This window comes from Apodemus sylvaticus, chromosome 8 (genome assembly GCF_947179515.1).
Source record: "Apodemus sylvaticus chromosome 8, mApoSyl1.1, whole genome shotgun sequence".
Taxonomy (NCBI): Eukaryota; Metazoa; Chordata; class Mammalia; order Rodentia; family Muridae; genus Apodemus; species Apodemus sylvaticus.
The window spans coordinates 95,768,756-96,044,679 of record NC_067479.1 but is presented as its reverse complement, the minus strand read 5'-3'; the positions used below and the strand labels follow the sequence as shown (position 1 = coordinate 96,044,679).

The window sequence follows — 275,924 nt, the reverse complement described above, 5'->3', positions numbered from 1 at the left end:
TCCCAGGATTCCCTCCCAACATTTCAACCCCTGAGCTAATGGGTAGCTTAGTGAGCCACTTGGAGCTGGGCCTTTGGGAGCAGCGGCTTCCCAAAGGCTCAGCACGGGGCCCTAAGGCCAAACAATTCGAGTCACAATGTGGAGTCATCAGGAGAACCCAAACAACCATGAGACTTCAGCATCCGCATTCAACCCAGCAAGGAAAATAAACTATAATGGCAGCAAGGGTACCCAGTCAGACAAGGCTGGAGTCCTAGTGCTCAACATCCTCAGAGGGGCACAGAGGTGGGCGCAAAGCTGGAGAGTGACCAGCCATCTGTTCTAGGGCCTGTGTCTTCCGTGGCAGCACCAAGATGTCAGCCTAATATCTCCTTGGGACAATGGCCCAGTTGCTCCTTCCGCCAGCTTTACCCCCACAAGGTGATAGGACAATTCAGGCCAGAGAGGGACAATGCCTGTCTGTATCCAGCCTGGCCCAGGGCTGGAACACTGTGTTTTACAAAGACAGAACAGTCTGGGCAGCCAGACACTGCTATGGCCCTCACCCAACCCGGCAGGAGTTGCCAGCCCTTCCTACCCCCATGCCAGCTGGGCTTGAGGACCCCAGAGCTTTGTGAGCTCTAAATCTATAGCCAGGGAGCAAATTAGCCCCATTAAGTCCTGCCTATACAAGGCAGGATGGCAGCAAGCACACCCCAAAACGCGCCCTGTGCAAGTTTCTAGCAGGGAAATCTTGGGGGCATCCTTTTTGGAACAATGCCATTAGTCCCAACCCGACCCCAGAACCAGTGCAGGCAGCCTAAGTCTCCCACAGTGGTGCACAGGGGAGGGAGGGCGTCTCCTATGGAGAATGTAGCACTCCAAAGAGCTCGGCAGCAGGGTGTGATGGGGGTCAGGGCACAAGCTTATTTTCTTGACAGGGAGGAAAGGAAGGGCCAAACTAAAGCCCAGAATTGGGAAATGTACAAAGGTGGGTAAGGCCTGTTTGAAGTTTACTGGTGGAGAGGAGATTCACAGACGGGCTTGGGATTGGCCCCCCGTAGGGCTGGGGGTTTCAGCGCTGGGTCTTTACAGAGCATGGTCCTGAAGGTCAATCAGATAAGGCCTCTTAGGGCCGATCATCCTGAGACTGGGAGGATGGCTGAGACCTCAAATAACTTGAGCAAGGAATCTGGTCGGCCTCGGTTTCCTCAAGTGGGAACAGAGACCGCAGTTAAAAACACGTATAGGGGTCTGTCCTGGGACTTCGAAGCGGCTTGCGTGTCCCACCAGATGCAACCCTGGCACCTCCTCAACCTCAGTGCTGTTCTGCGCAGCCCCCTCTCCTTGGAAGAGTACCAGGCAGGCTCCTCTCCAGGCCACTGCGGTAAAGAGTGGGAGGGGGCTGCAGCCTTCCGGCCTGAAGCCCCGCTGTTGGCAAGTCACTTCTTCCCACGGAATCTGCATTCGCTTGCTGATGAGCACAAAGGAACGCTGCTGCATTTGGTCAAGGGAGACACCAAGGTCACACTCCCGTTCCCCACACCCCACCCCCCCACCACCCCTCCCCAAAGGGCCTGGCTGAGGTTAGCGGGCAGCGCTGCCCCAGGACCTAGGATCGAGTTGCAGAGGGGCCAGCTCGCAGGAACGGGGGTCGCGCCGCCGCGCTCACCGGCTGGCCGAGGTTCTGGGCCACGAGGTCCGGGGCGGGCTGAAGGTCCGGGGACAGCACCGAGGGTCGCGAGCGGCGCGCTGTAGCAATTACCTAGGTCACGTGACACAGCCGCCGCGAGCGCGCACCCTCGGGATTCCGCGCGTCGTGACGTCTCGCTAGACGCCCCGCCCCGTCTGCAGCCCTCGCTGTCCGAGGTGCTGACCTCCCGGATCCAAGACCACATGTGGCCTCAAAGAGCCAGGCTCTTCCAGATGGCCAGCAGGAGCCCAGGCCTGCCCTGTGTGAGTGGCTGGAGACACTGCTGGGCCCAAGAACCCCAGAGTCCTCGACTTGAAACTAAGAAGAACGAACAAGCATAAAGCAGACTTGTATGTGTGTTTGGGGGAAAGATCCTCTCTATCGCCGGTAAAATGGGAATGCTATTAAAAGTTCTGCTGTCTTCAGGTTGTTGTGAAGAAAGGATGAAGCAGTTTATGAAAAAATGCTTAGCATGCTACCTAGTCACTTTCCAAGGGACTGTGGCCTGGTTCCCCTTTCCTCAGGGAACCATTGCCACAGATAATATAACAAAGAATATATAGACTGAACTTGTGGGAATTTAATCTGTGCTTTTATTATTAGTGATTTGCAACTTATGTTATTTGTCAGTTTGGAGTTTTTCTGTTGTATTTTTTCCTTTTTTCTTTTTTTGTATTGGACTCTGTTTCGTTCATAAGCAAATGCAGCATACCTGTGGCTAGAAATGCTATCAGATGGCCCTTACAGGATTCCTGCAACAGCCCCTGGCTGGCTTCTGTTTTTGCACCCCTTAATCCTGATCCAGCACAGTAGCTAGGGATTTCCCCGTGACGCATAATTTCACGTCACAGCTTTGCACAATCATCTTTCTACAGAGCTGTTTGAGAGTCACTGATCCTAAGCTAACTCTAGATAACTGACCTTGTGCTTTTGCATGTTCAATCTGAAGGCTCCTACATCACATAAAACTATAATCAAATGAAAATGTTAAGTTTTTCTCTTGCCAACCTCTCCTTGATTTATAGGAGTCTTGGTCAGCATCTGTACTGGCTGGTTTTGTGTGTCAACTTGACACAAGCTGGAGTTAACACAGAGAAAAGAGCTTCAGTTGGGGAAGTGCCTCCATGAGATCCAGCTGTGGGGCAGTTTCTCAAATAGTGATCAAGGGGGAAGGGCCCCTTGTGGGTGGTACCATCCCTGGGCTGGTATTCTTGGGTTCTATAAGAGAGCAGGCTGAGCAAGCCAGAGGAAGCAAACCAGTAAGAGACATCCCTCCATGGCCTCTGTATCCTGTATCCTGACCTGCTTGAGTTCCAGTCCTGACTTCCTTGGTGATCAACAGCAATGTGGAATGTAAGCTGAATAAACCTTTTCCTCCCCAACTTGCTTCTTGGTCATGATGTTTGTGCAGGAATAGAAACCCTGACTGAGACAGCATCCTTTGTGAGAAGCAGAAAAGGAATCATCCCTTTTTCCTTCCCTACAAGGTAATAAATACCTGTACTCCCAGCACCATGAAGGCTAAGGCAGGATGGTTAAGAGTTCAAGGCCAGGCTGAAATACACATTGAGAACCTGTCCCAGAACAACACCCAGATTCTATCCAGGAGGCTCTAGGCGGCTATGAATGTCCAAGATTGCATTTTTGAATTTTTTTCTGGCTACTGTGGGGAAAATGGGGAGTGAAATGTAAAAATGTGCATTGTCCTGAGTTGGAGGCCATCGAGCATGGCTAGAGAAGCCAGGACAGATTTGACAGACAGTTGGAAGCCACTCTGGGAGATCGGTGGCTTGCAGGGGTTTGGTAGGGTGTGAGTACCACAGATTTATGGCTTTCTTGACTGGAGTTCATTGAGTAGGAAACAGGTGAGCTGGAACTGGATTGAGAGGAACATCAGAGAAGTTTACAACTGAGAGCCAATAATGGATGAAGGACCCAGGAAGGAAAGCCAATCGGAAGGCTTCAGAACTTTCGTTTATTCCTAGCCCTTTGCAAAGTTATAAGTGGGACAAAGAGACAGATCCGCATCCTGGAGGGAAAGCGAGTAACTCGTAGAACGGGATGGAGAAGAGGCTGCCAAAGACAGGAACCACTGCCTGGGAAGCCTGCTGGTACATCAGCCTTCCTGCCTGATTGTTGTTCTGCTAATTACAGCAATTGAAGCAATTATTTGGGTGCAATCAAGGCTCCCATGAGGTGACTGCCACTCCTTAGGAACCTGGGAAGACTTGAGGAAGGGACTGGAACTCTGTAAAAATCTTGGCAGCAGAACCTGTCTTTGCTTCCTTGGGTGTGGGATACAGACCCACACGTTTACTTATTCTGACAGTATGGACGAATCAGAAATGTGATGCATATAGTGGTAAAGTCCCACGTCAATTAGGACTCAAGAAAATGCCCCACAGACATGCCCACAGTCCTATCTGATGAAGGCAATTTTTCAATTGAACATTCCACTTCCCAGATGACTCCAGTTTGTACCAAGTTGACAAGCACAACTTGTTAAGGGTTACATTGTGTCCCTGCCTCCAGTTTTGTAAGATGAAGTCCTAATCCCAGGTACCTCAGAATGTCACTACCTTTAGAGATCAGTATTTAAGAGGAAATTGAGTTAAAATGAGGGCATTTCAGTGGCCCTAATCAAGTAGGACTAGTATAAATATATCCTCATAAGTAGAGGAAGTTCAGGCACAGACACTGAAGTGGAAATTTCTGGATTCTTTGGAGACTCAGTTGTAGCATGTGATGTTTTCTGGAAACTGTCTTATGAGAGGATGTTTTGCTGATAACAGGTATGTGGTGTTTTTCTGGAAGCTGCCTGTAAAAAGGGCATGTGATGTTTTCCTAGAGTGGACCCTTGAGAGAACAAGTGATGTTTGGAAATGGTATATATAACCAACAGACTGTGGACAATGACAACAACAACAATGACAGACAATGACTGTATTTGTTCGCTTTGCCACCCTTTGCTGATCATCATTTGTCATGACTTTGTAGTGAGAAACGCAGCAGAAACATTCTTTTGTTATTCCTGAGGCTGCAGCTTCTTGGACTCTGGCTGATTGACTGAACCTCTCCATTTCTTCTAGATCGAGTTGCCATTGCTGATTCGTGGATAGTGTGTGTGAGTGGATTGAGCTACCGCTGCTGATTCGTGTGAAATGAACTGCAATATCCTGACAACCCAGATTGGTTTCTCCCCAAAGAACAATTTCTAAATGGGTCCATATCCTCCTTTGCCCTGTTAACCTTTCCTTTCTACTACCTCTGGTGGTGGTGGGCTAGAAGGGAGGTCAAAGCATTTTAAGTATACTTACTATAGTAGGTTTTGAAAAATAGAGGCCTGCAGACACAGAGAGGGTAATCCATGTGAGACACAAGAGAAAGATAACTGCCCACTGAGAAGAGAGGCCTTGGGAGAGCAGTCTTGCATTACCTTGAGGATGGAGAAGAAAGGAGTGTGGCCTACTGGAACAGCTTGCCTAGGGCATCTGTCAGCAGAGCACACTACTGTGAGGTCACTCCAGATACTGTCCCCAACTTGAGCCCCACTTAGGATGTGATTTCCTCTCTGTTCCTGCTTCCTCTCTCTTTCTGGTTACTGGGTCCTCATGCAGGGTCATTCCCAAGAAGAGCAGGGCAGCCACCATCTCATAGAAGAAGGCTTCCTTGCATTTCCTCTCCTGCTCTCCCACCAGCTCCATTATCTTACCATTTTGAAGAGGCATGTGGAAGAAACAGGTCACCACTCAGAAGCAAATGCTATCTGCTCTTTTTTTTTGGGGGGGGGGACTGATTTTGTCTTCATCTTTGTTTTTCTAGAAAGCTCAAAGACAAATTTCATTTGAATTTAAAAGGAAAACACCCAAGGAAACTGAGCTGTAGCCCTCAGCAGCTGCCCACCCCAAGGAGGAGAAAGAGAGAGAGAAGTGGGAGGGGAAAACCATGCTACATGAGCTGGTGTGGAGGCCAGATACAAAGTGTACAAGTAGACAGGTGGGGGGGTTAGAGGGTAGGGGGGTAGGGGGTGGGTGGAGTAGGGCGGGTCTTTATTACCTAAAGATGTGGCCAGCAACTGAAAGAGACAGACTCTTCTCTAAGTTAGGAAAGGTGACAGACCCAGAGGAATCTCCCAGTGGCTGTGCTCTCAGGGACAAGCAGAAGGAGGTATTCTGGAAAGGAACAGCACAGTTTTTCAGTATGGCGGTTTGAATATGCTTTGCTGGCAGAAAGTGGCACCATCAGGAGGTGTGGCCTTATTGGAGGAGGTGTGAGGCCTTGTTAGAGGAAGTGTGTCACTGTGGGGCCGGTCTTTGAGGCTCATGAACTCAAGCTCTGCCCACGGGGGAAAAAGAGGGATTCAGTCTTCTCATGTTTGCTTTCAGAACAAGATGCACAGCCCTCAGCTTCTCCAAGGCCACGCCTGCCTGGACGCTGCCATGCTTCCCACCATGGTGATAATGGACTGAACGTCAGAACCAGTAAGCCAGACCCAATTAAATGTTGCCCTTTGCCTTGGTCAGCGTGTCTCTTTACAGCAATGGAAACCCTAACTAAGACACGTAGTAAATGAAAATATCCCATCTATTTCTTTAGCATGACTTAATGTGAGCTCACTTTCCTAGGGGTGGTTCCCTTGTCAGATGATTGACTTGGCCAAACCAGAATGTTAGGTGTCCACTCAGCCAGCGATTCTATTCTACTGACCAGATGGACTTTTTCCTTAAAGGGCATGTATTGCTCTTGCAACATTCGCCCATCGGAAGAGTAACCTTTAAATCATTCAGGATCCAGATCGGGGATCAGAGCCCCAAACACGTGTGGCGTCTCTGACCTCTGACTCACTTTTCTTTTTTAAGTGTCATTTACATAAAGAGTGGGAAAGCTTTGCATAACAGAACAACATAAGCAATTTCTCACATTATTAAATATTCAGTAGCCATGATTTTCATGATTGACCGTGTATCATTGCATTAACAATTCCTTTAGCACAGATTTCTACAATACATTCCAGTGTGAGCCACTGGCCCGTGGTCTCTGATCAGAAGTCAGTGCTTGCTTTATCACGACCTTGACTCCCGTTCTCAACATGCTGCCAGGTCACCTGCGGAGCCCTGTGAGGGTATTTTAAATCTTTACTATAGCTAAGAGTCAGGACAATGGAACAGAGAAGCTGAGTATTGCTCTGAATACCAACAGGAAAAGGTGAGTTGAGCTCTGGGCACCCAGTGCTGGCCCAGGACTGGTCCTGGGAGGGGGGGCAAGACTACTGGATCCACGTCACCTCCAACTGTCAAGAACAGCCTATACAAATAATCTTGGAGTAAGATGGGACGTGTTGGGTGTGTTTGAGGCCTGCAGAGGCCTTTCTTCTCACCACAGGTGAGCTCTCTCTCTATGGCGCATAGGCACACGAGGTTTCTACTGAGTTGCTAGATTCTGTGTTCTTTCCTCACACTTTCAAATGAAACCCATGGATCCTTTGGGTTAGCCCATGGCCCCCTGATACCTAGTTGACCTCGGAGGGCGAGGTTTCTACTGAGTTGCTAGATTCTGTGTTCTTTCCTCACACATTCAAATGAAACCCATGGATCCTTTGGGTTAGCCCATAGCCCCCTGATACCTAGTTGACCTTGGAGGGCAAAGGTCGAAGTATTGTCCCTTTTAGTCCCTCTGTCCACATTAGTACAGGTTTCCGGGAGTTGTTTATTGAACACGCAGGTCAGTTGTACCTTATATACTATACCTTATATAATAATAGTTACACTTGTCTGGCACTTTTAGAACTATATAACATTTAGATAAAGGTTGAACAAAAATCAAATACTTCTAAATAAATCTCAATTTTGATAGATTAATTTTTTAATGTAGTTACTTTGATTAAATTGACCTACGCTTTCCGTCTTTTTAAGATGGTTGTTACAAATGTTGCTTAGATCTTCTAGGACATGTTTAGGCTTTCTTCAAAGGTTAAAAAAATATTTACTGTGTGTGTCTGAGTGTGTGTGTGTGTGCTTGTGGGTGGGGTGTACACAGGTGTGTGCACATGTAAACGCCACATGTGTATAAGTGTCCAGGGAGGCCAGAAGAGAGAATCAGATCCTCTCGAGTGGACACCAAACTTATGTCCTCTGCTAGAGAAAGAAGTGTTCCTAACCACTGAACCTCCCCTCCAGGCCCGTGTTTACAGAGTCTAACATTTTCTATGTCTTTTTAATTTTGGAAGAGTCTAGCTATCTTAAATTCAGGTCAAACATATTAACTTTGGAAGCCATCTTAATTTCAGATATCTTTATATCTGTATTTCTGTGTCCTGTCAACATTTTTTTCTTTTATTTGTTGGCTCCTTTTTATTTTCTCTCCATCATGAGGCACGGTCAATACTAACAAATAGATTTACCATCTTTCTGGATATGATTTATATCAAAATTACTCACATAGCATAATGTAATAAAATGAGACAACCTGGATACATATGTAAAACTGTGAAGCTTAATAAATTTCTGAGCAAACCTCATAGAAAACAAAAGATAGCCAAAAGTTACCTTAGGTTCAGCACAGTCCAGAAAATGACCTACCACAGGCATACCTTTGGTTTTGAATGAGTTTGTTTATTAAGTACATAGAGAACAGGTGGCAGGTAGCCAGTGAAACATCTTTAAATCCATGTGTATGACAATCAGTAGAAATCAATTCAGAGAGCCCCTGTTGAACGGTGATAACAGTTACAGCCAAGTGAGCATTGCCTGATATGTTGGGAATGGGGACAATGTATTGGCAGGAAGTAAAGAACAGTCTTTTTCCCTGAATCTGAAAGGGAAGGAGCAGTTGATTTTAAAGTCTCTCCACAGTGATCTTTAATTTTTTAGGGTCATGAGCGAGCAGCAGGTAGCACCCATAACCAAGAAGGGTCAGGCGTGCATGCCTTTCCTGCCTCTAATCTGAGATACTCCCAGCTAGACGTGGGAATGACCAAGTGTCTAAAAGCCTGAAGGTGAAATCAGGTAGCTCTAGGCTGCAAGGGGAGGCAGGTAACCTGCAAAACTTAGTGAGTGCCCTCCTTCCTACAGAGCAATCAAACTGTAAGAGAATAGAAATCTATGTTTGATATTTTCCTCTAGGGGACATTATTAATCCTCCAGCCTAAACTGAGACCAATCTAAGAGTGTAGAAAAACATGAGTTTTTTTTTCTTTCAGGTAATCATGCCTTTTACTAATATCTGTTTCCATTTTAAGGTCTAAATCAAACTGATACTGTCTAGGACCTTGTTATACCACACCCCCACAAACCCCACACAACAGACTGATGATATATTGTGACATCTTCCAAATCCCCTTACTACCTTCTCCATCTCTTATCTTTTCTTCCCTCCCATGAACAACCATGAGAAAAAGAAAGGCTAGTTGGGCTAGCTACACTAAAGGAGAGACCATTCCTTTCACCTCAGGAGGGTTTTAACTCAGGAGTCAGCTGCAGCAGGGTCACAGTCACACACAGCTTCAATTGGTCACTGGCCTCTGAGTTCTTGTTTCATGGATTCAAAGAATGAGTCCCACAGAAAAAGGATGGTGAGTTTTAGGGTGAGATGTTTTTAGATCCCAGATTAGATGCTGACCAGGTCAGGCCCATGAGGAGCTGGTTTTGCATATAGTCCCAGACTACCAGGGGCAACTGAAATAAGGGATGAACGTTAACTGAATAGGTCCCTCATTCCCACTTCCCTCAAATCCCTAAGACCACATATTCCTTCCTTGCTAACATGAAATCTCTTATTTCTCTGCTGCCCAAGAATCAGAGCCAGACTCGCCACACGTGTCTTGTCTTAGGGTTTCACTGCTGTGAACAGACACCACAACCAAGGCAAATCCTATAAGGACAACATTTAATTGGGGCTGGCTTACAGGTTCAGAGGTTCAGTTCATTATCATCAAAGTGGGAGCATGGCAGCATCCAGGTGGGCATGGTACAGGAGGAGCTGAGAGTTCTACATCTTCATTTGAAGGGTATTAGGAGAAGACTGACTTCTAGGCAGCGAGGATGAGGGTTTAAAACCATGCCCACAGTGGTACACCTACTCCAACAAGGCCATACCTCCAAATAATAGCGCCACTCCCTAGACAAGGCCTATTCAAACTACTATAGGCCCTGCTATGATCTCTTTATCAGCCACATGGCATGGAGTCTTCCCCCAAGGTTCTGAAACCTGCAATAAGGAACCACCACTCTGCCTCAGTGAAGAACTCTCCTCGAATTTCATGCCATGGTTCTATCTACGGCATTAATAATGCTCCTAATAAATTTCTTACACAAGAGAACAATTTGTCACAGTGTCCCACTCCAACTCAACCCAAAGACCTTTCAAGTTTATCTTGGATTTATAGGTGGAAACTTAGAGGGTTGGGAAGGATCCCTGTATAGCAGGAGGGTGTCCAGGAATGGGCTACCATTAAGTTGCTAAGCACTTGAAAGGACTTATGGCAGAAACTGGGGAGAGGCATGGGAAGGAAGTTATGATGCTCAGACTAGTTCCAATCAGGTCTAGTCAGGGTCAAGCTTATCTGCCCACATGTGATCAACACACCCAGTGTAGTTGGGTCAAACAAACTAGTTTAGGGAAATGGAAATATATGGCTTATTATCTCCCATAAACACTAGCCCCCAGCATTTTACGAGTATCTGTCTTTGGGCAAAGGGCTTACAGGTTAGAGATATTTTTTGTTTTATGGATATTTTGGGCACAGCAATTAAAACTTAAAATATAACTTTGTCTCTCACGCTATGTCTAGGTTTGTGTCAGGTTGACAAGAAAACACGAACCAGCACACTCCCAAACCCATCCCCCAATGACCAGACACTATTAGAGATACCTCGGGGTTGTGGCAGGGTTGAACTAATTATCTGCTTTATGGATGAATAGTACTTCATAGCATATGCCACAGTTTGCTTAAACATTCACTGATTAGAGGACAGTGTCTTAATTAGGATTCCCATTGCTGTGAAGTGACACCATGACCGAGCAACATCTTAGAAAGGACCACATTTAATTGGAGCTGTGTCACAGGTGCTGAGGTTCAGTCCAGTATCATCTTGGCAGGAAGCATGGCAGCATCCAGGCAAACATGGTGCTGGAGAAGGAGGTAAGAGTTCTGCATCTTGATCTGACCGCAGCCAAGAGAGGACTGTCTCTACCTTACTGGGTGGAACCTCAGCATAGGAGGAGACCTCCAAAGCCCACCCCACAGTGACACACTTCCTCCAACAAGGCCACACCTCCTGACATTGTCACTCCCTATGGGCCAAGCATATGCAAACCACCACATTCCATTCCCTGGCCCCCCATATACTTCAAACTCATGAGTCTGTGGGGGCCATTCCTAGCCATAGCATAACACAAGATATGTTTAGTCCAACTTCAAAAGTCCCATAGTTTATTACAGCCTTAACAATGTTAAAAGTCCAAAGTTCAAACTCTCTTCTGAAATTCATGCAGTCTCTTAACTGTAATCCCTATAAAATCAAATTCAAAAAGCAGATCACATACTTCCAACGTATCATATATACAGGATATAAATTACCATTCTAAAGCATCATAATGAGAAAATACTGGACAAAAGCAAGATCAAAAAACAGCTAGGCAAACCCTGCATCTCCATATCTGATGTTCAACTCCTTTCATCTTCATTGGCTGCAACAAACTTCTTTCTCCTTGACTGGTTCCACTCCCTGTTATCAGCTTTTCTCAGCAGGTATCCCATGACTCTGACATCTTGGGGTATCCAAGGCAACTTTAATGTTACAGCTTCTTGTTCCAATGTCTGGGATCCACACAAGATCTTCTGGGCTCCTCCAAAGAAATAGTCAAGGTTGTACCTTGTGTTCTATTTCTGGGCTTGGGTCACTTCTGCAGCTCTGTCCTCTGTAGCACTCTAGGTTCTGGTTGACTCCACTGCTGCTGCTGCTCTTGGTGATCATCCCATGGAACTGGCATCTCCAAAACAATGGGGTCTTCTGCTGCAACTAGGCTTCACCAATAGCCTCTCATAGGCTCTCTTCATGGAGCCAAGCCTCAACTTCTTTGCATGACTCCTTCAGCCCTGGGCCGCCAACTGCAACTGAGACTGTAGCTTCACCAATGGCTTTCCATGGCCTCTCACAGTGCCAAGCCTCAGCTGTTCTTCATGACCCCTTTGTGCCTTTAAAACCAGTACCACCTGGGTGACTCTTGCACATTACCAGTTGCAACACAAGGTACAACCTTGACTATTTCTAGAACACAGTTTCTTTGTACTCTCAAAAAACACTTCCCAGAAGATTTCACCTCAGTGATGCTGGTCTCTTCTTAATTACTGCTAATTTCTTAGCTCCTACTATCCTGCATCAATTGTCCCAGCAACCCCTCAACTCTTTATTCGAAGGTCAGAGCCACATGGCCAAAGTTGCTGAGTTCTGCTGCTTTCTGGGGCTGGAATATGTTCTAGTATATCTTTTACTACCTAAGTTTGGCAGTCTTGGAACTTGCTCTGTAAACTGACCTGCATCCAACCCATAGATCTTCGTGCCTCTGTCTCCTGAGTTTTGGGATTAAAAGAATGCACCACCATGCCTGGACCTAAACTTTTATCTACTTAGAACTTGCTCTGTACCAGGCTTCCCTTGAATCAGATATCTGCATGTCTCTGTCTCCTGGGATTAAAGGCATATACTACCATGCCTAACATTTTCATGGCCACTACACCTCAAGATATAGATCAAAACCCTATTAGGTCTTCCAGCATCAAGATCTGGGTTACAGGTGTGCCTTCCATTTCTGGATTGTAGCTCTTTCCAAATGAAAACCATAGCCAGGCAATAATAACTCTTTTTTTTTTTTTTTTTTTTTTTGCTTTTTCAAGACAGGGTTTCTCTGTGTAGCCCTGGCTGTCCTGGAACTCACTCTGTAGACCAAGCTGGCCTTGAACTCAGAAATCTGTCTGCCTCTGCCTCCCAAGTGCTGGGATTAAAGGCGTGCATCACTACTGCCGGGCCAATAATAACTCTTTACATGAAATAACTATCTCTTGTTTAACTGCAAGTATATAAACAATAAGTTTAGCAGAGTCGAATCTTGCCCCAAGGTTACCACTCCCTTAATTCCATTTAATATCCTTGAACATAGAATTTATCTCCATTCCGCTTCCTGGTACCCCTTTACACTTTGTATCATACATCTGTGTTTTTACCTTCTAAGCTTGATCTACATTTGATCAAAATGCTTCTCATAAGAGTGAACCACAGGATAAAATCTAAACTTGGTTGATTTGAGACTTCTTTTGTTAATGCAATTAATCTTGACCTCTTTATCTTAGCCTCAGGCAGACTCTTTGTACAAGGGCAAAAAGCAGCTACATTCTTACCCAAAATATAACAAGAATGATCTCTAGGCAACATATTGAAATTCTTCTCAGGGCTGGAGAGATGGCTCAGTGGTTAAGAGCACCTACTTCTCCTCCAAAGGTCCTGTGTTCAAATCCCAGAAACCACATGGTGGCTCACAACTATCTGTAACAAGCTCTGACTCTCTCTTCTGGAGTCTACAGTGTACTTACTTCTAATAATAAATAAATTGAAAGAAAGAAAGAAAGAAAGAAAGAAAGAAAGAAAGAAAGAAAGAAAGAAAGAAAGAAAGAAGCCGGGAGGTGGTGGCGCATGCCTGTAATCCCAGCACTCTGGGAGGCAGAGGCAGGCAAATTTCTGAGTCCGAGGCCAGCCTGGACTACAGAGTGAGTTCCAAGACAGCCAGGGCTATACAGAGAAACCCTGTCTCCAAAAAACCAAAAAACCAAAAAACCAAAAAAAAAAAAAGAGAGAGAGAGAAGAAAGAAAGAAAGAAAGAAAGAAAGAAAGAAAGAAAGAAAGAAAGAAAGAAAGAAAGAAAGAAAGAAAGAAAGAAAGAAAGAAAGAAAACTCCAGGAAGGTCCCCAAAGTTCAAATCACCCTCACCACCAATGCCTTCCATACTTCTACTAGGATGGCGCATTAAGCCCCACTTAAAGCATTCCACTGCTTCCTTAACCCAAAGTCCTCAAATCCACACACCTCCAAACAAAAACATGATCAGGCCTATCATAGCAATACCCCAGAGTCCCAAAGTCCATATTCCTCCAGACAAAAGCATGCCAGGCCTATCACAGCAATACCCCACTTCTGGTACCAACTTCTGTCTTAGTTAGGGTTTCCACTGCTATGAAGAGACACCATGACCAAGGTGACTCTTATAAAGGACAACATTAATTGGGGTTGCCTTACCATTTCAGAGGTTCAGTCCATAATCATCATGGCAGGAAGCACTGTAGTGTCCAGGCAGATGTACCAGAGAAGGAGCTGAGGGTTCTTCATCTTGACCTGACTGCTGACAGGAGAGGACTGTGTCTTCCTTACTGAGTGGAGCCTGGGCATAGGAGGAGACCTCCAAAGCCCACCTCCACAATGACACACTTCCTCCAACAAGGCCATACCTCCTAACAGTGCCACTCCCTATGGGCCAAGCATATTCAAACCACCACTGATAGCTACATCATTTCCTGGTGTTGACCTAAGGCCTTATTTCAGAAAGAATAAATGTCTAGATAATTAATTAATGGCTGGGTCATATTAGGTAGTCATAGAATTAAATTTTTTTCCGATTTTTTGAGACAAGATTTCTCTGTGTAGGACTGTGTAGCAGTCCTGGCTGTCCTAGAACTTGCTTTGTAAACCAGCTTGGCTTCAAATTCACAGAGATCCACCTGCATCTGCCTCCTGAGTGCTGGGATTAAAGGCATGAGCCACACCACCCAGCATACAATTAATTTTTAAAGGAACTTCCTATTTCTTTCCAGAATCTGTTCCATTTTACATATTCACTGACCAAATACATGGGTGATTCAGTTTCTCTGCATCTTTGCCAACATTTGAGTGTGTGTGTGTGTGTATGTGTGTATGTGTGTGTATATGTGTGTGTGTTTGTGTGTGTGTGTGCCGTGCACACATGTATATAGGCATGCACGCACTATCCATCCTGATGAATATGTCATAATATTTAATTGTGGCTCTAATGTGACTTTACTGAATGGCTAATGATAATACCATAGGCTGTCTTGTCATCTGTGTGACCTCTTCAGAGGAATGCCTCTTTGTGTCTTCTAGCCCCTTTCTAATCAAATTGTTCTTGCTCCTTGTTTTTCTTACTGTTGGATTGAGAGTTATGTGGGTAATCCAGACACTGGTCCCTGTCAGAGAAACTTGTCTTGGTTTGTGGCTTGTCTACTCATCCTCTACTACTAGGCAAGTGTGATTATTTCTAATGTGTCCAGCTTCTCATGTATTTCATGGTTAACATTTCTGATGCCCGTGTAAAGTTTCTTTGTTTATGTAGGGATGATTATCAGTTCACGTGGAGTGCCTGGGAAAAATGAGGACATTCAAAAGAGACTTGTGTCTCTCACCCTAGCACCTGGACCGCTGGGACGATATACACATACCCCATGCACCCCGTCTGGGGCCGCCCCTCCCTCCCATGAGGAACTGGAGTTTCCCTTAGGAACCTCCTGCTGGGGCCCCAGTCTGCTGGGAAGACAATGATGGGTGGGAATCACAATGACTCAAGTGCCTAATTATGCACTTACATGCCTTCTATTTAAACTTAATCTTCACACTAGGACTCAAAAGATGGACTAAGGTATGTGTGTGTGTTTCTGTTTGTCTGTGTGTGTGTGTGTTTCTGTTTGACTGTGTGTACATCTGTATGTCTGTGTGTCTATGTGTCTCTGTGTGTCTGTCTCTGTGTGTATGCATCTGTGTATATGTCTGTGTATCTGTGTGTATCTATGTGTATATATCTGTGTATATGTGTGTCTCTGTGTGTGTCTGTATGTCTATGAGTGTCTATGAGTCTATATGTCTGTTTCTGTCTGTGTCTCCGTGTCTGTGTGTCTGTCTGACTGTGTGTCTATGTCTGTCTGTCTGTCTGTCTGTCTGTCTCTCTCTCTCTCTCTCTGTGTGTGTGTGTGTATATCTGAGTCAATGCATTTCTTCTGACCTTTTACCACTGTGGCCACATTGAGTAAGTCTCCTTTTCATTATTAATTTGACTCATTTATTGGCTTATCAATATTGGGCAGTGAGCAAGCATGACTTGTTGGGGCCAGTCAGAGTCCAATAGCACCACAGCCTTGCTCATGTCGTGCTAGGCAATGCTCTACTACTGAGTTCCAGCCACGTCCTATCTGATACATTTTCACATCTCTGTACATCCTGAGTATACTTCCTCCCATTTTCCCTTGAAGGTTGTATTATATTATATTTAAAATCCACCATTAATTGTGTTAATATTTGTATAATTAGTGACTCAGGTTGAGCTTTTTCTTTGTCTTTCAAGGCATGTCCAGTTGTTCCATCCGTTTCAACCTTTTGTTTATGACTACACTGAATTTCTTTTGTGTCTTTGTCAAAAACTGACTTGGGCATATTTGTGTGGAACCTTTTTCTGAGGTTACTTTTATTGAGATATAATTTAGATGCTGGTCAAGCCATCCATTTGAAATGTGCCTTTGGTGGTTGTTAGTGTAGTATCCTCAGAGTTGTGAGGATATACTACACCCAGTACAACTACTAGAAGGTATCTGTCTTAATCAGGGTTTCTATTCCTGCACAAACATTATGACCAAGAAGCAAGTTGGAGAGGAAAGGGTTTATTCAACTTACACTTCCATGTTGCAGTTCATCACTAAAGGAAGTCAGGACTGGAACTCAAGCAGGTCAGGAAGTAGGAGCTGATGCAGAGGCCATGGAGGGATGTTTCTTACTGGCTTGATTCCCCTGGCTTGCTCAGCCTGCTCTCTTATAGAACCCAAGAGCACCAGCCCAAAGGTGGAACCACCCACAAGGGGCCCTCCCCACTTGATCACTAATTAAGAAAATGCCCCATAGCTGGATCTCATGGAGGCACCTCCCCAACTGAAGCTCCTTTCTCTGTGATAACTCCAGCCTGTGTCAAGTTGACACACAAGACTAGCCAGTACAGTGTCCATGGTGGGCAGGTAGTTTGTGGAATGACTTTGACTTCAGAGGAGGCCTCTGAAGGCCTTCTCTTCTCAGGTAGTCTTTAACCCCAGAATTAGGGTGCCAAATTGTGACAGCCACACAAAACGTCCACTGAGTCAGTGGCTTCCAGCCTCTTTTCTTGAAAAATTGAGGACAGAAATTCATGGACCACAAAGGGAGAATTTTAGAAAGGAGTTTATAACAGAGTCACAGACTGGTGCTTACAGGGTTGGGCAGGGCTCCAGATAGCAGAAACGGGGTCCTAAGAAATAGGCTCCTGTGGATCTACTTTTTAAAGAGCTTATGGCAGAGACTGGGGAGAAGCGGGCAGGGCTTTGAGCTGGCTGGAACTCGCTTTGTAAAGCAGGCTGCACAAGCACAGAGTCCAGGTGCCTTCACTCAGTTTTGTTCACACCCTCATGTAGAAGATGAGGGAAGAGAAGGGACACTCGTCCAGCATCCTGGCTTCCAGCAAGGGCGTTACCTAACTGCTGCTTTGGGGTCCCTGCCTGACCTGACCAGTGTCTATCTCGTAAGGGTCCATGATTCACCACAGAATGATACCCTAGGGCTCAAATAGTATGTAAATGCAAAGAATGTTTTATTCTGCCAAAATCCAGCTTGCTGGGGTAAAAGGGGAACGTTGGAAAGGTCAGGTTACACTTGCCCCTCCCAGAAGGGAGAGGCTAAATTACATTCCTCAGACCATAGGGAGGTCCCTGCAGCTAAGGGAGGCCCAGAGTTGACTGTTGACCACCTACCTCATCCCCTAACAACCAGTTAGTTTAAAGGTAACACTGTTCTGCCAATCACGTAGTGCTTAATGGCGGCTGCCGTGAGGACTGTATAAAAGCGTGCTGGACCATCTGCACGTGGTCATTCCCTCCCCATGTGCAGGGCGACCCCACCATGCTGGAGCAAATAAAAAAAAAATCCTCTTGCTTTTCGCATTGATTCCAGTCTCCACGTTGTTCACTCAGGGGCTCTCTCCAGTAAGTCAAGGCTCCCTGTGTTCCTCATTACTAAGAAAGACCACAAAGTGAGCTTGCAGGCCCGATTTGAAGCACATTAGGGAACGTCAGGGTAGGTGACCTCTATGTTAATCTGTTGGGTCCATCTCTATGGACATTCCGTTACTGGGGTGTGGGAGCTGGAAACTTTCTGGGGAGGTCTGGGAACTGTTACTGAGGAAAAAGCTGAAGAAGTCTGGAAACTGCTGCTGACCCATTGTCCTTGCCTCAGGCCAGGGGGGCTGAGACATTCCACTACCTGGGCGTGAAGGCTGGAGCCCCGGATTTTTTCTGTTAGTAACTGACTTGCCTGGGCTTGCCTGGGCTTGCCCAGTTTTTAGGCCTAGTCTCCTTAATTGCCAATCTAAAGCCTGCCATGGAGTCAGCCTGCCTCATCCCTCTCAATCTTCTGCCATCAGAGTGTGGTCCTCCCTCAACAGCCCTGTGATATGAGGAACTGAGCTCTTCCAAAGGCCCCAGGAGCAGCCCGAAGTTCTCCGGTGCCATCGACCAGTCTCATCGGGCATCAGCACTGGACTTTGTGATCATACAAAGAGGAAGAGGTAAAAGGTCTGTTCTATGGGAAGGGGGAGGTATGGAGAAAGGGGTGCCTTGGTGGGTCCATGCCAAGGTATCCTTCCCCCTGAGGAACCAGCCACACAATGGTATAGCACAGAATAGAGTTTATTTAGGGCATGGGGGGGAGGGGGAGTTAAGAGAATAGTAGGAGCAGAGAAAGACAGAGAGAAGGAAAGAGTAGAGAAGTAGAGGCTGGCCATGATCACGTGGAGAGAGTGGGGAGGGAAGGGGGAAGAGAAGAGCCCAAGAGGTCAAGAGAGAACAAGAGAGCAAGAGAGCCAAGAATCCTGAGGGAGAGGGGAGGGGCCAAGCAGCCCCTCTTACTGTGGGCCAGGCCTACCTGGCTGTTGCCAGGTAACTGTGGGGGTGGAGTCTAGACAGAGTACCAACATCCATCCGTTTTGGGCTGAAGCAGGAATAGGGTCGTTGTGATAGCTGACTGCTTCATGATGACATTGGGGACAACGTGTCTCTGTTACAACATGTCTCTGGAATCTAGGGGTATAGGTTTGGGGAGAGTTTGTCCAGTCTTAGGAGAGTTGGCTGTTTCCTTGCTGTCCAGGGTCTGAGGAGCTGTCTGAGGATAGGTCAGAAGAACAGGTCCAGTAGAAGCATCTGTGTCTGAGAGGAGATCAGAGCATCTGAAGTTTGCTTCTCTGGAGCTGACCTGGATGTAGCAAGGGCCTGGACTTGACAGATGTTGTCTTGGCCCCTAAATTGCAGAAAGCATGTGTGCGTTAGGTTTCTGTAACTCTAAAAAATACCTGAGATTCTCCACATATAGGGAGAAAATGCCTCCTCGGGCTAGTGGCTTCACGCTTCCGTGTACGGTGAGGCTCTCTGTCGGCCCTGTGGCAGCGCATCTTGTGGGCAAGGGAGTGGCTCACCTCCTGGTGATGACAGAGGGGAAGAGTTCCAATCTCCTCTTCAAGGATCTCCCAGCAGTCTAAAGACTTCCAAGAAATCCCACTAGCTCTTAATTTTGTCACTACCTCCCAATGGCATGATGGGAAGGGGGACAAACATTTAATTCAGTGGGCTCCGAGGGACCCTCAATATCCAGGCCATCATAGGGTGGGACCAAAGTTCCCCTCCCCAGAAGATGGATGCCCTCCTGCCAGCCCCTTTTACCACCCCCACCAATTTGATCACTGACCAAAGACCAGGCAGCGCTGGGAAACAAAGACAGACATAGCATGGCTCCATCAGAAGCTGCTGTTCATCCCGTCGGGTGAGAATAAAATTACTGCCACAGTTTGAGCCAAATTTGCAGCAAGCTTGATTTTACTAGGATGCATTCTAGAACTGAGCAGTGACTGCCTCCTGTGTTGGGTTCTGGAGAGCAGCCCTGAGTCTATTTCTCCGGGGCCCCTTTTAAGGAGTAAGCAGGTTTTACAGAAGGGAGACAGTGTAGCAATAAGGAAAAGCAGCTGTGGAAGTTAAGCCGCCTTTGTGCTGGGTCCGGTAGGATAAAAGGGAGTTTTCAGGTAGATGCCTTAGAGTACAGAGGCAGACGCAGTCTGAAAGACGCTCAGGGATCTTTGATGTGGACTCTAGAAGAGGGTGGAGGGCCTGAGCTGCCTTGTGGTTCCTGCAGGGTACTGCTCTAAGTCTCCTTCCCTGGGCTAGCCTTGGACCCCCCTCTAGCAGGAATTACCCCAAGTGCAGTGGGGCACTGTCCCCACCCTCAGTGCAGAAAGACTCTCCAGTCTCTGCCAGCCCTGAGTGACAGGCATTGCCCGTGTGTAGGTCTTCCGTGGCACACCCTCAGCAGGCCACAGCAGTACCCAGCAGTGGTGGTGGAGGGTGGGCTGTGTGATAGTGGGTGCGGACAAGGCAGCTCTCCTGGCTGCACCTCAGAGTTCACAAACTTTTCAGAGTGAAGATTCTGCCAGCAGTATGAGAAAGCTAGGGGTTCCATAATGCAAAGTGGTGGCATGGCAGAGAGGTCGGCCTGGCAACCCCGCCCCTTTATATCTCTTGGGAAGGGCAAATAAGCCAGGCCGGGGGCTTCCTGGACAGAAGGAGCGTTGCTCACAAAGGCCTGCAGGCAGCAAGAGTCTGACATATTCTGGGAGAAAGGGTTGTCTGGCTGGGCATCAAGTGGCCCCTAGAAGGGCTAGGAGTTAGCCAGGCCTCACTAGGGGCCTTTGAAGCACTCTAGAGTCCATTCTGGGTCCAATGAAGGACAAGCCAGTCTATTTTGGAAAACCATTCTGGAAGTTGCTCAAAGATCAGTAGGAGACCCAATGAAGGTGAGGAAGGGACTTCTCTAATGAAGAACTCCAGAGACAAAAGGCTGTACCAGTATGGAGGGGGAAGAGAGATGGGAAATGTGTTACAATGATGGGGTAGCGAGGTTGGAAGCATACTGGTACCAAGAGTGTAAGAGTCAGTCTGCTTCTGGGGGCCTAGAGTGTATCAACCCTGCCACCCTCTGTGGGGTGCAGGGCTGAGTCCTCTCATGAATTTGAGACCAAAAGAATTATTTTCTCAGGTCCCTTAGAGTACAAGTCAAGGGTTTACCGAAGGGGCCCTTGCTTTGGGGATAGGTTCCCTGGTATAGCTTACTTCTAACTAGGTCCAGAAGCCTTAGGCCCTGGAGGGGCAGGGTGACAGAAAGAGACAGAGAAGAGGACTGAAGGGACACCGAAGTGATTGGTCTACAGCAGGATCTCCCCCACGAGCTGGTTCTAGCATCAAGACTGTCTTTTTGTAGTGCAGCATCAAGACTTGCCTGTTACAGAAGTTCAAATGCACAGAAAAACATAAACGACAAAATTTCATATTCCAACCCAGTAAGTTAAATTCTTAAGGTAACATTTTCCTTTGTATTTGTTATGGGTTTCAAAGGTTTGACAATGCTGTAAATGTTATTGTCACGAATTCGGCCTCCCTTCATTTAAAATGGCTAGGAGGCATTCCCATCAAGTCATGAACTCCTGGAAGATCTGGCCTGCCAGGTTTAAGGTAGGTCCTGAGCCCCCAATTCCAGGAACTCTACAGATAATAAATGCGAGTACCACCGGCTTTGCAGAAGTTAGCGCTAGCTGACTCACGCTAGCCCTGTTTTGGTTTTTTTTTTTTTTTTTGGTTTGTTTGTTTTGTTTTTTTGCTTCTGCAAACTCTTTAGGCAACTGCAAGCGCAGTGACTTAGAAACTCTAGCAGTATAATTAACTTCCAGGCGAAGCAAGGAAGAAGTGTGGGCTGTAGTTAATAAGACTGGGCTAGGCTCCCCTATTATACAAAGCGTGTGGGCTAGAGATGAGGGCCTTAGGGAATAATCAATGTCATTGTTGCTTGAGCTTAGATTGATTTCATAAGTAAGAACTGAGCTACTGAAATATCAGATAGGGCCAACACCTTGCTATTTAAACTAAGGTTGCGATGCACTCCTACCATTGTTCCAGAAGAGGTAAGGACACATTGATCGTCATTCACATCATGGTGACGGAAAGAAAGAAGAGCTATGTAGACCCCTCAGGAAACAGCTCCCATGTTTCTGCCCCTGAGGTTCGGGAGTGGACTGATCAGCGTCCTCCACGAGCTCAGCTTCCTTGCTGCCTGTGTGCTCGCTATTGAGGGCGTGGTACCCTGGTGCTACTTGGGAGCCTGTCGGCAACACGGGATCTCAGCCTTGCCTTACCAAAGTCAAGTCTCTATTTCTCTAGCATTCCCATTAATGCACACATTTTATTAGATGCCACAGGTACTGCTCTCAATAGTCCAAGAATCCTGCATCCCTGGACAGAAAAACTAAGGCCGGCAGCACAAAGGCACACTACGAGGGGATCGATCCGCTTGGTGCCTTAGCAGCCAGTGGGTTCATCTTGAAACTCAAGAGCTCCAGTTGAGGGGTATCGTGTCTTCTGCTCCTTGTCAGGAGGTAAGATTGCACGATACAGATTGCACAGTAATTCTCCTAGAGAGCAGATGTGAGCAATAGCTCCCGCTTGCTCGGCTTCTGGCCACACTGGGGGGAGGAAGGCAAAGGCCAGGAACAAGTGAGAAAGGTTGAATTCAGACGGAGCCCTCTAGAATCCTACCTGACTCCAGGATCCTCAGATAGGTACGACTGGCTGGTCGCAATCTCGAGATCACCTGCCCTTGTGTCCAGCGGACCCGCCGTCCAATGGCCCCTAGTCTGGGGCACACAGCTGTGCCAGTGATGGCGAGTGCTGCACCCTTGAGCCTCTTCCTCCCTCCCACTTACAGCCTGGAGAATCCTGACCATTCTGATTCCCAGAAGCCTCTGGATGCTGCTGTTGGTTCTACTGTCTGTGGTCCTCAGGGCTAGAAGACCACATCTTCTGGAGGTGAGATTGCCCCTGTATCAGCTGTGGCCATTGAGGACAAGCCCCCAGCAGTCTCCATTTCCCTCCACAAACTCCCTTTATTCTGAAAAAAAAAATGTATTATATGTATTGTTTATGTCTGTAGTTGGCATATGTTTACTGTACTGGCGATGCGATTCATAAAGACCCCAACATTCAAGCTTGCTGTGCACCCCGACCATATCATCCGACAGCCCCCTCCATCCTCCTCTCCCGCCCCCAGTCTCCCTTCTACTTTTATGTATTTCATAGATTTGTGATCTCTACATTGGAAGAAGCAGTTTAAACGGGTTTAGATGATCTGTAGGTAACTAGTCTTTCTCTTTCAGTTTAAACGGGTCTAGATGATCTGTAGCTAACTAGTCTTTCTCTTTCAGTTTAAACGGGTCTAGATGATCTGTAGCTAACTAGTCTTTCTCTTTCAGTTTAAACGGGTCTAGATGATCTATAGCTAACTAGTCTTTCTCTTTCAGTTTAAACGGGTCTAGATGATCTGTAGCTAACTAGTCTTTCTCTTTCAGTTTAAACGGATCTAGATGATCTGTAGCTAACTAGTCTTTCTCTTTCAGTTTAAATGGGTTTAGATGATCTGTAGCTAACTAGTCTTTCTCTCTGGCTTCTTTGCATGCTTTCATTATGAACAAGACCTTGACCCAGAGAAAGGGGCCTGGCTGGGGTTAGAGATGGGCAAGCCCTGCTTAAAGACACTACCAAAGAACTGAACCCTGGTGCAGTGTGTGTGTGTCTGTGTCTGTGTGTCTCTGTGTGTGTGGCTCTGTGTGTGTGTGTCTGTGTGTGTGTGTCTGTGTGTTTGTGGCTCTGTGTGTGTGTGTCTGTATGTCTGTGTCTATGTGTCTATGTCTCTCTGCGTGTCTCTGTGTGTGTGTCTAGGTGTCTGTATGTCTGTGTGTGTGTATGTGTGTGTCTGTGTATCTCTGTGTGTGTATGTGTGTGTCTGTGTATATATATGTGTATGTCTGTGTGTGTGTTTGTGTGTGTGTGTCGCCTGACTGGTGTGCTCTTATTTCCTAAAGGAGCTTCCTGCATAGCTTCTGAAGGCAGTGGGGTCTGGTGCATAGGCTTCTGGGCTTTTAGTCCCTGGTCAGCTGGTGGCCTGGAAGCTCCTTCTACCACAGGCACAATTCCTGCATCTGGATTTATAGATTTATGCCATCACATTACTCTTTATGGGTTGGATATGGTTTATCCCCTCAGACCACACTGGACTCTGATGCCATTGTGGGACTGACTTCTAGGGGTGGGGCTTTAAGAAGAGATCAGGTTTGTACACACAAGCGCCAGTTCCTATCAGCAAGGCTGCCTCTCATGTGTTGCCCTTTGACTCAGGCCAATTTGCCCCTCTGCTTACCACCATGACTTGAAGCAGTGTGGACCCTCCTAGAAGTGTCTGTCATGCTCCTGGATTTCCCAGGCTTCAGTACTATGAGCCAAAATAAATAAGTTATCTCGGCTTAGGTTTTCTGTTACAGCATCAGAAAACAGATGGACAAAGTGACGTGAGGTTCTCGAGAGTGTCACAACTTCAAGATTGATTGATTGATTTTTAAAAGGATTTAGTTGAGCTAGGCAGTGATGGCACATGCCTCTAATACCAGGACTCAGGAGACAGAGGAGGATAAATCTCTGTGAGTTCTAGGCCAGCCTGGTCTATAGAGCTAGTCCGAAGACAGCCAGGGAAGGCTACAAAGAGAAACTCTATTTAGGGCTTAAAAAAAAGGAAAACAAAAGAAAAGAAAGTTAACTGATGTGCGGCCAGTACTGAGGGTGCTGAGGATTCAAATTAACAGTGCCCTACCAGGAACCCCGAGATATTCCCTTAGGACATTCAAATTCTAGGGATACCTGTCACAGCTAGTTATAAGTAGATATGAGAAAACTCAAAATGCTCACCATGATATAGGATCCTCAGGAAATCTATCCCAAAGAACCAAGCTTTAGAGACATTTACTGCACCTCCAACCTGGAAATTACCAGAAGTCTAGCTGCAGGATGTTTAGAGTAAATAGCCAATGCGCCCTTGTTTGCTCACCACCGAGGGATCCATTTATAGCTCTGGGAGCACAAGAGCTTCACTCTTCAAAATCACAAGTGTCTGGTGATGTTAGAAAGTGCTACTGGCTGGGCGTGGTGGTGCATATCTTTAGTCTCAGCACTTGGGGAGGCAGAAGCAGGTAGATCTTTGAGATAGAGGCCAGCCTGGTCTACAGAGTGAGCCAGGGCTACACCCTCCACACCTCCAAAACAACAACAACAACAACAACAAAAAACAACAAAAAACAAAAACAAACAAAACAAACAAACAAACAAAAAAACAGTGCTTCTGACAGAAAGTAATTATCGTGGACAATCATTAAGCACTCACAGTGTACCTGAGTCTCTGTATGAAGTACTTTATAGCATATTGGATTCCCCTAGAAATTTGCAATTGTTTGGATGGCCAACGCGGTGAAAGGCTTGGTCCTGCTCTGGCAGATTGGGAAGTGGAGCCTGCTAGAAGGAAGTGAGGTCATTTGAGAGCAATGCCTCAAAAGGAACAGTGAAGGCCTGGTCTGCCTCTGCTCCCCCTCCTTCTCTCCGTGAGGTGAGTTCTCTCCCCATGTGCTCCCACTGTGATGCATGATGCGCTTCTTCACCACAGGCCCAACAACAGGAACTCCAAACAACCATAACCTGAAACCTATAGTCCTAGGAGCTCCGACAGATCTTCCTCTACACTGACTATCTCAAGTATTTTGTTGCAATAATAGAAAGAGGCTAAAACCACAAGTCTAAGTAATATCACTGATGCTATTATCCCCCTTTAAAGAAAACATTAGGGCACTCAGACTTTATGAATGCCTAACATAGTAAGGGATAGGAAAAATGGTCACATCTACATAGAAAAAAGCATTGACTTAAGAAATCCCCCCTTAGGGGGGGCTAGAAAAGGGGAAATCATTTGAAATGTAAATAAATTATATCAAATAAAAAAAAAAGACAAAAAAAAAAAAAAAAAAAAAGAAATCCCCCCTTAGCCGGGCGTGGTGGCGCACACCTGTAATCCCAGCACTTGGGAGGCAGAGGCAGGCAGATTTCTGAGTTTGAGGCCATCCCAGTCTACAGAGTGAGTTCCAGGACAGCTAGGGCTACACAGAGAAACCCTGTCTCCAAAAACCAAAAAAGAAAAAAGAAAAAAGAAAAAAAATCTTTATTTTCATTTGAAATGTATATAAAAAATATATCAAATAAAAAAAAAGAAATCTCCCCCTTTAACTTTTTTATTGAGCTGTAGTTTATATTCAGTTAGATACATAAGTCCTACACACACAGATTAAAGTGTTTCGTGGCATACACTCATGTAACTCCGACATATAAATAGTGCCCAGGATCCTGAAGAGATTCACGTGCTGCCTCCTTATTGGTTAGTGCTCCTCAGAGGCAGCCACAGTCCTGCTGCTCACCCCATACCAAGTCTGATTGTTTTCAAACTGTAGAAATGGAACAACACCGTAGAGCTCTGTCTACGGATGCCCGACCACTCAGGTGCTCCAGTGTCTTACATACATACATATTCTTTACATATAACTCTGGGCTAGGGATGTAGCTTGGTGATCAGGCACTTGCCTAATACAAAGTCCCAGGTTCTAGTTCTAGTATGCGGATCCCCTCAGCCCCACCTATACCGCATATACATAGCATGACTTAAGTACATGCAAGTCATCTCTAGCTTGTTTATAATGCTTAATGAAAAGAGCTATTATACTGTATCTAGGGAATAATGACAAAGAAAAAATCTGGATGTATCAATACAACAGAAGGATAAAGGTGTATAACTGCCCTATAAGCCAATGAAGATCTGATCATTCTGCTGTGAGTTGGGTGGCAGCTACACCACATGGGTGCAAGAAACTGAACTCAGGTCCTCTACAAGAACAGCAAGAACGCGTAGCCATAAAGACATCTCTCCAGGTCCCCTAATCGCGTCTTTAATGATTATTTTCTAGTCAAGTTTGGTTGAGCCCACGGGCGGAGGCAAGCTCTTGTTCGGCTCTTCCCAGGAAGAGCTGTGTCTTTAACTTACTTGTCACTAACCGCATGGCTTCCTCTCACTGCTCACAGTGATGCCTTGAAGGGACAAGGGACGCACAGCACTGGTTTTGCCCTTTCTACTCTAGATGGGATTTTGGTTCTTTAATAATATAAATAATGGATCTACAACATTATAGGTATTGCGTATCTATGAGAGTGCAGTATGAGTCATGTCTATTAGACACATATCCATGAGTTAGGTCTCAGAGCATTCTAGATACTGGCATGAAGCTTTATAAAAATGGATGCACTAATTTACAATTGTACTGTGCTTCTTTATTTCTTTGTATAAAATTCCTGTTCATTTTTTAAGTGTGTATGTACATGTGCGTGTGTGTGTGTGTGTGTACACGTGTGCATGCACAAGCACAAAGGAGTGTAAAACAGAACAGAATTCTAGCCTCGTCACAACACTAGCCATGCATTATCCAGAAAGCAGGTCACTCGATTTCCTCATTTGTCTCACAAAAGAAGGATGGAAGAGGCTGGTGGCCACATGACAATCTACTACATAAAGCTGTCCCCTCCGCAGTGAGGCTATACTGAGCCTGTCACCTTTAAATGTTGGAAGCCCACAGTCAATCGATGCCATGCTCTTTACTGCTGAAAAGGAGCCAGGATACAAGAGATGCCAGAGGACTTAACTGTAAGCCTCAGCTCTGTCACAGAGTCACCCTGGTCACCCCCTGGTATGAAATCAAGGCGTAAGCCCCACCAGAAATACCCTCTGTGCAAGTGTGGAGGGGGTAAAGGTGTGATGATGCACTTGGAACAACAAGCCGCTGTTGTTCCAACTTGTCTACAAGCCGCTGTTTTCAACCATTAAGATCTGAACACTCCTGTTAGGAGTGGGTGGCGATGGCATAGTGGCTTTTATTTTGATGAGTTGTGCTTTTCTTGACCACTGCTGAGACTAGTATAGTCTCATGGACCCCGAAACCAGCAACAATTTATGACGTGTGTGAGTCATCGTGGGAGAGACACAGAAAGAGCTCGGCCCAATAAAGTGACCCTTGGGGTCACAGTCCAATAGCATTCAAAGGGATGAGCTCAGCCTGCTGTGACTGCTGGAGCAGTCTGGATGCCACACAAACGCCAAGGGCTCTCCTTGTCCTCACAGTCTGGTGCTGACTCTCCTGAGACTGGACCATACACTTTGCTGAGGACATGGTGCCTGCTTGTGAGTCTCAGGGTCTGCATAAAAGAGACAGGGAAATGGGAAAGGAAGTTTCAAGCCGATGTCAGGTCTGACGGCAAGTGCTGGGCTCAAGGGCTGAGAAGCAAGAATTCCACCGCCTGTGATTAAAACTCACAGAACACCAGGCAAGAGAAGCAAGAAAGGACTTGAGATGATGCACTTGAAACAATTAAAATGACCCAGCTCCAGGCTGGAGTTGTACATTGGTGGGAGAACGATTCCCTACCTAGCCTGGCACAGGCATGCACTGGGGCTCCATCCTCAGCAACAGAGAAAAAAAGGGCTTTCACAAGGACATCAGACATTTACAGGAAGGGTCTAGTCCTTAAACCAAAGTTGAAAGCCTTTCCACAAGCAAGGACTAACTTCTGATTCTAGTCTCTCTCTCTGCTTGTGAGGCCCCAGAAGGCTGGCTGGCTTCTTTGGGATCTGTTTCCCTATCTAAAGGTAGAAGTATGGGGTGTGGGAAGATAGCTCCGTCCGTCACAGTGCTGGCTGTTCTTGCACAGGACCAGAGTTTGATTCCCAGCACCCACATCGGCTGACTCACAACTGCCTGCAACTCAAGCTTCCGGGGATCTGATCCAGCCCCCAAGAGCACTCTCACAGACACTTCTATGTCCATGCACATATGCACACAAAAAAGTTTTTAAAAACCTTAAAAAGAGAAAGGGATTTCTGCAAGCTTTGTAACATCTCAAAGTGGGTCTGAGCTACAATCCTTCAAATGCTCACATGGGCCACCTCCAGGGCATGAAGTTTATCACCTTTTTTTTTTTTAAAAAGATTTATTTATTTGAGTATACTGTAGCTATCTTCAGACACACCAGGAGAGGGTGTCAGATCTCATCACTGAGGCATCTCTCCAGCCCAGTTTATCACCTTCTAATGAACACTCTGCTCCTGTGTCCCAGGTTCTGCCCCTGCAGTCTCACCAACTGTCAATCAAAAGCACTCCGAATGGTGGCATTGTTGGCTCTGTGGTCAGCACTGGGAATCAGAGATTAAAAGTTGGTCACAGGGCTGGAGAGATGGCTCAGAGGTAAGGAGCACTGGCTGTTCTTCCAAAGGTCCTGAGTTCAATTCCCAGCAACTACATGGTGGCTAATAACCATCTATAAGGAGATCTAGTGCCCTCTTGTGGCCTGCAGGCATACATGCAGGCAGAATGCTATATACATAACAAATCTAAATAAATAAATAAATCAAGCAAAGAAACTATAAAATTAAACAAAAAAGTTGGTCACAGTTTCTGTTGAAGCACACAGGTGAGAGGAAAAGCAGTGGCAAAATTTTGTGCAAGAGACTGTTAGAAATGCAGCGTGAGGCTTGGGGTGAGAATCTGTTTTTTGTGTTCTGGACACATAGCTGCACATGGCGCAGGGCTGTGGGAAGATCCGTGTCTGAGGTCAGGGAAAGCATCCCCAGGGAAGCTGCTCCTGGATATTCTTGTAAGATGCCTGGCAACATACTGGTTTGAGACAGAGAGAAAGGAGATCCTACGCAGAGGATCTGGAGGGGCTGCATGGGACTCTACAGCATGGAGAGAAGAGCTGCCTTTTGAACCTATCTGTCTGCTATATTAAGGAATTTAAGTTTTCTTTCCTGAGCACAGGTCAGGCTGTGTGTGACAGATGTGCCAGCCAACTGGTTCAGAGTGGAATTATGTTTTCAAGGAAGAAAGGGACACACATACACACACACACTCCAGCACAAGGCAAGGACAATGAGAAAGGTCTAAACATTATGATAGAATACAGTGGTGATCTTTCTTGGAGGCAAAGTAGCAACTGCTTAACCCTTCTCAGAGATTGAAAAGCAAAGCAGGCAGAGGAGCCTGTCTGGCACTGGCTGGAAATCAGTTCTGATGTGAGACTCAAGGTCTGTTCTGATGTGTGTCAGGCGGGCGGCCTGCACCGAGGATCCTGTCTGAGTGTGAGTTCCCTCCCCGTGCAGGCCCAGGACTTCCTTCATCCCCTGGCTGGACAGATCCTCTCCATGTTGAGCTAGAGGAAGTCAGGGGTTTTAAAGAAAGGCAGAGGATATTAGTCATATTCTGCTATTATAGCATTATTGATTTCCTAAGTGAGTGTATGTGTATGGAATAATACAGCCATCTAGTCCAGCATGGGTAACTCGGAGACTGCCCTCCTGAGAGATTAACAACCAGAGCCTGACTAAGCCTCACTGCAGCACACCCTTGTCAGGCCGAGGAAAGCTTATATAAACCCCCAAGACTTAATGGCTTCGCCTGCTCTTGGTTCCTTATTTTTAGTTGATTTTTTATAGGGTAGATTTATAGGGTAGACTGATACCACTGAGCTGTGAGGGTGGAGATGGTGAAGACATATTGCCCACGCAGAGACTCTTCCGGCTTCCTAGCTTCCAGCCACTGTCCCACACCTCAGCCCGTGAGTACCCCCATGCTTCCTCCTCAGGGATGTGAATTCAGACACGATGTCCCACCTGCACATGGAGCCTCCTTGTGAGAAAATTCCGTTCTTCAAAATTGGCCATGTCAGTGATCCAGGCATGCTGCATAGCAGGCAAAATGTAGATTTCCCAGGGGTGCTACAGCCATCGGCAGTGATAACTAGGAGCAGTGTTTATGGACTAAAAAGTGGAGCGTTTGCTACTAGGATGAGTTTATTGCAGTGTGCACAAGGACAAAAAGAGAGAGGAAAGGGGGAAGGAAAAGCGGTTGGAAAAGAGGAGTCTAGATGCTGGCCCCCCTCCCCATTCTCATTACTGTCAGTACATGTAGATTCTGGCCCTTTACGACCCTTTGTCCAGGGCTCAGGGCTTGCATGGTGGTCCCTTTCTCCTTGACATGGGGGCTGAGCAATGCTATCTCATTCTATGAAAGGAATGTATGGATTGGCAGGGTTCTGAGGACCATGCGGCTGTGTGGCTGTGGACCAAATGGGAAGAACAAAGCTTCTTTTGTATGCATTTAAAACAATTAACTAAGAGAAAAAGAGGTCAGAGTGACATTAAAAACATCCAGAGTTCCAGGAAGGGAACATTCTGGTACAGATGAGTTAGTGACGCATCAGGGTCAGGAAACCTAATGCATCCCAAGCAGAACAGATGAAAACTGGAGCCACACTGCAGAGCAGCGGGACCAAGAGCAGACCTGAGCAGGACCTGAGCAGGACCTGAGCAGGACCTGAGCAGCAGAGGGGCCCGGCGTCTCAAGAACAAGACCAATGCTACCGTAGCCGGGATTTTGACTTCTGAAGGATTTACTGTTGTAAACATGCCATGACATATTGAGAGGCTTTGACATAATGTTCTAATTAAAGCAGTTTTTAAAGTTCTTTAAAGCAGAGTTTTATTTCTTATTTTCTTTTATTCTTATGCAGTAGCTAGCCCTTCCAGTATTGAAATGGAACATACTTGTCTTCTCCCACTGAATATGATGTAACACTTTTTGTATACGTTACCGAGGTAGAAAATTCCCAATCTAGTCCTAGTTTTCCAAAGGCTTAAATTATGAATGGAAGCTGGATTTTACTGAATGCCTTTTCTGTGTCTATTGATGTGATGTTACTTTTCTTCTGGCAGTGCTGGGGATCAAACTCAGAGCCTTTCAATACAGAAGGCTAATCCCCCACCCCTATTTTAGACTGTTAATGTGATGGCTTGATTCTATGAACTTAAAAAACTATTACCCCAGCCTTACATATCTGGGATAGATTCCATTTGGTAATGATGTACATCTAAAAATTATGCTGTTGGAGTCAAGTAGCTAATACTCTGTTCAAAACTTTTACATTTAAGTCAAGGGATCCTGGTCTAGGATTTGTTTTCTTTAGAGGTGTTGCTTGCTTTTGTTGTTGAGGGAAGTGTTTGCCTTATAGCATGAGTTAGGTGCATTCCCTTCTACTCTCTGAAACTGGCTGTAGACAATTGCTTTAAGACCTATAGGATTCCTTAGGAACCATATGGGGTGGGAGCTCTGTTTGGAAGGTCATTGGCTACTGACTTATTAAAGGTAGGACTATTTAGATTCTTCCTGTAATTTGTGGTGGATGCTTTTCAAATAATAGGTCCATTTCTTTTTTTCTTTTTCTTTTTTTTGTTTTTTTGGATTTGTTTTTTTCGAGACAGGGCTTCTCTGTGTAGCCCTGGCTGTCCTGGAACTCACTCTGTAGACCAGGCTGGCCTCGAACTCAGAAATCCGCCTGCCTTTGCCTCCCATAGTGCTGGGATTACAGGCGTGCACCACTACTGCCCAGGAGGTACATTTCTTTTAATGTTTCAATCTGTGAGCACTAGGTTCATAATGCTCGATTATTATGTCTTAGGATCTGCAGTTATACCCCCTTTTCATTTCTGATAATAGTAACATATAAATTTACCTTTTTTTCTTGGCTGAAACAAAGGCTTATTTGTTCTATTGATCATTTTGAATACTTGTTTTTTTTTCCTGCCTTTTAATTTCTGAGATGCTTGTTTTTTTTTTTTTTTCCTGCCTTCTTATAGGTAAACATAGCACTTCTCGGATTCCACTGTCATCCGCAGATAGCAGTTGCAAGTCTGTCTCCTCCAGTGGTTGCTGTATGAATGGCACCTATAGCTTGTTACAGTGGAATAGGGTTGTATTTTACCAGTTTGTGTGATATAGAAACTTTACATCTATTTATGCTCTCTGCTCTCAAATATTTAATCTGAGTCATTGCTTCATTTCCCCACATACAATAAAATCACTTTCAACTTTGATAAACATGAAAAATTTGAGGTTTGTCATACCCATATTTTAACTTTGTATTTTTCTTTTCTGATCTTCCAATATCATCTCCTCCTCTTTTTTTTTTTTTTTTTTTAAACCATTTCATTTCTTTCAAGAGCTTCAGCCAGGCTATTAGTCAGGTCTGCTGGCCACAGGTTCTCTTGGCTTTCCTACATCTCAGACTGTCACGATGCTCTCCAGCCCTGAATTATGTTCCTGCTGAATTCTTTTGGCAACTGTGCCGTCTGCAGCATGCCCTTCCCATCTTTATGGATTCTGATAATTCCAGTCATTTGAACTGTTTGTCTTAGAATATGTCCTTGCTCATTACTTTCAAGGTTTTTTTCTTTAGTTTTCGGAAGTAGGCTTGCATTCTGGGGCAATCTGTTTGAGCTTGAGAAGTTTTTCATAAGCACATGCCATTCACCAAATTGGGAAATGTATAGAAATTATTTCTCTGAACACTTTTTTTAACCACATCTTTTTTCTCATTTCTTGCTGCATTCAGCACTTCCTGGTTGTTGGTTGCTCTAGTGAAAGTGGCAAGTTTGCAAAGTAACAAGAAAGTTAAGTTTTTAGAAAGATTCTGATGTTAGATGCTAGAACGCAATGTATTCTGAAGGCACCCAAGGCCAAGGCTTTAGTGCTGTCTTCACACATGTTCGAGACCAGAGTCAGGGTATAGCTCTGCGGTGGTCAATTCTAGCCACCAAGGCTTCGACAGCCTTGACAGAGAACAACCTACTGCGCAGGCCTGTCGTCAAGGACCCCCTAGGATTTTCTAGGCCCCCACAATTTAAATACTATGCAATTAAATGAAATTCTTCTGTCAATTTTTACCTTTTATTGATTAAATTTGTACTGTTCAAACTAACTGAGGTGATATAACTCTAGCTACAGCAAAAGACGTTTAACGTTATCCAGGCTGCATGGACTTACTCCAGGAAAACAAGCATTTCCAATATTAGTTATTTAATCGGCATACAAAGTGCTAGGCTTCACTATGGCACTCTTTTGTTCTTCCTTTCCCTCCCGATTCTTGTGCACATCCCTGCACCCCCGGACCTTCCACTCCTGGTGGGCACCTTTCCACCTCCATGTCACGTGCATTTATTGTCCTCTATATTTTTCAGAGCTGCTCCCTCCAAGTTCAGGGCCTACTGATATGAGCACTGCTAAGGCGTTGACAGCTCACCCCACACTATGTGTTAACTCATCTGCTGCACAACTCTTCAGCGTTGAGCGTCTATGAAGTTCAGCTTTGGTGAACAGACATAACGTGGGTTCTTATTGGTTTGCCAACTGACAGCAGAGAGATGCAACTGTCTTCTGGGTTAAACTTGAACAAGGCAGTAAAAAGAGAACGTCATTTGTGGGCTTTAGGCCATTCAGCCTCCCTCTGTGAGTACAGGGAACAAGTCACTTGTTTTTGCTTTTCCTGAGCGGAGCCCAATGGCTGGCTCCAGGAAAGACTTAGAACCTATGAATATGAATGACCCTGCATAGGTCTCATAACTGTCACCACACGTACATGGCCTGACTCAAGCTCTCTTGCAGGTATGAAAACCAGGAGAAGGGATTAAATGCGGGGCAATATGACTTCAAAAGACTACCACGAAGGAAAAACAAATGCGCCCAAGAACACTGGTCAGGTGTGAAAGCGCCTCGTACTGGTAGCTGCCTGTACTGGCTGGTTTTGTGTGTCAACTGGACACAAGCTGGAGTTATCGCAGAGAAAGGAGCTTCAGTTGAGGAAATGCCTCCATGAGATCCAGCTGTAAGGCATTTTCTCATTAATGATCAAGGCAGGAGGGCCCATTGTGGGTGGTGCCATCCCAGGGCTGGTAGTTTTGGATTCTATAAGAAAGCAAGCTGAGGCCGGGTGGTGGTGGCGCACGCCTGTAATCCCAGCACTCTGGGAGGCAGAGGCAGGCAGATTTCTAAGTTCAAGGCCAGCCTGGTCTACAGAGTGAGTTCTAGGACAGCCAGGGCTACACAGAGAAACCCTGTCTCGGAAAAACCAAATTCAAAAAAAAAAAAAAAGAAAGCAAGCTGAGCAAGCCAGGGGAAGCAAGCCAGTAAGTAACATCCCTCCATGGCCTCTGCATCAGCTCCTGCTTCCTGACCTGCTTGAGTTCCAGTCCTGACTTCCTTTAGTGATGAACTGCAATGTGGAAGTGTAAGCTGAATAAACTCTTTCCTCCCCAACTTGCTTCTTGGTCATGATGTTTGTGTAGGAATGGAAACCCTGACTAGGACACTGTCTATGCTTCTAACACTCACATAAAGACAAACCTATAAGCAAAAAAGTTCAGCAAATCTCTAAGATGTGCACATACAATCTCAAACAGTAAGTGATAATGTGAAGGGAAAAGGCAGCCATGATAAGCAGGGGTCAGAAATCCTTATTCTGTCCTGTGAAACTCCTAAGACTTTGCCTACCCCCAAATGTAGAATCGTCACAACGCACTAGTTGTACATGTAAAATGAACAGGCAGAAAACATAAAACCAGTTATCAGATACAAACATTCAGTTCTTCTGACCTGTTTTAGTTCTGACCTGCCACCTGACCACCCCCTAGATTCTTGTGGCATCTAGGGGACAGGGACTCAGGGTACTTGGTTATCAGGCTGTGGACAGAGGACTTTGGTCTGTTGAGTCTCGGGCTGGAATGCCTCTTCCCTCCAAGAAGCATGGGGTGACAGTGAGCTCCTGTTTCAGCAATGGCTAGCCCTGCCCTTTCCTCCTTGCAAGCAAAGGGGTGTGTGGAGGCTTCTGAGTTCAAGCCTTTCTGAGCTTCCTCTTTAAACTGGATATGACAGACTAGGTCTCTCTTGCATGAAGTTACAGATGCTGGCAAACGGAGAAGGAAGCAGGCAAGAATCCACACAGATATCACCTCACTATTTAAGGTTTCAAGAAACCCTGAGCCTAGCCTTTAAAGTGTATCCTAGAGTGGGGCTTGACATTTGGTTTCTAGAACATTACATATTAGAAAGAAATATCTGAGCCGGGTGGTGGTGGTGCACGCCTTTGATCCCAGCACTTGGGAGGCAGAGGCAGGTGGATTTCTGAGTTCAAGGGCAGCCTGGTCTACAGAGTAAGCTCCAGTCAGGGCTACACAGAGAAACCCTGTCTTGGGAAAAAAAATCAAAAAGAGAGAGAGAAGAGAGAGAGAGAGAGAGAGAGAGAGAGAGAGAGAGAGAGAGAGAAAGAGAGAGAGAGAAAGAAAGAAAGAGAGAGAGAGATCTGGTCCTGTAAACATGGAGATTAGTTACATCTTTTCAAGCTCAGCTCTGAATGCAGATGTCACTGAAGACAGCAGGAGCAGAGAGCATTCTCTGAATGTGCCCCAGTGCAAATACTTGCCCATGGCAAAGCGTAACCACTCAGCTTTAGCATCCTTCATGTGCAAACTCCAAATCTGAACTGGTCCCAAATCCAAAACTGTATGGGCACAAACCCCAACACCTGAAGTCATGCAATGTGCCCTAATCGGCATGGTGGCACAATGAAACCACTTCCAAAAGTGAGCCTTAGGCATGTGGGTGGGACACGACCTAGCTGTTGTCAGACTTGGGTTGTATCTGTACAGTTCAGGGTGCACAGTCCAGTGCTAGAGCACACACAGTACCCTGAGTTCCATCCTTAGGAGGGGCGGCAGAGTAGGTCCTCTTTGTAAGAAAAAAGTCAGTGGAAGAAAATGAAAGAAGAGACTTAGATCAACCTTAGAGTGCCAAGGGCAAACCTTTGTTAATCTGAGAGGCCGACACCCCCAAATCCTATGACTGGGGATTTGAGGGTGCAGGAGAACGCACCACATAGAGTTGGAAAACAGTTTTTGCAATGCTTAGGGAGGGACAGTACCTGGCTTTGTTAGACCCGGAGAATGTTCTATGGAATTGCATGATGGGAGAGAAGTCAGACTGCTTCTGTGTGGGACCTCTGCTCTCTGGAATTCCATGGACATCAGAATTCTTGACGCCTTGGGTCTGTTTTGTGGCCCTGGTTTGCAGAGGGGGTTCCTTTACCTTTCATAATGAGGAAAAAGTGCATCACATATGCTAGGCTCTGGACATCCACTAGCTCACCAGAGCTGGCTATACTGTGTAGATAATTTGGCTGCTGGTTTTATGCTTATTTCCCAGTAGGTGCTAGTTTATTGACTAGCTCGGTGAGGTAAGAGAGTCAGAGACAAGCTTAAAATAGGAACTAGAATACAGCTAATATTTAAACTCAATTTCCTGATTTGATGCCATATCTGTTACTGTACACTGCTTCCATAAGTGGGTGAGTTCAACAGCAATTAAAAGTGGCCTTTACTAAAAATGTAAGATCTCTAACTTGATAACTTAAAGGAAGAAAGATTAAATAACATAAAATAAGACAAATACCATAGGAAGGAGCATACACAGGTGTGATAAACAGGACAGATATGACTACCAGCTACATGCCCTTCACCCCTTTCAAGCAGAGGCTCTTTAAGGACAAGGTACTGACGTTCTCTGCATGACTGTCCTCAACAGTCGGCCCTGCTTCACTCACCTGAGCTCAGCAGGACACACTAACATCAAGGTACACTGACAGACAACTCATCAGGCTTCACTCCTGGCAACCCTAGAAGATGCAGTTAGTAGACAGCAATGTCACAAACCTTGCAGACTGAGAGCTGGGCCTAAGCTTTCGTACTCTGGAATATCAGAGGTCCTCTAGCCTGGCTCTATAATTTCTGTTAGAATTATTTGCTTCATCATTTAACTGCCTAAGAGAGAGAGAGGTGGGAATAGAAAAAGAAGGAAATAAAATATATCCATAAATCTGTTAGCAAAGCATAGAATAGCTGGAAGGAAAAGAGATTTTAGTTATCAGTGGGGATAAGGCCAGACTCCTCTAGATTTGTGATTTGATCAAAAAAGTCTTAGTTTTTGCAGTAAAGAGCTTCATCAATGACAGCTGGTAGCCTTCGGGCCAAAGCCCATTATCCTCCCGATTTTTGTACCAAAGTGAAGAGCTAAGACTCTGGACCAGGACCCATTTTTTTTCTGCCAATGCTGGCAAGGGACCTTAGAGCATCTAACAAAAACTTCTTGGTAACAGGACTTGCCTTTTATTGGCTTTTCCTGACAGCTAGACTGTAGCTAGAACTTTAACAGACTACTTTGGAAAACTGAAAAAGTGTTTTCGTGATTATATTCTAATCAGTTAATATAAGACTGGCTTTAGTTTCCAGATTAACCTCACAAAGACATCGATTATAGGTTACCTGGTTGGTGGTTTTAAAAATACAAGTATGAGTAGATTTGAAACAGGGCTCTTCGAGAGCACAGACCTTACTGTCCGCCATCCTCAGCGGGTGGATTTTATGTACCCCTGCAGACACAATTAAGAGCACATGCTTTTAAATAAAATATAAGTGATATGGGAGTTTCTGACAAATGATTTATTAATGAAATTTATTAATTCTAATATTTACTGCCAGAGAAACTTTCATATGTACAAATCAGAAAGAAGTCTCCAGCCCAACCTTTGGTTACATGAATACGCCTTAAGCACCACAGAGCAAACATTGATCCTAATCTCAAAGGAAAAACAAGTCTTGAAAAAAACAAAACCCCAATGCTCTTAAACCTGATTTTTTTTTATAGCATACTAGGGAAATCCTTTTATTCTACATTTTCTTTCCTCTTGGTCAGCTTCTAAAATAGCGCTTTGGAAAAAGACAAAAAAACCATTGCTCATAGGGATGATATTTCAAAAAAGAAACTGGAAATTAGTCTTTCTTAAATAGAAAATAGTTTTAGCTTAAAAGATACTAGCATCAAGTAACATAAGAAAAACTTCAACTTTCAAGATTCAAAATGTAGACAACGCAAGGCTAACAAGGCTGGGGAAGGTGAAGCTCACAGGTAAATCTGCAGCAAACTCAGATTTCTGGATTTTAACTTCCTCCAGGTGCAACAGTATCTACTAGTCACCAAAGTAGTCTGGGTAATACACAGACAGGAAAAGAAAGACCTAAAAGCTGAGTGTAACCTTTCATGAGTTTTCCCAAGAAATCAGACTGGCACAATAAAGAGAAAAATCAAAGAATAAAGACTGAAGGGGAAGAAAAATGGGAGAAACCATGTCTAAACCCATGTCCACCAGGATGAACAAGTGGCGATGGCATAGGTAGAAGAGACTGCATACTTGATTACAAATGTGAATTATATACACATTTATATCAAATTATGTCAGTTCATACGTCACACCCCAAATTTCAAACAGGACGTCTCTTTGAGAGGAAGTTCCAGTCACTTGGCTCCTCAGGTGCCTGTCTTCTGTCCTGGCTGGCCAGTGGTCTCTGCACTTGACTCCACAGCATGGTATATGAATGGATAAAGCTTGGTGTCTGGTCCAGGGCTGGAACAGTTTCTGCATTCTTCATTGTAGTATCTAAGCAATAACTTGTATACTTTTCCTAGAGGATGAAAGGCCAGAACAATTTGCACATTAAGTTATATTGATAGAAAAACTTAAAACAAAAACTTGCTATTTTAAATTTCCTTAAATAGTATGAGTTCAGATTTGGCTTCTGAAAATATAGTATAAATTTCTAATGCCTAGCAGGCTTTCCTGACATGAACTTTAACATTTTAAAAACACTTTAAAGTACCAAGGCTATGATTACAGTGGGCTGTCCACAATCCACTGTCCACGTCTTGTCTACTGAGTTCACTGGAATCCCAGCTATACATCATAACACACTTGATGAACACAGTACATTCTCATAGATTTGATAGACTGAGGACTTGAGTACTGTCAGGTTTGAATTTATCTTCCTCTCATGTATGTTTTAAATATTCACTCTGTATACCCCACTCCCCTTTAGCTTTCTAGATCAATATAAACAAATTCTAGCTCCCCACCCTTCTTTTTTTTTTTTTTTTTTTTTTTTGTGAGACAGGGCTATTATCCCAGGCTGGCCTGGAACTGATGATTGATTCTCCAACTGGCTGGTATTATAGGTACACACCACCATGCCTGGCCAGAGACCTCACTCTAAGATAACAGACTTATGTCAATATCATAACTGAAATTCTGCCAGAAAACATAAAACAAACCTCTGCAGAACCTGCCTGCTTAAGTGCGCTGTCACTCCGCTTGCCCCAGATAACTCTTCCTTACTATGATCCACCCAGACTCAGCCAGTCCTGCTGTCTGGTGCACATTCATCTAGACAGCGAGTGCCAAACTATCTCCTACTCACCAACATCCAGCTTCCTCTCAGTAAGGAACATGTGCATGCTGTAAATGTCTCGCATCAATTCTGCGTCCCCAAAGGTGAAATAGACCACGTCGCGTTCAGCGGCAGCAGCCGCCAGGATCTGAATCAGGGCTGCAACAAAGGGGACAGGCAGTGATATCAGGATTCACAAAGCCAATGCATATGTTATTAAGTATACGGAGTAGATGATGACATAAACGTTTGTGGCCCGTCAGGAATGCAGACTTATTGAGAAGTTCTGATGCTATCCCTGACTTCGACAAGCATTTGCTACATAAGCTGTTAAGCATACTAGTGTCCCCCAGCATCCACACATATCTGTCCCTGCCTCATGGTGTCAGTCAGTGTTACTGAAGATGCTAGTTGAGTAAGCCCCTGAGTGTTCGAACAGGAGAACAACTGAGAACTACTCATCTCCAATCAAAGCTACAAACCTCTGAACCATGTTTCTAGAAATTAAGTTTCTTTCAATCCTTATCTCAAAGAAATATTTATTTGAATATGAACAAACCTGAACTTGACAACAACTAATGCCCTCATGTTAGGTATGTTTTACTTTGTAAACAGAAGACAGGAATGCAGATAAAACATGATGAAGGATCTTTCTATAGTAGGATTTTATACATCCAAACAAATAATTTTAACATTACTGAGTAGGACAGAAGCAATGACTACAAGTGTTAATGGGTGCCACCGCTGGGGAAGTTCTGTTCTGCAGTGTCTTCTCATAGACCAATGAAAGGCTAACGGGGGAGAGGGGGTGTTGAGACTGCAGTAACTATACAGTGGAGCCGCCAGTGGTGTCCAATGCCATCAAGTGCCTCCACACAGTTCCACGGCTACAGGCTCTGAGAAGGCACAACCCAATCCCAGACTCATAAAACACTGTAGACCTCAAGTGTAAGTGTCATAAAACACTTTCGAAAATACTCCAGACTAAGATAAGGTAAGACACATAAATGCATCCAGTCCTGGACTCTACCCTGAGAGAAATGGCTAGATTTATTATCTATTTGGCCATCTGGCATAATGAGGACACAGAGGAAAGGACAGATAACATAACCATATAGCTGTATGAGTTTAATAATTATAGTTATAATATTTTTTCTTAGGAAATACACACTGCTGTATTTAAGAAAGAAAGAAACAATGCATGTTAACTTATGCTCAAATGGTCCTGTAGCTAAATGAACTTGCTGCCAAGCCTGACAATCTGAATTCAAACCCCAGACCCACATGGTAGCAGCAAAAACTAGATTCCCATAAATTGTTCTCTGCCCTCCACATGTACTTATGAATAAGTATACATACTTATTCATATACAGAGGGATGTGTGCTATTTTTATCTTTTCTTTTTTTAAATAAGGTCTTTGTAGGTTGAGGCTGGCCTTGAACTCATAATCTTGCCTCAGTGACTTTCTTGAGTGCTAAGATTAATACAGTATCATTAATCATGCCTAGCTATGATTATTTTTGACAATGCATGTGAGATTCTAAAATACCATCAAAGTCCTGTCCTGCTGTTTAGACCATATTTACTGACTATCTATACCCTGGGAGATAGCATGACTAGGTCTCATTAATCTTAGAATGTTGAAAGGAATTAATTTTCAAAGCAAAGGCAAGTTTTAATTAAAATTGCTCAACCAACTTATGCATACATTAAAACTTCAGAAGACCCAATTTTAAAAGGTTCCTAATTAACCTTAAAGTGCATATAAAAATGGAAAATAATGAATTGTCATCTTCCAAATGAATTGTCCTTTACCAAAATGTATCATGTTTTACCTTTTTGAGAGAATGAGAAGTTGGCTTGGAATACTAGGACAGGACCTGTCAGTCAGCTCTGACCCACACCTGCCTCTGCTCTAGCATCCTACTGCACAGGTACATGCTGGACCAATCAGGGTACAGAGATGGAGGAGCCAGGTCACTCTCCATCCTCTGCTAGGTGGATTTAGCCAGGTGCTTAGCTCCTGGCCTCATTTTTCTCAGTTATACAACAGAATTGAACCAGATGATCCTTAGAAACTCTCAGTTTAGGATGCCATAATTACTGTTTTTCTGCCTGTATCAGGTGTTAAGACTGCAACTACACAAATGAAATTTTCAGGAAAATAAAGTAATCATGACCCTAAATACATCGAGCCATTGACAAAGTATTTTAATATTTTCTTCATTTTTTTCTGTACATTGGTGTTTTGTCTGCATGTATGTCTGTGTGAGGGTGTTGGCTCCCCTGGAACTGGAGTTACAGACAGCTGTAAGCTGTCATGTGAGTGTTGAGAATTGAACTTAGGTCCCTTAGAAGAGCAGCCAGTGCTCCTGACTGCTAAGCCATCTCTTCAGTATTTTAAATGGTACTATCTATAGTACCTACAATCTATGACATCTCCAAGGTCTTGGTAAAACTACAGAATTACGCCTCATGTTTAAAGTGAACTCTCTTCCATCAAAAGTTAGATGAGAATAAATTTAATGGGATATGTGGACAGATGCCAAGTCTGATATAAAAGCATACAATTCTAGTCCAAGCATACATAGATGCCAAACTAATCACTTAAATTAACCTGTAGGGAACTTGGTTTTAATTTTCTTTTTGGCAACCATGTAACACCATGAGGAAAGCAAACAAATATGAATAACCTGAAAATGCAATTTACTGTGTCCTGTTATAGAAAATGAACCAAGCACGTATGGCTAAGACAGAACTGGGTCTGGTGGCACGTGCTGTTGATCCCAGCACTACAGAGGGAGAGCCAGACATATCTCTATAGGTTCAAGGCCAGCCTGGTCTACATACTAAGTTCCTGGACAGCTAGTGCAACATAAGAGATTCTGCCTCATCAAAAGGGGTGTCAGATAATGAACTCTCCTATCACACGCGGTGTCTGAGGCCGTCCACGTGTAATAGTAGTATCTGTAACATGGGACTTACGCGGTGTCTGAGGCCATCCACGTGTAATAGTAGTATCTGTAACATGGGGCTTACGCGGTGTCTGAGGCCGTCCATGTAATAGTAGTATCTGTAACATGGGGCTTACGCGGTGTCTGAGGCCGTCCACGTGTAATAGTAGTATCTGTAACATGGGGCTTGAGCTCAAGGATAAGCTCATCTAATTTACTGAACCAGAACAAGGGAACTAGCATGGCTGCCATTTTGAGAAGGGACAACTAGGAATAATGCAGTAGAACTGAGATTTGAACCCTTTATTCTGACCCGAAGCCCCACGTTCTTACCCATTCCACTGCTTTCAAGCTGCAATGCAAAGTAACTCTGCAGGAGACCAAGCAAACTTTATCATAAGACAGACACAAGGGTTCCTTTACTGATCATTTGCATTATCCAAGTGTATTCTGGCAAGAAGGCTCAAGTAGGAGAGATATGAAAGCACTGCCCATGCGTTCCCAGTGAACACAGACTTCTGAGGTCTCATACACCCTTGGTTGTGCTGACAGTCTCCAGCAGTGCTTGTAAACGCCAAAGTACATACATGGTGCTAGGTCACTCTTACATGAGAGCATCCTGTCCCCTGGCTATGGCTCTTAGTCTTGACTTGCCCCTCTTCTTCCTACAAGCATCACTAATTCCACCTTTATAGTCTATTCATGTTTTGAGTAGTCTTTCTTCAAGCCTACCACTCTCCCTGCAATGCTTATTACTTTCCTCACTACTGACCAAAGCAACTTAGGGAAAGAAAGGCCTCTTTTGGCTCACACTTGAGTGGGGAGGGAGGAGAAGGCATGGCAGCTAAAGCATGGCACAGCTGGTCACTGTCCATCCTCAGGCAGGAAGCAGACATGAGTGCTGGTGCTCAGTTGCTTTCTTTTAGCCCAGTAAATAACCCACTGGACAGTACTCCCCATATTTAGGGTGAGTCATCCCATCTCAAATAACTTAAACTGGAAACCCAATTACGGACATGTCCAGAACTTTGTTCTTATAGTAAACCTAAGTCCCATCAAGTTGACAATCTAGATTATCACAAATGTTAGCTTTCATATTTAGATCCAGATCCAGTGCAGATTAAGAGCTTGTGATGTCAGGCTGATTACCCACTCTCTATGCCTCAGTATGTCACCTATAAAACCAAAAGGTCTTCCTAAAAAGCTGTAGTGTGCTTATACAAGTAACTTCCTGCCAGGCTGGATGACTCATTAATGTACATCGCCTAGAACAGAGAACAGTCAGTGTGCTCTTAGTTCACAAGAAACACAATGATAACTAGCATCTGGTGTTTTGGCAGAAGACAGGGTCAACTTTGTCAGTTCTGACACTTACCCGTTGTGCTCCTTTGTGAGTCTGTCTACCTATCTTGGCTTCCCAGTCTTACAAAAACGGTTACAAACAAAGAGTAGCTATGCAAATAAGAATAGAAAATGCAACGATTCTGACACTTGACTGATCACCACCAACGTGGAGGCTATAAAACAAAGCATGTAAGTCATTTCCCAGATCCAGAAATACAGTGGCATCTTGTAGGTAGGTACTGATGACAAACACTCCACATATCCTTGACCTTACACCATCATACAAAACACCGGAATACGAAAAGAACAATGCAGAATTGTTCTGTGTGTTCTTACTGATGGGAAGCTGAGAGAGAAAGGGAAATGTGGTCTATTCCTGCAGAGGAAGCAAAGCACCAAGGTGATCAGGTACCTGAGGTGATCTGACCCGTCGGTCTGCTCAAGGAGTCACCCTTTCCCAGTGTTTACATCCATAATCCCCACAACCCTCAGTTAAAGGGTTACCAGGTAAAGCCTGCGATAGCATGGCAGAAAAGGACTCACTGGTACTAATTACCCCATTTCCATTCTTGATTGATAATGTTTCTGTTGTTTAGCATTTTTGAGTTATGTTCTCCTAGGTAGCCTAGGTTTGTTAAATCATACGTCATATATGTCAGAGCACTGGGACCAAAGGCATGCATGCCTCTTCATGCCTGGCTTGAGTTTAGCCATCTTGATTCTAAAATAGCAGAAAAATTAGTAAAGACATTATTTAGGTTTGATTTAAATGTATGACATAGGATGGCCAAATGGAAAACAAATGTATACCAAGTTTCTGAATTTCACCAATCTTTCACTTAATATGTCCAGGGACATAAACCTCATTTGGTTATGTTCATTTGGTCTCATGGATGGACTGGTATCCAAGTATTTTTATGGGATTAAAAAAAGATCCTTCTTTTAATCCTGGGCCACCCAGTTGCAATGCTTGTTAAACCTGTAACTATGTAGTTTTGGTTCCTGCCACACAGGGACAATGATGAAAACAAGCAGATGTGGCTAGCGTACTGAGCAGCCCACAGGAGAGAATCAATATGTATGCTGAAGAGATGGAGGAGCTGATCTCAGGATCTAATCATTTATAAGGTCAGTTCCATGAGGCTTTCCTTGGTCACATTAACTAATAACCCCTTCTAGGTGAAAAGAAAGATCCACACTCAAATAGGAAGATCCTCCTTCCCTTCTGGGGGAAGGGATAACCCACATTAGACTTTTCCTCTTCAGCCTACCACCTGTCTGCACACCCATCCCCACAGAGAATCTCACATACACTATGTGCAGGACATGGGATCCTCGGCTGTAGGTAACATTCAAGTGCGGATCGAGAGGTGTAGGGGGAACTAGCCAGGCAGATACTAGAAAACAGTGTTAGAAAAGAGTGTGCAGTGTCTCAGACTAATCAGCAGCTCTGTGGGAATGCTAGCACACATCTTATCTATGATTCCCTTACTAGGCAAGGCTCAGGGATAGAAAAGAAACTGAGCAGACTATGATGTCAAGATACTCTTTAGTATACTAAGTAGCAGTGGTATAATCTCTTATAACCCAAGTAAATACCTTATAGAGAGAGTAAAAAGTAAACAAGGAAGGCAGCATAAGGAGAAACTGACATGAAAATCTTAAACAAGATTTTCATGAAGGGAGCAGACAAAAATAAGAAGGATGAGTGTTTCATTCAAAGACTCTGTTGGGCATGGAACAAGTTCTATGCTCTGCAGAGACACCTTTTCAAGTGCCAATATTCCTGCAATCATTAAGTCACACAAAGAAGCTAAAATCAACTCTTAAAGCAGAAATGACATCTTTATTCTTTGACTGTAATGCAGTAAGCCTAGAAAGAAAGGAACTTTACTTAGAAACATCTCATGGAGCTCAGGACTGGTGCAGTTCACACTCCATTTCTCTCCCAGCCTTCCTTGAGTAAAAACACTCTACATTCTAACACTGTTTTTTTTTTTTTTTTGTTTTTTTTTTGTGTCCCTCATGCTTAGATAAAATTTTAAATGACAATATATGTTAAGGAGCAGTTATCAGAAGCAGACCTCATAGTCTGTTCTGGTGGGATGTTAAAAAACAGCAACAAAAACTATACCCCCCAAAGCAAAAAGAATTCTTTATAGTGACACACACCTCTGATCCCAGTAGAGGCAGGTGGATCTCTGTGAGCTCTGGGTTAGCTTGTTATACCTAGTGAGTTCAGCTAGGGCTATACAGTTAAGATGGCGGCGGTGGTGGTGGTGGTGAGTAAAAGAGTAATAAAGCAAACACACAAAGTTGTTTCCACTTGAACAAACAGAAAAGACCTAATGATCTTCAAAATGATAAAGTATGTCCAGATATACCAAGGAGACAAAACACTGTTTTTATCTTTGAAAGAGCATTGGTGATACAGCACAAGTGGGGACAGATAAAATCCCTAAAACTTTACACAGGTGTAAACTAAGTAGGAACTCCAAGGTGAGGGGCACTGCAGGATACTGACTAAACTATACTTATGATGGCTTATGTCTCAATAAACTCATTTCTATAAAAAACATCCTAAAATGCACTTAATCATGTAGCCTACTGAACATCCTAGCCTAGTACCATAGCAGTATGAAAGTTTTTATATACCACTAATCACCTACCTGTTTGGAAAAAGATACAAATCTTGCTTCAAGATTTGAAGCAAGTTTTCTACCAAATGGCTAAACAAACAGTTAGGCAGGTACACCAGGAAGAGAGCTCAGATTCAAAGGCACTTTCCATGTCTTCCAGAAAAACAGAGCCCAGCCAGGCAGGAGGGCATAAAGCCTCACTGGGACCCAGCACAAAGCCCCTCTGTTTTATGGGACAGCAGTTGTAATAAACGACAGTCAACTAATTAAGAGACGAAGTTTTCTCTTTATACTTTTTTTCACACTAGACCAGGTGTGAACACACATGCCTATAACATCAGCATTTGGGAAGCTGAGGCAAGATCATGAGTTTAAGACCTGCCTGGCTATACAGTGAGTTCAAGGCCTGCTGTTAGCATATATAGGGAAACTCTGGTCTCAACCGAACCAAAAAACAAAACAAAACAAAACAAAACTCCAAACAACACCAAAAAAAACACAACCAATTAAACAAACAAAAACTGATTATACTAATATAACTAGAGACACTGATATTAAATTGTTGTAAACTGTGAAACATATACTATTAGCCAACACACAACTCAGAAATACTTGTCTCTATTTTTAATTAAGAAAATATAAGCTTAAGGATTTGTACATGCCTATGTTCTCCATGAACTATCTGGTAAGTTTTTGTTGCTGCTACAAAAACAATACATACAACAACAACAACCACAAAAAAGAAAATGTTTCTATTATCTGCTTAGAGGAAATTGTAGTTAATTTTTTCACATACAGATAAATATAAAGAACCTCAGATTTGTGTGTGTACTGTTTTACATGCATAATTTATTTTTTAAAATGATTCACATGGTATGTTAGTTCATTTTACCTCTTTCCATTTTAGCAGATTTCTGTAATGGTTTACTGTATAATATTTTATTTCATAAATACATCTTTTTTTGTATCAAAGTGGTATAGAACTTGCCTAACATACAAAAGGCCTTGGGCTTGATCCTCACCACAGTCAGAAAACAACCCTAAACAAACTCATGGTATAGGCAACCAATACCACAGTGAATAGTAATCTACCACCTATTTAACGAAGTGCACGAGAGGGCGTTAGAGAGTGACTCCTAAGTCTAAATCTCAGGAATGAAGAAGGTGAGCTGCCCAGGAGAAACGTGACAACACTGGCCCTATGGCATGGGCAAGGCCGCTGCAGCGAGGGGAACAAATGAGCACACGCAGGAAGGAAGCGCTCCAGCTGCCCAGCACACAGCGCCCGCCTGGCAGACCAGGCTTTTGGATTGATGACATGAATCTAGTCATTTGTTTTACTTAAAAGAAAAACAGAAAAAAGAAGTACCTGTCAGAAGATCAATAGCTCCAGAGTGAAAAACAGATTTTCTCAAACAAATTCAAGACAATAAAGAATTTCATAAAATAAATCTCACATATTCCTTCTTTTGTAGACTTTCAAACTTCAAAAAGATATACCAGGCAATTTTTATTTTTGAACCAGAATGAAATACAGTAGTCTTTAAAATGAGGGGACAAAAACGGTTATTTTAAAGATGTCACAAAACCGCCAAAAATGTGGACACATAAAAATGAACTTAATATGGTATTTAATCAAAAAGCTGAAATACATGGAAAAAAAAAAAAAGTCAAACCTGAACAAATGCCTGTAACAACAAGCTACTAAACACTTAATATCAACTGTCTCAAGAATATACAGGGAGAAGACAGGAAAAAACAATTCACAAAAACAAACAAAATGGTGTAATAAACATGAAAACTGCTGAATATCAGAATAACTGCAGACTGATATATTTCACCTTTCCAAGGCTCATCCTACAGACCTTCAGGAGGAAAATGTACATCAGGTATGAAAGTATAAAGTACTCATATTAATTCTAGGAGTTAATCTTACCTGAGGAAATTTATCTTAAGAAGGTTATTATATGCAACTTAAAGCAAAACAGTGGAATCAATTGTACCAAGTAGAGAATCTCTAACTGTGATATATATGTACATAGAACAGAATAATACATAACTATTAAAATAATTGGCAATAAACCTACATTTTTTTGGAGTTGAAAATTATCAACGTGCAGGTTTTAAAAAGGGGCTATGGGATAGAATTACGGTGTGAGTTCATTCACGTCAAATGGCTACACAGAATTTTTTCACAAAGCTATTCAATGGTAACAGTGAATTTAGGTGATGTTTACGTGTTTGATGGTATTTTTCTGGGTTCAGAACAGTGAATATGTCACTTTTATAAAAATAACAAGCTTTTGATTATGGGGATGATTCTCCCATGACAGACTCACCTGCTTTATTCCTAATAAGCTGGCCTTTATCTATGCCTGGTGTGGTTCTCGGGGATAGTTGCTTTTGTGTGCTGGGACTGCTCTTACTGTCCCCAGGCACCTCCCAGCCGGCTCTTAGCACTATGTTCCTGGAGTGAACACTGAGACAGAATTGCTTTAGTCTTAGTTTGTGGCACTAATGAGGTAATTCAGATAATCCCAAATGTCTTGGATTAGTTCTCTGGCAACTTGACACAAGCTAGAATCAAGAGAAGAGGGAACCCCTTCTTTGAAAAGATGGCTCCACCAAATGGGCCCCTAGGCAAGTCTGTGGGGCATTTTTTTTTTTAAATGATTGGTGTGGGAGGGTCCAACTCATAGTGGGCCGCACAACTCCTGGACACCTGGATGTTATAAGAAATCAGGCTGAGGGAACTATGGGAAGCAAGCCAGTGAGCAGCACTTCTTCATGACCTCTGCATCAGTTCCTGCCTCTAGGTTCCTGCCTGAGTTTGCATTTTGACTTCTTTCAAGAATGGACTGTGAGGTGGAGGTATAAGCTGAACTAAACCTTTTCCTCCCCAAGCTGCTTTTGGTCACAGTGTCTAATCACAGAAACAGAAACCTTAAATAAGATGCCAACCTCTTAGGGAGACTGAGTTCAGCCTTATAGGTAATGCCTATGTAATGAAAACCAATCAGCATGCCTATGTAATGAAAACCAATCAGCATGCCTATGTAATGAAAACCAATCAGCATGCCTATGTAATGAAAACCAATTTGAGTACCAGAAGTAAGCAGAATTTCTGGTTGAACACACGGACATTCAAGAAGAGGTGATCTGACAGTATTGAGAGGTTGCCAAATTTCCAGATTTTATTGTAAGTGTATTGTGTCTCCTTAAAGTATGGAACTTAGGAATTCTGTGGGTTATTCTAATGAATTTTCACACTTCAAGTGATCAGGAGGTAAAATGCAGTTGGCTTGGCAACCATGTGAGCTTGTGGCTATAGTCTGAAGGCAGTCACGTTAAGGACTATCCCCTAACCTTTACTCATTCCAGGAAGTTAAGTGCCAGAACTGTCTGTGGTACTTTTAGTTTCTGTCAGACCAGCTGGGATGAAATAGAGCAGTGATCTTCCTTAGCTAATGGCAGTATTGCTTTCTACATTTGATGCTTTCAAAGCCAGTAGATGCTATGATGGTGATGGAGCAGTAGCTTTACCAATAGGGTTTTGCAATGTCTCATCCTTCTTGGGCATCGTAATGCCTCCTGGTCTGTGCCATCCGTGCAGCTCCCCCAGGTCATACTTGCATGGCACTTTGTTTATCTCAGCACTAAGCACTATGTGATGCATTTGCCTAGGCCTTCTTTCACATACTGGGCTGCAACTGTCAGGAGCAGGACCACATCTTATTTACCTCCGATTCTCAGTGCCCACAGCACAGCAGATGGGCCATCTGTTTAGTGAGTGAATGAATGAGTTCAGTGAATAGCACTGCCCATAAACAACTCTCCTGAGAGCAAAGTACTTTGGTTTGAAACATCTGAGTTGGTTTTACAGTTTTCCTTCCCACTGACATTTGTACATTGGGCAGATCAAATCCCTCAAACCAAAATAAATACTGTGGGATCTGGTTAATCAAAGATACAAGCAAACTCTGCATGGGAACAGTAACTGAAGCTAAGAATTCCTCCAAACAGCAATAAAAAGAAGGATAGTGTCAAGTGTTCTTACATCCTTGGATTTTTATAGTCTCTTATTACAGAACTTAGAAACTGAGCTGTAAAGATGGACTAACTTATACTCCAATCTCTCACCCGGAGTCAGCAAGCTATTACCTTTCCCTACAGGGCCGGACTTACCTTTTAATCTAGCATCACCCCCAAAGGCACCACAGCCCCAGTTTCCTGTAGCCACTGCAGAAAGATTCTCAGAAGGAACTCCAGGACGGAAGAATCCACAGTAAGCCTGCAGGGACACAGCACACACAGCCCATGAGTGAGCAGGCTCAGGCAGCACCCACTGACCGTTTGAGAGGAGCAGCCAGGACCAAGTTTTGTTTGCTTTCATTTCACTTATAGTGTAAGAGTAGGGGGCGGGAGCGAGTAAGGAGTGAAGGCATCCAGTGTCTGTTTGGCTGTAATTGCTTTGATACTGTGCAGATAGAATCCCTCAAACTAAGGCAACAAGACAGACTTGAGGACTGTGGCAAAGCGTAGGAATTAAAGCTATCAACAAAACATGGCTCCAACATGCCTCCAGACTTCTGAGTAGTGATCTACTTTGTGGTGTCAGAGTGACTCCAGTGCTGCACTGTGCTTGAACCATCAGCTCCCTCCCCGTGCCCTTCCTATACTCAGCTAAATGAGCGTTGGGGTTAGACTAAGAACCACAGGTTTAAAAGGCATTCTTATATTCTGTAACAAAATCTTAGTGCAGTCTGTCACTGAAAGCTCCCCCACACCCCCATCTGGCTCCTGAGTACAGAGAACAAAATGGCCTTTAAGACCCCTCTCAGTCCTAGTCTCCAATTTCACAGCTCTGTTCTAAACTAGCATATTTAAGAATTTGCTAGCAACCCCAGACAAGTACATATATCCTAAGGATGTTGGTTAACTAGTTACTAAATGAAAAGCTCATCTGGACACAGAGGACTCTAGTGCAAGGTCTCAGAGTTTCTGATTCTTATTCCTTTGCTATCAGCCAAGTCAATCTTCCTGCCTTTTAAGGGTTCTTAACTTCGTGAAACTATCAGACAAGTTAAAGAGGATTAATGTACAGCAAAGCAAATCTTTTTAGGTTGTCTCAGGTATCAAACAAAGACAAAAATATAGTCTGCATACTAAACCAAACTAAAAGGATAATCTGTGGCAAATATCCTTACAGAGAAAGCAAGGACAAAGAAAGAGACTTTTGTGATGCCCCCCACACAGGAATACAATAAGTTGTTGTCTGAAGTCTCCATGAAGGTATAAAAATATAATTTATACACTGTCTGGATGAATTAACAAGGCTACTTCTTTTACCCCCTCCCTTTCTATAATCCTGATAGATATTAATTATAAGTTGTTGCAAAGCCATTATTCAATACCAGGGTGCAGAGCTTACATAAGAACTCACAAATTACCTGCATAATCAGATGCACCGAGGTTCTGAAAATCCCTTTCTGGTCAAAAACGTGAGTGAGCTCCATTTGTTTTTTGGCAGGTTCTTAAAAGATGAAGAATCTGACATTCATAATATGAATATGAGGGAGAATAACCCTCTGTCAGAATAAACATAACTCTGCCCCTCTGTTTCCTGTCACATTTTCCTAACGTGAAAACAAAAAGGTGTTCTCAGCCTCTGAGCTTATTCATGCCTTATGTTATCAGAGTGGCTTCACTCTCCTCCCCTCTACTGCTATCATCCTGGCAGGAGACAACACTCCAGAGAAGACATTGTGGTTTTCCTTTTGGTCATTAGAATATTGAAACAATGGACCCTGGAAGACTTAAACTTCCCCAGGAATCTCATGTGGGTAGAAGGGAAAAGCTGCAGCCCTGCTGTCCCTAATGGAAGAACTTACCTCCCAGAAGGAGACGCAGTTATAAGTTTGGAAATATAGTAATCTCCCAGTATCCTTTAGAAGAGTATTTCAGGACACCAATGTAGATACCAATCTGGATACCAAAAAATCTACTCATATTCAAATCACTTTCACAAGTCAGCACACTATTATATGGCCTACACCACCCTCCTGTATACTTTAAAAAGATTAAACCATGTCTGGCTTTGCAAACAGTTGATGCAATGTATTAATTAGCAAGTAATAATAAGAAAACAAATCTAAACATGTTTAGAATGAAGTAAAACATGTTTTCAATGTGCATTTCACTCAATCTCTGGATGCAGAGCCCAAAAGATATGGAGGCCAACTGAAGTGAGATGCGCAGACCCCTTAGAGGGTCTGCCCAGGCCCGGGCCTCCTCAGGTCAGCAGACCCATAAGGGCTGAGGCTCTTTCTCCCTTCACAGCAGAAACGGAACTTACATTGGTGACCAAAAAAAAAGATAAGAATAAGGAAGCAATCTCAGAAGCTTTGTCACGTTCTCACCCAACAAAGTTGTTAGGAGTTCTCAGAGTGCCATATTGGTGAATATTTTTCTTTTCTCCCAACCAAAGCTGGAGTGTTTAAAGAAACCAGCAGAAAAAAGGAAAACCAACTTGAACTCTGGCCATGTGCTGACTGTCTCCAGATACACAACAACATAGCAATTTAATTACCCTAATAAATAACTCAAAAAGAGGAAAGCATTCATATCCACAAGAGAATAAGGAGGAGAATCAAGGAAGGAAATATGCCAGAACAAAATCTGATGAAAAGGGAAGGAAGAGAGGGAGGAAGAGAACGCTAACCCTGGATCCTGAGGGATGCAAAGGGGAGTGTGGAAAACAAACAAACAAAAGAAAAATACTGGCAGGTAGGACTGAAAACGGCCAGAAAATAGTGAAGACAGAGATGTAAACAAGAAACAGAGAAGGTGAAAAAAAAATGAAAGAAAGCAGGTAATTTCCAGAAAACAACTGGCCATGGAGTTCTTCAGGCACAAGCATGCACACATAGACACAGAAGTCTTTGACTGCAATATCATTTGTAACACATTCAAGACGATACATGCCAATGATGTTCCACTATCATGTAAACATATACTTCCCTCTAGATTAATAGATATTGTTCCTGGAGAACTGCTTATTTATGAAGTCAACCAATCATACTTGTTTAATCTAAACTAATACACAGAGGTTTTTGGTATTTTGTGATTTCTTAAAAAGATACAATTTTTTGGAAAAGAGAATAAAGTTTTATTACTACAGAACCTTAAAATTATGCCATGCTCAGTTGTAGTATATTTTGTAAACTCCTAAATATTCAGTTTTATAGAGACACTAGTTTATGTCTTATGCATCAAAGAGAAGAGCATAGAATCAGTAAACTATTCACAGCCAGGATAGGCAGTAAGTGATATCTTATCAATCCTAACAATTATAAATATTTTATCATGAAGATAAGAAAATACAAGAGATTCCAATTGAGTCTGATAAAATATGAGACTATAGGTTACTTTTAGGTACAGTGACATGACTACATTTTATATGGAAAGACCAACAAAAACAACTACTTGAAAGGGAGAATTAGGATGGCAATTTTGTCTTTGACATAACAATATATTAGCACAAGTTTATCCTGCTTCCTATTTATTTTGTATGTATACATGCCAGTGAGCATCAAGCTATGCCTGCATAGGTCAGAGGACACCTGGAGAAAGCCAGTTCTCTTGCTCTGTCTACCATGTAGATTCTAGGGACCCAAGTCAGGCCACTGGGATTGGTGGCAAGTGTCTTTACCTCAAGCAATCTCAATAGTCTGACTTGTGGTATTTTTAAATGAATATAAAATGAAAGAAGATAGTTGAGTTTAGTTTTCTCACTTGTAAAACTTAAAAAAAAAAGAATCAGATCTATTTTTCTGGTTCTATGTACTGAGAAAGTTAAAGGAAAACTTAGAAATGATACATTTTGAACTAATACTCCAGAAAAAGATTTTAAGATTATAAATGATCAGACATTGAACTTCTGAAAAAATACTGGTATTCAAAAGTACTGATTGGTTTTGTTTTTACGCTTTGATTTAATAATAACCCTACTCCAAATCTGGATGCCAACAAAACTCAATACAACAGCAAAGAGACGCAATCAACTTTGTTCAGCTTCTATCCCAGATGGCTCCAGGAAATATATTTACAGTGTGACCTCACCCAGCCAAGTCTACGAAGACAAATAGGACATTCCACCAGCATCTCATTCTTCCTTTGCAAAGATACCTGCCACTTTAACAAGCCAGAGTCACAAATCTTTCCAACACCAGCATCTAAAATGTCACCCAGCTGGTCTGTCCCAGAATTAGAAATAGCTTTCCAGTACCCACTGCATCAAGTGAGACTGATCCCTGCTTTTTAGAGAACAGCTCTACTTTGGGTCCTGATGCAGGTCTAAGAGGATAGATGGAGCCTCTGTAGAGTGACCTCTTCTAGAGGATTTCTATTTCAGTTGTCCTCTCCTCAGCAATGCCTAATGGCAAACAGGATGCAGGAGCAAGATGCTTGTCTTTCTTAGGCTTTATTGTTTCATTTAGGAAACTCTATCACTCTCCCACCTACCTTTGATAAAGTACATAAAAGAAATTATGCACATTATCACTAAAAGGATCTAACATGTTTTATAAAACACATTGAGGCCGGGAAGCTGTGGTGCATGCCTTCAATCCCAGCACTCTGGGAGGCAGAGGCAGGCGAATTTCTGAGTTCAAGGCCAGCCTGGCCTACAGAGTGAGCTCCAGGACAGCCAGGGCTATACAGAGAAACCCTGTCTCAAAAAACTAAAACCAACCAACCAACCAACCAAACAAACAAAAAAACCACACTGAAATATAATACATTATTTCCTCTAACTTGTACTTCCCTTTTATGTGACTGTTGATGCTTGTCTCAAAATTCATAAACTGTTTAATACATAAGTATAAATAAGGAAAGAATTTAATTGAGGAAGCCCTAAGTTATCTGATTAGTTCTTTTTAAGTGTGTGTGTGTGTGTGTGTGTAGGTAGGCCTGAGGTATTGCTAGATGAATTCCTCTATTGCTCTACCTTATTTTTTGACACTGGTTGTCTTACTGACCATAGAGCTTGTTGTTTCAGCTGGAATGGCTAGCCAGTCAGCACCAGGGACCCATCTGTCTCTGCCTCCCTACTGTTAGGGTTATGGGCAAATGTCGGTTTTTATATAGTTTTACTTAGGTACTGGGGATCTGAATCCAGGCCTCATGCCTGTAAGCATTTTGCCCGCAGAGTTGTCTCTGCAGTCCCTGTTCTTTTCTTTTCTTTCAAATTTTAATTGGCTTTGCATTAGTTTTTAAGGTTAAGATACTAGGTTGGTAAGGTGACTTAGTGCATAATGGTGCTTGTTACCCAGCTGGAGAATTTGTATTCAATTCCTGGAATATGTATGGTGGGAGGAAAGAACTGACTATGACCTCTGCAAGTGCACTGTGGCATACATGTCCTACCACACATAGAACAAATGAAAAAGGGTAAGTTTAAAAAAAAATGAAGATGTGAAAATGACATTTAAGAAATCATCTGCTGCTCTTCTCTTTTTCAGCCAGAGTCACAAACCAATTCTTTTCTGAAACAATAGATTTTGTGAATAAAGCAGTGAATGAAAGAACATGTATGTAAATCAGGTATTGTGGCACAATCCTGTTATCCTAGCACTCAGAAGGCAAAGGCAGAAGAATTATGAATTCAAGGCTAGTCTGAGCTATATAAAATCCTGTCTTAAAAAAAAAAAAAAAAGGAATGCACATTTATCAGTTGGCTCCCACACGACAGGCTCTGAACCAGGTGCTTTTTCAATATCAGTTTACATAAGGTTCAGCTGTATTAAATCTGCGGGGTTGGGGTTTTTTGTTGTTTTGTTTTGTTTGGTCTCGTGGGAATTTGATAAATACGTTGGGAGACACCTTTGAATTTCTCTTAAAAATAAATCAGACAGAAAAGAAAACTAAATAAGGATAATCTACAAGTTCAGACTAGGTAACTAATTTTTGTATGGAAAAATCTACATTTAAAAACAAACGTGATCTGAAGCCTTGAGGGGTGGCTAAGTGACGTGATACTGCCCGCACAGGCAAAGGCCCGCACTCTCACACGCACCATGAGACAAAGAAGGAAAAGGTGCGTGGGAGAGGGGAGGGAAGAAGAGCAGACTACAGGAAAGACAAAAGCAAGCAGAAGTCAGAGAATCTGGTTCAAGCCCTCGCTGGTCACCATTCAGCTTTGGGCATAGAGTGAGTTTCCCCGTGTCCAAGACTTCGTCTGCCTGTCTCTAGCTAGAGGACCGAGCAGTCTCTCTTGTCTTCTGGAGTGGTTAGGGTTAAGGCAGGCCATGCAAGATGGAAGCAGGATGTCCAGAAGAAAGGAAAGAAGGCCACTTGAGCCTGAATTCAGCCCAGCCTACGTGGCACAGCGACAGATGCCCCAAGGAGAAACCTCTGACATGACACTTAAAATGCTAAGTGGAGTGCCAGGTACAGTGTAAGTAACCATTCTGTTATCTTCCCCACTGTTAGTTATTTAAAATGAAAAACCACTCTACATGTAGTTGGCTGAAAAGAATCCTTTCTAAGTCAAATGTAAACCATAGCTGCAAACTGACATAGATACCGGTAGGTGGGAAACAAATACAAAACCATGGCACTGTGTGCAACAGATAGTGTGTCTGCTTCATCTGGTGTCTTCCATGCTCGGGCACTAGACTTCTCAAACTTTATTGAGTATTTAAAGTATCTAGAAAGTAGTTATTAGTAATGTTCTGAGAAAATGCATTTATATAATTTCTAGAATACCTAATTAATGCTAATCATTGACCAAGTCATCTGAAATTCTTCCTGAGATACTTCCATAAGACAGGCAGTGTGCCAGCCAAACTGACCTGAGTGAGATAAAATCCTCCTACCTACCAGGCTATTTCAAGACCCATTCTTTGTGTATAAGCCACATTATATAGCAGTGGCTCTTAACCTGTGGGTTGTGACCCCTTGGGGGGGGGTCATATGACCCTTTCACAGGGGTGGCATATTAGATAATATTAACATTACAAGTCATAGCAGTAGCAAGATTACAGTTATAAAGTAGCAACAAAATAATTTTATAGTTGGAGTTCACCACAAAATGAGGAACTATATATACTTAAGGGTCAGAGCTTTAGTAAGGTTGAGAACAACTGTTCTATACATCAGTGATTTCAGTGTTGGAAATATGTATCACCAGCCTATTCATCTCTATATCCTACTATACACACATGTAGACATAAATGTGTCTGTGTGCGCATATTCATATACATATATATCCTATGTATTATATTTCTCATGTCTCTCCAACAATAAACTAAAGGTTAGTCATACAAATGCATGTAAAGAGCATCAATTAACCATAAAATTAAGGAATTTTAAGACTTGTTTATGCTCAAGGATTGCATTAAAATATAACTATGAATTTATTTCCTTTAAAATGACATTTATTCCCTGACATTGTGTGTGTGTGTGTGTGTATCTGTCTGTGCGCGAGTGCCCTGCACACGTAGAGGGTGGAGGATAATTTAAAGAAGTTGGCTTTCTCTCTCCACCATGTAGATTCTAAGTCCTGGAGGTCAAGGTCAAGAGATCAGGCTTCGTGGTAAGTGCTTTTACTCACTGAGCCATCTTACTGACCTCAATAATTTCTTTTAGAAGTGAATATTCCAGTCCCCCGCAGGAAAGTGTATACAGGAATATAAGCTTCAGCCATAAAAATGGGAATCTTTCAATTTACATTAATGTTATGCAACTACGACTAAGCACTTTACCTTTCTTTCATATATTTCTTTCAAAACACCTGCTTAAATAAATATCTTTTAGTTTCAAAAAACATGTAACAAAGTCCCATAGACATACTTATGTAAGGAACACTCAATGAGAATTTGAAGATCAATCTGTCTTGATACATTCTATTATAAAACATGATACATTCTATTATAAAACATCTTGGTCTTGAAAGTAATTGCTTCAGGTTGAAAATTTGTAACAGTGAAAACAAGTTATATTTATCTGGGTTTTGTTGTTGTTGTTGTTTGTTTTGAGGACAGAGGATATAACCAGGGCCTCACACATGCTAAGCAAGTACTCTACCATCCAGCTACATCACCAACCAGAGCATTTATAAAATAAAGACTTCAGCACCAGCCAGACCCATAGCGCATGGAGTGAGTAGTGTAGAGCTGACATATACTCGAATAGGCGTTCTGGACAGTTGTGCTGAGGAATTGCTTTAAACAAATCTCAAAAACAACATCTATTATATGGGCCTAACTTTAATTACAGCATATTACTAAAATACTTTATGAGATTCATTGAAGAACACTAAACATTCAAATAATCTAATAAATTATATACTAGAAAACAAGTTTATCAATGAATTAGCTGCTCAAATGGTCTAGGAAATAAAAATATCATTATGTTTAAATACCTACTAAACTCTAAGGGCTGGAAAAGCCTTTTGTGGTTTGCTGGTCTACCCGGGCTGCAGTCACTGTCAGAGGTTTCTTTGCAGATACCTGCAGATATAGCCAGGCAAAACCACAAAACTTGTTACCTTAATAAATAATATCCTAGTCAAATCGTACTGGCAGGAATTAAACAATGGTTTGCAGAACTGAGTTGATTTTCTTAGCTATGAGGGTTTTTTTGAAAACTAAAGAACACCTTTGCTGCTTTGTTAAGGCTCCAAATCTACAGAATAGAATCAATACTCGATTTCATGAGGGAATATATTCATTATAGCTCACAGTAGTGAAGCTTTGAACAAACTAGAGGTATAGGTCACTTTTAATTTGAGATAGCAAAAGAAAGAACATGATTAGTCAGAACTACATCGTGGACTATCGCAGATCATAAATACGTCAGATTAATAAATCAACAAATAACATTTTCTTTTCAATATTTATATTTAAACAAAATTTGTGGGGTCTTTTAAAATGTCTTTTTAATCCTGAGATCAGCACACCTTATAGAGAAAATGTCATAAGACAGAACTACCCCCACCCTCATTCCTTTCTATATAGTTTTACAGTGATAATGTTCCAAAGCCACTAAAATACCCAATGAGATAAATGCATGTGCAGGTTTGACATGAAGCAATATTCTATGTGGTACAGTGGCCAGTAATCAAACAATTACAAAAGGGAAAGTACATCTTGTACAAGCTGACAGAACCATTAAGTCAGGGGAGCTCTGGGAAGACGTACTGACACTGTAAGAATTACCAGAAAGCATTAATTTCAGCATTAATAAAATGGCAGTAAACAGATGACAGCTGCCAGATTGAAATAAGGTTACTGGCCTTGTTAAGCTCACGCCGCACTTTCTCAGGCACGAACTGATCGAGGTAGCGTCTGAAGTGAAGGGCGTCAATGGCAACGATCTCCGTGCAGCGGCGCTGCCAATCGTCCCTGTGATGGGACAAAAAGGGAACACAAAGATACAGAACATGTAGAAGCCTTTGAGTGAGACCCTTGCAGGAGCCATGCTGTCGACATTTTGGCAGCATTAAGATATTAAAAACAAACAAATCCTAACCACGGGGCCCAGCAAAGCAGGACGGCAGGAAAGCATTAGAGTTTTAGATTCAGAGGTGTGTGCACTGCAAACTGCTGAGGAGTAAAATGAAAACCAAGAGACAACATGAGACGACACAATGTAAACAAGTACATCAGTTACAGTGAGCCTCCTTGGAGGCTAAAGGATTTGGGAGGAAACAAAAGGAATCCTGGTCTTTGTTTTCCTCTAAATACCATAGACATGGTATTTACTCTGTCTTTTTCAGAGATCTGTTCTAAATCACTAGTACATAACATCACCCCACACTGTACAGGAGATAACCCTGAGACTCAAATATTACAAGATAATACATAACATTCAGTCAAACCTTCTTCTTACCGTGCAACTGTCAGCTACAAAAACTATCTTTAAAATGATTCAGACACAAAAGCAGACAAGGTATGATACCTACAAGAAACATGAAGGACTATCTGAGCTGATGAGTTTGGAATCCCATAAATTTCCAAATAGATCACCCGTTAATAAGCTTGCATGTATTGGTAGTCAAATAAGATTTGAAACTAAAGATTAAAAACAAAACAAACAAACAAACACCAACCCTCTCTGCTAGCCTGGGGAATTATGGGGAATAAGCATCCACAGATAACTATTTCATCACAAGAACGTGTCAGAGTCAGCTTCAGTTGTCAACCTGAGACACCTGGGAAGGGGGACCGTCCTTACTGAGTTTGTGGGTGGGTACTGTCATCGGTGGGCAGGTGGCCCCTGAGTTGGGTAAGGAAGGTAGGTAGCATGCCAGTAAGCACAACTGCTCTCTGGTCTTTTAGCTACTTTAGCTCCTGCCTCAGGTTCTTGCCTCAAGTTCTAGCCTTAGCTTCCTATGATGAGATGGACTGTGAACTGTAAACCAAATAAATAAATCCTTCCTTCTCCAAATTTGTCTGTCTTTTTTTTTTCCTCCTGGTCACACCAACAGAGCCCAAGCAACATCATATTTCATAAAATAAAGACACCATAGCTTGAACTACAAACAGTGAGGCTGTAATACAGTCAGAGCTGAGGCCTTTTGCTAGAATGCTTTTCTCATTAAAAAGTAAAGCAGAAAGTAATTTCCCTCCCCACCTGGCAAAGCAAGTCTTTTTTACTATCCATTAGTGACTAAGAAAGGATGCTAACATATGAAGTCTATTTCAAGACGGAAGGGACAGACAGAGCAGCAATATTCACTGCAGACTTTGCTGTCAACTAGTATCTGGCACCGAGCCACATACTGTCTCAACACACATTTCCCCACGTATCTGTTAACATAAATAAGTTAAGGATAGCTAAATAAGCTGGTCAAAGGCTCTAAATTCTGATTAGAACTCAGAGTTTGGACTTGGAAGTTAACCTCTATAGCTTAGAGATAAAGAGTGCACTACTGTGCCCTGATAGCTTTTGCCTCAAACTTGGATTTTTATTTTTCTCTTTGACATGTGAAACATGGCAATATTGTTTTGCCTTCCAAAAATCTGAGATACTGACTTTAAAAATAATTTAAATGGAGCCACCACATAATGGAGGATACAATGACCCACTATATATCTTATGGTACCCAGTAAAACCTCTAGTGCTAGGAAAACAGATCAGAGCTTGTGGAGCTCTTGATTGGCTAAAGGGGTCCTACAGATTCCCCCCAAGCGCTATAGGCTATTGCTGAGGCTACAGATTACTCTCCAGACTCTGATGGTAAGGCCCTGTAGCTGAAGCCAACACTTACTTATATCACCGAGCATGGAGAAATGGAGCTGGAGCCCAACTAGAAGCTTCACTCTTACTGACTAGCGATCAAGGTGCTGGAGGGTGCTCTGCACACTACTGGAGGAGAAAGGCAGTCTTCAATATCACTCAGCTACAAGTTCTGTGACCTATAACAGCAACCTGCCTGCAAGAGATATTGATACAACAGTGGCACAAACCACTTTCTGATTGGCTTTAAGGCCCACTCCATGAGATGGAGTCTATACCTGACATTGCTAAGGTAGCCAAGAACCTAGATAGGTCACAGGTGCAGGGTAGAACCTACTATTACTACTCTGCCAAGGGAACATGGTAATAAAATGACTCCTAATGACATATACCTGTAGACTGGTGCATTGTTCAACCTTATTCAGAGAAGCCTCTTTCAGTGGTTAGTAATTAACATAGAAACCCAAGTAACTTATAAAGGCAGACCTATCAGAATTACACCAGACTTCTCACCAGAGACCATGAAAGCTAGAGGATCCTGGGCAGACCTCATACAGACCCTAAGAGAACACAAATGCCAGCCCTGGCTACTATACCCAGCAAAACTCTCAATCTTCATAGATGGAGAAACCAAGATATTCCATGATAAAACCAAATTTACACAATATCCACAAATCCAGCCCTACAAAGGATAATAGGTGGAAAATGCCAACACAAGGAGGGAAACTACATCCTACAAAAAGCAAGAAAGTAATCAATCTTCTTCCAACAAACCCAAAAGAAGATACCCATACAAACACAAAAATAATATCAAAAATAACAGGAAGCAACAATCACTATTCCCTAATATCTCTTAACAACAATGGACTCAACTCCCCAATAAAAAGACATAGTCTAACAGAAATATTTCTCATGTAAATCTTCAATTTTATCAGAAAATGTTTGCAATTCCCTTTTAATTAATTTAGTAATTTTTTATGTCTACCATTTTATCTGCATTATCTTTCATGATAATCTTCTATTTTAATGTCTTTCTATACATTTCCTTTATTTTATCAGATTTTTGGTTTATTTTGTTTTTTGTTTTTTGAAGACAGGGTTTCTCTGAATACCCCTGGCTGTCCTGGAACTCACTCTGTAGACCAGGCTAACCTTGAACTCAGAAATCCGCCTGCCTCTGCCTCCCAGAGTGCTGGGATTACAGGCGTGCACTACCACGGCCCAGCCAGAAATGTTTTCAATGTAAATCTTTGATTTTATCACAAATGTTTCTAATTCCACCTTCAATTAATTTAGAAAGAGTTTTTATATATACACCTTTTTATATGTAAAATTTTCCATGAAATAGTCAATTATTATGTGTTTGTCTACATTTTTCTTGAATTTTACCAGAAATATTTTCCATGTAAATCTTCGATTTTATCTGAAAATGTTTATAATTCCACCTTCAATCAACTTAGAATTATCTTTATGCCTATCATTTTATCTGTATAATTTCCATGATAATCTTTAATTTTAACGTTTTTCTATGTATGTCTTCAATTAAAAAAAAAAAAAAGAAACCCCCAACTAGACAACGTGCAGTAAGTAGTAAGTAAGAGACACTGGAACACTCAGCCCCAAATGCAATGCCATCATTAAATCCCTCTCAAGTCAACAGATCTATATGGAAGATGAGCTGGAAAAATTCTAAAAGCCACAGGTGATGAATAATTCCAAGGAAACAGTGTTTTCCAGGCACACTGAACTCAGAGAGACTATGACAACATGCACAAGACTTACACGAGATTAAGCCACACAAAATCCCAGCAGTGAGAAGGGAGGCAGACAAAGTTCCAGCCCTAATCAAGAAGCTCTTTGCAGCTGAAGTCTGCTGGGAACAGGTAAATCAGTTTTCTTAGTGGAGTGTTACCAAGTATGTCAGCCACTCTCCAAGACAAGCTCTAGGCTCCATGCTCAGTAGTAGCAGACAAATAAAAAATGGACTTCATGGTTTTGTTCTTGGTTTTGTGAGATTTTTGTTGTGTGTGTGTGGGGGTGCTGGACATGAAGTTGGGTGGGTAGGGAGGATCTAAGATTTGGTGAAGGGGAAAGAATGTGATCAAAATATAGTGTATGAAAATTGTATTTTAAATAAAAACCCCAAACAAAACAATCCATGTGTGGCAGGGGCAGAGAGCATCAGGGGCAAGCACACGCCCCTTCAGTCTCAGCCACACAGTACTAAAATCAGAAGCACTCACTTTTCACTCCCATCTTCATGGCTTCGGGCCCAACGATAAGTTTCAGCATAGCCCGTGTATTCACTGTATTGTTCGGTACCTGAAACAAAACGTCTATTAACACCATTGATTTGAGACTCAAAGCATTCTGCCTAAGGTGATCAATAAGGTAAGAGTACCATTCTCTGTCTTTCTTACCCCTATCTTTCCAAGACAGGCTCTCTCCACAGTCCTAACCTAACTGTCTTGGAACGCACTCCGTAGACCAAGCGAAGACTACCATTCTTATTCCCTCTATTCAGCACTGTGACTGAAGAATAAGGTAGGATCACCCACTCACCGCCCCAACCCCTGCTGCCATAATGCAAAAAAAGAGATAGAAGACAAACAGAATGGGAGGGGAGAAACAGGGCCAGGGGAGTAGCTGCATGGAATAGTATGAACGGAAAGAACCCTGGGCTTAACTCCAACACAAAGTATCATAAAAATAAAATAAACTGTAAAACTGTCTTCTGAATGTCATCATCCCAAAGAATTGCAGAGAGTGGGGCAAGGATAAGAAAAGCTCATAAAAAAATAAGAGTTAAGTCATAGATGTCTCTGTATATTAACAGCAAACAATGAGAAAATGAAATATCAAACATCCACACAGTGACGAAAACATCAATCACCTAAGCAAACTGAGCAACAGATGTAGAAGACTAAAGGAGACAAACAGAGAAACAGAGCATTCCGTTGAAGCAGAAAACTCCGTATCATTACAAGGTTAATTCTTAATCTATAGATTCATCTCAATGCTAACAGCAATCCCAGTTCCAAAAAGCCCCCCTCAGCCGTGTTCCTGACCCAGAGTACTGCTGTATTACCCAGACTGGCATAAACTCATGAGGTCCACTGATCCTTACAGAGCGACCTCTTAAGTAGCTAGAGCTACAGATACAGCAACACATGTTTAAAACATAGTAATTAAACTGGGTGTAGTTGTGCCATGACTTCATGGCCAGCCAAGGAGAAAAGGAAAGAGAGTAACAAAAGAAAATAAAACCTGGAGTGCTCAACTACTTTAGTTCAATAATTACTGGATCTCAGCCTAGAAAAAAGACACGGGAAAGACTTATGAAACAGAATGGCGGCCACAGGACAACTAACTAGAATAAGGCATAAGGAAAGAATAGGATCCCCCAAATATTGTTGGAACACAATGGTAATTCATATAAAAATACAGATTTCAACAGAATAAACATTTGAATAAACATTTGAGATGGAGGATAGACATAAACATAAAAGTATAAAATGAGGACATTCCAGCCAGGCGGTGGTGGCGCACACCTTTAAGCCCAGCACTTGGGAGGCAGAGGCAGGAGGATTTCTGAGTTTGAGGCCAGCCTGGTCTACAAAGTGAGTTCAAGGACAGCCAGGGCTACACAGAGAAACCCTGTCTCGAAAAAAAACAAAAACAACAACAACAAAAAGACATTCTTAATCTCAGCACTTAAAAGGTAGAGGCTAGACCATGACATGAGAGACTCTATCTCAAACTATAAACTCAAAATGAAAACAAACCTACTCATGAGACAGCTTCATTGCTTGTATTTAGTCAACGATTTCTTGAACTGGATAGAAAAAACGTAGTGACCACAAGACTTATAAGTGAAACAAAATTCATTCTATACCAGATCAAAATTCAAATTACTGTCAATAAAACATTTTTAGGAAAAGCAGGCTTAGAGGAAAGCAAAGACTTATTCTAGAATATTGAAGAAGTTTCAAACATTAATAATAAAAACAAGGAGGTGCTAAGGAAGTAGAGTTTAGAGATAGCCCCTTTCCAGCATGTGGAAGGCCCCATGTTTAGACCTGAAATAAACACGAAATAAGTAAAAACACAATTCAATTTACAAAAATGGGCAGAAATCATGATCTTTATATGGAAAGTACACAGTTGGCTAACAAGAAATAATGCTTAACATTATCAGTCATTAGCAATCACACTAAAACCACAGTGAGATACTATGATAAATCTCAGTGCATGGCTGAAATAAAAATGGCCATAATAAATGCCAGGTGTGGTAGCACAGAGTGTTAATTCTTGTACCCGAGAAGCTGAGGCAGGTGGATTTTTGTGAGTTGCAGGCCAGCCAGAGTTACAAGATGAGACCCTGTCTCAAATAATAATAAAAACCCAAACAAACACAAGTAACAGAGCAAACGAAAAGGCCACACCAAGGGCTGACAAGGAAATTAAAACAAGCAGAACTCTTGCACTACTGGTGAAAGGACATGGCACAGTAATTTTGAAAAATAGTCTGGTAATTTCTTATAAATTAAACATGAATGAACAGTTTGATCTGGAAATGTCACTTGTAGGTATTTACTGATAGAAAACAAAAATGTGTAACAATAAAAACTGTACAGAGGGGCAACAGAGACAGCTCCTCAGTGACGAAGAGTGCTCCTGTTTTTCCAGAGGACTCAAATTCAATTCCTAACACTCACACAGCATCTCCAAACTCCAGTTCTAGGGCACCCGATGCCCTCTCCTGGGCAGTGCAAACTCAGGCATACAAGTGGCATACAGACAGATGCCGGCGATGTACCCAAGCATGTGAAATAAAAGGAATGTAAAGGAAACTTGCTCAGAGGAATGCTATAGCAGGCTTACTTATAAGAGCTGCATGATCAGTCACAGGCCAAGAACAGAAACAGAAGCAGTAAGATTCATGTGAAGAGATTAACTGCAAGGACTTGGCTCCCACAACTGTGGGAGCTAAATAAACAGGTTTAACAAGCAGCCTGGACTCTCAGACATAGGCAGCAGCTGCAGTCCACAGAGGATTTCTTCTGGGAAGCTTATCTCTTAGCTGACTGAAATAGATAGATCCTCACAGAGTGAGGCAAATAATGTCCCTTCATAAGTCTCAACTAAACTACTGTGGACTTTTAATCACATCTACAAATTATCTTCATAGCAACATATGAATCCAGAGTTTGACCACACAGAGGCTGTGGCTGAGCTGACACAAACCCATAATAAACTTAAACACAAGCCTGGCACAGTGTCCCATGCGGAGGCTGGGATCACCACAGGTTTGAGGCCACTTAGCCTACAGTGAGACTCTTTCTGAAAACAACCGAGAAAGAAAAACAAAGAAAGGGGGGAGGCGAGTGTGGCCAGTCCAAAAGTACATGAGCAGGCCAACCCAAACCCAGTGGGGCTCACAGAGCAGCGGGTGTTACTTAGGATAAAGCACAGCCAGGGAGCTCACATAGAGGGGTGAGGACGCTACTTAGTACAAAGCACAGAGCCACTACACACCCCAAAACATGACAAGCCTCAGGAGGTGGACTCACTAATCTTTAGGAAATATATGATGAAATATTTAGGAGAAAAGGGACCAATGTCTTTAATATACTTTTAAATATCTGAGGAAAAGAAAATGAAGAGGACAAGAGGTAAGCTGGTAAATTTTTACAAAGAGTATGAAAAGCTGGTGTGGTGCCATGCACCTGAAATCTCAACTCAGGAAGCTGAGGCATGAGGATCCTGAATTCAAGGACAACCTGAGTTACAAAGTAGAACCTTCCCACACGCCAGGTGAAAACTCAATCTATATTTTTTGTGATAACTCAGTGAGTTTGGAATTTCTTCAAAATACATTATATGCATGCAAAAAAGGTATATGTACACAACATTATGAGAAGTACTGTATTTTTGGTATATGATTTACAATTTCCCATAATAAAGGTTAAGTACTACAGTTTATAATTTATTATTTAGCATGCCACCATTCAAAATAATTTTAAAGTAATTCCCTCCAGGCAGTGGTGGCTCACGCCTGTAATCCCAGCACTTGGGAGGCAGAGGCAGGCGGATTTCTGAGTTCGAGGCCAGCCTGGTCTACAGAGTGAGTTCCAGGACAGACAGGGCTACACAGAGAAACCCTGTCTCAAAAACAAACAAACAAAAGTAATTCCCATAAATTTAATTATAATTTTTTTTTAATGCTACAAACCAAGAAAACAAATTTAACGTCCTTGCTACTTCTTGTGCAGAGCCTGCCTGACCTGTAAGTACAGCTGGATGCTCCTGTACGTTCAACATCCACAGAGCACAAAAAGCAAGTGAAACAGGAAGCACCATATTAACTGAATTAAAACAGTAAGTTCAGAAGTACCCTACAGGGACACATAATGGACTCTTTAGAAGCTCACATTCCCAACATTCCCAGCCAGGCAGCAACTCTGAAGGCAGAGGCAAAGACAATATATTTCCTTTGAGAGCAGCCTTGATGACACTTGAGACAGACAATATCTCAGAAAAGAAAGCCACATCTTCACAGCACATGTAGTGAAAAGCACCAATTGACATTAGAAAACATGGGATCCACAGGTGAATCATCACTGGTCATGTGACCCTGGGCAATCATTATCTGAAACTCAGGGTTATAAATAGTGCTTTTTTTATTAACCCCATGAATCACTTAGAAAACTAAGTAAGACAAATTAAAACTCCTTCAAAACCATGCCAATAAACTTAATTTTGCAAAGCAAGAGAGGAAACAAAACTGACTCTCACCTGAGTTTTACAGAGATGCTCCTGTTTATGTTTTCTGCCTAGTAGTAGACAAGTCTCACCTTTCCTGTTCATAGTAACAGCGAAAGGCTGCCTACTATGACCTTGTGATTACGTAAACATGATTTTTCTTTTAAAAATAAAATAGTTGAAAACTATAAAATAGCAATTGTTATGTTTCTACCTAAAGTGAGGACAATGTTTAGCCTTCTTTACAAAGAAAAATAAGGGTGTATTATTTCCTTTGCATCAGGGAAATTAATGCTTCCTTCTGGCTCTAAGCAAATTAAATGCTGGGTTTTCTAAGTAGACAAGTTATATACTTATATCACTGTCTTTTGAAAAATGAATGCTTTTAATGTATCTCAAATTCAAATTTATTAATAAGCTATGATGGAAATATAAAAGTAAACATTGGGAAGAGCCGTGAAGACAAAAGCTTCTGAATTAGTGAGACAGTAGCCTTGGGACAGACTGTCAGAACAAATAGAGCTTCACTTGATAGGGAATATCCTATCAAGAGTTCATGGCAGCTCTCTTCCCTCCACTTCTGGGTTCTAGGAAAATGGCAAAGGTTGCTGAGCGTTATGATGTGACTTGGGAAGAAATGCAAGATACAATGAGAAAATGGTGAGAGAAAAAGTCAAGAAATAGTGAACAAATCATGGAAGTTGGAGTAGAATTAATTAGTGATTATGCTTCTAAGCTTGGAGACACCATTTGGATATACATGAGCAGGTGATGATTACAGCCCTAGAGCATGGTCAGGGTGACTTGGCACTGTTTCGTCTTCAGGAGTTAAGAAGACAATTATCTGGTAGTCACAGAGTTAAGCAGTTAACAGGCATGCAATTTGAAGCTATGGAAAGATATGGCGATGCTATACATTTGTGTGATCGAATTTTGCAAGAAGATCCAACTAACACTGCTGCCAGAAAGCATAAGATTGCCACTCAAAAAGTCCAGGGGAAAAATGTAGAGGCCATTCACAAGCTGATGAGTATCTGGAACAGTTTGTTGGAGAACAATATGCCTGGCATGAACTTGCAGAACCTTCTATCAATGAACATGACTTTGTCTTTTGCTTAGAGGAGCTGATGATGACAAATCCACACAACCATTTATACTGTCAACAGTATGCAGAAGTCAAATACACCCACAGTGGACTTGAAAACCTCGCGCTTTCAAGAAAATATTTTGTACAGGCACTGAAACTTAACAACAGAAACATGAGAGCTCTGTTTGGACTTTACATGTCTGCAAGTCATATTGCTTCTAATCCAAAAGCAAGTACAAAAATGAAAAAGGAGAACGTCAAATATGCTAGTTAGGCCACTAATCAAATAAATAAGGCTTATCAGTTTGTAGGTGGAAGTAAGAAGGAAACCAAATATGCTCTCAGGGCAGTTGAAGACAGTGCTAGAGACACTGCAGATCACTCAGTCTTAAGGTCTCAAGAACCCTCTGACATTAGCTTTCAAAACTGCACAGTTAAACTTATTGGCTATGACTTAATTTACTAAATGCCTAGTGTTATGTGTATTCAAATTTTCTCTGAAAAGGTCATTATAAAGAATGTTTAAATAAACTCAGTTTTCCTTATACTGCTAGTAAGCCGGAAGATGGAGGTAGTCCATGGAACAGAGATTTATGACCTATTCATCGTATATCCATCCTCATATATCACCCTCACACCTTATTAAGTAAACCGTGGTTTATTTTTTATTTTTTAATAAATATAAAATACGGGCATGGTGGCGCACGCCTGTAGTCCCAGCACTTGGAAGGCAGAGGTAGGAGGATTTCTGAGTTCGAGGCCAGCCTGGTCTACAGAGTGAGTTCCAGGACAGCCAGGGCTACATAGAGAAACCCTGTCTTGGGGGTGGGGGAGAAGAGTTCATGGCAGTATTATGAGCTTAGAGTATCAGACTCAGTGAGAAGTGTTTCTAGTTTCTCTTACTACTAACACAAGTTTATATTGTATTAGTATTGGGACTCTCTATAGAATTGAGGAACATATTAGGAAATTAACAAATTCTACTTGTCAGTCAGTGGGTTGTACCATGGGGCAGGCAGTTTACATGAATGCCACCTATCCTACTCCATTTAGCATCACATGATCACAGTTGTGATCATAGAGTTGATGTAACACTCTGCCTTCAGCCTTCACAGTTAGTAAATATTTTGTAAAGATAACCAGCACAAAAACATTTGCTCTCTAAATACTGAAGAAAACTCCAATTGAACTCAGATCTCTCCAATGGTCTGGGTCACTTAGCAATGGGTTGTTTCTGTAGTGATGCTGCCCCTCACTTTCTATCTCATAGAGATGGCACAGAATCATAAGCAATGGCTTACTTCTGGTTAGTCTATCAAAGATACAGAGAGTCCCAATGATCTGACTCACTGCTGGGGGTCATGGGGTGGGGTCTTAGGTAAATTAACTATTCCTCTTCAAGTTTCATTTGTAGGTATGTGTAAACACCTATCTTTTATATGTACTCAACAAACAGAACCATGAGGAAACCCTGTAGCACCTCTTAACACTTGATACTGAAGCTGTATTCTAAATGTTTAATTCTTTTACTCCATCTATACTGTAACTCACAGCTACTACAGGATGAATCACAGCAAACAGAAATAATGCTGTCTGAACAAAAGTATTTGCCTGTTTGCATGACCTGTTTCATATTCATTTAAAAGTTTGATAGAAACCAGATGTCCCACTATGATGACAAATTTAATTTATTTCCAATTTCTCCAAACTCTTCTACAGATTCAAGGAGCATAGTCACAGCCATTAGGTCACTGAGCTTAGCCACATCACTAAAGAAATGGAATTGATCACGCAGATAAATTACAATGCATGGTTAAGAGTCTCCTAAGAAGGGAGATGGCAGAAGTCCAGACACCAAATAGATGATGAAATGGTCATTTCCATTAAGGGAACATCACATCACAGATATTAATTAAGAAGCAGTGTAATAAAGTTAAGTGCATGTGGGAAAAAATGCTGAGTTAAAAGTCACCCCAAATATCCTTAGCTTGAGGTCATCACAAATCTGAAGGGAAATCACAAATCTATAATTTTCCATTCATTTTATAGTAGCTGCAGGTAAATCAGAGGTCACTGACACTTCCAGAGTGATCCTTTTCTAGGTTGGAGACAAGCTATCTTCTATTTTTGGTTGTGAACCTAGTCTTTAACAGCTGAGCCATCTCTCCAGCTCTGGGGACAAGCTATCTTAAGCAGGAGAAAGCAAGAGGGAAAGACAGAGAGACATGCTAATGTTTTCCTTCTAATATAGCCAGGAAAAGTGATACCCCTTACTTACTGTAACATTAATGGCAGATAAGATTTTTTTCCTGCCATAAGAGAATGAAATAAGTTTACCATAAATAAATGAAAGAAACCAGCTTTGGATTTAAATGCCTAACATTTTACCAAGGTTTATTAATCAATTTTTTACTTAATTAAACTATTTACATCCCAATCACAACTTCCTCTCCTTCCTCCCCCTTCTTTTTAAAGGATGTAGTTTCTCCAAAACTGATGTGCTGTCTTTTCATTAGTCTTCAATTTAAATCCTACAAAAGTTAAAAATTTTAAAAATTATCAATATCCGTAAATGACAGGAACAGTCACAGCCTCGATGTCCAGAGTTCATGCAAAGGGCATAAGGCAAGCTTAGTTTGCCAATAGCGGCACTCAGCAGTCCTTCCCTCACTTTCCTCTCCGTGATCTGTGTGTGGTTACCTCCCCCGTAACTTCCCAATCTCAGCCATTTTATGAACCTACGTGGTAATCAACAACCTCAGAGACAAGCAGAACAGGAGCTGAGGCAATGCTGAGAATGAAGGGTCTACCTTCCCAACTCAATCAATTGTGGAAACAACTTCAGAATTCTAGAAGAAATTCTTCATGTTATAAACTTGAAATAACAATCTAAGGATCTAAGAAGAAATTCTCTTGCTGAGGTTCTAATCTTAATTTCCCATGTAAACTAAGTAAACTGTGCTGTCTGCCTCACCTCACTAAACCATAAGATCATGTGGGTAAGAATGTCTATCTGATGTGAAGCCATTCTGCAGAATAGCAAGATAACTTTAAAACAGTAACTACTGTGGAAGTCAGCATCCCAGCAGCCACCAGGGAATGTGCAAGAATGTTGAAGCACCTTCAAAATCCCATTTTTCAGAGAACAGTCATTAGGCCTTTCCCTGGGAGAGCTCATGCACAAGCTGTCTTAAACCTGGAGCTTGTCCAGAGGGGAAAGCCTAGTCTCCAAGCGGGAGGAGGGCAGCACAGGTCCTTGCTTACCATAGAGACTCCTAAGGTGGGATCACCACAAGGGGCAAGTAATAGGTTATCCAAAATGTATAAGGCAAGCTGACAACAAAGAGCTTAGAAAAGTTCTAGCATATTTCTGAGAATGCACAACAGTGTGTGATACAACTGCCCAGAAAATCAAGAGAAAGCCTTCGACTTTCCCATTGTCCACTGTCTTAGTCAAGGTTTCTATTCCTGCACAAACATCATGACCAAGAAGCAAGTTGGGGAGGAAAGGATTTATTGAGCTTACACTTCCACATTGCTGTTCATCACCAAAGGAAGTCAGGACTGGAACTCAAGCAGGTCAGGAAGCAGGAGCTGATGCAGAGGCCATGGAGGGATGTTTCTTACTGGCTTGCTTCCCCTGGCTTGCTCAGCCTGCTCTCTTATAGAACCCAAGAGCACCAGCCCAAAGGTGGTACCACCCACAAGGGGCCCTCCCCCTTGATCACTAATTGAGAAAATGCCCCATAACTGGATCTCATGGAGGCCCTTTCCCGACTGAAGCTCCTTTCTCTGTGATAACTCCAGCCTGTGTCAAGCTGACACACAACACCAGCCAGTACACCCACCCTTAAATCTTTGGAAGTGGGAAGTTAAGGCTAAACAGGGCTATCAGTGACCATAAGAGAATGGTGGAAGGGTGGTGATGCCAAGCACGCATGCACACAGAGCACAGGAAAGCAGGAAACGTACTGATTCCAGTCACTTAAGAGATGTGCATAATAATTAGATAACCACAAATAAAATGAACAGAAACCTTAGTGACGACACTCAACAAGCAGTACGGACTCCTCAGAACTTGTTTAGAGAAGAAATGAAGTAAACAATATAGGCCAACAACAATAACTCAGATGGGGGAATCCAATTTCTAAGGTCACCATATTATTTAAAATGTTTAGATCTCATCATCAACTACAACAAAATCATAGTCACATGTAAAGAATAAGACAGTTGCCCCATATCCAGAAATGAAGTAGTCAACAGTAAATCAGTAATCCAATGCTTGACTTGGTATAAAAACACAAGTCGATTATTTTAAATATGTTGAAAGAACTGGAAAAACAAAACAAAACAAAACCCCATGTCTTAGTACTAACGGAAAATAAGTATGTATATAAGTAAATATGAGAAAACAATCCTCACACAGATATATCAGGGCCACAAGACGGCTCTGTGGGTAAAAGTACCTGCCATCGATCCTGACAACTTGAGTTTGATCCTTTATTAATCTCAAAGCAACAACAGAAAACAAAATTCAGTTCTATAGGCTTAAAAAAAAAAAGCACCAGTAATTGAGGAAATGCTTGGCTTCCTGTAGATATGTTCTTCTAGTACTCAAATGAAAGGTGCACTTAAATAGGCCAAAAAATAAAAGATGGGGGATAAAGTGTATTACTACTCAAGACATTTTAAGAAAATAAGGTAACAGCAATGAAAAAATAACAAGTATGAATAATAGATTTAAACTACTTGCTCTAGGACCAGCAAGATGGCTTATGAACAGAGTGCTTGTCATTAAGCGCATGACCCGAATTCAACCCTGGAGTCCATGTAGGTAGGAGGAGAGGGCCAGCACCCCAAACTCTTCTCTGATCTCCATATGAACTGTGGTAAGCAAGCCAACACCCACACACACAAATTTTTTAAAAATATAATAAAAATAAAATATTGGGTCTAATGCCCACAGAAGAAAAAACACCTTGTCTGGACAGCTTTTAATCTTCATGGCTGGAATTCAAGATGGGGAAAAACTACCCCATTGTGTAGACACACACACACACACACACACACACACACACACACACTAACCTGTGATAATAAGACACTCATTGTGATCCAGCACCTCGGTGAAGAGCCGTGAAACGATCAACTCAGGATTGATTAGAAATCGGATTTCTTCTTGTACAAGTCCTGCACCAGTCACACCTCCTCCAACAAAACGATTAGCAAAATCTACCTATTAGAGAAAATGGAGTGTCAAACAATGTCTGAACACTTACATACACAACAGAGAGACATACTCTATGGGACCAAATCTTTTTCTTTCCCATGAAAACCAGTCCCCAAATTTTCCTAAAGAGTGACCACAGTTGCTTAATCCTTCCATCTCAGAACAGCAAACAACTCTGCATATTTCTTTAGGTCTCAAAACTTCCTAAGGAACCTGGAAAATGGAGCTTTTTAGATAAAATATTAAGTAAACACCTTATCTGTGTTCCTGGGATCATAAATCTAGATTAGTCTTGTGTGAGGTTTCCAGGTCATTTCCCTACAGAGCCAGCCTCCCTTTGACTATTTTAAGTGACTTTCAAACAATCAAACCTTTATTTTCAATAGTTGCTTTCTTCTGTGGAAGAATAAAGGGATAAAAAAATTTTTTTCCCTCTGTGTAACAGCCCTGGCTGTCCTGGAACTCACTCAGTAAACCAGGCTGGTCTCAGACTCAAGAGATCCATCTGCCTCTGCCTCTGCCTCCTGAGTACCACCATGGCCCCACAAGGTATAAAAACTTTTGTTTCAAATTAAACCCCACACCAAGTTGCACCAGCTACTTTAGAAAATATAACCATTGAGGGGGAGAATATAATCTAGTATAAGAAAAAAGATTTAACCCCATTAATATTTGTACTTTAAGTGTAAACAGCATGTTTGTTCCTCTTTCCGGGTATAGGCAAGTATTTTTCAGAGTAAGAGCCTGATTCCCTACTAAAGAATTTCATGATCCACAAAGGAATACAAAGTCAACTGTCACATTACTTCAGTTTTAGAGTGATTATTTAGATTAATTAATTATCATTAATTAATAATTAGATTGTTTAGATTATTCTAAAGAGTCAGATTACACAAATGTACACAACTTATATATATATAATCAGACATACAAGTATAACAATTTATCATGAATTTTAAGTTTTTCAATAGTATAAAATATAAGATCTCTCAAAACTTGTTCATATTTTCTAAAGTAGTGGAATGAAAATATGAAGCCAATTTTATAGAGGAATAGAGCAAGAATACAAATCTTATATTCAGCAGAAAAAATGGAAGAACAGAAATTAAGAAAGGACAACATTTTCCCTCCTTTACTCATAAGGTCATAAGAAATACTGACAAACTATTGAAATGGATATAGAGAAAACCACATATTTGGGTTTCTGCTCCAGAGTATTAAAGTTGAGACTAAGCATCTAGAATAATTATTTATCTTATATAGAAAAAAAAAAGATTTTGGTGAAACTAGTCTGTTGACAAATTACATACCTACATATTAGTTGCCCAGAACTAGGTAATGTGTCTTAAAAATATCCAGTTTAATAAAAATTTACTAAACATTATGCTGGAACCTATGAGATAAATAAGAAATTATGTAGTCCTAGGATTAGAGATATAGCTTGCAGTGAAACAGTACTTGTCTGGCATATACAAGGATCTGGGTTTGATGCCCACTGCCACAAATATAAATTCAAAAGTATGTGGTCTTTTGAATTTATATTTGCAGCTTATATTTATATTATAAACCCTGGCCTGAAAGGGTTTGCAGTCTGGATGTGAGTCAAGCACATAAATGGGAAGATTGCATGATTACTCCTGAAGCTCTGACTGTGTAAGCTATGCTTTCTCAGTAGTGGACTGGAGCAAACTGAGTACAGAGGAGGGCATGCAGCGTCACAAACGGAAGCAGCATCCAATCCTGAGTTGCTGTCAGGTGGAGTGGACATGGAACACTGTGAACAATTGTTGGAGAGGACTGTAAAGAGCTTCCCCATTATTCATGCAATGTAGAGGACATCACACTGGGAGTTATAGAGAATGACAGGGTAGTCTGGGAAGGATTTGTTTAGCAACTTAGACCAGTGTTTCATTAAGAAAACTCATGGTGTAGTTTTAGTTTCAAGAACACACTGAAAGAACGTAAGATTAACAGCAAAGAGCTTAACTAGATAGCTACGAGAAGCAGTTAGGGCCTCAAATAGAGCTGTGGTAGAATATAGGAAAGGAGAAACCTAGTAATTTCAGAAATGGATAGCGTTTGAGAAATGAAAAACATGTCTATCATTATAATACTTCTATGAATACAGATGAGATTTGAAATCAACATAACTTGATTTTTACTGGAATCAGGTACATAACTGAAATAAAAAGATACGATCTATCAAACTTATAAACTATTTGATAATACTTGTGAAAATATACCACGTGATACTATTGTTCACTCTTTGACATAAAGACCAAACACAGTCATTACTTGAAAGGTGAACACAGAAATACACTGTTAATGCAAGAGCTTAAAAAAGAAAAGGAAACCTAAAGCTTCCAGCATTTACAAAAGTTCTTAATAAAGGGCTCTCAGTAACAGGTAAGAAACCTGCTCCAGTACACAAATACAATACAAGCACATGAGCTTCGTTCCTTGTAGCCAGCCATTTTCTAAGTCTCTTACTTTAAAGGTACTTGTTTAGATTACTCAGATTCTGCATTGTGACTTGATGAAAAGAGAGAAATGATAACACTCCTTACAGAGGTTTTGTTGTTGCCTTTCAACATAACATAATTTGTATGTTGCATAACGAGCTTTTGGAGAACTGCAATACAATATTCCCCAATCTCCTGGGGAGATGTGGCATGGGTAGAGAGAGCAATTAATAGTGCTAGAGACCTTTATAGTAGTCTTTTAATCTACCAAGGCCCCATATTTCATTACAATATACTGTAGGCAAGTGGGAAGAATCTCAGCCTTGATTGTTGGTGAATGATTTCTTGTTGAATTGTTCTGTAATGAGAGGTCAACATTCCTGTGGTGCTAACTAGCATTAGCTTTGCTTAGTTCTTAGGTACATTATGCCTCTCTCATTTTATCCAAGACTTTAATGTAGGAAAGAACTGCAAAAAGAAGGAAATGCAGCAGAAAGCAATTTCTATTTGGAACAATTTTTAAATACACAGAAAAATTATTTTTCTTTTTTTTCTTTTTGGTTTTTTGAGTCAGGGTTTCTCTGTGTAGTCCTGGCTGTCCTGGAACTCACTCTGTAGACCAGGCTGACCTCGAACTCAGAAATCCGCCTGCCTCTGCCTCCCAAGTGCTGGGATTACAGGCGTGAGCCACCACGCCTGGCTGGAAAAATTATTTTTCAAGAAAACATAAAATTAATTAAATATTTTTCAAATATAAAAAATAGATGTGTGTGTGTGTGTGTGTGTGTTGTGTTTGAGACAGGGCCCCGCTGTAGCTCATGCAGATCTTAAACATGCTGTGATTTGAACTTGTAGCAATCATAAATACTGGAATTACAGGCATGTGCCAGCATATCTGTCTGAAAAAGTTATTTTAGAGCATGCCAATAATCCTGGTTTTCCGAAGGCAGAGGCAGGAGAATCACAGGGTTAAGAGCGCCTTGGATTACAGAGTGAGTTTAAGATCAGTCTGAGCAACATGGTGAGAATCTGTCTTATACAACCCAAAATAAACAAGCAGAAAGCAGAGGACGCTTCTTTTTTGATGTTCTGCATACATATGTCTACATGAAGGACTGTTCTGGAAAGATGACTCCGGTTACTTTGGAACAGACGGTATGATCTCATTGAGCTTCTACCTCGGACTCTCCAATGTGAGGACCACAGGATACGGCACCAGGCCAGCTTAACTAGTGCTTCTCTAAGGTTCTGGGGAAAGATGATGATAGTAATGACTTCACAGCAAAGATGAAGGAATAGAAAGGATTACCCGCTTTTCAACAGGGAAAAGATAGTACAAATACCTACATCATGTGCTTTGAAAGTGTTCTATATGGGAAGACATCTGTTTTATCAATCAGTCTCAGATATCTGCCTCCTATACCCAAACAAGGCTTTTGGTGGCATAAAAACATCTCAGACTAGTCATGATTTAGGGCAAAAACAAGCCTTGAAAGAAAAAGAACAAAACTGCCTGCTGACAGCTTGTCAAGACCATACCCTAGGACTTTATCCTCTGTCAGTCCACAATCAATGTCTGAACCAAGAGGACTGATGCTGTCTAGACCCTGGGATTTTCTGTCAAAGGCTTTTGTGAGAGGCACATGAGCATTCACGGGCAAACAGCAGCTGTCAAAGTGATGTGTCCTGTTTCTCTCTATACCTTTCTGCATTAAATCAATTCAGGAGACAAATAGGTTTTCAAATTTCCTTTCCTGTTGGGAACCTGGTAAGAGGAGTCTTGAACACACACACACCCATGATGTCACCTACCTGCAACATGCCTCGGCCGTTGCCCTCTATGGTACCCTCGTGAGTGACATGTAAGCGTGTCAGGGGCTTTTCACATCTGCAATGTATAAGGTAGTTTCTTAGGTAAGTAATGCACAACACAAATCTGAAAACACAAATGACTAAAAAACAAGGGAAACCATCAAAATCTAAAGCCAAAAATAAACGTCAACACTCCTTGAGTTGATCCTCCCATTTTTCACTAATGCATATAAGCATTAAAATGAGGCAGAATATTATTCTCCCCTACATGATATTAACAGTTAAAAAACTTCTCAAGATAAAAAAAATGAAATTTTATTATGCTAGAGTTTGCAATCTAATATAGAAAATCTGGCAATCGTCTGCATGGGCCCTATTTTCACTAGTTTGATAACTAGTGATTAGGGAGAGGTGCCAGTGGGATTCTGATCTATAGAACTTTTATATTAACACTGTTGACAGATAAACCTAATGAGTGTAACTATACTCAGCACAATTTTTTTCTTTCATAAACTATAGTTACTGAGCTATTGGCCTGTTATGTATCAGGTTGGTAATTTCATTGCATGAACAACATTTGAAGATGATATTAGTAGATTCCAATAGCTCCTTAATTGCTTATTGACTAAGAAGACTTAAGCTACATTAGGATATAATAGAGATGAGACCCAAGCTAACTTAAATAGTGTATTTATAATGTTTTTGGAATAGGTGGTGAAGACACAAACAAAATACATACATCCCCCAACTAACACCCACCACTAACACCCCACCCCACACACAAAATTTAGAAGTACTATTCATTGCTGAGATTTACTAATGTCCAAATTTTGAGCTCACAAAAATTTGTGGATACACTCTAGTCTAACTGACAGATAAGTTTAATACAACTTCTATTCTAAAACCTTTTCTTGGATTAACTCATTTAATTAGCAGAATAACCTCCACTTTATAACTAGAAAATAAAATTACAGAAAGCATTTAATTGATTTACTCAAGCTAGTAAATAAAAAGCAGTAGAGATTTGAATCTAAATGGCCTTTCATTAATTGAAATCATTAATATATCATGCTTTTAGAAAAAAAATCATATAATCTTTTGTATAAGTCTCTAAGTTTTATTGTATAATAGCATCTTTATTATAGCATCTTTTTTAATTTAGTGTGTGTGCCCAAGTGCAACAATATTTGTGTACAGTTAGAGTACAACTTAATGGGAGTTCTCTCCTTTACTCTTATGAGTTCTGGGGATGGAACTAAACTAGGCTGCTGCTTCCTTTTTTTTTTTTTTTAAACTTCCCTTTCATGGTCCTAATATCTCAGTCATTTTCTTCAGAGGTAACACTGCCTATAAGGACATAACTGAAAAGGCCCAGAGGCATGATCCAGAAACATGTGAGCTGTCAATCAGGAAATCCTGTGATTGGCAACATTTCTCTAAACTGAAGCTGGTAACATGTGTACCAGTCTCAGTGTAATTAGGAAAGGGCTGACAGGTCCTTTAACTTCCTAGTAGTTCTCCACGTTTAGTCTCTGAAAATGCCTTGCGCTCACCAAGACAGACGATGGTTTTCTCTGATTGATTAAGCTTGGGTAGGATACCTGCTAACAATTGAAGGGCTAACTGGAACATGGCAGAAACAGATTCAGGAAAGGGCCTGCACAATCCAGTCCAGTTTTTGGCAGTACTAACAACAATCCTTCTCTCTCCTCCATCCTCCCTCTGTAAATGCACTTTCCTGGTTCTATAGAGTCTGGGAGACTGAATTTAATGACACTCCCTGATTTACTCATAAAGCAGCTAAAAGGTACCAAGTAAGGTCCTACCTATCAGAGTTAAAGGGGCAATCAGCAGTTACTGTATTCCTTTCACAAAGCAGCCACGCTAGAGTCTGCATTTCCACCAGTCCCTTCTCTACAACGCAGTGCCCTTTACAATAGTGCCAGGTTAGTGAGCACTGTGACGTATCTAGAAAAAAAGATGCATCTAGTATTCCTTGACTCCTGTATCTCAGCACAGTAGACTCTAGATGGGTGACACAGTAAAATGTTTATTTAGTTCTGGACACCACATTTTGAGAGAACCAATGAAATCGAGGTATGTTAAAGGGGAGTTTATGATCTAAAACAAGTTAGTACAGACTTGTATCAATCTTAGAAGTAGAGATCAAGAAAGCACTTTTAAGGTTGAGAAAAGGTCAAATGCTGAAGAACTTTACAAATCAGGTTCAATAATTGTAGTGCCAGAAAAAAAAAAAAAAGAATAGAGGAAGGGACTTCCAGATGCAGTGTCAGATACATAGCAGCTAACAATGGGGTGGACGGAGGTAAAATAATGAATGTGCCGTGCCATCACTGAGCCTGTCTGGTCTCCACCGGGGAAAGGATGGCATCACAGACATCCCGGGGGTTCCTGACCCTCTTACCTCCACCCGCCACGGCTCTGTATACACCTGTCCTGGCTCAGGCCCTCTGCATGTTCACACTGCTCTCTTCTGCCCACTGCTCTCTACTAAGAATCATTTCAATCACGCACTTGGCCTTCTGAAGTTCTTCTTTCACCTCACAAATAACCATCTCTGATGACCAAAGTATCACCTAAGCAGACAGGTCCTTTCAGGTTAACTAGCACAGAAATCATTCTCCTTCATCACTAATTATGAACAAAATTACAAACTATGAAAAATATTTAAGATGAAAGAAATTTCTTAGCATGAAATATGTATGTAAAATATACACATAGTAAGTTTTATCGTATCTTTCTCTGTAATTAAAAAACTGGCCCATTTTCTTTAATCATTGGAACTTTGCTCTAGATTAGGAAATGTATTTTCTATTTCAGAGTATTAAAAACCTTACAAATGTGAATTGAATCAAAATGGCTATTATTCTGTTCAAAATTACCAGATGAAACATGAAAAAAAAACTGAGGTAAGTGAGGAATCGACAAAATCTGTCAATTGTACGTACACACACACACACACACACACACACACACACACGCACACACAAAATCAAACCTCAAAAAATTTGAAATGCCAATTCTAAAACACAGTAAAAGGCATGCTTCCTTGCACTGTCCTCCAGAGAAAATCCTCTAGAATGTAAACTCTGGCTGTAAAAGGTGCCTGGGTGCACCAATGTCCCACTCAGCAACAGCACTAGCACACCAAAACCTCCATGCTGAACAGAATGTACTTCAGAAGGCTCAACAGAGTCAGAAGATGAAAACTTACTTAAAAGACACATACTAACAATAAGAACCATGAATAAGTTATTTATAGGCTGAAACTGCCCTTGGATGCAGGGCAATTAGAGACTGAAACCCATCTTCCTAAGAGCTGTAAAAGAGAATCCTCCCATAATCAAACAGTCCTTGCAATTCTAAGGTTGATGGCTATTTGTATCATTACCTTTCCCATTCTGGAAAATCTTCAAGACTCTGTCTTGTAAATGTCACCAATCCAGTAGGTTCTACAGAAGTAATAAAAGAAAAGACACATATACACAAAGAATTAGTTTTTAGCTTAAATATACTCAACAAAAGAATATGGCTAAGAGCACCTATAAAAATAAGTCTAGTGGTGTCTGCGTATGAGCACAGTCCCAGGGAGAGGAGGGTCAGAAGTTCAAATTCATTTTTAGATGATGCTCATTCTATGACATACAGAATTTATAGATGGTGAGGCTCTGGATATAAAGGATCGGCTGTACATCAAGATAATTACTAAAAATGCAACACTAGGATCTTCTATAAAACAATATCTCCCAGAAAAGAAAACTACAGATAACAGTACAAAAGTACGACTTGAGAGCTTGTAGTTTTTGGTAATGTTTTGAAAACTGAAAAGTTGGTTTAGTATGAACAATAAATACAAGACTGAATTCCAGTTTATAGACTTCTTTTCAAAGAAAAAACAAGCCTACACTCAAAAACTGGTCAAAAGATCTACATTTATGTGCTTTATGATGAAGTAAAATGTCTTAAGATTTAAAAACTAATTTCTAGGCATGTCATTTTAGAGCATGTCACTGGCTTACATATTAGTCAATAGCTCTGCTCAGATAAATAGGCACTTTACCAGAGGAGGAATTACTATGTTAATAAAAGTTATTAAGGGAATTGCTTTTAAAATTAAAAATTAAAAGAATGTAGGGGAAATTTTTTAAATAAACAATTAAAATAAGGATTAAAATTAAATATTAGTAAGATAGTCAACAATTTTGGAGAAAAAAATTTTGGCTAGATTTATTGGTTTTTGTTTGGTTGGGTTTTTTTCCCAGTAAAAAGCCAAAGTCATCTAGCCAGAAGTAATTTGTCTGCTTCAGACCAAAGAAGAACAAACTAAAAGAATGACGCCATGTCTGCTTCCTTCAGGAGGGGAAAGGCTCTTAAGCATAAGATCGAGAAGTCAGAAACTATTAGTAGAGATAGTGTTGAGACCAGCGAAAGCTCAACATTTCTGCATTTCTTTACTCCCAGTAACATACAGAACAACTCAGATATTACAGGGGCAGAGGTATTAAAACCAGGACTCATTGCTAACACGGATCTTAAAATAGCATTTAGATTAAAGACAAATGCACAGAGAGACTAAGAGAAATTAATAACTAAACACCACAGGCAAAGCAAGAAGGTGGGAAAAGCATGGCTCTGAGATAAATAGTAATACAGCACCATGAGAGCATGGCTGAGTTACCATGCTTTAAATAATTAACCTGGAAGATTCTTTATTTCTAAACTATATACAACAATTCAGAAGACTATTATATCTTATAGTCCTGAAGTCCTCCTCATGAATATTAAATACATATAAATACAAAACTGAAAAGTAGGTCCTGTGAGAATTATGTCTTATCTGTTCTAAAGCTATGGTTTTGGTTTTTGATTTTGCTTTTTCATATATTAAGTTTCTGAAACTAGCATAGACATGGATCTGGATTAAAATAGAACTTTCCCCAAAAAAAAGACCAGCATGTGTTTTTATATTCAACTTGAGGCACCACTGATTTGAGATTGGATTCAATCCTGTTGCAGGCCTTTGCAGATCACGCTGGTGGTAGGATTCCAGATTTACTGTTCAAACTCTCAGAGATTCTCCCATTCCTCTATCCAGGATTACAGTTGAGATGTGTAAGTTTCCTCTGTCTCCTTTCTGCACAGCCCAGGTGATTTCTCATTTATCCTGTGTGCTAGTTCTGTGTGCCAGCTGCCCTGGAACAGTCACCACTTCTGAGTGTCTCCTTCTTAGACACACAGCAGATGGAGCTTCCGACCATAGATGGGTGTCTTGGAGTTTACTGTATTATGGGACTTTAAATTGACTTCTGACGTCTCTGTGAACAGACTCCAGAACCTTTACTACATACCTTCCATTCCCCTTCAGATTTTTTTCCTTCAGCCACTGGAGTCACATCAAGACCTACAGTAACACCACACTGTATTTTTGCAAAGAAGTAAATTACTTGCAGAAGGGGAGGGGCAAAAAGAAACTTTTTTAATTTATATAAATGTATTTATTTATATGTAATTTATTTCTTCAAAGTCCCAAGGCTTATGACTTATATATTTCTAGAGGGTTTATATATTTCTAGTTAAACAAATAAGCTTTTAGATTTTTTCCTTAAAATAGTCTTAAAATTTAGAAAAGCAAATTAGCTTTTAGAAAAAAAAATATGATTTGATCCTAAGAATAGGAAAGTCAGCTTTCAATTACTTATTTATATCTAAAAACATGTTAGTAAAAATAATTAGTAGTTTTATACTACACTGAACTACACAATTGTAATTCTAACAGTTAAAGGTGGAGATAGGGCTGGGGAGATGTCTCAGTGGTTAAGAGCACCGTCTGCTCTTCCAGAGGTCCTGAGTTCAATTCCCAGCAACCACATGGCTGCTCACAACCATCCGTAATGGGATCTGATGCCCTTTTCTGGTGTGTCTGAAGACAGTGACAGTGTACTCATATACAGGAAAAAAAAAAAGGTGGAGAGAGGAGGACTAGCCTGTTCTACACAATGAGATCCTACCTCAACAAAGAGCTATATTTCTGTGTATGTGTGTGTGAATATGCACATATGTACACGTGTGTATGCACATTCATGTATATGTGTTTATGTGTGTAAGCCAGAGAACATGAGAGTATCCCTCATCAATTACTATTCATCTATTCATTAACTCTTCCATTCATTTACTTGCTCATTTGTCTGTCTGTCTAAGACAGGGTCTCTCACTGGCCTATAGGTTAGGTTTTGTCATTCCAGTGTAGGGATTACAAGGCCTGCCATCACTCTGCATTTCTATACACTTGGGCAACAGGGAACCAAGCTAAGGTCCTGGCCAGCCCTTTACAAACACCCTAGCCCTAAGGTCATATTTTAAGCAAATCATTGAAAATTCTAATTTAATTATAGTTTTATAAGCCTGAATAATCCTATATCTTCTTTAACATTTATAAACACTATTTATTAAGAAGAATATGGTTTTCCCTTAAATATCAAAATCTTCTTCACTAGATTTCTTTTTAAAAATTTGACCAATATTTAGCAAACTATGTAAAGGGGTAAATGACCTTAGAATGACTTCAAGATGTGATTTAAGACAATCCCACAAGATGGAGGAGTAGAAAGGAAGAAAACTCATTTCACTTGACCAGAATAGACCTGAGTAACTCAGCAAATCTGGTTTTCTTCATCTTATAAGACAGTCTACCTACTGGTAACAGTTAACATAGCAAGCACGTATCCTCTTGCTCAGTGTCCCAACTACCCTGTAGAGTAATTATAGCTACACTTGTATCTCACAGATGAGACTCTGCTGGGGAAAGTGAAGCAGTAAGGTCCCACAGAGGAACACACACATGCACAGGGAATGCAGTGGATGCGCTGCTGGTCAGTTGTTGTTGTCAACTTGACACAAACAGAGTCACCCTGGAAGAAGTTTAGTTGTCCAGATCAAATGTGTCCGTCCGTTGCTGTGTCTGTGAGAGACTACCTTGCTTCCTGACTGACTGGGAGGGCCTGGCCTACTCCAGCAGGAGCATCCTTGAGCAGGTGAGCTGGACTGTGTAAGACAGTGAGCCAGTAGCAATCAGGCACAGTTTCCGTTTATGCTTGGATTTCCCTAGTGATGACCTGTGACCTGAAGTGTAAGCTAAAATAACCTCTTCCTCAGGCTGCCTTTTATTTTGGTATTTATCATAGTTATAGAGATAAAGTAGGTCAGTGGGGCAGGAAAGAGAGGAATGAAAGGAAAATCAAATGATTTGATCTACAGAAAGTATGCTAGCCAATGCTTCTTTAAGTAAAAAAGCACCCGAAATATATTTTCTGGTCATAGCACTCTCCTTTGATAGTTGTTTTGAGTCACAACAAAACTTGAGTATGTATTTCAAAGCACACAGGTCTAATTTTGGATATTACAGTACACATTTATGTCTATACATACAGTATAAAATCTAGAATATTATATTAAGCTGTTACTGTTGAAATAAGTTTAAGCAAGCAATTATACTTCAAAATTTAAAATATAACCCAGGTTATTTATGGTAATTTTCACCATCAGCAAGAAAAACTATAGTTGTAAGTGAAAGAAATGTACTTTTCTCTGTGACTCTTCGAAAGTAGCAGAAGAGTGTTTTCAGTTTCTCTGGTTTCCTTGATGAACGTCCCTCAAACAATCTGAAAGAGGCCAAAAGAAAAAGGGTTAAAATGCCTTTCTGATTCACAAATATCAAGTCTCTGTAGTTGTTTTTTGTTTGTTTTTGGTTTTTTTGGATTTGGTTTTTTCGAGACAGGGTTTCTCTGTGTAGCCCTGGCTGTCCTGGAACTCTGTAGACCAGGCTGGCCTCGAACTCAAGAGATCCATGGCCTGGCTGTAAACAGGCTCCTCCACAACTGCTGAGCCAGCAGTGCAGCTTGTCCTCCGCTGACTGCTCCAGGAACAGCACTGTCTCATTCCCGGGGCCAATTAGGGCCAGAGTTAATGTCTTTATGGCACGTACTATTTATAATGCATAATATTACTAAGCAGTTATGTAACTAAACAAGCATCTCGGAGAAATTGTCATCCTCGGTGTTTGCACTAAAGTAAAGTAAGTACGAGAGTCAAGTCACAGGCAGCTCTGATGAGACACTGGGAACAGAATGAGTAGTCTCTGATAATTAAACAGATTCTGTTCTGGACTTAATATTTCTGTCTTCCCAATATTCCTGTGTTGAATTAAAAATTTCCAACAAGGCTCTATTTGGAAATAAGGCCTGTGTGCAGTAGGAAAAGCTGGGTGAGATGAGAAGAGTCCAAATCCTACAGTCTTAGCGTCCTTAGAAGAAGAGACAGCAAGTGAGACAGGGAGACCCCTCACCTCAAACTGAACCACCAGCACCTTGATGTGGGATGTCTAGCTCCCAAACTGTCAAAAAATAAACCTCGTTGTTTGAGCCACCAAGCCTCTGATGTTTTGCTGTAGCATTCTGAGTTAATACAGACCCTTTGCTTGCCAACAAAACCCAAGCATTCTCTGTGGTGCAGTGTCCAGCAACCCGATTTGCACGGTTTAATTTGGTTTTCTTTGTAATGGCAGGGCATTGTTATTGTTAACATGTAATTCAATTTATCTGAAGGAAAGAAATGCAGGGCTTTGCAAGCATATGACCTGAGTAAGTAGTTCATTATAAGACTTCACACAAAAGCACACTTTGGGCATAAGACCTAGCTTTCCAAAGGCATTTAAAAAGCATGTGAAGATTCAGTGGCTATAAATAATGAAGATTCTCTGCCCCTGGTCATACATTCTGCCTTTACATCCAGAAAGCCTTCGAGTAAAAATCAAGTAAAATGGTAAAATGGGTGCCATTTTTTAAGATTAGAAGAACAATCTTATGTAAGAGTGTAGAAAGGGGCAAGGCAATTCACAGAAAACCCTAGGAAATGGGAAGGAAATACAGCAAGGGAGTCTATATAGAAGGATCTAAATTCAAAGTCAGTTTCTGGAGAAACAATTTGTATGACCATCAGCTAAAAGAAAAGCCAGTACCGTACAGTATTTTAACCTAACATACACTCTACTTTAAAAAATGGTTTAATATATCTATAAGGTAACTTTTACTTATGGCAGATTTGTTGTTCTAAAATACTTAACACAAATATGCATATATTTAACTGGCAGCTAAAAAAGAGACGGTGAAAGTGAGGGTTTCAGCTTGATCTCTTCTGTAATATGCTAATTGGAACAGTGTCTGTTTAAATAAAAAACAGATGAAGATGTCACATGTCAGTTTAATTAAACATCCTGTATCAATAAATACGATTTACTAAATGAATACCTTGGTCTCTATGCAAGATTCCTCTCTAAAACTACTACTTAATAGAACAAAAGGAGTATGAATAAAGAACATAGCACTGTATTTTTTTTTTTTTTTTTTTTAGTTTAGGGACAAACTATATAATTCAACTAAGGGGGAAGGTCTTTAAAATGACTATTACAGAAAGAAAAAAATGAATGAATAATTACCCCAAAGGAAGAATGTTCCCTATATGGTCAGTGACTTGTAAAATCACATAAAAGCCCTCATATTTCATAACAATAATTGTAAATTATTAACTTTAGAAACTCCCCGGGATAAGACGCTTATTATCCTGGCAACATGGAATTTTCTAAAACATTATATGGCTTTCATCATCACTACAAATGAGTGTAACATTTTATTTTACAAACTTAAATCTTAAAGGTACAGAGCTGGGCATGGTAATGCATGGTAGTTCATCCTAACATTTAAGATTGCATAAAGATTAAGAGTTCACAGTTAACCCCAGCTAATGAGCTAAAGGCTAGTTTGAGCTACATGACACTGTCTCAACCTTCTAACCACTCAAGCAAAATATTCCCAATTCTAAGACTTAGTGATATAAATCAAACGTTCCTGAATGTATTACATTGATTTACTATTCCAAACCCAATTTCAAATTACTGCGTAACCAAATAAGCTTTCTCAGATTATTTTTAAATGTAAATGTCAGGTGGTTTTTTTTTTTAAATATTGTTCTGTGTGTGCACACATGTACAATTGTACAAATGTCATGATGCTTGTGTAGGGGTTGGAGGACAACTTCTGGAAGTCAGTTCTTCCCATCTAGCATCTAATCGAGAACTCAGGGACAGCATTCAGAGACCAGGATTATGTGACAGCACCTTTCTTGCTTTCGTGCACGCAGTACAGTCAATCAGGAGAAATAAGATTAAAATCTTTGTGACAATTCTCCAGTTTTGCTCCATCTTGCATAGCCACCCAAATAAAATGACTTATCCTATTTTTGTATCATGTAAAAATAGCAGAATTCATTGGAAATGGACATGAAAAATGTTATCATGAGAATGATATACAATCTGAGGAGAGAGCCTTGGGAGTAAAGAAAGAGAAAGATGAAGGCCTGAGAGGAGCAGAGAGAGAAGACTGAGGCTGAGACATGGGCCCAGACACTGAGAGGACATGAGACATTCACAAGCACAGACAGAAAGACACACAAGGAGAAAGATGGGGAACTAAGTTATCAAGTATCATCTGATTAAAACTTCCAACATCTTTTTTTTTCTACTGTAGATTTTTCAAAGTTCTAGATATGTAGAGCTGATGTGCATTTTTCAGTCAGCAACATGTATACAAATTTGTACATTAAGCCAAGCCATAATAATCCTTGCTCATGTAAAGAAAACATTTTACATTCTTCACTACATAATAATTACAGATTATTTTGAAAAGCCAACAGAAAAAAAGCTAGTCAGGCAATTTAACTTTGTCCTAAATAAAATATTGTGCATTGTCAAGGAAAGAAGTCAGTAAAGGGTCAGATAGATTAATGTGTTTTTCCTTCCATTTTTATAGAGAAACATGGTTAAATAAAATCTTCCCATGAGTGGAAAATATTACTGGAATTAGATCTCTCTCTCTCTCTCTCTCTCTCTCTCTCTCTCTCTCTCTCTCTGCCTCTCTGTCTCTCTCTCTCTCTCTCTCTCTCTCTCTCTCTCTGTCTCTCTCTCACACACACACACACACACACACACTCTCTCTCTAAAGACTCAACTCCACTGGAATTAGATCTCTCTCTCTCTCTCTCTCTCACTCTCTCTCTCTCTCTCTCTCTCTCTCTCTCTAAATTTAAGACTCAACTCCACTGGAATTAGATCTCTCTCTCCTCTCTCTCTCTTTCTCTGTCTCTCTATCTCTCTCTGTCTCTCTCTCTCTCTCTCTCTCTCTCTCTCTCTCTCTCACACACACACACACTCTCTAAAGACTCAACTCTACTGGAATTAGATCTCTCTCTCTCACACACACACACACACACACACACTCTCTCTCTCTAAATTTAAGACTCAACTCCACTGGAATTAGATCTCTCTCCTCTCTCTCTCTCTCTCTCTCTCTCTCTCTCTCTCTCTCTCTCTCACACACACACACACACACACACACACACACACACACACCTTCTCTAAATTAAAGACTCAACTCCACTGGAATTAGATCTCTCTCTCACTCACACACCTCTCTCTCTCTCTCTCTCTCTCTCTCTCTCTCTCTCTCTCTCTCTCTCTCTCTCTCTCTCTCTCTCTCTCTCTCTCTCTCTCTAAATTAAAGACTCAACTCTACTGGTATATAGTAAATCAAGTCCAAAGCACTATCAGCTCCAGTTTAAAACAGAAGCAAGTGGTAATACGGGATCCAGCCAGAAAGCCCTCCTTTGTGAGGCACTCTGCCATATGGCTCCAGCAGCATTTTCAGTTCAGGGAAGAGGCAGATGTAAAAGCCTCCTGGGCTGCCCACCGCTGAGACCCACAATTTATCTCTGACCATCTAGTTTCCATGTGATTTCAGAAGCATCAATGCTAATCACATTGGAAGCCTTTATATAAACGTTCAGGCTGAGAAAGGCAAGCAGGGGAAAAGGTCAGAGGTATTTAACATAACTAAGCAGGCCTGGAAGAACACAACAATAAATAAAAGAAGGAAGGCTTATTCAATTTATTGACGTCAGCCTCCCACCGCATACTTCTACCATTTTTCATATTCTCTCAAGTAGCTAGCCTTACCTCATTTTAGACTGAGTACTCTCTCTGTCTCTGTCTGTCTGTTTGTCTGTCTGTCTGTCCTGAATTTCCAGAAATGATAACTGTAAATAAAAAGCAGCAAAAGGAAGGAAGGGAGTGGGGAAAGAAGGAGGGAAGGAAAATAGTATATAATTGGCTTAACAAATGGCTTATTGCACTTGATCTTCTAGAAGTATAGGGAAAGGGAACTTTGTTTTGGCTTTCATTTCTTCAGCATTCTCAGAGTGCTCTGCTTTTGCAAGGTAGTCACACATGAAAAGCACCAGACCTGAGCAGAAGACAGTGTTCAAATCTCAGTTCTTTCTATACGTGAGTTATATGCTCTCCAAAAAACCTCATTCCTATACAAACTTCCCTGCCTAGAAACTCCTACAGAGAGAAGGACAGTAGGCCATAACAGAGCTATCAGTGGTTAGGAACTCATTGTCATTTGTTAGGGTAGGGTCATTAAAACACATCACCTTACAAGCAGAGTTAGGTACACGGTGCTCAAGAATACTATCCAGACAGAGTCAGAGATAACTAAAAACTTGATCTTTGATCTCTGAACTGAACCTTGAAGGCATATAGAGAGAAGGGCACTCCAAAAGTTACAAGGTTTAAAAATGAGACAACTTCTACCTACAAGCAAGAACAAGGAGTTCAGCCTGTCAGATCTCTGTAACCCTAGTGTGCTTAACACCCAGAGAGGAATACAGTAGCTGTTCACTGTCTACTTGGGTGATGTAGAATAACTACTACCCTGTAAGCTCAACTACTGTTAAAATTTGGAAACACTCCTCACGACGGACACTGATAGAACTATAGAGCACATGATACAGCAAGACTACCATACCGTATGCCAACAATGGGACTTTAATGGAAATTCTCTTATACTGGTAGCATGGTTTTGATTGCTAATGCTCCCATTAGAGTTGATAGACAAAGTGTCTGTGTAACAGAAACTCTCATTCATGCCTTAGTGTTTGAGAGCCCTTAATGTCACTTGAGAATTAGGGTGGCCTGAAAGTATTCTTATATTTAAATAATGTCATATTTTTCATTTGCTTTAAAAACCCAATAAATGGTCCTTGGTACATGTCTTTAATCCTGGCACTCCGGTGGCAGGGGCAGGTAGATCTCTGAATTTGAGATCAGTCTGGTCTGTAGAGCAAGTTCTAGGACAGCCAGGACTATGCAGAGAAACCCTGTCTCAAAAAAAACAAAACCCCCCAAATCCTATAAATGTAATAAAATGTCTTAATTTTTTTAAATTAAAAAATTGTATCAGCTACTAATCATCTAAATTCTAGGATTTCTCTCACCTCCAGAGAGAGAGAGAAGCATTTTATAATTATAAAAGACTCAACACAGGCCTTTGGAATTAACATTAATGGCACTGTACAGAATTATGAATACACTTCTCCACGGACAGAGAGCTGTTAGAAGTGCTGCCAATATCAAATAAGTTGCATTAAAAACAATAAGCAAACCTATGAGCCAGATTTTAGTCTCTAAATAAAAGGAATCAAGGACCCTTAAATAGTTGATTCAAGGGCTGGGGAATGGATATTATTAACCTAGAACATTTTATGACTCTAAAGGGAAAAAAATGTGCAAAGAGATGATGGAATTCTGTCAAAAATATAAAAGCCCATTTCTTAATAGGCTCAATGACCAAAGAAAATAACAAAATAAATGATAACTGCATTAAGTTTTATGATGCACAATAAAGATCATTAATCCTCTGTAACATAAAAAAAATAGTTAAGAAACAGACCTTCCATACAATGAATGCCAGTTAGCAAACAGAAAATAAAATAGAAACATTACAATCAGCAAACATTAACATAATAAATGCATAAAAGACTGACCAACAGATGCTAAAGTTAGTATGGAAAATTGTGAAATCATTTGCAGTGTTTTCCTAAGAAAACAGAAGGTAGTTCTTTTACAGTGAGAGAACACAGGAGACATTACCAACCCTAAAATGAACTATAAGACCATTAATGTGAAGGGCTGAGAAGGACACAGACCATTCTGTGCTATTTCTGCCCAAAGCCATGCCTAGCCCTATGGCATGGCTCTAGCACTAGGGAGACTGAGGAAGGACAATCATTGGGAATTTGAGGTTGGCCAGATGCACAGAGTGAGACCTTATCTCAGAAAAACAAAAAAAGCATGACCTCATTCTAGTTGTAAAATAACATTAGCCAAACAAATGGAAAACATTTTACAAGATAACTAATGACCTCTTCAAAGAGGTCAAAGTCATAAAAGGAAGAAAAAATGTCTAAGAAACAGGTTGGAGGAATCTAAGCAGACATGTGTAATGTAAGATGCTAGTTATGAGATAGATTAGAAAAGGGGGTGTCGCCGGGCAGTAGTGGTGCACGCCTGTAATCCCAGCACTCTGGGAGGCAGAGGCAGGTGGATTTCGGAGTTCAAGGCCAGCCTGGTCTACAAAGTGAGTTCCAGGACAGTCAGGGCTATACAGAGAAACCCTGTCTCGAAAAAAAACCAAAATCCCCCCAAAAAACAAAACAAAACAAACAAACAAACAAAAAAAAAACAAAAGAAAAGGGGGTGACATAAAACTGTAAGAATTCTAAGGCTACAACACACTAATTCTGTGACAGCTAATTGTGTTTAACCAATATTAATTGCCCAGTTGTGATTATTTTTACTATGGTACAAGAGATGTTAAAGTGAAATTGAGTGAGTTGTACACAGGATCTCTTGGGCTCTATTTTTGCAACTTTTCTTAAAGTTTAAAGCTAAGTTTTAAAGAAACTACACTATTACAAAAAGTAACTTACAGTAAGTGGCTCCACTGTAGCATTCTACTTTGAAGATAAAAACTGTTTGAGACTTGTTTTCTGTCTTACGGCATGGTTGCCTGTAGCGGGCACATTGCCTACAGTAACACACCATCAGGACCAGCACAGGCGGTTACAGACGGCACAGCTGAGTACCACACTCCACACAACACCAAGGAGGCGCACATAGAGCTCTCTGAAGGCTTGCCCTCTACTATGGGAAAAGTTCATACTCTATTCAAATTCCATCAAGATATGCTCAGGCAAAGCAAGAAAAACCGAGAGCTGAGAATCAGGAGTACAAATAAAGGGGGGAACATGGCATTTATTTGCCAATAAAGTTTCTTATAATGTTTTCATTGAAGCAGATGATAGAATACTCACTTGGAAAGTAGTGAAGTCTAAAACTTTACTGACAGTTTCACAATGTGTTAATCTGACAAATAATTTGAATATTCCTTTGTCTTTCTCACAAATTACAGATAAATTAATCATGTCTATTAAAAAAATACAGCCACCTCCCACTTCTCATCACGTACACAACACAGAGAATATATGTACATACATATATATTTCCTTCAAGATTTATATTCTTTTCTTTGATTAAGAGTTTTACTGGGTAGACCTGGCTAGTCTGGAATTCAATATGTATATCAGGCTGGCCTTGAGTTGATAGTGATTCACCTGCCTCTGGCCTCTTTGATGTGCTAGGATTAAAGGCATATACTACCCTGCTCAGTAACTTTAGATACTTGCATAAGATCTTTACAGAAATGAAAGCTTTTATTCCCATTTTAAAAATTGTTTCAGCATAGGATTATAATATGTAACACTCCTATGAATAATCAAACAGAGCAGCAGATGGAACACAAGTGTTCAGAAGAGGACAGACTATGAGCAGAGACAGCACAGGCACTGAGTAATTCAGATGAAGCCTGGTTGTGAGTTACTGACTCGAGGATTCCAATCAAGCTATTTACCTCTGTGAACTTTTAATTATCAGGCCAAAAGAATGGTTAAAACAAAACCTGAATAAAATGCTTACTTATTAACCCTATGATACATCATTCAAAAACATCTTCCTTCCACGATTCATGAGGTACTCTCTGATTCAAACATACCGATTGAAGTTAATGTCTGGGTAACTAGAATACTCCGACTTCATCTTGGCATTCCGTCGGGGGAATGTACAGAAGAAAGCATTAGCTAAAAGACTGGCGATCTGTTCCTGTGACATCGTGACAGAATGATTCATCTTCTGTTTCAGGAGTGGTATTGGCTGACAGAGGAAAACAAAAAATACAGATGAGAAAAGCAATAATTAGTTTAGCAATTTTGAAGACTGAGGTAGCAAATCACATTTTCTAAATTAAGGCAGGAATAATTTCGAGCCACTCTAGAGCCCTTAAATCAGTAATACTGTGAAAGTCAAGGGCTGATTAGCAGAGATGTTGGAAAAATGTACTCATCTGACAAGGTGCAGATTTCTAATCAATAATGACACTGAAGAGAACACAAAACATTACTTACCAGTGAAAACCAAGACTGCCTCAACAAATAAACATCAACAAATTACCCGTGTAAACAGAAGTTTAAAAAGATGGAATAAAAATGCAACCCCGAGTTTAAATATTATTATATATAAGTTATGTTCTTACATTAAAAATGTTGCAATGAAGTATTTTCTTAGTCCTAAAGAATATGATTGAAATAAATCAATTCCTTCCTGTTCTAAATCAAACTGCCTATTATTAATTTCCTCATAAGAACCAAATACAAAGCATTTAACAGAAAATGTGAAATCTGCCACATAGAACTAACTATATGAAACTTATAAGAATGAAGGCATTTTTTACATAATAAAATACCCTAAGTCAGGGATGATTTCCCTTCAGTGTTTTAATCTAAAATATCTTCTTGCACCAACCCCAACATCATGAGCCGTAAGTACAATACATAGGATCTGAGCACTGTGTTCAGTGTGCTTTGTTTTAATTTAAACGCTTAAACTGTGGTTTCAAATACATGCTGGCAAAATGGAAGGCCATCATCTCCTGAGTTGCGGAGTTTAAGACACTCAGTTCCCTTAGAGTTTCAGAGATCTTCCCTTCTGCCTTTCAGCTGCGCTCAGAACCAAGAGTGCTGCTGTCCACACAAGTATCAAGGCAGCTGCCTCAGGGATCCATCCTGATCACACCACCCAAAGGCACCACCACCCACGTGCAGTTAGCACAGCAGAACTGCACCTTCCCAACTCACATGCTGCATAAGAGCAACAGTTTGACGATAAGAAAAAGAGTTAAGTTTACAATTCACCATTTCTTCTAAAAAACACTCAAGGGCAAGCAAAGGAAAGGAAAGAAGAGACATAGAACTCAGAAAGCTCACACTGATCTCAATCTTCTCTTCTAAACATTTATTTTCAAGTCAGCTTTGAGGCCAGGAGAGGCCACAGCATGTACATGGCTTTAAACATACTCATGATTAACTCTACTTGTTTATTTGTTTATTTGTTTTGTTTTGAGATGGTTCCAACTTTTAACTATAATTTACAAAGTTACTAATAAAAATTTATTTCAATAATTAGTGAATATTTTAGACTTAAAATACAACATACAAATATTTATCCCGTCATATATATATTAATAATAAATAATAATAAAATAAATAATAATAATTAATAATAAAAAATAATAATAATGCTCGGTTCTCTGGGTGAGAAGAGCTGCCCAGAAGCTCCCACTTCCTGAAACAAGAGAGTAGAAACCTTATTGGCAGTGAGAAAACGTAACAGGGTAAATACTATAAACCAACAACCTTTTGAAATCAAAAAGTTCACAATTTGATTCCTTTGTATTTTCTTTTTAAGAATCTGGTTTATCTTTTAGATTTCCTATAATGCATTAGTGTGGCAAATCATTAAATGCAAGCACACACAATTCAACTTGTCAAAAACATACTTCTATTGCAAACTGATATGTTGATTTCTCCCAACAGAGAATGACTTTTCTATAAAGAACAGAGCGTGAGATTAACACTTTCTCCACATCGGTATAATAATGAAAGAATGAAGGGAATCTGAGTCAGGATGAAAAGCTACAAACACAACTTGATGCAACTCAAAGCAAGGAGAGTAAGGGAAAAGGATGAAGAAAGATCATTAGTAAGCAGCTTCTAAGACAAGTCACAAGAGCTGTTTCAACATACAGTTCTCTATTTAATAACAGTAACCTTTATTTCAGACATAGGGCATTGCTGAGATGAAACCCAAGTTAGGTAAACTTGGAAACATCACACAGTAAGATGCTAATGCTAATAAACATGGCATAATGGACCGTGTGCATCGGATACTGACTGAAGAGAACATGGTCTCAAGTAGGCATATGGACATGTTTAGGCTATTTGTGGCTCTCCTCAAGGTATGTGCTTATAGTTTTAGGTGTGCAATAAGTGCTGTCATCCTATACACCCAGAAATGGTTCAGCCTAACATATCCACAGGGCTCCTGTGGAACAGGTGTTAGCAGAATCCTGACTAGCATTAAAGTACACAGGGAGCTAACACTAGAAACAGAAGAGAAAGACAAATTCAGTGTGGTGAAAAAACACTATGGAAAAAAACTTTGAAAAACAAAACCACAATTGTCTATAGAGTTTAAAAGTGTGTTCACAAGTTCCTTAATAGTTCTTTATGAAGTGGCATCTCCAGTGATATTCCACACCCACGCACACAACACATACTCATGCACACATGGGCAGCACTAATTAAACTCAATGGGTCATAAAAAAGGAAAAAAAATGAGTATATAATGTTGGGAAGGTAACAGGGAGTGCATCTGAAAGGAGGCCCTGAGGGAAGTGAAGGAGAGTATGACCAAAATACATTGTTTATAGATATGAAACTCTCAGAAAAATAATAAAGATTACATTAAAAAAAAACCTAATTTCTTATCCCCTGGGTATGCTTTAGACTAAATGACTATCTTCCAATAAGTAAAGAACTGGCAGGAGTGACACAGGATAAGACCAGGCACTGATGGGCTTCCCGATGCTCTGAGGAAGTCAGCTAGCAAGCTTGAGGAAACCTAACTAGCTCATGCTTTAGATGCCACAGTCCTCACTGGCATCCTGACTGTGACCACAAGAGAGACTATAGCCACTTACTCAGCAAACTGCTCTTAAATTAATGACCAACAGAAGCTAAGATGGTGAGCGTCCACTATTTTAAGTTACTAAGCTTTGAGGTTATCTGTTAGGGAGCAATGTATAATTAATGCATTCCAAACACAATGATGTAATATAGTGCTTTTTCTTTCTCTCACTCTTCTCCCTCCTTTCTTTCCTATCTTTCTTTCTTTTTTGTTTTTGTTGTTGTTGTTTCTGGTTTTTTGTTTTTGTTTTTGTTTCTACGAGTGGCCTTAGCCATCCCAGAACTTCCTCTGTAGACTAGGCTGGCTTTGAACTCAGAAAACTGCCAGCCCCTGCCTTTCAAGTGCTGAGATTAAAGGTGTGCACTACCACTACCCAGCTCTTTTAGTTTTAAAGGTTAAGAAATAGCATGAATCCAACTGTTACAGCAAGGATCATTTTGTAGGAAGGAGAGGGATGTGGGTAGTATTAAATAACCTTGAAAAAAATATATCAAACTACTGTTTGTTTTAAAATAATGATTTCTAAAAGACACTGTTTACACAACTGGAGGGAAGAAGCCCGAATAAACAACCTGCAGCAGTGGGAACTGGGTGCAGCGCCTGCCATGCTCCCTGGCAGCAGTCCTGAGCAGAAGCCCCTCCCCCTCTCCATGTGAGTCCTAGGAAAGCACTGAGGAAGTCACATTTACTAACCTGGGTGCAAATGTTTGGCAGACAGAGTGCAATTTTCACCATGTCGGGTAAAATGGACTGGTATAAATGTTGGGCCTCTGCTTCTTCAAGTACCTGAAAACCAATAAAATATTTTGTGTGAATTAATTGTAGTGAATAGTAACCAATAGACACACATTTGTGCTAATTTTGAATTCCCTCTGTAAGGTACAGTATTATTACCAACAAATACATGTAGAAACATACCAATGGGTCCACCAAAAACTTACCAATTCATATTGTTTACTAAATGTCTTACAAAAACAAAGTATCCCAAAATCAAGTCTCTCTCGCATAACAACATTCACCAATATATGTAACATTTGGAAAACCAGCAAGTTGGCTCAGCAGAGAAAGGCACTTGCCACCAAGCCTAATGACCTGAGTTCAATTCTCAGGTACACACACACACACACACACACACACATACACACACATACACACACACACACACACACATAAATAAATAAATAAATGTGATTTTTAAAAAAAATTTAATACTTGTTTTTTACCAGCACACTCTGCCTTGGTTATGTCAGAGGACCCATTTAATTTCAACAGTTATTAACATAAAAGCACCATGATTACTCTGAAGCACACTCTGTGCTCAAATTAAACCACTGACCACACAGCAATGAGGTTCTTTATAGTCCTAGAACTCTCCCTTGTTAGGTACATCTCCTGTATCGCACCAAGATGACACTCGGTAATGCTCACCTATTTTTAAACTCTTCCACAGGTGACTATTAATTCTAGGAGAAACAACAAGTAGCAATAAACGTAAGTACTATTTGTCAACAACCACTTTAAGAAACAGGACTGATGAAGCTAAAATAAATTTGGTAACACTGGCAGGACAACAAGGAGGCAGTAATAAGCCTTTTACTAGTGGTGATGGGATCTGAACCAACGTCAAGACCTACCATCCTTACAGGAGAGAAAGTCCATCCACTAAAGGGCTAGAAACAGCAGCTGGCTACCTGTATTGATTTCAGCATGCCAGAGGTTGAGGCAAGAGGACCATTACAAGTTTTAGGCCAGCCTGGGCTACAGAGTGAAATTCTATCCAGTTCAGAACAGTTAAGTGGCTACATCTTTATAATAAGCCTCTTTTAAGTCTGCTATAAAGAAAAACTAAAATTTAAAGGTATGCATCCATAGTGGACATTTAATGCCTCATAGCTACAAAGTAATAGCTGTTTTCCTACATCTGAAAATGTTAAGACATGTTAATGTATTTGTTTACAACACTTAGACTCTTCTAGTTCATAATTCCTTTATGCTTTGTAAACCTTTTCATTTTGAAGAAATTAAATATTGATAGGATGTCATAAAGGCAGCATGCCAAAGTTCATTATACCTTTTAAGCATTTTCTCACATTTTATATACCCTTTACCACATTATTAGAAACAGTATATTGAAAAAGTAACTTTTATTCACCAGATCTATTTGTCATCTCCAAGGCTCACTGTCTCCATCTGCTAACCTAGGTCTAGTTCTGGAAGCTTCCAGCCTCCATACAATCTTATCTCTGAACATTCTTAGGCCTAGAATGTTCTCAGCCTCTGAGACTGATGAATAGCTCACTCTTTCTTGCTCTCTCTGAACTCTGGCTGGCTGGTTTAACTCACCTGTTCTGGTTCAAACTCATCTCCAAGCTGACTGACTCAATCTGGCTTCTCTCTTGCCTCTGACTGAATTGCTCTGCTTGGCTGCATACTAACTTGAGCAATATGTTATAATCTTCTAGCTCCTCTGTGGCTTCACCTGCATCTAGCTTGTACTCTCTGTGTACAGAGGTTTAGAAATTTATCTCTTTATAACTGTCCCAGTAAAACTGAAAACTCCTTTCCTTTCCTCTTTCATCTCCCCATTACCTGCTCCCCACCCCCCACTGCTCTCTTAAGCAGCTTCCCTTTTCTCTGTTCTCATCAGAGCTGGGCAGATCCTATTCTGTCAAATCTTTCTCTGATTCATCACTTTGTCTGCCACTCAATTAGGCATCAATTAGACATCACTTTCAAACATGGGTGCTTTCTTCTACAAAAATTCTTTACCTTCATTGCTTGGGATTAAAGGTGTGTACTAAGGACATATCTGTATTCCAGTCAGAGAGATTAAACGTGCTAAGGGCTGAGCCATGCCCCAACTAGAAACAGGTTTTTTTTTTCTTTTTTCAGTGAATAGCACAATCTTGGTGTTCACAGTGTGATCAAACATCCTGAAACAGTATATTAATCGTGTTAAAAAGTGTGTCATGTATCATTTTATGTCATTCATCACACACATACACCTGTACTCAAACTAAGACAGAATTGATCATTACAAAACAGAACTTTTATTATTCAATTTCACTTACCCTTATTCTCACTGACCCTAACACTAGCAACTACTAATGTATTTTCTATTTCCATAATTTTATGTCATGTAAATAGACTCATAGTCTGTGTTCCTTCAAATTGACTTTTCATTAAAAAAAAGAAAAGTCTCAGATTCCGTAAAGGTAGTTGTAGGATCACCCTTTCTCATGTATGTTACTAATTACTATTATGTGACTTAAACATACCCTCAAGGATTATTTTACTTTTCAGTTTTTGATGCTATAAACTGCTATGGTCATTGCATCCTCCAAGTGTTTATGTGTTGGGAAACTGGTCCCCAGTGTGGCACTGGTGGGAGATCATATGCAACCACTAGGTGACTGAACCTATTAAAAGGTCACTGTGAATGCTGTTCTTATGAGGCATTAATGTAGTCCTCCTGGGTCCTTAACCAATTCTCAGAAGAGGATTGTTATATTAATAATAATAATAAAAAAACTTTCTCTGTCTTCCTGGCATGACAGAGCCTAAAGAGGCCCTTGAACCTCCAGAACTGGGCCAAAAAAAAAAAAAAAAAAAAAGTTTCTTTTCTTGATAAAGTACCACTCATTTCTAATTTTATCTATTTCCTTTCTCCTTCTTATGGTTTAATTTAGAACAGTAGAGAATTTCATTTTTGTATCAAAAACAAAAAATAATCTTCAGATTGCTTTTTTTTTTTTCAAGACAGGGTTTCTCTGTGTTGCCCTGGCTGTCCTGGAATCACTCTGTAAACCAGGCTGGCCTCGAACTCAACTGCCTCTACCTCCCAAGTGCTGGGATTAAAGGCATGCACCACCACTGTCCAACAGATTGCATCTTTTTAAACAGAAAAATTAAAATAACTATACACAGAATACCCAAATGCATAGGGTTGGGAATCAGTGAGCTTAGCTCAATGCCCCCAGCTGAGCTGTTTGCACAGGAAACATCCTGCGGCTTAATTTGATTCCTGTTTTCCTGCCCAGTGTGGTAGGGACCTCCCTGGTGCCTAACCTATGGCTATGATTGTTTTTTTCCTATTGTTCTTCCTGGTCTCTAGTATATATTGCTGGTCCCTCAGTAAAGCTTGGGCATTTTCCTTACTGAATGATCCTAGTCTGTGTTCTCTGTCAATTCCCCAGGCCCACACCCGATACTTGGTACCGTGGCAGCGCGGGCGCTGTGAGAATACTGTTTGTATTAATGTTTTATTACTTTTGGTTCTCCAGTGTCTGTATATCCAAGAATTCACTTTTAAATATTAAGTTACATCATTACACTTCTGTTTATCCATACAAAAGTAATTCCTATAGAATTACAGGATTTTCAACAAATAGCAGGCATAATTATGATGATACATTATGTAATTCCTTGCCTTGTTTAATATTTCACAGACACTGCCACTAGTTAAACTTTAGGAATTCCTTCTCATCTCTGTGTGATGTTTCCTCCTACCTTTATTTTTATTTTATTTTTTGTTTTTTTTTCGAGACAGGGTTTCTCTGTATAGCCCTGGTTGTCCTGGAGCTCACTCTATAGACCAGGCTGGCCTCAAACTCAGAAATCCGCCTGCCTCTGCCTCCCAGAGTGCTGGGATTACAGGCTTACGTGTATACATGCACCTGTAAGAGCAGTTATTACAGTTTATAATTATTTTATTAGTTTTCTCCCCTTGCCTCAAATGTACAAAAACACTGACCACATAAGGACTTTGCTGTAAGCATCTCACATCCTTACTACTAAGCATATATAATACTCATCATCATTTGCTGAGGAGGAGTTGACTGACAATGGAAAAGCTGGGGAATTTAGCTCAGTGACTGAGTCCTTGCTTAGCATGTACAAGGCCACTGATTTGTTCCCCAGTACCAGTATACACAGTAAAACAAAGTTAGTGGAGCTTGGGAGTTAGTCGACCCCAGTGAGTAAAGTACACCCACACTCATGAGGAACTGAGTTGGATGCCCAGAAACCATATTTAAAAACCAAAGGGCAGCAAAAGCCATGCAGGAGAGGCCGAAAAGTGAAGTGACAGTGAAGCCCTGGAGTTTGAGAGCCAGCTAGAGAAGCCTAGATAGCAAGTCCCAGAACCCTGTGAGAAACCCTGGCTCAACAAAACAGAACCAAACAACAAAACAAAACAACTAAGGTGGATTGCTCCTGAGGAATGACTCCTGAATGTGGCCTCTCGCCCCATGTGCACACATGCACATACACGTACGTGGACACACATAGTGAACCCCAACCAAACAGAAGCTCACGTACAGTTGATCATGAAAGCACAATTTGCCCCAAAGAACCCTGCAAAACAGAAAGATACAAGAACACTCAAGAGGAAATGAAGTTCAAAGGTAAATCAGTTGTTTTATACTAAAAACCTAAGTGGCAGGCATTAAGGTTAGATGTTGGGGGTTTCTCCCAGATCACAATGAAGAGTATTTTAAGAGAATGGAGGGCTAACTCAGAAACTCGGAAACTAGCTACAGAGCCAGATGTACACATATTCTTTAATAGAGGAAACCCCTAAATTCTTCCTTTCCTTATGGAAATGGACAATCCTATGGCTCTGCTTAATTCCCAGTTATGAAGGTTCTAATATAATAGTGTTTGATGGGTACTATGGCTCCATAGCTCCATGCACAAATTCCAAGTATATTAGGTAATGAGCCAATAATTCACAACTATTTTGAAGCCTCTTTCTCTTAAAAACAAAAACAAAATCCCCTCATCAGTAAACCTCTGAGTCCTACTGATTGATCCTGCAGGATTACCTGTACTCAAACTCCCTCTCAACCACTAAGCTACTCTGACTCAAGGCCTCATCCACTCTTAACAGGAATGCTAAATGATGTACCTATGTCCTGCTGCTCAATCCCCTTTGGTTTCTGCCCAAGTACATCCTGATGTCTCCCTGCTCTACTTGAAAGCTTTCAATGGTTTTCATTGCCTTTTCAGTACAGTACAAACTCCATAATTTAAGATATTTAGGTATCTATATAATACTAAATATTAATTAGACAAGCTTTAGATGTCTACCTAAATATTAAAGTATTTAGTCTATCTTAACCTTGATGCTTATCTGACCTTATTTAGCATATCATAAAAACTGATATCCACACTGACACACATCCACCCTCCTGCACATTCTACATACTGTAGCTCAACTAGTCACTCTTCCCCAGCACCAGCTTATACTTTCATGCCTGTAATGTCTTTCCTTAATCCCTAAACAATTTTCTTGCTTTCCTGTTCAAATAATAATTGTTTCAAAGTCCATCTCTTTTTCCTTTCTAGTTGTCTCCTGCAATTTTTTGGTGTTTTCTTTTTAAATAAGAGCCTTGCAATTTTCTGCTGTATGCTATTACTTATGGTCACGCTCACTAGCGCTTACTGGAAGCTCCTTTAAGATTACTGGCTAGTTCCCCATGTCTAGAACAGCGATGTTCATGTGTAATAGTGTTACTAAAAATACTTCAACAGCCACCTGTCTCACTCAGCTTATTTTACAAAGCTCGTCCTCCTTTGCTGTCCAGGGTCTGTATAGCTTAAACAAATTACTACAGTATGCTCTTAGAAGGTGCTGAACTGTTTAGGGGTTCAGTCTTCTATAATGTATCTTAAGCCTACTGGAAATTTCACTAGCATATTACAAGTCTCTTCAGGAGACAAGATCTTATTTCAAAAATTAAAAGTAAGTCAAAATTACTAAGATGTTCCACGTTAACTTATTCTTTAGGCATGTTTCAGAGAATAGAAAAATTAAACATTAAAGGAAAAAGAAAATTTATATCACTAAATTATGTAAGAGTAAAAAATCAGCTAGAGAAGGTGAATGTTTCTAACATTTATCTGTGTACAACTCAGGCTGACACTTTGAAGAGAGGAATGTGACAGCTTACAAGAAAACAAACTTACTCATTCTCCTTAATTTCTGAAGGCTCATGAAAGTCTGACAGGCCAGCCACAGGGTGATCTCTCATGTGTATCATCCATAACAATTATGGCTTCAATAACAACATCCTCTAAATTTTAATACAGTACAACTGATTTTTAGGAAATATCCAGTCTATTATTTTTATATTTAAGAAGGTAAGCTTCACAAATTAGCAGCTTACTAATCGGTAGCTCTGAGAAAGACTGTTCAGACTTTATTTCATAGCATCAAAGGAGCTATAAAATAAATGCAATGGCAGAGAGCAGATGCTGTGAAGCCTGAGTGACCTCAGGGATCTGCAGTAGAGACAAACACATGTTATTTACAGAGCTACCCCAACTCTATGCCTCCTCTTTTTCCTTTGTTAATGAGCTATACATGGTTTCCCTAGTATCATGACTCAAGCTGGAAAATATTGATAAAAATCATAACTCATCAAAGCATCTAAAATTATATACACTAAAGAAAAAAAGAGATATTCTGAATTTTAAGTTGTCTTTTAACAGATATAATCAACATTTGACCTTAGACTAATTTGATAGCTGAGGGGGTGGAGTGTGGGGAGGGCATGGTAGGCAATGGGATCTTTCTAATTGGTAAACTCTTTAGTTTTGATAGTACAACTACTTTATGTTATCATCTGACCTACTATGCAGCTTAGGGCAGTTATGTACTAGACATTGTGTGTCTTAGAAAACACTAAAACCTAGGCAAACACAGGAGCTTCTGCTCACTAGTTTTATGTCAACTTGACACAGGCAAGAGTCATCGGAAAGAAAGGAACCTCAATTGAGAATATGTCCCCATAATATCTGGCTCCAGAGTATCTTAGTCAGTGTTTGATGGGGGAGGGCCCAGACACGGAGGGTAGTGCTATCCCTGGGCTAGTGGTCCTGGGTTCTATAAAAAAGCAGGCTGAGCACACCATGAGGAGGAGCAAATCTATAAGCAGCACCTTCCATGGCCTCTGCATCAGCTCCTGCCTCTGCGTTCCTGCTGTGATTGAGTTCCTGTGCTAACTTCCTTCAATGATGAACAGTGATGTGGTATTGTAAACTAAATAAACCCTTTCTTCCCTAAGTTGCTTGACCACTGGTTCTGTTTCATGTCAGTAGAAACTCTAAGACAGTATTATATAAAGAGAAGAAAAGGAGCACTGGGGAATGCATGAGATCTTGTCAACCCTACTAGCAAGACACAAATAACTACAAAACATTAGCAGCCCAACTAGATATAACTCATATACCAGCCTCCCCAAAAGGGTTTCAAAAAACACACTCCATAAAAGCTATGCACTGATGTAAGAAATAAAAGGGAGGGGGCAGGAGCATTAAAAGCCCAACTTAACACACAGCATAGAAACAGAGATGGGGGCCAAGTAAAGAATCATTTGGACACTGGCAGGAAACTAGGGACAAGTACATCCTCAGATGACTGTGTTACTCTGAGACATATAATATATAGGCAGTCCTTCCACAGATTTCATCAGAAGGCAGCTTCTTACTTCCAGGCTCAGGGAATCTCTTAATTATATGAACACTACTAGAGGAAATGGAACACAGACAGAATGTTATGGATATTCTTTCATAGTCTCCAAAATTGCTGACTATCAAGGTTTTGTCCATTGTTCCTAAAAATCTTTCCAAATACAGAAAAGGAAATTAGTCTTCAGGCCATGTTCCCCAATGCCTTGTATTGACTGTCCAATTTTTAAGAAAGGGCAAGTGATAAACAGTTCTAACAGTTCCAGTGTCCTCTATATGCATGTCAGGGTTCTTGCCTTTACATCTACTAAACAGGAAGTGGTTTCTACTATGTAGTGGAGAATGTTTCAGGTCTGTACTAACTTTAGCCTGTCAACTTCAACCATGTGCGTTTTGAAGCAGCATGTAGCTATCCACCCACAACTTATGTAACTGTTCTTTGCTTCCAGAGAGTCTTTACCAAACTATTCAAATGGCTTGCAATCCCTATCTCATGGATTCTATGTGGTGTCCTCTGGATGGAAACTCAGATGACCTCAAAGAGTCTACTCAAAGAGTCAATTCTGCACAGTTATTTCCTACCAGATAATACATTCAATTTTGGAGGAAGCTCATTAAACTCCACTCTAGTTCTTTAGACAAAATAGGACTTTAATCAAAGTCACACTATTTCTAAGACTCAATTCATTAAAAATGAAGACCTTTGCAGTTTCACAAAATATGAAGGTCTTTCCTAAACAGTATTTACTGTATAATTACTATTTTTCATGCTAACAATAAAACTGCATAGTTTGTACTTTTAAATGTTTTTTACACCTACGAAATACTTTGAAAATACTTTTAAGCTGGGCAGTGGTGGTGCACGCCTTTAATCCCAGCGCTTGGGAGATAGAGGCAGGCGGATTTCTGAGTTTGAGACCAGTCTGGTCTACAGAGTGAGTTCCAGGACAGCCAGGGCTATTTACATAGAAACCCCGTCTTGAAAAAAATCAAAAACCAAAACCAAAACCAAAAACAAAAAACCAAAAACAAAAAAACAAAAAAAAAAGAAAAGAAAAAAAGAAAATACTTTTAAACTTTTAATTTTTAAGAGAATTAAATGACAGCTTACCAAACTTATGTGATAAAGAATTGCATGCAAATAAAGAACTGTACATATTTAGAATGCTTCATTCTTAATAACATAGCATTAATAAATAAAACTATAATATGAATTTCTCTTTAATTAAAGCTAAAACAAACCTAATTCTCAAAAGATTTGAGGGCACCCTTGGTGGCAGATTATTTAGAAGAAAAAATTCATTAGCAATTAAGACAAGCACTATTTTATATATATATATATATATATATATATATATATATATATATATATATATATATATATATATATGTTTTTTCTGAGACAGAGACAGGGTTTCTCTGTGTAGCCCTGGCTGACCTGGAACTCACTCTGTAGACCAGGCTGGCCTCAAACTCAGAAATCCGCCTGCCTCTGCCTCCCAAGTACTGGGATTAAAGGCATGTGCCATCACAGCCCACAATAAAAATAATTTAATTCATTAAATTCTACTTAGAAACATGATTATTTCAAGTAATATATCATCTAGAAAAATTCAAGCAGTGATAAAAATGCTTAGAAGTTACAGAAATCATTGTTGATCTACTATGTCTAGACCATCAGGTTGAGCTTTGTGAAGAATAAACATAAACACTACAAAGTCCTTTCCTTTTGGCATAAAACATGCATTCAACAATCATAAGGGTCATATCTACCTACTCCCCCTCTTTTCTCTTCTAGTTGTCAATCTGAGGTCAACAGTCACAGTACACAATGTTTCAGAGATCGTGGCTCAAAGCTCACACTTCCATTGCTGTAGTCATGAATTATAAACCACCAGTCCCACCTAGGAGAAGCTTAGCCTCAGGAGAAACATAGATACTTCCTACAGAATATGAGAAACCAAGGAAGTGCGGGGGGGGGGGGGGGGGCCGGGAGGACAGTGCTATGAGCACACAGAACCTTCCGAAGAGGCTGAGGCTGAGAGGAGGGGAGCACATAGCTTACCAGAGAACCACAACGAGGTTTTTAGACCATGAAGTGAGGGATAGGAAATGATGTCACAGGGGCACACAAACCCTGAAGAGAACAGCACAGTACACAGTAAATAGCAGCTGCAGGATGCCAACTAAGCCACAGCCATAGGATGAGACAGTGCAATAAACACTAGGCTGAACATCGGGAACCTCAGGAAAGACAGTTAAAGCATCTGTAAGATGAGGGATGCACAGCTGACAGGAACTAGAGGCTGAGGTCAGCTAAAATGATTAACAAATTCTAATTCCACGTAGCTCAACTCTCTAAGCCAGGCATGGTGGTGCATGCCTTTAATCCCAGAACTTGGGAGGCAGAAGTAGACAGATCTTGGAGTTTAAAGCCAGTTTGGTCTACACAGTGAGCTCCAGGCCAGTCAGGAATACACAGTGGGACCCTGCCTCTAAAAACAAGATAAAAGCATTCTCTCCACCAACAAAAACCCTCTATGCTTTGGTTCTCAGTCTTTCACTTGTAAAGCAGCAATGCTTTAACAAGGCCTAGCTATGGGGTAGTTGTGAGAATTAGAAGAGGAAGAAGATACTACTTTATACCATACAAAGTAAAGCTCTCGAAATAAGGCCTGCCACTGCCTCCATCATATAGCCACAGAGAATGTTCCATCAAAGAAAGTATAAGGAATATCTTGCAGGAGATGCAAATCTTAGAGTAGACTAAGCTAAGACTGAGCCTGGAATATTCTGTGATAGGTATGCAACAGACATGTAAGAAAAAAATTCTCTTATGGGAAGACAGGAATCAACTGCCAAGAAGGGGATGTGTACAACATAGCCTGAGCAGCCGCACTGCTCACGGCCAGAAGAAGGTGCCTTTGGTTTGTCCTCAAGCTGCTCTTGCCATGGATCTGAAAACAGTCCATATTTTACTATACTGGAAACGGTCTTGCTTTAGAAAATGTCTTTTTATAGTACTCTTCTTATAATCAAAGAACATCAATGGCAAACCAGGAACATGACATTCCACTTACAAAAAGGGAATGCATAAGACTTAATGGGTTGCAACATACGATCTTAAATGCAAATTAAGCAAGCAAACAAGCAAGCAAACAAACAAAACAGTAGCATAGATCATAATGAGAGATGTAAGTCTAGGGTGAGATTAGCGCATAGAATCATCCCCCTTTTAACAGAGTAGGTGTCTGAATAATGATGTCAATACCAAAGCCACATTTAAAAGGAATACCTACTTACTATTTAATTCAAATTAAAAACTCAAAATATGGCAGCTAGCAAATATTAATATACTAGATTAATTTCATTATTAGAATACAGAACAAACTCTACTGAATCAATTTCCACTTTTGAGTATCCATTACATTTGATATCCTTGTGTGCCAAGTGATAAATACGGCCTAGTATTTTACAATCAGAAGATAACTAACTTCATCAATGACATACATGGAGAGCTCCCCTAAGAATGAGCTTCTGACTTTCAAAGCAAAGTGCCTCATTTCAATTGCATCAATGTGCCCTGTGGGAGGGATGTGAACTACACTTAGAAGAACCATGAATACAGATCTGACCCATACACCAATGCACATAAACTCAGTGTGGAAGCAATGATGGAACATGGCACAGTCCATGTAAACCTAAGAGTTATAATTTATCTGCTTTAATATTTTAGTGACTCTGATTAGATGCCTTTTGGCTTCTACAGTTCTCATGAATTAAATTAGCTTGTGCTGTAAAGTAATGCAGACCTTATTGATTCCAGAGACTCTGAGTCACCAAGGGAAGAAGTCCAAAAAGGCTACTTCCACTCAACTCCAAGACCGAGGCTTGAAAGCTACAGCGATAAAGACATTAGCTGTAGTCTTATGAAACATCCCAGGCTGCTTTCATTTGATTAGGGATTTGCTACAGGCTCTTCATGACAAACAGAACAAGGACATTTACAGTTTTTAAGTGTTCAAGACAGACCCAGAAAACAGATTATCTATTAATAATTCTAAATCAGAAGCTACAAAGTATGTGTTCATTAGCAAAAGCATATTTCTATAGTACCAAAAAGGAGTAGAAAGAAGAGAAGGGGAGGAGGAATAAAAAGAAAAACCCACAATGCTAAAGGGCTACAATGGTGAAATAATCCTTACTGATTATTGGATACACAGGTCTGTTTAGGTTTGAAACAGTGGTCACCACAAGTACTTGTCTTAGGTCAGTTTTTTTTTTTTTTCAAACTATTTTAAAGACCACTAACACTCAGTAAAATATTTAAAGAAAACCAGCCAGGAGGAAGGGCAAATATCTTCAACACACAAAAGTTTCTAAGCATTTTGATACAGTTACCATCATGAGACAAACTACCCACAACAGTATGCTATATTCTGGAATGTATCCCTGTGATTTGTAAGTACATTGATGCTCAAGTGACAAATATGCTCACACTACTGACTTCTGTGCTGTTTAATGATGATTGACATGCTAAGTTTTGCCTAATCATAGCACATGACTCAGCGGCCCACTTGCAGCAGGAGCCACTACAAAGTTCAAGTACGTGGTGACGAGATGGGAGAGAAAGAGAAGCTGAATGGTCTGAGAACTATGAAGAGAACATTTTCTTGTAGATGTGATAAACAGCTTGATGTAAGTAACCTGCTCTACCACCAGAGGCCATGATGAAGTCCTGGCTCATGCTGCCACTGAGGGCCATGTCTGGGTCTGTGGCAATGCAGCAGCAGGGGTTGGTCTCAATGTCTGTGGCCCATGCTACCACCAAAGGCCATGTGGATGTCCCTGGTCTGGGCTACTGCCTGGGCTGTGCAGAATTGGCCCCATGCATAACTAGCTGTGCCACTCAAGAGTTAGCCCCTCCCCTCCCCAGCTCTAGCACTTGGGAGAGTAGGAACCACATGGTCCCTGTGCAGCACAGTAGAGATGATCCTGGTGGAGGAGGTGTGGGAGAGCTGGCTATGCCCCTCACCTAGGCAGCCCAGTATAGTTGGCTATGGTGGCATGAGTGCAGGGGAGCTTAGCCCCAAGGGCATGAGAGTTGGAGAGGGGGTGGGCTGACCAACCCAGCTACCACCCAGGCCCAGATCTAGAGCTTTGAATTGGCTTATCCCAGTATCTACTCCATCTATGAACTGCTGAAGCACAAGAAGGCACAGGTCCTGCAGATGCAAAGCTATAGAATCCATGACACAAGATGACAACAGGATATCAGAGAAGTCCTGCTGAGGATCCAGTAATAATAGTGTAGGAAAAGCCAGAAGCCTCAAACCAAACCAATGACTCACTGCAATGCACACTGCAAGTAAAAGAAGTGTGGACAAGAGGGTAGACTGTGAGACACTCTGTGAGGTACTACAGCTTCCATGATGATTTTATTTTATCTTATTTTATTTTATTTATCTTATTTTATTTTATGGGGAGGATACAAGGGCAAATGGTGGATATGATATGAAGTTAAGAGATTACATGATATGAATTCACAAAGAAGCAATAAAATTTTCTAAACATAAGGCCACTAATTTCCCCATGTGAGAGCTTTGCTAAGCTACTGCCCTACAAGTTCTGCTGCTTTCCTAGGTTTATCCTCATGCTCTGCTAGTAACATCATAACTGTAACCTTCTCATAATTACAAAACTTGAAAAAAAACTTAAATTTAGGTAGAGGTATACACACTTCGACCCAGGAGACAATAAATTGTGTTGGGCCTGCTTTAGAATCTTAAAATTTAAATTTTAAAACTCAGAAGAAAAGGATAAGCTAGCCATAAAATTTATTCCATTAATGTGCATAAGTATAACCCTTATCTACTGTTTAGAGTAAGCAGCATATAAGTAAAAATGCCAGTTCATTATTGATAGGTTTACAGTCTTTTCCACAGAGAAAGAGACTTTAAGAAGTTCTTCCCCAACAACTCACAGGACAATATCCAAGTGTACAATTATAACAAAAGCAAAAACTGTAGAGCTTATTTTTCCTTTTTAAATGGCTTAATCTATATTTATGTGTTTGTCTCTGTGTTACATGTACATGCACGCAGGTACCCACAGGCCAGAGACAGATGTCAGAGTCTGTTGGATCCACAGTTACGGACAGTTGTGAACTGCTGGCAACAGAAATCCAATCTTCTGAAAGAGTAGCAAATGCTCTTAATTGCTGAGCCATCACTGCAGTCCCCCAAATACACACAATTTCTAAGTTGCAATAAAGATAATTTTATTTGTTCAATCAAGGCAGACTTTTACCAAAAAAAAAAAAAAAAAAAAAAAAAGTTTCCAAGAGAGAATGCATCCCCTCTCTACTCTAGAGCGAACAGCTTGTCTGCTTTAAAGGTTTCGTTCTTTCCTTATCTGTCCTCTCACTGTTGCACCAGCTCATCTCTCACTGGCTTTTAGAGCCACAGATTAAAAAATAAATAAATAAATAAATAAATAAATAAATAAAATAAAAACCAAACCAAAAAAACAGCATCTGTTGCTTACTATGTCCTTTATGAAAAAAAAATCAACAAAGTGAAGAAATGAGAAAAATATAAATATATACATCTTTTTTAATCAAGCATAAAATGAAAGTTGGAGTGGAAAATAAGTTACTTAATAAAATCTTTAGGTTTACTTTTTACAACTAACGCAGTTGCTGAAAAAAAAAGGGTTGCTACATAAGCCAACTTTAGGCCCTTTAATATCATAAAATATAGACTCATAACATTTATGTGTACCAAAACAAACCCCATGGTGTCTTTCATTAAAGCCTTTTGTTTCACTTTGGCATATTCTTTTGCTATTGTTGTTGTTAGCTTTTTACTTATCTGTTTTGATTTTTATGTTTGTTTTTGAGAAAAAGAGAAAGAACATCAAGTTAGATAAGTAGTGGGAGGGAGGATGTAGGAAGAGCTGAAGGGAGGAAAAACATGATCAAAATAGTGTATAAAACATTTAAGTTAAAAAAGTATGTATATGGGTTAGTGAACAACTAACTGTAAAGCAAACATCCACGTCATACCCACCAGCTACTCAAGCACGAAACCCGTGCTCTGCCTCAGTCTTTGGCTTTAATGTGCAACATAAACTTCAAGTTCACTCATTAAGAGTGAAATGAAATAATGCCACAGGTGCTAAAAGATGGCAACGTTTAAAGCTCCTTTATAATGCATTAAAATAAGAGAACCTTCACTAACATATATATAGGGCATTTCATTAAAATCTCCAGTGAAAAATGCCAAGAGTAAGACTATTGATCCATTTGGAATATAAATTATTGAAGTGCTTGGATTTAATTTTGTGGAACGCCACACAGGAGGACCATAAAAAACATGATTTGTTCCCAATACTTCTAACAGCTGGCAGTAAGGAAGGCCAACACTAGCACTCAAGATTCAAAACCATTAAATAACTGCAATTTCAACATGGTGTACCTAATATAAGTAACTATAAATTACAAATTAATAGATTGATCTCTGTGATTTTTTGCTGGCTCGTGACAAAATAATGATGGCGTCAGCAATACTTTTCCTCCCAATCCAAAGCAGGATGCTCTGTGCCACAGCTGGACTATGGGCCCTGTGAGTCTTACAAAGATGGAAGTCTGCAGCTAATGACAGTAATGAAGAATCATGCTTTATTATTAATGTTAATACACTGTTAAATTTCACTGGATATGCCTCTTCAATGATGCATGACACTCAGCATTATAAGGTGACCAAAAGATAACAATAATGTTTAAAAAGTTCTAAGTAAGGATTTTCTTTTTTTTCTATAAAGAAATGATAAATGTTTTAGAAACCATTGCAAGTTAAATCATTAACTTGATTTAAATATTATACAGAATAAACATGTATTGAAATGTCACATTGGTGTCTATAAATACACAGTTTTTAAAGGTCTTAATTCTTTCCTTTTTAAAAGATTTGTTTATGTATATGAGTACACTGTCACTCTCTTCCCACACACCAGAAGAGGGCATCAGACTCCATTACAGGTGGTTGTGAGCCACCATGTAGTTGCTGGGAACTGAACTCTGGACCTCTGGAAAAGCAGTTAGCGCTCTTAACCACTGACCCATCTCTCCAGCCCCAAGTTCTTAATTCGTATCAGTTAAAAAATAAATTTAAAAATCAAAAAACAAATTCTAAATCATTTAGGTAAAAAATATTTACGAATTCTTTAGATTAAAAAGCACCCCTACTCCAGAATATAAACATACAAAAATATAACATACAAAACAAACATAAGTCACTTATAATTTCAAAGCAGCCAAACAACTCTTCCCCTTGCAGTAAAGCACTCTTTTTCCATTACTAACACTGAGGGCCTGGGCAGCACTGTTCCTGTGGGCTATGTTTGACAAAGGTCTGTATTACTCTTCCAAGATGTGACAGACGAGAAAACACACACAGTTATTAAACATCTAAATTACTCGGTTAACTACAAGAACAATGACAGAATAGCTATTCTATCAGAGAAGAAAAAAATATCCTAAGTCTCTAGATATGCTTTATACAAATATTCTCAAATCGATAACTCTGTAATGGCTTAGAAAATGTCAATTTCATAGACTACTGTGCAATCATTAAGACTAAAAACTATAAAGCTATAACAAAATTTTGTAATACACAATATGACATTCTAAGCATGTATTTAGATATAGACATAGTTATATCAGACAAATATAAATATTTAAGACATTATACACACAGGCAAAGACTTGAAGAATGCAGTAAGACAGTTAAGTATATGATCTGGCTTTAAGTACCTTTAACCCTCTGCATGTTGACAAGGTAAATAAAAACAGAAATGAATCCTTTCCCTAAAGAACTATAAAACCATCATCTGCACCTGGGTAATCACCTTATATTTACGATCTACACTAAATCTACACAGACTTGTATATCATCCTGACCCTTCTGTGCATGCTAGGGGCAAGGTCTCCAGAGAAGGAGGGAAGCCCTGGCTGAGCATTCTTATTAGAGAGGAAAGGAGAAAGAGAATGAAAGGATGAAATAATTAGTACCCAGCAAGGTCAAAGAGTCACCAATGGGATGTTTTATTGTCATCTCAAGGTATCAAATTTAATATTAGTTTAAGGAAGTGAACCACTAAATCCACTTAAAGCCAAGAAAATTAAAAGAAAAATACAAATGTTACTTTCAATAACTTAAGTGACAAAAAAAAAAAAAAAAAAACAGTGTATCAATCTGATTAACCTTTCAATGCATCAGAAATTAAATCTCTTTAAAAAGCAGACTCATTTAGATTCAAGGATACCAAGATATCCAATTTCCTGTCAGAGGGATAGATAAGGAATCTATTACTTTATGGCTGTCAAAGGTCAAAAGCTCAATAAAGTAACCCTGAAATTACTGGCACTAACTTAAAACGGCACAATTAATTTGGATTCTAACGTGATTATAAAAGATGTCCAAAAACTCGCTTTTTGTATAAATTAACAAACCTATTCTAAAATTTATATTGAAATGAAAAAATTCAAAAACCCTAATTAAACAGCAAAAAGAACCAACATAGAAGACATATGCTTCCTGATCGTAAACGTTACTACAAAGATAGAATAATCAACTCTAGGACAAACTTGCACACATACAGAAACTTAGGTTTTCAGAAGAGCACCAAGCCAAGTAAACAGAAAACATGTCTCTAACAGACAGTGTCTGGACAACTGACTAGCCACAATAAAAACAACGAAACTGGACCCCTAGTTCTTATAATAAATGCATGAGATTTAACAAGAAATTGGTGTTCACATAGAAAATACACTGACAGTTAGCAAGACAGCTTAGCAGATAAAGCAAGTTTTCAAAAGCTTGGTGACCTGGGCTTTGTTCTGGAACACACATAGTGGAAGAGAACTGTCAACCGCTGTTCTCTATAGTTTATGTATCTGTACACGTGTTCCTGCATGCACACAAAGCATAGCAAATATTTTTTTATTTAGAATATAAAACTAAGCCCATTATTCATACTGTTTGCAAAATTTAATGTAAAATGGGTAATGTAAATCCTGGTGTGGTGGCGCATGTCTTTAATCCCAGCACTCAGGCAGAGACAGGTGGATCTCTGCAAGTTGGAGCCAGCCTGGTCTATGTAGTGAGTTCTAGGATAGCCAGAAGTACACAGTGAGACCCTGTCTCAAAAATAAAAACACATTTAAAAATAGGTAAAGTATGCAGGCATATGTCCAAGTATATAAAATTCTTAGGAAAGGGCTGACGAGACAGACTAGCAGCTAGGGCTCTTGCTGCTCTTACAGAGCACCTATACTTGTTTCCTAGTACCCACAATCCTAACTCTAGTTCCAGGGGAATTCGATGCCTGTTCTGGCTTCCAGAACACTCCTACCTGGCCACTCATTGCCCGGCCTCAGAAGTTCTCTGGAACTGTGGCAGAGAAGAGCTCCACGAACCTCAGCCCTTCCCACCCAATCTTGCATATTTCATACTTAGAAAACCAATACTGGGAGGACAATGGCTGTCAGCCCTGCTGTTATCTTAGGAGGAAGTCTAGCCATTGGAACACTGTTGTATTAGCTTCTGTATGCTGATTCTGGGGTAATACTTTCCTAGTTGTTTTGGGGGTTTTGTTGTTTTGTTTTTAAATCCAGTAACTTCAGAGACAATGGATTTGCATTTTCATGTTAGAGCCTTTGGTGGGTAAAGTCTTGTCCTAGGGACACATTTCCTGTCCCAGGGACCTCTTCAAAGAAGTTTATCTTATTAACAATTACAGATCTTCAGCTGTACTCTCCTCATGCAAAAGTTAAGCTTCCTTTTATTGGTCAAACTTCACATTTTTCTTATCTTTCTGAACTACTTTTTCATAGATCTGGTTAAGACTAACCTGAAGGCTATGCTGTCTTCAAATTTTCTTTGCCAAACAAAATGCAGCCCCACTCCACCTCTCAGGATTCAGGAAGTGCGTGGCCAGGTTCATATGAGAACACCACTGTTCCCTAACCCACTTAGAATATTCTTTGTTTCCTGCTGAAACTTCATGAGCCAGACCCACACTCGTCACAAAGCTCTTGTTTCTGAGCTCCCAACAGAATGACCCATAGTAGTCTACTTATACTTCAAGAGCTTTTCCAGCCCAAAGTTCCAAACTCTTTCACATTTCTCCTGCAAATCAGGTCCAGTGGCCCAAGAACCACACAATCAAGTTTATCACAGCAATAGTTCCAGCATACCTCTTTTACTGGTCTTCTTGTTGTAACAAAATACCTTACAAAGGCACTGAGGGGAAAAGAGCTTATTTTGGCTCATGGTTCAATGGTACAGTTGTCCAGCATGGCAGAGAAGCAAATCAAGACAACAGACTGACACACAGCTGTACTACAGCTACAGTAAAAACACAGACGATGGCGGACGTTACTGCTTAGTTAGCTTCTCTCTTTTACTCAGTCCAAGACCCCATGAGATGCTGCCATCCAAACTGAAGGTGCTAGTCTCCTAAGTACTAACCTGTTATAGAAGGCTTTGTCTTTATGTGATTAAAGACTCTGTCAAAATAGACAAAGACTATATAGCATCAAATCAATTTGTTATTCATATAATAGGTGTGTTTTAACTGTATCCTTTATACTCTTAACTAAACAAGTGCTATGTCTTCTACATATTTTTCCAGTGACCCCAAATACCATTCTTTTGTCCTTCCATGGCATACTAGGCCCTAATAGACCATTTGTTTCCTGCTATGCTGCCTAATTATTATATTTATTTATGGACATGTCCAATGTCCCTTTTTAATGATAAAACTGACAATTCTTTACCTTGTATACTATAATGCATTACATACAAAACTATTTAGTATTCTTTAGGGCAGAAACATCATCACAACAGAAGACAGTCTTTGGAGTCTAATAATCTTTCTTATATCTAGTAAATAGTTACTATTCACCTAATTCAAATAGATTTGCCCATTTCAAGTATATATCTCAAAATCTAGTTAGTCTCCTCCCTAAATTGGATATTCTATTTAAATTTCAAGAGTAGGGAATCAATAAACAGCAATTTCTTTTTGGAGGTCTTCAATAAATAGTGTAAAAAGTTTCTTTTTCTTCTCTCCTTGAAAACAACAGAAGAATTTCTTTACATCTATTAAAATTGTAATATGTACATGACATACCCATAAGAAAAATTTCAAACAAAGGCAAGTTGAAAAATCTCATGATCTAATTATAAATTCTATCATTAAAAGTATTCAGAGTCTGAAAATTCATGTAATTTGAATCAGAAGACTCGGATTATACTGATATCGTTCGTTATTTCTGATAAAAGAAATTTCTGTCCTAGCTAAAATTTACTTTTCTCAGTAATACACCAAAAACCTTTAGGTGCTCTGTATCAGGCAGCAACTCAGCAAGCACATTAAGCCCTTACCCTAAAGACACTGTACAGAATGCTCATTTACACTGCCATACTCTGAGAGTAAATACACCGAGGAAGGCATGGTGAGAAAGGCTTCTCATATGCTGCTGGTGAGAACTAGAACCTAGAGGTGCCTTCTGGGAATAGAAATTGGCATTATTATATGTCTTCTAAAATCCATATACCCTTTATATTAGCTGCTTTTCTAAGCACCGTGACAAGAAGCACTTAAGGGAGAAGGGATTTGTTTTGGCATATAGTTTGAAAAGATAGAGTCCGCTGTATGGGAAACATGGAGCAGCTTATGTCTGGGGCAGTGGGAATGTGAGACAGGTAGAGGAAGAGGCTCAGGTGGGAACTGAGGCTATGTTATTATCCATGAGGGTTACCTTTATGGCCCCCAAACAGAGCTACAAGCTGGGGAAAAATTCTCCCTGTGGGAGAATTTCACATTCAACCATAATATTCTGCCCTTGGTCCCCATAAGCGCACGGCATAATGCAAAATATATTTAGCTCAACTTCACAAGTCCCCCAAGTCTTCCAGTTTCAACACTATTTACAACTCCAAAGCCAAAGTCTCTTCTGAAAAATGAAGGCAATCTCCATATTGTGAGCTCCTGTAAAATCCAAACAAGTTACACATTTCCAAGAGACCATGGTACAGGATAAACAATCCAGTTCCCATAAACAATCCAGTTCCCAAAACAGAAGAATAGGTGCATAGGCACAAAACGAACACACAAAAGGACAAAAACTAAACCCTTGGGCTCCACTTTGAGGACCTGGGGCTCATACTGACATTATCTGTGCCTCGTGCCCCTCTAAACCTGCAGCATATATGGCTTCTTTGCTAGGTGATTCTACTTGTAACGTCCTCCAGGGAAGAATGAATATATACTGAAGAGTCAGTTATGCCTCAGCCATTCCTTTGGCTATTAAACTATTGAAATACTAATCTATAAGGAATTGGAATTTTCCAAGGAATCTCATGATGGGGAAAGAAAATAGCTGAAGCTGAGTGTTGGTTGGGAAGACTTGTTAGCCAGGCTCCACAGTTCTGACCTGTAGGACTACCTTGCAAGAGCTCCTGGAGCCCACAATACAGCTACTGGAGTCGGGGTGGGGTTGGGGGGGGGTGGACAGCACCACTCCTCAAAGCAGTCTGCTCAATTATGCACATCTCTTGACCTCTACTTAAACCGAAACCTCATATCAAGACTCTGAAGATGTCCTTACGGGACAAAAGGTCACTGAACTTCTATTAGTGTCTCCTCCTGATGTGGCTTCACTGAGTATATCTCCTTTCTTTGTTTTTACTATTACTTTTCTCTGAAACTAGCCTACTGAAGATGGGTAGCCATGCCTCGGCTGTCAGTGCTTTCAGGGCTGAGGCTTTGACTCTAACAACTCTGGAACCACACTCAGTGCCAACAGCTTTCCTACGAGGGTGCCCCACATTTCTGGCATCTACAACATAGCTCCACGACAACTTGGGCTTTACTTTATTTACATCTTGACACACAGGCTGTTCAGGACCTCCATACAGAAAATACTACTGCTACCTGCTGCTGGCTTAACAGGTTTTCTGGAACCTTCCTGGATCTCTGCTCAACAATCTAGCTTTTGTATCCTGCATGCCTGCAAAAGTAGCTCCATGTAGAAAACACTAGCTGGGAGCTGGTGTTGCATGCCTTTAATCCCAGCTCTTGGGAGGCAGAGGCAGGCGGATTTCTGAGTTCGAGGCCAGCCTGGTCTACAAAGTGAGTTCCAAAGACAGCCAGGGCTATACAGAGAAACCCTGTCTGGGGGGGGGGGGGAAGAAAAAAAAGAAAAAGAAAAAGAAAGAAAAAGAAAAAGAAAGAGAAAGAGAAAGAAAAAGAAAAAGAAAGAAAAAGAAAAAGAAAAAGAAAAAGAAAAAGAAAGGAAGGAAGGAAGGAAGGAAGGAAGGAAGGAAGAAAGGAAGAAAGAAAGAAAGAAAGAAAGAAAGAAAGAAAGAAAGAAAGAAAGAAAGAAAAGAAAAGAAAAGAAGAAGAAGAGGAGGAAGAGGAAGAGGAAGAAGAGGAAGAAGAAGAAGAAGAAGAAGAAGAAGAAGAAGAAGAAGAAGAAGAAGAAGAAGAAGAAGAAGAAGAAGAAGAAGAAAAAAAAAAAGAAAAAGAAAAAGAAAAAGACTAAGCTATGCTCCTAGTTAAAAAGTAGCCTGGCCCCCTTCCACCAGAAGCTGCAGTACTATTTGAAAGCTTCCTGGGGAGGATCTAAGAAAATATGGCCCTGGGGAGTCGCCAGCCAGAAAATTTTCTTTGTTTAGGAATTCTCCTTTGAAATGAATTTGCATTTTTATAAGCTGAAGCAGTCAGCAGCTGGGGTCATCCCCTCAAGGCACCTCTTCTATTGTCCCAGTATGAACCATCTTTAATTATACCAAAACTTTAATAGTATAGACTCTTTACATTATACCCCCTTTTATAACTTTAACCCAATTCACTCTTTTCCTACATATTTCCACATCTTTCTGCTGCATATTTTATTCTGAATTTTCATCATAACCCTCACTGAAAACATTGAGTAATAACTATACCACAACTTGAATGCTACACCATCTTGAAATTTCCTTACTCCATTACTTTTGAATCCCTTCACTTAGTTTTCAGGATACAACAGAATGTGGTCAAATGCTTTGCCCAACTCTAGCAAACGGCCTCTCTAGTCCAGTTCCCCTGCTTCTCTCATTGCCACCCTTTCCTGTCTGCACTGGTTTCAGGTCTTCTGCACTACCACCAGACTGCTCTAATAGAGCAGTTTTACAGCACATGAATCAAACCCGTTTTCATTTCTCCTACAAAGGATGATTCCAAAGGCCCATGAACCACATAGTCTGGTTTACAGCAACAATGACACCACTCCCAGTGCCAATTTTCTGAATTAGTCACTTTTCTCAGTGCAATGAAATACACAGCAAGACACAATTTAAGAGATTTAATTTGGCTTGTAGGTTCAGAGTACTGTCTCTCATGGCAGAGAAGGCATATCACATTTAATTATAAAATACTTGACTCAAATAATTATATTGCTAGGAATCTGTTCTAAAAAATAGCCAATGGTATAAAGTTTAGACAGCAACATATTTGTTCATTTTTAAGTATTAAAATTAAAAATCCTCATTTAGTGTGCCTAGGACAGAATCATTTTTAAGAAACAACACTGAATTCGCATTCTATTAACCTGAAGAGTGACTTCAGATATTGATGCTTGGCTTAGATTCTGAAAACATTTCTATACAGAAATCAAAGTGGCTATCTGACCTCTTCATGTCTAACATGTCTAAGACTATAGAGCCATCAGTGGTTCTAATATGACCTCTGGAATCAGCCACAGTTTTACGTCCCCAAGCTAACTTTCTTTAAGTTGGAACCACAAGGAGGGCAGTGGGCAGCATTCAGTGTTTTAACAAAGCTGTCATGGTCCAGAAACACAATAAATCTGAAAGCACTACTGCGCAACATGCAGTCTTACAGATGTGTGTGTTCATTACACACTGTGGAAAAAGAGAGCAAACGAGCAATGCAATGTCTATTAAGTCGATTGCATCTTCCTATTTCAGGACTATTCCAAATCAACAAACAGTATTAACATGAAGTTTTAAATAATATTCCCATCTACCCCTGACAAAGCAGTCAACTGTGTGCCCATCTGGATCACCATCAGAAGTTCTAGAGAACACAGACTCTTAATCTATTAATGCTACAGGAAATGAACTGACAGGATGCCAGAAATGTCATTAGCTCAGAGAGGTCACTGTATCTGAGAGTGATGTGGGATTGGGGAGGGATTGGTGACAGAACTAACAAACATTTCACTCTTTGTTAATTTACAGCAATTTTCACCTAACTGTATTGTTTGATAACTCTGCAAACCAATCTGTACACTTGGTTACAGCTGGAGTCATGACCATAAACATGTACAGGCCCTAGCAGTTACACAAAGCATTGCACCAAAGACACAAAGCTCAGGATAATCAGGTCTCTACCCGGAATGCTTTAAGCTGTTAGATGATGCCAATAATAAAGTTAAGAATCCCAAAAGACAAATTAAGGCACCTGTCATTGAAAGGAAAAAGGTGACATCTCATTTTGGAGAGGGTATACAGAAAAGTCTAAATCTGGAGAGATGAGGGCTTAGAAAATGAGGTAGCAGGCATGAGCAAGTTATGTATAGAGAAACATTACAGGATGACTGCATGTGACTGGGCTAGCCTGTTCGTACCAGGGACAAACTATGTCACCTTGGACCAACAAGCCTATCTTGAAATCACAGTTACTTATTTATGAAATGGAAAAAACAATATGATTTTAATTACCTCAAATTTATTTACCTGAAAGACAGCTAGGTAGAGAAAGGCTCTAACATGAAGAAACAAAATAGCTCATGTTCACAGTTTAATAACTATTCTCAATTACATAATCAAAACTAGGGAATATTAAAGGTATTTTAATTTATAATGTTTTAAAATAATTTTCTATTATTATCAAATGAAGCATAAATACTTGAAAGGACTCAAAATAACATGAGAAATGCAAATGACCCAAACTATGTAATTTTTAAAAGACTGTATACAAATCTATTCCTTAGTGGAAACTTACTTAATAAAAGTATGTTACCATTGTTTGGGGCAGCTCTTTTTGATAAGTAGTTTACATTAAAAAAAATCTTAGCAACCATACTTTAGGATATTTAGTTCAAAGCCTCAAAGACTCATGTCCACACAAAAATGAGTACGAAGTTCAAAAGAACTTTAAACAAACAAACAAACAAAAACAACCCAAGGAAACCAGCTTAAACAAATGTCTTAAAACTAATTATGCTGTTTACTGCACAGTTCAGGCTCAACTAGGACTCTTTATGTGCAGGCTGGTCCTAACCTTGAAATCCTCCAGCCTCTTTAGTGCTAGGATGAAAATATGCACTGCCATACCTCACTCTAAAATACATTAAGAAGTGGTTTCCTGGAATTTTGTATAGAGCGAGGTGCTGCTGCCCACCCTGCTTTGGTGGTGCTCCTACCACACTGAATGCACAGAGAGCTCTATAGGCACTTCACAGCACACATGCAGAGTAGGAAGAGTTATGCACTTCTCTGTCTTTTCACCTAAACATCTAAGTTCCGGAATAATCTAAAGAAACAACCTGAACTATGGGTGTGTATATATATATATAAAAAACACTACTATGTAATTACACATATACACACATTACTATTGTGTGAAATTTAGCAACCTACATATTAGTATAGTAGTGATGTTATATATCAAGTCAGGACACCTGTGTGGTGGCTCATATTTGTAGTCACAGCATTGAGGAGACTAGGCAGGACCACGAGAATTTGAGGGTAGCCTAAGTTAAAAAGTGAGACCCTGTCTAAAACCCAAATGGGAGGGAAAATCTAGTCATGAAAGACAGTTCCACTGATAATGATAATAGTATTAACAATATAAGAAAAAATTACTTTAACGAATAAAACAAAATTCCAGACCCAAATTATCTACCTAAGACAAGCATTTGAAAAACCATTAAAGTAAAATAAAATTTTGTTGGTATGAAAAATTGTATGTACTTTTCTCAGACTCTTTTAAAAAGTAGTATCTTACAGCCAAAAGAAAAAAACAAAAAAACAAAAAAACACCCAAAACACACTTTTACCTTATCCCAGAAATCAACCAAAGCTGTAAAGTCCCATTTCTTAGAATATGCCACATTGTATTTCAGAATAGCATCCTATGGAAAAAAAAATAGAAACAAAAATCTTATAACACAGTCACATAAGTTATCTTTTGCAAATTACTTTCAGTAAATTTCTTAATGCTAAGCAAGTTTCCTTCTGACATTACCTATTCCACATTAGTAGCTCCAGAGAAACAGAATGCGGACTAATTTATTATTCATATAAGACAAATGAAATTATAACATAATTACTCTAAAGCATACATTCTAAATGAGGACAATATATTCCAACTGGACAAAAATCAGACAGCAGGGAATTGAAAAATAAAGAAATTACAATGATTTGTAGCTGACATCATATGTTGTGTGCATATATATCATATGTTGTCTATTTCTGTGGACACACATATGCATATTAAGATCACTACACATACAGAGTTATATGTACTTTATCCATTTAGATATTCTCATACATGAGATATATAGTTACTTGTAGCACTTAGAATACCACTGGGGAAGAAATAAGGGAAGAAATGTTTAAATGACAAAAGACTGAAGAACATTAATTATCTTAAAATACAAAATGGTATTTTCCCCTCACATTCAGCTGTGTGTGTGTGTGTGTGTGTGAGAGAGAGAGAGAGAGAGAGAGAGAGAGAGAACATGCATGGCTGTATGTACTGATACATTCCTGGGAATACATGGATAAGTACATGCCTATGCTCAGTGCCTTTTTCAATTGTTCTTCACTTCGGTTTTTGAGACGTGGTCTCTCCCTGACCCAGAACTCACTGACTGAAGAATAGCTGGCCAGAGCCCCGTGGATCTGCCTATCTCCCATCCCTAAGCCCTGAAGTTAGAGACACACACTCAGCCTTTTTAAATGGGTGCTGGGGAGCCAAGTTCAGGTCCTTGTGCTTGCGTGGCAAGTACTTTATTGACAGATCCATTTTCTAAGCCCTGCTATTAACTATTTTTATAAGTATAAAATATAACTTTGTTAGTATAGACAAAGTATATACACTTTTCTCAAACCCTTCTATAGAGATGAATTATTTTACAGCCAAAGAAGTAAACACCCTTCTATCTTATCTCAGAAACCAATCACAGCTGTAAAAAACGTTGATGACACAAAGCCTACCAGTTCACACCAATTATATATTTCTATAGAATGGTAAGTCAAACTATGCCACCTACTGGTGAAAGTTTTAAATATCTTGAGTAAATGATACTATACACTGGGTTTCCACAGTTAAGATATGCATAAAGCAATCCATCAGCTGTGCAGAAGAAACTATTATTTATAATTAGTTCTTATCTAATTCTTTTAAATATAGACTTTATTCATTTTTTATAACATTAATAAACTAATAAGTAGAATTCAATAACAACTATATTGATAATTTGATTTTTTTCCTGAGGGACTATATGTCTGAAATCCACTGAATTAAATTATTACTACAAAGGTTCCATGCTGCTTTATCGCTAAAAGAAAATTATAAAAAGTTTCCTAGAAAATATTTCATTTCATACAATGAACAAGTATCTACATTAAAGCACAAACCTATAAAAATATATTGTATTTACTAAGAATCAAGGGACATCCACAGTCCTTCCGAAAAGGATGTTCTAACCATAGAACATTAACCATAGAACAAGAAGTAATAGCTTTTATTTTTTTCTCACAAGCCATAAAATAACATTTTTTATTAAGATTTAAAATATGTTTAAAAAGTTATTTCTAGCTGGGCAGTGGTGGCGCATGCCTTTAATCCCAGCACTTGGGAGGCAGAGGGAGGTGGATTTCTGAGTTCAAGGCCAGCCTGGTCTACAGAGTGAGTTCCAGGACAGCCAGGGCTATACAGAGAAACCCTGTCTTGAAAAAAAAAAAAAAAAAAAAAAAAAAAAAAAAAAAAAACCAAAAACAAAAAAAACAAAAAAACAAAAACAAAAGTTATTTCTAGTCCTTGGTAGGTTGTTTCAAAATGTTATACGATACAGTAAATAGTAAAGTCTACAAATAAATGGCCAAATGATGCCATGTATATATTTAATCACAAAGATGAATCTTAAAAATCTTGAACTAAATCAAACACTATAGCACATATATTATGCGACTCCTTTTACATAAATTATAAGCCAATCTTTTTTTTTTTTAAAGATGTATCTATTTATTACAGATACAGCAATCTGCCTGCCTGTATGTCTGAAGGCCAGAAGATGGCACCAGATCTGAGCCACCCACGATGCGGTTGCTGGGAACTGAACTCAGGGCCTCTGGAAGAACAGCCAGTGCTCTTAACCACTGAGCCACCTCTCCGGCTAAGCTCATCTTTAGTGGAAAAAGGAACACATTTTTTATCTGAGGCCAGAGGATACAGTGAAAGCAATGATAAAGGGGCAAGGAGACTTTTTGGGGATGACAGAAATGGTGTGTATCTTGACTGGGGTGGTGACTTCAACAGTAGATACAGATGTCAAAAGCATATGCTTTTACAGGATTCCTCAAAGTTGATAAAAACAAAAACATTTTAGACACTGCCTATTTTCTAATTCCTTTATCATATTTTATCATTAAATTAACCCCAATAAAGTTATTTCACGCTATCTAGGGAAGATGGGTTCAAGCTGGCTTTAGGACATCAGATGAGCATGTTCAACTCTCTTATCTAAGCAGCAAAGTATTTGCATATAACTAGGCACATCCTTCTTTATACTTGGGTTATTTATACTTATAATTGCTAAATCCATGTAAATAACATACAGACAGCTACAGGCTATTGTTTAAGAAAAAAAAACTGAGCACGTTTAATTCTAGCCACAATTTTCTTTTCTTTTTCTGAGGCAGGGTCTCATACTATAGTATGAAATCATTATGTCACTCACACTAGTCTCAACCTAACAGCAAGAAGTGCTGCCATGCCTAAGTTAGATGTCTTCTTTTAAGCTGGTCAAATCCAAATATGAGGAATAATAATGAATAATGCTTACTCCCCATCTGTGACACTATTAAACAGTGGATTTATTTTTATTCTGGTCTTCAAATCTCACCAGCAGTCTACCATGAGTCCCTCATTAGGAAAGCTGGGTGCTGGTTTGTAGTTAGCCATTAACTACTCAAGTTCATTTTAGCTCACAATAATAAACACAAGGTTCTTTCTGTACAAATTATCTAGCACACTATTAACAGAAATAGTACTAAGGATATTGTTTCTCCTTTAAACTTCAAATATCTGATGTCCCCAATAGCTCAAATATTATAGTGATCACAGGCTTAATATTTACTTCTTCCTTTCACATAACATTCTTTGAATGAAGAAATTACTATAAGTAGATATAAGAAATCGACATTACATTGTTTTGTTGACAAGATAAAATTACATTAAAGCAGTTACCCCCATCCTAAAGTAATCAAGGTGCACTAAGGAACCGTTGAAGAGGTGAGCAGACTAAATTCAGAATGCTATGATTATTCTGTGTGCTTAAAGAAAAACTATAAAAATTCTCTTAAAAAAAATAGGCCAATTAGAAGAACAGTGATTTCCCAATGGCACATGGATAGTGTCATCATAGTGTTTGTGAGTCTCTAAGTCTGGGTTGTGAGAACAAAGGCCCCAACACATCAGGCATCAAAGTGTGTGATGTTTTACATAGGTGAAAACAATCCTAGTAATCGATTGCACCAAGCATGTGGAACCCTAGGACAGTTAAATCAAAGTGGTCACCATCATATCTATTTGCAAATTAATCAGCAAAAAGATCTGTACCCACCAATATCCATCAACTGTTTACAACTGTAAAGAAAAGATTAAAAACAAAGTAATTATTTATATATAGTATTTGAAAAATACTCAGTATTCAATTTGGGGCTTGGATATATCATGAAAACTATGCAGAGAGAAGGAATGAGAGAGAGAGAGAGAGAAAGAGACAGAGACAGAGAGACAGAGACAGAGAGACAGAGAAAAAGAAAGAGACTATTAACTATAAATTGTTTTCACCTTGATCGCAAAAACAAATCAAATGCTGGTTTATTATATTTAAAGTGGAACAAAACTCAAATTGATATATACCTACATGAGAACTGTGTGAGCTTGTAAGTTTACATAGAGTTTTATGAAATTAATATTGTAAACCAACTGACAGACCTTGAAAAATCTTCATTTTGAAGGAGCCAATTTAAAGAGTTAACTACAAGATTTAAAAACAAAAACAAAAAAATGCCAGGGATAATAATGTCCCTCAGCTTTCCATACAAATTTAAAATACAGCTTTACAAATTTATTATTGAAAGACAATAAATGGGTCATGGTGGTGCACACCTTTAATCCTGGCACTTGGATCTCTGTGAGTTCGAGGACAGCCTGGTCTACAGAATGAGTTCCAGGACAGTCAGGGCTACACAAAGAAACCCTGTTTCAGGGGGGGACGGGGGGGGGGGGGGGGGATTGCTGTCTGAAAGGGATAAAGTGTTCAAAATACAAATGTATATACATATTGTTTTCATGTAAAGAAAATAGGGGGGAAAACCCCATAGGAACTATAAAAGCTTAGAATTAATTTGGCAAAAAACACAAACCCAAGAAAGTGACCATAACAAACAAAGCCTCTGAAAGGAAATGAATACCATTTTCATAAAGCAAGGACATCTGTGCAACTATTTATATAAGCACTTTGTTGTTTGTCTATAATTCTCTAATGAAATACGCATGTTTATGCCTATTGTAGATATTAGGGGAAAAAATCTAATGATTACCCTATGCTCTTAAATAAAAAATTTACTGCTCATATGTAAGTCTAATAAATAATTAAATTCCTAAAGCAATAAGAGCAATAAAAAATAGAATATTTAATGTGCATTCTAATCATCTGTAGGCTCAGTTTCCCTTTAGGCAAAAAGTGCTAAGGTCATAATTCTTCCTTGATTTCCTATTAACACACTGCAAAAGCATAATAATTTTAAAACAAACCAAAAAAGAGGCTTAAACTGAAGGAAATGGGACAGAACCAAGAAACTAAATTCTTATTGCTGGTTCACTGAATTATTCTGTGTAGCTCTAGGCGAGTCATTCACAAGTCTCAATTCTTCTACTCTATTACTAGTGGCACTATGGAAACCAAGAATTTTTCTGAAGAGCCTTAATAAGTGACAGGACTCAAACACTGAATATGAAGATTGCTGTTATTGAGTCTAGTCTATTATGTATCTAGGAGACAAGATTGAAAAGAACAGCCGGGTGGTGGTGGCGCACTCCTGTAATCCCAGCACTCTGGGAGGCAGAGGCAGGCGGATTTCTGAGTTCGAGGCCAGCCTGGTCTACAGAGTGAGTTCCAGGACAGCCAGAGCTACACAGAGAAACCCTGTCTCGAAAAACCCAAATCCAAAAAAACCAAAAAAAAAAAAAAAAAAAAAAAGTAAAGAAAAGAAAAGAACATACCTTCAGGTTCTGGGGCCGAGTGAATTTGTTGAGAAGTGCAGTCTGAATGAGCTCCCACCTACTCCCTGCAGTTCGCTCACCATTCTTATAGGGGGGGAAAAAAGGCCAGGTCAAAGCATTTTGTTTTGCATCGTAAATTCAAAAGCCAAACATGCTAAACCATGACCCAGGGACTAAAATACTTCCAGTTTTATATTTACCTCATCTTCCACAGGGTACAAGTTTTGTTCAGAGCAAGGCATTTTAACATGTTTGTTATCCCACAAATCTTTGTAATGTGTTGGAAAAGGTTTCGGAACCTCTCCTGCTCTCAGAAGGTCTACCTGAAACACAATTTCAATTAAAAAAAAATAAATGCATAAAAACTAACCATTCCTTCTACAAAGCAATACAAGCAAAGCAGCTCAGCAAACGCTCTAAGCAGAGGCCAGCTCCCAGGCAAGAGAGCTCACGGGTCCCTCCGAGGGTGTTGCCACACCTCACTTTAACAATCACCAGGCCTTGTGATCTCTACCTGCAGTCTGAGACCCTGCTACCTCCTCACTGCTTGCCTAACTTCTGCCAACAGCTTCCTATCTGCCTCTTCTAACTCCAGCAGCTCCAGGTACTAACTCCCTGTCAACTCTTTTTCACCTTTTCGAATAGCATCATCTCTGAAAATAGCCGGTTTTAGAATCTTTGCCCAAGTTCCTACCAAAATACCATTCATTTTATACAAACCAGAACCCTCGCAAGTCCAGAAATAGCAAATTCTCTCATACCACAGCTGTCTCTATGCTTGTGTGTATACGGTCTCCTCTTTTAATACAGTTAATAGAGTTACCATCTCCTTCCTTTATGGACTTAAACCTGAATTCTCATGTTCATAGCTAGCTTTGTTTCCTTCATCATTGTGAAGTCTTTAGAAACTTTAAATAAGCAGTTAATATAGTTCTTGGTTTTAGTAGACCACGAGACAACATGTTTTTCTTTTTGGTGTGTGTTTGTATGTGTTCACACAACTGCAAAATGCATAAGCAGGTATGTGCACATGCTTGTAAAGGCCAGAGGCCACAGGTCAATATTAAGTGCCTTCCTCTATCACTGTCCACCTAACTTAAAAAAAAATCATCGCTAGTGTATGACATGTGTATACATGTGCCATAAAGCAAATATAATGATGAGTGATTTTGAGGATCAAAGTCAGGTTGTCAGGGATGTACGTACAGCAAGCACCACTATTTGCTGAGCCAACCCGCAAACCTTAATCGCCTTAAGTTTTTGAGACAGAGGTCTCTCACTAAACCTGGAGCTCACTGAACGGACTAGCCAGCCAACTCCAAAGGATTTTACTGTATCTTCTCCCCCACCTCTTAAAATTACAGGTAAGCACTGTCACACACAGCTTTTTAAAAAAAGATTTATTTTTACATTTGTTTATGTGTATATGTCTGTGTCTTATGACACATGTATAAGAGTGCCCACATAGTTCAGAAGAACATGCCATATCTCCCAGACCTGAAGTTCTAAGTAGTTGTAAGCTGCCCAATGTGTGTACTGGGAATCAAACTGAGGTCTTCTGTAAAAGCAGCAAGTGAGCCATCTCTCTAGCCCTCGCCTGGTTTTTATGAGTGTTAGAAATCTAAACACAGGTCCTCATGGTTATGTGCCAAGCGCTTTACCAATTACGTCATCTCCCTAGCCCTAAGACAGGTTTTTACTTTCACTAAAATTAAATTTCTTAAGGAATAAGCATTTAAATTTTTTCACCAGCAGATTTAAAATAGAACCTGCCATACACATATGTAAGTATGTATGTATGTACCAATGTAAACATACAATAAGCATTAAGTTTTAAGGAAAAATATAAGGTTTTCATTTCATTCTAGGTATTTCAAGTAGGTGGAATCATAAAATATGTTGGGTTTTGGGTCTGTCATTTTAATTTCTCAGAATGTTTTCAAGGTTCACCCCAATGGTATTATGTATTACAGTTCACTGAAGAGAAAAATCACACAACAATTTTTTTAAAGTGTCATATGCTATGAATGAGAGATATGTGATATCATACAGACCTATGATTCTAGATTCAATAGGGTGAGCTGAGAAAGATTAAGGTTATGACAGCATAGCTGAACTCTAAAAAACAAAGAGAAGCTAACTGGGTGTGGAGGGCAATAGTCACATAGTGTTATTTCTGTTCATTTTGATCCAGAGCATCACCCAAAGAACCACATATTAGAGGCTGAGTACCCAGGCCCTGGTACTATGAAAGGTGTTAGAACCTTCGAGACCACTTCCAGTGGAAGTAAGTCTCAGACCTCTTTCTCTCAATTCTTTGCTTTCAGAATGCCAAGAGATAATGAAACCTCCTCCATCACGCTCTCTTGCCATGATGTACTACATAGCCACAGGCCAAGAGCAGCAGACAAAAGCAATCATGGACTGAGTCCCAGAAACCCTGAACCAAAATAAATTTTGCTTCCTAGGAGTTTATTACCTCAGATGTTTTGTCAAAGTCACAGAAACCTGGCCACAAAAGAAAACGGGTACCAAGAAGCAGACTCTGTACAGTATCTCATGATGCAGTTCAGAAACATTTAAGATTAGTTTATGGTCAAAGTTTGAAGAAGCAAGCTAGAGAAGAATTTAGAATGCTATAAATGGGCCATAAGTGATGCAGGTAGCTCAGAAGACCAGAATGCTGATAGGAATGTGGACAGTAAAGGCTGTCTCAGAAATAAGGACCACTATGAATCAGACTAGAAGTCATTTGAGTTTATTCTGACAGATGATTTGTCAATGTTTATTCATCTGCTAAGACTTCCTCTAAGGATGATTTTTAAAATGGCAAAATTGATTTGTCAAATATGAAAGAAATTTAAAGCAGCAGAAAATGAAACTGCTGTGTCTCATCATGATTGCTTTTAACCACATTTATAGTTAAGAATAGAGAACAAAAAGATCTGAAAAGCTAATAGTTTAGGGAAAAAAGAGTGTGTGTGTGTGTGTGTGTGTGTGTGTGTGTGTGTTGCGAAAAGTAAAGTATTGTTGCTAAAGTGAATATCACCACTAAGAAAAGGCCAAACACTTTGTACTTGGGCAATAACAAAGACACCCAAAGGCTTCTCAAAAACTCTAAGGCCTTTCCCAGCCAGATTTTATTTGTCACAGTCTCAAAGATTAAAAATAAAATAATAAAAATAAAAAGTAAAGGTCTTGTTTTGTTTCAAAGACTTTCCAAGACAGTCACTGGGGAGGAGATCTAGAGTTCTTGCCTGCACAAGGTCACAAGGAACGTTTTTTTTCTATGTTAAGACAGAGGATTCAAAGCTGCTATAGTTCAGGGGAATCCCATGAAGCTCTCAAAAAGCAACAGATCTTAGCACTGTCCATGATTTTGATTTTATATGCATGTACTAAGAAAGTTATAAAGTCAGGGTGGATAATTCCCCTGAGATTTCAAAACAGAGTCTAGAAGACCAAGCAGTATGTGACAAACTCCACTGGCGAGCCTGGGAACTGGACTAGGGCGGGGGAGCCATAAATACAGAAGTAGTTCTGGAGCTATGCAAAGCAGGGAATGAGGAGTTACTGCTTTATAGATAAAGAATTTCCATTTGGGAAGAAGAAAGTTCTGGAAATGCATATCTGCAATGGTTGTTCAACACTGTCAATACACAATGTCATTGAATCACATACATAAAAATGGTTACAGTGGCAACCATTTATATCATATGATGTATATTTTACCACAACTTAACAGAAAGTGAAACTGGTTTTAGATGTGTGGAGTCTGAACACCTGTGAGGTGGTAACAGAGAATGATCAGAAGGATCTAATAAAAGAGCAAAAATGGAGAAGGTACTGAACCATGAATAACTCTGAACATTTTTATTTTACAAAATAACAATATCTAACATGTAGTAGATATAAAAATATAATCAAGTGGAAAGAAAAGAGATAGAAAAATCTTTGCTCTTGGGTCAGAGGCAATACCCACCCGAACAGTGACTGTGTGATTTGCAGATGGTCTTAAGGAAGGCAGACGGACCCCGCACCGAGGTGCTTTTCTCATTTCCTCAATAGGTGTTCCCAGCCATTTCTTATCTGGAGGAAGGTTAGGTGGAACGTATTTAGGGATCTTCTTTTCTGTTCTTTGATGTCTGACTTCACATTGTTCTTTTCTAAGGTCAAGGCAAATATATTCAGTCATGAGCTAGTTACTGTTTCAGTTTTCTTAAATATACATGTACAAATCTTACAAAGAATATTACTCTTTGTGTGCCAAACATGCTTTATAAGGAAGACCTACAAAACTTATTTTAAAACCTCAGAGCTTGTTTCCAATAGCCTAGAAGAAACTTTCAAACATACAAATCACCTTTAAAAACAGAAATGAGTCATAGATGCCACAGATCATAGAATCAGTTACTTCTCTGGTCTTTACAGAACCATTTCAACAAAGTAAATTTAGTATCATATACAAAAAAATACCTTAGAAAATTCCTTTTGGAATAACAGCAAAAATACATATCCAAATATACATGAAAAAATCCTAGTAGTATCATCTATAGTTACAGGGTTTCAGTGAAATTTCTCACCCAAATCTGAGTTTTCTCATTTCTAAGATACAGTGTTACATGCTTGCCTGTCAGAGAACTAGAGAAAGTATTGTATAAAAGAAGCCTTAGATAGATGCTGAATAACAACTACAGCCAACAAAATACTTTCATCTTTTAATACTGCCCACAAAGTCCATGAAACTAAACCTGACTACCAATTAAACATCATTTCTTGTTTTCTGCTTCTGGCTTTTTAGAATTTATACTTTGAAATCTAGACTTAAATTCAGATTAGCATAAATTGTTACTAAAAATGCAAATAATTTACTGTAAATAATCAATTTCTTTCTTTTGTTGTTTTTGTTGTTGTTGTTGTTTTCGAGACAGGGTTTCTCTGTGTAGCCCTGGCTGTCCTGGAACTCACTCTGTAGACCAGGCTGGCCTCGAACTCAGAAATATGCCTGCCTCTGCCTTCCAAGTGCTGGGATTAAAGGCATGCACCACCACCACCTGGCAAATAATCACTTTAATTCCCTCTACAAAATGTAAAATTACATCATGTTACAGAAGGATACTCCTAATTGCGAGGGAAGAGGGGATTACCTTCGGTCCTCTGACTTGGGAATTCTCATGAAATGATCTGTAATTTTAGAATCCCTTTTTCCATGTTGCTTGGAACTTCTACATTCTACATTAAGGGTAGAAGAGTTTCCAGATGGCTTGGCATTTAAGTCACTGGTCCCAGCGTTACTCTCTCCTTCAAATTGGAAATGCAATCTAACTTCACTTCCCTTAGTCAAATACCGTTTCCTAAGATCGCCGGCAGCTTCTCTTGCTTGGCAACTTGAGAGTTTATCTGCTGTCTGAGAGGACCGATCATCTTGCTCATCAAAGACTGGACTTGCTTCCTCATCTGCTTCTGAATCCTGACAACTGTTTTTCGAGTTGTCCACATCCATTGGGGACTCAGGCTCACTTTCTTTCTCACACGGAGATGAACCACCTAGGCTGCTTTCTTGTCCAGTCAACTTGTTGTCATTTTTTGGTCCAGCTCCAATGTCCTCGGCCCCAGCATCTGACAAAGGACTCTCTGGTAGCACACCCGCCTCCTCCTGTCGACAGCCTGTACAGTCTTTCTCAGACTGGCAAGGCCGGCTGCACTCACAGCTGCTGCTGGCTCGCTCGCCTCCTCCTGTCTGCTTTGTGTGTGTGAGCTTTAGAGGTGTAAGAAACTGTTGATTGTCTCTGTCTTCCTCATTCTCTGTGTCACTGTGGTCATCAGTCTGGGGTGACCGATCAATGTTAGCATTGCTGAGCTGCCCTGGTGCCTGAGTCCTTGCTGGAGGCTCACTTCCCAACAGCTGCTCCGCAGGCTTCCCTTCATTGTGCCACTTGCACATACTTGCAGTCTGCTGTTGGTTCAAATACTGTATACTCTTTTCTGTGGGTGATTTATCAAGATTTAGCTGAGGAACATTTTCCAATTCTCCCGCCTTATGTGGGTAAAAGTTATCTTTCTGCATCATGGAGTCAATCCTTGTATTATTATTTTCTTTACTGTAAGAAAACAGAAAGAACTAAAACCAATTTATTAAAAAAGATAGAAAGTAAAGTGATTAAAGTACTGACCAACACTATAGTGAGAAGTTTGCTCTGTGATGACCTAAATCACAGCATACTGTTTCCTGCTCTGCTTGTGTGTACTTGCACATGATGCCCTCCCCAGGGTGTGCCTGGTAAACAGCTACCTTTCCTTCAAATCTTAAGGTTGCCTCTATCTGCATTTCAAGGCCCAGGCTGGTGACTTGTTTCTTCTGCACACTCGCCACCAGCCACAGCTTTACTTGCTGCTCACACCTTCACGAGGCAGTAATTATGCCTTTGTGTCTGTACCCGCTGCTTAAAAGTCAGAAACTGTTTCTCTTTTATCTCTTCATCTCACAAATAAATGAGGGTCTCAGAGCTGGCGTGATGGCTCAGCGATTAAGAGCACTGACTGCTCTTGTGAAGGTCCTGAGTTCAAATCCCAGCAACCACATGGTGGCTCACAGCCATCTGTAATGAGATCTGATTCCCTCTTCTGGAGTGTCTGAAGACAGCTACAGCGTGCTTATATACAATAAATAAAGAAATCTTTAAAAAAAATGAGGGTCTCTATATATGAAAAAACTAAAACATTTAAAAAGCTAATGAGGGTAGATGAAGAAAGACAAAAAGAAATTAAAAACAAAAAAGAGGCAAGATAAAACAACTCCATCAATATGCTAGTCATTTCTCCATATAGAAATGTCTTTTTATACCTTTCTGATTCAGCTGTCTTAGGTCGTCTAGTATCCATCCAAGTGGTAATAGTCTTTTGTTTGAAAACTACAAAAAAAAAAAATTAAAAATTAAATATATATACATATAAATTCTTTTAAATGAAAGCATATTATGCATATAAGGCCTTTTACTAGGCTCTGCAGGTTAAACAAAAAATAGCTACTCTTTCCTACTTCAAATATTAACAGGAACAACTAATGTGTCAGTACAAATTTGAAAGTGCCCCCTAAAGAGCTATACAGCCAAATGTTTAAGATCACAGGCTCGGGACTCAGAACATCTAGATTAAAATCCTGTCCACCCACTCTGGGAGGCAGAAGCAGGTGGATTTCTGAGTTAGAGGTCAGTCTAGTCTACAGATTGAGTTCCAGGATAGCCAGGGCTATACAGAGAAACCCTGTCTTGGGCTGTGGGGGGAAATCCTGTCCACCTCATTGGCTTCCTTTGTGACTGTGTTAAAAAAATTTTTTTTTGTTTGACTTAGATTCCTCACTTATAAAGTATACATATTAATAGCATCCTTTATGGGGTTAATGTGAGGTTTAATTTATTAATTAATTGGTGTAAAGGATTAGGACACCGTGATATATGCTCAAAAAATATTAGTCCTTAATTATAATTAAAAGAGGGTTTGACCTGAATTAAGGTATTTCCAGAAAAAAAAAATCATGATAAGAAAAAGTGGTAATAATCAGTTAAGATTTCCTGAAAAAGGTAGTGCTGGAATTTTGCTTTGAAATTTAAACAGGCAGCTATGTAAAAGAAAAGGTAACAATGGCAAGGAAATAAAATGAACTGGAATAAGGAGTAAAAAATACAATTCAAAGGTCATATGAAATCATGTCTTAGAGAGCATCCTGAAGGACCCATAGAAACACAAGTACCAAAAATTGGGTTAGAAGTAACACTTTGAGCCATGAGTCCAGCATTCAAGGCTAAGAGGAGCGCTTATCAACACAAACCAGGGAGAAAGCTACTGGTCTAGGTCAGTAGTTCTCAACCGCTCAGAGCATCTAGCAATAAGGGATTCCCAGGACCACACCCACACCTAACAATTCGGAATCTTTGAGAGAAGAATTAAAGGAACTGAAATTCTAATGTGTGTGTGTTTGTGTGTGTGTGTTAATAATGAACTAAATTGAAAAATTACTGACTGAGACAAAAAAATACCTTCTTCTGAAATAAGTACAATTGAATATAGTCATCACAGACTTCAAGCTTGAAGCTTTAAGGACCTGAATGAACATAATAACACTGAGGTATTCCCCTAATTAGGTATTGAAAAAATATGATTAGGTTGATTATAAAATACTAAATATAAGATGCCAAAGAAATGACTGAATGGATATGACCAGTGGCAAAAAATAAAATGATGAGCTCAGGAGTGGATGATACAGTGAAAATAAATATAAAATCACATTTTACATAACCATTAGAAATACATATGCTGGTTTTAATATACTGGGCATGAATTAAATGTGTCTCTTTTAGTATTAAATCTTAATCATTCTTAGCTGTTTTCTAAGTAGCAATATTAAGAAGCTAAACTTAAATCATAGATCCATTCTTATTTTCCTATTTTACCTTAAGTAATATAAACAAAACAGATACAGGCCTAAGTAATTAATGTATCCATCACTGAGATAACATAAATGAAAAACATTTCAGGTGTGAGAACTTGAGATGTACATATTTGAGTTTCAGATAATTTCTATCTTCCACAAAAGTACTGAAGTATTTTTATTCAATGATTTATTTCCATTATAAAAAGTAATTTGCATAGATCTTTCTTGTTAAGCACCACTCTATGATTTGTTTTTTCTTTATGTCTCCTACAAATTAGGCTTCAAACAAACTATTAATATCAGTTGTCTGAATATAAAGGATTAGATGATGAATTTTTTTTCTATAACTCTATCTTTTCTATTTAATTCCATTAGATGGATCCAACGTTCAAAATTCAACTTTGTGAGCCCTAGTGCTAATTTGGATCATTTCAGATTTTAAAATTTTCAGATTAGAGGTCTTTAATCAGTTTGTTCTATGCAAAATTCCAAAATCTGAAAAACTCCAAAACCTGAATCATTTCTTACCTTAAGCATTCCAAGTATGGGATACTAAGCCTAAATCAGGTATACAAAGTATAGTCCAGGAAATCCTCAAATTTCAAACTGGCAAACTGCCAAACCACTATTTTTGGAATCAGAATTTAAAACTTCCTCTGTGATTAGGATTAGCTACAAGGCTGCAATGGCTAGGCTGTTTATGGTGGTCTGCATCAAAATGGTCACCACAGGCTCATACACAGAATGCCTCATCATCAGGGAGGGGCTCCATTTGAAAAGGATTAGGCGTTGTGGTCTGTATTGTTTAAATAAGTGTATAACTGGAGGTCAGCTTTGAGGTTTCAAAATCCTACATCAGGCCCAGAGTCTCTAGCTGCCTGTGGTCAGGAAGTAACTCTCAACTACTGCTCCAGTGCCATGCTCTGGACATGATGATAATGACTAAGACTCTGAAACTATAAGCAAGCCCCCAACCAATTTTGGTGTTTCATCACAGCAATAGTAACCCTAACTAAAACAACCCAGATACACAATGAGCCCTCTCAGCTCTGGACTGAGACCTCTCTATCTAGTGACCAGCATTATTATTATGGTAAAGTTATTTAGGTCTGTTTCCTTACCTAGGAATGCAGTTCTCTACTACTAAGGAGTATATGATATGTATTAGTAAGAATACAAAAATAAGAGGAAACATTGTATCCAGGCTACAAAAGAATTATTCAATAAATACATTCTCTCCCAACACTTAAATCCAGTCTCTTTCATAACTGACATGATTCTGATTTACTGTCACAGCACATCATTCACACTTATTTTCATCCACTCTGGTTCAATGAGGTGATGCAAATAGTTAAAAATTGACACAAAATACAGTAAACTTCACCTGCGTTTTCAAGGAGCACTTCACTTCCAGGAAGTCTACTATAGCCACCCAACTGGTTAAGCCATTCGCCACCAGAATGTGAACAGCATGCTGGGTTCTGCCTAAGCAGAGATTTGTAGATTTCAATCAGTGTATGAGATGTGCCCATGAAAACAAAAAGATACTCAACAGGAGGCTTTCTCTACTCCATCCACTTCTAGGATACCTATATGTAAAAAATTTCAATACCAAGTTCCATAAAGAATTCTAAGAGCCTGGCGGTAGTGGAGCACACCTGTAATCCCAGCACTTTGGGAGGCAGAGGCAGGCGGATTTCTGAGTTCAAGGCCAGCCTGGTCTACAGAGTGAGTTCCAGGACAGCCAGGACTATACAGAGAAATGCTGTCTCGAAAAATCCAAATCCAAAAAACCCAAAAAAATAAATTAAAAAAAAAAAAGAATTCTAAGATTTGCAACAACGGTTTAGTATAAAAATTTAGACTTTGAACATTCTGTTCACTGATGCTTTGGCAGGTATACAGAAAACACCGCATATGTGATTAACTCGAATTTGCTTTGGCAGAAAACTTAAGGTTCAACTAATGAGAAAAAGTTGGTAGCCCCAACAGCCCCCAGCAAGCATGCAAATAAAGTTAGTAAAACTGAAGATTATCTAAAATCAGGGCCACTATCAATAGTTCCTATGGCTCCTTTATAGCAAGGTCTCTGAAATCTACATCCTAAATTTAAAATCCATCCCCTGCTTATACCCTGAAGTATTTCACCTACTGGGCTACTGATCTGTATTTCCTGAAACTGGTCCCTCTGTTTACAGTATGAACTTTCTTTAACCCAAAGTTTTACAAACTAAAAATGATAAGCATTAATTAAGTGAAACAATAGAAAATATAAGAAGGTATTACACACATCACACATAATAAGGATGTGATTTCATGAACTATTTCAGTCACAAATATGGCATATTTATGGAACTAAGTTACAGCTATTACTGCTTACCAGAAAAATATACAGTGGCCTGAAGCCCAGAAGCTACTGCTTAACCCATCTTTCTAAAACATTAACCAAATGGCATCCTTTTGCTTTGTTTAAAGGCTTCCAGGAGGACCATTAAATACAAAATAAAGTATAATTCCTTTAAATGTCACTTAAGTTCATCCACAGTAAAGCTCACCTGAGCCTTCTGCAGCCCCATGTTCCAGTTCCAACAGTATTTAGGTATCCTGTTCCTCCTGGCTATATTATATCTACCCCTTTCATTTATACTTGTTATCCTATTATTTCAAGACTTTCATCAAGCCAGAGGCAGGAATGTACCTGATTGAGTCCCTTTAATTTTTGTATTTAGGAGGCAGGTCTGAGCTCTAGGCCAGATAGGACTATACAAACAAACAAACAAGAACAACAAAACACCTACTTCAAGTCTGCTTCTTAGTGTTCCCAAAAAAGACAAGAGTCCACTCTGTCCTGGTCTCTGCTCAGCCTCTTACAAAGCACACCAATGCATGCTGTCAGCAATGTTCCTGTTCTGTGAGAAAGAACACAGCTAGGCCTTTCTCATCCTCACTGAGCATTTCTCTCGGGCTCTCCTAAAGGGCTGGTGTTTCTAAAGGCTCTGTCCTTGGTTGTTTTACTTTCTCTAACTACCGCATGCTAAACTACACTTACAGAGTCCATTATACTTTAAGGTCAAGAACTGCTCAATTTCTCAAGCATAGGTGTATTTCTTCTGAGGTATGAAAGGACAGCACTCCCTCCAGGATGCATCCACTTCTGTTCACTACTGCCTGTATCAGAGTCTGAGTGCAAAACATCTGCCATCTAGACCACCTCACCTCCTTTAGTCCTGGGGTTTCAACCAAGTTTTCTTTTCCATTTTCTATACATCAACCATATACTGACAGTTCAAGAAAACAAGATTAACCAAATCGTTGTCTTCCCTCAACCCTCCACAAAAGTGAACACTCTTTAATAGCCTCTCACTGCCCTGAAAACATAAAATTCAAAATCCTTAGTAATGCCACAGTACTATCTATACTCCAGCAGAGTAGGATCACGCCTAACTCTTTGAAGCCCATCTCTCACTATTCCACCGTTTAGTCTACACACCAGCTGCATATCTGAAGCATCTCTTTACTTTCTTCTCCAGCACTCAACATTAAGTACCAAATCTTCCCGAGTAATACTATCTTTGACCTCATAACTAGGTTAAGTATACTTAACTCCAACCAAAACAATGGCTCCCTCACCAACAAGAATATCCATTACTCTCTGTTAAATATATTGATTTGTGCTATTGTTTCTCTCTCTTCAGAGATTCCAAGGTATGAAAGAAGAGACCAAGTTCCTCGTGTTCAACATCGTGTGCCAGGGGCAAATACAATGCCAGCAAGTTAAGGCTAACAGCTCTGCACTCTGGGAAGTCAGCACTGACTGCGTATACCGCAACAACTTTCTTCACATACACAACTAGACTTCCTTAATAGTGCAATATCTCTATTCAAGCTGAGGAACGCATACAGGTGAGGTCCGGTTAGCAACTGTCCATCAAAGGTTTCCACACCACACATGCCACTAGAAAAATTGCAGCCCCTCTTTCCTACGAGTGGCACCTAGTGATTGAACAACGGGGTCATCAGAGTGGTGGACACAAGACCGGTTAGGAGTGACTGGCGTCCCATGGTCCTCACACTGAAACAAGGACAAAGATTTTTATTTTCCCACGTACCAAACGAGGTGACGCTGCCTTTGTGCGGTCCCGCCCGCCCCGAGACGCAGGCTGGCGAGGACGGTGGGGCCCTGAACTGTACGGGAACGTCCTTGGGGTCGAGAACGTGCCTCTGCCTGCCGGGGAAGCGGGAGTCCGAGGCAGTCGGCGCAGAAGTTCCAGCGGCTCCCCAGCGGGGCCGCTTCGTGCAGGGCTCACAGCCGGGGCCCGCACTCATGCTGGGACCCGCAGCACACAGTCCCCGGGCCGGCCCGGGCGGAGAGCCTCATTCACTAACCCTGACAGGGACGGACTGCGCCTCCTTCTCGGCGCCCCCCGCACCATTCCCTCTCTGCAGCAGCCGGCTCTTGAGTCTGCTGCTCCTCGGGCCTCCGAGCCAGACCCTCCCTGCGCAGCCGCTTGCCTCCGCTCGGCCGCAGGGAGCCCACCTGCCCCGGACGCGCCGCTTCCACTATGGCTCAGGCTGCGACTCCGACTCACTTTCCCACCACCGGAAAGCAGCCGTCTCGCGCTTCCGACTTCCGGGCCGCACACAGCCGCAAAGCGGAAGTGCGATGCTTAACGGGAGCCGGCGCCCGGAAGGTCAGCGTGTGAAGGTGGCAGTAGCAACGCGGGTCTTCCCGCTGTTGCTGTCCGGGCCACGGCCGAGCAGACGACCCCGGCCTGAGGTGGTGGTGGTGGGAAGCCCACCGCCGTTTGCTGCGCCCTCATGGAGGGTGGCGGAGGAAGTGGCAACAAATCCACCGGCGGGTTAGCTGGCTTCTTCGGAGCGGGAGGAGCGGGTTACTCGAACGCTGATTTGGCCGGCGTCCCGCGTGAGTATCGAGTCTAGCTTGCTCCCCTTTCTGACTGCTTCCTGGGACAACTAGCAATATATAGTTCCCTGTCCCCTTTCCTGCTCGCGTTTACAAGGTTCACCGCCAGTGATCAGGTTTCAAGACTGAACGAATTTGGAAGATCGTAGATCCCCGGGAAGCTCTTTCATTGACCTAGTTTCGAGAGGAAACACAAAATGTCCTCCTTTAGCACCCCGTCCCTTTTTTTCTCGTCACATGCTTTTCTGTATGCTTGACCCTGTTAGGAGACCCTAGTTCTAGAAATAAACATTCCAAATAACAAGCGCGCAATTAATTTTTTCCCACGGCTTTTAAATATTTCTAAATCGATTAGGCGAAAACATTTTTTGTTCTTTTTATTTATTTTCTGAGACAATTCAGGAAATCGGAAGGATCTGGGAAGCGAGCGAAAACTTTTAAGAGACTTATAAACAAGGGGAAAAAAAAGACAAATTTTGAGAGCGATATAAGCAAATTCACAGATACAGAGACATAACACCCCTGCCTGTTGGCCCGTCTCAATCACCTAAATATATATATTTCAGCTTTTAATGTTTTGTAATTATGGATATTCAGCTGGATAAGTAGAACTTGGGAGTTGATGGTGAATAGCCCTTACTAAAGCGTTTCTTCTTGATAATCCTCGCACTATTTCTCTAAAACCTTTATACTTAAAAACATACAGAAAGCCATTTGATGACCCTAATGTCTGCTGTCAAAACTGAGTCCAGAACAGTTGATGTGTATCTTAGGATTTCTCAGTTACATAAAATGAAGGGCACTAACTTAAGGTGGCAAGGTAATTAATGATTTTTGGGGTACACATACTACTGAAGAGCGTAGCATTAGGACACTGGAGTTAGTGATGTCATGACAAATAAAATAGGACCCTGAGGTGGTGGTGGTTATGGAAGATGAAGGCTGTTTGAGAACAGATCAGAGAAAACAGCTTGGGGGTTGAAGTTAGAGCTGTGACCTGAATTTAGCAACAAGTGTTTGGAGAGACAGAACAAACTTGACATGTTTCTTGAACACCTATTGAGTCAGTTTGTCTTTAGAGTTGCAAAGGAGTGAACTGATACAAGATTGATTATAAGAGCAGAGAGTGTAAGCCTGTAATCCCAGCACTCAGGGAGGCAGAGGCAGGCGGATTTCTGAGTTTCAGGACAGCCAGGGCTACACAGAGAAACCCTGTCTCCAAAAAACCAAATCCAAACAAACAAACAAAAAACAGAGAGAGAGGCGGGAAACAGCAACAAATGCAAGTTTTTATACACAAGGGAACGGGGATTGGATTTGATCTAATTGTAGATGGAAGCCATTGGGGCGGATTTCCTAATTTCTACAGAGAAAGTAAAAAACGTTGGTATGAGATGGGATGCTTGTGTAACAATTGGAAATCTGAAATAACAGGACTTAAAATTGATGGATAGTCATGCTTAGTGCGTACATCTATGAACAATCCACAAGATACAGAAGAACCCAAATAGTAGATTTAAAATCCATGATTATTAATTTTCCTTGCTAGATTATGTTGTTTTGTTTTCAGTATTGGTAGATTTAAAGTTAACCTGAAGGTTTGCATTTTCTACTCCATTAAGTTTCATCCCTAGGTGAAAACAAGGATTCTCCTTGCCATAATAAAGAGAGTCTGTTAGTAAGATTGTTAAAAATGGGATGTGGACGAACTGCTTTGATAGACTTTCTATAACCAAAAACCTAGCCCAACCACTCTTTTCCCTGAGAGACTGATTATACTTGATTGTCATGCTAGTTATGGAAACTGCTTTTGTATACGTTCATACAAACATGGAGAAGAAATGGGTGTGGGCACTTTCTGCTAAGCCTGGGTCCTATGTCGGATCCCTAGAGCCAAACTGGTACATAGAAGGGACTCTAGTGGGACCTCCGAGTGCACACTAGTGCACACAGAGACAAACTCAAGTAAATGGATAAATGTAAAAAAATTAAACATAAACCAAAACAGTACTAACTAACCTAAGCTAATTTTCTAGGAGTTTCATGATTTGATATTAGTGCCAATATCTTATGAAAATGTAGGGCATTGGAGCAAGGCCTAAGTCCTACAGAAAATTTACATTCATTGAGTTTCATGATGTGTAACAGTTAGCTGAGTCGGTCCTGTATGAAATACTTGGATGGATTTTGTTTTGATGTGATGTTCTGTTTTCTCTCTAGTGACTGGTATGAATCCCCTATCTCCTTATTTAAATGTGGATCCTCGATATCTTGTTCAGGTAAAATAAAGTCTTTACTAGTTCTGCTTGGTGCCTTACTCTGCCCCAAGGTTCAAGTGCTTAGAACTGACTTGAGCTGTGAAGTGCTCCTAGAGGAACTAATCTGATTTCTCTGTAACAAGACCTGGCTGATCTAGACTCTATAGACCAGGCTGGCCTCAGAATTCACAGGGATCCACCTGCCTCTGCCTCCCAAGGGCTGGGATTAAAGGTGTGCACCTCCACAACTTCTTCAGCCTATTAAATGACATCCACAGAATAGCTAATGTCATACTTAACAATAAGAGACTGAGTCATGATTCCTCAAGATCAGGAGCAATATGGATGTTTCTATTCTCTCTACTTCTCTGGATTCCTGGCAGCATAGCTAAAAATAAAAATAAATGAGATGGAATTTGCTCAAGCTTGGTGGTGCATACCTTTAAGTCCAGTGCTTGGGAGGCAGCCAGGGCACTGAGTTTGAGGCTACATAAATACATAAAAGGGGGGGGGGGGGCCCGACTCAGTTACTAGCACTGGGGAGTGGATCTCTGAGGTGGGGACCAGCTCATGTCTACAGAGTGAGTTTCAGGGCAGCCAGGGCTATTGAGAGAAATCCTCTCTGGGGAAAAAAGAATCTTAACTACAAAATTTTGAATAAAAGCAAGCAAACACTTTTAAATTAATAAATGAATTTAGCAGAGTTGTAGAATGTAAGATCTATAGGCATAAATCAGTCTTATTTCTTACAATAGCAGTGAGCACTCTAGAAATATGATTAGAGAAATAGTTTTATTACGGTTAGCATAAAGACACTCCAGAGCTACATATAAAGACCCTGTCTCAAAAAAAAAAAAAAAAAACAAGAAAAGAATTAAATAATGGAAAGACATTACATCATCTTAAAAATTTTAGCATTGATAAACTGACAACAGCCTCCAAACTGACCTACAGATTCAGTGCAATTCCTATCAAAATCCTAAGGGTATTGGGAGGGGGAGTTGAAATTGGTAATTAGATCCCAAAATCTATATGTTAATGTAAAACACTTTGACCTGATACTTGTGAAAATAATGAATGAGATGATTTATCAGCCTAAAACCTTACTGATGTCGAGTTACTAAGGCATGTGTGGGTCAGTATAATAGAACTGAGACTAGAAGTAAACCCTCACTTCAGTTGCTGTCAGCTTTTCAGTGAGGGTACCAAGGCAGTGAAGGCAGGGACATCTGCATTTTCTGATATGATATGGACAACTAGAATGAATATGCAAAAGAGTTAAGTTGGACCTCAACTTCACACCATATGCAGTGTTAGCCCCTTAGTCATAGCTACCAGTGGTTGTGACTAAATTAAAAAATGTGCCTTTGATATGCCACTTAAAGTACAAGTAATAAAAGGGAAAAGTGACAGTTGAATTTGGTCGAAATTTAGTTTTTTCTGTATGTACTTGAGACAATTTCAAGAAAGACAAGAGGGCTAGGCATAGTAAATGCCTTAAATCTCAGCATGTAGTAAGCGGAGGCAGGTGTATGTCTGTTGAGTTCCAGGACAGCCAGAACTATGTGGAGAGACCCTGTATCAAAAACAAACAAAAGAGAAAAAGGCAATAGGACAGCCTGAAAGCTGTGGAAAATATTTCTGAAACATCTGATAGATGACTTGAAATTTTTACATTTAAGAGAAAAAAATCAGTTATAAAATTGCATTGGATCTGAATAGATATATCTTCATGAAGCAGTACAATCACATTCAATTAAATATAGTCATAGATGATGTGTCACTTCTCATATACCAACATACAGGAAGAAGATTGGGAAGCTAGTCATCAAGCTAATAGCAGTGTCAAGTGATGACATAGGTGCTAAAACCAGGCATGGTGGTACGCTTGTAATCCCAGCACTCAGAAAGTGGAGGCAGAAAGATCGACTCCATAGTAATTCTAAAAATGATGATCCTGAGATTTCCTTTGGGGAGGATGGCTGGGTTTCTTATTCCTCCCCGCTCCTTTCCACCACAGCCCCCCACCCAACCCCAGATGGGTCCTGCTGTGTAGCTCTGGCTGCCCTTTCACTCACTGTAGATCAAGTTGAGATTCTCCTGCTTCTGCCCTCCAAATGCTGTGATTAGAGGTGTGTGCCACTACTTTTTCCTGAGCCTTAGATTCTTGAGAATTGCCCTCTTAGGGAAAAAAAAAAGCTAGAACTGGTTTGGAAAGCTTGGCATTTTCTAATAATATGAAAAACAGTTGTGATCTGGCAGTTTTATTACTCTTAGATACAAACCCACTGGAAGATTATAGACATCTTAAATAGTACTCATTTTGATATGAGGCATTATTTGTAGTTTCTCTTTAGTTTCACTCTTATGCTCACCTTGGGATGGTTTGTTAAATTTACCTTAAGTAACAGTTTTCCTGTTACAAATCCCAGGAATGCTGGGCGGTGGTGGCACACGCCTGTAATCCCAGCACTCAGAGAGGCAGAGGCAGGCGGATTTCTGAGGACAGCCTGGTCTACAGAGTGAGTTCCAGGACAGCCAGGGCTACACAGAGAAACCCTGTCTCGAAAAACACAACAACAACAACAACAATCCCAGGAATAACTAATGTAAAAACAAAATCTAGTTGTTTTCAACATACATATTGTTGTCATCTTGAAATTATTAAAGATTTCACATATTCACAGCCTGGTAACTATCTCAGATACAAATGATACCTCATCCCTGTTTCATTTCTCTTCTATGGTTGAAACACTGGTGCTTACTGGTGTTTTAGTCTTAGCCCATTGTGTCCTAGGGCCTCAGCAGTACACGCTTACAGGCATCTCCCCTGCATGCAGTGTTTTGGCATATTTGTCACCTTGATTGTTTATGAGTTGCTGTACACTAGTCTCCAACCTTGCAGTGTTTACAATTGTTGATCCTGCAGAAGTGTGAGCTGGTGCTCTTGCTTGTCCTTTTTATTTCCAATTTTTAATAGTTGTCTATTTCTGAATTTAATTTTACCTTTTCTGGTCAAATAAAACATTTCTAAAAACAAGAAGTTGAGAATAAGTTAATATTAATTCATTACTTAAAAACTCAGGAAGCATCTCTGATATACAAAATACCAAATAGAATTTTTTTTATTGTCTACCAGACCATTTTTTTTTTGCAGTGTGAATATGGGGTAGCATGAATGAAAATGGCCCACTGGCCTCAATGTTAAACAGTGTGATCTTGTAGAGGGAAATGTGTTGCCAGGGGTGGGCTTTGAGTTCTCAAATGCTCAAACCAGGCCTAGTTACTTTGCTCCTGCTGCCTGCTGATCCAAATGTAGAACTCTTAGCTACTACTACCTCTCTGGGGCCATGCCTGCCATGCTTCCATTGTGATGATAGTGGACAAACCTCTGAACTGTAGCCCAGCCCCAATAAGAGTTGCCATGTCATGGTGTCTCTTCACAGCAATAGAAACCCTAAGATATTAGATGGTTCCAGGAACTGGGGTATTGCTGTGATAGGCCTGACCATGTTTTTCTTTGGAGGAATGTGGACTTTGGGACAGAAAAGCAGTGCAATGCTTTAAGTTTGGCTTAATGGGCCATACTATTTGGAGCATGAAAGACAGTAGTGCTGGGGGTGATATGAACTGTGGGGGTCCAGCTCAAGAGGTTTCAGAGGAGGAAATACTAATATGTGTTCTAAAGACTATTATTATTATGATATTTTGGCAAAGAATGTAGTTACTTTCTGCCCTTGTCCAAAACATCTGCCTGAGTTAAGTTATGGACTGACATCTTTGCCAGAGGAAATTTCAAGACAGCCTAGCAGTGACTGTGTTACTTGGTTATTAGTGACTAAACTTATGTAGATCTATAATGAAAGGGAGCAAGGAAAGTTACAAATTGTACAATTTGATGAGAAAAGGGGCACCAGGAAGTAGAATGGAACTTAAGTCCTGGGTTCCTGGAGATAAGCAGATTAAAGAAAAGCCTGATGTTAAATAGAACAAAGGGAGTGGTGACCTCAGGGGAGGACCCCACCCAGCTAAGCTTCTAACCTGTAAAAAGGAATTAAGGAAGTTTACAGCCAGTGAAAGTACATGCTATTAATCCCTGCACTCTGGAGACAGATGCAGGCAGTTCAAGGCCAGCCTGGTCTATAGAGAAAATTTGAGGACAGATAGATTTAGGAAAGGAAACCATCGAAAACAGAAAGCTGGTGAAGATGTAATTGAACAAGGGGCCATGTACCAGCCTCAGCAAGCAGCAGAACTTGGCAGCTTTGGCCTTGAGGTTCTGGCTCAAGTGATAGAAGAGAGGAGCTATGGAATCTCCCTATGTGACTAAGGAAAGCCTCTGAGGCCAGGCATGTGTGGGGTGTTTGCATGGAGGCCAGAAGGGCTTTGGGGTCTCAAGTGCTCAAAGCAGGCATAGTGTGACTTTCTCTTTGTGCTGCCTGCTAATGCAGATGTAACTTTGAGTTACTTCTCCAGCACCGTATCCGCCTGTGTGCTGCCATGCTTATAAAAGAAGGCATTTAATTGGGGAATTTCCTACAGATTCAGAGGATTAGTTTAGCATCGTGGCAGAAAGCAGGAAGGATGGCATTAGAGAAGTAGCTGAGAGTTTCACATCCTGACCCACAAGACAGCATATACAGAGAAAGACATTGGGCTTGGTGTGAGCTTTTTGAAACCTCAAAGCCCATTCTAGCTACACACCTCTTCCAACAAGGATATACTTTGTAATCCTTCCAAACAGTTCAACTAGGGACTAAGCATGCAAATATATGTGAGTTTATGGGGACCACTTTTGTTGAAATCACTACAAGAAGCTTGGCAGAAATGAAATTATTCTTTATAAAAGTGTATTGGTTTCATCATTTGCTTTTATAAACTTTTCTTAAGATTTATTTATTTTATGTATATGAGTACACTGTAGCTGTACTGATGATTATGAGCCATCATGTGGTTGCTGGGAATTAGAATTCAGGACCTCTGCTCCCTCTGGGAGGTCTGGCTCGCTCCGGCCTAAAGATTTATTTATTATATATAATTATACTGTAGCTGTCTTCAGACGTGCCAGAAGAGGGCATCAGATCTCTTTATGGATGGTTGTGAGCCACCATGTGGCTGGGATTTGAACTCAGGACCTTCAAAAGAGCAGTCAGTGCTCTTTAACTGCTGAGTCATCTGTAGAGCCCATCTGTACAGCCCAACTGTAGAGTTTTTAAAAATTACTTGTTTAGGGACTGTGGAGATAGCTCAGCAGTTAGAGAACCAACTGCTCCCAGCTCCCACATGGTATCTTTCAGTCATTCCTAACTCCAATTTTAGGGGGATACAATACTATCTTCTGAGGTCCTTGAACACAAAGGCATGCATATACTTCACATACATACAAATATACACACACACACACACATATACATATATACATACAGAAAAATATGCATAAATAAGTCTTAAGAGGAAACATTATCTCTTTAAAAGTGGTCATTTTAAAGGGATGGAGGTACATTCTGAATTTGTGTATGCATTTGCTAGAAAGAAGTTCTACAGTTGTCTGAGGTTAATAAAAGAAATATATGCTCCCGTGTAGTTTGTACTTACTAATTGGAATTACTGGTGTGCTGACAAAGTCTCATACTTTTCAGAACTGGAAAAAAAAAAAAACGCAAAAAACTGAAGAGCCCTGTGTTGGTGCACACCTGTAATCTGTCGGGGCGGGACAATTAAGAGTTCAAGGTCATTCCCAGCTACCTAGCAAAAGACAGAAGTTACTAAGGGGATAATTTATACTTGTATGACCTACGTTCTTTATTTGCTTCCAGACTTATAGTCAACTAGTAGTTTTACAGTTTTTAAGTATTTTTTTTCTTTAGAGTCATTGTTTCTAGATACTAGCATTGTATCTTAAAGGTTTTCATTAAAGCAGATTCTATACAGCCTTGTCAGATTTATACTATGAAAGACTAGATGGAATAAATTAGTTGTGAATGAAAACCCCTCTGAAGCCAGGCGGTGGTGGCACACGCCTTTAACCTCAGCACTCTGGGAGGCAGAGGCAGGCAGATTTCTGAGTTCAAGGCCAGCCTGGTCTACAGAGTGAGTTCCAGGACAGCCAGGGCTATACAGAGAAACCCTGTCTCAAAAAAAGAAAAAAGAAAAAAAAAAAGATTCAAAAACAAAAGCCCTCTGAAGAATTCAGTGTGTTATGCTCATGTCACTTGTATTAGGCTTCTCTAGAGGGATAGAATTTATAGAATGAGTCTGTGTGTGTGTGTGTGTGTGTGTGTGTGTGTGTGTGTGTGTGTGTGTGTGTGTGTGTAAGTGTGTGTAAAGGGGATTTATTGAAAAGGCTTACTGGCTGTGTGTAATCTGCCTATCCAACAATGACTGGCTACCAACAGGAAGTTGGATCTAGTATTTGTTCAATCACTGAGGCTTGATGTCTCAGCGGGTCTTCAATATATGCCAGAATACAGAAAAAGGCTTTAATGCCAATGAAGGAGTGGACTTGCTAGGCAGAGCAAGCTTCCTTATTCCGTGTCCATTATATAGGCTGCCACTAGACGAGTGGCCCAGAATAAGGGGAAATCGTCCCACCTCTAAAGATCCAGATTAAAAGTGGCTCGTCCCACTTGAAATGATTTATAGACCAGTTGACAACCAAGAAGTTGTCACATCAATTTTGATTTATGTGCTGACTGTTATTGCAGACAATTTTACTTTTGCTTGAATTTGATATCTGAGTTTTATTAATTTGATTATTTACTTATTTCAAAACTACTTTGAAAAGTTGACCTGTAATGCAAGCACTTGGGAAACTGAGGCAGTATAATTGTGAGTTCCAGGCCAGCCTAGACTACATAATGAGATACTGTCTCATAACTAAAAGAGAAAAATCAGGGGAAAAAAATTATATCTATCCAACCACTCATCTTGGTTTTCCTTTTTGACCCTTAGGATACTGATGAATTTATTTTGCCAACTGGAGCTAATAAAACCCGAGGCAGATTTGAACTAGCTTTCTTTACCATTGGAGGATGTTGCATGACAGGTAGGTAGTAAGTACACTGTCGCTGTCTGCAGACACACCAGAGGAGGGCATCAGATCCCATTACAGATGGTTGTGAGCCACCATGTGGTTGTGGGCATTAAATGCAGAACCTCTGGAGGAGCAGTCTGTGCTCCTAACTGCTGGGCTATCTCTCCAGCCCCAGTATTTTTATTTTTAATGTCCTTAGATCCAATTCATTGATAGTGCTTCAAGTGGAAAATAGCTAGGATGTTGTTTTCATTTTTAAAACTTGTATTGCATTTCTCATTTTAAAAAAAAGCCAACCAGAATTATTTTTAATATAAAGCTTTTTTTTCTTTAATGAATTGTTATGATTCTCCACCAGGGGCTGCATTCGGGGCAATGAACGGTCTTCGTCTAGGATTGAAGGAAACCCAAAGCATGGCCTGGTCCAAACCAAGAAATGTACAGTAAGTCTAGATGCTTGTACATTACCCACTGCTTTGGAGTTTTGTTTTGTTTTTGGTAATCACCATCTGGTGTTAATAAAATGTTTATAACATCTCACCACCACCACCACCATACACACCTGGTTTTTAGTTTTAAAGCATAAGGAACAAAGTTACTGTGGAGTAGATTTTGAATTAATGTCCTCATTTAACTGGCAGTACCCCAACCTGATTTCTTGGTCTATTTGTGTTCTGTTCTCCAAATTTATATGGCATACTTTTTAAATTGTTGAGTTACTAATAGGGACTTTTAATTGTTCTTGGGCCCCTAGGACTCAAGATTTATTAGCTTCTTGCTGACATGCTTCAATTAAATGGGGAGGGACAGAAATTCTTAAATGGAATTTCTACAACTCCAAGATCATTATTGTGTATGTATGTGCATGTGTGCAGATGTCCACATGGGCGGGTGCATGTGAAGGCCAGAGGTGTCCTTTCTCAGGAGCTCTCCCACTTACCCCATGAGCCAGCCATCTGCTCAGACTGATACTTAAGCATTCTTAATCTCTGAATTGTGAATGTATTGTTCTGCCAGAAGGTGGCAGCAGACATGCTGGAATTGGCCTTAGGATACCTTAAAGGCTTGCCAGTTTTTTCTGTTCCTATTACTTCATGAACTCCTTTATTGACAATTCAAATTTTGTAATATGAGAAGCCAAAGTACTGTAATAAATACCTGTGAACCCCAAATCTTCTACAACAACCATCAGTATTGGCCAGTTACCCAGTTTCTTCTCTGGTATCATTTTGAAACAAATCCCCAACCGATATTAATAATGAATTTACAAGTGGGAAGTATCGCAACAAAATACTATACTTCATTTTGAAAGCAAACAGCAACATAATCTTTATTGTCTTCCTATATTGGAAAGGGAAAAAAGGTAGAATTTATAGCCAAGCATATTATGTATAGCTTTATAATTGTAGTTAGTGGCTTAATATGTTGTGATCTTAAGTAAGCTTTCTCTGCTTTGTGCCTTGCAGTTGTGGACAGGTGATTAAAAAGTGAGACGTAGATAAAGGCTCACAAATGGTAGTGTGCTGCCAGGCCGTGCCCAGAGAGTTTACCGAGTTCTCAGTGTTATCCAGTAGTAGTCAGCCATCCCAGACACATTCCTGTGATGGTGTTACACTGCTGGGAGAGTAATGTGTGCGCTTCACCTGGTTGCTGTGTCACCGTTCTGGTGGGCTGTGACTCTGGTGTAAGACGGAACTTTGCTTCCTTGAGAGTGTGCTAAGCATTCGCTTTGACTGCTTAGTTCTAGTATGGGAGCAGACAGTGCTTTCTCCGCGTGCTCTAGCAAGGCAGCTCTTCCTTTCTCTTCAGTTCTGCTTTGCATTCTAACACCCATGTCCTTTCCACTGGTCCTACTTAGTATTCTGAAATGTATTCGTTTTCCCAAAGAATGTCAGACCGCTCGCGTCGGCAGTTACTGTGATACTGTTTTAGCACAGATCAGCTCATAAATACATTTCAGGCTGCTGTTTGAAGTCTTTGTGTTTAATCTGTCCTAAAAAAATGTTGTGTCTTTACTATCATAAAATGTTGTGTCTTTACTATCACTTATATAAAGTAACAACCATATTATTAAAATCTGGGGTACCTTGAAGTTCCAAAAAACATTGAGGCGTGAGCCTCTGTGTTTTAAATAGCTACTAGTATGGCATATAAAATTATTAAAGAAACAGTGATCCTAAATACATTTTTTTTCTCATTCTTCCCTGGTAGGATTTTGAATATGGTGACTAGGCAAGGGGCACTTTGGGCTAATACTCTAGGTTCCCTGGGTAAGTATAAATTTTGTTCCATTAATCTTTTGTTTTGAGACAGTGCTTCATGTAGCCCAATTTCACCTCAAGCTTTAGTTATGTAATTGAAGAGAAGCTTGGAACGCTGACCTTCCAAGTTCTGAAATTACAGATGTGCCCTAGAGGACAAACCCAGGGCTCCAGGCGTGGTAGGCAAGCACTCCTCCACTGGGCTGCATCCCCAGCCAGTAGTCATAAAAAAAGAATGTGCAATTTGGTCAACCAAGATTCTGGTTCTAGGCTAAACAACATTTAAATCTACTCAGGTAAGTATTTTAGCTATCATCTGTGAAAAGACTCACAAATGGTCTTGTCTAAACAGTATGTCAAGTAAAATCCTATTTTAAACTAAATAATGTCCAAGTCATGGGGCTATACATGTTAAAAAAGGTTCAAAGTCCTGTAGTGAGACGTGACAGACTGGGTCAGACTTTATGCTTTGTTTTCCTAACAGCCTGTTGATTGGCAAGTTCTTCTGTAGATTTCCAGGACCTAAGTGGCAGGGTTGCAGTAACTCTTTGGTAGATAAGGAAAGCATTCGCAGTTGTAGACAAGGGGTGACTTAATGCTGCTTAGTCAGAACCCGGTGCTTTCATCAGCTCATATGGCTCATGAGGAGTTTGTTCTTTTGATGGCAGTGATGTATAATCTACTTGTAGTGCATATACATTACCAGCTAAGGTTTTCATAATTTTTAGACAAGCTGAATTTAATGGTACTCTTTGTACTTACAGAAGATTGAGTAAGGGACAGACTTGAAAAGACAAAAGGCCACTAGTGTAACTTGTACTGAAATTTAGAAACAGTTCATTTTCATACCAGAAAGCCAAATCCACATTTTTTATTTTGATAAATGATGGCTTTGATATTCTGCTTATGCCTACAACCCTGAAACAACCTATACACACATCATGTTCCTGTTCTTTTGTAATTGTTTATTTACTGAGGAAACTCACTTATTTTTAGCTCTGGAAATCCTGCATTCCAGAAAGCCCTATAGTCTTAGGCTGGAAGCAATAGATGATCACTCCAGTGGTTACCATGTTTCCCATTGTGATATGATGTGGCTGGACACAGTGTTATCTGTGTGATCGTTTTCATAAAAGTGTAGAAGTTCTACAACAGACAAAGGGCAAGGCTGAGCTTGCTGGAATATTGGAAATACAAGTATAGCTATAGTTGATTTTGACTTTTTTGAGCCAAGGTCGCCTTTTAGTTTTGGCTGGCCTGGAACTTGCTGTGTTGACCACACTGGCCTGCAACTCACAGCGATCCATCTGCCTCTTCCTCTAGAGTACTGGGATTAAAGGTGTATACTACCAATGTAGCTATGATTTTTGAAAAATGGCAAGAAAACCTGATAGATATAGGTAAAGTGTATGTAAGGGCTTGGCTAAAGGTTCTGTACAACTAAAGGGTTTTGTAACATGTAAAAGTCAGGCATCATTCTTTTATTGATATTGTGGGGGTGCGGGGTGTTTGGGGGAGAAGGTGATGGGACCTTTCTATGTAGATAAGCACATACCAGGATGGACTGGATCTTGCCACATAAAGTATTTTGATTCTTAACTTGCAGAGAGAGCTGCCTTCCTCTGCCTCACTAGTGCTGGGATTAACGATGTGTGTCACTGTTGCCTATAGTGTTTTTCTATAATAGAAATCTATAGGTATTTTTTTTTAAAGTATATGCAACATAAGAGTCAAGATATTTTTCTTAGACTCTGCAGTAATACTAGTAATAGGATTTCTTCTGCATCTTCATAAACCCTTCTTTGTATAACCAGTCAGTTGAATGCACATGTACCTGTTTTTATGTATCAGTAAATGAAAGTTTTTCTAGCGTTTTGGTTTTGTTTTATTTTTTGTTTTGACTCTTCTGGAACTCACTCTGTAGACCAGGCTGGCCTTTAACTCAGAGATCCATCTACCTTTGTCTCCCTAGTGATAGAACTAAAGGCATGTGCCACCATGGCCTGGCATCGTCCTACTTTTTATGTGACTGTGGTATTCTATATTATGGAAAAATCCCTTATTGGATCCCTGCAGTAATGTAGATGTTCTTGGTGGACATTTGAATTTTCCTGTTAAAGCAGTGCTCCAGGGATGGTTCTGCCTGCCTTTGGGTGTGCTTACCTCAAACCATTAGTGTCCTGACCTTCATCACTGTTCTCTTTCTGCTGTAGCTTTGCTCTATAGTGCTTTTGGTGTTATCATTGAGAAAACACGGGGTGCAGAAGATGACCTCAACACAGTAGCAGCTGGAACCATGACGGGAATGTTGTATAAATGTACAGGTAAGTGACAATGGATGGACAACTGAATGGTTTTAACTGTATTCAGAGGAAAAAATACACATGTGTGCATATGGTTATTAAGGATTCTGTTATTTTCTTGACACCAGCTCCTGGCAGTCTCATACTCTACATTTGCTATCTCATATACGTGAAAGATAATATTTGTCCTTTTGTGACTGACATTCTATTTCATGTTCCATGACGTATTGTGTCATGCTTCAGAATCTCCCCCTCCTCAAAATTGTAAACATTTATTCCATCGTTTGTGAAACTATTCTTCTATCAGAAAGATAATGAAGTGTCTTGTTTGTAAGTCCTCTCATATACAAACCTCAGGGGAATAAAATCACAGGACCTTTTTTTCATAAACAAAGCAAGATAAGCTCTCTTTACCTGCTATACCTTTTGTGACCTAGGCTAAGCAAATCCTAGTCTGACACAAAAGTCTCATCTTTTTTTCCCATAACCACATTGCCTCTAGGATGGAGAAATAAAGGAACTCTTAGAAAAGGGAGAGCCTGAACAATGGACTGAACTTCAAGTATACCATTTGATACCATGTGAAAGATGTGGGCTACAAGTCTGAAACAGTCTTAGATTTGAAACATAGGAAGTTAGAATGAGAAGCTTAAATTTAGGTTAAAAATCATCAAAGATATTTGGGCAAATGATCAGTAGAATTGGGCTGGAGAGATAGCTCAGCAGTTAAAGCTACTTGACTGTTCTTCCAAAGGACCTGGATTTGATTCTCAGCACCTATAAAGTGGCTCACAGCCATCTCTAGCTTTGGTCCCAGAGGATCCCGGCCTCTGCAGGCACTTCGTCCATGTGCATGCAGACATGCAAGCAAACCACTTAGTGTACAGTCCATCAAAAGAATTACCAGAGTTATGCTTGTGAGAGATTGTTAGAAACATGGCTGGAATGTTAATCCCAGCACTCAGGAGGAGGCAGAGGTATGTGGGTCTCTGAGTTTGAGACCTGCCTGGTCTACAGAGCAAGTTCCAGGACAGCCAGAGCTACATAGACCTTATCTCAAAATGAAAACGAAAAGGTAGAAGCATAAAGTCGGTAGTTACGGGATACTAGTAATTATGCTTACATTTATGATAATTGCCTCAAGTATAGTTACCAACTTTACACCTGGTGAAGGCATGTGAGAGGAAAGGCGTATATCAGACACAAATGTATTGGGCTTGTCTGGCGTACATTAAGTTGTGCTGGGTTAGATATTCAATGCTGCATAAAACCAGATGTGCACACATAAAATCCTGGCGCTCTGGTGGTGGAAAATCAAAAGAGGGTCCTTTTTAGCTGTATAGGAAATTTGAGACCAAGCTGGCGGGGAAGAGACACTGTCAAAAAGCAAAACAAATAGAAATCCTGTTTGTAACATAGTAGAAGCATCATAGCATTAGTTGGCTTTGGCTAAGACTTTTTTTAACCAAAAAGTCTTGACAGAAACAATTTCAAGGAAGAAGGGGTTTGTTTGGATTTAATGTTCCAGAGCGCCATGGTGGGCAGGCCTGTAGGAGCATGCCAAGAAACACAGACGAACCACTGGCTCTCCTGACTGCTGCTCTTTTGCCTTTTCTTTTGTCTAGGTCCCAGCCTATGAGATGGCGCCACCTACCTTCAGGATAGGTTTCCCCTTCAGTTAATCCCCTAGAATGCCCTGATAGATAACATGCTCTTCAGTCAAGTTGACAGTAAAAAGGAAGCATCTCAGTGTGTCTTTGAGAGATGCAGTAGTTTGCTGTTCTGGCTTCCTCAGCACTCCTGCCGTTCATTCCCTATGTGTGCAGTCTCTTCCAGGCAAGACAAAACTCAGGGTTTTTTTTTCACTCCCATAGTACTGTTTTGTTTTGTTTCATTTTATATGTCCCAGTGATTCTTAGTCATTTAGGCAAGGTTTCTGCAGACATTGTTTTTTATACAGCAGAATGAGGGATGTAGTGCGGTGCTGTTCTTTGGACAGTTGTAGCAAGGGACCCTTAGCCAGAGTAGACAAAGCAGATTGACTTGCTTGTCTCAGAGGAACATATGGCAGGGAATAAGAGACCAAGACAGCAGAACAGAAAGGGGACAAGGGAGAAGGATTTAGTATTTGTCCTAGATGACAAAGGGCTACCTCTGGATAGAGAGGAGACAGACCCTGCCCATAGGCTAATGGCAATTTATAAAGGTAAAAGGGGAAACCCTGCGTTAGAATGAGGTGTTTAATCTTAATTGGCCATGTTACTTAGGTGAGCCAAAAGTGCCTTCTGATTGCTGCACTTCAAGACTTTGATAGCTGGACCTTGGTAGGCAGCCTCCAGAGGAGGAAGTGGCCAAATAAGGGACTAGACCTAGGTAGCTAGCTTTAGGAATGTAATCTAATGGTGTTTAGCAGGGCAGGGGGAATAGGGGAAAGGCAAGGCCTGACAGAGCCATGCTCACCATATTGGAGCTGGTGAGAGTCCTCTCAGGTTTTATAAATCCTAATTTAATATCTGGTATGGACTGCTTTGGAGAAAGATGGACATTTAACTCTGCAAGTTTTAATAGGCTGTTTTAAGCTTATGATTAAATGGGAACACCATTTAAAAGATAAGACTTAACCAGAAGTCCAGTTTGTCCCCAGCCTTCCTTCCCATCAGGCTCTCTGTTGTACATGGTCTGACCTGTCGTACAAAGAGTACACCATTCTTTCTAGGGCTTCTACCTCACTTACGGGTTTTTATTTATGATGTTCACTTTGCTTAAAATGTTCTTTCCAAATATGATTTTTACAAATTCTCATCTATTAGTCTTGTTTATATATGGCTTTCTTGGTAATCTCCCTTAAACACTGTAGCAATAAGGTTCTATGCTACAAAATAAATTACTGAAAGCCAGATTACTTAAGTGTAAAATCTGCATACTAAAAATGGTAATAACTATTGCCAAAGAGACCTTTGAAGACTCTGTATCATCATCTACCCTATTTTTAATTATGTTAAAATAATTTAGTGCTGCATGTAAGTATGTGCACATGGATAGTTTTAAGCCGGGCTGTGGTGGCGCACGCCTGTAATTCTAGCACTTGGGAGGCAGAGGCAGGCGGGTTTCTGAGTTTAAGGCCAGCCTGATCTACAGAGTGAGTTCCCAGACAGCCAGGGCTATACAGAGAAACCCTGTCTCGAAAAACCAAAAAAAAAAAAAAAGTTTTAGTTGTTATTGGTTTGATTTAGTTTTGAAGCAACATCTCATTCATGGATCAGGCTGGCTTCAAACTTGTAAAGAATCCCCACAACCCCTTCCCGACTGTCAAAACAGTGTCTGTGTCTCATTTTGATTTTCCCTAGTTGGTGCTAAGATTGAGAAACTTCTGATGTTTATTGCTATTGTAATTTCCCTGAAGCCCTTTCTCCTTTCCTACTGGGTGTGCCTTCAATTACTTTTTTGAAACATTTCCAACATTATGACAATTAGCCTTTTACCTATTACGTATTGTCTTAGTCAGGGTTTCTATTCCTGCACAAACTTCATGACCAAGAAGCAAGTTGGAAAGGATTTATTCAGCTTACACTTCCACACTGCTGTTCATCACCAAAGGAAGTCAGGACTGAACTCAAGCAAGCCAGGAAGCAGGAGCTGATGCAGAGGCCATGGGGAGGGAGGGGGGGGGGGCCTTGCTTCCCCTGGCTTGCTCAGCCTGCTCTCTTATAGAACACAAGACTACCAACCCAGGGATGGCACCTCCCACAAGGGACTCCCCCCCCCCCCCATCACTAATTGAGAAAATGCCTTACAGCTGGATCTCATGGAGGCATTTCCTCACCTGAAGCTCCTCCATTCTCTGTGATAACTCTAGCCTGTGTTAAGTTAACACAAAACCAGCCAGTACACATATGACATGAAATTTTACCTAACTTTAAGCTGGGCTTGTGACACCAACTGTAACCCATTTCTTTTCAACTATTATCTACCTCAGGATACTGAGATGGGGGAGATTACAAGTTCAAGGCCAGCCTGAACAATTTCTTTTATTGAGAACCCTCCTTCAAAAAGTAAAGATAGGATCAGGGAATTGTTCATGGGTAAAATGCTTGCCTGTCATTTATGAAATTCTAATTTCAATTTCCAATGCTTTGTGGTGGTGGGGGGGGGGCCTTTTAATGTGATACTTAAAATAGCAGTAATAGAAAAAGTCAAGAGTTCTTTGGGAATATGCATTTGAATTCTTTTGTAGGTCTGACATTCAGTTTTAACATTTGAAAAGAGAACTGATTAACTAATGGTAATCCTGAAGGTACTTGCTAAATCTGAAATGCTAACTTTTTATCCCTTTACTTTTTATACTTTTACTAACTTTATTTTTGAAACTGACATTGTGGAAAGCTAAGGACAATGGAAGGCATTAAGAGAGAAAAGGCAGTATCACCCACTTTTGGCTTCTTGGACCTTATTTCCCAAACATGTTTATTAGCACACTCTAAGATGCTTGCTTGTTGATAGCAAAACTGTAGCTGCTGTTACTCCGTAGATGTCATCACAGTGGGGTGCATATACAGCTCTAACTCACACATAACAGAGACAGGCTGAATTAAAACTCAAATTCCCTTCATCTTTCTTTTTTTGAAACAGGGTGTCATGATGTAGCCAAGGCTGGTCCCCAACTGGCTCTGTATCTAAAGATAGACAAAGTTCCTGGTCTTCTAGCCTCTGCAAACCAGGTTTCTATGCCTTCCATGCTCAGCTTGAATTTTTCCTCTATTCTAGGAGCTCTATAATAGTTTACACACTACACTAAACGTTGCTGAACTCTTTTCTAAATCCTTAAATCTAAAAGTTGAAGTTTTGTTTTGTTCTGTCACAAAAAAGTTTATTTCTGTGGTCAACCTGTTCTCTTGAGTTTTGCTTTAAATCAGAAATTAAGAAAAGGAGCTGGTCTGCTTTTGTTGGAGTGACTTCAGGGTGAAATAATATTGTCATTTTGGCTCAGCATAGTTACCAACTGTTCCACAATTACAGCTGTTCAGTTTCACAATCAGCAATGCTTGTCACTTGACATAGAAGTTTTTTTGTCTTAAAGAAGCAAGTTTGGTACATTTTTAGGTTTAAGGTTACCAGCAAACAGGAACTAGCTCCTGTTTTTAAATACTTAAAGCCTTGAATAGTGGTTCGTGCATATAACCCCAGCACTGGAGACCCCAGGCACTGGTGTAAGGCTGGGCATAAGCCTTACATGCATGAAGTAGATCGAAAGTAAAGGGGCAAGAAATTAGGAGTTAAATAGTTTCAGTTTTACAAGGTCAAAATTTCAGATGTAAATATTGTTGAAAATAACACAATATAGAGCTAGCTAGAGAATGGCTCAGCAGTTAAGAACACTATTGCGAAGGACCCAGGTTCAATTCCTAGCACCTACATCAGATGTACAGCTGCCTATAATTCTAGCTCCAGGGAGACCTTTGAGTTTACCTACACAGATGAGGATGCACATGAGCACACACACACATTTTAAAATAATTTACTTTTTACTTAAAAAAAAAAAACATTCAAACATATCACTGAGATGTATGTTATGTGTATGTGCTATAATTTTACTTTTTTCAGTACTGGTATACATGGACTCTACCACTGCGCAACATCCTTAGCCACTGTACAGTTTTTTGGTGGGAGGGAAATGAAGGTGAGATCTCCTTAGACCAGGCTGGACCCAAACTTGTATGGTCAAGGATGACCCTAAACTGATTTTCCTCAAGTACTGGAAATCCAGTTGCAGGCATGTACCATACAAGTTGTATGTTGAACTGGAACCATGGCTCCATCGATGATGATGATGATGATGATGCGAGGTTAACATTCTGCCAGTTGAACTACAGCCCCAGCCTCCTTTATCACAGTTTTAAAAATAGTTATCAACAGAAGACCTTCCCTAAGCCTGAAAATCAATGTAAATGAACTTTGTTCCTTTAAAGCAGGAGTCATAGCAATGCAGGCAGCTAAAACTTTCTTTTTAAAAATAATCCATTTTAAGTGGTTGTGAAAGTATCTATATAATGGCCTTTGGCCTTCAGAGTCTAAATATTTACTCTCTGGCTCTTTTAAAGGAAGAGTTGCTATTCTCTGTTCTAAATTAATATTTTAATGAATTAGCTCTGCTATTAACCACTTTCTGTGTCAGAAAGAAGGCACTTAAGTGTTCTGACGCTAGTTTTCCCATATTTGGAAAATGTGGTCCTTATTCTGTCCCTTTAGAAGAATTATGTAAATGACAAGATAGAAAGTAAAGCTGAAACACAAATCTTAGTTTGTTTTAATTCATGGAGATCAAACATTGGCTTTATTTACTTTGTTGTTAGCAAGTGTATTTGCTGACCAACTTCCTGTTCTTATCTAAACAGTTGCTCAATTTTAAGAGACTCTAAATCAGGAGGCTCTTAGTTTTTTGTTGGCTTTTTGGTTGGTTGGTTTTGTTTTGTTTGCAGCCAGTTGGTAAAACCTAAAATTAATTAAAAAGTTAAAAATGAGACCTTGGAGGCTGGAGAAGTGGCTCAAGTCTTCCAGGGGACACAGGTTCAATTCCTAGCACCCACATGGCAACTCACAACTGTCTTGAACTCTAGCTTTAGGAGATCCAACACACTCACACACATATGCAGAAGAAACAATTCACATTTAAGACAATAAAAGGTAGAACTTAGGGAGCTGAGTATGGTGGTGTGTGACTTTAGCCCCAGCATTTGGGACGCATAGGCTCTCAGTTGGAGGCCATACTGGTCTACATAGTAAGTTTCCAGTGTCTCATAAAAAGGTGGAAAATTTTAGAACTTGGCTGGTATATCTGATAAAAGACTGCTCTTGAGCTAGGTGTGTGGTTCATACCAGCAGATCTTAAAGTCTTATAGGTGTCATTGAAGTTTTTTAATCCCTAATACATAAAGCTAAAGATTCTCAGGGTAGAGTGTTACTTGAAATCTGAGAAATCGTATGGAATTTCTTGCAAGATGGGCAAACAGAAACCATGTTCTTAGAGCACAGGGTCAGTTTGGCAGAAATGATTTGCAGCAGTTCTTCCAGGACCAGTGGCTGCCAGTCTGTGGGCTGCACCCCAGCACTAAGTGAACATTAGCCTTTTGGGTATACAAAGCCCTGGAGGGAGGTGTGGTTGGGAGACAATTTGAACAAAATTAAAGTAGTTCCTTTCCATCACATGCCCTCTGTCATTTCTCTGCCGACTGTGGCAAGAGTATCTTGTCCTTTGTCTTGATCCCAAGTAGGGTTTAAAGGATTGTATTTTGGGTACCTAATTGAAAGAACCTTCGTTAACACCCAAAGTATAGGTCCAATAACCAAGTTTTATCTTGCAGATGCCTATATTATTCCGTGTGTTTGTTGTTTCCATTTTATGATTTTGTTTTAATTCTTGTCCAGCTCTACAGCATTTTCGTGACTTAATAGTGAGTGGCACAGATTAATTGGATTAGTTTACAAGATAAGTTTATTTTCCAAATTTAATACTGAATGGTTTACGTTCAAGTTCAGTGTTACAGTCCAAATACAGCAGGATGGCAGAAATAGGAAGAAATACTTCCCATTTATTTAAAGATTTTATTACTTATGTGTATAGATGTACATTTTATTTAAAGTATCCCTGCATGTGGGTTTATATACCATGTACATGCCTGAGAAGTTTGTGAGCAACCACCAGGTGGGGGCTGGGAATTGAACCCAGGTCTTCTAAATGAGCCAGTGCTCTTAACTGGTAAGCCATCTTTGCAGTTCCCCATTTGATTTTTTTTTGTCAAGTTTTGTCTGTTTTTGATCCTCTCCCACACATTTAACAATGGCATTTCATAGTGGAAGCAAAATAGGACTTAAGTAGTCTTCAGACACGAGGCTCTGGAGGGGAGTAGCCCTGTATCAGGTGAAGCTATCTGGTAAGATACTTATTGCAAAAATGGCTTAGTTCTGCTGTAATAGAACAAACACTGTTACTGAAATTATACAGAGATGAGACATCAAACTCAGACTCTTTGCTACAGGCTCAGCCCACCTTTCTCTTTTTTCCTAACTCATTCTCTCACTCTCACTCCAAGGTACTTGTGATGCAGGAGTTAGTTCTCCTGTGAAAACCAAACCCAGGGCAGGTACTTTTCCCCAAGGAGCCATCTCCCTGGACCCCTTCCTTACCTTTGTATTTTTGAATTGTGACTCGGACACCTCTATAAGCTCTCTGAGATTTGTGGTGCCTATTTGTGAAGCTGCAAGACATTGCCTCAGCCCCTTAAGTTTCTTTGGGAAACCCCATTCTGGTGGAGATCTTTTCTTTCTCTACTATTTAAAAGCAAGCAATTATTATCAAATTATTGAGCCATTTCCTATTTTAAGAAACTTGGGTCACTTCCTCTTAACTTGGGGGTTAATTTCAAACAACATTTCAGATTAAATGCTCATTGGTAATCTTTTTCCTCACAAAAACTTTAGTGTACAAATAGCTCAAAGTCTAATCCTGAATTCTTTCTCAACTAGTCTGTTAATGCTCTGTGTTGTGATTGTTTGAGACATAACAGTTTTGGGAGGGGAGGGAATGCTGGTGGCCCCATCAGTACTGACTCAAATTTGAAGGACCTGTCTACACAGCCTGAATGCTGACAGTGCTGTTTCCACATAGGATGGTCACTTTGTTTACACTCTTCAGTCCATTGACAGTGCTGGTGCCGTTCTGAACCCTCTGACAAGCATGGAAGGACTGATCTGTTTGAACAGTGATGATATTTTAATCAGAATTGCTGTGGTTACAAGTTGGACTGGGGTTAGCTGCCTCATCAGTCTTGAGAATTGGGAAATTACTTCCTGAATAATGGTTTAAAACTTTACTGTTGCTTAGGGTAGATTATTAAAGAGGAGCTTTCTGTAAGATACCTATACTTTGCAGCACTTTTATCCCAGATTTATTACATTTTTCTGCCTTTAATGCTAGGTCATGAGATGTAGACGGTTGTTCATTTGCTCTCCTTTTCCCCCAGGTGGTCTTCGAGGGATAGCACGCGGTGGCCTGGCAGGACTGACACTCACCAGTCTCTATGCACTGTATAACAACTGGGAACACATGAAAGGTTCCCTGCTCCAACAGTCACTCTGAAGATTTTTGCCACCTCAGGAATGGGGGACACTTCATAGTCGTCCAGATCAATTAATAAGTCAGTCTGGAGTTGCTTTCTCTCTTGTACCTACAATTGCTTTGAACAATTGGAGAGTCTGATTTGCTGTGACAAAGATCATGGATGGTTAGCCTGGACTGCACTGCTTGCCCTCAGTGAGTGGGAGCCAAACCCTTGGTAGCTCACTGAGTATGTGTTCTCTTCTCTTTTGGACATGATGATCTTGCACCCCCTACCCCCAAACTGGAAAACCACTTACTCTCCAAATTCAGGCCGTACTTTTATTACCATGTTAAATCATTTAAAAATCTAAAACCTAATGTTGCCCTGTTTTCCAAATAAAGGGTGAAAATAGAACCAAAGTCATAATTCCAACATGAAACATAGTATCTCCATTTAATAACAACTGGGTGGATAGGGAGATGGCTTACCTGGTAAACCACTTGCTGTGCAGTGTGAAGACTGAGTTTGGATCCCTAACACCTACATACATGCCCAACAAGTGTGACAGACAGCCCATCTATGATCCCAGTGCTCAGCAGGCAGAGATTGTTATCCTTGGAGCAAGCTGGCTAGCTCTAGGTCAAGTGAGAGACTGCTTACACTAGGTAAGGTGAAGAATGCTTGGTAAGGTAAAGGGTATGCAACGCACACAGAGATATCTACTTAGTGTAAAGTGATAGCTTTTTTTTCCTGCCAGAATTAGGCCAGAACAATGTGAGATGAAGGGCTGCTGGTAGCACAACCTGAGATTTTCCTCCAATGTGGATGACATTAAACAACCTCAGCATGGGCTGGAGAGATGGCTCAGTGGCTAAGAGCACCAACTGCTCTGCCAGAGGTCCTGAGTTCAATTCCCAGGGACCACATGGTGGCTCACAACCACCTGTAATGGGATCTGGTGCCCTCTTCTGGTGTGTCTGAGGACAGCTACAGCGTGCTCATAAAATGACCTCAACATATTTCAAGTTAATCATTAAGAGTAGTGTCCTAGAACAGAACAGTCTGTACAACAGTTGACCTTCAATCTGTATGGTAACTCTCTGAGAATGATTAAGAGCTGGAAGGTTTTTAAGCCTAGAAAAACTAAAGGAAAAATGATAAAACTGCACTGTGGGTAAACACTAAGCAACCACTGGGAAAGATACACTAGGACCTTTTTTAATGCATCTAGTAACAGAAAGTACTAAACAAGTGGCCAAATCACACCAGGGTGTATTTTTTAATTTATATGTAGTTTTTTAAGGAAAGGCTATCGAGAGTAATTAATAAACTAGACGTGCTTTGTATATTTATATTGTTTATTGCACCCCTGATCAAATGTTACATTCTGAGCTTTAGAGATAACACAAACAACTGTGATGTGGTCATTATGCTTTTAATGGAGATATAAAACTTATCAATGCAAAAGAAAGTTTTATATATCATCAGCAATAGTGATTAACTTAAAATTATGTTTTAATGTGAATACAGTGTATTAGACCAAAAAAAGAAACTACAAAGTTCCCTGCAACCTAAAATATTGGAAAGGCTCCTTATTGTTTTTACCTACCAACTTTATAATACTCAGTGGCATCAGGGGAGACAGAAGAAAATATGAGGCTCTTTTCAGCTATGATGTGGAGCTTTAGTAAAGCTGTATGGTAATGTCACTATGGGACCATAAAATTTTCCCAGAAGTACTTCCAATAGCATAGGCATTTCAGAGGCTTAATAGTTCAAAGCATAGAAAGCAGCTAAGTTATTATCCTAGAGAACTGTAAAAGATTAATCCTGCTACTCTCCTACAGAGAAACTTTCTAAAATACAGACATAACTCAAGGATGTCAGTTCTGTGAAGTTTCAATGAAACACTCCAAGGCACAAGCGTTGAGCACAGCCTATTAATCAAGGTGTCACTGCACTGTACTTTTGGAAGTTCAGGATGCTGTGCTTGAAGTGACAGGATGTTGACTTTATCCCTAGGTAAGAGCACCAGGTATCAAGCTCAGCTTCCATTTACACAGGATGCACCAAGAGATCCTTAAGATGATGAGTGAGTGGTTCAGGTACTACATTCCTAACACATTTTACGTTTCTGCTTTAGGGCTCTTTAGTTAAAGCCAAGATTTGTAGGACTTAAGGGGCTCTGATTGCCCTAAGAGTGGTCTTAACATAACAAAATTCCTTTTAAAGAGCTCACTGGATACTTGGGAAGAAATAAAGGCAACAATGTAGTAACTCAATTTCTTCCAAATGAGAAATGTTAGAAATATGTAGGCTAAATATATGATGAGTATCAAAATTTGCAATATAACTAATAGACATTTAGTAGGGAAAAATATACTGTATTAGCAAGGTTAATTATTTGTGTGAAATATTCTATATATCAACTGAACAGAAAAACCATTTCAAATCACTAGAAGCCTATAACAAGAGAAAGAGCTAAAAGACAAGTGTTAAAGAACTTTACTAACTTGAACACATTAACACACTTGATACAGAAATATTTCACTCATAAAACTAGTGTTTGCTATAGAAGCTGGTAAAGGCCTGTGTGTTGGGATGCGGTTTCTAGTATGGGAGTCGGTCAAGTTACTGTTTCCATAAGAATGAATCACCTTCACTTCAAGCCTCTTTCACAGACTTAACTCATAGTTTATGATTTCTTTTTAGTAGTTCAGAACTAAGCAGGACAGAAACTAAGCTGACTTGTCAGGCCTGGAATGCACAATGGTTTGGCAAGTTGCAGTCACTCAGCTCAGGGATGTGCGATAATCTGCAGGGAAGCTGCTCAGTTCTAGAAGTCCATTCCTTCACATCTGTAAAGAAAAGCCCATAGACATTTCAGTTCACTGCTGAGAGCAGAATTCTTCCCACTGTGAAATAGACTCAGGTCTTAAGCTACCACAATCCATGAGGGAATAAGAAAATAGGCAGTTAACAGACTGAAAACTTCGATAAAGTTCAAATGTTATTTTTAGTTTATTATTTGTATGATGCACATGGGGGCATGTGTGCTATATCACGGTGTAGGTATGGAGGGCAAAGGATACTTTTGAGGAATCAGTTCTAGTTTTAATGAGTTCTAGGGATCGAACTCAGATTTAAGAGACTTCTATCCATGTACAAATTAACAGGAATATGGTTCACTGGGGGGAAAACATAAGTTGGCAAGAAGCAAACATTTCTGAGCCACTACGATAATGCTGATGCAGGTACCTACCTGTAGAGGAGTTCTGTACAGCCATTTGTCTTTGTCAACTTTAAGTTGCATACAGGCAAAGAGATCACAAACTGTTGGGAGGCCATAACAGTCTGGGCGAAAGTTACGTTCTTCTTGTAGGGGGGAATTAAGAAATACTTCCTGCAGGAAGATAAAAAAGGGGCTAAACTCCCAGTCAAATGGTAGAGAACAATGTAAGTATCTCTTCAAGAACAAAGGTAGCAACCAACTGTGACAACAAAACAAGATCTTTACTGCAGTATGAATGCTAAGGACCTGAGAAATTCACACACAAAAAAAGTTGCAGCAAGTTATGAGTTATTATCTTGTGACTTGGGAAAATTACTTCCTCAGCTGAATTTAGCAGGAATTAAATGACTGAAATGGGCAAAATTTGGTCTCTGCTCACCTGTGCCTTCTTTCGAAGTAGCCACTTATCTTCTCCAGAGGAGAACTGGCTGAGGCTTCCCACTTTCTTTCTTGGTAAGACCCAGTCAGCAGGGTTAAAAGGACACCAGGAATTGGTCATGGAGCTTTTAAGCATTTCTTTGCCAGCTCTCTCCTCCATACTAGGCGCTTCCTTAGGGCTTTTGCGTGTAGGCCCAATAAGCCACTCTGACAAGGAACTATTCCTTATGACTTGGAAGGAATCAGCAATTCTAGCAGGAGCCATAGCCTTAGGTGCCTTAGCTTGTTGTGTTAGCTCATTTCTGGAAGGGCAGAGCCACAGAGTCAGGGCCTCTCTGTGTTTCTCAGACTCAGCTTTGGGTTCCATAGGCATACCATTCTTGTCCTTTCCTTCCTTCTTCAGAAGCCATTTGTGCATCGCTTCCTTCTCACAGTTGTCATCACACACACACTCGGCAAAGCTGGTGCAGGGCTCATTGGCTTTGCACACTTCCTCTACTTTACATGTGTCCTGATGGTTCTGGACAAGCCAGCCCTCAGTGATTGCGCTTGGGACCAACACTGATTTTTTGGCCTCTAAGTGGTCATTCAGGCATTTCAGATTGCCCAGGTTCTCAATCTCCACGCCTCTGGGTTGGTTACCCTGACAGTTGGTGCAGGAGTCAGGTTTGACAAGCCAATCACTCACATTGTAGGGCTCTCTGAACACCTGGAATAAGAGTTCAAACTTCTCACTGGTTTCACAGCTGCCATTCATAGGCTTCTCCAGCTCACAGGGTTCCTGAGGAGTCACCAGCCAATCAGACAGGTCCAGCTCATCCTGATCACAGAGTTCTACATCTTCAGCCTTTTCAACTTCAGTAGAGAAAGAATTGGTGCTGCAATGGCTGTTACATTTTGAAGAACTTGGTTTTCCAGGAATTTCTTGTTGATGACTGTTAAGGAGCCAGTTTTCTAAGCCCTTTAGATTACCCCAGGCATCGCTGAAGAAACTGCAGGTTCTCGCAGAAGTCTATAAAAGAAGTACCCAAAATTAATGTTTAATTTTCCTGAACAAAAAAATACAAAAACATTTAAATGAAAATCCCATTTTTTTCTAAATTTTTTCAAAGTATGAAATTGAAACTAAAAGTATTTGGAGCACTGTATTAGATTTTAGAAAAGAAACTGGTATTCTTGGCATAATGCCTGTATGATAGGAGGGACATCTAACAAACAAAACTACTGCTTCAAAAGCTAAATTGATACTCTGAAAATCAAAGAAACAAACTTGAAAACAACTCCCACTACTGGAGATGTTCAGTGGTTGGCAGTTTGAAGAGAATGGCCATAGGCTCATATATTTAAATGTTTGGTTTCCAGGTGGTAGGCTGTTCAGAAAGAACAGGACAAGTGGTGTTGAAGTTGTTATCACTGGGCTTTGAGGTTTCAAAAGCCCATGCTAGGTCCAGTGTTTTGTCTGTCTCTCTACCTCCAACGGGCAGATAAAATGTAAAGTCTTAGCTACTGCCACACTCCGTGCCATGAGCTGTGAACTCACCCTCTGAAATTTAAATATTTTCTAAGTTGCTTTGGACCTGGTTTCTCTTCACAGCATATAGAAAAAAGTAAGACAGTGGTAAATACTCTATTTATTATCAACTGTTAACTTCCTAGAAAGCCAAACTGACAAAATGTATCAAAAGTCAAAAGGGTACATAGGCAGAATAGTATCCTAGGAATTCAATTTATAGGAATTTACTCCTAAGAACTTATAGCTCCTAAATGTTTAGGGAACAGAATCTTGAGTTTCAGTCAATCAAACTATATATAGTCAAACATTATACACTTGCCAAAATGAAATACAGAATGATTGTTTTATTTTGAAATAGGGTCTCTCTGGCTGTCCTAGAACTTGCTCTGTAGACTAGACTGGCCCTGAACTCACACCTACCTCTGCCTCTGCCTCTGCCTCAGCCTCCCAAGTGCTTGGGATTAAAGGTATGTGCCACCACCACCTAGCACAAATGAGTTTTAATTACATGCATGTACAGAAAAATGCTGTAAACAAAAATATTTTTTAATTTTTTAAGCCATGTATAGCTTGAGTGACTCTTTGAAGATTTATTTATTTAAAGTGCATTGTTACTGTCTTCAGACACACCAAAAGAGAGCATCAGATCCCAACAAAAATATCTTGATGTCGTCCTTTCTCTTAAAATTATGGACTTAAATGTTGCAAGATTTTTTTCTAAACTTCTTTTTCTAAACCCTATTACTATTGTAATTAAAGATTTTAAAACATGTACTTTTAAATAATACTAAAAAGCACAAATTATTGTTAACCCAATCTACCCCAGAAACAATAAAGGCAGCCACACACCTGACTACTCTCCGAGGTCTGTTTTGGGATGAGCCAGTCCTGTGGGTTGGTACTGGGTGCGTAAGGAGCCTGAGGACCAGTGGCAGGTTTGCTTACAAGAAGCCACTCACTGAGAGACATGGCTGTGCCACTGGATGCTGACTTCTTGAAGCCATGAAAAAAAAGAAAAAAGAAAAAGAAACACTTAGCTGCTCCGTAACGAGGCAGTATCAAATGCAAGAGTAAACTTAGCAGAAACAGGAACCCAAGCACTCTAACCTAGGGTTACCACTAACCTTAAAGAAGTCACATGCCTTTCCCAACCTCAAATGGTTTTTTTCTTACTGGGCTGGTGAGATGGATTAGCAGTGAGGGCACCTGCCACCAAGCATAACTGAGCTGAGTTTAACCTATGGGATCTCCATGGTCCTCTGACCTGCACACAGGCACTGTGGTATATGTATCCCACCATACATAAACACAAATATAATTTTTAGAATTCATTGTGTGAGAGGGCACACACTGCATGGCATGTGTACAGAGGTCAAAGGACAACTGTGGATTTGGGTCTCTCCTACACAGGTTCCATGGATTGAACTGGGATAACTTGCAGGGTTAAGCCTTTACCCCCTGAGCTATCTTACCAGTCCCAATTTTCACAATCACAAAACAAGACCAGGCTAGTGGTGCACACCTACAGTCTAGCCTCTGGGAGGCCGAGGCAGAAAGTGTCCACATTGAAGCCAGTCTGGGCTATATAACTATGAAATCAGATGGAGGCAGTCTGAGTGCTAGAGTTCTCCTCAACTCAGATGTCTTCAATCTTATTCACGTGCTTTTACAAACACATCTCCAAATTAGAGGATCCACAAGCAAGAACAAGTCAGTAACAATGTTAATAATTTCCAACAAAGTGATTATTTTTCTCCTTAATCTATAAAACTTAAAAATTTATATAACTAAATTTTTATTTGACATTCAGTGCTTCAAGAGAGGCAAACAAGTGGATGGTTCTCAAGACACCAAAGGCCAGGCAGTGGTGGTGCACACCTTTAATCCCAGCACTTGAGAGGCAGAGTTCAAGGCCAGCCTGATCTACAGAGTAAGTTCCAAGACAGCCAGGGCTAAACCCTGTCTCAAAAACTACAACAACAACAACAACAACAACAAAAAAAAAAACTACACCACAAAAGAATTCATAACGTAATGACTCAATTACCAGAAACAAAACTTCGGTTTACCTGTTCTGGCACCTGGATACACCCTCTTTTCTCTAGGAAAGGCCCAATACTTGAAGCGCTAGCATGAGCCATCAGATGCTCAGGAATTTGCTATAAAAAGAAGAGAATTGTGTTATTTACACTGTGATCTCCTACCAAAAAAAAATGTGATAGCATAATCCTAAATTTCAAAATCATTGAACAAAGCATTCTAATTTTACTAAAGTACTATTCACTGTAAGTCCAATGGCCTATAAGGTTTGAGTTATCTATGTCATCGTAAGATATCTTCTCTACCTTGATTTAAACAAGACCCATGAGACTATACTTGGTTGACTGTCCAAATCTATAACATTTATGTTTAAATGTGTCAAAATATTTTTGAAGACAGAAGACAAGCTCTAAGTATTCTCAGTGAGTCAGCAACAATCTCAATCTGCCGACATACTGTCTAACATAGTCCATTTCTAAAGCTCACTGCCTCTAGCAAGCCACCGTCCAGGAGGCCAGAGACTTGAAAAGTGACCTAAGAAATAGCAGAAATTAACATTACTTACAATGGTCTTGAGGGATCCAAATGTGGTGATAGTCTGGCGCAGAGCAGATGTATCTGCTTCAAAGAGTAGGACAGTTGAGTCTTCAGGCTTGAGGGCCAAACTGCCCAGTCTACCAAAATGATAAAATGTAGGTATTTTTCAAGGAATATCAATATCAGCAAGTGTTAACATTAAATATAAATGTAGGATGGTTTTACACAAGAATACAAAGTTAAGTCCAACACATGCAATGAGTTGCATGTGACTTGCTTTTATGCCTACTAGTACAGACCAGGGTCAAAACAAGTAAAATGTCTTTACCTCTCCAAACACAGGGAGACTTGATTGGCAAGATCTTTGTTCTGGGTATACTCCAGTTGATGAATAAGACAACTGAATTGGCCCATTAACTACAAGAAAAATGCAAACATCTAGCCACAAAGATATTAAAAGTACCAGGAATATCCAAACTAATAAAAACCACTTTAGATTGAACTTTTATCTGACATAATATGAGGCAGAGAAAACATTTACTGGAATCTAGAACGCAGTCACCTTACCCAATATAGCTGCTGAGCCTGTTGCTGCAGTGTCTCCTCTTTAAGCTGATAGATGAGATCTACCTGTTCATTGAGCCACACCTCACGGCTCCGAAGGCATTCCAGGTGGCGACTTATACAGCTGTGAATCTGAGCTTTTACCTAGGAAATGCAGAGCAGTTATGTGGTATAAGCCAAAGAACAATAATTCCCATAAACTGTTCATGCTCTTCAACTGTTGAGGGTCAGAAATCCTTTCTTATTCACAGGCCACTATGAAGGGTCTCCCCTTTTCAGCATATACTCAAAATTTTGCCTCCAATCTCAGTGATCCCATGAAGTCCTATGAATCCTAGGTTAAAGAATCCAAGTCAAAAAGCATACCTAACTTCCAAACTCCTTCACTTCTCCTCCCGAGAGGATCAGGCTTATCTGGGTATCAGCAATCAAAAGACAAAGATATGCCAGGGATACTAATTCCCCTCAGCTTTCCATGTAACTTTAAAATATAGTCTTACAAATTTATCATTGATAAACTTGGTAGTGCACACCTTTAATCCCAGCATTAGAGAGACAGGAAGGCAGATCTCTGTAAGTAAGACATCAGCCTGGTCTACAGAGCAAGTTCCAAGACAGCCAGGACTACTCAAGAGAAACCCAACTTTGGGGGGGGGGGGGGCGGGGGAAGAGCAAACAAAAGAAAAAAGGATATGCTAGCTAGTCTGTGTCCTTTCCCACATGCATGGAACAAATAGTCCTTTAGAGTAATTCAGAAAACAAGAAGACCATTAGGATTGATAGTTTAGATTAATTAAAAACGAATGTTCCTAAGAATGTATATAGAAATTAACATTTTGTCTATATACAAACATTTTGAGGAAAAAATTCAAAACACCTATAAATCATATGGGCACCCATATATCATAAAAGTTACCCTTCAGGGGGGAAATGTTTTCTAAATCATATACAACCTGAAGCACTCACCAGCAGAATGCTATTGGAACTAACAAATTTCACTCTGACATGCAAAGTGGCAGTCGTTTAGAGACTGCACTACTCAAAATCATGTGACCAACAAGTTAGATTAAGTGGGCACATAAAGAAGTGACATTTTTTAGTTATCAAAAGGGTGTAGCTGCCGGGCAGTGGTGGTGCATGCCTTTAATCCCAGCACTCTGGAGGCAGAGCCAGGCGGATTTCTGAGTTTGAGGCCAGCCTGGTCTACAGAGTGAGTTCCAGGACAGCCAGGGCTATACAGAGAAACCCTGTCTCGAAACCCCTCCCAACCCCCCTTAAAAAAGGGGGAGTACAGCTATCCTGAGCATTGTGGCACGTGCCTTTAATTAATTCCAGCACGCAGGGAGGTAAATCTCTGAGAGTTCCAATCAGGCAGAGTATTAGGGCTAAAACCATTCAGGATATGGGATCAAACTTTCTGGGTGGCATTGAGAAGTCCTTTGCTATGCTCTAACCAGCCTTGTGCTATAGCCAGACCAAGGAAGAGAAAAGCACACAGCACACCTCTCGTAAGTTATCTTTAATTTGCTGTTCAGCCCGGAGTACTCCACCAATAGCAAGCTCCAGCTCCCTCCTTGCATCGCTGCACCTCAAAAGTGTTTCCCTATTACTGAAGCAGCCACTCTGTTCCAGGGGTGTGTTCATTCTGCTCACTGTTCCTTTAAAAGAAAGAAAGAAAGAAATCCAAATAGCACCATAATTACATCCCCAAACTATCTTTCAATCATGGCCCAAAAGGTTTCTCCAACCAGCTCTCACTACTAACAACTTCGCTGATTCCAACACATGTACATATTGCCTCCCTTCCTCACCAACCTATTTCTGCTAGAAAACTTTTAGGTGGAGGGGCGCCACGCCTTTACTAGCACTTGGGAGGCAAAGGCAGAGACAGAGGCAGAGGGATCTCAGTGAGTTTTAAGGCCAGCCTGGTCTACATACAGAGAGTGTTCCAAGACAGCCAAGGCTCCAGAAACCCTGTCTCAAAAAACCAAAAGAAAGGAGGGAGAGAAGGAGGGAATTCTGACTATTTTATTTAAGGACAATCTACATGTAAATATGTATATCTGAGAAAAATACACTAGTGGTCCTGAATTAGCAGAGCACATGCTAGTGAAAACATCAGAACATTAAGCCATGTTTGAGACTTCCAGGTGTAATCCCAACACTAGGTGGGAGAGGAGATCACAGCAAGCAGGACTACATAGACTGGTTTTGAGACCTTGTCTCAAAAAAACAAAACTAAAACAAAACCACCAATGGTTAATAAGTTTCTTGACTGCAGATGTGGCTCAGTGTAGAAGTAACTCTCTTACCACGTGTGATTCCCCGGGTTTTATCCCTACCACTGCAAAATAATGACAATAAAAATGGACTTGAGATATAAAAAAGATGTAAAGCTAATTTTTCTGGTTCTAATTCTGTCATGGGTTTTTACTTGTTTTGGAGATAAAGTACATAAAAATGTATTTGATAGTGAAAGTATAAAATCCAATGTAAAACTACATTGCTTCAGAATTGCTATTAAAAACTATTCACTAAAAATAATACAGTCTTTGGGTCTGGTTAATTTTGGTGCGTTATTTTGGATATTTGCAAGTATTTTACAGTAAAGTTTATACAGATATTTTTAAAAGAATGCAAATTTCTATGCTAGCATACTTGAAGTCATGAGGCACTTTTTTTTTTAAAGATTTATTTTATGTATATGAGTACACTGTAGCTGTACAGATGGTGGTGAGCCTTCATGTGGTTGTTGGGAATTGAATTTAGGAGCTCCAATCGGCCCCGCTCGCTCCAGCCCAAAGATTTACTGTAGCTGTCTTCAGACACCAGAAGAGGGGGTCAGCTCTCATTATGGGTGGTTGTGAGCCACCATGTGGTTGCTGGGAATTGAACTCAGACCCTTCGGAAGAGCAGTCAGTGCTCTTACCTGCAGAGCTATCTCGCCAGCCCCATGAGGCACTTCTATCTGTAGACTAGGACTGAGCTGTATGGGAGGAGCCATGATTACTTTGAAACCATCTGCTGGCAGTAATTTGATAGAGCTTTAGTTAAACACTGCTCAGAGTTGGGTTCTGAGGCAGGGGGGTTAAAGTGTGGTCACAGGAGCACAGAGAGAGCTCTGTCCTCTGAGAGAAGGTGGAGCTCAGTTCCCAGCACCCACCTGTGAAGGCAGCTCCAGGGGAGCTAACATCCTTCTCCTGCTTCCTTGGGTACCCACATAACAGGGACAGACAGACACACAAAAATACTTTTTTAGCAGACATTATAGCTAGTAAGCTATATCTAGCAAAATGATTCCATGTAATTTAGATATAAAAGATTTCTAAAAGAGAATTTAGTGTTAAGTACCCTGAGTTCTCTAACAGAAGCAGGAGAAAAGCACAAGTGACAGAAGGAGATGAACAGGAAGAAGTGCGTCAGAAAGTAGACTAGACAAAGTCCACTGGAAGGACAGCCATGTTCGTCTTGGACAGATTTAGAATTAAGGTATAAGCACAGAATGCCTAGCATGCATGAAGGCCTTGGTTCAATCCTCAGCACTATAGAAACCAGGCATGGCCGGGCAGTGGTGGCGCACGCCTATAATCCCAGCACTCTGGGAAGGCAGAGGCAGGCGGATTTCTGAGTTTGAGGCCCTCCTGGTCTACAGAGTGAGTTCCAGGATAGCCAGGGCTATACAGAGAAACCCTGTCTCGGAAAAAAAACAAATCCAAAAAACCAACATACATACATACATACATACATACATACATACATACATACATAAATAGAAATAAATAAAAGACAGAGATGTTATTGAAGGCAAATTCTGACTTGGTACTACTATACTGGATATTTGGAAATTTTAATTCATGTGTTATTTGGATGTATTTGTCACAAGGTTTAGGCTGAAAATTATTCGAGTAACACGAAGCTAGAGACATTTAGAAAAAGGGAAGGAGGGCAGAGGGGAACACCTCCAAACAGGAAGGCTGTTTGGCCTAGATAAGCACCTCTGGGAGGACATGATTACAGCTCTCCAACATCTGGAGACCTGTCTAGTAGACTCAGACTTCAGAAAGCCTCACGGAGGGACTGTCTTAACAAACATGACTCAAAGAAGCCTGCTCTGGTCTCTGCAGCACCATCCAGCTCAATGAACGCAGTCACAATGGCTAGCTGCCCGTTTGAGGCAAAGAAGCATTCTGGACTGGCCTTGACAGCATCCCCAAGACCAGGTTTCACATCAGGCCGAATGCTGGACAGAAGCAATACTGAGTTCTCACCCTCAGAAATAAACTAGGGGCCTGGAGAGGCGGCTAGGCAGTTAAATGTACTGGCTGCTCTTCCACAGAACCATTTTCTAGCATCCACATGGTGGCTCACAACTATCTGTAGGTACAGTCTCAGAGGGTCCTCAGACACCAGCCATGCAAGTGGTACAGAGACATAAATGCAGACAAAACACATGAAATAATTTTATATAAAAAAAGAAGAAAGAAAGATAAAGCTTAACAGGCTTCCTTACCCCCTTCAGCAAAAGACTCAGATCAAGGAACTTCTGAGTTCCTACCAAATAGTCAAAGTTCAGTACATTTTCTAACTTCCCACTTCTGTTACCTCAGTATGTTTACCCGCAATGACCTATAGAAGAAAGGGCTTCCTCAATCACATTTGTCAGAAGCCCCTGTGGAATTTTTCCTAATCCTGGAAATAGCAGCTGCTTTAATTTGTTTCCATCTCATATTATGTGCGGGCTTCAAGTATATTGGGCACACACTGTAGGGTCTTTGACAAAACCCTGCCAACACAGTAATATTGGAAGGTTTGGAATGTTTAATGTCACCCATTACCACGGACTGTTCCACAGTGCACTCAAGTTAGCCATGTATGACCTATGTAACTATTTTCCCAACTGTCTTCACCTGTGTCACACTTCTCAAGTCCTCTCTTGTGTGGAATGCTAAAATGCCTTACACTATGAAATTTTTAATTAAAATTCTGCTTCACAATGTGAAACACCCCCCAATTCTAGATAAGCCATAAACACTCAAATATAAGTAGAGCAGACTGTACTACCAGATTCTTAACAGTAATCCTTGAAGTCCAATTACAAACATGTTCCCAGGAGTGGACACAGACATAACAAATAGCAGCTCAAGGCAGATCTCAGCACTCAGGAGGCTAAGGCAAAACTGCACAGAGCTCAAGTCCAGTCTGAGTTACATAGTGAATTCTAAGACATCCTGGGCTACAATGTGAGACTGTCTCAACAAAATCAAAAAAATCCCTAGTTAATTTTCCTCCTGTCAGCAATGAGAAGCTATAAAATCTTTCAAAAAGCAAGTCATCTTGTTAAAATTCACAAGCCTACCTCAGCCTCTCAACAACGTGGATTACAGGCATGCGCCACAACTCTGTCCTAAGTTTGAGAGTACTGGGGAAATGTAAAAGAAACATACCCAATCCTCAGGCATCACCACCCCCAATTCCCCCGTAAATCCACCAAGTTGAGGGGAGGGCAGTATCTATGTGCAGCACACATATCTAGTTATCCAAAGACTTTTGAGCCAATACTGAGCAACAAACCACAAACTAAAGATAACTTGATATCATATGCTTTAAGCATAAGATTTCCAAAAAGCTGTAATTCTCATGATTCATACTAACCACAAACTGTAAGATGGAAAAGCTTAGAGGGGAAAAGTGTCTAGCATGCTCGAGGTCCTGAGTTCAACTCTCAACACTAATAATATAACTAAATAAAACCTCTGCTATTTTAATACAGAACCCACATTACATGCATGAAGTCAAAGTAAATGACATATACACATACATACATACATACATACGTGTGTGCGTGTACGTGTGCGTGTGTGTGTGTGTGTGTGTGTGTGTGTGTGTAGAACAATGAATCTGGAGCTCAGCACAGGTTTTGTTTGCATAGACTCCTTCTACCTTAGAGGCCAAAAGGCAACAGATCCCGGGAACTGGGGTTACAGGTGGTTGAGCTACATGAGTGCTGGAAACCAGCCTGGTCCTTTGCAAGACAAGCAAGTGCTCTTATCCGCTGAACCAGCTCTCTAGCCCCTAAATGGCCCTTTTAAAGGGTCACAATCACAAGGGGTGAGACTTGGATTTAGAACAAGGGTTCTCAAGGGTATTATAACCCATGAATTATGTTTGCCAAAATTAGAGTTTCAGATTAATGTTATCAAGGGTTTATTATTAATTTCCACAAAGAGTCTCAATACATTTTATAGTCCTTGGTAAGTTATAAGCAGTGTTCCAGAACCATCTACCTTGGATTCCAACTACAAAAACAAGCAGCACTGTCACGATAGGCTCCTCAGAATAATCAAAATACTCCCAAGTACCAATGTCAAGCTAATGGAAGAGAACCTTCAGTTCCAGCATGTGGAGGTGATCAGAACCACTCCAGGCTTTAGTTGTTGACAGAATCAAGGTTTTAAAATAGACTATCTTGTTTTATTATTTAATGCAGGGACTCACCAAGCAGACCACGCCTGCCTCTGCTTCTGGAGTGCTGGGATTAAAAGCGGGTGTCACCTCCCCTCACCAGAAGCGATAATCTCTTAATGCTAGCCTCCAGCTCTCCTTCTGTGTCAGCTTGCTCTCTGCCTCCAAAAACTGCCCTCCATTTTTTACTGATTTTCCTGGCAGTTGAGTCACTGAAGTCAAGAGGCCATAAGAGGCCTACAGGACACACACATACATATCTTAAAAGACTGTCAACTGAGTTATGTCTGAAGAGACAACCTACATGAGACCGTTTGTACAATCTTGGAGTGAGAAAGCTATCAATTTAGTGACAGTAAATGGTATTTTGCAATTTTACCTTGAGCCATTTCTTGACTTCACTTGCTGGTTCTTCTTTCAGTAAGGTCTTTTAATCACAGCACATTATCTCAAAGAGTACACAAATCTTAAGTTTAGTCCAGTTCAAATTCTTTTACCCTCCGCAGCGCTCTAACTTGCTTTCACAAGCAGCTACTAGACCCAGCACATAAACTCTAAGCAGTAACTGAAGGAAAAACAAACGGCTGCAAAGTTCTGCCACTTAATAGCAAAACTAAGTAAGGTTTTTCTGTTTCAAAAACTAAAAAACTAACGGTAAAATTAAGCTAGAGTAGCAGTGACTCAAACAGCTTTCTGGGCTTCCCGTTGCCCTTTCTAGGAGCGGCTGGTGAAATTGGTCTCCCAGGGCTTCCCGCACGCATGCGCAGTCTCCTGGCCCAGGTTGCACACTTACCAGGTAGTCTGGCCCCGCGGCGAAAACTGCTGCGAGAAGATGCTCGACAGCCTTTTAAACCCTACCGGCCAGTCAGGCGCCGGGCCAGGTCACGCCCCGCCTTGCGCACGTCTCGCCTCCCCTCCCCTCCCCCTCCACAAACACACGTGCTACTCCTCCCACCACAGGGCACCGTGCGCATGGCTGGAGCCTTCGGCAGCCCCTGCCCGCTGCCCCGGGCCCAGCCGTGGTCACTAACTACAGAGCACAAGCAGGACCCGCTGGCCGACCGCGATAACGGCCCAGCTGCCGGCTGGGGTTCTCCCCAGAGCTATTGTGATTTCGTTAGTTAGGAGATTTCTCCTTTTATACGCTCAGAAAAGCTTTTACTGGCTGGCTGGCAGGCAGAGGCTGGCTCTGTGAGTTTTAAAGACCAACCTGGTCTGGAGCGCGAGTTCCAGGACTGCTGGAGCTACACACTGAAACCCTGGGATGGGGGGCAAGGGGGGTTAGGGGGAAGAAACAGAAAAACTCTTGCTGCGTAGTTAAGGCTGGCCTCTGACAAGTGCCTGGGGTGACAGAGTGCAGAGACTGGCAGGATACAAAGGGGGAAGCCAGGGCACAGAAAGAGAAGCACGCCCCTCACCCTGGGATCTACTTTACATTTCCTGTCTGAGAGTAAAGAAACTACTGTCTACAGCGATAGAGCTTGTTTTCCTTAAAGGTATTTCAGAAAAGGGTATCAGAAACAACCAGTTGCTTCATCTGTGGGGCTCGAACTTGTAATCTCAACAGTTAGGAAATAGGATCAAGAGTTAAAGGGAAGGGCAGCCACAGAACTCAAGGTTGGTCCAGGACACCTGATACACTTCAAAGGATACAAATTAACAAAAGCCCAATGCTTATTGCAGGCCAGGATGCCCCGCCCCGAGTAGGACATATTAACTCTTCTCACCCCTAGCCCCCAACAACACACCTCACAAACCACCAGTTTCATTTACAAACACTAACTCTTTAAACCAGCTTTTATTTTTTTTAACTTAATGTTTGAACTTTACTCAACTTTTAAACTTTGCTTAATCTTTAAACTTTGTTATAAATCACAACTTTTGAGTAATGCAGCATAAGTCATGGTAAAGATGTGTACATGCAAAACTCTGAAGAAGCCTTTACCTATGCCTTTGATGTCTACAGCCAGAACAAAAGGGTGGACATCTCTTATCTCTACTTAATAAACTCATTAACTTTGCTTCACTCCGACTAGAACATTCTTTCCTAAGGTGTGGTCAGGATCCAGCCTTACAGAGTGGAGGGAAGGACATGTGAGCTGACTCACCAAGACACTGGAGGTAGTTATGCCACATCAGACACTTGTTTTCTATTTTCTAAGCATATAAAGCGGCTTTGTGGACATTAAGAGTAAAGCAACATCCTGAGAGAAGACTCAGGTCAGCATCGCCTCCTTACCCTGAAGCAGTCTGAGATCCCAATTCATACATTCATTACAAAAGAAAGACAGAAAACAGCTAGTTCCAGATATCCTGTTTGGATAGCACATTTGGTGAAGATACAAAGACCAGATGAATGAAAAATGTACAGTTCTCTGTACTTCATGTCAGTGGCTGATTCTTCGTCTATTACATAAAGTACATCTGATGTTAAGCAACTTAATCCCAGCAGGCTACTGCAGGAAAATCATCCTTGCCATCCTGGGCTAATAATGAGTTCAAAGCCAGCCTATACACACCAAGACCCTGTTCAAAATTCTAGGGGAAAGGGAACACAGCTAGTCTGAGGGGAGACGGAGGACTGCTATTGAGGCTTAACATTTCCATTTTAGTAAACTAAGAAGTCTTTCCACCTTTGTCTTGTCCAGCTTGATTTTCCAAGTTCTTTCTGCTAGCATGCTGTTAGTTCCTTCTAGGCATCTACTTTGCAAGTCACAAGCAATAGAAAGCCTTTCCTGGTCAAATACACCATTCTTCAATATTACCAGACAATAGAACTGTCATGCTGCCCTCTTGTGCCTGCTGACATCTATACAGGTTTCCAGTAGGAAGCCTCTAACAGTGGTTCTCAACCTCTCTAATGATGGCATCCTTGAATATAGTTCCCCATGTTGTGGTGACCTTCTACCATAAAATTATTTGTTGCTTTTCGTAACTACTTTTGCTACTGTTATGAATCATAATGTAACTATCTGTTTTCTGATGCTCTAAAGTGACATTATAAAAGGGTCACTGATGCCCCAAAGAGGGTCAAGACCCACAGGTTGAGAATCTATACTTCATACTTGCCTGTCTTGTTTGGCCTGCTTTCTTACTCTGAGGGCTCTCCCAGCTTTCAACACACAGCACTGTACACACAGCTTGGTATCACCTGTACCTTGGCACTAATAACCTTTTCTACATCCTGTATGTGCAACAGAGTTGGCCTAAATAAGAAAGGTACCCACAGCACTTGTACTAACACTTGGTCTTGAACTAGCCAGTGGATTAATACATCGTTTATTAATGGATGAATAAATGTGTTAACGATCAAATTCAGAGCAGCTACAATAATAAATCTTTGTGTTATAAACAGTCAATTTGGTGTTGTCCCATTAAAGCCTGTAGTATTAGTTTAGGAAAGTAATCTGGAAGAGGACAATGTTTCTAATACATTTTCCCCCAATATTGGAGGTATACCACTGAGCTTTGTATATGCTAGACAACACTTTAACTGAGCTACACCCTTAGTTTCTGACAGAGTTTCATGTAGTTCAAGCTGGTCTTGAATTCAGAATTCTGCCTCTTGGTAGACCTTCTAGACTCCCAGAACCCTGGCAACAACACCCAGAATAACTTAATTCCTTGTTTTCAAACAAAACAAAGCTGGTAAGGGTGTCCCCACAGAAATCATAATCCCAGGGTGAGTGCTGAGAAAGGCATTTTGAAACTGCCAGACCCAAAAATCTTAGTTCCACAAGCTTAAAATAACACTGAGCTTGCTGGTTAAAATGTGCACTGTATTTACAGCCAACTCAACATTTCCCCCTCGAATTTTGCAGTAAGTACCACAGAAATTCCTCTCTAAAGCCAAAGGGACTAGCAATATAGCTAAAATAAAACTCAAGCCATACCTGAATTATTTTGTAAGCTGTAACTGTCCACATATTAAGAGACTGCTTACCCAACACTAAACCAAAATGGGCGGTCAAGGTAATGCCAAAGGGGAGGAACTACAAGCTCAAAAGCCCCAAGTGCAATCCTAGTCCCCCAGAAAAACATGTTGATTTTACCACACAACCAGGCCAAGCAAAGCCAATCTAGAGGAAGACAGTCATAAGCACCTGATGAGTCGATCACGCTAGCTAAAAACAGAGCATCTACACCATAATTATTTAGCTCACTTGTCTGGGAATCTATCCAACTCAGGAAGTAGGTATGACATGCTAGGATCTAGGGTATACAGATGATAAGTTTGCAAATGATGTATGAAATGTTGGATTTACCAATCACAGAAGGCAAGCTGAGGACGAATGGCAGCTCCTCCTAGAGTCAAGCATAAAACCAGCACCACTGGTGAAATGCCCAGAGCAGAAGTGCTCAACTTAGCGGCTACTATAGGCTTGACAGGGTTAAATAGGACACCCGCAGTCACAGGCTTCCAAGCCCAAAAGTCTGAGTCTAGCTGCACCTTAGTCTTTTGGCTAAGACCTAGCGTGAGTCTAACCCCCTCAGCTGTACCTGGTACTTTGAAGGGGCCATTTAAGGTTTATGGAGTGACTCAAGTATTTAAGGTCTTGAACAGAAAGGCAGTGTTGTCCCTGAGGATACAACAGGGAATCTGCCATCTAGCGGAAATTTTGTGCCACTGGGTCATAGGCAACAATAGATTTCTGAAATAAGAGGCACAGGTAAAGAAAGGGTTGTTGACCAGCTCAGTGACTTGCAGTAAGTGCTGACCTGTGTGTTAACACCATGTGGGCAAAGCACCAGAAAGCTAGCTGAGAGCCTCAAATATGGAAGGGGTGTGTGCCAGAGTACCCAGAGTTTTATAAGACCCTGAGACACAAGCAATCTGTGCTGGCTTAATAAACTGGCCATGTGAGGTAAGTCCTACATACTTCTAAAACTTGATGCAAGATGCTTTATGAAGCATCTTAGTTCATTGTGGTTCAAGGATTTCCTACTTTTGAAAATAATTCCTCAAAAGATTAATGTAACTGTAGAGATGGGCATGAGTCATCATCCAACTTCAGTCAGGAAACTCTAAATATCTACGTTATTTTCTGAAGTACTGAAAAACAGGCCAGGCGGTGGTGGCGCACGCCTTTAGTTCCAGCACTTGGGTGGCAGAAGCAGGTGGATTACTGAGTTCGAGGCCAGTCTGGTCTACAGAGTGAGTTCCAGGACAGCAAGGGCTATACAAAGAAAACCTGTCTCAAAAAAAAAAAAAAAAGAAAAAGAAAAAGAAAGAAAAGAAAAGAAAAAAAAAAAGAAAAAAGAAAAGACAAAAGGGAAAAGGTAAAAAAAGAGAACTGAATGCAAATTTAGCTATTAGCAGTGCCAGTGCCAGAAGCTACACATTATCTCACTCATCAGAACAAGTCTGCGGGCTAGTCAATCTTCCAAACTGCAAATCATCTGGGTGTGGTGGCATGCACCTATGTAAACCCTGCAGAGCCACCAGGATTCCTGCAGTCTGTCTCAAACAAGCAAACTAAACAAACCAGGCTGGAGATGGCCCAGTGGTTATCCAAGGGCCAGAGGTCAGCTCTTAGGACCCACATCAGGGGGCTCACATGGCTTGTAAGGGCATCTGACACTCTTTTAAACAAACAAAAAAAAATCCATCGAGCAAATAAAGTGACCTGCTGAGCAGTACAAATTAATCTCCTTCTGTTTGTCACACAGTGGAACTCTTTCCAAGGTTCTGATGTACTTTAAAGTTGAGAAATGTCACCGTGGGATCCTAACGGAGAACCAAGACTTGCCTGTCCCATACACACCCAGGGAAGTCACTCAAAAGCCTTATGACCTTATTCCAAGTGGGTGGAAAGTCCTTCCAAAAGGACGCCAGGGTGGCAAGCCTTACCTACTAAACAACACTAGCAGGAGAGCTGTGTGCACCCGGGGTTAGATAACTCCAGCGCCTCTGACTTGTCATTCATGAGCTGTCGTCCCAAGTTCTAGCCTGTAGCAACCTGTTCCCACCGCAAGGAATAAAGTACATCGGAGTACATTTCTTTACATTACTACATCCTCAATACCCTGAGCATACAGATTTTGTAAATGAACACCTGAGCAATGAATCAATGATCCTGCAAGCTCTCTCATCAGCAGAAGGGAGGAATCTAACGATTTTCAGGGAATGCTAGGAGAGGGAAACGGGATGTTAAGTACCACTGTGCTCAGGACATAGTCGGCCTCCAGAAAACATTCCACCTTGCCAAACCACTAGGAATAGGGGCAAATATGCTCTGGGTCAGTAATGGAAAACAGGCCCACCTGGGACCAGAGACCCAGACAAGGGCCCGAGAAACAGGGCTGTCAACACTATAAGCCCAGAGGACAGCCAGGGCAATGTAGGGGAAGGAAGGGGAGAGACGCATTCGGGCTGCAATCGTGGCCCAGGGACGGAGCGTGTGGACAGGACAGAGGAGAGAGACAGGCCCAGCGTTGGGCTGCAGGAAAAGGTGGTAGCCTCGGGACGAGCAGAGGGCGGAGTCCTGGCCCGGCGCAACGCGGGGACTGGAGACTTGACCAGGGAAGGGAAAGGCTATTGGGCCCCACGCAGGCAGGTGGGATGGTGGCCCCGGACTCTGAGTGTCGGAAGAATGGAGCGCAGGGCAGGCCACTGGACGAAGCGAAGAGGGGAGAAGGGCCGAAGAGCAAGCGCGCCCGCCGGCCACTCTCGTCCTTACCAGCTGGCAGCGCTTCTTCCGTGATCCGAGCGGACCTTGGACCGACCCAGACGCCTATCCACGGAAGAATCCGGACGCTGAAGACTGAGTTCTCGCGATAGTACGGCCTTCCTACCACGTCTCTCCTTAGTGCTCTGACAGTTTCGCGAGATTTCCTTCCGCGCCTGCGCAAAGCCTCTAGAGGGCTCTGCGTGAAAGCAGGCAGTAACCCTCCCTGCCCCAATATAGATCCTTTTCATGCCTATCAGTAAATCAATTGAATATTTTGAATATGCTGTAGAGAAATAGGAAAGATAAAAAAAAAAAAAGAAATAGGAAAGACGAGCCTCTCACACTAAGTACTCTCACAAGGTAGATTTTGTTTAACTGTAATGTTCATATGCAAGAATACATATCGGAAGACACAAAAAGCCATATATCACGTATCTATTCAAATCAAGCCAAATCCTGATTTTCAAAAACGTTTTGGATTGACCCATACTAACTGTACATATCTATGAGATACAGTGCTAACCTTCAATGTGTGTAAACAATCTGTGGGGACTAGATGTGGGTAATTGATATTTCTCCGTATTGATAATATTGAAAATTTCCTCAATTATTTTTTGAAATAGTTAATCTGGGTGTGGTGTCACCAGCTGGAAGCCTAGCATTGGGAGAAAGAAGAGGGAGGATGGGAGTCACAGATATTAGATGATTAGTATCTGTATAGTCCCACAGTGCTGTGGAATATTAGCTAACATGTCTCCTACCTAACTCTACCCTGGTTAAGAGGACAGTCAAATTCCCAAGGACAGACAAGAAAATGGCTGCAGAGTGGGCTGGAGTGAAAACAGAGCAGAGCGTTAGTGTTATTTAATAAGTTTCCTTCTGAGGGGACTTGAGAGGTGGCTCTGCAGTTCTCACGAAGAAGAAAGCACTCACTGTTCTTGCAGAGGACCCAGTTTTGGCTCCCAGCTCCTACATGATAGCTCACAGCCATCCATAACCCCTGGTTCCCATGCCTTCTGACCTCCGAGGGCACCAGGCATACACACGGTTCAGATGTATACACGCAGGCAAAAACGTCATGCAAATAAAGAAAATAAAATCTTTTTTCCTTCTGGTGATTTGAGTAAGAATGGCCCTCTTAGGCTCACAAGTTTGAACGCTTACTGATGAGAAAATGGCTCTATTTAGGTGAGTGTCCTTGTTGGGGAAGGTGTGGCTTTCTGAGAGGAAGTACATCACTGGGAGTTGGCTTTGAGGCTCCAGACACCCAAGCCAGGCCCGGTGGCTTACTCCTTCTTCCTGCTGCCTGTGGATCTGGATGGAGTACTGAGCTCTGTCTGCCTGCCTGCCACCACACTCCCTGTCATGATGATCAGAGACTAAGCCTCTGAAACTGTAAAGAAGCCCCAGTTAAACGCTTCCTTTTATAAGAGTCACCATGGTCATAGTGTCCCTTCACATAATAAAACAATGACAAAGACAAGGCTGATGGGCTTTATAACTTAGGAAAACCATGCTACATTTTAAAAGAATATTGAGTAAATAAATGTCAGAATTAATGTTACAATTTCAAGTCAGTGTGTTTTAATGTGGTCTGTATATGGCACATAACTGAGCTAGGCCCCACCAACCACAGAAGTCTGGCCACAGAGTTCCCTGTCAGACTGCATGAGGTCTAGAGAGCGCTTTCTGGGTGTCTCTAAACTGTTCTAATATTATGCAAACACAGGTTGGTGTGGGGACTCAGTAAAGAGGGGGTACCTAAGTAAGTGGGAGGAAGGATAAAAGAAAGTACCAGGGGCAGAGAAGAAGTCTGGTTTCATCATGAACACACATGATTTTTCTCACTGCAAACCAGAAACAGATGGTTGTGAGCCACCATGTGGTTGCTGGGAATTGAATTCAGAACTGCTGGAAGAGCAGTCAGTGCTCATACCCACTGAGCCATCTCTCCAGCCTGAACTAGAAACAGAATGCAGGCAGAAGAGCCTGACATAGCAGAAGTGGTGGAAATGGATGTGGGCCCCATAGGAGAGCACACGGTGTGAGACCCGCTGGAGCACAGGGTAGATGCTGTAACTGGTACCTGGTATTGTTGGGTGGATTTGTTTGGTTGTATAACATGCATTAAGCTAATACGAATATGATTGGCAAATTTATTTATTTGTTTTTCTGTTTATTATTTATTTATTTGAGTTTCTCGAGACATCCTCCTCTGCCTTCTGAGTGCTGGGATTGTAGGTCATCTCTTTATGAGCTTATAATTGGTAAATTTAAATCATACAAGGTTCAAGTGTTGCTCCACTTTTGGGCCCACATGAAGCACATTTATAATAACCAGGAAAAAACTGGACAGATCTTTCCTGGGTTCTCCCGTTCCATCACACCATAGGTGCAGTTCTCTGGGTAGAAGTCTTTTTCACACTTTTCTTTGTCATAGCCCAGAGGCCTAGGAGTGCTGTCAATGAGACAAGATATTTATTAGAAGGAGAGGAAACATTATTCACCCACCCTGCTGCTCAGACCTGCTCTGCAAGAAGCAGATAACACAAATTCCTGTCACTTGGAATGTAAGGGCATCACTTGGCTAGAAGCCCAAAGTGTACATGATAGGCATTTGTACCCGTCTATGCTATAGAGTCACATTCCTAAGAAGGGTCCTGAATTCTACTCTACATACACTGGGAAGTTATGAGAAGCCAGAGGCAGGGCTAGGCCACTCTGGGACAGGAAAGCTTATAATACCCTTGCCCTTCCCACCCTCCCTGTCCAGGGAGTGGTCATCAATAGTGGTCCTAGACTGTGGGAAGAGAAGGGTTGTCCCAGCCCTGTGTGGTGTCTAGTTAGAAGAGAAGCTCACTCAACCAACAGGGGCAGAGAGCCAACCCAGACAGGCTCATAGATCCTAGGGAGACGCTACTAGAAACAAAGCATCCTGGAAAAACCCACCTGCACACGCAGGGGCACACATGATTTTAGGAGTCATTGCCCTCAAAGCCCATCTATAGGCTTGGGATTTGAATTGCCCTGCCAGAGCAAGACATGGTGGCACGCAGCTATAATCATAGCGCTGGCAGGTAGAAGTAGGAAGATTGGAAGTTTAAGACCCTCCTGAGCTGCATCGTGATTTTGAGAATAGTCTAGGCTATGAGAAACCTTGTCTCTGAAAGCAAAGGTCTGGGCTAGAGAAATGTTGTCCATGGGTAAAAGCAATTTCTATTCTTTCAAGGGATGGGAGTGTGGTTCTCAGCTCCCATCGATGCCTATAACTCCAGCTCCAGGGAGTCAACACCTTCTTCTGGCTTTCGCAGGTAATTGCATCTCTGTGCAGACATCCACATAGACAATACACATAAATAAATAATAAATAGTTTCCTAAAGAGCAGAGAATAAATAAACCGCTCTGGGTAGAGTGCATAAAAGTGGGCATGCCGATGCCCTCTGTAACCAGGACTCATTATTTAAAAAGACCCAGAATTTTATCCTAAAGGAAAAAGACTGGGGGCTGGAGATGGCTCTGTGGTTAAGAGCACTGACTGCTCTTCTGAAGGTCCTGAGTTCACATCCTAGCAACCACATGGTGGCTCACAACCATCCATAATGAGATTTGATACCCTCTTCTGGAGTGACTGAAGACAGCAACAATGTACTCACATATAATAATAAATAAATCTTATAAAAAAGGAAAAAGACATCTAGTTCCAAGAACATCAGAATTTGCAACCCTCAGTGTCCATGCACAGACACACTGGCAGGAGGTTGTCTCACAGGTGACCAGGACACTGGACACCCAGCCCAAGCCTGCAATGGCCCAAACCCATGGGAACATCGTCCTGTGTGAGGAATCCCCAGTGACATGTAATATTCTGGTTAGATTCTTTCTAACCCTAACAGCAGGTTACTTGTAGAATATAACATTTTGAAGACATTTGATGAGCTACATGGTACCAATGCTGAAATATTGATTAAGTAAAAAAAAATTAGTGCACCAAATTGTAATATAAGCAGTAATGGTGTTACACACCTCTAATCCCAACACCTCAGAGGAGGAAGCAGGAACTTTGCCAGATCAAGGGCAGTCTGAGTATGTAGTATATAATGAGGCCTGTCTCAAAAAATCTTTTAAGTCTAATTTAATTTGCAAAGTAAGTTTAATATTTAGTCATAAAAGATAAAACATAAAAAGAAAGAAAAATAATTTATTATGAATTCCAAAGATGAGACCATCTGGGTGGCAGCCCTTGCCCCTCTCTGCCCAGGGAGCTCTCTCTGACTCAGCAAGCCCACAGCCATGTTCCCACCAGGCTGCCAGACTGCAAAGCTAGAACAGGTGCTGAGTTGTGGGACAGCTCCCTCTTGCTGCTCTGGGGAGATGGCCTGCCCAGCTGGCTCCTCAGGACCATCTCTCCAGCACCCCTTCCTCCCACTGCCAGGGTTGGCGTGATGGGTTTATGTCTCTGTTTAATGGAAACAAGCAGTTTGGCAGCCATTGGCTCCTGAATTGGGGAAACAGCCCACAAGCATTAAGCTAACAGCCTCAGTGTGGAAAACCTTTTCATGTTAGAGACAGAGAACTCTAGGTGTTGTTTGTGTCATGCCTTCTCCAGATAGAAGACACCAAAACACTGCAAAGGTTTCTCATCTTATTGATAGAGCCATAGATAAGCCAAAATGCCTGTCACCCTCACCCACAGTGCATCATCCTAGTTCTATTTTGGTCTGGGATCACAGACACGGTTTGAGGCTAACAATAACATTTACATTTTCAATGGGTCTCATAAGACACATAAGCTGCAAGACATATTAGATTCACTAAAACTATCCTCTCTCTCTCTCTCCCTCTCTCTCTCTCTCTCTCTCTCTCTCTCTCTCTCTCTCTCTCTCTCTGTGTGTGTGTGTGTGTGTGTGTGTGTGTGTGTGTGTGTGTGTGTGTGTGTGTGTATGAGAGCCTGTGGGTATCCAGGCATGCTTCATACACATCATGAACTCTGCACATTCCTTCTAAACGCCCACCAGAGATCAGTGACCATGATATGGGAAGAAAAGAAAAGTTGTGAGGGCAGAGACAAGGATGCTGGCTCCACATCCCACAGTGAGACACAACCGCTAAGGGGGATCAGTTTGCACACATTGTGGAAGGAGAAGGAGACAGCCAAGGAAGAAGGAATGAGGTGCAGAATGCCTGAGACAGGTGACCATGCAGAAGTCCTGATGTCAGCAGTGTTGAGGATTCAGATGTGAGTGGGTTGACAGCCTGTTTGGTTTTGTTAAGAGAAAGAAAGAAGTTTCCAGAGAATCTTTTGTGCGATGTGTAGGAGCATCACCTGTCAATAAAAGGCTCATGGCCTATAGCTGAGACAGGAAGCAGGGAGGTGGAAGTTCTGATGGAAGAAAGGACTTCTGGGTAAAGTCAGGCAGGAAAGGAGATTTGCCCCAAATGCTGAGGAAACAGGAAGCGTGAAACTGAAGGAGAGGTAAGGAGCCACGTGGCAGAACTAAGATGAGTTTAATTGGTTAATTCAGTTATGAGCTATCAGGAAAAGCCCATGCTTGTGGCCTAAGCATTTATTCATAAATAATTTAAGTCTCAGAGTTGTTATTTTGGGGACCTTGGGCACAGGTAGAAAAGCCTGTGATTACAAATGAGAGTGCATAATTGACTCACTGATAAAGAAATTATTGCCAGAGCAGAGAGACTGGATGTTAAAGCCATGGGCCATCCATTCCAACTGAAGTTCCCTTTAACAAGAAGCTAAGAGAACAAATTAAGACATCTGGGCACTGTTTCCTAAGATTTTGTCACAAGAACAACAACAGTCTCAGCTGTCCCTTCTTCCTGCTGTGGAAGAAGTTACTTGTGGTAACTACAGAAAGCTCAGGCATCTCCAAAGATCCTCACATCCCAGAGAAGCACCATACAGACTTTGTAGAGGCGGAAGGCACTACCAGCTGGCCAAAGAAGGCTCTTAAGAAATGTCTCTAGAAAACACTGGTGTATGGGAACCTGTTGCTATGGCAAAAGGTGTGGTGCTGAACGATTTTTTGTTTGTTTGTTTGTTTGTTTCTGTTTTTCGAGGCAGGGTTTCTCTGTATATCCCTGGCTGTCCTAGAACTCACTCTGTATACCAGGCTGGCCTCGAACTCAGAAATCCACCTGCCCCTGCCTCCCAAGTGCTGGGATTAAAGGTGTGTGCCACCACTGCCCAGCTGATTATTTTATTTTTATGTTTGTTTTTATTTGTGTGTGTATGCTACATGTATGCAGGTGCTGGCAGAGGCCAGAAGAGTGTGTAGGATTCTACAGAGCTCGAGCTACAGATGGTGTGAGCACTTGACATGGGTGCTGGGAATCAAACTTGGGTCCCTGGGCAGAGCCATGTCTCCAGCCCATGGATGCACATTGTCATGCAAGCCCGACTGAATATTGTAGAGTAAACCATGACAGGAGATGGAGAAGGGAAGATACAGATATCAGCAGATCCTGATCTGGAGTCCTGATGACTGTGGCCCTTTGCTTCCTACATTCCACTCCAGGAACCTGGGCCAGGAAAGAGCAACAGACAAAGGCCAGATATCTCCCATGCTCAGCCCCGGGTCCCTCTGCCTAGGCCTCCAGCCCCTGGACATCTGCAGAGCTAGGCAGCATCCATACAAGGTACAAAAGGTCCCGACATTTCCCACACATAAAGCTTAATCCAAATCTGCAAATTGTGTAGAAAAATGAAGTTTATAAGAACAACCGGCCCGAAGATTAGACAGGAGTTTAGGCAATTCCAGAAACTAGTTTGGAACAGAGTTGACAAATAGGCACATCTCCAAAGGGTGGAGCAGTGCCAGATGGGACAGGTGTTACAGAGGGAAAAGAGAAAAGGGCATTTGAGCCTCACCACTGCCCAGCTCAGAAATTCACTTAGTTCTCATAGCAAGCTGGAACTGAGAAAAAGAGACTTAAAACTTACTATGGCACACAAAGCTTACTACATACAAGAGGGAATGAGAGTCAGACTCAAGTATCAGCTACTCTGACTCCAGCATCTGGTTCCTCCCACTTGACCACCAGGATCAACCTCATTTGTTTCTACCCTGGACCTATTGGTAACCACAGAAGAGATTGTGTCAAGATTCTGTGATGGCACTGGGCTGTGGTGGCACATGCCTTTAATCCCAGCACTTGGAAGGCAGAGGCAGGCAGATTTCTGAGTTGAAGGCCAACCTGGTAACATACAGGACAGTCAGGGCTATACAGAGAAATCTTGTCTTGAAAAAAAACAAAAACAAAAATATTCTATGATGGCAATGCTGACAATCTGGAGACAATTAGTCACTATAGAGATCTGTTGATCTGTTTCCCATTTGAGGGAGGAATGGTTCACCAGTCCTTTAACCTGTAGGGTTTCAATCACACTCTTGGGTCACAGACATGGTTAGATATCTGAAGACACACACACATACACACACACATACACACACACACATACACACACACACAAAGTCAAGATTCAGCTGTGACCCCTGGTGACCAGCCAGCTCAATACCTGGGAGCCTGCTGGCGCAGTCCATCTGTCAGCCTACTTCTCAGTTGGATCTTTCTCTTGATTGACTTTACATTTACCATGAGACATGCTTAGTACATGCATGCAGAACTTTTGAGACACATAACTTTAGCAGAACTCAAGCACTCTGCTTAAAGTTCTAGGTCTGTCCAAGGTACTTGATAAAGTTCAGATTCAGAGGCAAGTTTGGGAAATGATCCAACTCACAGTGCCTCTGCTGAGTGGGCATAAACCCACAGTGAGACCCTGGGTTTAATCCCAGCACTGCTAAGACAAAAAGAAACTCAGCTGGCCAAAGAAGATGAACTGTCAGAAGCTTGAGGAGCTAGTGTGGCCTCAGCTGCAGATGCGTTGTCATCCATTTATTCAAACACTAGACCTTGAGCATACACAACAATCCAGCAGAAACCATCTGCACAACCCCAGGCCTGCCCTAGCCTTGACTTCCACAGTGAAGCAGCACAGGGTTAGCACACAAGGCACCCAGAAGGTCATCCTCACACCACACATCTCTTCCCTCTTCCTTACTCAGGCCGCACCCGCTGTTCCAAACAGGTAAGGTCTAGGCTACAGTGACCACCAGACCAGCCTCAAGAGCAGATCACTGGATAAACTCAGTCCTCTCTAGGAATCTGTGTGGGATGGAGATTTAAGAATCAAGATGATAGCCAAGCTTTTAAAAAAAAAACTTGAAATCAGGAAAGAAACTCAGCTGGAAGCAAGCAACTGCCCAGGAATGGGTGGGTGAGTGTGCAGATGGAAACCGCCCCAGGATGGTGTGCACACAGTAGGATGCTAGGAGCCTGGGAAGAAAGGCTACACCAAGGATGCGGCAGCATGGATGGACTTGAGGAAACTCTATGCTGTGTGAAGAAGAGTGGTCTTCAGAGGACTAACCCTGCGTGATGGAGTCTACATGCACCAGGTTTACAGCAGTCACATCCCTAAAAGACAGCAGCGAGTGCTCATCTCCAGGGATGACGGAAGGGTCTGAGGAGTGCGTGGTGGAGGAATACAAAGTCTTAGATTTTTATTTAGTTGAAGTTTGAGTTTGTTCACTTGAGTTTGTTGTTGTTGTTGTTGTTGTTTTGGATGGTGGTCTCACTATGTTCTCAAATCTGACTTAAACTTTCTGAGCCCAAGGCTGGGTGGTGGTGCACAACTTTAAACCAGCACATGGGAGCCAGAGGCAGACACATCTTTGAGTTGAAGGCCATCCAGGTCTGCACAACATATTCCAGGTCAGCTAGAGCTACGCACCAAGCTTCTATCAAAACAAAACATCAAATTCCTGAACTGAAGTGGCACTCCTATCTCAGCTTCCCTGGGAGCTAAGGACAGTTAGGTACCAGCTCCAGATGAAAAGCCACTAACGATGGCTAGGTCACACAACACGTAAATATGTTTAATGTAATTGAAATGTGTGCCCAAAGTGGCAAATTACATTATATATATATATATATATATATATATATATATATATATATATATATATATATATATATATATATAACCATGAGAAACTGGACTGAAAATTTGCTGTACTCCTCTCCAAGGTCCAAAGTAGATCATACTGCAGACCCTCCTTCAGGTACTGGCTCAGTGCAGTCACTATAGTAACTGCATCCTCTGTGGGGGATGTTGGTAATGGACAGGGCTGGAAATGTGGGGCCAGAGAGTATTTTGGAAACCTCTAGACCTAGGATTATATTTTCCTGTGAATCTAAAATTGTTCTTTGTGTTGGAGATACAACTCAGTGACAGAGAGCTTGTTTAGCAAGTGTGAAATCCTGGGTTCAATCCTCAACATGCATTTTCCCCCAGTGATCAATCCATCACATACTCAGGTGATCTCGTGTGAACCTCCTCCCCATTTTAACCGGTCACTGAAGGCTAGAGCAGTAGAGAGGAAAGGTGGGGCTAGAGGTGTGAGAGTGGGGGCACGTGGATGCAGAGAGGAGGAGAGGGGAAGGAGAGAGGACAGAGAACAGAGGAAGAGGAAGATGGACCAGAACCACGTGGCCAGGAGAAACTACAAGTAGCATGGGGTCTTATAGGTGGGGAATAAGTTAGTATAGTGTTAGATCTGTCAAATCTATACATATAGCTTATAATTATAATAACTGGATTATGTGTTTTTTATATGGGCTTATTAGGGTTGGAAATTCCAGCAACAAATTGGCACCCAAGTAAGTGCTCTACCTCTACTTCTCTCTCTCTCTCTCTCTCTCTCTCTCTCTCTCTCTCACACACACACACACACACACACACACCACGCAAATAAATGTAATTTATGTTAAAAATAAATCAGTGTAACTTATGAATTTGCTGTTATTTTGTAAATTCCTATGGGCAGACACCAACCTGTCTGTGCTTCTCACAGAGTGCACACATCACAGACAGAGACAGCAGGATCAATTGAGCCCTGGAGTGTAATGGCACAGCCACCAAAGGAGACCTTGTCTCAGAATCAAACCATTAAACTAAACAAAAGAAAACAAAGCAGAATCCCTCAAGCGCGGCTGTAAAACAGCCACTGAGACTTACTTGCTACAGCAGAGGATTGACTTTTGGTCACATATGCACCACAAGCATTCCAACTTCCAGGGAGTGTAGAGGGCATGCTTGATTCCTTTGGTATCCGTGCATTCTAAAAGGATGAAAATCCCAGAGTCACACAACAGGAACAAAGTTTGTCACTCAGAACTGCTGGCATGTGACAATAGGCAGTTGTAAAGGGGTCAGAAACAATCAATGCTTTTGTATTCGAAAGGGCTAGAGTCCTGCACACTATGGTTCTGTATTTCTTGCCTGTGATACCATGTATGTATGTATGTATGTATGTATGTATGTATAGACAAGGCATTGCTAGCCTTGGGTAGCCTGGAACTCACTGTGTAGACCAGGTTGACCTCAAACTCATAGATTCAACTGTCTCTGCTGGGATTAAAGGCCTGAGCTACAATGCCCAGTGTTCTGATAATGTTTCTTAAGCAAGCTTAAATCCTTCTAGATTTCAGAACAGACATTGGAGAATAAATAAAACCTTCCTTTTCAACCTAGTGGCAATTAGGGAATTACTGGCATCAGGGGCCCAGCTTGTTTTCTCTGGTTGTCACTTCTCTTCTGGTATAGCTTTGTGTCAGTAGTTCTCAATATTAGGAACACATGGGAAGCACTGTAGGTACTTAAAAATCACTCACAGGCTGGAGTGCTGCTCAATGCTAGAACATGTATTTAAAATGCAAAAAGTCCTGGATTCAATCTCCAGCACCTAAATAAACAAGCAAATCTTGTGTGCCTGATCCCCACCAAAGAACAATAAGATCAGGATCTCTGGGTGGAGCCCAGGCTGCCTTGTTTACTTTGGGTTTTTTGTGGGGAGGGAGGCCTGTAGCATGTATTCCAGATGGGTATTGAATTCCAAATATGCTTTTTAAAAAATATTTGCTTTTATTTTATATATATGAATGTTTCTCCTGTGTAAGGTTGTATTCTATCTGCAGAGACCAGAAGATGGCACCAGATGTGCTGGAGCTGGAATTACCAAGAGTTGTGATACCGTCATGTGTGTGTGGGAACTGAACGGGTCCTCTATAAGAGTATCCAGTGCTCTTTACCACTAAGCCAGGCCCGGCATGGACTCTTAGTCCTCCTGTCTCTGCCTCCCGAGTGCAGGGATTACAAGGACGCGCCATCACAATTGCTCTCTGCAGTGCTGGGATTGAATGCAGTGCCTCACACATACTAGGCAGCGTTCTACCAAGAGAGCTGCATCGCCAGCCCTCTGCCTTAGTTGTTAACATGTCCGTCCAGGGAAAGGATTGCTGCCTTAGGTCCCAGTGTGCTTGAAGGGCAGAATGAGCTGCACCAGACACCACCCTTTCCTGTGTGTGTGTGTGTGTGTGTGTGTGTGTGTGTGTGTGTGCACAGATCCTATAGTTTAGATTTGTCCTGGGCTAAGGCATATGGCCTTGTCATACTTAGTTTTAGCTGTCAACTTGATACAGACTCATGCCATCTGAGAAACACTTTCAAGGTCTTGCTTGAGTTTTTCCACCTGACTTCTCTCAATAAGGGACCTAGGTGTCAAATGCAAATAAGACCTTTTCTCCCCTAAATTTATTTTGGTTGTGGCATTTCATCATAGCAGCAGAATAAAATTAGTACAGTATTACAGTATTAAAGTGTTTGTTTGGTATGAATGAAACACTCCAGGACCATTCATACCACATAAACACACACACACACACACATGTTCTGCATTTGAACAGATTATAGGAATGATCATGTACATTGAATTTTGAATGCACCTTCTTATCCCTGTCTGCATGTGAAAGTGGGCAAGTGCGTACTGGTCACCTCCAGCCCCCAGAGATTCCCATTCAGCTGTTCCTTAATGGGGCCTGACTGTGCTAAGCTTTGAAGCTCTCTGGGTAATTTCATCTACCTAGAATTGAGAAGAACTTTCTTATTGTTTATGTATCTGCCTGAATTCCTCTTCCAGTGTATATTTCAATACTTCTCCATCTGCCCTATATACTAGATCATATCTACAGTTTGTATCTACCAGGCTGGAATGGCATTAAAAATACTGGAAAACCAGGACTTACCATCATCCGTTTGGTTTGGAAGTCTCTCATAGGTTCTAATAGTGCATTCTGCTTTGGATGCTATCACCAACGTGGCAAGGAATAGGAGGCTACCCAGCCAAGCTTTCTGCAATGCAGAGAAAGGGTGGGATTGAGGAATGAGCAGCGACTCCTGAAGGCCATTCTTCACTGAGTGTCCTACAAGATCCCCGCTGAACTCTGGCATAAAGAGCAGAGTGGAGAGCAACTGCCGGGATCCACAGTCGAGCACTCAGAGACTAAGCTGTAAATTAGTCACATAAAAGAAAAATCTTGGGCAGGAGAGATAGCTCAGTGGTTAAGAGCACTGACTGCTCTTCCAGAGGACCTGAGTTCAATTCCCAGCAACCACATGGTGACTCACAACCATCTGTAATGGGATCAGATCCCCTCTTCTGGTGTGACTGTGTACTCATATACATAAAATAACTAAATCTAAGAAAAGAAAGAAAAGAAAAGAAAAGAAAAGAAAAAAATCTTAGGAAGGTTTTTAAGGAGGTAAATTTAAAAATAAAAAATTTTCATGAAGCTGGGTGGTGGTGGCCCACACGTTTAATCCCAGCACTTGAAAGTCAGAGGCAGGCAAATCTCTGAGTTTGAGGACAGCCTCCTCTACAGAGTGAGTACCAGAATAGCCAGAGCTACACTGAGAATCCCCCCTTCCTCTCTCTTTTATTAAAGATTTATTTATTATATGTAAGTACATTGTAGCTGTCTTCAGACATTCCAGAAGAGGGTGACAGATCTTGTTACAGATGGTTGTAAGCCACCATGTGGTTGTTGGGATTGAAACTGAGGACCTTTGGAAGAGCAGTCAGTGCTCTTAACCACTGATCTATCTCTCCAGCCCAAACCCTTCTAAAAAAAAAAACAAACAAAACAACAAAACACCCCCCAACAACAACAACATTAACATGAACCCAGAGGCAAGCAAAGTCCTGCTGGAGCTAAGTTTACAGGAGATGTGACAGGGAACTTAGTTTACCTTTAGAGTGAACACAAGGCCATGTGACCAGGAACTTTGGATGTAGGCACTGGGATATACAGAACCTCCAGGGCCAGCCACCCTTCTGCTCTGAAGAGGGTTTGGAATCCACAGTTGCCAAGTAGCAAATTGCACATGTCATCTTTTTGAGAGGAACTAAATAAATGCACACAGTATAGTGCGGCACTCTTGGGGTCCTTTTAAAACAGAGGGTAAAGGCGGACAGCACAGCAAGTGCTAGAGGAGGGGGAATAGTTCAGTTGGTGGAGGGTTTGCCTAGAAAGCACAAAACCATGGATTCAATCCCCACTAACACATAAAGCCAGCATTCCTGTGGCTCTGTAAACCCAAACCAGGAGCCACATTGTTGTTAAGAAGCCACATTGGTATACATTGTTATTAAGTCTACACAGTGCAAGAATGAGTTTCCTAAGTCTAACGCATCCTGCACACCATTTCAGCCTGAACTGAATGTGTGACCCTGTGATGTATGCCTAGCCTTTGCCTTGCTAAACTCCTGAACCTGTGACACATGGTGGCCTTTGCGCCTTACAAAAGTGTGTCTTCTTGGATAACTTCATGCCTCCCCTTCCACGTGATGTATCCTTACACTTATCTACCCGGGGCAGCCTTGAGTCCATTGTCCCCCCTCCTCTGTCCAGGTGCTAACAGCCAGTTATCTGGACAGTTGTTTTCTATCAACTCTACCCCTTCCCATAAAAGGGACCTCAAAAGCCAGTGAGGGGCTGCTCTCTGAAGTCCTGACTGTGGGAGAGGCAGCCAGCTGGACATTTCTAAATATGGGTTCTGCTAATCAGACAGTTGTGAAATTGTTTGTTTGCTTGTTTGTTTTCAAGTCTAACAGCACATGCCTCTAATCCCAGAACTCCAGCAAATTCCAGAAGCAAGAGGTTCATAGTTCCAGATCACCCCAGCAACACAGCCTGGGCTACACGGCCATGTATCAAAAAAAGCTTAACCATGAAGAGGTGTTTCCTGCAATGGTTCCTTTCTGATGGAAGAATAAAAAGGCAAATGAGGAACAACATAGAGAAGTCATGACAAAATAGAGACTTGTGACCGGAAAATCTGCATTGACCTCAACATGAGGTGGGGTGGGGACTCTGGAGAATGTTTTTAAACAGACAGTACTACAGCACAATGGGAGCAGTGGGAGGACAAAGCAGCTCGCTGTCCACTGAGTCACCCTTGCTGTACACTCTGGAGACTTCTCTCTGCACTGGGAACAGCTCTCCTGCCCCAGCCCCTGTGCCCCTCAGCAACTAAAATGTCTACCCACCCCAGTGCAGCTCCACATTCCTGTGACCTGATCATATGTAGCAGAGTTCACTGGGCTGGAGCTGCCTGTGGGGTGGCTGGCTGTGGGTCTGGGTATAGGAAGGAGAATGCTGGGAGCCTCATCTCTGGCTGCAGTGGGAGCTTTCTGCAGCAGCTCTTCTGCACTGTCCTGGCTTCTTCTGGGAGGCCTGGGGCTATTGTGCCAGGCGCTGGTCCTCCTTGCCCCCTGAGACATGAGAAGGCCATCTCTACCTCCCACGGTCTCTCCTGTGTCCCCACAGCTCCAGTTCTAATACCATGCTGCTCAGATAGTGTTAGAAAAGTGGCTGGTTGCTTAAAGTGTGATGAAAAGCCAAATTCTGTGTTAAAATCATTTCAATTTGTTTCTTTAAAGACTCAGGGGTTAAATTTTACAGTAAGATCACTAAGTAATTATAGAAAATGTATTTTAAAGATAAAAGAGATTTATGTGTTTAAATACATAAACATATGTATTTAAATAAAAAAATAAATACATATGAAGATAAGAAATTATCAAAATCTGGAAAATAATATCTGAAATAATTTCAATGGAACTCTAAAGAAAGTGTGAATCCTTCCAAAAGGAAGGAGTGAAAGACAGAGAAAGGAAAGGAAAGAAAAGGAAAGGAAAGGAAACGAAAGGAAAGGAAAGGAAAGAAAAGAAAAAGAGCCTGCTATGGTGGCTCTCTCCCTCCCTCCCTCCCTCCCTGCACTGGGAAGCAGTGACAGGGGCCTCACTTGAATTTGATGCCTTCCTGGTCTACACAGTGACTATGGATGGCACAGCGAGACACCCCGCACCCTTCCTGAGCAGTTTGGGGTAAAGCAGACTGGCAGTGTCTCCTGAATTGTGTCCCCTTTGTTAAGTACCTGTTTCTGGAAAGACAGCCTGCTCTCCATAACTGAGGGTCAAGGGTCTTCAGAAGCTGTGTAAGGAAAGGACTATCGCAGCTACCTGAGTTCACTTTGAGCCCTCATGGGAGGGGTGAGAGGAGGGGTCTGAGTGGAGACACGGAGGCCACCGCCCACCACTCTTTGACCACTAGCTCTGTCTGAGGAGGGTTTCACAGAGTACATTTGTCCTGAGGTAGCCAGGGTCCCTTGCTGAGGCCCTCTCCACCCTCATGTGGCCTCTTCCCCAGCTCCTGCTTCCTCCCTCCAGGCCTCCTGTGGGAAGCCCCTTTCATTCCCTGATTCTGGTTTATAGAAAAGAGACTTAAAGAAAAGACCCATTTTCAACTAAAGACAGAAAGGAGCCCTATGTATGAAATCAGTCCCCTACCATGGTGACAGAGCAGGACTCCTTACAGCCGGGGACCTCCAGCGAAGTCTTAGCAAGCGTGAGTGCTGGCTCCCTATTTATACAGGTGAGAATGACCACTCGTGGATGTTCTTGGAATGATACTGTTCCAAGAACATATTGGGTATTTACTGAGGGCTGAACAGGAACTTCTCATTTCTCTTGCTTTATAAGTCTCTCGCATATTAAGCTTCTACCCTAATTATGTGTTTATCACTGGGATTTTCTAGGCAGTGGGGCCTCCTGACCATTTGGGGTATGTTCCTCACTGTTGACAAGTTGTTGTCCTTGGTGTGAGAGAGCAGACAGAGGAAGAACTTTCCCTCTGAGCCTCCCTCCTGCACTGGCAGGCTGCTAGGCAGCCCTCATGTTCTTTCCTGGTTAATGGACAAAGAACTGAGGGCTCAGGGCATGACTCTGGCAGTCAAGCGCTGAGGCATAAGGCTCGCCTATGGGTCAGCCTGGCAGGCTACAGAGCTGACGCTGGGAGCTGAGGCCCGGGAGGTGCTGGCTTTAGGGTCCAGGATGGGAGAGTACATGGAGCCATTTTCCATGTTGCGGATGAGTCACACTCAGAAACCATCTGCTCTCCTGAAAGTTTACTCCAGTGCTGTTCACAATTGCTGCATGGTGGAGCGCCCCCTGTGTCCATAACTGATACATACATGTATGATACTGTATGAACTGATATATGTATGTATGAACTGATACATACATAACTGATCCATAGCATGTATGGACACAGCATACATACACATGGAAATAAACAGCCAGAGAAGGATGAACTTTGGGGCTGGGTGTAGCTCACTCAATAGAGTACTTGTCTAGCACATGTGAAGGCCTGGGTTTCATCTCCAGCACCACCTGAAACCAGACTGCATATAAAGTCTAAGAGGTTAGCTCTGTCAGTACAGTGCTTGACTGCAACATGAGAACCTAACATCAAAAGGCTATGCATGATGGGACGGGTTTGTAATCCCAGCACTAGTGATACTGAAACAGGTAAATTTCCGGGCCTATGGACTATGGTGGGCCTATGAGTCTATGGGGCAGCAAATCAAGTCTTGGTGAGCCCCAGTCCAGTGACAGGCCCTGTCTTCAAACACAGTGTGTTCTGAGGAACAAGTGAGGTTGCTATCTGTCCTCTCCATATATAGCAGTTTCCTCCAAACTGAAACATCCTCTTAAGGACTAAGATGGGCGGCTCATGAGAATCAGAAAGTATTTGAACTTGAACAACCCAGGAAGCTAAAACCGTGACAAGACTCACTAGCCCGACCCAGCCCCAAGGTTATAGAAGCCAGTAACAACTGTTGGTGGAGCCTATGTCTTGTCACCTGTTGACTAGTCTGTAAGTCCTGTAAAAGTTCCAGGACTGTGGCAGGAGCTGCACCCCAGCTTGGATGCGCTTTCTGATGGTGCAGCTGCCTTTGAGTCATCCCTACTTCCGTAGATAACCCCCATGTCATGGAACCAGCCCATTGCACTCTTGACTTTGCCATGGTTACCTTTTGTGATCTTGTTAATTTGGTCTATCCTTGACTCTTTATGTGTGTGTGTGGAGGGGGGAGCAAGAATGTAGCATCAGCGCAGGCCAAGTGCATGGGGAGGCTGGAACAGGCAAGGGCTTTCATCCAAATCCTTCCTTGAGTAGCTGTGTGAACTTGGGGAAATGTCTTAACATCTCTGGCTCTTTGTCTGCTTGTTTATGAAACAGATACATAGATTCCCCACCTCTGAGGATTGATATGAAAAATAAGGGGGGGAGGGGATGTCTAACCTATTTAGCTCAGTCTGATAAATGGTTATACATGGTTATACAGATTTTACACTAATTAATTAATTTTCTTTTACTTATTCACTTTATATCTATCTCACTGCCTAATTCCTGGTGTCCCCCACCCAGAATCCTTCCCCCATCCTCTGTTCCCTTCTCCTCTGAGCAGGTGGGGGCCCCCCTTAGGTATCCCTCCACCATGACTCTTTAAGTCTCTTCAAGGCTAAGAAGAAAGCAAATTTTTACTATGGCTAGTTTGGGGTTTAAATTATTGGGCCTAGTGATTAAATAAACACAAGATAAATAGTAAAAATGAATAACATATATTTGCTAAAATAAGCTTGATATCTTTTTTTAAGTTTTTTTTTTTTTTTTTTTTGAAACAGGGTTTCTCTGTGTAGCCCTGGCTGTCCTGGAACTCACTCTGTAGACCAGGCTGGCCTCAGACTCAGAAGTCTTCCTGCCTCTGCCTCCTAAGTGCTGGAATTAAAGGCATGTGCCACCACTGCCTAGCTGAAATGGGTTTATATGGCACCGGTTCACAGGTCAGGGAATGAAGCGTCAAAGAAGCAAGGTCTACATACATGCTGACTTTGAGAAAGAATAGAACCCTAAGAAAATGTGACAGGGCTGAGGGGTGGAGTGGCTCATTCTGTGGAGAAGCAGTGGAGACCATAGGGCTGCCTTTTTTCTTTTTCTTTTTCTTTCTTTCTTTCCTTCTTTCTTTCTTTCTTTCTTTTCTTTTTTCTTTTTTCTTTTTTTTTTTTTTTTTTTTTGGTTTTTTCGAGTCAGGGTTTTTCTGTGTAGCCATGGCTGTCCTGGAACTCACTCTATAGACCAGGCTGGCCTCGAACTCAGAAATCCATCTGCCTCTGCCTCCCAAGTGCTGGGATTAAAGGTGACAGGACTGGCTTAACAAGGTTATTTATATAGGTTTCGCTCTACTTCAGATTCCTGTCCTAATGAGAAAGATTGCTAGTATTCTCTAGTGTAGAGGACATATTGTATATAATATATATACATATATATATATATATATATATATATATACACATATATAGTGGGCATCTATTGTATATAGGGCTATCTTAGTTACTTTTTATCTTTCTGTACTAAGATACCATGACCAAAGCAATTTATGGAAGGAAAAGTTTATTATAGGCTTACAGCTTCAGAAGATGTGTCCATGTGACCACCATGACAGGGAACACAGCAACATGACAGGGAGGCGGGTGTTGTACTGGAACAATTGCTAAGCATGTCCTTTGTGGTCCACAGGCACTAAGGAGAGAGGGAGCAAACTAGAAGTGACATGGGCTTCAGACCAAGTATTTAAATACAGGAGCCCATGAGGACAGTTCTCATCCGAACCACCACCATCATGGTTCTTTCTCCCAGCAGTAGAAAGTACCGTAAGACAAGGGGTTGTTAAAGGAGTCCAAGTGCCCCCTTTCTTTGGGTGGTGCTGGGGAACAGTGATAGGGCCTCCCTGATGCATGCTAGGCAGGTTCTATACCACTTGCTTCAGATCTAACTCGTTATTTTAAAATTTTACTTCTATTCAACATAATCCTTCTGCTAAAATGGTATATTGCTGTAGTTTGGATTTTAAATGTCCCACAGAGCCCATGTGTTGAATACCTGGTCCCCAGCCCCTGAGTTGTTCCTAGTAGAAGGAATTCAAGCCATGAAGAGCATCCCCTGGAAGGTGATATTGGGGCCCTCCCCTCTCTTCTCTACCCCTCTCCTCTGCACTAGCTCTTCCCACTCTGCATGAGGTTAAGCAGTTTGCTCCGTAGTATGTTCCCGCCCATCATAAGCTGCTTCACAGCAAGCTCAAGCACAGCAGAATTGCCAACCTACAGAAACAGGAATCTCTTAGGTTTATATATTTATGTATGTTTATGTGTATAAGTGTTTGCCTGCATGTGTGTCTGTGTACCACGTGCATGCCTGGTGTCTGTGGAGGTCAGAAGAGGCCATCAGATCCCTGGGACTGAAGATATGCATGGTTGTTAGCCACCATGTGGATGCTAGGAACTGAATCTAGCCTGATCTACATAGTAAGTTCTGTAAGTGCCAGGACTACAATGTGAGACCTTGTCCCTAAGGAATAAATAAAAGGGAAGGAAGAGAGAGAGAAAGGGAGGGAGGAAGGGAGGGAGGGAGGGAGGGAGGGAGGGGGGAAGGAGGGAGGGAAGGAAGAAAGGAGGGAAGAAGGGAGGGAGAGAGGGAGGGAGACAGAGAGAAGAGGACAGAGGAAGAGAAGGAAGGAAGGAAGGAAGGAAGGAAGGAAGGAAGGAAGGAAGGAAGGAAGGAAGGAAGGAGGGAGGGAAGCTGAGCAAAAGCTAGGGACAAGTGAGGAAGCAGCGTCCCCATGGTCAGCTCCTTCCACAAGCTGCCTTTAGTTATGGCATTTACCCCAGCAAAAGAAAACAAACTAGAACTAAAGATTTACAGTTATCTGCAAATACTATGTCACTGGATGTAAATGACTTGAAAATCCACAGACACTGGCTTCCACGGGAAGCACAGAGTCACTATCCCAAGAACACCAAGGGACAGCTCTGTTCCTAGTGAGGAGATCAACCACCTGTGAAGAGACCCTGCTCTCACACATTCTCACGGCCCAGCTACAGCCCAGGTGATGGGAAGTGTGAAACTGGTGACAGGTGGCCTCATATTTGTGTGAAGGCACATGATCCACCTCAGAGATAGAGCTGAGCAGGCTACAGCCAGCTCTTCCTACAGTCTTCCACAGGAGGCTTTGGCCACCCAACTCCTGAGAGGTCGAATGGAGCCAGCTCCTGTGGCATGATGGTATTAGTCATTATAAAATATGAGGATGAGTAGGTTCCAACCATCCGTAACTCCAGGCCCAGGACATGTATGAGAGTTATCTTTCTATCGCCAGGTCAAATGCCTGAGATAATCAGCATACGAGAAGGAAGGTCTGGATAGATCAGGCTAGATTCAGTTCCTAGCCTCACATGGTAGTTAACAACCATCCATATCTTCAGTCCCAGGGATCTGATGCCCTCTTCTGACCTCCACAGACACCAAGCATGCACACGGTACACAGACACACATGCAGGCAAACACTCATACCTGTAAAGATACACAAATATATAAATGTTAGAGATGATTTTAAAAGAAAGATTCCCGTCCTGTTTCTGTAGGTTGGCATTCTGCTCACAGGCAGCAAGAGCTTCCTTCGGAATTCAGTCCACATGTGCTCACTCTGTTCAGCACTGCATTATCCAGGAGTCCTGATCCCTGCCTGGACTACAGTGAGGGGCATAGAGTTCTGGGCTGGGAAACTCTAACAGTTATGCAGTGATTTCCCTGAAAGACTCCCCTTTCCCTGTTCCCACAACTGCCTATCACCTGCTCCTAAGAATTGAGTAGGTTTTGGTCTCAGGTTACAGTGGTTTCTTCTCTGGCTTCACAGCACTTAGGGTTCTGTTCAGGTTTCATTTGTGTGCTTGTTTGTCTGTCTGTTTGCCTATTTGTGTTACCCCACAATTCCTGGTTCATGGCCCCTTGGCCTGTCATTTAAAGGCACCCTTCTGTCAGCTTCTGTCCTATCACATTGGCCTGACTACGGTTATTACCCTCCGAAACAGAAAATCAAAAGCTGTATTCTTGCAATACAGTGTGGCTACTCTATGTCCTGGGTTGTGGGAGAAATGGTCACTTACGAATCTGTTACTTTGTTTACAGCTAGAGTCGTTTGACAAAGCGCTGGGAAAACAGGGAGAGGTTTGCCTGCTGTTTCTATCAGGAGCTTCATCTTCTGACCTCCAGTACACCTTCTCAGTATACAAGCTCCAAGAGATGCAGGTGTCTGCCTCACTCCTGCTGACACTGCACTCTGAATGGGTTTAATACAAAACAGAAAGGCACCAGAGGACTGACCCGTGCATAGAGAGATTTCTGCAAGATTTCCAGTCTTGGCTCCATATGAAATATACATATACTTGGTCAGCATTGACCTGGGTGCACTCAGGCTTTAAAAAGTTAAAGTTATCACTTAATCTTACAATATATTCTTTTATAATGTTGAGATTATATGTAAGATTTGGTATGCATGCATATCATAAAATTATCAACATAAAATCAGTATCCATTCACAATGTGACCGGGCAGATCCCTGCATCTTGTATGTGTGCTGAGGCCATTTCAGGTTTAATTAGAATCTGATCTCCTTGATGACGATCTACCCATGGAAACCTACCCAACTCTGTCCTAGGAACCCATAATCAGGATGTTCCAGATAATTTATCTTAGCCTTTGTTAAAAACTGCTCGTTCGTTTCTTACCTGCCTGTTTATGCAGAACCCCTCTTCAGCTGGCTTAGTTAGGGTTTTTGTTTTTGTTTTTGTTTTTGTTTTTGGATTTTTTTTTTCTGAGACAGGGTTTCTCTGTATAGCCCTGGCTGTCCTGGAACTTACTCTGTAGACCAGGCTGGTCTCAAACTCAGAAATCCGCCTGCCCCTGCCTCCCCAGAGTGCTGGGATTACAGGGTGTGCCACCACCGCCCGGCTTAGTTAGGGTTTGTATTGCTGTCATGAAACACCATGACCAAGAAGCAAGTTGGGGAGGAGAGGGATTATTCAGCTTATACTTCCAGAGCAGTGTTCATCGTTAAAGGAAGCCAGGACAAGAAATCAAACGGAGTAGGGATCTGGAATCAGAAGCTAATGCTGAGGCCACGGAAGGTGCTGCTTACTGGATTGCTTCCCTTGGCTTGCTCAGCCTGTTTTTTTTTTTTTATAGAACCCAGAACCACCAGCCGAGGATTGGCACCACCCACAATGTGTTACTCCCTGCCCCCTTAATCACTAATTGCGAAAATGCCCTACAGTTGGATCTTATGGAGGCATTTCCTCAACTGAGGCTCCTTTCTCTCTGATGACTCTAGCTTGTGTCACACTGACACAAACCAGCCAGTATACTGCTTATCTTAGCTTTTCTTAAAACTGCTCGCTTCAAACTGCTTACTCTTCAAAGTCCCCTCTGCAACTGCTGAGCCAGACGCCTCAACACGCTCTCTGCCCTATAAACCCATTATCAGGACACTTGGGGCCACAGCTAGGTCGGTACATACATTGTCTAAGAGTGGTCATCTCTGTTGAGCTCCCCTTTACTACAAGAAAGTAAGCAACATTTCTATGATGACCCAAATTATTCAAACTGACTAAGGAAGTAGAAAATCTAAGTAGGCCTATAGAAGGAAAGGTTCTCTCTCTGAACTGGAGCGCACTGATTGGCTACACGGACTGGGTCCACCTTCCCAGTGGATGGCAGTGGTTCCAGTGCTGGGATAATGGTGTGCACTGTCACATGAGCTATTTATGGGGATATTGGAGACCCAGGCTCAGGTTCTCATGCCTGCTCAGGAAGCATTTTTCCCACTGAGCCATTTCCCGGTATCATTCAGCTGCCTTCCTACATACTAGCAATGAACCATCTGAGAACAACATTAAACAAACAAACCTGCTCAAGATAGTATTGAGAAAGAATAAAAATATTAAAGTGTGTATTTAACAAAAGAAGTGTAAGAACATTTACAAGAAAGCTACAATGAAAACATCTTAATTAGGGGCTGGAGAGATGGTTCAGTGCTTGAGAGCACTGACTGCTCTTCTGAAGGTCCTGAGTTCAAATCCCAGCAACCACATGGTGGCTCACAACCATCCGTAACAAGAACTGATGCCCTCTTCTGGGGTGTCTGAAAACAGCTACGGTGTACTTACATATAATAAATAAATTTTTAAAAAAATAAAACCATCTAAATTAAGGGCAACACATTACCATCCATAAACTGATGTGCATATCAAAATCCAGCTACCTCCTTTCCACCTTCCTACTCATCTTCTCTTCTCCATTTCCAATATTCATTCTCCTATTATCTAGCCAACATTTCTTTAGTTTTCTTATCCTCTGTCTATCTGTATTATGTAGACAGAGAGAAAACTGTAGCTATAGTCTTGCTGTGTTTCTCTCACTTGACTTAATATGGGATGGTCAGTTCCATCCATTTGGAAACAATTAACAGGAGTGGCTTCCTTTACAGCAGAACACTACTTGTGCTTTTAAAAAGCTAGGTGCTCTGTTGGACATACTCCTACGGCACAGAAGAACACAGCCCACAAAGTCAAAAGTATGGACTGTCTGACCCTCTGCAGAAAGTCTGCTCCCTTCTCATCTAAACGATCCCACTGGAGAGGTTAAAAGGAGAGAGAGCCTGGGAATCTGGTCACTGTGTCTAGGCCACCTGTGTCTGTCAGCTGTCACCCATCGCTGTGAGAGTGCTGTCCCTTACACAGCCTTCTTCCTGATGGTTGCAGCTCAAAGGGAAGAAAGACGGCCCCGGGTTGTAGGTTTATTGAGCACTTGCAACTTCAAACTTTCTAAATAAATGCTCTGAGACAAACATGGGTCAGGGGCCTGTGGTCAGGTTTTCCTTGGATCAAAGAGTAGCTCTCTAGGTGTCAGCCACCAACCAACACCTGCAGATTCTCATAGCCTAGAACAAAGCATTGGACGAGGTACCTGTGGTTTTGGTAGAAATGGAGACCGTTTATTGAGGAGAAAACATTCCCAAGTATGCAAATAGCTGGAACTGGAAAAGGTCCATCGAGAGGTTTGCTTATGATCTTTGCTACCAAGCCTGCCCGTTTTCCCTGAGCGTGTCTCCCTCTTTCTTTCTCTGGTTCTGTCTGCCTTGCAGACACTAAATGCATTCTTACTTTTCTTGCTGAGATAAAATACACAACAAAAACCACATGAGGAAGGAAGAGTTTATTTCAGCTCACAGTTCAAGGTCACAGCCCATCTTGGTGCTGGAGACACAGTGACAGGAACATTGGTCACCTTCAGGAAGAAGAAATCCATGAATGCGGATGCTCAGATCACTTCTCTTCTGTTTTACATGGGCCAGGATTTCAGCCTGGGCAATGTCCCCACTCACACTTGGGGCGTGTCTTCTCATCTCAGCTAACCTAATCTAGAAACTCCATCACAGATACATGTGCCCAGAAGCTTGTTTCCATGGTGATCCTAAATCCCAGCAAGACTGACCACTGAATCCTAAGCCTGCTGCCCTGGCTCTCTGAGCACTGTCAGTCCACGCAGCTGTTCACAGACAGCCATCTCTAGCTCAAACACACAGCTCACTCGCTCTCTACTCCTTGCAGGTGCACACATTCACAGCTTGCCTGCTCCACTGTTTCCTCCACCATTCTGATGGTACTCAAGTCTCCTGATTCTGTTTTGAAAGTCTCTGATCTTGAAGACAGAGAGCCTGCAAAAGGAAACCCAGCATTATTAAAAACCACACCTGCTACTAAGTCACAACTGTGTGACCTGCCTTCAATAATTCTCAGCCTGTGAAAAACATAACTCATCTGTTTTTGTTTGCTTTTGATACAATGTCTCACTATAGCCCTGGTTGATCTGGAATTCTATGTGTGTGTTAGGCTGGCCTGAACATCAGTAAGATCTACCTACCTGCCTTTGCCATTGGAGCTTTAAGAATGTAGGTGTGCCTTGCCATGCCTGGCCCAAGGAACACATTTTATATTAAAAATCATAATTATAATAGTCCACCAAAAAGCTATCAGTCTGCCTTTAGTTTTCCCATCTGCAGAGTGAGGAAACACCATGCCTGGGGCGGGGGGGAGGGGGGGGGCGCACAAGATGTGAAGGAAGCCGAGGCAGCAGGATTATAAACTCAGTGCTAGTCTGGGTTACACAGTGGGCCTCTACCACATACATATATGCATAATACATACATGCACACATACACATATCCATGAATACATGCAACTAGGGTATTGGATGAAATCGTTCTTTTGAAATGTAAGAAAAGAGAAGAACCAGATGGAGAAATTCTGAAAGGATATCCCTAGGACCCTTCCCCAAAGAGTGTAATTCTACACTAAGAGACTTCCATGTCTATTTAGCTAGGCCTAGCACCTGATTCTAATGCAGCAGGCACTATGTATTGCTGTTAAGGTTTTTGAAATTGGTGGATGTTCAAGAAGACGCTGAGATAAAACTGGAGACTAAGGTTACACACCTAATATTTAAGATGAGGTCTGAGAAAGTATCCATAAGGCAAAAATGGTCCTGGAAAGAAGACTCTCCCTGAAAGAATATACTGCTGATGAGAATGTAAGTTTATGTAGTCACTATGGAAACCAGAAGGTGGTTCCTCAGTATAAACAGATCATGTGACACAGGTATACCACTCTGAGAAGAAATCTCAAAGGACTCTGTCAACCACACCCATGTTGATGGTAGCCAACCTAGGTGTCCATCAGCAAAGGAACTGGTACAGAAAATGAGGCATACACACAATGGATTTTAATTCAGTCATAAAAAAATAATGGAATTGTGTCCTCTGCAGGAATATGGAGATCACCATATTAACTGAATTAATTCAATCTCTGAAAGACAAATATCAGTATTTGTCAAAAATCAACATATTCATCTATCTGTAGATTGTCTCTTTTATACAGACATAAAATAAAATTATATATATATATATATCTTCTATCTATAGGTTGTTGGTTTTATATAGATACATGATAACATGTATAATGAAAATAAATGTTAAGTTTCCTAGAATAACAAAGGACACTAATGGAAAGGTGACTAAATGAAATATTTATATCTTCTCCAAAAGAGCGTGGGTAGTTTGTTTATAAATTTTAAATCATATTAAAGAATCTTATTTATGTACTTATTTATTTATTCACTGTATGTATATAGGCATTTTGCCTTCATGTATATCTATGCACCACATGTGTCCCTGTTACCTATGGAGGCCAGAAGATAGCTTTGGATGCCTTAGAACTACAGTTAGAAATGGTTGTGACCACCACATGGATACTGCGACACTAAGTCAGGAACTGTGGGAAAGAAGCCAGTGCTCTTGACCAATGAGCCATCTCTCTAGACCCTGGTTTTGGTGTCACTATTACTTTGGGACACTCTCACATACTCTAGGCTGACCTTGAACTCTTCGTCTCCTGTGTCTCTTCCCCGAGTACCGGCATTACAGGCATGCTCCCATCGCATGAACAAGGCTGTGTGAAGCTTGGCGCCTTTTAATAACAATGTGGACAGCATGCATCACTTAGACATACTCCACCCTGATCTTAAGGCGCCATGAATCTTTACCCTTTCTGAACCACACCACATTCAAGATTATCATCTTGGAAGGAACTCAGAACAGAAGCCAGCATCAGTGCCCAATGTGGAGCACTGACCAATCACCCAGGGTAGCCGAGCCTCCTCCCCCACACAGTGGCTGACAGGTAAGGCCATAGGTCCTCAAGGGTAGGAAAACACATCTATATGCATTTCTGACATCACCAGCTCCAATATTCGCATCCTCACGTTCAGACCCTCAGCCTGATGGCTCTTCCTGGAACCAGGGCAAGAGAAGCTGTCGTGCCTGGGAGCTCAGGAGTGTGCTGTGCTCTGTCTGTTACAGACTGGTACTGGCACTATGCTTGATGGTGTGGGGATGTTGCAAGATTTCTCAGCTTCCCAAGGTGCTACCAGAGGTAAAACAGTTTCCTACCCCTATCTGAAGTGCCTGAACCGTCCTCTAGCACCCATCTCAGGGCAATGGTCGATAGTTAACTCACAGCAGCACTCCCATATCAGGCTGCCCGTGTCCCTTCAATTAGAGCCCATGGGAGGATGAGGCAGCCAGGTCTCTGTGAAACTGAAGCCATCCTGGTGTACATATTGAGTTCCAGGTCAGCCAGGACTACATAGAAACCCTGTCTTAAAAACCAAACATAAAACCAAATCAGCATCCCATCTCTGCCTCCCCCCACCCTTGGCCTCTTGCACCATCCTCTAGTCTGGTAAGCTTAGGTGGCTTACTCAGTGCCACCTCACTATCACGTGGCTATCAGTGCCAAGAAGTGGATTTGCCCCTCATGCCTTTCTGTGCTAAAGCAGGCTTCTCTCTGCTATAAACTAGGAGAGATCATTTTGTAATGAAACCATTGAGCATTGGTACCCTTTCTCTGTAATCTTGTGGAAACCTTCCTGAGCCCAGAACCCAGGACATAAATGAGAAGTGGGCAGAACTATGTATGTAACGCTTGTAAATGCCTTGGAGTTTGCCTGTTTAATTTGGAAGAAATAAACAGAACTCGTTCACCTACCTTAAATATTATCATTATTTAATCTACCTAAAATGTTATCTAGTTCAAATATTAACATGGTTTATCATAATCACTTCTCCTTTGACTACAGTGCAAATTAAATATTTGTTAAATATTTATAAGCTCTCATAATTCCTTCTGACTTTTTTTTTGTTTGTTTTGTTTGTTTGTTTTTCAAGACAGGGTTTCTCTGTGTAGCCCTGGCTGTCCTGGAACTCACTCTGTAGACCAGGCTGGCCTCGAACTCAGAAATCCACCTGCCTCTGCCTCCCAGAGTGCTGGGATTACAGGCGTGCGCCACCACCGCCCGGCTTCCTTCTGACTTTTAAGAAAAATCAGATTAGGAAATATCTTTATTGAAGTTTTTTTTAATTCTATTTTTTTCTTTAAGTGCAGCAAGGATACAAAGGCACAGTAAAGCTGTCTGGGAAAAGCAAGAGATTGCTAAATTCTGGGATGGGATGTACCTGGGAAAGAACAGAGGTTTGTCTTTTGCTGCTTTGTGAGTTCTTCTTTTTTCCTGCCCTGTATCCTCTCTCTTCTCCCCAGTTTCACCCCCTACCACTAGATAGGAGATGAAAAAAGGATATTGGGGAAAGAGAGAGAGAGAGCCTCAAATCTGATTTCTGTTTTTTTCGGTTCTTCTTTGAGTAAGACTTATTCTTTAACTACTAACACACTGTAACCAATCCCCTGAGAGTCCAACCACCAACCAGCACCTCTTCTTGGGGCCCTAGCATTTGTATACCCTCTGAAAAGTTCCTGGGATTCCAAACATCACACAATGGCAGAAACTATCTGCAGCTGGGAAAGTCAACATCAGAATTTTTGAGGAAACAATGGAGCAGGCAAGCTGTGAATTTTTGTAACTGCTGGGAGGAGGGAAAGGAGGAGGAGGACAAGAGGGGGAGAAGGGGGGAGAGGGAGGGGAGGGGGACAGGGAGAGGGAGAAGGAGAGGAAGAGGAGAGGGAAAAGGGGAGGGAGCAACAAAAAGAGGGGGAGGGGAAAAGAGAGGGAGAGGGAGGGGAAAGGGGAGGGGAAGGGGGGAGGGAGGGGGAGAGTTAGCTGTGTGTTTGAGCTAGAGATGAGTGTCTGTGAACAGCTGCGTGGACTGACAGTGCTCAGAGAGCCAGGGCAGCAGGCTTAGGATTCAGTGGTCAGTCTTGCTGGGATTTAGGATCACCATGGAAACAAGCTTCTGGGCACATGTATCTGTGATAGAGTTTCTAGATTAGGTTAGCTGAGATGAGAAGACACACCCCAAGTGTGAGTGGCACCATTGCCCAGGCTGAAATCCTGGCCCATGTAAAACAGAAGAGAAGTGATCTGAGCAACGGCATTCAAGGATTTCTTCTTCCTGAAGGTGACCAATGTTCCTGTCACTGTGTCTCCAGCACCAAGATGGGCTGTGACCTTGAACTGTGAGCTGAAATAAACTCTTCCTTCCTCATGTGGTTTTTGTTGTGTATTTTATCTCAGCAAGAAAAGTAAGAATGCATTTAGTGTCTGCAAGGCAGACAGAACCAGAGAAAGAAAGAGGGAGACATGCTCAGGGAAAATGGGCAGGCTTGGTAGCAAAGATCATAAGCAAACCTCTCGATGGACCTTTTCCAGCTCCAGCTATTTGCATACTTGGGAATGTTTTCTCCTCAATAAACTGTCTCCATTTCTACCAAAACCACAGGTGCCTCGTCCAATGCTTTGCTCTAGGCTATGAGAATCTGCAGGTGTTGGTTGGTGGCTGACACCTAGAGAGCTACTCTTTGATCCAAGGAAAACCTGACCACAGGCCCCTGACCCATGTTTGTCTCAGAGCATTTATTTAGAAAGTTTGAAGTTGCAAGTGCTCAATGAACCTACAACCCGGGGCCGCCTTTCTTCCCTTTGAGCTGCAACCATCAGGAAGAAGGCTGTGTAAGGGTCAGCACTCTCACAGCGATGGGTGACAGCTGGCAGACACAGGTGGCCTAGACACAGTGACCAGATTCCCAGGCTCTTTCTCCTTTTAACCTCTCCAGTGGGATCGTTTAGATGAGAAGGGAGCAGACTTTCTGCAGAGGGTCAGACAGTCCATACCTTTGACTTTGTGGGCTGTGTTCTTCTGTGCCGTAGGAGTGTGTCCAGCAGAGCGCCTAGCTTTTTAAAAGCACAAGTACAGTGTTCTGCTGTAAAGGAAGCCACTCCTGTTAATTGTTTCCAAATGGATGGAACTGACCATCCCATATTAAGTCAAGTGAGAGAAACACAGCAAGACTATAGCTACAGTTTTCTCTCTGTCTACATAATACAGACAGACAGAGGATGGGGTTTTGTAATAGGGAAACTAAAACAAACAAACAAAGAAAGAAAAGCTGTTGGCTAGATAATAGGATCATGAATACAGGAAATAGAGAAGAAGGTGGAAGGCGGAAAGGGGGTAGCTGTATTTTAATATGCCCATCAGTTTAGGTTAATGGATGGTAATATGTTGTCCTTGATTTACATGGTTTTAATTGTAGCTTTATTGTAAACATTCTTCTTACACTTCCTTTGTTAAATGCATACCATAATATTTTTATTCTTTTTTTGATATTATTGTGAACAGGTATGTTTCTCTTTTTTTAAGATTTATTTACTTATTTTATATACGTGAGTACACTGTAGCTGTTTTCAGACATACCAGAAGAGGGCATCAGATCCCATTACAGATGGTTGTGAGTCACCATGTGGTTGCTGGGTATTGAACTCAGAACCTCTGGAAGTGCAGTCAGTGCCCTTAACCACTGAGCCATCTCTCCAGCCCCCAGGTTTGTTCGTTTAATGTTGTTCTCAGATGGTTCGTTGCTAGTATGTAGGAAGGCAGCTGAATGATACCGGAAGATGGCTCAGTGGGCAAAAGGCTTCCTGAGCAGGCATGAGAACCTGAGCTTGGGTCTCCAATATCCCCATAAATAGCTCATGTGACAGTGCACACCATTATCCCAGCACTGGAACCACTGCCATCCACTGGGAAGGTGGACCCAGTCCGTGTAGCCAATCAGTGAGCTCCAGTTCAGAGAGAGAGCCTTTCCTTCTATAGGCCTACTTAGATTTTCTACTTCCTGAGCCCATTTGAATAATTTGGGTCATCTTAAGAATTTTGCTTGCTTTCTAGTGGTTAAGGGTTGCTCAACAGAGATGGCCACTCAGACAATGTATGGACGATCGAAAGTCTTTATTCCAGCTACCTGGGACCACACCCAAGTGTTTGGGAACCTAGCTATGGCCCCAAGTGTCCAGATAATGGGTTTTAAGGGCTGAAATCTTGTTGAGGCATCTGGCTCAGGAGCTGCAGAGGGGACTTTGAAGAGTAAGCAGTTTGAAGTGGGAAGTTTTAAGAAAAGCTAAGATAAGCAGTAAACTGTCTGTTTCCTGTCAATGTTAAACAAGACAGAGTCCTTGGAGAAAAGGGAGCCTCAGTTGAGGAAATGCCTCCATGAGATCCAGCTGTAGGGCATTTTCTCAATTAGTGATCAATGCAGGAATGACTAATTGTCAGTGGTGGCATCCCAGGGCTGGTGGTCCTGGTTTCTGTAAGAAAGCAGGCTAAGTAACCCATGGGAAGCAATCAAGTAAGCAGCACCTTTCATGGCCTCAGCATTAGCTTCTGATTCCAGATCCCTACCCCGTTTGAAGATAAATTAGCTAGGATATCCTCATCATGGTTTCCTAGAATAGAGTTGGGTAGGTTTCCACAGGATTCTCCGTCAAGGAGATCAGATCGAAGATAAACTTGAAATGACTTCAGCAGGGATACAAGATGCAGGGAACTGTAACCTATTACCTGGTGACATTGTGAACGGATAATGATTTTATATCGATAATTTTACAATATGCATGCATACCAAGCCAGATATTAAAACATCTAATCTTAACACCATGAAAGAAGATAATCCCAGATTAAGTGAAAACTTGAATTTTCTTTTTTAAAAAGATTTATTTAGGATAAGTAGGTACACTGTAGCTGTCTTCAGATACCGGAAGAGATGTCAGATCCCATGACAGATGGTTGAGAGCCACCTTGTGGGTGCCAGACTTCGAACTAAGGATCTTTGGGAAAGCTCTTAACCACTGAGCCATCTCTCCAGCTCAAACTTTAACTTTCTAAAGCCTGAGCGCACCCAGGTCAATGCTGACCAAATATATGTATATTTCATATGGAGCCAAGACTGGAAATCTTGTAGAAATCTCTCTATGCACGGGTCAGTCCTCTGGTGCCTTTCTGTTTTGTATTAAACCCATTCAGAGTGCAGTGTCAGCAGGAGTGAGGCAGACACCTGCATCTCTTGGAGCTTGTATACTGAGAGCTGGAGGTCAGAAGATGAAGCTCCTGTTATAAACAGCAGGCAAACCTCTCCCTGTTTTCCCAGTGCTTTGTCAAACGACTCTAGCTGTAAACAAAGTAACAGATTCGTAAGTGACCATTTCCCCCACAACCCAGGACATAGAGTAGCCAGACTGTATTGCAACGATACACCTTTTGATTTTCTTTTTCATAGGGTGATAACCAAAGTCCGACCAGTGTTCCAAAGACCTGTTGCCTGGGATGGAGCTCTGCCAAGCCTTTAACAGATTGGGCTCTGAAGTAGACTGGACAGAAGCTAACAGAAGGGTACCTTTAAACGACAGGCAAGGGGCCATGACCAGGAATTGTGGGGCAAAACAAATAAACAAACAGAAAAACAAGCAAATATATGAAACCTGAATAGAACTCTAAGTGCTGTGAAGCCAGAGAAACCACTGTAACCTGAGACCAAAACCTATTCAATTCTGAGGAGCAAGTGATAGGCAGTTGTGGGAACAGGGAAAGGGAGTCTTTCAGGGAAATCACTGCATAACTGTTAGAGTTTCCCAGCCCAGAACTCTATGCCCCTCACTGTAGTCCAGGCAGGGATCAGGACTCCTGGATAATGCAGTGCTGAACAGAGTGAGCACATGTGGACTGAATTCCGAAGGAAGCTCATGCTGCCTGTGAGCAGAAACAGGACGGGAATCTTTCTTTTAAAATCATCTCTAACATTTATATATTTGTGTATTTTTACAGGTATGAGTGTTTGCCTGCATGTGTGTCTGTGTACCGTGTGCATGCCTGGTGTCTGTGGAGGTCAGAATAGGGCATCAGATCCCCCTGGCACTTAAGATATGGAGGGTTGTTAGCCACCATGTGGATGCTAGGAACTGAATCTGTGTGATCTACACCCAGCCCCAAAGTTGACCCTTCTCTGGCTGCTTATTTCCTTGTGTATGTATCAGGGGGACACAGGGGGCTTGACCACGTGACAATTGTGAACAGCACTGCAGTAAACTTTCAGGAGTGCAGATGTTTTCTGAGTGGGATTGTTGGATTATAAATTACTTCCAGTTTTAATCATTCAAGGGAACTCCATTCTGTTCCTGTACAGGAAATCACTATTGAACAGAGAAAGGGAGGCCTTCTTGAGGAAACAGAAAAAAGACTAAAGACTCAGGAGAACGAGATAGGCTGAGAGATTTGAGCATGTGGCTTGTCAACAGCCAGCTAGGCTGGTGGGCGTGACTCATCCGCACCTTGGAAAATGGCTCCATGCACTCTCCCAGCCTGGACCCTAAGGCCAGCACCTCCCGGGCCTCAGCTCCGGAGCCAGCCAGGCTGACCCATAGGCGAGCCTTATGCCTCAGCGCTTGACTGCCGGGAGTCATGCCCTGAGCCCTCAGTTCTTGTCCATGAACCAGGAAAGAACATGAGGGCTGCCTAGCAGCCTGCCAGTGCAGGAGGGAGGCTCAGAGGGAAAGTTCTTCCTCTGTCTGCTCTCTCACACCAAGGACAACAGTTTGTCAACAGTGAGGAACATACCCCAAAATGGTCAGGAGGCCCCACTGCCTAGAAAATCCTAGTGATAAACACATAATTAGGGTAGAAGCTTAATATGCAAGAGACTTATAAAGCAAGAGAAATGAGAAGTTCCTGTTCAGCCCTCAGTAAATACCCAATATGTTCTTGGAACAATATCATTCCAAGAACATCCACGAGTGGTCATTCTCACCTGTATAAATAGGGAGCCAGCACTCACTCTTGCTAAGACTTCGCTGGAGGTCCCCGGCTGTAAGGAGTCCTGCTCTGTCACCATGGTAGGGGACTGATTTCATACATAGGGCTCCTTTCTGTCTTTAGTTGAAAATGGGTCTTTTCTTTAAGTCTCTTTTCTATAAACCAGAATCAGGGAATGAAAGGGGCTTCCCACAGGAGGCCTGGAGGGAGGAAGCAGGAGCTGGGGAAGAGGCCACATGAGGGTGGAGAGGGCCTCAGCAAGGGACCCTGGCTACCTCAGGACAAATGTACTCTGTGAAACCCTCCTCAGACAGAGCTAGTGGTCAAAGAGTGGTGGGCGGTGGCCTCCGTGTCTCCACTCAGACCCCTCCTCTCACCCCTCCCATGAGGGCTCAGAGTGAACTCAGGTAGCTGCGATAGTCCTTCCCTGACACAGCTTCTGAAGACCCTCGACCCTCAGTTATGGAGAGCAGGCTGTCTTTCCAGAAACAGGTACTTAACAAAGGGGACACAATTCAGGAGACACTGCCAGTCTGCTTTACCCCAAACTGCTCAGGAAGGGTGCGGGTGTCTCGCTGTGCCATCCATAGTCACTGTGTAGACCAGGAAGGCATCAAACTCAAGTGAGCCCCCTGTCACTGCTTCCCAGTGCAGGGAGGGAGGGAGAGAGTCACCATAGCAGGCTCTTTCTTCTTTCCTTTCCTTTCCTTTCCTTTCCTTTCCTTTCCTTTCCTTTCCTTTCCTTTTCTTTCCTCTCCTTTTTCTTTCTCTGTCTTTCACTCCTTCCTTTTGGAAGGATTCACACTTTCTTTAGAGTTTTGAGTGCAGTGATTGCACTGTACAAGAAGAAAGCCCAAGAAGGGAGATATAACAACCACACAGTCACAAAATGCCCTCTTAGCTGGCTGTGGCGGCCCACGCTAGTATCACAGCTCCTGGGAGGCTGGGGCAAGAGTATTGTCCTGAGTTCAAAGTGGGCCTGGACTACATAATAAGATCAGGGCAGCCTGGGCTGCAGCTGTGTCTGTATGACAGGAATCACAGCCCCAGGCCATTGTGCGGCCTGCAGAGTTTCATGTCCAGATGCATAGCAGATCCCTGGCACCTGCCTCTCTCCTCTCACTTTTAGTTCAGCAGTGTTTGTCTAGTGTGGGTTCTGTTGCTCTTTATTGGAAGTCACTGTGTTCTCAGTCAGCCCTTTCTTAGGTGTTGCATGGTTTTCCATCCTCAGTGAGCTGAGCTACCTTGTCAGGAGTCAGTCTTCCCCTCTGTGCTGTTCTCAGGGTTGTGTTAGAAGTGAAAATGTGAATTCCAAAGTGTGAGTGGCCTTAAGTGACACTTTCCAGTTGCTCCACAGCTACTGTCCCTATGATAACATGCTGGGGCCTGCTTTCCTCTGTGGATCCTAAATAGTGTGGTCTGTCTTCTTTTACACTCACACTTATCTCACTTTAGGTTAAGTTGATAAGTGTTTATCGATCCTTTTCTGTCTTAATGTGTACAGGTGTGTGTGTGTGTGTGTGTGTGTGTGTCTATGTGTGTGATGCGTATGTGTGTGATGCTTATGTGCATGTGTGTATGTGCATGTGTGTGTATGTGCATGTGTGTGTATGTGCATGTGTGTGTATGTATGTGTATATGTGTATATTTGGGATTAGTGGCATGTACTGAAAACAAACAAACAAAACAATTCACAACTGTCTGATTAGCAGAAGCCATATTTAGAAATGTCCAGCTGGCTGCCTCTCCCAGTCAGGACTTCAGAGAGCAGCCCCTCACTGGCTTTTGAGGTCCCTTTTATGGGAAGGGCTAGAGTTGATAGAAAACAACTGTCCAGATAACTGGCTGTTAGCACCTGGACAGAGGAGGGGGGACAATGGACTCAAGGCTGCCCCGGGTAGATAAGTGTAAGGATACATCACGTGGAAGGGGAGGCATGAAGTTATCTGAGAAGACACACTTTTGTAAGGCGCAAAGGCCACCATATGTCACAGGTTTAGGAGTTTAGCAAGGCAAAGGCTGGGCATACATCACAGGGTCACAAGTTCAGTTCAGGCTGAAATGGTGTGCAGGATGCATTAGACTTAGGAAACTCATTCTTGCACTGTGTAGACTTAATAACAATGTATACCAATGCGGCTTCTTAACAACAATGTGGCTCCTGGTTTGGGCTTACAGAGCCACAGGAATTCTGGCTTTATGTGTTAGTGGGGATTGAATCCATGGTTTTGTGCTTTCTAGGCAAACCCTCCACCAACTGAACTATTCCCCTTCCTCTAGCACTTGGTGTGCTGTTAGTCTCTGTTTTAAAAGGACTCCAGGAGTGCTGCACTATACTGTGTGCTCTTATTTAGCTCCTCTCAAAACAATGACATGGGCGATTTGCTACTTGGGGACTGTGGATTCCAAACCCTCTTCAGAGCAGAAGGGTGGCTGGCCCTGGAGGTTCTGTATCCATTGTCTACACCTGAATTTCCTGGTCACATGACCTTGAGTTTCCTCTGAAGCCAAACTAATTCCCAGTCACATCTCCTACAAACAGCTCCAGCAGGACTCCTGCTCTATTTTCCTTGCCTCTGGGTTCATGTTTTTGTTGTTTTGTATTTTTTGTTTTGTTTTTGTTTTTGAGATAGGATTTCTTAGGTCTGTCTGTCCTGGAACTCACTCTGTAGAGGAGGCTTGCTTCAATCTCAGAGATTTGCCTGCCTCTGCCTTTCGAGTACTAGGATTAAATGTGTGGGCCACCACCACCCAGCTTCATGTAAATCTTTTATTTTTAATTTTGTCTCTTTACAAACCTTCCTAAGATTTTTGAAAAAGATTTAGTAATTTTATTTACATGAGTATACTATAACTGTCTTCAGACACACCAGAAGAGGGCATCTGATCCCATTGCAGATGGTTTGAGCTACCATGTGGTTGCTGGGAATTGAACTCAGGTCCTCTGGAAGAGCAGTCAGTGCTCTTAACCGCAGAGCCATCTCTCCTGCCCAAGATTTTTCTTTTATGTGACTAATTTACGTCTTAGTCTCTGAGTGCTCGGCTGTGGGTCCCGGCAGTTGCTCTCCACTCTGCTCTTCATGCCAGAGTTCAGCGGGGATCTTGTAGGACACTCAGTGAAGAATGGCCTTCAGGAGTCGCTGCTCATTCCTCAATCCCACCCTTTCTCTGCATTGCAGAAAGCTCTGCTCCATAGTCTCCTAGTCCTTGCCACCATGGTCATAGCGTGCAAAGCCGAATGCACCATTGAAAAGCGTGTGATGCTTCCAAACCAAAAGGATGATGGTAAGTCCTGGTTTTCCAGTATTTTTAATGCCATTCCAGCCTGGTAGATACAAACTGTTGATATGATCTAGTACATAGGGCAGATGGAGAAGTATTGGAATATGCACTGAAAGAGGAATTCAGGCATATACAGAAACAATAAGAAAGTTCTTCTCAATTCTAGCTAAATGAGATTACCCAGAGCGCTTCAAAGCTTAGCACAGTCAGGCCCCATTGAGGAACAGCTGAATGGGAATCTCTGGGGGCTGGAGGTGACCAGTACGCACTTGCCCACTTTCACATGCAGTCAGGGATAAGAAGCTGCATTCAAAATTCAATGTACATGATCATTCCTATAATCTTGTTTAAATGTGGAACATCTCTGTGTGTGTCTGTGTGTTGTAAGTGGTCCTGGAGTGTCTTATACATACCATACAAACACTTTAATACTGTGTTAGTTTCATTCTGCTGCTATGATGAAATACCATAACCAAAATAAATTTAGGGGAGAAAAGGTCTTATTTGCATTTCACTCCTAGGTCCCTTGTTGAGAGAAGTCAGGTGGGAAAACTCAAGCAAGACCCTGAAAGTGTTTCTCAGATGGCATGAGTCTGTATCAAGTTGACAGCTAAAACTAAGTATGACAATGACAAGGCCATATGCCTTAGCCCAGGACAAATCTAAACTATAGGATCTGCGCGCACACACACACACACACACACACACACAGGAAAGGGTGGTGTCTGGTGCAGCTCATGCTGCCCTTCAAGCACACTGGGACTTAAGGCAGCAATCCTTTCCCTGGACGGACATGTTAACAACTAAGGCAGAGGGCTGGCGATGCAGCTCTCTTGGTAGAACGCTGCCTAGTATGTGTGAGGCACTGCATTCAATCCCAGCACTGCAGAGAGCAATTGTGATGGTGCGTCCTTGTAATCCCTGCACTCGGGAGGCAGAGACAGGAGGACTAAGAGTCCATGACAGGCCTGGACAGATGGCTTAGTGGTAAAGAGCACTGGATACTCTTATAGAGGACCCGTTCAGTTCCCACATGCACATGAAGGTTTCACAACTCTTGGTAATTCCAGCTCCAGGGCATCTGGTGCCATCTTCTGGTCTCTGCAGATAGAATACAACCTTACATAAACACAGGAGAAACGTTCATATAAATAAAATAAAAGCAAATATTTTTTAAAAAGCATATTTGGAATTCAATACCCATCTGGAATACATGCTACAGGCCTCCCTCCCCACAAAAAAACCTAAAGTAAACAAGGCAGCCTGGGCTCCACCCAGAGATCCTGATCTTATTGTTCTTTGATGGGGATCAGGCACACAAGGTTTGCTTGTTTATTTAGGTGCTGGAGATTGAATCCAGAACTTTTTGCGTTTTAAATACATGTTCTAGCACTGAGCTGCACTCCAGTCTGTGCGTGATTTTTAAGTACCTACAGTGCTTCCCATGTGTTCCTAATATTGAGAATTACTGACACAAAGCTATACCAGAAGAGAAGTGTGGGGTTTATTCAAGACAACCAGAGAAAATAGCTGGGCCCCTATTGCTAGTAAGTCCCTAATGGCTACTAGGTTAAAAAGGAAGGTCTTATTTATTCTATTCTGAAATAAATTTTAGAAGAATTTAAGCTTGCTTAAGAATCATTATCAGAACGCTGGGCGTGGTAGCTCAGAACTTTAATCCCTGTAGACAGTTGAATCTGTTAGTTTGAGGTCAACCTGGTAAACACAGTGAGTCCCAGGCTAGCCAAGGCTATGAATGCCTTGTCTCAAAATCAATCAATCAATCAATTAATTAATCAGTGTTATCAGAGGCAAGGACTAAGGGACTGTAGTGTACAAGACTCTAAACCTTTAGAATACAAAAACATTGGCATGCCAGCAGCTCTGACTGATAAACTTTGTTCTTGTTGTGTGACTCTGAGATGTGTTCCTTTCAGAATGCACAGATGCTGAGGGTCGCAAGCATTTCATCAACATTCCCTGGAAGAAGGAATGTTTGTGGTGCTTCTGTGACAAAAAGTCAGTCACCTGTTGTAGCAAGTAAGTCTCAACCGCTGGTTTGGAGCCACTCTTGAGAACTTCTGCTTCGTTTTGTTCAGTTTAGTTTTATGTTTGGTTCTGAGACAAGGTCTCCTTTGGTGACTCTGCCATCACACTCCAGGGCTCAAGTGATCTTGCTGTCTCTGTCTGTGATGTGTGCACTGTGTGAGAAGCACAGACAGACAGGTTTGTGTTTTATCCATAGGAATTTATTGAACAATAGGCAATTAATGAGCTACAACGTTTTATTTTTAACATAAATTACTACCCTTGATCTTAGCCAAAAGGCCGAGAAGCAATAACATAAATTACATGTGTGTGCGTGTGTGTGTATGTGTGTGTGTGTGTGTGTGTGTGTGTGTGTGTGTGTGAGAGAGAGAGAGAGAGAGAGAGAGAGAAAGAGAGACAGTGATGCCAATTTTTTGCTGGAATTTCCAATCCTAATAAGCCCTTACAAAAAAAAAACAATCCAGTTATTATAAGTATAAGCTATAAGCTAGATTGGGCAGATATAACACTATACTAACTTATTCCCCACCTATAAGACCCCTTGCTACTTGTAGTTTCTCCTGGCCACGTGGTTCTGGTCCATCTTCCTCTTCCTCTGTTCTCTGTCCTCTCTCCTTCCCCTCTCCTCCTCTCTGCATCCACCTGCCCCCACTCTCACACCTCTAGCCCCACCTTTCCTCTCTACTGCCCTAGCCTTCAGTGACCGGTTAAAATGGGGAGGAGGTTCACACGAGATCACCTGAGTATGTGATGGATTGCTCGTCTGGGAAAACGCACACTGAGGATTGAAGCCAGGACTTCATGCTTGCTAAACCAGCACTCTATCGCTGAGTTGTATCTCCAACACAAAGAGCAATAATAGATTCACAGGAAACTTAAGCCTAGGTCCAGAGGTTTCCCACATACTGTCGGGCCCCACATGCCCAGCCCTGACCATTACCAACATCCCCCTCAGAGGACACAGTTACTATAGTGACTGCACTGAGCCAGCACCCTCACGAGGGTCTGCAGTATGATCTACTTTGGACCTTGGAGAGGAGTAGGGCAAGTTTTTAGTCCAGTTTCTTCCTTTTTTAAAAGCTTTATTTATTTATTATATATAAGTACACTGTAACTGTCTTCAGACACTCCAGACAAGGGCATCAGATCAATTTATGGATAGTTGTGAGCCACCATGTGGTTGCTGGGATTTGAACTCAGGACCTTCCAAAGAGGAGTACGTGCACGTAACCACTGAGCCATCTCTCCAGCCCCTTTTGTCCAGTTTCTCATGGTAAAATATACATAATATGAAATTTGCCACTTTTGCCATACATTTCAATTACATTAAACATATTTATGTGTTGTGTAACCTAACTATCTTAATGGCTTTTCATCTGGAGCTGGTACCTAACTGTCCTCTTAGCTCCCTGGGAAGCTGAGATAGGAGTGCCAGTGATGACATTAGTTGATGTAGTTTGCACGTGTGTAGGTGCTTTCCAACATGCACATGCCATGGCATGTGTGGATAGATGAGGGCACAATTGAAACCAGGTCATTAGGCTTGGCAGCAAGGATCTTTGCCCACTGAATCATTTCACCAGCCCACTTAAAAGGTTTTTTTTTCTTTCTGTAGTACAAAATATATTACACTGAAGTTTTCATTAAACAATTTTCAATTGAACTCTTCAAGGACACAACATGGATTTTTTATTTTTATTTTTTATTTTTTATTATTTTTTTTAAAGATTTATTTATTTATTATATGTAAGTACACTGTAGCTGTCTTCAGACACCCCAGAAGAGGGCGTCAGATCTCATTACAGATGGTTGTGAGCCACCATGTGGTTGCTGGGAATTGAACTCAGGACCTTTGGAAGAGCAGTCAGTGCTCTTAACCACTGAGCCATCTCTCCAACTATTTTTTATTTATTTTTTTATTTTTTATTTTTTTTGGTTTTTTTGAGACAGGGTTTCTCTGTGTAGCCATGGCTGTCCTAGAACTCCCTCTGTAGACCAAGCTGGCCTTGACCTCAGAAATCTGCCTGCCTCTGCCTCCCCAGTGCTGGGATTACAGGTGTACACCACCACTGCCCGGCCACAACATGGTTTCTAATATTGTACAGGCACCTCTCCTCTTCTAACGCGTTCAAAGAGCCCAACTGAAACTGTTTCCATTCAGCGTGCATCTCCATCCCTCCACCCTGCCCTGGGAGCCTCCATTCTGCATTCTGTCTGTGGATCTGCCTGTTCTGAATTGACCCTGTAATGAACCACAAAGCTTTTCTCTGTCTGGCCAGTTGCTTTAAGCAAGTTTGTCCACGTTGGTCCTTGTTGCAGCGCCTTATTAATTCATTCCTTTTACATGGAATGATACTGTACAAGATTGTGTGGTCCTGTTCTGTTTACTCTGTCATGTGCTGTTCAATGCTTCTTACTTTTTATTGCTAGTGAATAGCACTGATGTCATGAACCTTCATGTGCATTGGAAGATGCTTTGCAATAATTTTGGGACAGAAGACTAGGAGTAGGAACCACTTTGTAAGTGGTTCTGCTATGTCATGAATCTCAGTGGCAAGTTTTCTAGAGACATTTCTTAAGAGCCTTCTCTGGCCAGCTGGTAGTGCCCTCCGCCTCTACAAAGACTGCATGGTGCTTCTCTGCGATGTGTGTATCCTTGGAAAGAGCCAAGTTTGCTGTAGTTACCACAAGTTCCACAGCAAGAAGGGACAGCTGAGACTGTTGTTGCTGTTGTGACAAAATCTTAGGAAACAGCGGGATGATTTCTTCTCTTAGCTTCTCCTTAAAAAGAACTTCAGGTAGAACACGATGACCCATTGCTTTAACATCCAGTCTCTCTGCTCCAGCAATAATTTATCAGTGAGTCAATTATGCGTTCTCATTTGTAATCAAAGTCTTTTCCACCTGTGCCCAAGGTCCCCAAAATAACAACTCTGAGACTTAAATTATTTATGAATAAATGCTTAGGCCACAAGCCTGGGCTTTTCCCGATAGCTCATAACTGAATTAACCAATTAAACTCATCTTAGTTCTGCCACGTGGCTCCTTACCTCTCCTTCAGTTTCACGCTTCCTGTTTCCTCAGCATTTGGGGCAAATCTCCTTTACTGCCTGACTCTACCCAGAAGTCCTCTCTTCCATCAGAACTTCCACCTCCCTGCTTCCTGCCTCAGCTATAGGCCATGAGCCTTTTATTGACAGGTGATGCTCCCACACATTGCACAAAAGATTCTCTGGAAACTTCTTTCTTTCTCTTAACAAAACCAAACAGGCTGTCAGCCCACTCACATCTGAATCCTCAACACTGCTGACATCAGGACTTCTGCATGGTCACCTGTCTCAGGCATTCTGCACCTCATCCCTTCTTCCTTGGCTGTCTCCTTCTCCTTCCACAATGTGTGGCAAACTGATCCCCCTTAGCGGTTGTGTCTCACTGTGGGATGTGGAGCCAGCATCCTTGTCTCTGCCCTCACAGCTTTTCTTTTCTTCCCATACCATGGTCACTGATCTCTGGTGGGCATTTAGAAGGAATGTGCAGAGCTTATGATGTGTATGAAGCATGCCTGGATACCCACAAGCTCTCATACACACACACAGACACACACACACACACACACACAGAGAGAGAGAGAGACAGAGAGAGAGAGAGAGAGACAGAGACAGAGACAGAGACAGAGAGGGGGGGAGAAAGAGAGAGAGAGAGGAGGGGGAGAGAGAGAGAGAGGGAGAAAGAGAGAGAGAGAGAGAGAGAGAGAGAGAGAGAGAGAAAGAGGATATTTTTAGTGAATCTAATATGTCTTGCAGCTTATGTGTCTCATGAGACCCATTGAAAATGTAAATGTTATTGTTAGCCTCAAACCGTGTCTGTGATCCCAGACCAAAATAGAACTAGGATGATGCACTGTGGGTGAGGGTGACAGGCATTTTGGCTTATCTATGGCTCTATCAATAAGATGAGAAACCTTTGCAGTGTTTTGGTGTCTTCTATCTGGAGAAGGGGTGACACAAACAACACCTAGAGTTCTCTGTCTCTAACATGAAAAGGTTTTCCCCACTGTGGCTGTTAGCATAATGCTTGTGGGCTGTTTCCCCAATACAGGAGCCAATGGCTGCCAAACTGCTTATTTCCATTAAACAGAGACATAAACCCATCATGCCAACCCTGGGAGTGGGAGGAAGGGGTGCTGGAGAGGAGAAGGGGTCCTGAGGAGCCAGCTGAGCAGGCCATCTCCCCAGAGCAGCAAGAGGGAGGGAGCTGTCCCACAACTCAGCATCTGTTCTAGCTTTGCAGTTTGGCAGCCTGGTGGGAACATGGCTGTGGGCTTGCTGGGTCAGAGAGAGCTCCCTGGGCAGAGAGGGGGCAAGGGCTGCCACCCAGATGGTCTCATCTTTGGAACCAATAGTAATTTATTTTTCTTTTTATGCATTTTTATCTTTTATGACTAAATGTCAAACTTCCTTTGCAAATTAAATTAGACTCAAAAGATTTTTTTGAGACATGTCTCATTATATATTACATACTCAGACTGACCTTGATCTGGCAAAGTTCCTGTTTCCTCCTCTGAGGTGTTGGGATTAGAGGTGTGTACCACCATTAATGCTTATAGTACAATGTGTCTGCAAATTCTCCTGTTCTTGAAACCAGATCTTTTTTTCCTTTAGGATAAAATTCTGGGCATTTTAAAATAAGGCGCCATTGTTACAGAGGGCATCAGCATGCCTGCTTTTATGCACTCTACCCAGAGCAGTTTATTTATTCTCTGCTCTTTAGGAAACTATTTATTATTTATTTATGTGTATTGTCTATGTGAATGTCTGCACAGAGATGCAATTACCTGTGAAAGCCAGAAGAAGGTGTTGACTCCCTGGAGCTGGAGTTATAGGCATCGATGGGAGCTGAGAGCCACACTCCCATCCCTTGAAAGAATAGAAATTGCTTTTACCCATGGACTACATTTTTCTAGCCTGGACCTTTGCTTTCAGAGACAAGGTTTCTCATAGCCTAGACTATTCTCAAAATCACGACGTAGCTCAGGAGGGCCTTAAACTTCCAATCTTCCTACCTCTACCTGCCGGTGCTATGATTATAGCTGCGTGCCACCATGTCTTGCTCTGGCAGGGCAATTTAAGACCCAAGCCTATAGATGGGCTTTGAGGGCAATGACTCCTAAAATCATGTGTGCCCCTGCATGTGCAGGTGGGTTTTCCCAGGATGCTTTGTTTCTTGTAGCGTCTCCCTAGGATCTATGAGCCTGTCTGGGATGGCTCTCTGCCCCTGTTGGTTGAGTGAGCTTTTCTTCTAACTAGACACCACACAGGGCTGGGACAACCCTTCTCTTCCCACAGTCTAGGACCACTATTGATGACCACTCCCTGGGAAGGGCAAGGCTACTACAAGCTTTCCTGTCCCAGAGTGGCCTAGCCCTGCCTCTGGCTTCTCAGAACTTCCCAGTGTATGTAGAGTAGAGTTCAGGACCCTTCTTAGGAAAAATCTCTGTGACTCTATAGCACAGATGGATACAAATGCCTATTATGTACACTTGGGGCTTCTAGCCAAGTGATGCCCTTACATTCCAGGCTACAGGGATGTGTGTTATCTGCTTCTTGCAGAGCAGGTCTGAGCAGCAGGGTGGGTGAATAATGTTCCCTCCCCTTCTAACAAATATCTTGTCTCATTGACAGCAATGCTAAGCCTGCGAGCTATGACAAAGAAAAGTGTGAGGAACATTTCTACCCAGAGAACTGCACCTATAGAGTGGTGGAACGGAAGAACCCAGGAAAGACCTGTGGAGTTGATAAATGGAAAATGTAAATGTGCTTCTTGTGGGCCCAAAAGTGGAGCAACACTTGAACCTTGTATGATCTAAAATTACCAATTATAAATTGTAAGGAGGTGACCTGTAATCCCAGCACTCACAAGGCAGAGACAGGATGTCTCAAAAACCTCAAATAAGTGAATAAGTAAATAAAAACACAAGCAAATAAATAAGTTTGCCAATCATATTCGCATTAGCTTAATGCATGTCATACAACCAAACAAATCCACCCAACAATACCAGGTACCAGTTACAGCATCTACCCTGTGCTCCAGCGGGTCTCACACCGTGTGCTCTCCTATGGGGCCCACGTCCATTTCAACCACTTCTGCTGTGTCAGGCTCTTCTGCCTGCATTCTGTTTCTTGTTTACACTGGAGAGATGGCTCAGTGGGTAAGAGCACCTATTGCTCTTCCAGAGTTCAATTCCCAGTCACCACGCTGGGGCACACAACCTTCCATAATGAGATCTGATGCCCAGTTCTGGTGCTGTCTGAAGACAGCTGCAGTGTACTTAGAAAAAATAATAAAATAAGTCTTTACACTGGAGCAAGCAGGGCCTGACAGGGAGTGTGGTGGCAGGCAGGCAGACAGAGCTCAGTACTCCATCCAGATCCACAGGCAGCAGGAAGAAGGAGTAAGCCACCAGGCCTGGCTTGGGCATCTGGAGCCTCAAAGCCAACCCCCAGTGATGTAACTTCCTCTCAGAAAGCCACACCTTCCCCAACAAAAACACTCACCTAAATAGAGCCATTTTCTCATCAGTAAGCATTCAGACATGTGAGCCTAAGAGGGCCATTCTTACTCAAACCACCAGAGGGAAAAAAGATTTTATTTTCTTTATTTGCATGACGTTTTTGCCTGCGTGTATACATCTGTACCGTGTGTATGCCTGGTGCCCTCGGAGGTCAGAAGGCATGGGAACCAGGGGTTATGGATGGCTGTGAGCCATCATGTAGGGGCTGGGAGCCAAAACTGGGTCCTCTGCAAGAACAGTGAGTGCTTTCAACTGCAGAGCCGCCTCTCAAGTCCCCTCAGAAGGAAACTTATTAAATAACACTAACGCTCTGCTCTGTTTTCACTCCAGCCCACTCTGCAGCCATTTTCTTGTCTGTCCTTGGGAATTTGACTGTCCTCTTAACCAGGGTAGAGTTAGGTAGGAGAGAGACATGGTAGCTAATATTCCACAGCACTGTGGGACTATATTGATAATAATCACCTGATATCTCTGCTTCCCTTTTTTCTCAAACTCTCAATGGAGGAGGCTGGCCTTGAACACCCCTCCTCATCCTCCTCCCAACGCTAGAAATGTATCCGGGTAACACCACACCCAGATTAACTATTTCAAAAATAATAAGTTGAGAGGATTTTCTATATTATCAATACAGAGAAATAATAAATACATCAATTACCCACATCTAGTCCCCATAGATTATTTACATGCATTGAAAGTTAACAATGTATCTGATAGATATGTACAGTTAGTATGGGTCAATCCAAAAGGTTTTTGAAAAAAAGGATTTGTCTTGATTTGAATAGTCATGTGACATGCAGCCCAAATGCTTCTCTCAGCTCCCTTCCCCTACATTGCCCTGGATGTCCTCTGGGTTTATAGTGGCGACAGCCCTGTTTTTTGGGCCCTTGTCTGGGTCTCTGGTCCCAGGTGGGCCTGTTTTCCATTACTGACCCAGAGCATATTTGCCCCTATTCCTAGTGGTTTGACAAGGTGGAATGTTTCTGGAGGCCGACTATGTCCTGAACACAGTGGTACTTAACATCCCGTTTCCCTCTCCCAGCATTCCCTGAAAATCGTTAGATTCCTCCCTTCTGCTGATGAGAAGAGAGAGCTTGAAACATCATTGATTCATTGCTCGAGCATTCATTCATAAAATCTGTATGCTTGAATGACTAATGATGTTGAACATTTTTTAAGATGCTTCTCAGCCATCTGAAGTTCTTCAGGTAAAAATTCTTTGTTTAGCTCTGTACCCCATTTTTAAATAGGGTTATTTGGTTTTCTGGGGTCTAACTTCTTGAGTTCTTTGTATGTATTGGATATTAACCCTCTGTCGGATGTAGAGTTGGTGAAAATCTTTTCCCAATTTGTTGGTTGCCAATTTGTCCTTTTGATGGTGTCCTTTGCCTTATAGAAACTTTGTAATTGTATGAGGTCCCATTTGTCAATTCTTGATCTTAGAGCATAAGCTATTGGTATTCTGTTCAGGAACTTTCCCCCTGTACCAATGTCCTCAAGGATCTTCCTCAGTTTCTTTTCTATTAGCTTCAGTGTGTCTGGCTTTATGTGGAGGTCCTTGATCCATTTGGAGTTGAGGTTAGTACAAGGAGATAAGGATGAATCATTAGTCATTAGGGAAATGCAAATCAAAAGAACCCTGAGATTTCACCTTACACCAGTCAGAATGGCTAAGATTAAAAACTCAGGAGACTGGAGGTGTTGGCGAGGATGTGAAGAAAGAGTAACACTCCTCCACTGCTGGTGGGGTTGCAAATTGGTACAACCACTCTGGAAATCAGTCTGGCAGTTCCTCAGAAAACTGGGCATGTCACTTCTGGAGGACCCTGCTATACCACTCCTGGGCATATACCCAGAGGATTCCCCAGCATATAATAAAGATACATGCTCCACTATGTTCATTGCAGCCCTATTTATAATAGCCAGAGGCTGGAAAGAACCCAGGTGTCCCTCAACAGAAGAATGGATGCAAAAAAAAATGTGGTATATATACACAATGGAGTACTATTCAGCCATTATAAACAATGAATTCATGAATTTCTTAGACAAATGGATGGAGCTGGAGAACATCATACTAAGTGAGGTAACCCTGTCTCAAAAGATCAATCATGGCATGCACTCACTGATAAGTGGATATTAACCTAGAAACTTGGAATAGCTAAGACATAATCCACATATCAAAAGATGTCCCAGAAGAACGGAGGAGTAGCCCTGGTTCTGGAAAATCTCAGTGCAGCAGTATAGGGGAACACCAGAACAGGGAAGTGGGAAGAGGTAGATGGAGGAACAGGGGGAGGGAAGAGGGCTTATGGGACTTTCTGGGAGTGGGGAGCCAAAAAAGGGGAAATCATTTGAAATGTAAATAAAAACTATATCGAATAAAAAATCTGTATGCTCAGGGCACTGAGGATATAATAATGTAAAGAAATGGACATGCTCCTGGCTCTGATGCACTTTATTCCTTGTGATGGGAACAGGCTGCTGCAGGCTGGAACTTGGGACGACAGCTCATGACTGACAAGTCAGAGGCGCTGGAGTTATCTAACCCCGGGTGCACACAGCTCTCCTGCTAGTGTTGTTTAGTAGGCAAGGCTTGCCACCCTGGCGTCCTTTTGGAAGGACTTTCCACCCACTTGGAATAAGGTCATAAGGCTTTTGAGTGACTTCCCTGGGTGTGTATGGGACAGGCAAGTCTTGGTTCTCCGTTAGGATCCCACGGTGACATTTCTCAACTTTAAAGTACATCAGAACCTTGGAAAGAGTTCCACTGTGTGACAAACAGAAGGAGATTAATTTGTACTGCTCAGCAGGTCACTTTATTTGCTCGATGGATTTTTTTTTGTTTGTTTAAAAGAGTGTCAGATGCCCTTACAAGCCGTGTGAGCCACCTGATGTGGGTCCTAAGAGCTGACCTCTGGCCCTGGATAACCACTGGGCCATCTCCAGCCTGGTTTGTTTAGTTTGCTTGTTTGAGACAGACTGCAGGAATCCTGGTGGCTCTGCAGGGTTTACATAGGTGCATGCCACCACACCCAGATGATTTGCTGTTTGGAAGATTGACTAGCCCGCAGAATTGTTCTGATGAGTGAGATAATGTGTAGCTTCTGGCACCACTAACAGTCCTTGCATTTAATTCTCTTTTTTACCTCCTACCTTAGGTGTCAGTCTTTGAGTCTTTCTGAAAATAACCTAGACATACGAGTTTCCTGACTGAAGTTGGATGATGACTCATGTCCGTCTCTACAGTTACATTATTCTTTTCAAGAATTATTTTCAAAAGTAGAAAATTCTCAGCCCACAGATGAACTAAGATGTGTTTGAAAGCATCTTGCATCTAGTTTTAGAAGTATGTACAACTTAACTCCCATGGCCAGTTTATTAAATCAGCATAGACTGCTTGTGTCTCAGGGATCTGTATATGGGTCTTATAAAACTCTGGGTACTCCGGCACACACCCCTTCTGTACTTGAGGCTCTCAGCTAGCTTTCTGGTGCTTTGCCCATACGGTTTTTTTGTTTTGTTTTGTTTTTTGTTTGTTTGGGGTTTTTTGTTTGTTTTGTTTGTTTGTTTGCTTTTGGATTTGTTTTTTTGAGACAGGGTTTCCCTGGCTGTCCTGGAACTCACTCTGTAGACCAGGCTGGCCTCGAACTCAGAAATCTGCTTGCCTCTGCCTCCCAGAGTGCTGGGATTACAGGCATGCACCACCACCGCCCGGCTTGCCCACACAGTGTTAACACACAGATCAGCATTACTGCAAATCGCTGAGCGGGTTAACCACCCTCTCCTTACCTGTGCCTCTTATTTCAGGAATCTCTTGTTGTCTATGAGCCTGTGGCACAAAATTTCCACTAGATGGCAGATTAACCGTTGTATCCTCAGGGACAGCAACACTGCCTTTCTGGTCAAGACCTTAAATACTTGAATCACTACACAAACCTTAAATGGCCTCTTCAAAGTACACGGTGCAGCTTCAGGGTGTAGACTCATGCTAGATCTTAGCCAAAGGGGTAAGACAACAGAGCTAAAAACATACAGTGGGAAAAAAAACAGCATTTTAAACAAATGGTGCTGGGTTAACTGGCAGTCAGCTTGTGAAGAAAATGCAAATCAACCCATTCTTTTCTCCTTGTACAAAGCTCAAGTCCAAGTGGATCAAGGGCCTCTACATAAAACCAGATACACTCCAACTTCTAGAGGAGAAAGTGGGGAAGAGCCTTGAACACATGGACACAGGGGAAATTTTCCTGAACAGAACACTAATGGCTTATGCTCTAAGATCAGGAAGTAATAAATGTAACCTCATAAAACTGCAAAGCTTTTGTAAGGCAAAGGATACTGTTAATAGGACAAAATGGCAACCAACAGATTGGAAAAAGATCTTTACCAATTCTACATCTGATAGAGGGCTAATATCTAGCAATTACAGAGAACTCAAGAAGTTAGACTCCAGAGAATCAAATAACCCTATTAAAAATGGGGTACAGAGCTAAAGAAATAATTTTCAACTGAAGAATATTAAATAGCTGAGAAGCACTAAAGAAATGTTCAACATCCTTAGTCACCAGGGAAATGCAAATCAAAACAACCCTGAGATAATACCTCACATCAGTCAGAATAGCTAAGATCAAAAACTAAGGAGACAGCAGATGCTGGTGAGGATGTGGAGAAAGAGGAACACTCCTCCATTGCTGGTGGGATTGCAATCTGGTAAAACCATTCTGGAAATCAGTTTGGCGATTCCTCAGAAAATTAGACATAGTACTGCCTGAGGACCCAGCTATATCACTCCTGGGCATATACCCAGAAGATGCTCCAACATGTAATAAGGGCACATGCTCCACTATGTTCATAGCTGCTTTATTTATAATAGCCAGAAGCTGGAAAGAACCCAGATGTCCCTCAACAGAGGAATGGATACAGAAACTGTGGTATATTGGTATATTTACACAGTGGGGTACTACTTAGCTATTAAAAATGATGAATTTGTGAAATTCTTAGGCAAATGGATGGGACTAGAAAATATCATCCTGAGTGAGATACTCAATCACAAAAGAACACACATGGTATGTACTCACTGATAAGTAGATATTAGCCCAAAAGCTCGGAATACCCAAGATACAATTCACAGACCACATGAAGATCAAGAAAAAGGAAGACCAAAGTATGGGTGCTTTGGTTCTTCTGAGAAGGGGAACAAAATACTCACAGGAGCAAATATGGAAGTATAATGTAGAGCAGAGACTGAAGGAAAGGCCATCCATAGACTGTTCTATCTCAGGATTTATCTCATAAACATTCACCAAATCCCGACACTATCAGGGATGCCAAGAAATGCTTGCCAAAAGGAGCCTGATATTGCTGTCTTCTGAGAGGCCCTGCCAGAGCCTTACAAATACAGAGGCGGATGCTCGCAGCCAACCATTGGACTGAGCATGGCAGACCCAATGGATGAGTTAGAGAAAGGACTGAAGGAGCTTAAGGGGTTTGCGACCTTATAGGAAGAACAACAATATCAATCGACCAGACCCCCCAGAGCTCCCAGGGACTAAGCCATCAACCAAGGGGTCCACATGGCTCCAGCTGCATTTTTAGCAGAGGATTGCCTTGTCAGACATCAATGGGAGGAGAGGTTCTTGGTCCTACGAAGGCTCGATAGATGCCCCAGTGTAGGGGAATCAATGGTGGGAAGGTGGGCATGGGGCAGGAGGATGAACACCCTCATAGAAGCAGGGGAAGGGAAATGGGATAAGGGTTTTCTGGGAGGGAGGAATGCGGAAAAAGAATAATGTTTGAAATGTAAATAAAGAAAAAATATATTTATATATATCACACTAGCTACTCTTCCAGAGAACCTAGACTCAATTCCCAGTACACATGGTGGCTCACAACCGTGTAACTCCAGCCCTAGGTTGTATGACACGCCCTTCTTTCCTCCTTGGGCTACACATTCTTGCTGTGTACAGACATGCACACAGGCCAAACACACATACACAGCTTTGAAGGGAGGCATAGGATCACAGCAGAGATATACAGGAGTGTGAGGTTAGCAAAGGGCTCCTGCCAACTGGCAGAGGTCGCATGCAATGGAGGCAGCAAAAGGGACAGAGGAAGAGTCCATCCTAGGCCTGTGACACGTGTGGCTGTGTGAGATGCCAGCATAGGGCCCACCAGCACCCTGCTGTCCCTTCAGTTGTCTGGAGGCCCCCAGCCATGCCTGACACCAGGCGCCAACTTGCTGTCAGAAGCACTGAGGTGGGCCAGGCTGGGGTCATTGTTGGCCTGCACTGGTGCCCCGTCTTGTTCTTTCCTGGTGCTAAGTGCTGAACAGCATATTCTGGTCGGCAGGAGAGAACACCAGTGTCCTTGTGGCCAGGCCAGTCAATGTCTCTCTGGTATTCAGTTTGAGCAAACTTCAGCCCTGGCAGTTTGCAGTTTCGAGTGCAGTAGGACTGGACACTAGGGAGAATCTCTGTGCTGAGCGGCTACTGACCTGGAGAGAGGACTTTGATCAAGGTGTTTGGCTGATTTTTACTTTAAGAAAAATTTTCACTTGTACCTAAGTAAAAACAAGCACTGACTCTTTCGTGGGCTTTTTTAGGAGACTAAATACAGTCATACAACTATCGAGGAGTGAACAGGTCATCATTACTCATTTGCTATTATTCCTAGTGAGAAAGGTTTTCAGGAGGCTGAGTGGAGCTGTCTTGGTCTTTCATGTAGGTAGATCTGTGCTACTCTTATGAATTGAAGTGTAAATATCTGTGTTTTCTGATATTATTGGGCAATTCCTGTGAAAGGGTCATTAACAAACCCCCAAAGGGGTGACAACGCACAGCGGCAGACCCTTCTGGGTTAACAGTGTGCAGAACATGTGACCTCCATACACACTGTGAGTTACATAAGGACTTGCCCAGAGCAGGTGAACCAGATGACAGGCTTTGGTAAGAATCTACCAGTCTGCTGAATGTGAGATTGTTTTTGTCAAGCGCCTAGGTCAGTATGATAGAGGAGACTTTCTTAGATCCGAAGTCTTAGTCAAATGCCAGGTTTAACAGGGTAGATTAAATGCTTGACCTTTTTCAGATAGATTACACTCCAGTGGGGCTCTCACCAAGGCAGGCAGCATTTGCCAACAGGACATCTGAAGGTAGACATGGAACCCTGACATGTGACTGGCTCCAGGAGCCTATTTTAAAAGGACAGAAGTAGGGAAGGAGATGCCCCCAGGAACTTTTCTCAAGGATCCAAAACCAGAAGAAACATGTGTGCCAGGGAGCAGCTGCAGCTGGGAGAGGGATTCTGACAGAAAGGGTGCTTGATGGACAAGTTGAAATCACATGACTCAAATCTAATTGTAGGCCCAAGCCTAAGTTCTGCTGAGGTGGCTTTCCAGATCTGTGTGTGTGTGTGTGTGTGTGTGTGTGTGTATGTCTATTTAAAAAACTCTGGTTAAGACAGCTGTCTTTGCTAGTAAAATTTCTAAAAGCTATCAGGATAGCTCATAGATTTTCTGATCAAAGTCAGAAAAGCTGCTCTAAAAAATTGTTGGATCATCTGGCCAAGTCAGAAATCCTGTTAGGAAAATTCTAAAAGCTGTCTCGGCGCTCCAAAGATCTCTAGACAGCTCATCTCTTGCTAGAGAAAATTTCTAAAAAGAACTGTTGTCACTTTTTGCTAGCTCATCTCATGAAGACCAGTTTTTTATTTATAAATAAAAAGCCCAGTCTTTTTTATTTATATGTCAGTTCAGCTATTTATTCCCAGTTCCCTTTGAATCAGCATCCCTTGACCCCAGCCCCTTAATTCTTAGGAATCAGCAAGCTCACATATTCTTTCTTTTTTTCTTTTTCTTTCTTTCTCTTTTTTTGAGCTATAAAACAATCACTTTATTTTTTATTAGGTATATTCTTTATTTACATTTCAAATGTTGTCCCCTTTCCTGGTTCTCCCCTCCCCCCAAAATCCCATAAGCCATTTCCCCCTCCCCAATCAACCTACCCCACTTCCCTGTCCTGGTATTCCTCTACACTAACTACAGTATCAAGCCTTTCCAGGACCAAGGGCCTCTCCACCATTTGGAGTCCAACAAGATCATCCTCTGCTGCTGATGTACCTGGGGTCATAAGTAACTCCATGTGTACTCTTTGGTTGATGGTTTTGTCCCTGGGAGCTCTGTGAGTACTGGGTGGTTCATATCGTTGTTCCTCCCATGGCGCTGTAAACCCTTTCAGCTCTTTGAGTCCTTTCTCTATCTCATCCATTGGGGACCCTGTGCTCAGTTCAATGGCTGGCTGAGAGATTCCCTCTCTGTATTTGTCATGCACTAGGAGAGCCTCCCAGGTGACAGCTATATCTGGCTCCTGTCAGCAACCATTTGTGGGTATCCACAATAGTGTCTGGGTTTTGTAATTGTATATGGGATGGATTCCTAGGTGGGGTAGTATTTGGATGGTCTTTCCTTCAGACTCTGCTCCACACTTTGTCTCTGCATCTCCTTCTGTGGGTATTTTTTTCCTCCTTCTAAGAAGGACCCAAGGATCCATACTTTGTTCTTCCTCCTTCTTGGGCATCATTTGATATGTGAATTGTGTCTTGGGTATTCCAAGCTTCTAGGCTAATATCCACTTATCAGTGAGTGCATACCATGAGTGTTCTTTTGTGATTGGGTTACCTCAGTCAGGATGATATTCTCCAGTTCTATCCATTTGTCTAAGAATTTCATGAATTCGTTGTTTTCAATGGCTGAATAGTACTCTACTGTGTATATATATACCACATTTTCTGTATCCATTCCTCCAGTGAGAGACATATGGGTTATTTCCAGCTTCTGGCTATTATAAATAGGGCTGCTATGAACAAAGTGGAGCATGTGTCCTTATTACATGTGGGAGAATCACCTGGGTATATATGTCCAGGAGTGGTATAGCAGGGTCCTCTGGTAGTATTATGCCCAATTTTCTGAGGAACCGCCAGACTGATGTCCAGAGTGGTTTTACCACCTTGCAATCCCACCAGCAATGGAGGAGTGTTCCTCTTTCTCCACAACCTCTCCAGCACCTGCTGTCTCCTGAGTTCTTTATCTTAGCCATTCTGACTGGTGTGAAGTGAAATCTCAGGATTGTTTTGATTTGCATTTCCATGATGACTAAGGATGTTGAACATTTCATTAGGTGCATCTCAGTCATTTGATATTCCACAGGTGAAAATTCTTCGTTTAGTTCTGTACCCCATTTTAATAGGGTTATTTGTTTCTCTGGAGTCTAACTTTTTGAGTTCTTTGTGTATACTGGATATTAGCCCTCTGTCAGATGTAGGATTGGTAAAGATCTTTTCCCAATTTGTTGGTTGCTGTTTTGTCCTATTGACAGTATCCTTTGCTATACAGAAACTTTGTAATTTTATGAGGTCCCATTTGTCAATTCTTGATCTTAGGATATAGGCTATTAGGGTTCTGTTCAGGAAATTTTCCCCTGTGCCTATGTGTTCAAGACTCTTCTCCAATTTTTTTCCTATTAGTTGCAGAGTGTCTGGTTTTATGTGGAGGTCCTTGATCCACTTGGACTTGAGCTTAGTACAAGGGGATAAGAAAGGGTCGATTTGCATTCTTCTGCATGCTAGCCACAAGTTGAGACAGCACCATTTGTTGAAGAGGTTATCTTTTTTTTTCCCCCACTGGATGAAAATAGCTCCTTTGTCAAAGATCAAGTGACCATAGGTGTGTGGGTTCATTTCTGGGTCCTCAATTCTATTCCACTGATCTACCTGCCTGTCACTGTACCAATACCACGCAGTTTTTAACACTATTGCTCTGTAGTACTGCTTGAGGTCTAGGATACTGATTCCCCCAGAAGTTCTTTTACTGTTGAGAATAGTTTTAGCTATCCTGGGTTTTTTGTTATTCCAGATGAATTTGCAAATTACTCTTTCTAGCTCTATGAAGAATTGAGTTGAGATTTTGATGGGGATTGCATTGAATTTGTATATTGCTTTTGGCAAGATGGCCATTTTTACTGTATTAATCCTGTCAATCCACTAGCATGGGAGATTTTTCTGTTTTCCGAGGTCTTCTTTGATTTCTTTCTTCAGACTTGAATTTCTTGTCATCTGGCTCTTTCACTGGTTTGGTTAGAGTCACACCAAGATATTTTATATTGTTTGTGACTATTTTGAAGGGAGTCGTGTCCCCAATTTCTTTCTCAGCCTGTTTATTCATTGAGTATAGGAAGGCTACTGATTTGCTTGAGTTAATTTTATATTCGGCCACTTTGCTGAAGTTGTTTATCAGCTGTAGGAGTTCTTTAGTGGAGTCTTTTGGTTCACTTAAATATACTATCATATACAAATAGTGATAATTTGGCTTCCTCCTTTCCTATTTTTATCCCTTTGACATCCTTTAGTTGTCTAATTGCTCTAGCTAGAATTCAAGTTCTATATTGAATAGATATGGAGAGAGAGGGCAGCCTTGTCTGGTCTTTGATTTTCGTGGGAATGCTTCAAGTTTCTGTCCATTTAGTTTGATGTTGGCTACCGGTTTGCTGTATCTTGCTTTTACTATGTTTAGATATGGGCCTTGGATTCCCGATCTTTCCAAGACTTTTAGCATGAAAGGATGCTGTATTTGTTAAGTACTTTTTCAGCATCTAATGAAATGACCATGTGGTTTTTTTCTTTGAGTTTCTCTATGTAGTGGATTACATTGATGGATTTCCATATATTGAACTATCCCTGCATCCCTGGGATGAAGCCTACTTGATCATGGTGAATGATAGTTTTGATGTGTTCTTGGATTTGGTTGGCAAGAATTTTATTGAGTATTTTTGCATCAACGTTCATAAGGAAGACTGGTCTGAAGTTCTCTATCTTTGTTGGAATTTTGTGCGGCTTTGGTATCAGTGTAATTGTAGCTTCATAGAACAAGTTGGGTAGTGTTCCTTCTGTTTCTATTTTGTGGAATATTTTGAAGAGTATTGGTGTTAGGTCTTCTTTGAAGGTCTGATAGAATTCTGCACTAAAACCATCTGGTCGTGTGCTTTTTTTGTTGGAAGACTTTCAATGACCATTTCTATTTCCTTAGGGATTATGGGACTGTTTAGATGGTCTATTTGATCCTGATTTAATTTCGGTATTTGGTATCTGTCTAGGAAATTGTCCATTTCATCCAGACTTACCAGTTGTGTTGAGTATGGTAGGATCTGATGATTTTTTGAATTTCCACAGTTTCTGTTGTTATATCTCCCTTTTCATTTCTGATTTAGTTAATTTGGATACTGTCTCTGTGCCCTCTGGTTAGTCTGGCTAAGGGTTTATTTTCTCAAAGAACCAGCTCCTAGTTTTTGTTGATTCTTTGTATGGTTCTTTTTGTTTCTTCTTGGTTGATTTCAGCCCTGAGTTTGATGATTTCCTGCCTTCTACTCCTCTTGGGTGTATTAGCTTCTTTCTGTTCCAGAGATTTCAGGTGTGCCATTAAGCTGCTAGTGTATGCTCTCTCCAGTTTCTTTTGGAGGCACTCAGGGCTATGAGTTTTCCTCTTAGCATTGCTTTCATTGTGTCCCATAAGTTTGGGTATGTTGTGCCTTCATTTTCATTAAATTCTAAAAAGTCTTTGATTTCTTTCCTTATTTCTTCCTTGACCAAAGTATCATTGAGTAGAGCATTATTCATCTTCCTTGTGTATGTGGGCTTTCTGTTGTTTTTGTTGCGGTTGAAGATCACCCTTACTCCATAGTGATCTGATAGGAGGCATGGGATTAGTTCAATCTTCTTATATCTGTTGAAGTCTGTTTTGTGACCAGTTATATGGTCGATTTTGCAGAAGGTACCATGAGGTGCTGAGAAGAAGGTATATTCTTTTGATTTAGGATAAAATGTTCTCTATATATCTATTAAATCCATTTGGTCCAAAACTTCAATGAGTTTCACTGTGTCTCTGTTTAGTTTGTGCTTCCCTGATTGGTCCATTTAGAAGAGTGGAGTGTTGAAGTCACCCACAAATATTGTGTGGGGTGCAATGTGTGCTTTGAGCTTTAGTAAAGTTTCTTTTACGAATGAGGATGCCCTTGCATTTGGAGCATAGATGTTCAGAATTGAGAGTTTTTCTTGGTGGATTTTTCCTTTGATAAGTATGAAGTGTCCTTTCACATCTTTTTTGATGACTTTAGGTTGAAAGTTAATTTTATCTGATATTAGGATGGCCACTCCAGCTTGTTTCCTGGGACCATTCGCTTGGAAAAATTGCTTTCCAGCCTTTTACTCTGAGGTAATGTTTGTCTTTGACACTGAGGTGTGTTTCCTGTATGCAGCAAAATGCTGGGTCCTGTTTACACATCCAGTTAGTCTATGTCTTTTTATTGGGGAATTGAGTCCACTGATGTTAAGAGATATTAAGGAATAGTGATTGTTGTTTCCTGTCATTTTTTTATGTTATTTTCATGTTTGAGCGGTTATCTTCTTTTGGGTTTGTTGAAAAAAAGATTACTGTCTTGCTTTTCCTAGGGTGTAGTTGCCCTCCTTGTACTGTCGGTTTCCATCTATTATCCTTTGTAGGGATGGATTTGTGGAAAGATATTGTGTGAATTTGGTTTTTATCATGGAATATCTTGGTTTCTCCATCTATAGTGATTGAGAGTTTTGCTGGGTATAGTCGTCTGGACTAGGCATTTGTGTTCTCTTAGAGTCTGTATAAGATCTGCCCAGGATCTTCTAGCTTTCATGGTCTCTAGTGAGAAGTCTGGTGTAATTCTGATAGGTCTTCCTTTATATGTTACTTGGCCTTTTTCTCTTACAGCTTTTAACATTATTTCTTTGTTTAGTATATTTGGGGGTTTGATTATTATGTTATGGGAGGTATTTCTGTTCTGGTCCAGTCTGTTTGGAGTTCTGTAGGCTTCTTATATATTCATGGGCGTCTCTCTTTTTAGGATAGGGAAGTTTTCTTCTATAATTTTGTTGAAGATATTTACTGGCCCTTTAAGTTGTAAATCTTCACTCTCTTCTATAGCTATAATCCTTAGGTTTGGTCTTCTCATTGTGTCCTGGATTTTCTGGATATTTTGTGTTACAAGCTTTTTGCATTTTGCATTTTCTTTGACTATTGGGCCAATGTTTCCTATGGTATCTTTAGCACCGGAGATTCTTTCTTCTATCTCTTGTATTCTGTTGTTGATGTTTGCATCTATGACTCCTGATTTCTTTCCAAGGTTTTCTATCTCCAAATTTGTCTCCCTTTGTGATTTCTTAGTTGTTCCTACTTCCGTTTTTTAGATCCTGGGTGGTTTTGCTCAGCTCTTTCAATTATTTCTTTGCATTTTCCTGTAATTCTTTAAGGAATTTTTGTATTGCCTCTTTCAGGACTTCTGCCTGTTGATCCATGTTTCCTGTATTTCTTTAAGTGATTTTTGTGTTTCCTCTTTCTTGGTTTCTGTTGGTGATGTTCTTGCATTTGCCTTTTGCCATCTGGTTACCTCTGGTGTTAGCTGATCTTAGACTGTGTCTTCTCTGTGCTTCTGGGAGACCTGTTCTTTCTGTGTCCACCAGTATGTAATTACTTCTGCGAGACCCACTTTCTTATATTTGGGTATGTAGCTCTGGGGCCCCTATAAACTCTGGGTGCAGGCTGTGCTGGCTGTCTCCTCTGCATCAGTGGGTGTATAGCTGGTTTCCTGTGCCACTTGGAAATGGTGCACTGTGTCAGGGGATGTTCCCAAGCCAGAGGCAGAAACTGGAAGGCTCCTGCCAGAGGCCTCCAGACAGGATCCTCTGAGCTGCAGGGCAGGTCTCTCCTGTACTGGCTACCTCCTCCGTGCTGGCCCATATAACTTGCGGTTTCTCCAGGCCACGAGTTTCTCTCTCTGCTGCCTCTTCGTAGATCCCTCACATTTTCTATTAACCTTGCAAAAGAATTCAGAGATCTGCCCACCTCTGTTATAACCAGTCAGGTGGGACCGCGTCCTGGAATACCATTCCCACCACACCTGAGCCCAGACTCTTGGTGTCTCAGGCTGACCTTGAACTCAGGAGTCTGCCTGCTTTTGTATTTGCCTGTCTTTGTATCTTGCTGACCAGCTGGCTCAATGCAGCTGCCTTTGTTCCTTTGTATTCAGGAAGCCCCTCATGGTTCATATTGCATCCTTATTTTTTGCTTAGTTGAGAAATTTTATATATATGTGTGTGTGTGTGTGTGTGTGTGTGTGTGTTTTAAACACTTTTTAAAAGATTTATTTATTTTATGTATGAGTACACTGTTGCTATCTTCAGACACACCAGAAGAGGGCGTCAGATCTCATTACAGATGGTTGTGAGACACCATGTGGTTGCTGGGATTTGAACTTAGGACCTCTGGAAGAGCAGGCAGTGCTCTTAACAGCTGAGTGATCTCTCCAGCCCAAAATTATATATTTGAATATTCATATGATATATATATATATATGAATTCATGTTTTTCAAGTTCTTTTCCACAGCCTTAAAGGCTGTCCTGAAGGTTCCAGAATTTACTATTTTGCTGAGACATTAGCCTCACCTTTACTTCCTGAACTTGTGCTATCTCAGATTATCATGGAGTCATTGACATTAACAGAGAGGACATTCCTTGGAGGAATATGAATTGTGTACATTATTATGCAAAAAAGTCTTATGCCCAGGGCAGCCATTGACACCTGGGGCCCACACCTGCTGACCCTGTCCAAAGGGCAGGAGCTGTGCCATTCTGTCCCCACCAAGGCCATGCTGGACTCAGCAGAAGAAGGGGCTTTCTTTATCTGAACACATGAATCATACATTTTATGAAATCAACAGATAAACTACATGACTTGAGAAGCAAACAATTGTGTCTAATGCAGAGACTTCACAAACCCTCAAAACTAACTCAGGAAAATTTCATAGCATGCTCTATGTATTTAAGTACACACATGAAAGGGCAGCATGAACCCCATCTGTCTCCATTTAAGAACCAGGCCTGATTTCAAATAAGGCCGTAAGGCACTAACTCCAGGATAGACTATAAGTACCAGAAACCAGGTCATAAGATACCAGCTCTAGGAATAGACCATAAAGCCATCTCCCAAAGAACAGCCCTGGGGATAACCACAAAAATGGGGACATCTGCGCTGGGCAGCCCTATTTGAACATTAGTGAAATAGAAATACAGACCACCGACCATACCTGATTCAATACTCATGACAAAGGAATACAGACCACTGACCTGTGACCCTAGCAAAGATTATCTAATCCAAAGAGTTCCCCCAGTTCCCTCTAAGAAAGCCTGCATGCCTTTTTCTGGGTTTCCATTTTGGAGAATGGTTGACCCCCGAATACTAGATGTCTCTACAGAATAAACATTCTTTGTTTTTCCATACTATATGGGTCTGGGGTCTTCCTTCAGCAGTTTTCAGACCCTTACACACACATACCAACTCCCTCTAGATTCCTCTGGACCACTCTAACCCATCTCCTTTCTACTTTCTACTTTTTCTACTTTCTACTTCCTCTTTTAAACTAGTGTTGTTATTAATACCCACTGAGTCCAAATTAATGCTGGCTATATGCTGATGTCAGGACATCCACTGGGATACAAGATGTCCTGCAGACTGGGCTGGCTTCAAATACACTGTGTAGCTGAGGCTGGCCTTGCTTTTCTAAGCCTTTTGCTTCCACCCCCTGAGTGCTAGGATTATAGGTCTATACCATCATGCTGGGCTCTGGCAGGACAATTTAAATCTCAAGCCAATAGATGGGGTTTGATGGCAATGACTCCTAAAATTGTGTGCACCTACATGTGCAGGTGGGTTTTCCCAGAATGCTTTGTTTCAAGTAGCTTCTCCTTGGGATCCATGAACCTAGTCTGGGATGGCTCTCTGCCCATTTTGGTTGGGTGAGCTCCTCTTTTAACTAGACACCACACAGGGCTGGGACAACCCTTCTCTTCCCACAGTATAGCACTGTTAATGATGACCACTCCCTGAACAGGGAGAGTAGGGAAGACAAGATTAGTACAAGCTTTTCTGTGCAGAGTGGTCTAGCCCTGGCCCAGGCCTGTCAGAACTTCCCAGTGTCCTTCAGTGCATGCAGGGTACATTGTAGGACCCTTGTTAAGGATAGTCTCTGTGACTCTGGCACTGGATAGGGGAGGCCCTAGGCAGCTGGAATGTGGGATCCTCTTGCACAAAGGAAGTTTAAACAGTGGTGTTGAGTAGGAAAGTGTCCCTTCCCTTCTAACATGTCTTACCTTCTTTCATTGCCAGAATTCATTTGTTTGTGTGCTTTGAGCAAAAGGATTGCCAGGTAACAGTCAACCCGGAGAACTGCACATATACTCTGGAACAGAAAGACCCAGAAAAGGCCTGCTTTGACTAAGTAGATAGGAATGTGCTTCTAGTGGGCCTCACACCCGATCCTGGGGAGTCTTTATAAGCCAGGCTCAGGCTCTGTTTTCCACAGGCATGTCATAATTCATGATTATGAGATGCCCCTGGATGTCTTATCTATTAATGTAAAAACATGACCAAGGATGAGTGCAGTAGTGGCACTAGTATTTATAGGATAACCAACTGCATCCTGAAGAAAATTAACACCACTCCACAGGAGGACATACATGCCTCATACTTTAAATCTGGCCAAGAACCCATGGTTGGGAGCTCACAGGCCCCAGGGGTGAGGCTCTCACTATTATTTTGTCAAATGGACATAGTATCAAACTGCCTTCTAAACTTGGACCTCTGTACCCAGATAGTCCAGTTGTCACTCTTCATCCTGCAGTGGACTGTGCTAAACACACAGAATCATGATGGCCAAAGTGTCGGTGGAGGGCCCAGCCACAAACGGAACTTCCCAAGACTGAGAGGACATCAAGCAAGCTGGGGAGGAAAGACTGCAAGAGCCAGAGGTCAGCAGGACTGGAGTCAGAGAGTGTCTTCTGGACATGTCGGGGTCACTGAGCTCATGTGCTCACAGACGCTGTGCTTCTGCCAGAAAGCCTGTGCACAACCTAGTCAGTCAACGGTCTAGCATGGAGGTGGGAAGAGCTCAAATGCTCCCCCCTCTAACTGGGAAGCTAGTGGCAAATGGCTTCTGGGGAAAGGAGAGTCAGTTTATTTTAAGGCTGTGTGCCCAGGAGGGTCATCCCCCACTCCAAGGAAGCATAACTTGGACTCAAGTGTTATTTATTTTTTAATAATTTCTAAGACAAGATAAACACTCTGTTTATTTTCTCCAAATTAAACAGGCAAACTCCAAGGCATTTACAAGCATTACATACATAGTTCTGCCCACTTCTCATTTATGTCCTGGGTTCTGGGCTCAGGAAGGTTTCCACAAGATTACAGAGAAAGGGTACCAATGCTCAATGGTTTCATTACAAAATGACCTCTCCCAGTTGATATCAGAGAAAAGCCTGCTTTAGCACAGAAAGGCGTGAGGGGCGAATCCACTTCTTGGCACTGATAGCCATGTGATAGTGAGGTGGTACTGAATAAGCCACCTAAGCTTACCAGACTAGAGGATGGTGCAAGAGGCCAAGGGTAGGGGGAGGCAGAGATGGGATGCTGATTTGGTTTTATGTTTGGTTTTTAAGACAGGGTTCCTATGTAGCCCTAGCTGGCCTGGAACTCAATATGTACACCAGGATGGCTTCAGTTTCACAGAGACCTGGCTGCCTCATCCTCCCATGGGCTCTAATTGAAGGGACACAGGCAGCCTGATATGGGAGTGCTGCTGTGAGTTAACTATCAACCATTGCCCTGAGATGGGTGTTAGAGGACGGTTCAGGCACCTCAGACAGGGGTAGGAAAAATGTTTTACCTCCTGTAGGACCTTGGGAAGCTGAGAAATCTTGCAGCATCCCCAAACCATCAAGCATAGTGCCAGCACCAGTCTGGAACAGACAGAGCACAGCACACTCCTGAGCTCCCAGGCACGACATCTTCTCTTGCCCTGGTTCCAAGAAGAGCCATCAGGCTGAGGGTCTGAACGTGAGGATGCGAATATTGGAGCTGGTGATGTCGGAAATGCATATAGATGTGATAGATGTGTTTTCCTACCCTTGAGGACCTATGGCCTTACCTGTCAGCCACTGTGTGGGGGAGGAGGCTCGGCTACCCTGGGTGATTGGTCAGTGCTCCACACTGGGCACTGATGCTGGCTTCTGTTCTGAGTTCCTTCCAAGAGGATAATCTTGAATGTGGTGTGGTTCAGAAAGGGTAAAGATTCATGGCGCCTTAAGATCAGGGTGGAGTATGTCTAAGTGATGCATGCTGCCCACATTGTTATTAAAAGGCGCCAAGCTTCACAGCCTTGTTCATGCAATGGGAGCATGCCTGTAATGCCGGTACTCGGGGAAGAAACACGGAAGACGAGGAGTTCAAGGTCAGCCTAGGGTATGTGAGAGTGTCCCAAAGTAACAGTGACACCAAAACCAGGGTCTAGAGAGATGGCTCATTGGTCATGTGGCTTCTTTCCCACAGTTCCTGACTTAGTTTCCCAGTATCCATGTGGTGGTCACAACCATTTCTAACTGTAGTTCTAGGGCAACCAAAGCTATCTTCTGGCCTCCATAGGTACTGGGGACACATGTGGTGCATAGATATACATGCAGGCAAAATGGCCATATACATACAGTGAATAAATAAATAATTACATAAATAAGATTCTTTAATATGATTTAAAATTTATAAACAAACTACCCACGCTGTTTTGGAGAAGATATAAGTATTTCATTTAGTCACCTTTCCATTAGTGTCCTTTGTTATTCTAGGAAACAACATTTATTTTCTTTATACATATATTATCATGTTTCTATATAAAACCAACAACCTAGAGATAGAAGATATATATATAATTTTATTTTATGTGTCTGTATAAAAGAGACAATCTACAGATAGATGAATATGTTGATTTTTGACAAATACTGATATTTGTCTTTCAGAGATTGAATTAATTCAGTTAATATGATGATTCCCATATTCCTGCAGAGGACACAATTCCATTCTTTTTTATGACTGAATTAAAATCCATTGTGTGTATGCCTCATTTTCTGTACCAGTTCCTTTGCTGATGGACACCTAGGTTGGCTACCATCAACATGGGTGTGGTTGACAGAGTCCTTTGAGAATTCATCTTGGAGTGGTATACCAGTGTCACATGATCTGTTTATATTGAGGAACCACCTCCTGGTTTCCATAGTGGCTACATTAACTTATATTTCCATCAGCAGTATATAAGGGTTCTTTATTCCATGTACCCATCAGAAACTCTTCCCTCTTCCAAGCAGCATTTTAATTACTTCTTAAAGGATTTCAAGCAACGTATTTTAACCTAATCCCCTCTACTCTCCCCAATCCCTCCCAGAACTATCCCTCACCTCCCCACACTCTCCTAACTTCATGTCCTCTAATTTTTTAAATCTAGATGTGATAGGGACAGATCTTTATCCCAGCATTTATGGGGCAGGGCAGAGGAATCTCTGTGAGTTCCATACTGGTCAAGACTACACGTGTCTATCCATGCTACGAAGTGGATTCACCCCTCACCCCTTTCTGTGCTAAAGCAGTTTTTTTCTGCTATAAACTTGGAGAGGTCATTTTGTAATGAAACCATTAAGCATTGGTATGCTCTCTCTGAATTGTTGTGGGATCCTTCCTGAGCCCAGACACCAGGAATAAAGGAGAAGTGGACAGATCTCTGTATGTAATGCTTGTACATGCCATGGAGTTTCTCTAGCTAATTTGGAGGAAATAAACAGAACATGTTTACCTACCTTAAATATATATATTTGGTTTTTTGGATTTGGTTTTTTTGAGACAGGGTTTCTCTGTATAGCCCTGGCTGTCCTGGAACTCACTTTGTAGACCAGGCTGGCCTCACCTGCCTTAAATATTATCATTATTTAATCTACCTAAAATGTTATCTTGTTCAAATATTAACATGAGTTATCACAATCTCTTCTTCCTTGAATGCAGTGCAAATTAAATATTTGTTAAACATTTATAAGCTCTCATAATTCCTTCTGACCTTTAGGAAAAATCAAATTAGGAAATATCTTTATTGAAGTTTTTTTTTAATTCTATTTTTTCTTTAAGTGCAGCAAGGATACAAAGGCACAGTAAAGCTGTCTGGGACAAGCAAGAGATTGCTAAATTCTGGGATGGGATGTACCTGGGAAAGAACAGTAGCTTGTCTTTTGCTGCTTTGTGAGTTCTTCTTTTTTCCTGCCCTGTATCCTCTCTCTTCTCCCAGTTTCACCCCCTACCACTAGACAGGAGATGAAAAAAGGATATTGGGGAAAGAGAGAGAGAGAGAGAGAGCCTCAAATCTGATTTTTGTCTTTTTGGTTCTTCTTTGAGTAAGACTTATTCTTTAACTACTAACACACTGTAACCAATCCCCTGAGAGTCCAACCACCAACCAACACCTCTTCTTGGGGCCCTAGCATTTGTATACCCTCTGAAAAGTTCCTGGGATTCCAAACATCACACAATAGCAGAAACTATCTGCAGCTGGCAAAGTCACCATCAGAATTTTGGAGGAAACAACAGGGCAAACAAGCTGTGAATTTTTGTACCTGCCACGAGGAGGAGGAGGAGGAGGAGGAGGAGGAGGAGGACAAAGAGAGCGAAAGAGGGGAGGGGAAGGAGGAGAGGGAGAGGGGGAGAGACAGAGGGAGGGGAGGAGGAGAAGAAGGAGGGGAAGGAGGGGGAGGGAGAGGGGGGAGAGCAAGAAGGGGAGGGAGGGGGAGAGGTAAAAAGGGAGGGAGAAGGAGAGGGAGGGAGAGGAGAAGGGGGAGCGCTGTGTGTTTGAGCTAGAGATGGCTGTCTGTGAACACCTGCGTGGACTGACAGTGCTCAGAGAGCCAGGGCAGCAGACTTAGGATTCAGTGGTCAGTCTTGCTGGGATTTAGGATCGCCATGGAAACAAGCTTCTGGGCACATGTATCTGTGATGGAGTTTCTAGATTAGGTTAGCTGAGATGAGAAGACACACCCCAAGTGTGAGTGGCGCCATTGCCCAGGCTGAAATCCTGGCCCATGTAAAACAGAAGAGAAGTGATCTGAGCATCCGCATTCATGGATTTCTTCTTCCTGAAGGTGACCAATGTTCCTGTCACTGTCTCCAGCACCAGGATGGGCTGTGACCTTGAACTGTGAGCTGAAATAAACTCTTCCTTCCTCATGTGGTTTTTGCTGTGTATTTTATCTGAGCAAGAAAAGTAAGAATGCATTTAGTGTCTGCAAGGCAGACAGAACCAGAGAAAGAAAGAGGGAGACACGCTATAAATTTTATGTCATCTGAAGACCATCTATTTAAATCTATATCATCTTTCTCAAAGTTAAACAGCTTGGGCTGACAGAGAAATAATGACTGGGGCTTCAGCAACTCCTCCCCCTCTCTATTCTGAGAAGTACCTGTCCAACAAGACAGAGCTCTCAGCCTGGGCAGTGGTGGCGCACGCCTGTAATCCCAGCACTCTGGGAGGCAGAAGCAGGCAGATTTCTGAGTTCTAGGCCAGGCTGGTCTACAGAGTGAGTTCCAGGACAGCCAGGGCTATACAGAGAAACCCTGTCTCGAAAAAACCAAAATCCAAAAAACAAAACAAAACAAACAAACAAACAAAAAGAATTCAGAGCTCTTAGAACTGCCTCAGTTAAGAAACCCTCCTGCCTGGAGTCAAAGACAAGCCAAATTCCATTCTTTACCCATGGAGCATTCCTGAGTAAGAATGGGGGTGGGGTGGGGGTGGGGAGTCCCTCGCAGGCCACAAGCGGTGGGACTCAGGGGAATGGGGATGATATGTGCAGGTGAAGGGTTGGGAGGAATGGGGAGCAGGAAAGATCAGCCAGGACCACCTGCATGGCTGGATGTGTACCACCCCAGATTAAACCAAACACAGAGAAAAACAGCTCGACCCTGCCACTGATGGGCGTCTAGCTCCAGGGAAACAGACCAATACACTAGCAAACACAGAGAATGGGCCCAGTTACAGATACCAGGCGCCCTTGCCCATGGCAGGAACCAGATACACCAGATCATAGCAGGACTCGGCTCCTGCAGTTACTGTCCTGCGGTTTCCAGAATGTGTAGAGCTTTCCTGGCTCACTTCCTGGCCTGGGGCATCCCTCAGACCCCCATCAGTCTCAACTTTTGGCAAGTCTGCCCATCGAGCTCACTACACCAGACACGGTAGGCTCTCCGAGCCCCCAGCCTACCAGATGCTTGCTACCAAACCAGAACTTCAGACATGCTTTGACAAACAGCAAGACAGACGGAAAACAAACGATGGTGTTATGTGCTTGAGATTCATTACTCCCGTGTGTCCCCACAGGAGGTCAGATTCCCAGCCAATGCACCAAATGTAAGACTCGGGGGAGTCTTAACTTACTGGAAAGATGCCCTGAGTGGACCAAACAGTGATGGGAATCTATGCAAAAAGCAAGAGGATTTTTATTTAATATCAAGCATGATGGGGCTGCCCTGCACATGGAGACAAAAGGACCCTCTAGCTTTCTTGTAAACATTCTTCTTATACTTCCTTTGTTAAATTCACTCCATAATATTTTTATCCTTTTTGATACTATTGTGAACAGGTTTTTTTAAATTAACTTAAAAAAAAAGATTTATTTACTTATTTTATGTATGTGAGTACACTGTAGCTGTTTTCAGACACACCAGAAGAGGGCATCGGATCCCATTACAAATGGATGTAGGCCGCAATGTGGTTGCTGGGTATTGAACTCAGAACCTCTGGAAGAGCAGTCAGTGCTCTTAACGGATGAGGTACCTCTCCAGCCCCCAGGTTTGTTTGTTTAACGTTGTTCTCAGATGGTTCATTGCTACTCTGTAGGAAGGCAGCTGAATGATACCGGGAAATGGCTCAGTGGGAAAAATGCTTCCTGAGCAGGCATGAGAACCTGAGCCTGGGTCTCCAATATCCCCATAAATAGCTCATGTGACAGTGCACACCATTATCCCAGCACTGGAACCACTGCCATCCACTGGGAAGGTGGAACCAGCCAATCAGTGCACTCCAGTTCAGAGAAAGAGAGAGAGAGAGAACCTTTCCTTCTATAGACCTACTTAGATTTTCTACTTCTTGAGTCCATTTGAATAATTTGGGTCATCATAAGAATTTTGCTTACTTTCTTGTTGTCTGAGTGCTCAACAGAGATGACAACTCAGACAATGTATGGACGATTGAAAGTCTTTATTCCAGCCAGCTAGGACCACACCAAAGTGTTTGCGAACCTAGGTGTGGCCCCTGATGGGTTTTAAGGGCAGAGAGCTTGTTGAGGCATCTGGCTCAGCAGCTGCAGAGGGGACTTTGAAGAGTAAGAAGTTTGAAGCAAGCAGTTTTAAGAAAAGCTAAGATAAGCAGTATACTGGCTGGTTTGTGTAAATGTGACACAAGCTAGAGTCATCAGAGAAAAAGGAGCCTCAGTTGAGGAAATGCCTCCATGAGATCCAGCTGTAGGGCATTTTCGCAATTAGTGATTAAGGGGGCAGGGAGTAACACATTGTGGGTGGTGCCATCCCTGGGCTGGTGGTCCTGAGTTATATAAGAAAGCAGACTGAGCAAGCCATGGGAAGCAATCCACTAAGCAGCACCCTCCATGGCCTGTGCATTAGCTTCTGATTCCAGATCCCTACTCCATCTGATTTCTTGTCCTGGCTACCTTTGATGATAAACACTGCTCTGGAAGTATAAGCTGAATAATCCTTCTCCTCCCCAACTTTGTTTTTGGTCATGGTATTTCATGACAGCAATAGAAACCCTAATTAAGCCAGCTGAAGAGGGGTTCTGCATAAACAGGCAACTAAGAAACAAACAAGCAGGTTTAACAAAGGCTAAGATAAATTAGCTAGGACAACCTGATCATGGGTTCCTAGAATAGAGTTGGGTAATTTTCCATGTGATTCTCCATCAAGGAGATCAGATTCTAGATAAACTTGAAATGACCTCAGCACAAATCCAAGATGCTGGGAACTGTACCCTCTTGCTGGGTGACATTGTAAACAGATACTGATTTTATCTCAATAATTTTATCATATGCATGCATATGAAATCAGATATTAAAACATCTAACCTCAACATTAGAAAAGAAGATATTGCCAGATTAAGTGATAACGTTATCTTTCTAAAGCCTGAAATAGCCCAGCTCAAAGCTGACCAAATACACATATTTCATATGGAGCCAAGACTGGAAATCTTGCAGAAATCTCTCTATGCACGGGTCAGTCCTCTGGTGCCTTTCTGTTTTGTATTAAACCCATTCAGAGTGCAGTGTCAGCAGGAGTGAGGCAGACACCTGCATCTCTTGGAGCTTGTATACTGAGAAGGTATACTGGAGGTCAGAAGATGAAGCTCCTGATAGAAACAGCAGGCAAACCTCTCCCTGTTTTCCCAGCGCTTTGTCAAACGACTCTAGCTGTAAACAAAGCAACAGATTTGTAAGTGACCATTTCCCCCACAACCCAGGACATAGAGTAGCCACACTGCGTTGCAACTATACACCTTTTGATTTTCTGTTTCGTAGGGTAATAACCGTAGTCAGGTCAATGTGATAGGACAGAAGCTAACAGAAGGGTACCTTTAAATGACAGGCCAAGGGGCCATGAACCAGGAATTGCGGGGCAACACAAATAGGCAAACAGACAAACAAGCAAATAAATGAAACCTGAACAGAACCCTAAGTGCTGTGAAGCCAGAGAAGAAACCACTGTAACCTGAGACCAAAACCTACTCAATTCTGAGGAGCAGGTAATAGGCAGTTGTGGGAACAGGGAAAGGGAGTCTTTCAGGGAAATCACTGCATAACTGTTAGAGTTTCCCAGCCCAGAACTCTATGCCCCTCACTGTAGTCCAGGCAGGGATCAGGACTCCTGGATAATGCAGTGCTGAACAGAGTGAGCACATGTGGACTGAATTCCGAAGGAAGCTCATGCTGCCTGTGAGCAGAATGCCAACCTACAGAAACAGGACGGGAATCTTTCTTTTAAAATCATCTCTAACATTTATATATTTGTGTATTTTTACAGGTATGAGTGTTTGCCTGCATGTGTGTCTGTGTACCATGTGCATGTCTGGTGTCTGTGGAGGTCAGAATAGGGCATCAGATCCCCCTGGCACTTAAGATTTGGAGGGTTGTTAGCCACCATGTGGATGCTAGGAACTGAATCTGTGTGAGCTACACCCAGCCCCAAAGTTCACCCTTCTCTGGCTGCTTATTTCCTTGTGTATGTATCAGGGGGACAGAGGGGGCTTGACCACGTGACAATTGTGAACAGCACTGCAGTAAGCTTTCAGGAGTGCAGATGTTTTCTGAGTGGGATTGTTGGATTATAAATTACTTCCAGTTTTAATCATTCAAGGGAACTCCATTCTGTTCCTGTACAGGAAATCACTATTGAACAGAGAAAGGGAGGCCTTCTTGAGGAAACAGAAAAAAGACTAAAGACTCAGGAGAACGAGATAGGCTGAGAGATTTGAGCATGTGGCTTGTCAACAGCCAGCTAGGCTGGTGGGCGTGACTCATCCACACCGTGGAAAATGGCTCATGTACTCTCCCAGCCTGGACCCTAAGGCCAGTACCACCCGGGCCTCAGCTCCGGAGCCAGCCAGGCTGACCCATAGGCGAGCCTTATGCCTCAGCGCTTGACTGCCGGGAGTCATGCCCTGAGCCCTCAGTTCTTGTCCATGAACCAGGAAAGAACATGAGGGCTGCCTAGCAGCCTGCCAGTGCAGGAGGGAGGCTCAGAGGGAAAGTTCTTCCTCTGTCTGCTCTCTCACACCAAGGACAACAACTTGTCAACAGTGAGGAACATACCCCAAAAAGGTCAGGAGGCCCCACTGCCTAGAAAATCCCAGTGATAAACACATAATTAAGGTAGACACTTAATATGCGAGAGACTTATAAAGCAAGAAAAATGAGAAGTTCCTGTTCAGCCCTCAGTAAATACCCAATATGTTCTTGGAACAGTATCATTCCAAGAACATCCACGAGTGGTCATTCTCACCTGTATAAATAGGGAGCCAGTACTCACGCTTGCTAAGACTTCGCTGGAGGTCCTCGGCTGTAAGGAGTCCTGCTCTGTCACCATGGTAGGGGACTGATTTCATACATAGGGCTCCTTTCTGTCTTTAGTTGAAAATGGGTCTTTTCTATAAGCCAGAATCAGGGAATGAAAGGGGCTTCCCACAGGAGGCCTGGAGGGAGGAAGCAGGAGCTGGGGAAGAGGCCACATGAGGGTGGAGAGGGCCTCAGCAAGGGACCCTGGCTACCTCAGGACAAATGTACTCTGTGAAACCCTCCTCAGACAGAGCTAGTGGTCAAAGAGTGGTGGGCGGTGGCCTCCGTGTCTCCACTCAGACCCCTCCTCTCACCCCTCCCATGAGGGCTCAGAGTGAACTCAGGTAGCTGCGATAGTCCTTCCCTGACACAGCTTCTGAAGACCCTTGACCCTCAGTATGGAGAGTAGGCTGTCTTTCCAGAAACAGGTACTTAACAAAGGGGACACAATTCAGGAGACACTGCCAGTCTGCTTTACCCCAAACTGCTCAGGAAGGGTGCGGGTGTCTCGCTGTGCCATCCATAGTCACTGTGTAGACCAGGAAGGCATCAAACTCAAGTGAGCCCCCTGTCACTGCTTCCCAGTGCAGGGAGGGAGGGAGGGAGGGAGGGAGGGAGGGAGGGAGGGAGGGAGGGAGGGAGAGAGAGAGCCACCATAGCAGGCTCTTTCTTCTTTCCTTTCCTTTCCTTTCCTTTCCTTTCCTTTCCTTTCCTTTCCTTTCCTTTCCTTTCCTTTCCTTTCCTTTCCTTTCCTTTCCTTTCCTTTCCTTTCCTCTCCTTTTCCTTTCTCTGTCTTTCACTCCTTCCTTTTGGAAGGATTCACACTTTCTTTAGAGTTTTGAGTGCAATGATTGCACTGTACAAGAATAGAGCCTAAGAAGACAATCACACAGTCACAAAATGCCATCTTAGCCAGCTGTGGTGGCCCATACGATCATCTCAGCATTTGGGAGGCTGGGGCAAGAGTATTGTCTGAGTTCAAAGCTAGCCTGTGCTACATGAGATCAGGTAGCCTGGGCTGCATCTCTGTCTGTGTGACAGGAATCGCAGCCCCTAGGCCATTGTGCGGCCTGCAGAGTTTCATCTCCAGATGCATAGCAGATCCCTGGCACCTGCCTCTCTCCTCTCATTTTTAGTTCAGCAGTGTTTGTCTAGTGTGGGTTCTGTTGTTCTTTATTGGAAGTCACTGTGTTCTCAGTCAGCCCTTTCTCATGGTTTTCCATCCTCAGTGAGCTGAGCTACCTTGTCAGGAGTCTGTCTTCCCCTCTGTGCTGTTCTCAGGGTTGTGTTAGAAGTGAAAATGTGAATTCCAAAGTGTGAGTGGCCTTAAGTAACACTTTCCCGTTGCTCCACAGCCACTGTCTCTATGGTAACATGCAGGGGCCTGCTTTCCTCTGTGGATTCTAAATAGTGTGGTCTGTCTTCTTCTACACTCATACTTATCTCACGTTAGGTTAAGTTGAATTTCCAGTTTTTATTGATCCTTCTCTGTCTTCAGGGTCTTGTGTGAATAAGTGTGTGCATGCTTGAGTGTGTGTGTGTGTGTTTGTGTATAAGTGTGTGCATGTGTGTGTGTTGTCCCTTTATTGCCTTTGCTACTTTTCTACTAAGACTTTATGTTTTTTATTATTACACTGAAAGTATTTCAGATATTGTTTTCCAAATTTTGATATTTTCTTAGCTTCATTTATTTAGGTATTTAAACACCTAAATCTCTTTTATCTTTAAACTACATTTTCTATAATTACTTAATGATCTTACTGTACAATTTAACCTGTGAGTCTTTAAAGAAACAAATTGAAATGCTCTTAACACAGAATATGGCTTCCGGTCACACTTCCAGCAACCGGCCACTTTCCTAACACTATCTGAGTAGCATAGAAAGAGAAGAACTGTATCTGTGGGGATACAGGAGAAACTGCGAGGTAGAGATGGCTTTCTCATGTCTCGGGGGCAAGAAGGACCAGCGCCTGGCAGAACAGCCCCAGGTCTCCCTGAAGAAGCCAGGACAGTACAAAAAAGCTGCTGCAGAACGGTCCCACTGCAGCCAGTGAAGAGGCTCCCAGCATAATCCTTCCTATACCCAGACCCACAACAGGCAGCTCCAGCCCAGTGAACTCTGCTACAAATGAATGGTCACAGGAATGTGGAGCTGCACTGGGGTGGGTAGACATTTTAGCTGCTGAGGGGCATAGGGCCTGGGGCAGGAGAACTGCTCCCAGTGCAGACAAGTGTCTTCAGAGTGTGCAGCAAGGGTGACTCAGTGGGCATTGAGCTGCTTCCTCCTCTGCCGCTGACTACTTCCAATGCACTTCAGTCCTGTCCGCTTAAAAACCATTCTTCAACGTCCCCTCCACCACCACCCCCACGTTGAAGACAATGCCGATTTTCCAGTAACAAGTCTTTATTTTTTCATGCCTTCTCTATGTTATTCATTTAGGTTTTTATTTTTCCATCAGAAAGAAACCATAGCAGGAAACACCTCTCCATGGTTAAGCTTTTTTGAGACAGGACTGTGTAACCCAGGCTGTGTTGCTAGGATGATCTTGTACTATGGTCCTCTTGCTTCTAAAACTCTCTGGAGTTCTGGGTTTAGTGGCATGTGCTGTTAGTCCTTAAAACAAACAAACAAACAATTTCACAACTGTCTGATTAGCAGAAGCCATATTTAGAAATGTCCAGCTGGCTGCCTCTCCCACAGTCAGGACTTCAGAGAGCAGCCCCTCACTGGCTTTTGAGGTCCCTTTTATGGGAAGGTCTAGAGTTGATAGAAAACAACTGTCCAGATAACTGGCTGTTAGCACTTGGACAGAGGAGGGGGGGGACAATGGACTCAGGCTGCCCCGGGTAGATAAGTGTAAGGATACATCACGTGGAAGGGGAGGCATGAAGTTATCTGAGAAGACACACTTTTGTAAGGCACAAAGGCCACCATGTGTCACAGGTTCAGGAGTTTAGCAAGGCAAAGGCTGGGCATACATCACAGGGTCACAAGTTCAGTTCAGGCTGAAATGGTGTGCAGGATGCATTAGACTTAGGAAACTCATTCTTGCACTGTGTAGAGACTTAATAACAATGTATACCAATGCGGCTTCTTAACAACAATATGAGTCTTATTTTGGGTTTACAGAGCCACGGGAATTCTGGCTTTATGTGTTAGTGGGATTTGAATCCATGGTTTTGTGCTTTCTAGGCAAACCCTCCACCAACTGAACTATTCCCCCTCCTCTAGCACTTGCTGTGCTGTCAGCCTTTACCCTCTGTTTTAAAAGGACCCCAAGAGTGCCGCACTATACTGTGTGCATTTATTTAGTTCCTCTCAAAAAGATGACATGTGCAATTTGCTACTTGGGGACTGTGGATTCCAAACCCTCTTCAGAGCAGAAGGGTGGCTGGCCCTGGAGGTTCTGTATCCCAGTGCCTACATCCAAAGTTCCTGGTCACATGGCCTTGTGTTCACTCTGAAGGTAAACTAAGTTCCCTGTCACATCTCCTGTAAACTTAGCTCCAGCAGGACTTTGCTTGCCTCTGGGTTCATGTTAATGTTATTGTTGTTGTTGGGGGAGAGTTTTGTTGTTTTGTTTTGTTTTTTTGAGAAGGGTTTGGGCTGGAGAAATAGATCAGTGATTAAGAGCACTGACTGTTCTTCCAAAGGTCCTGAGTTTCAATCCCAAGAACCACATAGTGGCTTACAACCATCTGTAACAAGATCTGTCACCCTCTTCTGGAATATCTGAAGACAGCTACAATGTACTTACATATAATAAATAATTCTTTAATAAAAGAGAGGCGGGGGGAGATTCTCAGTGTAGCTCTGGCTATTCTGGAACTCACTCTGTAGAGGAGGCTGTCCTCAAACTCAGAGATTTGCCTGCCTCTGACTTTCAAGTGCTGGGATTAAAAGTGTGGGCCACCACCACCCAGCTTCATGAAAATTTTTTATTTTTAATTTTACCTCCTTACAAACCTTCCTAAGATTTTTCTTTTCTTTTCTTTTCTTTCTTTTCTTAGATTTAGTTATTTTATGTATATGAGTACACAGACACACCAGAAGAGGGCATCCGATCCCATTACAGATGGTTGTGAGCCACCATGTGGTTGCTGGGAATTGAACTCAGGTCCTCTGGAAGAGCATTCAGTGCTCTTAACTGCTAAGCCATCTCTCCTGCCCAAGATTTTTCTTTCTTTGTGACTAATTTACACCTTAGTCTCTGAGTGCTCGGCTGTGGATCCCGGCGGTTGCTCTCTACTCTGCTCTTCATGCTAGAGTTCAGCAGGGATCTTGTAGGACACTCAGTGAAGAATGGCCTTCAGAAGTCGCTGCTCATTCCTCAATCCCACCCTTTCTCTGCATTGCAGAAAGCTTGGCTGGGTAGCCTCCTATTCCTTGCCACCCTGGTCGTAGCATGCAAAGCACAATGCACTATAGAAAAGCTTCAGAGACTTCCAAACCAAACATCTGATGGTAAGTCCTGGTTTTCCAGTATTTTTAATACCATTCCAACCTGGTAGATATGAACTGTAGATATGATCTAGTACATAGGGCAGATAGAGAAGTATTGGAATATGCACTAGAAAAGGAAATCAGGCAGATACAGAAACAGTACAAATGTTCTTCTCAATTCTAGCTAGATGAGATTACCCAGAGAGCTTCAAAGCTTAGCACAGTCAGGCCCCATTGAGGAACAGCTGAATGGGAATCTCTAGGGGCTGGAGATAACCATCAAACACTCTCTGACTTTCACATGCAATCAGGGATAAGAAGCTGCATTCAAAATTCAACGTACATGATCATCCCTGTAATCTTATTTAAATGTGGAACATCTGTGTGTGTGTGTGTGTGTGTGTGTGTTTATTTGTGTGTGTCTGTGTATGTGTGTGTCTGTGTATGTGGTATGAGTGGTCCTGGAGTGTCTCATACATACTAAAGAAACACTTTAATACTGTGCTAGCTTCATTCTGCTGCTATGATGAAATACCATAACCAAAATAAATTTAGGGGAGGAAAAGGTCTTATTTGCATTTCACTCCTAGGTCCCTTGTTGAGAGAAGTCAGGTGGGAAAACTCAAGCAAGACCCTGAAAGTGTTTCTCAGATGGCCTGAGTCTGTATCAAGTTGACAGCTAAAACTAAGTATGACAATGGCAAGGCCATATGCCTTAGCCCAGGACAAATCTAAACTATAGGATCTGTGCACACACACACACACACACACACACACACAGGAAAGGGTGGTGTCTGGTGCAGCTCATGCTGCCCTTCAAGCACACTGGGACCTAAGGCAGCAATCCTTTCCCTGGACAGACATGTTAACAACTAAGGCAGAGGGCTGGCGATGCAGCTCTCTTGGTAGAACGCTGCCTAGTATGTGTGAGGCACTGCATTCAATCCCAGCACTGCAGAGAGCAATTGTGATGACGCGTCCTTGTAATCCCTGCACTCGGGAGGCAGAGACAGGAGGACTAAGAGTCCATGCCGGGCCTGGCTTAGTGGTAAAGAGCACTGGATACTCTTATAGAGGACCCGTTCAGTTCCCACACGCACATGACGGTATCACAACTCTTGGTAATTCCAGCTCCAGCACATCTGGTGCCATCTTCTGGTCTCTGTAGATAGAATACAACCTTACATAAACACAGGAGAAACATTCATATAAATAAAATAAAAGCAAATATTTTTAAAGCATATAGGGAGGGCTTGAGAGATGGCTCAGCCGTTAAGAGCACTGAATGCTCTTCTAAAGTCCTGAGTTCAAATCCCAGCAACCACATGGTGGCTCACAAACATCTGTGATGAGATCTGACACCCTCTTCTGGAGTTTCTGAAGATAGCCACAGTGTACTTACATATAATAAATTAACAAATCTTTAAAAATATTTAAAAGAAAAACGCACAGGGAGTTCAATACCCACTTGGAATACGTGCTACAGGCCTCCCTCCCTACAAAATACCCCAGAGTAAACAAGGCAGTCTGGGCTCCACCCAGAGTTTCTGATCTTATTGGTCTTTGGTGGGGATCAGGCACACAAGGTTTGTTTGTTTATTTAGGTGCTGGAGATTGAATCCAGGGCTTTGTGCATTTTCAATACACAGTCTACCCCTGAGCTGCACTCCAGTCTGTGTGTGATTTTTAAGTACCTACAGTGCTTCCCATGTGCACCTAGCCTTGAGAATTGCTGACACAAAGCTATACCAGGAGAGAAGTGAGGGGTTTATTCAGGACAACCAGAGAAAACAGCTGCCAGTAACTCCCTAATGACTACTAGGTCCAAATGGAAGGTTTTATTCATTCTCCAATGTCTGTTCTGAAATAAAATCTAGAAGGATTTAAGCTTGCTTAAGAAACATTATCAGAACACTGGGCGTGGTAGCTCAGACCTTAAATCCTAGCAGAGACAATCTATGAGTTTGAGGTCAACCTGGTCTACACAGTGAGTTCCAGGCTAGCCAAGGCTAGCAATGCCTTGTCTCAAAATCAATCAATCAATCAATAAGTAAATAAATACATAAATAAAGTATGTTATCACAGGCAAGGACTACCAGACTGTAGTGTGCAGGACACTAGCCCTTTTGAATACAAAAGCATTGGCTCTTTCTGACACTGTAACAATTGCTTATGGTCACAAGGCAGTAGTTCTGACTGACAAACTTTGTTCCTGTTGTGTGACTCTGGGATTTGCATTCTTTTAGAATGCATTGATGCTGATGGTGACAAGCATTTCCTCAACACTACCTGGAAGAAGAAGTGTGCAAGGTGTTCCTGTGACAAAAACTCAATCAGCTGCTGTAGCATGTAAGCCTCAACCTCTGCTTTGGCCCATCCCAGAGAGCCACTCTTGGGAACTTCTGCTTCGTTTTGTTCAGTTTAGTTTAATGTTTGGTTCTGAGACAACGTCTTTGGTGGCTCTGCCATCGCATTCCGGGGCTCAGTTGATCTTGCTGACTGTCTGTGATGTGTGCATTGTGTGAGAAGCATAGACAGACAGGTTTGTGTTTTATCCATAGGAACCTATTGAATAACAGCAAATTCATAAGCTACACTGATTTTTTATAATATAAATTACATTTGTGTATGTGTGTGTGTGTGTGTTTGGATTGGGGGCAGGTAGCTAGTCACTGGCAAATGAATATTTTTTGTAAATTTCAACTTTAATTACTATCATTAACTCTCAGATCACACGTTACACATAACACAGGAAATCTATATACGTAGATTACAAACTGGCCATAAACGCTGGCAAGGCAGCAGTGTGGGAAGTGTTGACAAGGAGTAGCAGGCAGGCAGGCAGAAATATGGTAGAGATACAAAGAGAATCCGCTGGAGGTGCAGCTAGAGCGGAACTTCAGGGTCAGGTTGAGCCCCCAGCTGAGCAGTTAGACTACAGAAGCCATGCGGCTAAATTCAGAGCTGGTCTAGATGGACCCAGATTGGTCCATGGGTGTCAGCCACTTTACAGCAGGGACTGAGAGAGCTGAAGGCTCTGGGAAAGGTCAGGAGTTCTCATTCAGTCCTTCCCCACAACAAACCTTATTAGTGAGTGCACGCATGTGTGTGCTGTAGAGGGAGTGGCGTACGTGGAGTCAGAGGACCACTCTCTGCACTCAGCTCTCTCTCTCCCCACAGTGTGTGAGCCCCTGGGATAGAATCCTTTTCATTTTTAAGTTGTTCAGCAGAGTGCACCTTGTGGGTAGTGCTGGGCAGATGGTGGTGCTTACACAGGAAAATTTACACGTGCAAAGTCATCCTGTCCCTTCCTCTCATCACAAAGTAAATGAAACGTGGCTTATGAAATGGAGTCTTCCACAGCACAGCATGGCCTCAGAAGCACTGTGTTGTGTAATGTGCCCTAAGGCAGAGCAGGGCACAGCTTGCTCCCACACTGGGACTGTAGGAGTGCCATGGTGCCAGTGGTTTTGTTGTTTGTTTTGTGAAGAGGTTTTGAGTATCCCTGGCTGGCCTCACAAAATTATTATGTAAATGCAGGGATCTTAAACCCTCTTTCTTCCATCTCCCAAACCCTGGGATTTCAGGCACAGGTCACCATAACACTGTTTTATGCAGTGCTGGCAATTGAACTCAGGGCTTCATGCCTTCTGGCAAGCACTCCACCAACTGAGGTACAGCCCTGCGGAGTTTTACATTTTAGTGGGGGGTGTGTGTGTATATCTATGGTAAGTGTGCGTGGAGGTCAGAGGACAATGCCAGTAGTACAATCTTACCTGCCACCTTTGCTCCAGCAGTTGAACTCACGCTGCCAGGTTTACAAGGTAAGTGCTTTACCTATGCAGCCAGCTCAGTGGCCCTCTTTTTATTGTTGTTTGCTTGTTTTCAGGACAGTATAGCCACTGGGTTCTTATGTTCTTTTCTTGTGTGTGTGTGTGTGTGTGTGTGAGAGAGAGAGAGAGAGAGAGACAGACAGACAGACAGACAGACAGACACACACACACACACACACACACACACACAGACAAACAGACAGACAGAAAGAGAAAGAGAGAGAGAACATGCCCTTGGGTGACTATTGCTGGGATTTCCAACCCTAATTAGCCCTTATAAAAAAACACACAATCCAGTTATTATAATTACAAGCTATAAGCTAGATTGGGCAGATCTAACACTATACTAACTTATTCTCCAGCTATAAGACCCTTTGCTACTTGTGGTTTGTCTGGCCACGTGGTTCTGATCCACTGCATCTTCCTCCTCCTCTTCCTCTGTCCTCTCTCCTCACCCTCTTGTCTGCCTCTCCCCATCTACCTGCCTCCATTCTCAAACTTCCAGTCCCACCTTTCCCCTCCACTGCTCTAACCTTTAGTGACCAGTTAAAACTGGGAGAAAGTTCACATGAGATCACCTGCATAGGTGATGGACTGATCACCGGGGCACACACATGCTGAGGATTGAACCCAGGACTTCATGCTTGCTAAACCAGTTGTATCTCCAACACAAAGAACAATTTTAGATTTACAGGAAACTTAAGCCTAGGTCCAGAGGTTTCTGATATACTCCTTGGCCCCACATGCCCAGCTCTGTCCATTACCAACATCCCCCACAGAGGACGCAGTTACTATAGTGACTGCACTGAGCTATAACCAGCACCAGGGTCTGCAGTATGATCTACTTTAGACCTTGGAGAGGAGTACGGCAAGTTTTCAGTCCAGTTTCTCATGGTTTTATATATATAGTGTAATTTGCCACTTTGGGCACACATTTCAATTACATTAAACATATTTACATGTTGTGTGACCTAGCCATCGTTAGTGGCTTTTCATCTGGAGCTGTACCTAACTGTCCTCTTAGCAACCAGGGAAGCTGAGATAGGAGTGCCACTTGAGTTCAGAAATTTGATGTTTTGTTTTGATAGAAGCTTGGTGCGTAGCTCTAGCTGACCTGGAATATGTTGTGCAGACCTGGATGGCCTTCAATTCAGAGATGCGCCTGCCTCTGGCTCCCATGTGCTGGTTTAAAGTTGTGTACCACCACCCAGCCTTGAGCAGAGGAAGTTTAAGTCAGATTTGGGAACATAGTAAGTTCTCCATCATAAAATTAAAAATTTAAAATAAAAAAAAAATATTGCTTCTTGGCCTTTTGGCTAAGATCAAGTGTAAAAATAAAAAAAAAAAAAATTGGGATGGAGAGATGGTTCAGTGGGTAAGAACACTGACTGCTCTCCCGAAGGTCCTAAATTCAAATCCCAGCAGCCACGTTGTGGCTCACGACCATCTGTAATGTGATCTGATGCCCTCTTCTGGTGTGTCAGAAGACAGCTACAGTGTACCTACATATAATAATAAATAAATGTTAAATAAAAAATAAAAAAATTGAAGTGAATGAACTCAAACTTCAACTAAATAAAAATCTAAGACTTTGTATTCCTCCACCACGCACTCCTCAGAGCCTTCCGTCATCCCTGGAGATGAGCACTCGCTGCTGTCTTTTAGGAGTGTGACTGCTGTAAACCTGGTGCATGTAGACTCCATCACGCAGGGTTAGTCCTCTGAAGACCACTCTTCTTCACACAGCATAGAATTTCCTCAAGTCCATGCATGCTGCCACATCCTTGGTGTAGCCTTTCTTCCCAGGCTCCTAGCATCCTACTGTGTGCACACCATCCTGGGGCGGTTTCCATCTGCACACTCACCCACCCATTCCTGGGCAGTTGCTTGCTTCCAGCTGAGTTTCTTTCCTGATTTCAAGTTTTTTTTTTTTTTAAGCTTGGCTATCATCTTGATTCTTAAATCTCCATCCCACACAGGTTCCTAGAGAGGACTGAGTTTATCCAGTGATCTGCTCTTCAGGCTGGTCTGGTGGTCTCTGTAGCCTAGACCTTACCTGTTTGGAACAGCAGGTGCGGCCTGAGTGAGGAAGAGGGAAGAGATGTGTGGTGTGAGGATGACCTTCTGGGTGCCTTGTGTGCTAACCCTGTGCTGCTTCACTGTGGAAGTCAAGGCTAGGGCAGGCCTGGGGTTGTGCAGATGGTTTCTGCTGGATTGTTGTGTATGCTCAAGGTCTAGTGTTTGAATAAATGGATGACAACGCATCTGCAGCTGAGGCCACACTAGCCCCTCAAGCTTCTGACAGTTCATCTTCTTTGGCCAGCTGAGTTTCTTTTTGTCTTAGCAGTGCTGGGATTAAACCCAGGGTCTCACTGTGTGTTTATGCCCACTCAGCAGAGGCACTGTGAGTTGGAGCATTTCCCAAACTTGCCTCTGAATCTGAACTTTACCAAGTACCTTGGACAGACCTAGAACTTTAAGCAAAGTGTTTGAGTTCTGCTAAAGTTATGTGTCTCAAAAGTTCTGCATGCATGTACTAAGCATGTCTCATGGTAAATGTAAAGTCAATCAAGAGAAAGATCCAACTGAGAAGTAGGCTGACAGATGGACTGCGCCAGCAGGCTCCCAGGTATTGAGCTGGCTGGTCACCAGGGGTCACAGCTGAATCTTGAATTTTTGTGTGTGTCTTCAGATATCTAACTCTGTCTGTGACCCTGGAGTGTGGTTGAAGCCCTTCAGGTTAAGGACTAGTGAACCATTCCTTCTTCAAATGGCAAACAGATCTCTATAGTAACTAAGTGTCCCCAGATCGTCAGCATTGACATAATAGATTTTTTTCTTTTTCTTTTTTTTTCTTTTGGGTATTTTTAAGACAGGGTTTCTCTGTGTAGCCCTGGCTGTCCTAGAACTCACTCTGTAGACCAGGCTGGCCTCAAACTCAGAAATCTGCCTGCCTCTGCCTCCCAAGTGCTGGGATTAAAGGCATGTGCCACCACCACCTGGCAGGTTTATCTCTCTATTTAATGAAAGCAAGCAGTTTTGCAGCCATTGGACCCACCAGTACTGGGGAAACAGCCCACAAACAATACGCTAACAGCCTCGGTGGGGAAAACCATTTGCACACCACAGTGAGACACAACTCACCACTCAGGGGAATCAGTCGGCCACACACTGTGGAAGGGGAAGGAGACAGCCAAGGAAGAAGGGATGAGTGCTTCTGACCTCAGCAGTGTTGAGGATTCAGAAGTGAGTGGGCCAACAGCCTGTTTGGTTTTGTTAAGAGAAAGAAAGAAGTTTCCAGAGAATCTTTTGTGTGATGTGTGTCAATAAAAGGCTCATGGCCTATAGCTGAGGCAGGAAGCAGGGAGGTGGACGTTCTGACAGGGAGAGAGGACTTCTGGGTAGAGTCAGGCAGGAAAGGAGATTTGCCCCAAATGCTGAGGAAACAGGAAGCGTGAAACTGAAGGAGAGGTAAGGAACCACGAGGCAGAACTAAGACGAGTTTAATTGGTTAATTCAGTTATGAGCTATCGGGAAAAGCCCAGGCTTGTGGCCTAAGCATTTATTCATAAATAAAGTCTCAGAGTTGTTATTTTGGGGACCTTGGGCACAGGTAGAAAAACCTGTGATTACAAATGAGAGTGCATAATTGACTCACTGATAAAGAAATTATTGCCGGAGCAGAGAAACTGGATGTTAAAGCCATGGGCCATCCATTCCAACTGAAGTTCCCTTTAACAAGAAGCTAAGAGAACAAATTAAGACATCCAGGCAGCATCGGTACAGGGTGCAAAGTGTCCAGATATTTCCTACATAGAAAGTTTAATCCAAATCTGCAAATTGTGTAGAAAAATGAAGTTTATAAGAACAACCGGCCCAGGCTGGAGAGGTGGCTCAGAGGTTAAGAGCACCGACTGCTCTTCCAGAGGTCCTGAGTTCAAATCCCAGCAACCACATGGTGGCTCACAACCATCTGTAATGAGATCTGATGCCCTCTTCTGGTGTGTCTGAAGAAGAGTGACAGTGTACTCATGCATAAAATAAATAAATAGCTCTTTAAGAACAACCGGCCCGAAGATTGGATAGGAGTTTAGGCAATTCCAGAAACTAGTGTGGAACAGAATTGACAAATAGGCACATTTCCAAAGGGTGGAGCAGTGCCAGATGGGACAGGTGTTACAGAGGGAAAGAGAAAAGGGCATTTGAGCCTCACCATGTACTTGCCGATGTCAGACTCACTGTATAGGCCAAACAAAGAGAAGATCTAAAATATCTATTGGGGTGATGAATTCATGTTCAGAATGTCACTCAGTTCTCATAGCAACTCATCCCTTCTGAACATGGCTGTGGGTTTGCTGAGTCAGAGAGAGCTCCCTGGGCAGACAGGTAAGGGCTGCCACTCTTATGGTCTCCATTTTGAAATTGATCAAATCAAAATAATGAAGAAATGATCAAGAAAAATAATAATTTATTTTTCTTTCTTTTTATATGTTTTTTCCTTCTACGACTAAATGTCAAACTTACTTTGCAAATTAAATTAGACTTCAAAGATTTTTTTGAGACAGGTCTCATTATATACTATATACTTAGACTGCCCTTGATCTGGTAAAGTCCCTGCTTCCTTCTCTGATGTATTGGGATTAGAGGTGTGTACCACCATTACTGCTTATATTACAATTTGGTGCTCTTTTCTTTTTTTTTTTTTTACCGAATTTATATTTCAGCATTGGTACCATCTAGTTCATCAAATGTCTTCAAAATATTATATACTACAAGTAACCTGCTGTTAGCCTTACAAAGAATCTAACCAGAATATTACATGTCACTGGGGGCTTCCTCTCTGAAGACAATGTTCCCATGGGTTTGAACCATGCAGGCTTGGGCTGGGTGTCCAGTGTCCTGGTCAACTGTGAGGCAAACTCCTGCCCATGTCTCTCTGAAGTATTTATTTATGTGTATTGTCTATGTGAATGTCTGCACAGAGATGCAATTACCTGCGAAAGCCAGAAGAAGGTGTTGACTCCCTGGAGCTGGAGTTATAGGCATCAATGGGAGCTGAGAGTCAAACTCCTAACCCTTGAAAGAATAGAAATTGCTTTTAACCACGGACATAATTTCTGTAGCCCAGAGTTTTGCTTTCCGAGACAAGGTTTCTAGACTGGCCTCAAAATCACTATGTAGCTGAGGCTGGTCTTAAACTTGTAATCTTCCTGCCTCTACCTCCAAGTGCTGTGATTATAGCTGCATGCCACCATGTCTTGCTCTGGCAGGGCAATTTAAGTCCCAAGCCTACAAATGGACTTTGAGGGCACTGACTCCTAAAATCGTGTGTGCCCCTGCATATGCAGGTAGGTTTTCCCATGATGCTCTGTTTCTTGTAGTTTCCCCCTGGGATCTATGATCCTGGTCTGGGATGGCTCTCTGCCCCTGTTGGCTGAGAGAGCTTCTCCTCTAACTAGATACCACACAGGGCTGGTACAACCCTTCTCTCTCTCTCTCTCTCTCTCTCTCTCTCTCTGGATTTGGTTTTTTCGAGACAGGGTTTCTCTGTATAGCCCTGGCTGTCCTGGAAATCACTCTGTAGACCAGTCTGGCCTCGAACTCAGAAATCCGCCTGCCTCTGCCTCCCAAGTGCTGGGATTACAGGCGTGCGCCACCACCGCCCAGCTAACCCTTCTCTTTCAACACAGTCTAGCACCATTATCAATGGCCACTCCATGGACAGGGATGGTAGGAAGGGCAAGGGTATTATTTAGTATAAGCTTTCCTGTCCCAGAGTGGTCTAGCCCTGCCTCTGGCCTATCAGAACTTCCCAGTGTATGCAGGGTAGAATGTAGGACACTTTTTAGGAATTGGTTCTGTGACTCTATAGCACAGATGGGTACAAATGCCTATCATGTACACTTGGGGCTTCTAGGCAAGTGATGCACTTACATTGCAGGCGACAGGGATTTGTGTTATCTGCTTCTTGCAGAGCAGGTCTGAGCAGCAGGGTGGGTGAATAATGTTCCCTCCACTTCTAACATGTCATCTTGTCTCATTGACAGCATTGCTAGGCCTGTGGGCTATGACAAAGAAAAGTGTGAGAAACATTTCTACCCAGAGAACTGCACCTATAGAGTGGTGGAACAGAAGAACCCAGGAAAGACCTGTCGAGTCAATGGCTGGATAATGTAAATGTGCTTCTTGTGGGCCTGAAAGTGGATCAACACTTGAACCTTGTATTATTTAAATTACCAATTACAGACTTGTAAAGAGGTGACCTAGCACTCACAAGGCAGAGGCAAGATGTCTCGAAAAACTCAAATAAATAATAAACAAACAAACAAATAAATAAGTTTGCCAATCATATTCATATTAGCTTAAGGCATGTTATACAACCAAACAAATCCACCCAACAATACCAGGCACCAGTTACAGCATCTACCCTGTGCTCCAGCGGGTCTCACACCGTGTGCTCTCCTATGGGGCCCACATCCATTTCCACCACTTCTGCTATGTCAGGCTCTTCTACCAGTATTCTGTTTCTAGTTCAGGCTGGAGAGATGGCTCATCAGTTAAGAGCACCTACTGTTCTTCCAGAGGTCCTAAGTTAAATTCCCCGCAACCACATGGTGGCTCACAACCATCTGTTTCTGGTTTGCAGTGAGAAAAAGCATGTGTGTTCATGATGAAACCAGACTTCTTCTCTGCCCCTGGTACTTTCTTTTATCCTTCCTCCCACTTACTTAGGTACCCCCTCTTTACTGAGTCCCCACACCAACCTGTGTTTGCATAAGATTAGAACAGTTTAGAGACACCAAGAAAAGGCTCTCTAGACCTCATGCAGTCTAACAGGGAACTCAGTGGCCAGACTTCTGTGGTTGGTGGGGCCTAGCTCAGTTATGTGCAGTATACAGACCACATTAAAATACTCTGACTTGAAACTGTAGCATTAATTCTGACATTTATTTACTCAATATTCTTTTAAAATGTAGCATGGTTTTCCTAAGTTATAAAGCCCATCAGCCTTGTCTTTGTCATTGTTTTATTATGTGAAGGGACACTATGACCATGGTGACTCTTATAAAAGGAAGCGTTTAACTGGGGCTTCTTTACAGTTTCAGAGGCTTAGTCTCTGATCATCATGACAGGGAGTGTGGTGGCAGGCAGGCAGACAGAGCTCAGTACTCCATCCAGATCCACAGGCAGCAGGAAGAAGGAGTAAGCCACTGGGCCTGGCTTGGGTGTCTGGAGCCTCAAAGCCAACCCCCAGTGATGTACTTCCTCTCAGAAAGCCACACCTTCCCCAACAAGGACACTCACCTAAATAGAGCCATTTCCTCATCAGTAAGCATTCAGGCATGTGAGCCTAAGAGGGCCATTCTTACTCAAACCACCAGAAGGAAAAAAGATTTTATTTTCTTTATTTGCATGACGTTTTTGCCTGCGTGTATACATCTGTACTGTGTGTATGCCTGGTGCCCTCGGAGGTCAGAAGGCATGGGAACCAGGGGTTATGGATGGCTGTGAGCTATCATGTAGGTGCTGGGAGCCAAAACTGGCTCCTCTGCAAGAACAGTGAGTGCTTTTAACTGC

General features: G+C 41.8%; 6 protein-coding genes, 1 long non-coding RNA gene, 1 other non-coding gene and 1 pseudogene across 19 annotated transcripts; 5 read left to right on the top strand and 4 right to left on the bottom strand.

The window, feature by feature from the left end:
• Positions 1-38,117: 38,117 nt before the first annotated feature.
• Positions 38,118-143,589, bottom strand: Parg (poly(ADP-ribose) glycohydrolase). 6 transcript variants are annotated; one of them, XM_052190122.1, is made up of 19 exons: positions 143,093-143,175; positions 140,368-140,468; positions 137,397-137,463; positions 135,700-136,653; positions 134,535-134,718; positions 130,753-130,875; positions 130,553-130,636; positions 125,094-125,168; positions 99,179-99,271; positions 95,457-95,614; positions 87,037-87,116; positions 82,850-82,910; positions 79,438-79,513; positions 75,022-75,169; positions 64,325-64,403; positions 60,136-60,244; positions 51,024-51,129; positions 39,931-40,059; positions 38,118-39,141 (listed from the first exon to the last, which is right to left on the bottom strand). In XM_052190122.1, exons 3-19 carry the CDS (start codon positions 137,432-137,434, stop codon positions 38,987-38,989), a joined length of 2,652 nt encoding a protein of 883 aa, XP_052046082.1. In that variant the 5' UTR covers positions 137,435-137,463; positions 140,368-140,468; positions 143,093-143,175; the 3' UTR covers positions 38,118-38,986. The 6 variants fall into 6 exon arrangements, with proteins under 6 accessions (XP_052046082.1, XP_052046081.1, XP_052046080.1 ...); XM_052190121.1 differs by lacking the exons at positions 140,368-140,468; positions 143,093-143,175 and adding an exon at positions 143,521-143,589; XM_052190120.1 differs by lacking the exons at positions 140,368-140,468; positions 143,093-143,175 and adding an exon at positions 143,370-143,462.
• Positions 69,442-70,325, top strand: LOC127690599 (ER membrane protein complex subunit 2-like; annotated as a pseudogene).
• Positions 143,590-143,657: 68 nt separating the features above from the next.
• On the top strand, positions 143,658-167,296 carry LOC127690600 (mitochondrial import inner membrane translocase subunit Tim23). Its single transcript, XM_052190132.1, has 7 exons — positions 143,658-143,907; positions 146,128-146,186; positions 153,117-153,210; positions 153,557-153,641; positions 155,410-155,468; positions 157,673-157,783; positions 166,780-167,296. Exons 1-7 carry the CDS (start codon positions 143,802-143,804, stop codon positions 166,893-166,895), a joined length of 630 nt encoding a protein of 209 aa, XP_052046092.1. The 5' UTR covers positions 143,658-143,801; the 3' UTR covers positions 166,896-167,296.
• On the top strand, positions 154,765-154,961 carry LOC127691728 (small nucleolar RNA SNORA74). The gene has a single exon (XR_007979326.1). It is a non-coding gene; the product is annotated as a small nucleolar RNA SNORA74 (small nucleolar RNA).
• A 980-nt stretch (positions 167,297-168,276) lies between the features above and the next one.
• Ncoa4 (nuclear receptor coactivator 4) lies at positions 168,277-188,429 on the bottom strand. Of its 6 annotated transcripts, none has more exons than XM_052190125.1 (11): positions 182,437-182,538; positions 182,023-182,091; positions 176,685-176,839; positions 175,185-175,325; positions 174,946-175,034; positions 174,646-174,754; positions 174,110-174,199; positions 172,890-173,033; positions 170,529-171,539; positions 170,120-170,260; positions 168,277-169,715 (listed from the first exon to the last, which is right to left on the bottom strand). In XM_052190125.1, exons 2-11 carry the CDS (start codon positions 182,030-182,032, stop codon positions 169,710-169,712), a joined length of 1,896 nt encoding a protein of 631 aa, XP_052046085.1. In that variant the 5' UTR covers positions 182,033-182,091; positions 182,437-182,538; the 3' UTR covers positions 168,277-169,709. The 6 variants fall into 6 exon arrangements, with proteins under 6 accessions (XP_052046085.1, XP_052046086.1, XP_052046091.1 ...); XM_052190126.1 differs by having other exon boundaries at positions 172,890-173,030; XM_052190131.1 differs by lacking the exons at positions 182,023-182,091; positions 182,437-182,538 and adding an exon at positions 188,324-188,429.
• A 2,107-nt stretch (positions 188,430-190,536) lies between these two features.
• On the bottom strand, positions 190,537-200,685 carry LOC127690811 (beta-microseminoprotein-like). Its single transcript, XM_052190317.1, has 3 exons — positions 200,481-200,685; positions 198,415-198,517; positions 190,537-190,772 (listed from the first exon to the last, which is right to left on the bottom strand). Exons 1-3 carry the CDS (start codon positions 200,683-200,685, stop codon positions 190,643-190,645), a joined length of 438 nt encoding a protein of 145 aa, XP_052046277.1. The 3' UTR covers positions 190,537-190,642.
• Positions 200,686-204,055: 3,370 nt separating this feature from the next.
• On the top strand, positions 204,056-233,322 carry LOC127690592 (beta-microseminoprotein-like). Of its 2 annotated transcripts, none has more exons than XM_052190114.1 (4): positions 204,056-204,170; positions 225,303-225,408; positions 227,343-227,445; positions 233,136-233,322. In XM_052190114.1, the coding sequence occupies exons 1-4, from the start codon at positions 204,087-204,089 to the stop codon at positions 233,263-233,265; spliced, it is 423 nt and encodes a 140-aa protein (XP_052046074.1). In that variant the 5' UTR covers positions 204,056-204,086; the 3' UTR covers positions 233,266-233,322. The 2 variants fall into 2 exon arrangements, with proteins under 2 accessions (XP_052046074.1, XP_052046075.1); XM_052190115.1 differs by lacking the exon at positions 204,056-204,170 and adding an exon at positions 222,537-222,615.
• LOC127690594 (uncharacterized) lies at positions 226,382-260,128 on the bottom strand. The gene is made up of 3 exons (XR_007979168.1): positions 260,017-260,128; positions 227,434-227,606; positions 226,382-226,506 (listed from the first exon to the last, which is right to left on the bottom strand). It is a non-coding gene; the product is annotated as an uncharacterized LOC127690594 (long non-coding RNA).
• A 3,273-nt stretch (positions 260,129-263,401) lies between these two features.
• LOC127690810 (beta-microseminoprotein-like) lies at positions 263,402-274,523 on the top strand. Its single transcript, XM_052190316.1, has 4 exons — positions 263,402-263,536; positions 264,429-264,534; positions 266,760-266,862; positions 274,394-274,523. Exons 1-4 carry the CDS (start codon positions 263,402-263,404, stop codon positions 274,521-274,523), a joined length of 474 nt encoding a protein of 157 aa, XP_052046276.1.
• Positions 274,524-275,924: the final 1,401 nt, after the last annotated feature.

Bases quoted from the DNA above. Each gene is read 5' to 3' on its own strand.
- LOC127690811 (XM_052190317.1), bottom strand. From the start codon at position 200,685: ATGCCAGAGTTCAGCGGGGATCTTGTAGGACACTCAGTGAAGAATGGC. The intron at 198,518-200,480 runs GTAAGTCCTGGT...TCATCCTTTTAG, and splicing joins TCCAAACCAAACGGATGATG to AATGCACGGATACCAAAGGA. The intron at 190,773-198,414 runs GTAAGTCTCAGT...TCTCATTGACAG, and splicing joins TCAATCCTCTGCTGTAGCAA to CACTCCTAGGCCTCTGGGCT.
- LOC127690810 (XM_052190316.1), top strand. From the start codon at position 263,402: ATGTGCAATTTGCTACTTGGGGACTGTGGATTCCAAACCCTCTTCAGA. The intron at 263,537-264,428 runs GTAAACTAAGTT...TCTGCATTGCAG, and splicing joins GCCTTGTGTTCACTCTGAAG to AAAGCTTGGCTGGGTAGCCT. The intron at 266,863-274,393 runs GTAAGCCTCAAC...TCTCATTGACAG, and splicing joins TCAATCAGCTGCTGTAGCAT to CATTGCTAGGCCTGTGGGCT.
- LOC127690600 (XM_052190132.1), top strand. From the start codon at position 143,802: ATGGAGGGTGGCGGAGGAAGTGGCAACAAATCCACCGGCGGGTTAGCT. The intron at 146,187-153,116 runs GTAAAATAAAGT...TTTGACCCTTAG, and splicing joins ATCCTCGATATCTTGTTCAG to GATACTGATGAATTTATTTT. The intron at 155,469-157,672 runs GTAAGTATAAAT...TTTCTGCTGTAG, and splicing joins TAATACTCTAGGTTCCCTGG to CTTTGCTCTATAGTGCTTTT.
- LOC127690592 (XM_052190114.1), top strand. From the start codon at position 204,087: ATGGTGACAGAGCAGGACTCCTTACAGCCGGGGACCTCCAGCGAAGTC. The intron at 225,409-227,342 runs GTAAGTCCTGGT...TGTTCCTTTCAG, and splicing joins TCCAAACCAAAAGGATGATG to AATGCACAGATGCTGAGGGT. The intron at 227,446-233,135 runs GTAAGTCTCAAC...TCTCATTGACAG, and splicing joins TCAGTCACCTGTTGTAGCAA to CAATGCTAAGCCTGCGAGCT.
- Ncoa4 (XM_052190125.1), bottom strand. The intron at 173,034-174,109 runs GTAAACCGAAGT...CATGGCTTCAAG, and splicing joins GTATCCAGGTGCCAGAACAG to AAGTCAGCATCCAGTGGCAC. The intron at 170,261-170,528 runs GTGAGCAGAGAC...ATCTTCCTGCAG, and splicing joins TACTTCGAAAGAAGGCACAG to GAAGTATTTCTTAATTCCCC.
- Parg (XM_052190119.1), bottom strand. From the start codon at position 143,309: ATGAGTGCGGGCCCCGGCTGTGAGCCCTGCACGAAGCGGCCCCGCTGG. The intron at 99,272-125,093 runs GTAAAAGTGTGT...ATTGGTTTTCAG, and splicing joins TGGTTGATTTCTGGGATAAG to GTACTTGAAGAAGCAGAGGC. The intron at 95,615-99,178 runs GTTAGTAAATGT...TTCCTCTGTCAG, and splicing joins TGCCAAACATTTGCACCCAG to CCAATACCACTCCTGAAACA.